The sequence below is a fragment of the Melopsittacus undulatus genome, chromosome 5 (genome assembly GCF_012275295.1).
Source record: "Melopsittacus undulatus isolate bMelUnd1 chromosome 5, bMelUnd1.mat.Z, whole genome shotgun sequence".
Lineage (NCBI taxonomy): Eukaryota > Metazoa > Chordata > Aves > Psittaciformes > Psittaculidae > Melopsittacus > Melopsittacus undulatus.
Window position 1 is genome coordinate 16,570,711 of NC_047531.1, and position 284,622 is coordinate 16,855,332.

The 284,622-nt window shown below is 41.0% G+C and overlaps 4 protein-coding genes across 5 annotated transcripts; 2 read left to right on the forward strand and 2 right to left on the reverse strand.

Moving 5' to 3' along the window:
* Window positions 1–31,826: 31,826 nt before the first annotated feature.
* On the forward strand, window positions 31,827–49,018 carry CAPZA2 (capping actin protein of muscle Z-line subunit alpha 2). The gene is made up of 9 exons (XM_005146071.3): window positions 31,827–31,950; window positions 33,874–33,925; window positions 34,630–34,693; window positions 35,175–35,381; window positions 36,541–36,620; window positions 39,379–39,457; window positions 43,012–43,083; window positions 45,709–45,771; window positions 46,646–49,018. The coding sequence occupies exons 1-9, from the start codon at window positions 31,842–31,844 to the stop codon at window positions 46,784–46,786; spliced, it is 867 nt and encodes a 288-aa protein (XP_005146128.1). The 5' UTR covers window positions 31,827–31,841; the 3' UTR covers window positions 46,787–49,018.
* Window positions 49,019–61,156: 12,138 nt separating this feature from the next.
* On the forward strand, window positions 61,157–211,374 carry ST7 (suppression of tumorigenicity 7). Of its 2 annotated transcripts, XM_005146072.3 has the most exons (15): window positions 61,157–61,332; window positions 138,474–138,556; window positions 147,127–147,286; window positions 154,929–154,983; window positions 155,524–155,639; window positions 156,778–156,853; window positions 159,894–160,048; window positions 163,315–163,412; window positions 176,011–176,125; window positions 185,338–185,410; window positions 186,964–187,066; window positions 196,636–196,786; window positions 201,460–201,552; window positions 204,705–204,844; window positions 211,051–211,374. In XM_005146072.3, the coding sequence occupies exons 1-15, from the start codon at window positions 61,182–61,184 to the stop codon at window positions 211,144–211,146; spliced, it is 1,665 nt and encodes a 554-aa protein (XP_005146129.1). In that variant the 5' UTR covers window positions 61,157–61,181; the 3' UTR covers window positions 211,147–211,374. The 2 variants fall into 2 exon arrangements, with proteins under 2 accessions (XP_005146129.1, XP_030902160.1); XM_031046300.2 differs by lacking the exon at window positions 201,460–201,552 and having other exon boundaries at window positions 211,051–211,342.
* Window positions 211,375–218,363: 6,989 nt separating this feature from the next.
* Window positions 218,364–236,730, reverse strand: WNT2 (Wnt family member 2). The gene is made up of 5 exons (XM_034063356.1): window positions 236,298–236,730; window positions 234,790–235,013; window positions 231,589–231,866; window positions 228,009–228,273; window positions 218,364–219,527 (listed from the first exon to the last, which is right to left on the reverse strand). Exons 1-5 carry the CDS (start codon window positions 236,375–236,377, stop codon window positions 219,298–219,300), a joined length of 1,077 nt encoding a protein of 358 aa, XP_033919247.1. The 5' UTR covers window positions 236,378–236,730; the 3' UTR covers window positions 218,364–219,297.
* A 6,429-nt stretch (window positions 236,731–243,159) lies between these two features.
* Window positions 243,160–284,362, reverse strand: ASZ1 (ankyrin repeat, SAM and basic leucine zipper domain containing 1). Its single transcript, XM_005146106.3, has 13 exons — window positions 284,252–284,362; window positions 282,585–282,681; window positions 277,762–277,884; window positions 274,971–275,082; window positions 263,259–263,370; window positions 262,864–262,998; window positions 260,311–260,420; window positions 256,738–256,813; window positions 256,341–256,397; window positions 250,835–250,947; window positions 245,927–246,032; window positions 245,386–245,499; window positions 243,160–243,436 (listed from the first exon to the last, which is right to left on the reverse strand). Exons 1-13 carry the CDS (start codon window positions 284,360–284,362, stop codon window positions 243,284–243,286), a joined length of 1,419 nt encoding a protein of 472 aa, XP_005146163.2. The 3' UTR covers window positions 243,160–243,283.
* Between the last annotated feature and the right edge of the window lie 260 nt (window positions 284,363–284,622).

Sequence of the window (284,622 nt, forward strand, 5' to 3'; positions counted from 1 at the left end):
CCCCAGTGAACCGTCCCTCCCCAGCATCCTTGTAGCCCCCCTTCAGATATTGGAAGGCTGCTATGAAGTCTCCACGCAGCCTTCTCTTCTCCAGGCTGAACAGCCCCAAGTTTCTCAGCCTGTCTTCATATGGGAGGTGCTCCACTCCCCTGATCATCCTCCTGGCCCTCCTCTCTGGACTTGTTCCAAAAGCTTTCACCCAAAGTGCTACAGCAAAGTCAGGGGCAGGACTCAGGTTAGTTGGATCCCCAGTCCTTCAATCCCTCAGTCTGAATTACCCAAGTAAATAGACTAAAAGAATGATAACTTCATATTTTTGCATGCATATGTATTCTCTTGTTTCACATTTACTTTGTCTCTATTTTAATAAGTCTAGATCAATTAACTTTTAATAACTTGCATAATCCAGCCAGGCAGTGCCAGAGAACTAGAGATCTCTGGTTTCTAAAGAGTGCTATAAATGAAAGAATTTCTGAGCACTTACTCATTAGATGGGTCAGGCAGAAACCAGGCCAAACCGAGGGAGCAGAGCAAAGCTAAGAGCACAAAAGAGACATTGTAGTGTAATAGGAAGTTAAAATATTTGGAAAGATGGAAACATCAGACTTTGATAGGTAAGGGAGAAGGTGTGCAGAGGCTCTGTGTTTGCAATGTTATATTAATGCTACTGCCAGTCAGTCCCTCATGTCAAACCTGACACATGGAAAAATGCCCGGGGGCCCCAGGAGGTGCCTCTTCCTAATAAGTGCTCTCTGAGGCAACTTGTACTGCCAGAGAGCTCCATCCTGCCTGCAGCCAATGGGTGAGGGATGCAGAGATACCCCCCTCACTCTGGTGAGAGAGGGTGATTATTTCTTCAGCAGTGCTTGCACACACGCTGATGGCTCGTACTGTACAAAGACTAGCACAGCAGTAAGATCGTATGCATGCACTCACTGAACATCAGCTCCCTCTACTGTAAATACATCAGTACGGTTAGCCTGCCATACCATCACCTCCCAGAACAGTCAGTTTTGATTAAAGTACTGTTCTGAAGCACCATGACTGAGATCATTGGAAAAATGCATCCTGCAGAACCAACAGACAGAAAGACAGCATGGATTTTTCTTTTCAGTTCTTGTGGTTATCGTAATTGGGTTTTCAGCTTTCTTGTATGCTGCAAATATCCATCTCTAGTTTGTCTCAAAACTAGAATAAATTTCATGATCTTAATCTAATATCTTACAAACAAGTGTAGACTACAGTCTACAGAGCAGTCTGCTGCAGTAACTGCAGTCTTGCCTTTATTAGTCACAATATTAATTTTGTGACAGAAAATGTATTGGCGTGGACCCTAACCTCTGCTGATCATTATCCTACTTATGATGTTTTGTCTTCCTGCAAAGGTTAACAATCTGACAAGTCTCAATAGCTGATGGCTGTGCCTATCCATACTGAGGACTATTCTTGGTTCCAGCAGAAATCAGAGACGTTTGCAGCCCAGCTCAGTAACACAGTCCCATTAACTGATAAGATTTGCAGAAAGTATGACTCAAAAGGACAGAAATTATTGTTTAGTCCAGACTGAATTAAATTAATAGTTTCAGCCCAAAAATACAGAGGCAGGATTGTTTTTTTCAGAGAAAGGAAAATATTTTTTATTTTGAAATTAACCTTACTTTTTAAAGTTAGACTAAACAGAAGTTTAATTTCAGATTAAAACAGTGCTCATGGTTTTACTTGGCATGGCATCCAATTAAATGATCAAAGTATCAAAAGTTGGCCAAGAGATCAAGGAAGATGAGGACAACAAAGAGGTTCTAAGACTTGCCCAAGAATGGATAGCAAGCTTGTAGTGAAATTTTAATGTAATAGAAAGCACAGACACTAGATCAGAAAGAATTCAGACACCTGGAGAAGTGATCAATGTCAATCCATGAAAACAGACCATTTATTCCTTGTAAAAAAGGAGCAGGAAGATGATGTTAAAGTCATAAGACAGGGATGGAGAATTGAGTGTTGAGATTCCCATTTGTTTTAATGTTGAAAAACAGAGGAAAGGAAGAATATGAGAGAGAACAGATGAAAATACGATCAAGACAGGTCAGCTCAGAGTATATGGAAGTGTCAAGGGGACCAGCTGAAAGCACTGCAAGTATTGAGCTAGCAAGTATCTCCAAGTAAGGAAACTGAGAGACGGACAGAGCTACCCTAGACAGTAAAGGGAAAAGAGGCCAGGACACCAGTGTGCCCCACGAGCATGGGTTGGAGAGATTTCAAAATGCCCCATCTCATTGCAGTATCCAATGTGCTGCTGCACAGAGGGTCACATCTCATTGTTAGCTGTGGGCCCTCAAGAGTCCCTGAAGACAGATAATGAGAGAAAAGGGATAAAAAGCAGAAAGCGAGTTTGATCAATTTAATGTTGACTTTGTACCATTCCTTTGATAGGCACAGAACAGTCAAAGCAAATAAAGCTGCTCTGAAATAGGAATTGACAAGACAAAATACAGAAAGTACATGAGAGGAACTTTATCAGAATTATGCCATAACTCGTTAATCTGTATCACACTAATAATGTTACTTTAAAGTTAACACCAGTATTTCAAAGCAGAAGGTCTTCTGGATCTCTAGCAACTCAGTGCAAACCCTTTACAGCTAATCAGTATCATTGCTTCAAAAGAAATTAAACTGTCTCCACCCAGTAACTCTACTGGCATTTGATCTACAATTGGCTTGAAGTTAAAAATTAATTACCCTTCCAACATATTGATTACATGACTATAAACATAAAAGCAGCAGCCCAGAACAATGTACACTGACCCTCTGTTGAAACAGCATGTTTGTTTTCAAAAGGAAGCTAATTAAGACAAGTTCCCTGGAAGAGGAAGACAGCAGTAAAACTAAAACCAACAGTGCCATCTAGTGCACCGCTGTGTTCAAAGAGCAGAATGCACAGTCACATCATTCTTTATTTCAGTTGTTAAGTAACAAAAAAAGACTGATAAATTACTATCACACTCAATATGCCTGAAGTCCCGAGGCTTACCTTTGGGGAATGCATAACTTTTGGGTGAAGAAAGTCTTAAATCCTATTTACATTTGTATAATTAATAAAACTATACAGATAAACCTAATTAGTAGATTTAACTACTCACTGTGTATTAACAGTAATTGTTGGGTTTCTAAACTGTTCTGTTTCAAAACAGACACACTGGAACATCTCTGTTGTATTTAAATGGCATCTTTATCATATGCCCTAAAATAAATTAGATAGGAATCTCTGGGTATCTTTTATGGCCTTTTATTAGATGGATATGTACACACACCAATGAGCAAAAATAGAAAGCAAAAAAGGACAGTGCCATTTTAACTTTTTTTAGTTAGTATCTGCTTAAGACCTGGTAAATACATCCCTTGCTAATAGAAACTGATAATCTTTATAGGAAAAATGTAAGCCATTAACTTTTCTTTGCCCATACATCACTGACAAAGCATGCAGGGCTTCCTCCTAAACCCACTTCCCTAGAAGAGCCAGGGTCCAACCCAAGTGAGGAGCCCTCACAGAAGTCACCAAGTTCACAGAATTGCCCTCCCATTTTGTTGCCACCCAATTTTAGCTTCTCTCTTGCTGCTTTAATGTCCCTATTATTAAATGTTCCCTTTCAGGAACAATGAATACTGACTTGGCTTCCTTTTCCCAAAACCCTGTAGAGTCCTCCCACTGCATATAATATCATACTTGGCCCTCTACATTAGATTAATGTACATTCATTGTCAACTCTTAACTATGAAAAGGAGCCCAAAATAAAGGCTTTATATCCTGCAGCAGGAAAAAAAAAGATTACAATCTCTATGCCAATTGCCTCAGATTCCTTTCCACCCCAAGGACTCATATTTCACAGGGTTTTTCAGCACCCATAGCCTGGTATCACTAGTCTTTAATCCATATGAAAAAGCACCAAGCACGTCTCAGATGACATTGGACACGCAGATGTGTGTGCACAGTAGTCAAGCACGCATCCTTCATATTTTGCAGCTTAGTCAAAACTGAAATTCCTCTATGCCTTCTTTACCACATTCTTCTCTGGCATCAGGAAACTGGTATTCTTGACACCCACTGAAAGCACTTCACTGTCTGTTTTGGTTTCCCTTTTGTTCTGTTTTGCCTGGTTAACAGAAATTCCTGTAAATGTTAAAATATAAACCAAAATCCTTGGGCTGACACAGACCTGGTCTGTTTTAGTCTGCTCCTCTCCACCCCGTGCAATGGGCAGAAGCAGGCCCTCATCACCATCCCTTTCAGCCTTGGCTACTTATAGTGCTGGTCACCAGCAAGTAACTCCACCAGGTCCTCCACTGTACACACAGCAAACCCCAAATGTGTCAAGTGTAGAGGTCTGCAACAGACTTTCACAACTAGATGGAAGGTTTACTAACATTCCATTTGAAAAATCCTTCCCTGAAATATAGCCTATGACAGCAGGCTGAATTGCACGGAAACAGTGAAGGGTAATATGCTGTATGGAAAAAACATGACATGAGATGTTCTTCTCTTCCTCCCCACCTTCCCCTTTTCCCATTCTTTTCCTAGGTCTTCTCTTTCTTCCCTGACTTGCAGAAGCCCAGCACACGAGTCAGGGAACAAGGGTGACAGCAGCAACCTGATGTTACTCAGACCAAAGAAAAGATGGTGACTAAAAAAGGAAAGTAAGGCCAAACTCAGAAACAAGTAAATAGCAATGAGAAGCTAAAAACTATCAGAAACAGGTCCAACCATCAAGTGTTGCAGAGAAACAGCCAGGAGACAACATCCAGCACTGTAGGAGGACACAAGTCACATGAGAAGCTGGACTCAGTTACAGAAGGTCTGGCAAATAAGTTTGACTAAGTTTAGAAACCGCTTTCATGTCATGATGTCAGCAAACAGCACATGAAAACAGTGGTTCTCCTGTGTCTCACCACCTCTTCCCTGTTATAGTTCCTTCTAGGTCTTTCTTGGGTTAGCAAAGCCTCATGTCCCGCCGCCATTCCATTTTCAAGAAAAATCTTTATCTTCTCTTGTGTTACACTTGAAACATCTCTAAAAGGCTTATTGCTGCTCCCTTTTGCCAATTTCCAAAAAAAATTACTTTTGATTTGAGGGCTACAAAAATTGGAAAGAGAATAATGAGAATAGTGAGCTCTCTTCATCACACTAGATGGTGTTGCCTTACATATCTGGACATCCCACTTCTGTTTGTATCTCTTCATCACTTCATTCTACTCATCACAACAGGGATGAGACTCCTTTATTTTTATGTATATCCTGATTTGACATGAGAGACTAAAATCAGAAGTTCAAAATCTTATGGTGAGGAAGGAAGTGGAGCACAGTATTTGCACTAACTCTCCACAGATTGCAAAAGCCTGAGCTTACCATCTGGAAATTAAGCACATGAGGCTTTCTGTCAGACTAATGATCTATATCAGCCAGGGATATCATTATAACAGCAACAGGAGCTAAAACAGGCACATATATACAGCAAATGCAATTCTCTAAAAATCAGAAAACTAGTTAGAGCACATGTGGAATAAAAGTTTGTTCCCTTTCCAAGATCAAAATAATTTTCCTTGGTTAAAAATATTTCATCTAGATATTGAAAATTCGTAGTCAGATATTAATTACTACCAAAATACAGTTCTAGTTTTAATACTTTCCACTCTCAGTCAGTTCACACAAAACACTTGCTGAAGGATCACAAAGAGGCAGCATTATTTTCAGAGTAAGTACAATGCTTTACTCCTCTGTGTATTTCTTGAACATGGAGAAATTAAAGTAGTATAACCTGACATTTAATCTTTGTGTTACTTTTCTTCTGAGTTGTTCTTCTTAACCAAAAGATTACTTCTTTGAAGGAGTATTATGGTGGGATGTATTCCCTCTGGTTTAGCATTAGACTTTTTTCAGTTGCCTTTCATGCCAGTTGAGGGAGAATTTGATCAACTATCCCTATATCAAAATTTACTGTAAAAAAATAGAAAAAAAAAAGTCTTCTTTCTCTTTTACAGACTTCTCAAGAACAGAGTTCTTAACCTAATCACAATCCCATTCCTGTAGAAATAATCAATAGTAGAAACGCTTAGGGAAGGGGGTGGGAATTTTTCCCTGCAAACCACTGAATAAAGGGGTGCCAATATGAAGCCTATGAAGCTGATCACAGCTGACTACAAAACAAGCATGAAATACAATGATGGATAATTCCTGCACTGAGCTTTTTTATGCTTCTGATATTGATTTTGCTCTTTGCAACAGACCTCTGTTGCACTATATAACCCAATTAAGTGTAAAATTGAAGCCTTAAAATAAGAAAATAGGGGTTTTCTGAAGTCAAACAAGATAAATGCTATGTTGAGACAATGTATAGACACATAAAACTTGGCATTTCCTCCCATAGACACACTGCCCATTTGTCTGTAACCTCCTCCCTTGAATCCTGATCATTTAATCTTACCTGAAAAGGCCCACGGTTATCATCAACTTTAGAATCCAGGTGGCTCAAACCTTGGCTCTCTTGTAGTCAGACAGAGATTTACTAATTTCTAGAGCACCAGAAAATTGAGAACAACACAATTATTACTATAGTCCTATACATAGGACTACATTTGCCAAAGGAGAACAGTAAGGTTAATGCTTCAGTTCCTTTTATATCTTAATGGTTACACTGCGCCCCTATGCAGAGATAAGAAATGACACATCTCCCAAGGAAGCAGAACTTGCACTCCACAAGGTCACAGGTGAGTTCTGACTGCTATAGGCAAATAGTACCACCATCTGCACCAATCTTCCATTAAGCAGTAAGAATAAATTAAAATAAGTAAAAAAACCCCTCTCTTAATAAATGGATGTCATCTTATCAATACACAAAACAGTAACTCTTTCAAAAGTAGATGACTGAAGTCACATTCACACATCAACACTCAGACACTGTCCTAATTTTCACAGGTATTTAGGATTCAGGACTGTTATTGAAGTCAGAAGCAAGTATACTTAAGTACTAATTTTGTGCATCATTCAGGGGCCAAACAATCAAAGGTAAAATTAATTTGCTTTACATCAAAATTCCAGCTCCTCTTCCTACTGTTTCTTCTCCACACCACCGTTAAGCAGTATGAAGAACCACTGGCTCTGAGGCATCTTTCTCTACAAAGGCACAGAAATTCTCAGCCCTTCCGTCACATCTGCTTGCATGTTTTACCTTTATTGAGATTTTATCTTCATAACACATTCAGTTACACAGAGAGTAAAAGAAAAAGAAATTTGGACTCCTCCAGTGAATCTCAACTTCATTAAACAAATCAGCACATTTGACATTTCCTGTTGAAAAAATAAAATAGCCAAACAATGTCTGCTTTAAAATGAAAATAAATAAATCCAGCTAGAAGTCTACTTTCCTTTTTCAGAAAGGAATAACTAAAAATATAAACAGGAACCAGGCTCAGTGAGAGGGAAGGAAAGTAATTTATGTGTTTTCTCATGAAGTTTTTCAAAATCAGCTGGCTGCTCTATTCCTGTGAGTTAATGCTTTATTCTTGTAACAAGTTAATGGCTGGGGAGAGCAATGTTCCAGCTCCTTTTCTTCTCTCAGTTTTATTTTCTTTCTCCTAGCACCATTTCAGCTTTCTCCTGGTCCTCCCTTCTCTTCCCAACCTACCCCAGTACAGAGCAAAGGCCAATGAATGATGTATACCAGAGAACAGCTGGACTGGTTCAGACTGGAGAAGTCTCAGAGCTATTGTAAGTCACACAGTTATTTTAAAGTCCCTCTTCAGCCATTACGGGGTGCAGAACCCTTACACTTTGCTTCTCCCCACACCAATCCCAATCCTGTCCTCTCCCTTTGTTAACCCTAATCCTGCTCTATTTCTGTATTAGCAATAGCTATTGATAGAGCATTCCTGATGTCTCAGTAGGAGCTGCAATAAAGGCAGTACGGAAATACAGTACTGTATCTCTTGGTACAAAGTCCATTGTGGGTAAGTGTGTAATTTACCTCCTCAGGTACAGATTCCTGAGGAGCACAGAACAATGCTGAATTACAAGTATAGTCCTTTCTCCCTTCCCTTAGACTTGTAACTCCAGCTGTCCCTTGTGGTTTTCCCTTAGCTCTTGTCCCCCCTCCTTGGTTCATCTCCTTCCTGCCCTTTGATCTTCTAATACTGAAAGGGGATTTGGCTGTCATAACACGAGCACCTAATATTTAGACAGCTGGATCTGAACTAGCCACCTCATTATAGCCAATAATCTTATTCTAAGACAGATGTCTTAACTAGGTCAGATGAATCTCACCCTTGGAGTGCTTATTTCTCCCAGTTGAGGTAATGGGAGCCGAGGGTCCCCAGCTCAGACTTGGGTGTTTGTATGTTAAGTGTCAAAAATACTCTCTAAATAAACCCATTTCAATACTCTACTTTTCTACACACCTTCTAATTTGACCCTGGTGTTCCCTGTTTCCTTAATACACACCCTAGCCTCAGTAATTTCTTTGCACCTTTTAAAAGCCAGAGCCCCTTCTGTAGTCCATTCTTGCTGGACCCAGCTCCTTACTATGCACCAACTATACTCAAATTTCTTCTTTGGCTCTTCCATGGAGCCACTTTTGTTCTCATTTGAGTTTCTCCCCATCAGTTGCTGAACAGGAAAAGTACCCAGAGAATAGTGCCATACAATGTCAGAGAGGGTTGCTTCAGGCTCTTCCTGGATACCTTCTTCTGCAACACAGGCTACAAGGCTCATTAAGTCCCTGCTGAACTGCAGAATATATCTTTTAGAAAAATGGTCAGTCCTTACTCTAAAATTGCTAGTGTCAGTGTTGTCTTGGTTAAATAGTTCCAGTAGTCAACCACACTGTCAATTAATACTAAGTTTATTTATTAATAATGAGTTTATTTTTAGCTGAATGTGTCCTGTTTTAACTTCTGGCCATGAATCCTGTAGCATCCTAATACATCAAAACATCTTATTAATAACTTTCTGATCTCCCTAACTACTTAAAAATCTTAAAGCTTTTTGTTGATAAACTGTGTTGCTCACGTTTTCCAGTCTCTGATTATTCTTTGAACTCTGCAATTCATAAATGCTGTCCTTGAATCCCTCCAACTATACCTGTCTATAGCAAATTTATCTTTGAAAAACAGGCTGTAAAATAGACATGCTAGCACTCTTCTTTCCAAAGCACTGTCACAGCACATGACTACGATATAATTATTACCAAAATATTTATCACTGTAACACAGACTGAGGTTTATGTTAACAACCTTTCTACAGACACTGTAAACAATGCTAGAGAAAACTTTTGTAGTTGTCCTATTTTTCCTGTAAACCTTGGTGCTGTAATTTAAACCCCTAAAATTGCTCAGTACTTGCACTCCATCATGCACTGCTAACTTCAAGAATACTTTTAGGAATCACTTTTACTACACTATTGTTCCTTACGTCACATCAGAATTACCTAAATTGGCACCAAGACAAGATACTGTGTAATGAAAGATGTTTTCTAAGCAGTGACTGATTTTCTTTCCTTGACACATTTTACAGTTCAGTAGGAAATCAGAATTCTTTCATCAAGAAATTTTGGATTAAGCGCTTTTGCAAGTCTGACATCTTTAGCAAACAATACACCCCAAAAGTCAAAGTGCAGGTGAAGAAAAGAAGTTGGCATGTAGAGGTAATATTTTAAAAGCCAATGCTGTGACTTTTAAATGGTTAACGTGTTAAGACAGCAAAGATAAACAAACATGTTAACAGAAACCTACTGACACATACTCCATGTATAAAAATTACAGGCTTCAGAATCAGTAGAACATTATTTTTTGTCACCTCTGAAAATCTGCACAGAATTCTTATTATAAAAGCATTGCCCATTCCAAAAGATAGCTTGGGACAGCGTAGAACGTAAAAACAGATAGTCTAGTATGCAGCATTTCATCATTATCATCTTCTTGTTGCCTTCAGCTCTTTGCAGATACTGCTGCACTATTGCCTGTGGCCTTCAAAGATCTTGCAACTTCCTTAACTCTACTGGAGCAAGAACAGCAGCCAGCAAGACTTAAGTGTATTTCCTCTCTTTTGTTAACTTCCTCTAAAATGCTAAACATCTGCGCTTTTTCAGCCCACTTTTGCACATTGTCATCCTTGAATAAAAATTCAGTATCACAAATAAATAATCCCACTCTTAGTTCTTGAAAGATTGTATCTGCCTTGAAGTACCACAATTTATATGAGAAGTTTATATATTTATATAAGAATTTACATATATGCCTTGTTGCAACCAATGCAGCAAACTACTGACCTGAATTTTAAGATAAATCTAAGAAACAACATAGGTATCTAACACCTAAAACATAGGTACAAGTCAAAAGAAAGGCAAATGCAACACTTTGAATCTGAATTACATAAGGTAAAAATATAGCTGACTATTCTTGGATGGGATGGGCTGGAGAAAGAAGCTGAGAAAACTCCCAGGAATAGAAACAGAGTAGAAAGGCACAGAGCAAGCCTGGATAAGATCTAAATGCAATCCTAAAACTAACCTAAAAAGAGCTTTCTAGGGCAAATATGGTAACAAAGGCCCTAAAACTGGCCAAAAAAAATCCACTCTAAATATTGAGTTTGTCATCTAAATAATTATGAATTGCGTAGTCTCCATGAAAAACACAGAATATGATGCAAAATTAATAAAACTTGTAAAAATATTATGGTTGTGAAGTATCAAGAATGTTGTGACAGTCTTAAAAATGTCACAGTAAGCAAGACCATGAACTTGATGAGAAAGGAAGCCAAAGGACAGTAAATTCTAAAGTATGAACAAAAATCTTGATACAAGAAAGACATTTTTTACAGTGAGAACAATCACTAACTGTAACAACCTCCCTAGGAAAGTGGCAGAGTACCCATCACTGTGAGGGAGGGGGGTTTCAAGATGCAATTGAACAGGGTGCTAGATAATCTCACCTATGCTCCCTTTCCCATCAAAGGGACCAGATGATCTTTCAAGGCCCCCTCCAGCCTCGGCTGTTCTGTGACTCTAAATGGGACCTCCACAGTAGGTGAAGAGCTACTAAGTCATTCTCTTGAATGCCCGTTGTGACCTGAGAGATTCTATGTGTTATCTAAGAAGGAAGCTCAGTCTCAGGTTTGCTCTACAGCTGCACTTTATTACAGTTTTATTCCTGCCACAGCCTTCTTTTCAGCACTGTTGTAAGGATTTAACATTCAACTTCTCTAGAACAAATCAAATTGGTTTTGCTGCGAAGGTTCTATAAGGTGCAAAGAGCAAATTGTGAGCTTTGTGAACAATGACTCTCCCAAAATAGGGACACAAATTGGCAGGTGATTCCCAAGGCCCAAAATCTGACACCTATGTGGGAGCCTCCAGGACAAGAGTATTTTTCCCACCAATCTCACAGGAATGTGAGGATTTATACCAAGCACTATGATGCAGGAAGATGCTTCCCACAGAAAGGAGCCAGGAGTAGAGACATAGCCCACTACACCTTTCTGGCACTCCTCCTGTTCCACTGCCAGGAGCACCATCTGAGCAGGGCCCAGGGCTTGGCTGGAGTCCACCTTTGTCCTAGGAAACAGAGCATAGTATATCCACCAGATGAAACACGTAGGCACCAAATATACCTCTCATCAAATTGTTCTCAGAGCAAATATACATCTCATTTAAATTTGTCCTCCTGTCCATTTGCAACAGCTCAAATGTCAAACACCTGTCTCAAATAAGAAGAATAAAAATGTAAATTCTTTTTTTCTGTATTGTTTATTTCAATCTTTGGGTCAGTGCAGAAGGACAGAGGACTGTGCTAACCCCCATGCCACACTGCCTCCTCACCAGTCTTCACAATGGCTTTAGCACAGAAACAACACTTCTCTCAAGCCATTTTGAAAGCCCTGCAGGAAGACCTTGCAGGAGGGATTGCTGTGCCCTTCCTCCCAGTGCTACTCAAGGGCCAGGAGTCTGTACAGAGTCAGTACAGAAAGAAATTACAGCAGCAACAGCAAAACAGTGAGATACTTGATTGGTACCTCTATCATGCCTGAGATTAAGTAGAACACAATAGCTGCTTTCTTTATTATTACTAATTTTGTTTTCTCTCACTGCATCAGTAAACCACACACTGCTCATCAGACAGATGTGCTAGCTTACAGTAAGCTTCCCTGCCCATGGCAGGGGGGTTGGAACTAGATGATCTTAAGGTCCTTTCCAACCCTAACTATTCTATGATTCTATGTAGCGGGACTAGGCATCTACTAAGACATGAGCTAGCTGGTTAGCAACAGTAAGTTTTGTTGTTCTGTATGTGATTGTAGTGTAAATTAACCTTTGATCAATGTGTAGAGATACTGATACATGAAAAGGACTGCTAATGCGTGTGAATTTCATAGCATGAGAATATTCACTGGCTGAAAACTGGATGCGTTCAATTTAAAACAGAAAATAATGATGTATGACTTCAGATAAAATGCACACAAATTCCAGACTAACTTGAGTATCTTTATTTCCTAAATCCCTTCTTAATCTTAACATCATTAAGCTCACATTGTGAAATTTCTTCTACATCTTCAGGATTACTTTTAGTCCTTCTTTAAATTTCCTCTGAAATTCCCATATTCTTCCAGAAAAGACACACAAGCACTCCAAAACATTGAGTCACAAGACAAGAACAATACTTATTTCTGTGTGATTATTCGTTTCCCAGTAAGTCCTAAGGTCACAGTAAAGCACCTGCTAGCTTACTACGCAGAAGGTTCCCATGAGTATCTACAATGACTGCACAGTCCTCCTCTGACTCATTCACTTCATCATTCTAATTTCAGCAAACTTACAGAAAAAAAAACTGGTGTAAACACGGTACAAACAACAGATAGATACATTAACTTATAAGAAAACTATTCATGTTTATCTGCTAACATCTACCTTTTTGAACTATCCTCTTATTACGTACTAAATAAAGCAACATCCCCAGCAACATCCTAGCTGGTATATCCCAAAGTGTGTTAAAAATTAACAGAGACCTCCTCAGCTAGCACTGTTGAGACTCGTGGGTGGAGCCTATAAAGTCCTCTTGCATGAAACTGAATGTTGGGCAATGGTTTCCCCTGCTATAGCCTATTACCTTTTATTATCGAGCCCAAATAATACATGTGTGATCTTCCAAAGCCAAATCTCCTTTAGATGGACCCTTTCCACTCTACACTTTGCCATTTTGCATCTAGCAATGGTCTATCAAACATTAGGTTTGGTTGTCCTTTATTTTATTCCCGATATGAATAAGCTATTGTTTATAATCTTTATCCTTTGTGTCTATAGTTATTTTAAATACTTGTAGACAATGGGACTTCTCTGAATCGGTCCTATTGATCAACTTGAACATTCATTCATTTTGATTTTTTTTTCCATTTTCATCCTTTGTTCATATATTGATTTTCAGTGGCATTGTAATTTCCATGGATCCATTTGACTGTAATGACTTCTTGTGCTATATCACTTCCCCTGATTTCCATTCAACAGTCCTGTTAGGGTACCTAGAATGATAGCCTTCAAGAATTCTACAGATATGAGTGATATTTTGCTACACTGCATGTGACAGCATTAATCATTGTGTACAAATACTCCTGCAAAAACATAGATGTAGATGAACTCTATGGCATAACAAGATCCTTTGACTAGAAGCTGGCTGAATTTATACCACTAACCATGGTATGTATGTAACCACTAATGACTTTGATGTATCTTGACACACGTGATTTTCTAGTCAATGATCAGCTTTTCCTAGTCCATCATCACTGAGGTGAAGTACACTGTGCTGGACATAAAGAAAATGCGTTTTTTAAACGTTACTAAAGAGTTATCAGGTTATATTTACATATAACCATATTTACTTCAGTTTGAAGTAACAATAAACACTTTATCCTTTCCACACATTAGAACAGACTGCTAAGAAATTCAACTTATTTTTCAACAAGATCAAACAGTATTTCATTTAAAGAATTAGAACTTTAATTTATAAACAATTAATTTCTTATTCTTCTGAAACTTCTATGACTTTGAAGCAGCTCATGGCTGCTCTGGCATAATACACCTTTGCTATCCCAAAACAACAAGGTCCAACCATCAATTTCAACATCATATGAGACTCTACCCACTAGCTTTGCTATACTAATCATACAATCTTTCTCAAGCTCCAAGTCATCGTACATATTTGAATTTTCTAACATTAATATGAAGTAAACTTAAAGATGTAAGATTGATGTAACCCTTACAAACAATGTAACATTTGTATTTACTTCATTAGGCTTTAGGGTCATCCTTTTTTAGAACATGGAATGAGGATATTTATTTTGTTCTCTCAGCTGCTCTTGCTCTTGTATCATCCACAAATTCAGCACCCATTTTAATGAGATGCAGCCTACAGACATCTGATTTTATTAATACTTTATCCCAGTGTTTTCACAAAACCCAACACTCTATTTTGCTAACAGCAGTATTTCCAATGTTCTGCTTTTGACCAAGTGTCATGATTTAAACTCAGTCAGCCATACAGTCTCTTTCTCACTCCTCCCCCTTCTTCCCCCCCTCTCCCAGAGGGATGGGGAGAAGAGAAAGAATGTAACTCCCATGGATTGAGATAAGAACAGTCCAGTAACTAAGGTATAACACAAATCACTACTGCTGCCACCAATAATAATAATGATAAGGGAAATAACAAGGGAAGAGAATACAATCGCTCACCACCCACCGACCGATACCCAGCCTGACCCTGGCAGTGATCTAGTCCTTCCGGGTAACTGTCCCCAGTTCTACATCCTGGGCATGATGTGCTGTGGTATGGAATACCTCTTTGGTCAGTTTGGATCAGGTGTCCTGTCTCTGCTTCCTCCCGGTTTCCCCTCTTCCCTGGCAGAGCATGAGACTCAGAAAGTCCTTGGTGAGGGTAAACATGACTTAGCAACAACTAAAAACATCGGTGTTATCAGCACTGTTCCCAGGCTGAAAGTCAAAACCACAGCACTGCACAGACTACTCAGGAGAGAAATGACTGCTACTGCTGAACCCAGGACACCAAGGAAGAGGAAGGATTAAGTCATCTGACTTTTCTTTCTAGTTCCTTTTAGACCTCTTCAGTTTTTCACCTTCTGCAGCACAGCAGAGCCTGCAACTCTATCACTGTTGCCAGACCAAAGCAGATTCTCCTGTTTTCCCAATTTCTCAGTCTGACTTAGCTCCCGGATGAAAACAAAACTTCCCACTGTCTACCTGACCCTTGAAGAACAGTTCAACAATGCACACTAGGATGAAGTCGCTGGGGAGGATGACTATCTTGTGTGTCATGGCTGGTTGGAAGGGAGGAGCATTCCCAGGAAATGCCAACATGCACAGCCTTGTTCTCTCACCACTCCCTGAGCATCTGCTCCTAGATCACTGCTAGAAGAGGACACAGAATTTCACTAGCCTCAAACCCACATAGTTTGAGCCACACAAATATTGTCTCTCCTTTTACAGTTTCCCACAAAACAACTATTTTATCTTCTTCCAGTGATCCTTGCAAGCCATCATCTCAAATGTTCCTCTGCTACCTGCAGTGCCACACAGCTAGAAGATGCTCTTCACATTCTCTTGCTGTTATAGTAACAAGTTCTGGGTCCCTCATTACAAGAGAGGAGTTGAGGTGCTGGAGCAGGTCCATAGAAGAGCAACAAAGCTGCCGAAGGGTCTGGGACACACGACTGATGGGGAACAGCTGAGGGACTTGGAGTTATTTAGTCTGGAGAAGAGAAGGCTCAGGGGGACCTTACTGCTCTCTACAGCTGCCTGAAAGGATGCAGCCAGGAGGGGACTGGTCTCTTCTCCCAATTTACAAGTAATAGGACAAGATGCAATGGCCTCAAGCTGTGCCATGGGAGGTTTATTGGATATTAGGAAAAATATCTTCACCAAGGTGCTCAGGCATTGGAACAGGCTGCCTAGGGAAGTGGTGGAATCACCGCCCTTGGAAGTGTTCAAAACCTGTGTGGATGAGGCCCTCAGTGACATGGTTTAGTGGTGCACTTGTTAGTCCTGTGATAAACGTTGGACTATGATCTCAAAGGTCTTTTCCAACCGAGTTGATTCTGTGAAATTCCCAATCTATTTCTGCATTTCCTCCCAGGGACCATGGTCTTTTTCCATGTCCAACCTCCCACAGTACAAATCATTTCAACAATCTATCTCCTTGGTCTCCCTCGCTGGTGCCAAAGCAAACTTTTCCAGAGTCTCTTCCATCACACCGCCGAGTGCTCCCTCCAGCCGTGCGGCACTGAGCATGCGGCTAAGGGGTGTGTGACAACGGGCCGGAGCTGTCTGCTCAGCCTTCCAGTGATCTTAAATGCCCGATTTCGCTACTAAAACACAGATGGAAACCCCTACTGTCCATGCACAGGGGGCCTGAGGGGCGCTTCAGGGCCTGCCGCCCTGCTCCTCCCGCGACAACCAGCCACCGGCTGGGACCCCCGTCTCCCCCGGCCAACCTCCGGGAGACGAACCAACGCACAAGGGGGAAAGCTCCACACCTCATAGCGAGACAGCCCCCCCTCCCCACCACCTTGCGCATGCGCAGAGGCGCACCCTCCCCGGCGAGTGGCGAGAAGCGCCCCGCCCTTCCTGCCTGTGAGGAGGAGTCGGGGGCGGCTGATAGAGGCAGACGGGAAGATGGCGGACCTGGAGGAGCAGTTGTCCGACGAGGAGAAGGTAGGGCTGGGTGGGGATGTGGTACCGAGCCGGCTATGCCTGTCTGTCCTTCAGGGCCGCTGAGCCGGGAGGCCGTGAGCCCAGCCCTCTTCTCGCCCCACGGTTCGTGTTTTTACCGTCGCCCCGCGGTCGGGCCTGTCAGTGAGGGGGGGCGGGCAGAGGGTCGGCGGGGAGGCAGGGGGGAGGGCTGGCCCGGGCACATCTCTCGCCGCTCCTTGTACGGTGCGGGCCCTACGCGGGGCGGGGCCCGGTGCCCGGTGCAGGCGGTGGCCCTTCTCTGCCGGCTCTCCGCTGCCGCCGTGCATGGCCAGTGTGTGCAGCCTGATGTGCGGCGGGGGGCATAGAAGGCAGGTGGCGGTGGGGAGAGGGAGAAGGGGCGCGGAAGGACTCTCCCCTCTGCTTCCCCCACAGCCACTTCCCGTTTCCGAGTTGCCGTGCCCGTGCGAGCCGGCCGCTCCGCAGCACCAGCCCGGCCCTCCCCTTAGAGGGGTTCTGCACTGTGGCCCTGGCTTCGGAGCAGGGCCGGCCCTGGCTACAGCCTCCCGGTTCACCCCGCAGGGTCCGGGAGTAGGTGGGATGCGGGAGGTTTAGGGGAGGAGGGGAGGCGTGGGGATGAGGAGGGCTGTTTTACTTCCTATTAAGAGACTGGGGAAGTGTAAGGTCAAGGAGCAGAGAGTCAGAATTACTGAGATGTGCGTGTAATCTCTTTTTATGCCAGTTGGGAACGTCTTAAATCTAAGACATTTTTTTTATAGAAAAATCACACAAGGAGCAGGGTGTTTGGTAATATCTCAGTTATCAGTGCTTTTTGGTCTTCCTCTATTGGATCCAGCTCCATGACAGCTGCTTGTTTCAGAGCTAGGGTGTGGTGGTGTGTGTGCATGGTGCTGGTGTGCTGTCATGTCTTTATGTAACACACAGTATTATTAATTTTTTACTTAAAAAAATGTAGGGTTTCATCACTGTGGAAGCTGTGAGATGACTTAAATGTAGGAGACATTGATAAATGATGTTTCAGACTTCTTTGAAGTTAGAAGAATGTCTCATATGTCTTAGGGATTACAATAAAGCAGATTTTCTGTAGGTTTGAGGTTAACAGGACCACATTACAGAGCTAGAGATGCACTGATATGCCAAGATGCATAACCACCAGGATCTCATTATCTTTTTTCCAAGAGGCTTTAGGACTGTGCCCTCCTCTTCTTAATTCGTATTCATACAACACCTCTTTGTTAGTATAAGTAGTCAGGTAATCGAGAAGTATATGTACTGATCCATGATTCTTAGCCCCTTATAGAAAATACAAGCTTCACAAATCCAGTATGTTGTTCCTGGATAGTATGCATGAAAATACTTAGATTGCAAGTTATCTTGGCATCACTGAATGGTTGAGGGTGGAAGGGGCTTCTGGAGTTTATTTTGCCCAAGTCCCCTGCTCAAGCAGGGTCATCCAGAACAGGCTGCCCAGGACTATGTGCAGATGGCTTTTGGAAATCTCCAGGGATGGAGACTCCACAACCGTACTGGGCAATCTGTGCCAGTGCTTGGTCACCTTTCCAGTAAAAAAGTGTCCCCTGATGCAGAGGGAACCTCCCATGTTTCATTTTGTGCCCTGTTTATTTGTCCTGTTAAATAATAACGGGTAGAATCATGGCTATATCTTGCCTCTGTATGATCTGGGAAGTTCTGCCTGTGCTTTTGTGACTGATGGAATTAAGTTTTGAACTTTCTTCTGTTCATTTATTCAATTTTTTCCTTTCTCCCAGACCTTTTAGAGGCTTCCTGCCTTGCTATAAGTGAATAGAATCAGCACTCTTCCATTGTAAATTTAAATTGATTCTTTTATTTGCTTCACTCCCATATAAAATTGATTGTCCTATATGAGTGGAATTTTCCAAGCCTGGCAGTATATTTTATTGGCTAATAAACCAAAGATGGGTAGCACTGCAAACACTTGTAAAAACAGGCAATATCTGTGCAGATCTTCTGATGCCCTAAGATTTTAATTTTGATACACTTAAATTGTGCTATCACTTTACTTTAAAAATGTTGTCTCAAACATACTAAGCTAAAAAAGAGCTGGATAGCATTTGAAAAGCATTCCCTTCTCACTCATCCAGCTGGGACTGTAAATAATGTTTGTATCTACTCCTACATTTCATTTTCACAGGGGATAAATCACATTGCTCCTTCATTTACTTTTCTGCCATTAAATTCCCATGGAACTGATAGTATTGAAGGCTGATTGAGGTGGTCGTATAGTGTTGTAGGTAATTTCAGATGTGGGTAGTTTTGCGTAACTGGGACACTGGTTAAGCCTGCAGAAATTCAAGGAGGAAAGAAGGTGAGCAAATAACTTTTTTTTTCTTTTTCTTTTTTTTTTTTTCTTTTCAAACTAATAACACTGCTGTAAAAGCATAACTAAGTAGGAGATCAAGTGGTGCAGTGATACAAGTTCTGAAAGGTTTTCAATTCACATCTTGATTCGTGTATAGTCAATAGATTTAAGTGTTGCAAAGGCAGTAAGCAATTCCATTTATAGCAGCTATGCCTTCCTGTTGCTATATAGTAGTCAGTTTAGCATGGCTGTATTTAGCTCTAATGTAATTCAGGTTTAAAACTTGCAGTGTTTAGCATAGTTGAGAGTACAGAAAAGGCATGAACTGGAATAGTGGAAAACAGAGGGTTGCAGTTTGGGTAAAGAGGCTTTAAAACCAAGGAAGGAGAAGAGCCAGTTGCCAGAAAGAAGGTGGTTTCAATATGCAAGGTTGCATAACTGGTTTAAACCCCGTCTTGTTCCTTAGATTCACACTTTAGCTTGAGATTTTTGAAACTTTGCTTATCTTTCAGTGATGACAGCATGAGGATTAATTTGAAAAAGCTCTTAAAAAAAAAAAAAAACTCGAGAGCTATTTTTAGTAATTATGGCATTAAGATTTGTATACTTCCAAAGATACAAAGTTGGGCCATTGCCAGTGAGAGTTACTGGATTTAGCATTCAGTACCAGGGATTTTCCAGTGCTAAAACCAGCTTTTGTGAAATACATTGTTCCATAGTCACTTTATTCGTGTAGGTCCCCAGAAGTTTAGAAGCTTTTAAATAGGTGGAATAACATAAGATTGTTTGCTTCAGCCTGTAAATAAAAATGAGGTATGAGAGGTGGAAATTTTGAGGTCCTGAACTCTTACGGGAGATAGCAATAGGAAGTCATTGCTTCTGCGCCCTTCCTATGGGTAGTGCATCTTCCCTAAGTCTTGACTGCAAAACCTATTTATTTATCCAGCATATTTGAAGTAGTTTTGTTAAAGTCTAATAATGATTTTTTTTTCAGTTTAATTTTATTCAAGTTTCTGTATAAATTGTTTTCCTACCTATGGCTGTGTCAAAGTAATAAGCATATGTAAAAATGTATTTAATGAGAGTATTAGTGTGAATATAAAAGCTGCAATTTATCTACATGAATTTAGGCAATGATTAGCGGAAGGTACTGATTTTGCTGTAAAAGTTGCATTTATGTAAATATTAATTAACAAACAGCAATGTAAATGCAAAACAGGATTAAAACTATTTAAATCCTAAAACCAGTGTTCTGCAGTGGGATTTTGGTGCATGGGAGTTAAATAAGTGTGTTGATACCAAAATGAAGCCTGAGAAAATTGAGATGCCTTCAGGGCGGAACAGAGAGAATCCTTGTAGGAAAAGATAACACATCTCTTTCTTAATGCAAAATTAGCTCTTGCATTCTTTCAAATGCTGAGCCTATGAATATGGGAATTGTCAAACATTATCTTAAAAAAAAAAAGATAAGAAAGGGACCACGTCTTTTTTCAGTAAGGTTATCTCTTGGTAGTTCTACTTGTTCAGGAAGGTGGGATTTAACAGTAGGTCTTGCTAGTTACAGAGCTTGCTGTAATTAGAGCAAAACTTCCCTCCTGATGAGGAAGCAGTCCCATTTGTGAAAATGAACCAGCACTGCTTGCAGGTATTTCCTGGTGCACTGGGTAACTTTGTAACTTCTTGAATTACATGTCAAAACCTACAAATCAAAGTAATAAAGGTGGATGTCTTACACCAACAAAAACTCTGCAGTGTAGTTTTGACACATTGTTTAAAGAACAATTGTTTCTTTAGTCACTGTTTTGAAATGAAGTCTATGCCAGTAAATGTGTTCTCTCGTGTGTAACTTTGTCTTTAAAACGTAATACATTGACAGGAGGTTGCACTTGCACCTACAAGCACACCAGTGTGGGAGGTTTTGGGTGTTTCCTTAATGCAAACAAACCTTTTTTTCTGCTTTGGAAGCATTAGCCGATTTTCCTTGAACCAAACACAACACACCCCCACCAACACCCCCCCCCCCCCCCCCCCCCAAAAAAAAAAAGAAACAAAACAAAAAACAAACCACAAAACAAACAAAAGCCCCCCCCAAAAAAAAACAACCAAAAACTTCAAAAATTTTTAAAAATCTCTACATGTTTTAAAGCAGTCATGTTCTCAAAATCATTCATTTTTGAAAAATCTCAAATTCTGACCTCTAGAATTTACCTGAGTGAGACTTTGAGACCATATATCACTAGAAGCAGAATGTGTTGGAGTAGAAGCAGGGTTTAAAAACCCTTTTCTGGGTATAATTGCACTGTAATCTATAAGGTAAAGTTTTTCAAGTGTCCTTAATGTTCTTTCATTGTAGTTCATCAGTATGCACTGCGTTTTATATTTAAAAGTGCAACTTTGCAAGTGTGTCTAGCAGGAGGAACTTGCGGGCTCTCTGGTTCTTGTTTATATTTAAATTCTATATGGAACTGCAAATGCTGATGCAAGTTCCACTGAAAGATTGAAAAACCTTTACTACTTAAATATTAAATAACTCATGGTTAAGCATATATTTTGTTTGATTTACTGCATGATAAAGCTGTAAAAGTTAACTTTTTTTCCACAAGTGAAATGTGACAGAAGTTGTGTGGAAGGAATTCTTTTTACAAAAGTGAGATTAACCTCAATACTTACACTTTGATAATATTTTGAGGAAATTCTCTAATAAAGATAAGGAAATTGGGAATGCTTCTCAGGCTGACAATTAATTTTGAATACAGCAGTTCTACCAAGATTTAAGGTTCTTAAATGTACATCCTGACATATCATAGTGTGTTTTCATGAGTTAAGAATTAATTTATTGTTTTTAAACAAAGGCATCAATGGCCTTGAGATGGAAGGAGAGAATAGAAATTTTAATCACTTTGTGAAATGATAGAAATGTTCAACAGTATCTGAGAAAAATACTGTATACTGTTATAACTGGAAATAATAACTTCATTTATTTGTGGGGTCATACAGGCTGGAAGAAATTTCTGGAGGTAATTCGAAGGCAGCTTTGTCAAAGCAGGCCAACTTAGATCAGGTTGCTTAGGGACTCTTTCAGCTTTGGGTATCTCCATGGATAGAGACTGCACAGGCTCATCTAGGCAACATGTTGCAATATTTGACTACTTCTATGCTCAGAAACTTTTCCTAATGTGGAAGTATTGCAACTTGTGTCCTGTGTTGCTTGTCTTTGTTCACCTTCATATAGAGCACAAGGGGCAGTGGGTTAAAACTTGAATGAGGAAGTTTAGATTGGGTATTAGGAAGAAATTCTTTACTGTAAGGGTGGTGAGGTACTGGAGTGGGTTGCCAAGGGAGGTTGTGACTGCTCAATTTCTGGCAGTGTTCAAGGCCAGGTTGGATAAAGCCTTGGGTGGCATGGTTTAGTGTGAGGTGTCCCTGCCTATGGCAGGGGGGTTGGAACAAGATCTTAAGGTCCTTTCCAACCCTGACTATTCTGTGATTCTATGAAAAACAGGTAAGGCAATAGAACAAGTTATTGGCAAATGCAGTAGTGGAACCAGAAACAATAATTTGTGATAAATAAGGTTCTGTTGGTCAACAACAGTCATAAAACTGCAGTTCTGCTATGAGAGAGCCTCCTTGGTTGATTTGAATGTTGGCAGTGAAAAAGGAGTGTAATAAGTATTTTAGCCACATTACTGAGAAAATCAGTGTTCTTACTGCACAGCACTGTGTAATACTTCTAGTTTCTGCAAGCAGAGTGTAAAGGACTTTGAACTGTTCATGCAGAAATGAAAGCAAATTTTTCAGCATATGGAAGTTATTTTTCCTAAGTAAAAAGCTTCTGAGTTGTAAAATATTTTTATTTGACAAAAGGCAGTAAAACTTTCAAGCTAATTCTGTATTCAAGAGAGAATTTTAAGACATGAAAATGGGGGGGAGGCATACCTTTAGTGTGTCACCTTATTCTGTGATTTTTCATAGAGTTGTTGCAATGGTTTGGGTTGGAAGGAACCTTAAAGATCACATGGTTCCCTCTCTCCTGCTGTGGGCAAGGACACCTTCTACTAGACCAGGTTGGTCAAAGCCCCATCTCACCTGGCCTTTTAATAAAGGCATTTTTCATAGAGCAAGCTCTCATATAGCCCTTTTCTCCTCCTGATGCTGTTGAATCCAGGCTTGATGTCCAATATTTAAAGAGTGCCTATAAAGAAGGTGTAAACTCCCTTTTTCATAGGGAGTCACATAGAAAAGAGATGGAGCAATGTGCACAAGTTACTCCTGGGAGATTCCAGCTGGAGTAAGAGGAAAATTTTTCACAATGAGAACAATCAGCTGTTGGAATTGTCTCTCCAGGGAAGTGGTGGATTCCCCTGTGCTGGACACTTCTGAGATTCAGCTGAACAGGGTGCTGGGACATCTTGTCTTAAGTCATGCTTTGACGAAAAGGGTTGGACCAGATGATCCTTGAGGGACCTTCCAACCTGGTGTTGTATGGTTCTATAAATTATAAATAATGATCTTGGGGTAGTAGGAACAATCATTTAAAAATTTAGGCTTTGTGGTGGAAGAATGCTTTGCAAATATGAGCCAAGTGCTTTTCAGGTTATAGCACATACCTGTCTTTAAAGACCGCTGAGGAAGAGAGGTCTCATTGCTACAGCTATGGAGCATGTGTGTTAGCCTAACTGCAAAATTACATGGGGCAGATTTAACTTCTTTAACAATTTTTTTTTTTTTTAGTTAAGCCCAAGTAATTAGTTTCTGGTTGTTACCCAAGTAGCCCACATTGGTTTCGTATTCCTCTTTGCTGCCTGTACCTGATACAGTGACTTTCAGAAATCCTTTCTTGGGGTTGTTTGATTTTCTTATTTTTATTTTTTTTTATCCTTCATTTTAATATGATGTGATGTATAAAGCTGTTTTAAGATGGAGACATTTAAGATGGATATTTAGATACACTGCTGCTGAAAGGCCCTACAGCGAAGTAGTCAGCACCTTTCAAAATGGTTGTTTTTGTGAAAATAAATCTCATTATCCAAGCCAGTTCTTTATGTAGGAAGAATGCAGCTAGAATACCTCACACTATAAGAATTACTTTTTGCACCACTATTAAGTGCTGGTACTGTTACATACTTCCAAATACTTGTGTTTTCCTCAATTATTTTTAATACACACATTGCAGTTGCAGTGCAGCTTCAGGCATAGCTATGGAGGAAATGTCTGTTCAAAGCCATAGGCATGGAATGTGCCCCTCCTTTCCTGTGCTACAGAACCACATTTCTGCAGTGTTTTCTTCCTCAGCTCTCCCAGAAGCAGAAGTTAGTTGAATACTACCATGCATTTTTTTGAGTTTGGTAGGAAAGCAGTTGCAACACTACTTCTTTATATTCATTCTCTCTCAACCAGAATCATTGCCTTCGCTCCGTATTTGTGTGAGATGCTGCATGTTTTGGGATGATTCTTCAATATTTGAAATGATACCCGTGGATATGGGTGAGGTTTCATGGGATGCTGAGAAGACAGATTGCTGCTGACATGGGGTAATCTCTTTCTCACATGAAAAGCAATCTCAGGCACAGCTACAGGTTGGGCAGAAAAGAGATTGAGAACAGCCCTGTGGAGAAGGACTTGGGGAAGTTGGTTGATGAGAAACTGAACATGAACCAGCAGTGTGTGCTCACAGCCCAGAAATCCAACCGTATTCTGGGCTACATCAAAAGGAGCGTGACCAGCAGGTCGAAGGAGGTGATCCTGTCCTTCTACTCTGCTCTCATGAGACCTCACTTGGAGTGTTGTGTGCAGTTCTGGTGTCCTCAACATAAAAAGGACATGGAACTGTTGGAACAAGTGCAGATGAGGGCCACAAGGATGATCAGGGGACTGGAGCACCTCCCATATGAAGATAGGCTGAGAAAGTTGGGGCTGTTCAGCCTGGAGAAGAGAAGGCTGCATAGAGACCTCATAGCAGCCTTCCAGTATCTGAAGGGGGACTATACAGATTCTGGGGATGAACTCTTCATTAGGGACTGTAGTGACAGGACAAGGGGCATTGGGTTAAAACTTAAAGAGGGGAAGTTTAGATTGGACATAAGGAAGAAGTTCTTTACTGTAAGGGTGGTGAGGCACTGGAAGTTGTGAATGCTCCATCCCTAGTGGTGTTCAAAGCCAGGCTGGACAGAGCCTTGGGTGACACAGTGTAGAGTGAGGTGTCCTTACCTATGGCAGGGGGGGTTGGAACTTGATGATCTTACGGTCCTTTCCAGCCCTAACTATTCTATGATTCTATATACTTTCTCAGTGTTTGGCTGTTTGAAGGCTTATTCAGCTCACTAAGCTGTTAGCAGCAAGAAGGAATACTTCCTTTAGTTCTTTTCGGAAGTGAATTGGTTGCTATGTTCCTGCCACCTTCTAAAGATATTCTTCAGCTAGATCAATTTGCTTTTCTGGATGCTTACAAAATAGATGAGCACTGGTGATACAAAGGAGTTTGTAAAAATGGACCACAGGGCTTTTGGGAATGGCAAGGAAATTAGGCCTTTTGGTGGCAGCAGCAGCATGGTAATAGGTCTGTTTATGCCACTTAGGAAACACCACCAGCTTGTTTTTAATTTTAAAGGATGCATTGTAACTGCTGGTGTAACATCCTGGGAAGTATCTAACTTAAGAATTTAATGAGCAATTGGAGCCGGTAGTACCAAGTATCTGCCTGCCTGTGCAAAGGGAAAAACAATTACTTTTTTTTTTTTTAAACACTGTAGGGTTTGCAAACTCAAAATCTATGTTAATGTTTGCACTACTGACAGACATCAATCATTGTATCTTGCAAATGATTGAACCTTACACTGTGTTCCTTGCTGTGCTACATCAATATGTGTCAATACAAAATTGATTTTTGACTGGTAGAAGACATAAGAGCAGTTTTGTTGTTCGTTAGAAAACAGAGCTGCATGTTGAAAACAACGTCTCTGCTGACTCAAAACATGAGTTTGAATCAAACTCAGAACTCAATACACTACTGTCTTGTCCAGTATTACTCCATATGGTACACGCAGGATACCAAAATGACCTGCATGTTATTGAGTATGAATTACAGTCTTGAGAGAACAGGAACTTACCTAGTTTGTGTAAGGCTTCACTGTGTTAATATTTCTGTAACTACAGGCTGTGAGAAACCCCTGTAGCTACCCATAAATAGAGTTCAGTGGGTGAAGACCAAGCTGTTTATTTAGTTGCCTGCAGAAAGGCTTCCTGAACCAGCAGGAACTACAGCAGAAGGCATGGCTCTGGGAGTAGGGTTCTCTGGGTTCTTCACTGCTCCTAGAGTAGAAGCAAAAAGCTCCCTTCTCCCAAAAGTCATCTCTCATCTACTTTTTTGCCAAACATAAGCTCCTGTGAATGGGATATTTCTTTTACAAGAAAGGAAGGGTGCTCTCGGAAATCCGGAATAGACCTTATAGCAGCCTTTCAATATCTAAAGGGGGGGCTGCAAGAAATATGGAGAGGAACTTTTTATGAGGACAGCTAGTGACAGGACAAGCAATATGGCTTTAAACTGAAAGAGTGTAGCTTTAAATTCGGTATTAGGAAGAAATTTTTAGTATGTGGGTGGTGAGGCATTGGAACAGGTTGCCCAGAAAGACTGGCTGCCTCATCCCTGAAAGCATTCAAAGCCAGATTGGACAGGACTTTGACCAACCTGGTCTAGTAGAAGTTGTCCTTGCCCACAGCAGAGGGGTTGGAACCAGATGATCTTTAAGGTCCCTTGTAACACAAATTATTCTATGATTGTGTGATATGCAAAACTTTTCTCCCTCTCTCACACTTCGTATAATCACTGTGGTAAAAGTAACTGCTGGAAGCTCTTTTTTTTTGTCCCTGTGATTAGCAACAAAGATGTCTTTGAGTGGAAATTTACTGTGGAGGTCTTAAGTTACTTCTCTCTCCCCCCCTCTCAAATTTTAATACAGTTTTTTACGTGAAAAGGGCTTTTAATATCTCCTTCACTATTTCATTTTTATTGCTTTGGAACAGTAAAATTTAACCTGTTGTGAGTGTAGAGGAAGGGTGGGTCTCCCTGCTATGAGGAGTTTATAGCAGAACTTGAAATAAGTGATGTGTAGCAAGGAGTAAGGGCAAAGTATGCGGTTTCACAGCATCTTGCATCCCAGCAAGTTTTTGCTGTGCATCAGCGTGGCAGTTGATTGAAAGAGGGAACTGTCAGAGCCCTGGCAAATACAGCTGTACCTCAGTAAAATTAAAAGGGAGAAAAGAAAAAGGGGAAGGGAGGTGGGGGAGGTTGGGGGGAAAGCTACCTGAAGTTTTAATATCTCATGTTGTTAGGTGTACCCTAGCTGATTATCAGGAACAAGCATGTAGTAGTGGAGCTGACTGGGTGGCGTTGGGGGAGCCCCTGTGCTTCAGCTAGGCTATGTCCATGACCATATTTAGGCACATAGAGCACAGAAGGTTGGGCTTTTTCAAGCAGTGTCAGTTCCGATGTGCCAGGAACAGGAAGAGTAGTCTGGGGAATGTGCAGTTACTGTGTGTAACTTCGTTAAAATGAAACAAACTTTAGAATGTCTCAGACTGGACAGCACTGAAAAAGAAGTAGGATTTCTCAACCTATCTGGTGGATGTCATGCTTTGAGAGAAATTGGATTGTGCAGTAAAGGCAGAAGCATGAAAACAAGGTGGATTTTGCATAAATGACTCCTTTCCATATATTGCTACCTCTGTGCTTTTGTAATCTGAAAACTGCAAATGCTGTAGTAACTGAGTGTAAGCATCTGTTGATAGACCAGTTGTCTTAATTTCTGGCAGAATGAAGTTAGGCATTATTATCCCTGGTATCCATGCTAATCTCATACAACAAACCTGCCCATTTGTCTTTCACTAAACTTCTCAGACCTTACTTGAAATAGTTTATAAAATCAAAAAGCTTATAACTGATAGAAAAATCTTATTTTAACAAAGTTGGGGCTGTTCAGCCTGGAGAAAAGAAGGCTGTGTGGAGACCTCATAGCAGCCTTCCAGTATCTGAGGGAGGCCTACAGGGATGCTGGAGAGGGACTATTCATTAGGGACTGTAGTGATAGGACAAGGGGTAATGGCTTGAAACTTAAACAGCAGAGGTTTAGAGTGGATATAAGGAAGAAATTCTTTACTGTGAGGGTGGTGAGGCACTGGAATGGGTTGCCCAGGGAGGTTGTGAATGCTCCATCCCTGGCAGTGTTCAAGGCCAGGTTGGATGAAGCCTTGGGTGATATGGTTTAGTGTGAGGTGTCCCTGCCCATGGCAGGGGAGTTGGAACTGGATGATCTTAAGGTCCTTTCCAACCCTAACTATTCTATGATTTTATGTGATGGGTAGTGTTTGGCATCACTTGAGTTGAGAAGGTAAATCTCACTAGCTCTTACTTACTTGTATCAGACTTACATTGAAATGAGACCATAACTGGTGTAAATGTGAAAACTGGAGAAAGAGAAACACTGCAGTGAGGAACGCTTCTCAGTGTTCAGAGATTTTATTTATTTTTGTAACTTTCTCTCAGCTTCTGCATGATTTGTCCAAATTAATTCACAAAACTGGGTGAAGTCACATTTCACTAAAATGTATTTTGACTGATTTTATGCTTTCAAGGAATTTAATACAGTAAATGTGCAATTGTTGTGGTAAAAACTGTTAGCAAGACCTGGGTTTTGTGAGCCACTGTTGATCAGATGTTCTGGATTAGTGAACTCTGAATTTTATAGTTTCTTGAAAGCAGCTCTGCAGACATGTAACTGAAAACAGTGTCTGTAAATCAAATCTTGGAAACTACATCAATAAAACACTGTCTTAAACTTTAGGTGGTGTTTTGGGAGTAACTACAGTAGTAATAAGTGGAGAAACTTCAGATGTTTTCTATCTTTTGAGTTTTTAAAGGAATACTCAACTGTAACCTCCTTTTCTGTTACTTGCTGATACATTTCATACGGTCCTTGTACTGTGTGCAAAGGTGCATTTCTCTTCACTGAAAAGTTTTTTGTTATTTAGCCTTTTGAATTATTATGATGTTTCTGTTTTGACTTGCTCAGATCTGTTCTAGTCAGTTTTTAAATCTCATTGTATTGAATAACCATTGAATAATGAATAACATTGGTTTCAACTGTAATGCATCTTATTGATATTTTTTCTTGAATGTGTGTGTTCTTCAACAGTTCTCAGCAAAAATTATTTCCTATCTCAACTGGACTTTATTGCAGTTGAGTTCTTTGCCTGTCACTTAAAAAGTGTGCATTTTGAAATATTTTCTTTTACTTGCTGACAAACACCACATTTTATATAGACTGTCCCTTTATTTAAAAATGTGCTTTTTCAAGTGATAGCTGAGCCAGTGGCTTTTGGCTGCCAAAAGGGGGAGATCTTCATCTCACTGAGACTCATGAAAATGTGTTCATTTATTCTTCAGTATCAGTCTTTCTTTGGGAAACAGCCTCTTTTAGAGCATTTATTTCTGGAAAAATTCGGTGGCAATAAAGAAGCTGTAAATGCTTTTCAGTTCTTGAATGTTTAACAAGGCTACTAAATTTAATTCTTAGGTGTGCTGCTTGTATTGTATGAGTTGGGGAAATAAGGCTTTTTCAGATATCTCCACAGGTAAGTTAATTTGCTTTAACTGCTGAAATGGAATGGCGTTAAATGGGCTTCACAAAGGCAGGTTAGCAAAATGCAGAGTGCCTTAGCTGACAAGACTCAACTTCTGAAGACCTGCTAGGTTTTTTGCTTCTGTAAGCATGAGTATATTTCTTGATGAGAAATTAATTCCTAATTTGCATGTTTACTTGTCCTGTAAGAAGTGGCAAGGATGATGAATTATCACACTGAAGAAAAATCTCATTGAGGAATTGAATTTACTAGTAAAATCATAGGATGGTTTGGGTTGGAAGGGACCTTAAGATCATCGAATTCTGGTTAGTCTGTACCGAGGAAACATCTGTTATTCTTTAGCTATGAGTAATACCCATTCAGAAGTATTAATCTGACTCATAAGAATAGTTCTTACTGATAGCAAAAAAGAAGCAAAACCCAGTTTTACATTACCAAAACAGCTGAAAAATGAGGCATTATTTTAGTTGTAGTAGAGACTTAATGTCTTACCTAACAGATATTACTGGTTTAGTGGTAATGGATAATAATGATATGATATGAATGGTAATAAATGAGTAATAAATAATGATCAATTTAATTATTATTCAGAGTACAGTTTGGGCACCCATGTTTTGCTTAATTTTGCTCATTTAACTGCTGCCCAACCCAAGACTGATGGACCTTTTATTTCAGAACTTAGAACCTGTGTTCCCCCTTCTCCTTCATGAGTTATATTCTCCTTCATAGTACTGTAGGTTAGCTGTATTTCATAGCCTTTCTTTGGTGTGAGCACTGAGCTGTGTATGCTGTTTTAAGCAGGTGAAGTACAAAGCGTGTACCTGGAAAACATGCAGATTGGTGCTTGGGGTAATCAAGCTAAGGCAGATGAGTTCACATTCCCTTGGGTCAAAGCAGGCAATCCAAGTCATGCTTTTTTCTTATCTGGGCAGGTGTTTTAATAAGCTGCTATAGAAGAAGATGCTCTTGCCTCTCTGTGTCTCTTGTGAGAAGAGTAAACCCTGTGGCATTTATCTCAGTATAATGCAAATTTCAGTTTACATGGAAAGAGTTCTGAATTTGAGGTATTTGAGGCAGCAGATAAAGGCTGTCTGCAATCCAGAATGCAACATTCAGTTTAGAAAGTTGGGAACTGACAGCTTTTCTGTTTCCATTAGCCAGCTCTGAGTGGCCATATGCTGACTTTTGGTGAGCAGAAAGCTGCCTGGGCTAGTCATTTGAGATCTCATTGAGGTATGAACACTGCTAATGCCATAGTGAAGCTTGGGTCCTGTTAAGAACCAGGGGCCCCAACACTATTGCTACCCTCAGCTGACAGTTCAAGAGCTCTGGCATGCTCAGGTAGTTCTTTTGTAGTTTAAAATATATATAAAAATGTAAACATGAAGCATTCTTTGGTTATTTTTAGATATCTGTTGATGGAGTATGTGCCTCTCAAATACTTTTAATTTTGAGCAGGAAGCCCAGAGAGTGCAGACACTAATATTCCAACTGTTTATTTCGTAAAAACGTAACTGGCAATGTCAGAAATGGAAACTGTGGTTCAGGTGGTATCCTGTATTTGAATATTCAAGGGTACAAGAGAGCTTTGAATGTCTCCTGAATTTAGATAACTGTAGTGTGAAGGCTAGGAACTTTGTCAAGTTAAGTTAGAAAATCAACACTTTTTTATGACAGGTACCCTTAACAGTGTAAGGGGGAAAGAAGAATGAATGAAAGTGAGTCTGCTGAGTGACATTGTGCAAGTAAGGTAGTAGTTGAAGAGTTCTAAGGTGCTTCACATGGAAGAAAAAAAAATACATATTTTTTTTATGTTCCTTTTGCAAGCACATGTGTCTGCAGCTGTGCAACAAACAGTCCTGGGAACCAGCCTGGAAAACTAAATTCACTGTGGTTGGGCAAGCAGGAGGAGGGAGAAAGCCTGGGCAGGTGCACACACTTTTAGTGAAAGTATTGACTTGTGCTGTTTTGTCTGCAAAAGGTTGTGGCTGAAGGCAGTTGCTGAAGGACTCTTTTAACCTTACCTAGTGGTACTGTAGTACCAAGAGGCCTTACAGGTAGATGCAGGTGAAATTACATGTTTTAGTTGATTCATGTTGATTGTAATAGGAATGAATGCAAATATGTACAACCACATAACTGTTTTTGTATTTCAGGTGCGTATAGCAGCAAAATTCATAATTCATGCTCCTCCTGGGGAATTCAATGAGGTATTCAATGGTAAGTATCTCTCCACTCTCTTTTCATTTAAGGCATCTATAGCCAGAATTGTATTGCCAGTTACTCTCCTGAATTTTATGCAGTTTATATTTTAGCAGCTCACTTGCTGTAAGAGCTGGGATTGTAGCTTGGCATAGTAAGCTGTGCAGTCACAAGACAGAATTTAAGTGCAAAAGGAGGAAAATACTACTTTTCTCAGTGATGTGAGAGTGAGCTTGCTTTCTGTTTTTCAATCAGTCATGAATTAACAGTCATTAGGGGTTTTGTTTAGGAGAGACATGTACTCTTTCTTTTATTTTTCAGTCTTTAATAGACAATTACATTTTCCAACAGAAAGTAGCTGGAATTAAAATGGTCTTTTATATCTAAGGAGGAATATAATGACAAATACTTAACACTGAATATACAGAGGGCTACTGCCTAATGCCAGTTGTGAAAAGAATATTAATCTTCTTCAGACATTTTTAACCCTTAATTCTGAACACACTTCATCTTACTGAGTGTACTGAGAAAGTGAAAGGAAATTTGAAATTGGCTTCTCTCAACTATTGTTTCCTGAACTTTACCTAAGATGTTATTTTTCTTTAAAAAATACTGTGTTTGTCTTGCATCAACTTATGTGGGCATACATATCACATAAAGCATATGGTTTGTAGCTGTAGCTTACAAATCTCTCTACTGTTATTTAAGCAAAGAAGGAAGTTTTAATATCCTAAACTTTTAGTCAGTGTCAGGCTGGTGAGAGCTTAAATTTGTTAGAGAATGTAAAAGTTTTGTTCTTCAGTTAAACTGTGCCCAGCTGATTATTATTTAAACTTACTGCATTTGTGAAATGGGCAATTGATGGGCTGCCCATTAAACCCGCTCCCTTAAAGTTAATACAGTTTCTCACAGTAGTATTGCTATAAACTTTATTGTTAAGCTAGTTTATAGTTGCAGCTACCTGCTCAGTAACTGAGTACAATATGTTTGAAAACACATAACAAAGCATTTGATAATAAATGCCTGACCAGTGTTCAATGCGATTCAAATTGACCTCTTAAAAAAAAGAGGGAAAGCTTTAAACTCCAGCCCTGCAAACTGTGCTTTCATTTGGTTTAGCTTAGGGTTTTCTTGACTTTGTGAGGTGGTTGTTTTTGTTTGGAGTGTTTTGTAGTCTTGTGTTTTTGTTTAGGTAATATTTCAAGTATATTCCAGATACTTATTTTACTTGTATGATACCTTGTGAATCTTTAGAACTTAAGGTGTTGTATCAAGAGTAACGATCAGCTAATGACCAGTGCATTACATTGTTATTAAAATAGTACCTAGTAAATAGTAAGCCAGTAAGTCAAGTACATAACAGTTTACTGCCTAGTAAATACGAAGTAATTCTGAGGAGAGTATTGGCTTTATTCTATATTCATGTGTTTCTTGTATGATGATAGAAGAAATGATATTATGATATATTGTACTCTGGCTACTAAGTGTCACTAGGGAACAAAGACAAAAATGATAAGGCTTAAAAATTAGTAAGTACAACACATATATTAATGTTGTCAAAATACAGTAATCACTACAATCAGTATAGTGTGAAGGATTTGGTAGTTTACATGTTAAAAGTGAACTTGTGAATCCTGTACTGTTCTCATTCAGAACTTCTCTAAAAGGTAGTTTGACAGATTCCTACAGCTGTCACACTGTGAAGAATGAGGCTTATATATGCTTACCAGATTGTTTTGGAAGGGATCCATTTCCATACTACTCTTCTAATTTTGTTGAGTCAAAATTATGAAATATGAAGCAACAAATTTCCTACTTAGTAATCTTATGGGTGTGGGGTGGTTTATGGTTTGTGTTTGTACAATCTGTTGACATTTGCTATGTGACTGAAACAAGTTTCTGAGTTAACTGTACTTTTATGTTATAAATACCTTCTTTCAGATGTTCGGTTGCTGCTTAATAATGACAATCTTCTCAGGGAAGGAGCAGCCCAGTAAGTACCAGATGCCACATATTCAGTTGCATAAAAGCAAGATGGTTTTCAGTAGAATTTTCACTGTCAGTAAGGGATTCATTTAAAAAGATGAGTGCTTGGCAAGTAAAATCTTACTGTGTTGTACATCTTTGATAAATATTGAATTCTTGGCAGAGGAGAGATCTGTACTGTATCCTAATATTTAGAATAATTGTTTTGAAAATGGGTGACCTGGATTTTGGAACTAGTCTCCATCTTTTTGGATTTCATTTTCTGTTTCTTGGTACCAAGAGTTAGGCACTGAACATCTGTAAGATACTTCTTCCTTAGACCCTTTATATTAAAACATTACACTTACTGTATTTTATGTCAAAATTAGTTTCATCTATAAGAACAGACATGTCCAGCTTAGTAGGTTGGATCCCTGTGGATTTTAAACTTAATCTGTTGCTCTAGTTTCTATGGGTTCCTGTAAAGCATATGTGTTTGTTTATATCAGGTTACTTGTGAACATAAATCATTGTATGATGGTCATTGGAATCTGTAATTTGAACCAAAGTGATTCTAAGAATTTGGGCCTGCTAGATAACAAAGTATTCATATAATTTTTTTGATGCATCATTGCCCAGATTTTTAGATATCATTTAGATATCTTACAGCTACTAAGGAAAAAGATTGTGCTTGACGCAGGCATTTGGTGTTGGTTTTTTTCCCTCTTGTAGTGCGTTTGCACAGTACAACTTGGACCAGTTTACTCCAGTAAAAATTGACGGTTACGACGAACAGGTATGAATACAATCAAATCCTTGCCACGTTCCTTAAACTGTTCAAGATGTTCTGGTATTGGAACATATCTTGGCAAGCAAATGAAAAGAAATGCATCTTTCCTGCCAAAATACAGAGACTATGGACCTCCAATAGTACTAGTTCCATAAGTTAATCATTTAGGGCATCTGAAGAGCTTGAAATTTCAGTCTGTGGTGTTGGCTTGAATTCATTCAGACATGATTTGGAGTTATAAAAACAACTTGCTCCATCTCTGGTAGTAGAAGACCTGAATTACTGTTATTTCATTGCTTGTTGCAGTGTCATGTTAGACTTGTCCTCTTGTGCTATATGCATAGTTTATATGTAAATATATGTATGTGAGTCTTTGGCTATAAGTAAGCTCCAGTTAAATGTCGGATATAGTTAGATTTGGTGTGGGACTTCTTCTCCTCCTTTTTTCCCAATAGTAAATGTTATTAAATAAAATTTTACAATACAGGTTTTGATAACAGAACATGGTGATTTGGGAAATGGAAAGTTTTTGGATCCCAAGAACAAGATTTCTTTTAAATTTGATCACTTAAGAAAGGAGGCTACTGATCCCAGACCCCATGAAGTTGAAAATGCCATAGAATCCTGGAGGAATTCAGTTGAAACAGCAATGAAAGCATATGTGAAAGAACACTACCCAAACGGTGTCTGCACAGTAAGTACTAAATTATATAACCACTGTACCACTATAGAAAGAAATCTAAAAAGAAGAAAAAACCCTGAAATTAAAAACCAGGAAGATGTGTAGTTCCAACAGTAAAGGCAGTAAAGAATTTGATCCTGTCAAGAGTTCATGCAGGGAAATAAGGGAAAACTTCAGATGTTTCATATTTCAGCTATTGGATTACTAGTGGGTAGTTACTGCAGATGATAGTGATGACTTACCTCTTAGTGCTTAAGACCTTCTATAGACTATTGCAGATTGATCCCATTGATCCTGGCTGGTTACTTACCAAAAAAAAAAAAATTCCATAAGACTTGCCTTGGCTTAACTTGACAAGACAAAACTGTCAGCAAAGCAAACTGTTTTCTCTCCATGACATTTCCTGTATATCAAAGTACTATATTCTTACTACCAGAGTCAGCAGGTTCTGATGGCTTCTTAAAATAAAACCTCTCAGTCTGGCCTAAATAGCATTCATTTGGTGTTAAGGAGCCCTGTGACTAAAGCTCAGCAAACTGATCTAGTGATAGCTGTGGTTTGTATTTAACCTGATGGAAAAATGTAACTATGGAAAAAAAACCAAAACCATCAGTTGCTGAGTTAAAACATTGAATTGAATTCCAGTCAATCCAGATGAGTTCCAGCTTCTGTTGAGGAAACCAGATTGCATGCTCACTGAGATAATTTTTAGTAGTATTTGGTTTTAGAGGATAAGCAGAACAGAAGACCAAACCCACCCTTTTAATCACCTTTTTGTTAGTCTGTAAAGGCTTAAATCATCATTTAGTTGTAGAATAACTGATATCTAGAAGCCTGCTGGTAAAGCACATAGTCACACCAGTCACTGCTGTAGGGTTAAAGTGCCTACAATGGAGAAAAATGAGTTTGCAGAATATAAAATTTCAGTTAAGATGCTTGACCTTCAGATTTTCTAATCTTAAATTTTTCTGCATTGTAATACACACTTTAATATTTCATATATAAAATACTATGTAAAAACCACAATGGTTATAAAATCAAATTTTACAATTTATGTAACAGTAAGAGAACAAGATACCTCTAAGCAGCTCGAGCAAGACAGATGCTGAAACTTAACTCTTTTTTTGTTGTTGTTGGGTTTTTGTTTTGTTTGTTTTCATTTCTAATCCAGGTGTATGGTAAAACAATTGATGGACAGCAGACCATTATTGCATGCATAGAGAGCCATCAGTTCCAAGCAAAAAATTTTTGGTAAGTTTCTGTATGGATACAAATACAGTAAAATACAGCAAATGGAGTAACTGCACTATTGCCATTACACTGGTAGCCCTTAGTTCAGAGAAGGAGGTGCTGGCACATCTTGCATGTGACATTTTTTTCTCCTTTCACCCCAAGTTTTTCTGCCAAAACTTTATATTTGTATATATCCTCCGTTGGGGTAAGTAAAGTGGCAGACTACATGTCTGCATCTCCTTTCAAGAGCTTCATGAACTTCATAGAATTCCTGATGACTCTTCCAGTTTATCACACTAGCACTGATATTTGTGTCTCTGTTCCCTAATACAGTTGCTTCTGCTAGTGTTGTTTCTTTTGTGACTGATAGCATAAATCCAGCTCCTTCTACTTGGAATATCTTGGAGAAAGGTAACCAAAGATTAATGTTCTGTCAGACTTGAGTTGTTAGTTTTTTTGGTGAGGAAGATGGAAGTGGTCTTGGATGGAACAAGCTCTTACAAATTGCAGCTTGATTTTCTTGTTTCTTCACTTGGTTAAAAGATGTTTTCCACAGTCTGGAGTGAACTTTGGGTAGCTCCTTGCAGTGAACTGGCCAGAGACAAGAGAGATATCACAGTATGAGAAATGAGATAAGGAAGTATCTCTGAAAGATAGCTTATATATGCAATTCTATGAAGAAATGTATTTCATTATTTTATTTGCTATTTTGCATCTACTTGAAATCCTGTTAATATATGTAAGTGCAAAAATATTGTTTTCTGATGCTGAAGGTGAACATTATATTTGTATAGTAATTTGAGCATGTGTCTGTAGCTCTTCAATGATTTGCCCAGTACACTCTTTGCACAGTTAATAATTTCTTCCACTGACTTAAACCTGACTAGTTAAGGCTGCATGTTTTACATCAATATTAAAAGTAACTTGAAGTAATACTGAGTTTTCTTTTTAGGTCAGAAGTATGAATAAATTCTGGTATTCCAAATAGTTACTTTAATACCGTAGTCTTTAAAGAAGAGAAACAGATATGCAACAACCTTTTATAGATAGAAAAAATCTTTCTTGAAAGTTTTTGTTAATAAAATTATGGTCAAACCTGTATGGGTAAATATTGACCATGTTTCTAAGACTGTTATAGGGGATAATCAGGCTCTAATTCTCACTCTTAGCAAATTTTAATAAATTTCTATTGGTTTGGGGGATTTAGGGATGGAGGAATGTTAACCAAAGTTATCCAGACTTCTCAGTTATCCAGCTAGATGTCTGGGTATCCAGCCCAGGCTGCAGCCAGTGTTTCTCAAGGTGTTGCAGGTTTTTAGGCATTTGGAAGGCTGGCAACCTACCACAAAACCAAGTTTGTGGGATAACAGAAAATCAATGCAGACTAAAGAAAAACGTTCTAAGAATTTCTGGAATACTATCAGCATAGTAGGAGAGATGGTTTATTAAAGAATGTGAAAGAAGAGGAAGGACAGTTAATCTCTTACAAAACCTCTTAAGCCAGCAGAGGTAAATAATGACGCATTGTCTTTAACTTAGAGCATTTCCTGCAGAAGGATCCTTCTGAACTTGAACACTTTCTATTGTAATACACCTTAAGGGTAAAAAAAGATATCCCAGAGTAGAAGCTAAGTTCGTCTTAGCTTTAAGGACTACAAAGTGACTAAGAAGCAAAAGAAATGTGGTAGCTAGTCATTGAATCCTGTGCATCTATAAAATGTAGTGCAGCACATAAGCTTTGTTATAATTAATGGATTGGTCTATAAGGCTACCAGTAATATTGGTATCACTGAGTTGGGGGCCCTTTCAGTTTCTTAGATTCCAACAAGCTTCTTCTGAATTGCCTTAGTCTAAATTTTCAGTGATAATCTATAGCTTGGATATTGTCTGAAATAATTATCAATGGCTTTATGATTCAGTTAATGTTGTTAGTATCAGGGATGTGTCAGTATAAATCTATTAGTAGCTGTTAAAGTCCTTCTTTCCTTCCCCTTGTTGAATGCACTGGAATCTACGCCTAACCTTAGTAGGACTAGAATTCATAGTTTCAACTTTATTTCCTTCTTTAAGTGCAAACAAAAGAGGAATCAAGAGACAGCCACAATGCATTCTTAATATAGCTTTAATGTACTAACCTTCTAATTCACTAACCTCATAACTGAAAAAGAAAATGTCTAGTCTACAGGAAAGAAATCAGGTGAAACTACAATCTCCCCATGCTCTTTTCCAGATGTTTGAAACTCCCTTTAAGCAATTTGGCAAGGATGTTGAATTTGTGGAAGGAAGCTGGAAGGAAATAGTTGTCCTGGAACACAAATGCTAGAAGTGCTGAAAGGCCTGGTTACAGTTCAGTATAGTGGAAAGTCTTGCTACTTAAAGATTCCTTCCATTCAGGTTTTTCATAGCCTGATGTGAAGTGTGACTTCCACTGATCCAACAAGCCATCCAGGTCCCAGAAACAAAATACTGACTATATATGCCTAGCTAATTATAAAGGAGGGGAAGAACATTGGAGGCTTTAGGTATTTGCAGAAGTTAATTCCTTGTTAAAAGGTCCTTGCTAATAAATCTCCTTGGTCCACATCCAAAACTTAGGTTAAATATTTTGGGAAATTATTCTCTTCTCAACTTACTGTAGGGCTGAATCTTCAAGGAGAGATTTTGTGCATGTCTGCACAGCATATTTCATTCTGTTTTCCTTTGACTATCGTTATATATTGGGTCTTCTTCTTAACCAGTGGGGTGACATCTGATTTCCGTTTTATTTTCTTTAAAGGAATGGCCGTTGGAGGTCAGAATGGAAGTTTACAATCACCCCTTCAACCACTCAAGTGGCTGGCATCTTGAAAATTCAGGTATGCTTATCTCATACTGTGTCCTGATCAGTAAACTCTCCAGTTATTATCAAGGGAGATTCAGGCCAGTGTATTAAATATTCTAAGAGAATTTGGGGACACAATAAGCAAAGCAGAGATGGCCATTCACTTAAGTGTTAGTGAATTTAATTGCATATTTACCTAATCTTACAAGCAGAAAAACATGTGTTTAATGATTTGGAAGACTTTCAGAAGGTGTATTCACCTCAGCTAGGCATGTACCTCTTTGGTTTCTTGCTTCTTGAATTCAAAGTCGCACAAGCCTTTCCTAAGGGTATGCTGCTTTTTTAAAAGTTCATCTTTTTTTCTTCTTTAACTGATAATAGCAGGATTTGGGGGGTTTTCATGTTACCCACCCAACTGCTCAGAAAGGTAGGAATCTTTGGTTTCAGTCATTCCACCATCTGCAATTTTTGAATCAGGGTCTGCTTCATTCAGAATTTGCCCTTATTGGTGGCTTTAGGGCATTCATACTGCCTGAGCAGGAATGCAGAAATCTTGAGACCAGAGGAAGCCTGACTTGTCATGTGGTCAGCAGGGGGACTTGACTTCCTGGATTGGTTCCTTGGAATGCGTTTGCATATTTTGCAGGAGTTTATTAAAACAATTCTGTAATCAGGGACTAGGATCTTAGTGCAGTCTGGCTTTTAGCACAGTACTTTATTCAAGTTCCATTTTCCTGCTCTTTCTGTGCCCCCAGGAGTTTTACACATCCTTACTGGCCAGTGAATTGACTGCAGAAGGAAAATACAATGCAATGTCTTTCTAGCCATACCTGAAGCTAGGATGTTATTTTAGGTTGTGATAGGTAGCTGCGTTCAGATCCACCCAAGTAGGGGCCTGAATCTGGTTTCACTTTCCGGGACAAATTCTCTGACAAGCTAGAATGATAGTCAAAATATGGACAACCATTATTGTTGTCTGATCAAGGTCATGGTAAGCATCTTAAGTAACTTTTAAGCTTCTCAAGAATTTGGGAGAATGTAAGTAAACTGTCACTCAAATCCAGCTGGCAGCAAAACATTTTCTCCTCAGCATGCACTTCTGGTTAAATGTTCTAAGAGATTTTTCAGAACATGCAGGCAGGTGTCTGCCTAATTCTGGGAAAGGTTAGCTCAGGAGCCTAGAAAATAGCCTGATTAGGGATTTTAGGCTGGTTTTAATAAGCATCTTGGTTTGGGCACTAGCTAATTTTGTCTTTTGTTACTGTTTCACATAATTAAGTAATTATTTATACCCGTTAAAGTCTGTGTTCTAGAAAGTGATGAAAAGTTTCACTTTTTTGCTTGCACGGGAGCTACTTGTTTCGCCAGGGAATTATGAACTCAGTTTCAATTTCTTTAGAAATTGTGTACAACCCCTTCAGTGTTTGTGGGAGTCTTCCTCTTACCCCCTCCAAATAAAGTGCTTTTTTATTTTTTATTGTTAAGGAGCAAAATAATCCTCTAGGATATGAACTCACTGCAACATTAGCAAAATTTCAGAGTACTGAAGTTTGTATTATTTGCAGTACAGACATTGCACTATTGACAGCAATACAGGCATTGCTCTGTTTCTGATAAGAGCTTTTAAAAATAAGTTGGGGTAGATTGCAGCATTGCCTGCTATCTTTGGGTATTTTCAGTATTTTTAAGGTCACTTACACAATTTCTTCCCTTTGAAAAAGAAATCTATTAATAAATTCTAATAGAGGATATTCTCAAATGTCTTAGTCTCTTACACTGATTAATTTTCTTTTAATTATATTTAAGGGTAAAACTGCAATAGCAGAGCCTTTTACTAAAACTAAGTCCCGGTGGTGCTTGGACATTCTCCAACTGTGCATGGAAAAAAACTGATAAGTGTACTGGTTACTAATTATATCTCTTAGATAATTTGTTACTCTCATCCCTCCTTAGTTAACCTTTCCAAGAGGTTCTGTTCATAAACATCATCCTTCTTGTAGCCTTCTGAACCCAGCCCTAGCATTCTAGAAGGATGTCAGCAGTGAGGTATAGTACGGAGCAGTTACTTCTCCTATTTTGTGTAAGATATAACATGTCCCAGAATAGATTTGACTCTTCATCCCTGCGAAGTTTTCGGGTCTGAGCATTTGCCAGGAATGTGACTTGGTAAGATAGATAAGATGTTCATGCTGATGCTGGCCTCAGAGCACAGGGGTGGTTTGGGCCCTCTGCAGTGGACTGTGACAGAGAAGAGGGGAGATTCATACTTCTCTGGGTTCTGCTGTTTCATTGGGAGGTCTCAGAATTTTGCACTGAGAAAGTACTTCTCATCTTTTAGGAACAGGATTGAAAAAGGCTGGCAGAAGTTTCATCCAGTAGTATTTGATTTGAAAACAAGGTTATTTTATGGTTAGGATGGTACCTTCTGTTGAAAAACAAGTATTTGATAATAAGCAAAATAATAATGTAAGATGAATCATAGGAAATATTTTTTTTTCATACAGGAAACCTTTCTTTTGCTTAGGTATTACAGCTGTCTTACTCTATTGCTTCCTCTATTATTGTTTATAAAATTGGCAATCTCTTACACATATGGTCATAATGTATATGAAATTATACTATTGTGCATTGCTCTCCAAATTAAAATGTTACCTTGACTAATAGGGTGAGACACAAATGTTTTAGTTTCTCATAATAATCAGCTACATTAACTATGTTGACTTTATCAAAATTGTAAAAAAAATCTTTAAGGATACCTGTTTAAAAGTCAGTGTCTTCTGTATCAGTTATTATGAATGATTACATGTAACTTCATATATGCTTCCTGTTTTTTAAATTTTCCAGCCTTTGCATTAGAAACTGAATGCTTTCACATCCTTCCCAACTGAATTTGAAAGTACTGAAGTTAGCTTGGGTAGAGTTTTACTGATCTCCTCATGCTACAAAATAATCAAGGAAGCTATTCTGTAGATACGATATTTCAAGAGGAAATAGATTTCATTCTCCTTTGCTGTCTAATCTTGGCAAACTCTGTTCCAAATAGCTCTTTTGTTTAGATAAATACCAGCTTTTGTTATGAGCAATATCTAATAGAGTAAAATACCAAAACCATGCAGATCTAGAAGGGGAAGCTTAATGTTGCGCTGTCCCTAGAAAACAGTTTGGATGACGTAGAAAAACAACTTCAGAGTATCCTGCAGCCTTGCCAAAACTATTCTCGTTTTGAATATATCTTCACCATTTAGAATAGTCTATTCATTTCAAGAGTTCCTAGTAAGGTCCCATAAATAGTATGTTGTTGTCTTCATGATGTTTCATGTAAAGATTACATTGTAAAGATTTACATTTTGATTAACATCAACACAAAAATGTTTCCTGAGTACCTTCTTTACTATTCCCCTCAAAAATATTTAGATTTTACAACATTTTGTTTTTCCAGTTTGTTTTGTTGTTCTGTAACATTTTATGTGTGTTTTCATTTCATTTGTGTAGGTTTATTGTTGTGATAAATACTACAATGCTTTGATTTTCCTGTATGTTGTTGGTCTGTAACATTTCATATGATGTTCTTTGTTTAATTTTCTGTAGGTTCATTATTATGAAGATGGTAACGTTCAGCTGGTGAGCCATAAAGACATACAAGATTCTCTAACAGTGTCTGTAAGTGAACTTTTAAAAAGCTTAGTCCATATATTGAAGTGACTTTTAAGAAGTAAGATTAAAAAGGGCTCAGAAGTTGGGATGCGAGCTTGCTCTTTTGCATGAATGGGAATTAATGTCCTAATTTTTAAATAGTGTGTGTGTAACATTTGCTACTTTTACCTAACATATAGTTACTGTTTAAAACTAAAAGAAAAAAAACCCAGCCCCCCAAACCTAAAATTAATATATGACTGCATGTGACTTATATAAATTGAATTAACTTTGATTGTAAATCTGTAATTAGCTTCCTGTCAGTCTTTCTGCACTGTTGTATTTAAACTTTTGTAGGTCTGCAGAATTACCTATAATTTTTTTTTTTTAATATGAAGAAGGCTAGAGTTGTAACAACCCACTTACATAGTACAATAGGAGATTCTCCTTTACTTCACTGGGAGAAGACCAGTATGCTAAAATTAGTAAACAAACTATACCAGTTGGTGAGTACTCCCCCTTCATTTCCTCCCTGTCTGTAACTGGTGCTGTCAGCCTCTTGATTTTCTCTACAAAAAGCCCTTTCAGAGATGCTTCAGCTTGAGAAGTGTAACACATTTTAAAGCATCATTTTTTTTTTCAACTTCTTTCCAAATGGATTATGTGAGGAGCAGGCAGTGAAAGTAGAAGCTGTTTGAAACAGTATTAGATATATCCTTTAAGAGTTGGTAATGTGGCAATATGAACAACTACAGCTTCTGAAGTAATGCTCCTCTTGCCTACTGGAGATTGTGTTTATAAACAGGGAGATTTTCTGTTGGAGTGTTCTGTAATAAAACTTTAGCTGGTGAGGTCAGACTGGCAGAGGGCATTTGTAAAAGTGGACAGTAGAAGTGTTTAAAAGATAATAACTAGTTGTGACCAATTTGGCTGAAAAGCTCAACTCGTCAATAAAGAATATTGTCTGCTAATATAAAGCAAGGCTTGTTGGCTTTTCAGTTGCAATAGCACCACAAAGAATGGGGATAGTGGTGCCAACTGATAATGCTCCTGGAGCTGTAGGTATAAAATTACTTTTGATCCCCTAAGTGAAGGGATCTGTTTAGTCCATCATTCAATTAAAAGTTGCTTCAGGGAAGATTATGTGGAAGAAGTTCCCTTTTCAATAGCTTTTGCTTCACTTTCTATTGGGAAATAATTTAATCCTATTCCGCAGTTTAACAAAGAAGCAGAAGACCAATAAGTAGGAAAACATCTTTTATCTATCTTTCCTACTGTTAAAACAAAAGCAAGTATGCTGCTGATTACCAATTTTTAGCCTTGATTTTGAGCTTCACAGGGGGCATAGGCTGCGCATGTTCTTACTTCACACAGAAGGAATGGTAGGTAGATTAAAAGGAGCCTGAATGACTCTTCTTTTTTGTTGTTTGGCAGAAAAGCAGTTTTATACTATTAATGTTTGCAACTGAAATAAACGACTGAAAGGTCCGTTGTAGGTAGAGCTATGAATAATTTTGCTGAAGGTTACTTTCTTATCCCTAGTTTCTCTCTGAGCCAAATAAGACTTCATACCCCTGAATTCTTCCTTTTGTTAGCAGAGCCTTTGAATTCATTGCCTCAGTTCACTGAAAAGTCAAAGCCCTTTCATTCATTCTACTTGGTCTCTGACGCCTCCTTTATGTCTTTCTGTGGTGTATAGGAGAGCTTTCACAGCTGCTAGGTGCAGTTTCAGTGGAACTTTGAACCAGTTGTAATTGAAGCTGCCACAGTTTTTTCCCAGTCTTTGCTTTTGTAGGAATGAGGGATCACATGGGGCAAGAACACTCCTAACTTTCAACAGCTTTGGCAGAAAGCACCCTTAGGAATGTCTCTAACACGAAGCTGGAAGTCTTGAAACTCATGAACCCTCACTTCTTTCTTGAGACTTCTTTCAAGCACTTCAGTTAATTTGTCTCCAGATTGACTGATGGGTCATTTTTTATTTTCAAAACAAACACACACTTGCATACTTAAGAGTGAGGCCTGAAGCCAAGGAAGTGTTTATCATTCATAATGAATTTTGGACACTGTGGTATGTGGCACCCTCGTTTTTGCACGATGTACTTGAGGATGTTTTTAGAAGTCTAGGTATATAATGTCGAGTGTTTGCCTCTGTTTAGTCTGTGAATTCTGAATGTGTAGAGGTGAACAATTTGTTTTGATTTTTTGGTTGCATTCTGCATACTTCTGGGTTAGGTGGTGGTCTCTTAAGTTTTCCTGAATTTGTACTGGAAATTTAACACTGATAATGTTAATAGTTATACTTTGCATGTTTTTAGAGATTTGTGTGTGTACATGGTCGTACTTCCAGATGTTATTCTGGTCCATGTGTCTTTTTGTCATGCCATAGAATTTTAAATCAGAATATACTAATGAGCTCCATGGTTATCTTTATGCACATTGCTATTCAACTGTTTTTATGTGGCATGTGCCTTTTGGATAAATGTTTTGTTCAGTTTTGGTATAGCCACTAAATAGTTGTTTCTACCTGGAGTCTACCTGACATCACCCATAACTATAGAAAAAAAAACATAATCCAAATGCCCTTAGGATCATGCTGTACATCAGACCTCATTCAGATATGCTGGTTTTTTGTTGTTTTTTTTTTTCTAGAATGAAGCCCAGACAGCAAAGGAATTTATAAAAATCGTAGAGGCTGCAGAAAATGAATATCAGGTATGTTGGAAACAAAAACTATATCCTTACTCACATGTATAACATTACCATATACTTAACCAAAGCTAGTATTGTATAATTAGCAAGCTTATGATATCAAGATAAAGCAGTTCCTTCCAACTATAAATAGATTATAAGCTGCTCTTAACTGTATCCTCCCTTTTCATATCTTCTGGTTATTGCAGTCACCTACTTAAAGCAACATTAAAATGGGTTTTTCTGAGAGCAGGAAAGTCCCTGGAGTGATCAAATATCAGCAATTCTGAGCTCTTTCAGTATTAGTGTATTCCTTAAGTGGAATTTTTGTACAGATTCTATTTAGAGTCTGTTAGACAGCTTTGCTAAGTATTATCCATTTCAATTAGTCATTTTAAAGTTAGCAAAGTGTAACTGTTCTTGATGTCCTCTGTAGATGTCAATTCATGTTCATTTAGGTCTTGAGCATAAGGTATATTTCAGATGCCATGTTCTGTTGCTTTAAGAAAAGGTCTTTAATAAAAGTTTACTATGTATGTATCATATATATTGTATTCAAGTTCATGTGATATTGTGGACTGACCCAGCTATTGCCACAGAAAAAGCAGTGGAAGACTTTGGTGTCTGAAATTAATGATGTATGAGCTAACTGTTCAGCACTTTATTCATGCTGCTGTGGTTTGCTGAAGCCCTTAGGCTACAGCCATGTTTATTGCAGCTGTCTCACTGATTTTCTTCACATAGTTTCAGTCTGGATCCAGCAGCTTTCCTTCGTAAGATATTTTAATGTGGAATATTTTATTAAGCCTTTTTAAGAGGTAACAAGACTACTCAGTCATTTAATTTCTTCTATAACATCCTGTTCTTGATGTGTCTTTCTTTTGTATGACTTCAACAGACTGCTATCAGTGAGAATTATCAGACGATGTCGGACACTACTTTCAAGGCCTTACGTCGACAATTGCCAGTTACCCGCACCAAGATTGACTGGAATAAGATCCTTAGCTATAAGATTGGAAAAGAGATGCAGAATGCTTAAAGTGAACGTTGCATGACTGGATCATTTTAGTGTCCTTGTATACAAATAAGAATTATTACAAAAAGTATTTGGAACTGTCAAATCACCCAGTCAGCATGGGCTTTTGCCATTGAAAATCACTGTAAGTAGTTTGGTTAGAGCACAAAGCTTAGCTAATTGACTTTCTTCCTTTTTCTTTCTTTTCAGAGGGTTGCAGCTTCAGTGTAGCTGAATATTTTCCTTTAGAGTTTCTGTTGTACCTTTATTTTTTTATAATGAAGAGACCATGCCTTTAGTTTTCAATTGCAAGTTAAGAACAGTTCGGAAAAATATTTTTGCATATGATAACCTTTCCTCTTGCTTTCATGTGAAATGGACAACTTTCAAAATCTGCTGGATTCTTTGTGGAGATCAGTAATATGCATTTCTAGGTCAACATGGAGTGTTGTAGGTGCTCTTTTTGAATTTGTGTATCCTTTCATCGTATATAAAATTGGGAAAAGCATTTTCTGTGTCATTTAAACCTTTCAGAATACTTATTTAGCTCCGTGGTAACTAAATTCTTTTTTCTTTTTTTTTTTTAAAGAAAAGGGCAAGTTCTAACACTGTTTTAAGATTTCAAAATTAAATAAAAGTACTTATTTCAGAAATGCATTTAATGCTTTGTATCTGACAATTAAATGAGCTCAACCTCTGTCTACCCTTGAGGTTTCTCTATCATAAGCCACAAATGTATTATAACAAGGCATATTGTAATATATAACCCTGTACTCCTTGCTGTGTCTGTCAGTTTTTTTTTTCCTGGATTGAAATGTACTAAAATTCAATGTGACATTAAAATGCAAATTTTCTATTTATTTGAGTATCAGATTGCTTTCTGATATAGCCTAATTTTGGTGTTTCTATGTATTTTTTTTAAGATACTGCTTAAAACAGCCACAAACTTGTGGCTTATTGGCAATTCTCAGTGTATTTGGAGATTTTTGTAATATCATCATCTATTGCTTCCATCTGCATTTAAGAAACATCAACATATGGAAGTCTACTTAAAACAGGTAGCTTCATATTAGCCACAGAGGATGGAAGAAATTACAAAAACTAAACCAATATATTTGTCTGGAGAATACTTTCCCTGTCTGATATATCTTGTATTGAAAATGGATGTCAGGTATCTAAAAACAGGGACTTCATTACAAATGCTGTATAACACTTTCATGAAATGCATAGATTTAATTTTTAATTGGATGAAAACCTGTTTTAAATCATGCTGCCTAATTATATTGCTCATGATACATAAGCTTATGATGGAAAATTAAACAGCTTCTGTATTTTTTTAGAAGGCAGGTATTTATGCACACTCCTAAACCAATAAAGCTTACACAAAGGTTTCATATCTTTGTTGCAGCATGATACAATTAATTAATCTGTTAAGTTACAGCATAGCAAGAGAGAGTCTGGACTTGTATAAAAATGTACACACAGAACAGTTTACCGTTTGAATTGTAATAACAATACCCCTATATCATCTTCTTCAGTGCTTTCTTATAAAGGCATATAAAATTAACTGAAGTTCTTGACATTGCTGCTACTTTACAGTACTCAGCTGTATAGTAGAAGAGTGGGATTTGTTCTACCGCAGTCTTCCTGGAGAGTTGCCCTCATAATTGTCTCCACAGATCAGCTTTGAATCATGTTGTTCTTTAAAAGAAGGCTTTTAACAGTTGTATGTGAGCTAGTAACATGCAGAGTCGCTGTCAAGTCAGTCAGTCTTAAGAAAGATCTAAATACCTTGTTTGAAGAATTTCTTCAACATATTTAAGAACGAGCTAAAAATCAAAGGCAATGAATGGTCAGTTAAGAGAACTGTTACTGGGCAACAACTGTGCAAATAACTTTTCTAGCTGTTTTTAGTATGTATGACCAGAATAAGCACTGGCTAAAAGTCAGAATGCTATTTTTCTTACCTGAAATAAAAAGCTAGTTTTAAATATATTCCTAATAAAGAGGTATTTTACTGTGAAGTACTCTATTATTCTGTTTTCTTCTCTGTTTATTCAGTCTTGTGATAGTCTTAATGCCGTATCTTCAAAGAATAGTATCCTACAGGTTCAGTTCTACCAGTAGGGTGACAAGTAGATTTGTATTACTTAAATTTTTTTCCTGTTGTGTTAATTTTTAGTCTGAGAGATTATTTTACACCTTGAACATCAAATTTATTAAGTTATAGCTTCAATAAAGCAATTTACAAGTAAAGAACTACTCTGTTACTTTTTTGAGATGGTATGTTGCATCATATTTAGGGGTGACAACTCCCCAGCTGAAGCTGATCGGAGTATCAGCTCAGACACGTGGCACATTTGGAGTTCTTGATGTCTCTCAAATATTTTGGATGTCCCTGCTCTTTCCTTTTGTTTCTACCCTACCCCTTTTAAATTGGATAACTTTATAGCCTGATTGGTAGACTTCAGGGTACTGTGTGTAGGTTAAGCACTTTCTCTGAGAAATAGTGCTGTGGCAATTGTCTTAATGTGAATTACTGTTTGTTTATACTCTATTTTAAATATAAAGACAAGCTTTGTATTGTGAAATGCTGATGTACTGGACATTATGTCTTGTAATATGGACTTGTAAAATGCTTGTGTTTATGAAATGTATTATGTCTTATGCATCTCAGTGCCCTTTTATACGAAGGAATTTTAATTTCTGCAAGTAGTTTTAAGCTTCTTTGTGAACATAGGCAAGGGGAGTGGCAATTTGGTTTTTGGGTTCTCCTGAGCCACCTCTTTTTGTATGTCTGTCTTAAAATTCATACTGCAGGTAGAATGAAACTTCAAAATCATTGTAGTTTTGATACCACTACACCACTACTGCTTCTTATGCTCTACATGCTGGTAACAATTCTGCTGGCTGGTTCAGCTGGAACACTGTAGTGAATGGTCATTTGGCCCAGGGTTAATGGTGTTGTGCGAGGCTGAACATCCTGATAGATGTGTTCTCTTTAGGGGATGACTCCAGCTGCACCTACGGCAGTGATGTAGTTTGTGTAGTTTGTATTAAATCCTTCTCTCATCCCACTTGCCACATGGTAGTTCAGCTGACAAAGCAGTTTTGGTGCTCTCAAGTTCACTTCCTTCTGGGAACCTCGGAGCTGCGGTCTCGGCGTGTGCCAGATTCCCTTCAAATGGTTACGTGACTCCATAGCAGAGGTTTCCTTCAGGCAGCTTGAAAGCATCTATGTGTTGAGGATGTCTGGAGGAAAAGAATAAACCTGGTCTTCAAATTTCCAGGCTGTATATGCTATAGACAGCGAGGTTGAACATCAACTGCTGATTGTGTGGGTTCACCCCTTTTGTGCTGAATTACTTGGTGACACAGGCACAGTTTCTGCCACATTTGTTTACTGGAAAGACTGAAACTGTTCTTCCTCTGGTGCAACTGTAAACTAGGTTTAGATTAAACTTAGCTTGCTCATACCCGTGAAGTGTCAGTTTTCTGTGTGACAATGTCAACTCTGAACTCTTTTTGAAAGGGAAAAATTTGCATCAGATTTTTTTCCATAGTTAAAGAAGGGAGCTGTGAATATGTAAGTTATTCTTTCTGCGAGAATGAGTGCGTAATACTTGGTAGGTTTATTTGCTAGCAATATTTTCGTCTGCTACTGTGATTGGCTGCCCTGTAACAGGTATTGTGTAAAAATAACTTCCACATAATTTGGGAATTAGGGAAAGAGGCTTGGAAAAAGTGGAAGTTAATTGCAAAATAAATAAATATTCCAAAGATAAACAGGTGGTTTTAGTACTTGTGCAACTTTGCTGTGCCACTTAATAGCTGTGTGAGCAACTGGAGTAGAAATCTCAGCTTCAAGAGCCATTAGCAATTTTTAACTAAGCAGGAAGAAAAATCTGCTTCCTTCTTTCCTTTGACCATGACGCTGCATTGTTAAACCAGCTTTCAGCGGCTGCAGAACTGGTCAGCTGTGCAAGCCTTTCAGTTAGTTGTAAAAATAGGAACATGAGGTAGCAAAATCACGACTGGCCAAGAGCAGTTGTGGTTAAAGTCCGGATACTCAATTGGAAGATTTCTGAACAATAGCGACAGTGGAAATCTTAAAATCCTCGAATGGCTGCTCTGAAAGTAATTGCTAGTGATAAAGGTTATCCTTCTCCTCCAAGTTCTTGTCAGGCTTTGGTATTGTTAGTATAAAGGTAAATATTAGGAAATGCTAAGTTTTGCTGCATCTTAACCTCTTTTAGCAGTGGGCATACAGAACAGTTTGCTCTCATTTTCTTTGCAACACATTTTATGTATTTGAAGAGCTTCTCTGAACTGTGTAGCTTCAGTAAAGACTGAATCCAGCAACTCTGATTTCTATATGAAATCCCGTACTTTTAAGTTATCACTCTACATCCTGCTTTTTGATTGCTGATCATTTTTAGAAGCTTGATTTTCTCTGCATATTGTTCATTTTGGTCCTCCATGTTATTGCAGACTATCCTGATACTAGCATAGTGCTTGGATTTCCTTTTGCTAGAATCTGGCCTTGAGTGTTACGATATTCTCTAGCATTGTTTTCAATAGCATTTAGATTTCGGGTATAATTTTAAAGCCTATGCCATAGTAAGGAGGAGGGGGAAAAAACAACCAACGAACCACTGCTAGGTATGTGTACCTGAAGTTATCCTTCTCCATTGACAAAGCAGGCACTGAGAGTGTACAAAAATGAGACTGTTCTCTATCCTAATAATATGGACCAGCCAGCAAATGGAATCTGAGCTAAGGCATTGTGGCATAAGGGGTCAGGGGCTGCTGTGAACTTGTCCAAATAATGAGCTGGATCCTTGTTATCTGGAATGTTTGTGCCAACAATGGACAGTTTGTTTAGCAGTACCTTGTAGACACTGAAGTCAGTCAAAAGTGAGGCACCACTCTTTCTTGTGCTAAGAAGTGCAGAATATGCTTTTTTCCTACCTTTCTCTCTCTTTGGAGGAAAAGGGATCAATGATCAGAGTTGACAAGGCAGCCTGAGCTAGTGCTCCAGAAGAACTTGTCCTGTTTTCAAAAGCACTGAGGCAGTCTCACATCCCCTGCCATGCACTGATGCAGGCTCGATGGTAACTGGCCTAACATATCCATGAAAGCATTTTCCATGTGTCCCAACAATTCCATGTGCAGGGATAGGTGGTATCCTTCACCAAATTAGCTAGAACTTCTTACAGGGTACTAGAAAAGCATGTGTCATTCAAGAGCCTGTTTAAAGTTCCTGTAGGCACCTACTGAGCATGAAGAGTCCTTTAGCTGTCACAGATACCAGGAGCCAGCTCAATTGCAGAAGACTAGGCCTGAGAGATGCTGCTAAGAAAGTAAATGCCATATGCTCATGAAGAGTTGAAGTGTTGCTCCTGTTCCAGGTCTTTGCTGCAATGCGAAGGCTGCTACAAAACGGATTCTCTGAGTGCAAAAGAATCCATTATAAAGTCGCTAATGAGTATGTGTCCTGTCCCACTTTGTTACTAAACCTAATGAGCCATCATTTCATATTTAAGAACTTGTCTACCTCTCCTTAGCTCCTTCAGCTGGATACTGTGTGCTTTGCAGATGGTGTGACCAGAGTTACTTACCTGAATGTAAATGAAGAATGTAGAGAGTGCCAGTACGTGATTTCCCAAAGACGAAATCCACCTACCTGATACCCCACCTTCCTGATAAGATCATTCCAGAAATAGTAAAGTTGCTACCAAAATTGTACCTGATGATGCAGTATGGTAATCCAGTGCCTCAAAACACAGATGATGACAAGGCAGAGAAACAGGGTGGTACCACATGCAACCTTGGCAATCCCACAACCAAGGAATATTGTTCTAGGAAAAATCAAAGTTGCCAACAAAGTAAAGGACCCAGTGGAAGAGGTTCCAAGGTTATCTCTAGCAGTGGATTTTCAGTGCAGATAATGGGTTTGCTATATCACATGGCGACAGATGAAAACGTTCAGCAGCAACCATTATGTCCTTTACTCAGAACCTCTCATGGTCTGCTGAAGAAATTGTAAGGAAAAGGGCCTTCAACATGGCTCTTTGTGCTTGCAGCAAGGTTAGGAAATACTGAGAAAGAATGGAAGTATATGAGTGAAGCTCCCTGCTTGCCCATCAGGGTTTTCATCTTGTTCTTCCCTGCTGCTGTGCAAAGCAACTAGTTGTCAGCAGGATGAAGAGAAATTGGCTTCTTCAGCTGCAGTGATTGTCTCAACAGAAGGTGAGCCAAATGTACATGTGGATTCACTGGATGTGTGTTTCTATGGAATCAAGATGGGACAGAAGAACTCCCATTGGAGCAGCAGAGGAGAAGGTATGTCATTAAAATCAGTTAGCTGGAGCAGACTTGGGCTAGCCTGTAGGAGTTCCTAAGGATTTAAAGTCTCCTGAGCATAGAAGATAAAGCACAAAATAGACGAGAGAAAGATTTGGGGAACAGCCTGAATCTAAAGATGGAAAAAGCCTAAAAGCTAATTTTCCAAGGAGTTTGAGGGAAGAATACACAAATGTCTTGAGGAAAAGGAATTGGAAAAGCAGAAGAAACTCTGCTCTTATTTCTGAAAATGGCTGAATAGTAGAAGCAGGAATTAAAATGAGTCCTGTTCCTAAGGGGCAGTGTTTCAGAAGGGCAGGGTACAATGGGAAGGGAGGGAATTGAAAGCCACTTGGATAAACATTACCTGCATGTGTTGTCCTTGCCAGCATGCAGAAGACGCTGATGCTCGGCATGTCTGTCACGCCTATCGTGGGAGGCTGCGAGTGACCTTGTGTGGTCACCATTTGGCAAGGAGAATACACCTGAGAGAAAGAGCCTTTTAGAAACACTGGCCTCTTACAAGTCTGTATCTGTATAAAGCTCTGGTGCAAGTGTCACTATGCTCCATTTGCGTATTCAGAGCCGCTGCACAGTATTTTGGTGATAGAACTGAACCTGCTGCTCTGACCTTGGTGCTTTCTCACAGCCACTGCAGTACTTGGTTCTCCCTGCAGCTGCAGAGCCACCACTCTTTCCCCCATACAGCAGCAGCAGTGGTTGGGATTCAGGAGAATTTTGTCTCCAGTTAATGGTCCTTATAATCCTCCTTTGCTATGGGTGGCTTGTGTTTCTCACCTGGGGGCATGCAAGCCCAGAGAAGCCCAAATTTGCAGAAGCACTTGCTGTTTCAAATTGAGGCTGGAGTTCAACAAATACGATGTCATGAGTATTCAGCAATGCACAAGGTCCCATAGTAGTGACTATATTTAGTATTGCTCCTTCTCCATCACAGCTTTATGTTTGCAAAAGAAATCATGGGAAAAGTCTATATGAAGTAGATGAAGAATGTGGTACTGTAGTGCCAAGTGTCATAAAAGATGCTACCATCTTTGATATATATGTGCTATATATATATATATATATTTAAGAATTTTCAATAACAAGTAGTAAATGGGGCCAGGGATACGCACTGAATAATGAGGCTGCAGGTATCAACTGATGCTTCAGTACAAATACACCTTGCTCTCAATAAGCCAGCAGGGTATGTGGAAAAAGCACTGTGTTTCTGGGGGTTGTGCGCACCCACCTCACACCAATGTGTACAACAGTCTCAACAAAGGCTGTTTGTTAAGCTCAGTTGTGCAGTAGACTCAGCGCTGTACGATAAGAGATGCTGAGCGGGATATAAGCGAGCAGTAATTTATGACAGAGTCGCTTCACTTGGAGCTTACCAGCGTGAGAAGAAAGAGAATCTTCTCAGAGCAGGTGGGACTCCATCGCCTTTCTCTTCCATGCTCTTCACAATCAGAATGAGGCTGTAATGGAAAATGTGATATAAAAGCATATCCATAACAGAATTCACCTAGATCTGGGTTTAGCTAAAGAGTACAGAATCTACTTGAATAATGTACAAGAAAAGAGATGTGAGCTATTCAGATTAATATTAAAAGGAGAAGGAAAGCCTCCTGTGTTCAGGTAACAAAGCCCACTTCAAGGCAAGGTATGAAGTTGGCACCAACAATTAACATTGAGCTTTGTTTTAGGATGTTGGTCAGTCCAGGTGTCTCTACTGGTGGGAAGCTTCATTCTCTCTTCCCTGGACCCACCACTTGCCCATGCAGTGCCTGAGATGTGTTGTTAGCTCCTGCTGACAGAGCAAGAAATATTTTATAGCAAGGGCTGTATTTCCCAGCCACCTCAGAAGTGAGAAACAATGCCCGTGGGGTTATTCTGCTGCTTCATGTGCATTTAGGGAGTGGATTAGCTTAAATCCTAGGCCAGGCTTACTCTGAAATGTCAGATTTTTCAGCCAGGTTACGTCTACGCAAGAAATGGCCATCATGGTTTTTCATTTCCAGAGCTCTTTCACCTTAACAAACTACATCAAGGTTATCAACAAGGCTTTCTGTTTAGATAGAGACTATTTGGTACATTTTCTCACCACACATCAGCAAAATATGTTCCTCCTTTTCCCACAATATTACAACCTACATAAATAGAGAGGTAAATGTAATTTGGGTTAGTGATTGCTTCACTACTAGAACAGGAGGCAGGATGGAACGAGTGAAAGGATGCTGTGAGAAAGGAGTTTGGATGTGAAGAATTCTGGGTGCAAAACAGGGAACACAGTGGCCAGGAGTCAAACCTAGCTGTGATATAAGGGAATGGTGTGCCATTTAGATGCTACCTGCTTCCATGGCAGAGAATGTTTAGCAACACATATCTCAGTACCCTTCTGCCTCCAATCATAGCTGTTCTTATCATTAATAGCTGCCAGCCTCAAACAGCAATAATTATCTGTGCATGACCCAGCACCGTGACTGTTCCGTCTCCTTCATCTGAATTTCTGGAGATTAAGTAAAATATAACTGCCAGTGGATTTCTGTTCCTAGTGATACATAGCTGGTAAAGATGCTGGTTTAGCAAATGATAGGGGGGAAATGAACTCTGCTCTGCTAATTGCAGATTTCAAAGCAGAGGACTTGAGACCTTTTTCTCTCTCTGAAAGGTCTGGTTATTAAATACAGTATCAATGTTCAGCAAATTAAAGGTCACTCTCCACATCTTCTTTTCTTACAAAAAAAAAAGGGGAAAAAGGAAAAAGGACAAGATACTGAACAGCAACAGAATTCCATGCATCTCCTTAAGAAAAACCCAAACAAAACAAAAATCAACCCAGATTTGCTGTCTGGCTGAAGCCCAAAGCATGGATGTGGGGAGCTGAGCTCTTGTCCTATTCCACAACCTAAATGGAGGGGGGAGACAAGCCAACACTGGTTTCCCTCAGGCTTCTTTCCATCTGCTTCTGCCTCCCCATTTCTCCGACAGCCTTGTTTGCCTCCGTGACGTACAGAACATGTGTGGATGCAGATGCCAGACTCTGACTTGCCGAGATCTTTTTCAACCAGGGACCAGCCTCGCAGCTTGCATGATTCCTCTATGAACTCAAAGCATGTACCATCCCGTACAAATACTGACCTATCCTGGGCCACCACCTGGTTTTTATAGAGGATCTCCATAAAATGCCTCACTGGATGTGTGTGTCCATCGACTTCATAAATGTATCTGCTACGGGGGGATATTCCCATTGGTTTTTAAAAAAATACAGAATTTCAATGTGCTTTAGCAAATGTGTGTGTTCGGGATAGGGCACTCTGCCCTTCACTAATGCCTAAGTGTGCTGATGGTCAGGGCGGAATTCCCATCTCATTTTTAGGGAGTGAAGTAATTTGTTAGGCAAAAGAGGAAAACAGGTCTGGGGTGTTTTTTTGGTTTGGAGTTGTTGGCTTGTGTGGTTTTCTTTTCTGGTTAGGGTTTATTTTGATCGCTACCTGAAAATACTGACACACTGCTCTGAGCTGCACCAGCTATTTGGTAACACCTTGCTTTGCCCTGTCTCTGCCCTGATGACTGACCAACTCCTGAGCCAGCTGTAACTCAGTTTTTGTCTTGCAATTAGGGTGGCTTCTTGGTTGGTGTTTCCTCCCTCCCTTGCAACTGCCCAGGCACATTCTACATCACCCTGTTTTCTGGCAGTCCCCACGGCCATGGACAGCCCCGTGAGTTTAGGGGGGTTTGCCATCCCATTGTTTCCTCCTTCAGTTTAAGCAGTCCCTGGGGATCTGAACTTTCAGCTCTCTCAAACCCAGCTCCCCTGCTTTCCGAACCAATGAAACAGGCAGAGCTTCATCCCCACGTCCCTGCCTTCATACTGCTGTGGAAGCAATACGGAACACCAGTTTACTTTAAGCTTTTTCACAAGTGGTGCTCGAGGCATATGAACAATTATTTGACTTTCCTCACTAGTAATGATGGTGTGTTTTTAAATCTGACTGTTTCCCTTTAAGCTGAAGGATATTCATGTCAAACTGTAAAATCTCACTTAAGATGGGGAACAGAATCTTCAGCCTGGGCACGCTGTTTGGAAGTCCATAGTTGCATACTTCTGAAATATCTTTGTTCAATGAACATACATTGGTTAAGTTGTGAATTAAGCATGGATTTCTATTTTGGTCTTTCCTAGCATATTTTCAGTTCTGCAGACTGTGGGTAAGGGCCCTATGTTTTACCTGAAAGCAGCTTTTTGCAGGTGTTCAAGCCATTTTATTCAGGTATGTCTGAGAAGTGCTGGGTATGTGCTCCTGTGAACTCTCCTCCAGTGCTTTCACTCCATTGGCACACTGTTCCTTAGCATCACTGATTCCAGTTTAGACTGCCATCTCCAGTTCATCTCTGATATTGTTTAATATGCATCTGTTATGCTTAATAGCATAGATACACTATAGGCCTATGTATTTATGTGTATGCAGATACTCGTGTAGATACATGCTTGCATACATATAGATACTGTTGTTTAATATGTATCAAGATTAAAAGGTGGTGTGTGTAACACTGCTTAGGTGGATTCAGTTGCTAACCAGGCATCAGGTGAAGGTCAGGGGGATGCCTGGCCCCTTTGAACAAAGCTGACAACGTTTCCCAGCGCTCACAGATGTCTGGAGCTGATGTGGGTCTTGTTTGTGCCCCTTCTGAATGTCCTCAACAAACATGCCTGGCCATGTCTCACCTGCCCGGAAACCTGCTGCAATCCTGGTTTATAGCTGGGCTCCAAGGGGCTGTACACTGTGGGCCTAGAAAACATTACTGATCTCTGAAACATTCCAACAGAAGGTATTTTAAGGTACATTTAAAAAAACCCAAACATTTCAACCCCCACTACTTTGGATCTTGACCCATAAGAAGATCAGGTGGGCACAATTCTCGAACTGGACCCTTGCTGCACAGTGGTCCCATCTCTAACTTGCCGGGACCCAAGTTCAAGAGCATTTCTTTCTTCTGGAAAAAAAACAGTAACTTCACTGTACCTCATGTTTAGGGACTGTCATCGCTTCTCCTTCCTGGTTTCACTTAGCAAAGTCACCCACAGTCCTATGAGAAACCAGGAACCCAGAACCAGGTTCATGGCAAGCAACCCAGTAGTGTTCACAGTTGCAGGTATTGTAGGAACTGGGGTACCTGAGGGTTTGTGTGAGAAAACACTTAAACAAGTGAGGTCATTGAGTGGAAAATCTTGGCAGAAATGTAAAAGACTCTTCAAAATGATTTTTGTCCAATGATCATTTCAGCTGTGTTCTGTTATGTCTTGACTTAGCAAATGAGTGCCTGGAGCCAGATGACACTTAGTAAAATCATGTCCCTTCATAGTACCAAACAGTTTGCTTCTCTGACTTGTGAAATGCATGTTTTAAGGCTTTGTAGTAATACTTGGCACTTCTTTTGAACAGAACTGAAAGTGGAGAGATAATTTGTGTTAAACAGGGCCTGAACTGTGAACTTGTCTTGAATGTCAGCTGAGGTGTTTCTTTAATAGGGACAACAGAGATGTAATTTGACATTCCAGTGCGCCCAGCTGGTCATGAGCCAAGATATCCTAACAGGGATTTGCTCTTCACCTCGTGCAAACAGCTGGGTTTGGACACATGCTTCTGTCTTGATGATGATGACGATTATTAACTTTGGTGTATAGAATCCAATAGGAAATCCACTGGAGTGTGCTACTGGCAGCCTGGAGAGCTGGACTCCATTGCCAGTTTGGTTTCTAAATACCTTATGCTCACTGCAAAAACATTAGTGGTCCAGGAGTGAAATGCAGACTATTGCTGCAAGACATCAGTAACTGCTGTAATTCCAGGGGAAGAAGGTGCTTATAGGAAGAGAGGCATAAAACTATTAACTGTGTTTTAAGTGGGCACAGTTCACAGTGTTTTCATCTTCTAGTAACACAGGGGATATAAACAAAGCAGAGCTGAAGAAACCAACCCAGTCCACTCCAATCTTTCAATAAAAGACTGTTTAACAGAGTGAAAAGGACTCACTGTTTACAAAGTTTAAAAAAGCCCCATTGAGCACAGTTATTTTTATAATATAAGCACTAATGTTCTGAAAACTAAAATATGTAGAGGAAAAACTGTAAAAGTGAAAAAATACCTTAGTGTTTTGGGGTTTTTACTAACACAGAAGAGATTGTGAGATGAATGTTTTGATTTATAAATAACTGCATGATGCAACAATGTTGACTTCTTTAGATATGACTTATCTGTTAAGTATTTCTTGCCTTTATAACTGGAAGGGGAAGGCGAAAGACTTGAAATGTGGTTTTCTGTGGTATGTAGTTAAACTTTAAATGACCTTTTTGCAGTTCTTCTGTGTATTCTAATTTTAAAAGTGTTGTGACTTATTAGCAGGAAAAACGTCTGCACCAATATTCCCATACGGAGGCCACAGCCCCTTGACTGGAAGATCCCCTCACTGTCACACACACAAGACACAGCCAGTATTCCCCATCCAGCTTCAAGTGCCATAGTATAGGCTGGTAGAAGCAATGCGGTGCCTTTGCTGCCATGAGGAGGGATCGATTTGTACAACTACACATTTATTTTGGTCTAATGTCTTTAAGTATTGCAAACACTCTGGAAAAGAAACTCTGTTTTTCCCCATGATGATATTTCCACTGGCAGACTAGAAAATCCCAAGACAGAGTGACTATGAGCAGTAGGAAAAGTTCTCCAGGATTTTCTATTCTTTTGGTACTGCTTAAGAAGTGCTGCTTGTTTCTTAAAATGTTGGAAAGTGTTATCCTACGGGACAGAGATTGTGGAAACACGGGAGAGAAATCCAAACAAACTGCAATACACAGTGCACGTCTCCTTCAACGTGTGTAACCCTTGGAACGTCAGAGAACGAAGCAGGGTTCAGCCGGCCCCGGGACTTCTGCCATGTTCTGTTGACAAATCTTGCCACATGAAGCAGCACCTCTGCGAGAGCCCCGGAACAAGAGAGGTGTTTTCCACCCCAGCACAACTGCACGACGTTTCTGCTGTACTGGCACTAGTTAACGGGAGACACGCACTCCTTGTGCAGTCTTCCAGGGTGGGATGGAGAGGGGAGCTGCAGTTCAGGACCCTGCTGTGGGCAGGCTGCACACAGCTACAAGCAAAACTGCAGTTTGAAGCTTGAGATATTACCCAGCAAGAAGCTTAGCGAGTAAACAACCAAAAAAAGAAAAGAAATCCCAAGAGCCCTTTTTAGGCTTAAAGTCCTGGTGCATGAGAACACCGCCTGAAATTCTTGTTGAAAAACATAAAGAAGAGTTGCATGGTTTTTTCTTTTGTTACTTTTCCTTCTTCTCTTTCCACTTTTCTCCTATCTTTTGTATTTTCTCTTTTCTAAATTTTATTCTCCTTCTTTTATTCTCTTTTTTATTCTTTTCTTTTCCTGTCACCTTTCCCCTTTCCTCTTTTCCTCTTTCTTTACCCTCTTCCCTTTCCTCTTTCTCTTTTCCCATCCCTATCCTTCCTTTTCCCCTTCCTCTCCATTCCCCCCACGCCCCCCCCCCCCCGCAGCCTCTCGCCGTTTCCCCGCGTTTCATCATGCAGCTGCCGGGACCGCGGGGTGCCGAGCGGGGGGGGGGTGGCCACGGCCGGGGCCAGGTCTGGAGCTGCCGCCGCAGCACGTCCCGTCCGGTCCCTTCCCCACACACCCCCGGGGGGGAAGTTTCTGGTCCCGGCTCTCCCTTCCCCGCCCCTCGAAGGCAGGAGGGGGTGGGGGGGGCGAGCTGCCACGGAGGTGGCTTTGCCGAAACCCCCACCCGCTCGGCTGCCGTCGGGGGGGGCTGTGCTCAGAGGAGTCCATCTTAGCTGCGGACGCGGCGCTGGGAGAAGCGGCAGCGCCCCGGGGGCACGGGTCGGTGCGGTGGGAGGGGGAGAGCCGCCTCGGTGAGGCGTGCACCGCCTGCACACTGTGGGAGGTTGTGGCAGCAGAGAGCAGCGTCTGGGCTGGGTTCAAACCTCCCCCCCCCCCCCCCCCTTTCTTTTTTTTTTTTTTTCTTTTTTTTTTTTTCTCCTCCAAAAACATGGCTGAAGCTGGGACGGGATTTTTGGAGCAGCTCAAGTCTTGCATCGTCTGGTCCTGGACTTATCTTTGGACGCTGTGGTTCTTCATCATGCTCTTCCTGGTCTACATCTTAAGGGTGCCCCTGAAGATCAATGACAATTTAACCACAGGTAGATTGCGATCGTCCTCACGGTGCTCTCTTTTCGCCCTAGGCAGCCCCGGTCCCCTTCCTCCCGGTCCCCTTCCTCCCTCGGGGCTCTTGCCTCCCGGGGGAAGGGGTCGGTTGCTGCCCCCTCGGATGCCGGGTTGACCTGGCAGCCCGAACCCCACCGTTCCCCGCGGTACTCCGCGATCGGCGTAAAACCCGCGGAGGAGCCTGGCTCTCCTGTCGTCCTAAGGCAGGGGGGTGGACCCGGAGGTAGCGGAGTTCCCCGTGGCTTGGTGGTGCGGATGGGATCCCCTGTTGGCTTTTGGTGGGCTCTGTGCTTGGTCCGGGCAGCCCCAAGCGGGCTTGAAGGTGCGCAGAGAGCTCAGCGGAGAGCTCCCCACTGGAGCTGGGCGCCTTACGGTAGCTGTGCTGCAGCAGGGACAGGCTGGAGCAATCCCAGCGTCACCCAGAGGGTGTTTGGTGGTGTGCAGGGAGATCATCCGCTGGGGATTTATAATTCTCTCGCTTGTTTTGGCTGTTGGAACGAGTTACCTGAGGGATGCAGCAAAACTTTCCACTGGGGCCTTGTGCCCCCCAAACTGAGTTCTGGGGTGTGAGGGCTGCGGTGGCACTGGGGGAGCTTCTCTGTCTCCTCTTTAATGCTGTTCGTAGAGGTGGGGAGGTCAAGATGACTTCAGGAGCATAGGGCAAACCGTGGGCATGCACCAGCTGAAGCTTGCTGGAGTTGTATTTCACGCTGGATTTTTACTAGGGGGGTTAACAAATCGAGTTTTGATAGCAGGCTCTTTGAGAAAATATTACATGTTTGATTTCTCAGGTAGTGGCTTAAGCTGTTTATACAGGGCTGGGGTTTTATTTATTGCATTTTATATTTATTGCATAAATGCTAAATAGCAAAACTGCCCTTCCCACCCCCAGTGTTGTGCTCTTTGTGTACTTTTGAGAGTAAACTGGAGAACTTTAGGCTGTTGAGTAAAAACTGTGTAGCTTGTTCAGCTCACAAGCATAAGTCAGGAACAACCAAAAGTAATTTGCATCACGTATGGGCCCCGTCTCAATTCATTTCCATAACAGGCTTATCTTTGATGTAGGGTGAGTATGTAAATACCGACCCATCTTCAGTTGCAGGGCAGCACATTCTTTCTGGGAGTTTTCCTAGGAGCAGGTGGAATATGTGTGCTTGAGGGATTCCAAAGGGAAATTACATTTGTGGAAAGTTCTTGGTTTCTTTGAAGGATAAAAAGGATCTTGGTTATTATGTGGAATACGCTTGTATTCAGGGAGTGCATGGAGTGAAATGAATACCTTTTCCCATACAATTTATATTCTACTCAAGCATTCTTTCAACAGGATTGAAACTTTTATTATGTTCCTGATAAAAAGATATGTTTCTGATAAAAAATAGATACCAGCTTATTCTTCTGAATGATGACAAATGGTGAGCACACAAGTTCACTGGAAGATTATCACTGTTGCTGTGGACTTTGCTTTGACTGTTAGGACTTTAATGAGTCCTAACTGTTAGGACTTTAATAACTACCTTAATGAGGTAGTATGCTGTTATTATACTGAATCAGAACTAACTTAGGCAGTGTTGGCCAGTCTGAATTGGGCAGTTCCATCTTTGTCTTGAAATTGCTTATTTTTCCTTCCTATGTACTCTCATCATTTAATTTCCCCCACACACGTTGTTGTGGGTGCAGGTGAGATGTAACCCATGCGGCATCCCTGCTGCTGGGAGCCCAAACGTCACCTGAATGTGCCTGTCCGTCTTTCTGTCCTCATTTGTTAAGCCTGTGCTGGCAAATCCAGCATAAAAGAAGAATAAAAATAAAAAAATGGAAAATAATGCAGCATACTGCAATTTTCACTTTAAGTGTAAACACAATTAAAATTACTTTTAAATACAATTTTGGTCAAATTTGCTCAATATGTTTTTGAGCAAGTATCCTGTTTGCTTTGGCATTGCTGCACACTGATTAGAACAGGATGTAATTCTTGTTGCTTTGGTCTTAATGGTTGATGTAATGCAAATGGCCCAGGTAAACACTGCAGGCCATGGCTGTCAAGCAGAAATGTCACAAAGCTTTATATTATCATTTTCACCATTGGAAAACAATCACAGCATCCATCTGAGACCTAATTGCGACCATGTTATTTTTTTCCCAGAGTCTGAATCATAGAACCACAGAATGGTTTGGGTTGGAAGGGACCTGAAAGCTCATCCAGTTCCAACCCCCTGCCACAGGCAGGGACATCTTCCACTAGACCAGGTTGCACCAAGCCACATCCAACCTGGCCTTGAACACTGCCAGGGATGGGGCAGCCACAGCTTCTCTGGGCTTTCCAGTGGACATTCCAGTGCCTCACCGCCCTCACAGTGAAGAACTTCCTCCTAATATCTAACCTAAACCTCCTCTCTTTCAGTTTAAAGCCATTCCCCCTTGTCCTGTCACTACTAGTTTGAACCAGCTAATTCTTGATGCAGTTTCTCATTTGAAATGTTACTTGGGTCTGCATTCAGCTGAGTCATCTTTGTTTTCATTGAAATGTCCCCAAATGCAAGCAGAATGACAGTATAAAATCTGTAAATAGGAGTGTTTTTTCACAACTGTGTGTTTTAAGTATCGATGGGGTTAAAAAGACTGAAGAAATTAACAGTAAGTCCCAAAGCACTTGATGAAAATTAGTTACCAAGGGAAAACAATAGGCACAATATGGCCCTTATGCATCATCTGTTCCTAAATGGGGTTCATTTAAAAAATCAGCACCGGCTGAGGGTTGAGGGTTTTTTCTTTTGTTTTGTTTTTCAAAGCTTTTGTGAGTGGATTAAAACCAGTCTGTTTTATTGTGTTCCCCCCTTTCCTCCCCAGTTGATCTCAATAGGGTACTGTCACTGGTTTAAGGTTGCTCATAAACTAATGGCCCCTGATGTGACACTAATCAAATATATCTCAGTGATGTGAAAATAGAAGTATAAATGTTGCTCATAAAACTTCTGCATGACATAAGGAAATAGTATGGTGGTTAAAAACAATGACTGGGCATTTTCCCAGAACAGGCTGGATCTGTTGGTGAGCTGAGGTCAAACAAACTGGTTTCCAGTACCACCAAACACAGGGCTAGGCAGCTGCTGGGAGAAACAGTGCCATAGGTTTGATTTGCACCTCACAGGATAGTGATTTAAAAAGGGTTTAGGTACTTAGATCAAACGTCTTAAGCTGTGCCTCACTGGGCTGTTGTGGTAGTGAGGACAAGCATGGTATGTTAGGAAGGGTACCTACCAGTGGGGCTGGTACTTCGTGCTGCTGTGTGATTTTGTTTTTCTATGCCTGATGTCAGTCTTTTTGAAAGGAAGTTGAAAAGCTGGACAAGATAGTGGAAAAGTGCTTGAGAGAAGCATCAGAATAAGAGATTCTGCTTGGGTGGTTACTGAATTACAGTAAAGAGGTATTGTAATGGGGGAAAAAGAAACGGCCTTTTAATCAGGAAAAACATAATAAGAATTGATGACTGGAAGCAGAGTGAAAGCTCCATTTAGTCATAATCAGGCATTAATTTTTAATGAACAGCTGCTAAAGAACCTTTGGGTTTGCCATGGCTGGAAGTCTTCAAATCAGATGGCAGAACAGGAGCCACTGGTGTGCATACAGCTTTGATTGGGTTTTCAGCAAGGGCTGGGCCAGTGGGCAGTGTGGGCGGGGTAACTGTGGGTGGTTTCACCAGATAGACCACTTCTATTAAGGTGAAGCATGGGGCCTTTTTTCCACCTCTTTTGCTGTTGTACAGGTGTGCACACCCAGAGCGTTGGCATCCATGGTATTGCAAGCACTCATCCTGTGTGTTTCACTGGGCTTCCAGGCTTGGAAATCCTCACAGTTTAGGGCAAGTTTAATTTCAATATCCTCAGTGGAGTGCATTACTGTGGTATAATCAAAGGCAAATCTAGTCTGTTGCATAAAAATATTAATGATAATTATGTTGAAAAATCTGTGCTGTTTCATGGATTTTGCATTTTGTTGAAGCCTGATGTGCAAAACATATAATAAAATCCTTTATGAATAGGAGTGCTTGAACTATTGTAACTGTACCGTTAGCCAGGAAGCAGGAGAGGAGACTTGGTACGCCAGGCTAAAATACCAAATACAGAACAAGTAGCTGAGGAAGTGGGTGTTATCATCTTACTCCAAAATAATTAGGACAAACGTGATTATTTTGTATAACGTGCTGTATTTTCCTTCTGTGTTGGCACTCCCACGATTTCTGGACCCCACATTAATCTGAATTGGGCTGCACGGCTTCTAAAAATGGGCAACCCAGCTTGTTTTTCCTGACGTAAGTTTGGCTTTCTGGTCATGCCTGAAGAAGGAGAGGGTCCCAGAAGTTAAACTGATTCTGATCATTTATTTATCCTTTCAAAGTGCAACAGAAAGATGGGCTTAATAACCAGAGCATTAAGTACCACTGGCTCGTGACAAGGCAGACAGGAGGAAGCCTTTGCGTTGCTGAAGGTAGAGAAAGTGGAAAAGCTGGTTTACTAAAAGTGTGAATTGTAAATCTGGTGGTATGAGCTCTGTGTTGAATCTGGCTCTGTCAGTGTCTCTGGAGTAGTGTTAGCTTTGTGTGGGACATCCCACTTGAGCTGCACCAAAGCAAGGCCCTGTATGGCCACCGGTTGAATGTCTGGAGAAGGGAGGTTAGAAACCTACAGCAGCAAAGAAAGCAAGTAATGTTGTCCTGCTGGGCCCCCGAGGTCAGTAACCCCAGGAGAGCTGTGGCAGGAGGAGTAAGGACCACATCACCTTGATGGGGAACTGGAAGCTGTGACAAGGCTGTGTTCTGAGGAACATGGTGCCTTTCTTCTGTATGAGATTTTAAATCATCATTATGGCATTCCTACTGAAACCATTACCCAGGGCTTTTATTAAGGTGGGGTTTGTGACCAGGTAATAGCCTTCTCTTAGAGCCCAGGGCCTGAAACACTGCACAAGGTGCCAGCCACTGGAGAGGAGGAAGAGGCTCAGGTGCAGCAGCACCTGTGGCACTGACCAGCACCAGGTTCCTCACTTGTGTGTGCATGGGCAGGAGGACGGAGCAGATAGAATGTGTTCAAGTGTCTCCTCTGTTCCATTTTTCTTTCCATCTCTGTGAAGACCCACAGCAGAGAGGTTTTTAGGCAGTCAAAGGCTATGGTGATCTGCTCCACCTCAGATGCATTCACTGATGTGTACATTTCACAGACTTTTGTGAGTAAATCCCTTGGACCACTCCTATCTCACTGAACCCTCCCTCACATTATGGAAACTATCCAATATTTAACCATGCAAGAACACTGGGTGTGATTCTATACGCAGAAACACTGCAGGAGGTGGAGGAGGTGAAGCATGCCTGTCAGGTTTAGGCTATGCTGTCTGAGGATGGTGGTTGCTCTCAATGCAGCTCATCTTTCTGGTGTTCCCTTTCTGGCTTCCTGACCTTGCAGATCTATACTGGGCACTGGTACAATGTGCTACAAACGGTGTGAGAAATAAGTAACTTTCATTCCCATGGTCTCAAATTCAGGCAGCAGCAGAACACATTCACTGGAATTAAAATGTAACCATTCTTTCCTCCTGGTGATATTTGTCTGCCTGGAGCTGCGTGTGGGCCAGTGATGGGTGAACCACCCTTGGGGCAGCAGGTTTCTTGGGGGACTGGATGCTGGGGGGCTTGTCCCCCCTGGGCCAGGCAGCATGGCTGTGGGTGCTGGTGCTGGGGCTGCTGGGCATGTTGGGGTGTGTTTGTGGTGATAGCATCTTGACAGCATGGTCAGGAGGTATTGTTCCCCTTCATGAGTTTAAGCCCAGGAAGTTAATCATGAGTCTTGGAAAACATTAACCTGACCAAGGCTGGGGAGTTTCAAACAGATTAAAAATGAGTGAGCAGCTGCTTTCTGTGGAGAAGAGCTGAAGGACAGTTACTTTTATATTTGTGGGCTTGCTGGTAGTTGCTTGTCCTTCTTTCAAAGTCTTGTGCCATTGTTGAGATGGGTTTTGCTGCATGAGCTGCAGGAGTGTGGTAACCTGCCCATGGAAAACCTGGAGCAAAACCCCGATGCCACTAAAAGATGGAAAAGATAAAAAGATGCAGCAGAGTGTGGGTTGTTTTTTTTTTGTATGAACTTGAGTGTTGAAAGCACAATTTTAAATAGGTGAGCAATTCTGCCGAGGTCAGCATTAATTCTGCATCTGGATTTCACAAAACCAGCTATATCAATAGTTTGCCCACTGCGCCCAGACCACTTCTTGTAGTTTTTGCATTTCTCAGAGTGTAAATGAAGTCTTTCCTAAATACTGATCTTATTTTCTGCAGTCCTAATGGAATTAAAGTAAACAGTGTTTTGTTTACTGTTAACCTCTGCCTTCAGTTGTATCAGTTACAGCACTGTGAGCAGTCCTAGTGGCTGCTGAGCCTCCAGGCAGGGTTTGGATGTTAGAGGTTTCTTTGGTCTGCCTTTTGGGGTTTTGCAAAAAGTTGGTTGTTGCCTGGATATAGGCTAATACTCAAGAGGTTACTCTAAAACGGATTTTAACCATTTTAAGTGTGTGTATTTTCAGTGTGATACACTTGGAAACTCTCCCTTTAATTTTTATGGAAAATAATATGATGTGCATGAAAGCAGTGTGTTATTTTTGACAGAAGCCTTTATAGATGAAACTTTCGATTCTTGTGGGGGAAAAAGCCCTAACAAAACTTGTTAGATCAATTCCTGATGGATGCAGGTACAGTGATACTGGGTTTCTGTCCATTTGGGCATTTCTTCAGGAGTTTGATTTTGAGTTTAATTTTTCAGTCAGCATCAAGTTCAGGAAACTCAGAGAAATCTGTAGCAAATGCAAGGTTTTCAGAAAACACTGCTTTAAGAAATGGACTTTCATCCTGCGAGAGCTCTGGAAGATTTGCAGCCAGGATTTCAGGGGGAATGAGTAAGCCAGAACCTTCACAACAACATTTGATAAAAGCTGGAGTGAGCTTGCTGTGACACTGGCTGATGTGCGAGCACGGAGTTGTACTGCCAGCTTCTGACAGAAGTCTGGTGTCCTCTGTGTGCTGATGGAAATCTTCAGGAGTCCTCCTAAAACTGCATGTATGTGTAGTGGGATTTTCCCAAAACATCCACTGGGTGCCTGGATATATTTAGCCTGAAAGAACATAAGCCCCGTTGTTCACAGAGGTTGTAGGTCCCAGTTGTCTGAGCAGCCCTGAAAATACTGTGATTCTAAAGTAAAGGCAAAATTTAAAATAGATTTTTTTTGTGTATGTGGTTATTTTGTAAGGAAAGCAAATGCAAAAATCCAGACCATGAATTTGTATTTGTGAAAGACACAAGAAGTGCTCAGTGGTGTCAGTGCCTAAAGGACTCAGAGAAATACATAATTCAGTGCCAAAGCTCCACGTTAACTGAAAGACTGAAGGATATAATGCTTGCCTGGAGAGCAACACTTAGCAGGAATTAGGAAGATGATGCTGGTGGATAAAACAGGGATTTGGGAGGGAATGGTATGCCTGTGGTTTAAAGTGGGCTCTGAAAACTGCAGCATCTCTTGAGAGGAAATACATGGAGCACATTGCTAGTGTAAGGAAGCTCAAACTTTATCTAATCACAGAGAAGCTACAGAAGAACTCGACTGTAGCTAAGGAGGAGTAAGTGCTTTAATTTGGTTGGCAAACATAGTGAGCTTCCTCAATATTTGGGGTTACAATGCATGTGTTGCCCTTGGTGGAACTGGGGACAAATTACCTGTGGTCTGAAGAAGAAGCCTGGCTGTGAGACATGCTACTTGCAATGCCCTCACTTGAATAGAACAAAGAATTGAGAGGTGGTTGTTTGCACTGTAAACTGTAAGGTGGGAGAAAAATAGCAGGTACTTAAGTAACTTTTATTATGGGGGAGACAAATCTTACAAAAATGGGTGGGTGCAGGCTGAATGCAGAGTAATGCACATGCCAAGTATGTTTCTAAAGGAAATTTTTGAAGATGTGTGCGTTTGTACCCAACTGCTATGGCAAATGATGCTATGGCAAATGATGCTATGGCTTTGCAGTTCTCACTATCATGGGATTAAGACTGTCGGTGTGATGGGGATTTCCCAGCTCAGTAGTGGGAGGACCAGGACTGAAATCTAATGAACAGGATTGCTGGCTAGTAAAAACCCTATCATACTGATTTTAAAACCCTCACACGCTGCTGGAAGCAATCACTGACAACGTGCAGGCAGGTTGTGCAAGCACGGCGGCTCCAATAGTCCCCGGATGTGCCAGGGTTTGAGTGCATGTGCCAGACCGCCGTCCCCACTGAGTCCAAGGTTTCTGTGCATAGCTCGGTCAGTTGGCAAGCGCTGTGCTGAAGGGAGGGTTATTTGTCTTGTTGGCAAGTGGTAAAGCAAACAAAACCACTCAAGTGGTGACTCGTATTGGATGACCGAGCAGCTTCTTCTGGACTAAAAGCTACAGAAATTAACGTCACCGTCAGAAAAGGATGAAGGAGCAGTCTTTGGTGCAGCAGTCGCAACAAGGCAGGATTCAGCTTTTTTATAACAAAGCTAGTTGTTAAAAACATATTTTGTCCCTAAAAACACAAGGCCCCACTCCAGGCAGCTGTTGGTATGGTGACTGCAACTGGGAGCTGTGCTGAACTGCACAGGGAGAGCTATGGCATGGGGAAATGAGACCCTGCTCCTACAAGTCTTTAATGGCATGGTTTGTTCTGCAAGTATAGGCCCAGGGGTTTAGTGCAAAGATAATTAATATGCATGAGTTCTTCATAACTGGGGCCTAAATACTTTACTGAGGTATTGCAGGAAGCCTGTAGCAAAACCAAGGGATAGAGTTCACAGCCTCTTCAAAGGCAGTTTTCCCTCTTGTAATTTGATGGATGCATCCAAGTTTTACCTTTCTTTACCAGAGTTACTTCAGGAATTTAGGGCATTTGTCACAGAATTCAAGATAAAACCTAGCCTGGTGCTGTGGCCAGGCTGTGAGCTGCTTTCAGGGGTGTTACTCCTCCGTTAACTGTGAAAAGGAGGAGTGTCCAAAGGCTACTTCCACCTGTTTTTAAATCAGCTCTTTGTGGCACTGGAGGCATCTATTGAAAGATTGTGTTATAAACTCCAGCTTGTCCTCGTGTCTGTGAAGTGTCATGTGGACCAGTGATGCTGTGTAAATACTAATGAGTTAAAGTTGCTTTGTACTCTCCCAGCACAGGCTAATTGGGTTTTTTGTTGGTGTGCTTCTTAGTTGGGCACTTAGAAGTGCTTCTTAGAAGGACAGCAGGTTTTAACACAACGAGCACTAAGCTTAAGCAATGATAATGCATTTAAAACCAAGAGTTAATGTCATGCTTTCAGCAGACAGAACAAACAAGTTGTTACTGTTAAGCCTGAGGAAAGGACCTAAATTCAAAGTCCAAATCATCTCGCCAGCTGCTGAGAGAAGACAAAAGATTTATTACTGTGGAGTCTAAACTGGAGATTTACCCCTGCAGTAGGTTCAATGCTTAAGTGATTAAGTGCACTTAAATATACCAATTAGAAGGATGAAAGCTATAGGGCAGAAATTAAATGCAGTCATCATTAAGATTCCTCTTTTGCACAGTGTGCCAGTTGCAACCATGAGATTTAATTTCCAGCTCACTTTCTAGAAATAAACTTGGCTTGCTAAATGTCAAGTTTGTGAGGCTGATACGTTAGGTCTTGTGCTCAGTGCCGAGACGCTCAGAGATCAGATTTAAAGCACCATAAATGTTATCGTCCTCATATTTTGTAAAGCTGCCACTCACTTCTAAAGAAGATGTGCTTGTAACCTGAGAGTGTCGTAGATGTTGATCTTCATATAACTAAATGTTCTGATGGCACTGCCTGTATGTTGTTTGTCGAGGACTGAAAATTGTTGACAGCGTGGCTTGGTCTGGAGCAAGGATATATGATCCACTAGTGCACTTAGTCTTCCATGTGAAATTTCTCTTGCTATTTTTTATTCCAAAGTGAACTTGATAGCAGCGTGCCCAGCTGATATGTTTTACACAGGTCTCTGCTTAGAGCCCTGGACTAACCATTCTCTTGGATTTTGGAGAGGTTAAACCACACCCTGTTAGGAGAAGGTGTACCCTGTGCGGGGGACAAGGGGACAGAGAGACCCTGAGTGCAACTCAGGCCACTGCTTGAGCAGCAGCCAGCCGCACAGCAGCAGGATGCTGCAGCCAAGCTGAGTTCTCCCTGCAGAGATGGGGACCCAAGGAAGCCTCATGCAGGTCTGCACTGATGCAGAACTACCGCTTTTAGGAGCCAGAAGAGTCTCCTCAGTACTGCTTGACTTAATGGATATATCTGTCTGCTCAGAGTAGGCTTCTGTACTGCACTGCTTTGGGTGGTGTAAAAGTGCATACTGGTCGCGATGTCCATCTGTCAGCTCTTTGGTCCGAACAAAGGAGGACTGATACAAGCACAAGAGAATCTCCTTAGCAATAAACATTGTCCTACATATTCTCATAAGTCATTGTCTAGAGTTTGTGCTTTAAAAGTGCTGATCAGAGCTGTGTTAGCAGCAGCCCCAAAAGCCGTGTAGTCTTGAGGGGAGCACAAGCCATGAGGAGCTGTCATTACCGCCAGGGTTTATAAAGGTGCTCATACTGCAGGATTTCCCCAGAATCACCTTTTGGGTGAGGGTTTGGCCTGTATTACAGTTGAGGCTCTTCAGGAGCTGGGGTTTTCATTCTCACTCCCTGCCTTCTGTGAGGAGTAGGTAGGAGCTGTGTTGTGTGGGACTAGAGAGGTGGCTGGATCCCTGACCCCAGCCATATTTAATGTTATCTTCCCATTAACCACTGCACTGAAAGGTTTTTCCAGAACTTGATAGCTCTGACAGTTAGAAACCTTGATCTTATTCATCCCAGATATATTTGTGTCTGGCTTGCATGCATTTGTGCTCATGTCAGCTATCTCCTTCACCTTCAGAAAATGCACTACTGCCAGGAATTCCCATGACTGGTTCCCAATGCACTCACATGGGGTTATCCCTGTTTGTCCTCCCTTGAGGAGGTTGAGTCAGTTAGGATATCCTAGCATGTTCTCCTAAAAGAGCTGGATGTCCTTGCCTATACTAACATGATGCATTTAATAATTTCTACCCATTTCATAATTGGGTAACCAGCACTGTACATTGTACACCAAGGGAAGGCTTCATTAACTGCCTTATATAGTCTAATTACTCATTTTTCCTTCCAATGGAAATATTTTTCTGTGTAGTCATGCAGTTAAATTTGCATTTTCTGGTGTCGGTGTCTCCTTGGTGAGTTGTAGCAGTATGTGGTCATGCATGCTGACCAGCTGCAAGCACAAACCCACACTGCTCCCTTGCCCTCTGCACGATTAACTTTGATCTGTCTTCTCTGGCAGCTTATACCAACCTTCTTTTGCTGCCTTCTGGTTTTGGTAATGAAAATACACAGTAATTCAGAATACTCAGTTGACAGCTCCATGAGCTCTCCTTATAACCCAGTGCTCCCAGGCAAGCTGCAGGTTTCTCCATCTCTGCCAGTTCCTCTCTCTCTTCCCCACGTCTCCTGTTTTAGCAACTTCCTATGGCACTGTCAAATACTTTACTGAAATCCAGACAGTTTAGAGCTACTCATTTTTCTTGGCCAGAAGACTGGGTATTTTTAATAAAGTGACACGTCTGGCTGGTCTGGCATGATTTATTTTGTGATTTATCCAATTTTTCATTACCTCTGGTGCGTAATTTATTGTTATCTTTAAAACTCTGAACTTTCACATAGTACTTCTTTGTCAGTAGTTGGGTGTGCATATTAAATATAGAAATATGAGGTGCTCTGGCACAGTTTGGGGAGTTTCATCAGTTTATTGAAGCTGTCTTGATGCTGGGCTTCGTATTTCAAATGCTATTTCTTTCAATAAGATGATTTATGTATATTCCCTTCATCTTGCACTCAGCCATGTCTTGAACGTGTTAAGCTCTTTGAATCATGTCTCTGTTTCTCCTGTGACAGTATCTCCTTTCTTGCACTTCTATTATTTTTTCCCTCCACATTCAGCAGTTTTGTTGCCATTTAAAAATATTCTTTGTTTTGGGATTACTGTCTACTATTTCTACCTTGTTGTCTCTATTTATTTTGTAATAAACCTGTAATCTTACTGGTTTACTGTATTTATTGTGATCTATATTAAGTGGTTGTATACAACTCTTAAGGTATAACTCAGTCTCACTTCTAGCAGATGCTGTTTTACTTCCATACTTTTTGTCCTCACCAAAGCAGGGGGGCATCTTTGAACATCCCAGCTCTTGTGGGTGTTACTTGTGCAGAGCTGGTGTTGCTTTATTTGAAAGCTTTAGCTGATGGGTTGGTGTGTGTGAGGTAGAAATGGAATTTAACTTTCCATGATTATTTTGAGAAAGGCTGTGTTGCAGTTCTGCCTCTTGGAAGCACAGCAAAGCTCCTGCTGACTATAATGAAACCTTTGTGTTGACCCAAGAGTTTTTTGACATTAGGCCCTGGTAGAAGAGGGTGATCGACTCCCAGACACTCCTCAGCAATCTGAAATAGGTCTGCACATTCGCTGACTTCTTGTGTTTGGAACATCACAGCTATCAAGAAACAGAACAGATAGCAGTGCATGTTAGACAGCATTAAATGCACATACTTAGTGAGTATTATGTGTTAAAAAAGCTGGCTTGTTGAAACCTAAACCGCAGAGTTTCTCAAGTGCTTTTATGTTTAAAGAGTTTTAATCAATTACCTTCCCACACATTTCGTTAAGCTCTTGAAGTTGCAAGGTAAAGTTTCAGTTTTACAAGGTACTGTAAGCTTTATCACAATAGCATGAGTTTTACACGATATAAGCCAAACCCAGTCATTAGTAAAGCACTCAGCTGAAAATTTCAGGAGCTTCAGATACTCTTCTGTTGTCTTCTAAAACTAAAATTCCCAGTTGTTCTGCAGGCCACATTCAAGATGGCAGTGACTGCTTATGGAACAACGTCCTCATTAGGAAATTCATTATATTTAGGTTTCTGAATAATTGTATAGTACCGTCCCCCTTGTGTTCGAGGGTCTAGGTCTACAGATGCTCTGTCAGTTGGGGTGCAGAGTCAGTGATGTGTCAGCATCATTTGCTTCTTTCCTTAGGTGAACTTGTAATACAGGCTTGAAATTAATATCTTGTAATGTCTTCATTACAAATCTATTCTTCCCTAGATACAGTGGAGTTCCTCTAACTGGATGGCTCTAACGTGTGGGTTTGTGTGGTGCTATACACTCCTGTTCACTGCAGGGCTGCTGGGGCTGCTCTGTTTGGTGGTGCGCCTGAGACCAGCTGCCAGTTATTGTAAGGTAGCTCTGTAGCTGTAACTGGTGACCCAGCTTGTCTCACTGGGAGGTCAGCGGCAGCCCTGGGGGTCACCCAGGGTCTCAGATCTTCCACTCCAGATTATTATCCCTTTGCATCTTTGCAGTGGACCCTTGGTGTGACAGAGCAGTTTGTGGTTTATCCCAGGGTAAACACTGGAGAGCTTCTTAGTTTAAAAAACCCACCCAAACAATCCAAAACCCAGGCTCAAAGAGAACCCACAGAGAGCCCTGGCTGTTGAGCTCCGTTGGGTACTCAGCCCTCAGTAGATGCACTCATCCTCTTTCCAACACACACGTGATCATTCTGCACAGGCACAAAAATCAATAATAAACAGTAAATGAATAACGAAAGGCCTGCCAACCAAAATCTCTCTTGTTTAATTTCACATTTCTTTTCTTTTTCTAATCTGATGTGACAGAGCAGCACTTAAGGGAGAAGGATGCTGGGAGGAATGAGATTTTATGGAGCCTTTTCTCACAAACACCTTTGTTTCGGGAGCAAAGGGGCTGGTGGTGCCTGGGGGGCTGACATCCCCTTGCAGGGCTGTGAAATCACAGGCACTGCAGGGCTTAGGCTTAGCCTTTCAGAGCTTTCTCCTATTGCACTGATGGAGTAGGTGCAGTATATCTTGTTTGGGGTGGGCTCTGCAGTTCTCTGTGTGTTGTATTTCTATTTCTTCACAGAAGCAGTACCATACACCTGCACCCTCACCAGCTGTACCTGAATCTGCCTTTTAACTAAGGGCTTTGTCTTCTTCCTTCCCCCTCCTTAGACTTTTATCCGCCTTTGGTCTTAGAGGTAGAAATAAATGGATTTTAAAACTATTTTCTCTGTTTATAGCATTAGTTTATTTGGGAATTATATCTGCAGGATAATGTTTTTAGGAGCGTCTGTGGTATTTCATCACCTAGGTGCTTTAGTCAGCCATTAGCTTGCTTACTAACATGCACTTATTTATGTACTCTTTATAATAATCATTGTAATAAACCAGAGAGTGCTTTGCTAACTGGAAGAAAAGCATTAAGTATCTGCTATGCAATATATAATGTGTGTCTGTAATGGCACAGTATCCTTTTACTCATATGCTAGTGTAAGTCTGTATTGTGCATTGTAGCTGATGCTTTTGCAGGAAGTTACACTATCAGTTTGGAACGAAAGTTAATGAGATATGAGAACATAGTACTAATAGTAATAATAAATCAGTGCTAGTTCAAACAAATATGCTTTCTGTGGATGCTGTAGTTCAGCAAGATGAGTGCTGGCTGAGTCAAGACCTCAGCTTGTTTCTTAAAATAATGGGGGATTACCAGCACTGCATGGCAGTAGGTGGGAATGGCCCAGTGTTTGAATTCTGTCCTTAATTTAGAGTGAACAAAATAAACTGCATGTTTGTTTACAGAGACCATTAACATCACTGTTTGGCATCTTGCAGTTTAGTAGAAAGGATTCACTGAATTTGTTTATGAAGGGATATAATTATAGTTTCAATTCAGCAGATGTTTATCATTCAGAAAACTAAGTAGAAGCCAATGCACTTGCATTTGAGTCACTTCCATTTCCTAGTGGTTGCTGCTCAGGTGGGAACAGTGAGATGAGACTTTTGTTCTGTGCTGTTGGTTTGTAAGTAGTTTTTTCCTTTTGTCTATGCTAGTTCTCTTCTAGTCATTCCCTTATTGCTTGAGCTGGGCCCTGCATCCTGCCCTGCCCAGGCTGCCTTGAACAGCTTTTGCGTTCAATAGGCAATTATGTAGGCAGAAGTGGGAAAGTCCATGTACAGTTCACGCACTAGAGGGCATCCTGTTGAACACACAGGAGGTACCCAAGGACAGGGAGAGCTTGTTCCCACCTTTATGTAATCTATCCAGAGAAACCAAAAATACCTGTAAGTGATAAAAGATAAAAATAGCATTGCAGGTATGATTTAGAGTAGGTTGCCAAGTGCTGAGCAGGTCTCAATGCTTTGTATTCCATGTCCCCACCTGCTTCGTGGTTATTAAATTGATCTTTGTGTATGTGGCTTATTGTAAGTGAGCCACAGCTACAGCTAAGGAGACTTACAGTGAGGCATACTAGGTAGAAGCAATTTAAATACTTAAAATTTATGTTTGAAAAGTATTTTAGTATGAGCAGTCTCAGCTGTGGTTGTTTTTATGATGTGTATTCATAAATGGAACAAAAATATTTGCTAGTGTCTTACCAAGGCAGTAGCTTAACTAAGATTTTTAAAGAGATTTCAAAGAGAGAATATCAGAAAACAGATTTGTGTGGCTACCAGCAACACACTGAATGTTGACGACATAGGATAGGTGTTCTGTTCCAATGAAGCATCTCCTGCAGGTCCTTGTGTAATATATATTTCAGCTTTGTCCTCTCTTAAGCTTAACATGGTATAAAATATTTGGAAGGGAAGTGACTTTTAAAGAATAGCTGCCATTGGAGGCAAACCATCATCCCTTCCTAAGCTTACCACGTTTTCTAGTGGCAACGACAATGGCAAGGTCAGAAGAATTAAAAGAAGTTTACATGTTATGTAGTTTCCTATGGAAATAACTTTTAACAGCCAAATTTGTCCAATTGTATTGTTCCATGTGAAGCTGAAAACATAGAATTGAATGTGAAATGTGAGTGAGGCTTATTGTGTATGTTTCGTTAAAAACAATTTTTCATATATGAAGTAAAAAAAAATGCCTGATTTATTGATTTATTTCTGAAGTGTTATCCAATGTCCATGGCGGGGGGGGGGGTTGGAACTAGATGATCTTAAGGTCCTTTCCAACCCTAGCTGTTCTATGATTCTATGATCATTTGAGTGTCAAGTTCTCATTTGCTCTCCAGATCTTAAGTAAGTGATAGCTTTTTCATAGTCTTCCTCCAGTTGTATTTGAGTTTATTTGTTTCTTGCTTCACCCATGTCACCACAGCCCCATTGCAAATTGGAAGGGCACTGATACGGAAAGAATTTAAAATCCATGTGCCACTGGTTTGGGGTTTGGTTTTTTTTTTTTTTTCCTACAATTTTATAATTGAATTTAGATGAAAAGTTTTTAACATCCATCTCTCTGGGCATAGAGAGAACATAACAGCTTTCCCCTCCATACTTGCATCCTCTGTGAAACCCTTTAGGAGCCAACACAGATAACATCAATCTTATTGCATCTTTGCTAGCATTTATTTTAATTTCCCCTACTTGTGCTTGGAACTAGGCTGTCTGCCTTCCTGGGAAGGGTCTTTTGATTGAAATAAATAAGCAGGAGGGATGGGGTTTAGTTGCCATGAAAGTTCATTTCTATTGGTCAGACACGAGTTCCGTGTGTTGTATGGGAGAATGGGAAATGATGCTTAATAAGATGGAGACTAGCATCCAGAGATTACCAAGAAGCAGTGTCTTCATTACCAAAATGATTTTTCTCTCTCTGTCTCTCATACGATATCATTAGCAAGTATTTGCAGTACTGCTGTAAAGTCTTAGTGGAAGCAAGATCTCAACACTTATACTCCAAAGGCAAATGAATCCCTGGCTGTTTTAAAGTCCTAATCTGGGAGTACTGAGAGTCAAAACTAACTGAATCATGGTTAGACTTCATTCACCATAAAAGCCAGCACACTTGAAGCCTCCTATGGGAAATGCCTGTTCTACATCTGACTTGGGCTGCAAAAGGAGGTACACATCTGGACAGATGTGGCAAGAAGAAGTGATCTCAGTTCAAGCAACTTTTTCCATACAGTGGTTGAGCTTGGTTCTGGTTGGGACCTCCATCCCTGAGGCAGAGCTGATACATGGGTCGGCTGCTGTGCTGTTACTCCAGCAGGCCTTTGGGGGTTACCCCAGGTAGGGCGAGCAGTGACGACAGCCGCTGGCACTGAAAAATCACTTAATGCCTGACGTGCAGCCAGAAATACCTGTCAGACCACAGCCTTAGTCTTGCTTTTGCTTTTGCAGAGTGTCACATAGCTGGAGTAAGCATGATAGATTGTGGTGCTAAGTTGGGAAGACAAGACAGTCTCCTGTTCAAACATAATACGGTGTGTGTTGAAAGCTTCTTCAGGTTAGTCTGGAAATCATCGAACAGGTTCCTGTTGTCTGTAAAGTAGGGTTTATAGCGTGTTCTTGATATATTTGAGCAGCACAGGGGAATTTTGTGTGTGCAGGCAGGCTCTGCTCCAGAAACTGCATAGAACACAGAAACCACTCTGTGGTGGAGTCACTCAGCGCATTTCTACTGTTGTTTTCAGGGAGGTGGGGGCTGATGTGTTTTTTGTGGGTGTTGTATTTTTTTTCTTGAGAATTGCTAACACCAGATGCAGATTTAGCAAACAATGTAAAATAACTCCTAATGAGCAGATGCCAGTTGTAATCTGCCCCTCCTTCATCTCTCATTTATATTCACATGTGAGTTTGCCACTTGGCTTTCCTTTTGTTACTCTTCTGGATGGTTTTATTATAATTCCAAGTTTGAGGTTTGCTAGTTCTTGACTTCAGCATCTTCTTTTCATAATGACTGCTGCAAGTAAATTATGTGTCTCGTGAAAGCTTGTTTTCTTGTACAGCTCTCAGTTTGTCCCTTATTTTATTGAATGGCTGCTTTTTTGCAATTCTGCTTCTTTATTCTACATAGAGTTACAGTATCCCTTGCCCTTTGGCTCTTACGTGACCTAAACAGTACTGATTTTATTAGTCTTACCATTTTTATAACCACTGCTACGTTTCCCTCTACAGTCATCATTTAGGGCCGGGTAGTAGCACTTTTAAGTATAAGGTGAGCTAAGAATATATGAAAGAGATTATTTATTTCATGTTTTTTTGCCATTCCTAACACTGCATTTGTTTGTCTGCTTTGGGATTTTTTCACTTTTGGGTTTTTTTTCTGTCTCTGGCTGCAGCTGTTCATGGAGGGAGGGGGTTCTGTTGAGCTGTGTGCAGCAGCACTCAGACTTTCTGCTCAATCTGCTGCTCTGTGCGGGGAGAGAAGAAAATGCAGTCCTTGTGTTTTAAATTTAGTAACTTCTAGTAATTCTGATGATTACTAAGATCACTTTTCTGATTATAAATAAACCACATTGTTTAAAAATATTTTTGACTAGGCTGAATTTTGTCCCAGAATTGGAACAGGATGAGGAGAGTTTGAGAAAGAAATTACGGTCAAGTTTTTGCATTCTTAACCGTAAATGGAAACAGAAGGGCATTGACTGACCAGAAGCCTTAATTTTATAGCTTTTGTAGCTAATGGAAAACATTATATACTAAAAATGCTGCCAGATTTAGTTTGTCATGCTTCAAAGGTTCCTCTGGAGCTGTAGGTGGTTGAAGGTGGTGGCAAGCCCTTCCATCTGATGCTCCTTGGGCATCTTGGGGAACGCTGAAAGCAGAGGTGCTCACTCACCCCAGAGGTTTGACTCAAACTAGTGATTTGACGCTCTGGAGCATCTTTGCCCTCCAAGAGATCACTTCTCTCCTCTGTGTACCGTGTGGCATTTCTCTGTGCACATTACATGAGTCTTCTGCCTGGGAGATGGAAGTAAATCTGTCCAGTGTCTGTCCATTAAATACGATGTGTGTGTTGGGGTGGCACTTCTGATCTCTCTTCCTGGGGCCAGAACCTCTCTCTTATGAAGACAGTCTGAGAGGGTTGGGCTTGTCCAGCCTGAAGAAGAGAAGGCTCTGTGAGACCTTGCTTTGTAGCATGTAAAGGGGGCTTTTAAGAAAGCCAGAGGCAGACTTTTTACCAAGACCTTCAGTGACAGGATAAAGAGCAGTGCTTTTAAACTGAAGAAGGGAGGTTTAGACTGGACATAAGGAAGACATTTTTTTACAGTGATGGTGGTGAGGCTCTGGAACAACTTGCCAAGAAATTGTGGATGTCCCATCACTGGAAGTGTTCAAGGTCAGGTTGGATAGGTTGAGCAACCTGGTCTAGTGGAAGGTGTCCCTGCCCATGTCATGGAGATTGGACTAGATGATCTTTAAAAGTCCTTTCCAACCCAAACCGTTCCATAGTTCTGTGATCCTGAAATTGGCTCCTTTGGGAAATCTTTACAACAAGGTGCTGAAGTGTTTTACTATGTTGAGAAATTATAGGTAACTGTGGATGTTAAAAGTTTGACCTTGTAAAGTCATACACAGGAATGTTTTACCCATAACAAGATCTTGACTGTGTGTTGTGGTTTTGACTGTTTAATTCGTATGACGTAGACATTTGATGAATTTTTCCATTACTAATTTTGTCTAAAGCCAAGAGTAAAGGCCTTTTATGCATTCCTTGCTACTTCTTTTATGGACTTGAAATAGCCCATAATCATGGAAGACATATCCAAACAGGAGGTGTGTTTGAAAAACCCTGCTTCTTTGTCTCAAATCAGTATGCAGGACTCTGTTTTAGGCTAACAGATTTTTACCAGGTATTTGTCTTCTTTTTGCTTTTGGTTTATTAACAGTTCTTCATCTTCAGTGTTAATCAAAAACAGAAGCTAAGGAATCACTGTTACTTTTTTCTTTATTTACTAGTAAGTGAGAAGTTCAGAAGCTTTTAGGCATGCTAGTAACCATGTGTCAAATATCTCCATGCAACTTTATGAATTCTGCCCTGTGCATGAGAGCCATTGATAGTTGTAACTTGCGCTCTGGTTCACAGCATTTGTATCTCAGCACAGATGTGACACTTCATGGACAGTCGGGGCTAGAGGGGATTTTCTGGCACAGAAAGGTATGGTCTCAGTGCAACAGCTTTCCTGTATAACTGCAGCAGTTGTTTTCTGACAGTGAGGCTCCAGACTTTACACCCGCGTGCAATTAGGCAGACACCGACCACACTCATGAGCCAAGATAGATTTCTGCTCTGTGAATGACAGGAATAGCAAGAGAAATGGCTTTGAAAAAAATGAGATTCCATAGGAATAGAAGCCTTTTACCCTAATGGACAAGAATTCAGTTTGGGCTTTTGGGAAACCCAGGTCTCTAGGATGGGGTAAGATATTACTAACAGTTTGTTGGATTTATGTCATTTTTTGAGGCAGGACATCTGTGCCTGGAAACCTTGGGATTTTTAGCCATTTTCTTTGGATAGATTGTCCCATGTAAGTACTAGTAGACCAGTGGCATGTCCCTACCCCTTCTCTGGGAGTCACCTGCTCCAGTCACCTGGAGTACCCAGGGGCTCCAGAAGGCTGTGTCTTAAGCCCTTGAACTGAGACCCCTGCACTCTGCCAGGAATATGAGGTGAGAGCTTGTTCATTAGTAATGACAGGTAGGTTTTCTGAGGGAATCTAGTCGCAAAAGTAACTGTGTAGGTGCAATTGCTTTTCTTACTTAATGTCCTGTTAATGCTGCTATTGAAGGTAGGTGTTCTTGAGAGCTCCATGGCCATGGAGATGAATGTCCTTTCCTCTTCTGTACTCAAACAGAGTCCAGTCTGTGGATGTGTAAGGTTTAGACAGACACACAGATACTGTTTTCTGCAAATACTTTCAGTTATATGCAGTGTATTCTCTAAGAGAAATCCTGTTCTTTGAAGCGAGCAAACCATGGTCTCAGTAGGGCAGCAAATGCTATAGCTTTCGAATATCAGACGTGGCCCATGATTCTGCCCATGTTGGCTCTGTTAAGCCATTTTAGAAAACAGTGTATTTATAACTGTCTTTAACCTTTTAGTGGAGTTGAGAGAAAACATTTAATACAGGTCAGACCATTGTATGTTTTGATTACCACTTGTTTTTTTACACAATTGTTCAATCCCAGGTTGACATTATCCAGTTACATTTTATTCTGTCCTGCTCACCGTGGTGTTTAGTAGCTGATTCTTCACTGGTTTCTGTAGGTAAAAGTTCATGGCAACATGACTGAAAGTCTGTTCGGTCATGAATTTGTGGTTTGAACCTATGCTGTGTGTGGTTTTGAATAATTCCATATGAAAAATAGCAGCATAACTTTTATTATTTCACATACATCCAATTCCGACTTGGTTTAGTAGAAAGAAATTAAAAAATCATGTCAGTGAGCAAAGCAGAAGTAATAATTCAACTAAAGGAAAGAAGAAATGTAGCAATTTAGTGGAAATCTATTTGCAGTAGCATTTCCTATTTTTTCCCGTAGCTGCACACAGTAAGATACATTTAGTCAATACAGTATTTTATTACCTACAAGATCTCTAAGTGCAATAGAGAAATTGATCTGCTTTTACATTATGTGGCAGTAGCACTTTTTGTACCAAAGTGTAATGCAGGAAGCATAGAAGCAAGGAATAATTCCTAGTAGGGACTGAAATTGCCTGCCCAGACTTGTGGAGTAGCTCTGCGGCCTTGGCATTTATGAAACCTTCATTTACAAAACCTTAACATTTTAACCTGTCACTTCAGACCTGACATCTTACCCTGCTGCATCACTGACAACACGCTTACCTTTATTTACCAGTGCTAAGGGAAAAAAGTAGGAGGAATGAGCTGGTTTGTTTGTTAGAAGTTAGCAGGCATTTAACCTCATTTTCTGTGAATGTATGATGTACTTTTAAGAAGCAACAGGGAATTACATTGTAGGAGACCTTTTCTCTCCTCATCTAGGACAGAGGACTTTTCTTAGGAGAACAGGCCTGTTGGGGTCAATGAGAATTTGTTTGAGTAAAGCAATTGAGTTTTAGACCTGTATTATCTCCTATTGAGTATTAAACGTATTTGAAGACCTGGAAGCTCTGTCATGCTTCTAATACAGACAATGTAATCTTAAGCATTCATTTCAGTAGGTGAGCAACCATGTGCCACTGGAATAAGGTGTACCTTTCAGAGAGATCTCCAGTTTCTGGTTAGTGCTATTGCAAAGAGTCAGTCTTTGTCCAAGTTCTTTATTATTGCTGAGATGCAAAATCAGGAGCTGTGGGCACTTGCTAATAGAAAAGCGTTGAGTTTTATTCTGTTGCTGTTCTGAATCACATTTCCTGTGAATGGATTGAAATATTATGGAAATGATGACTAAGAACATTTGTTTTAAAATGTATTAGGCTGCATTCTTAGCCATGGACTTAAAAATAAATTGTCTACTGAGGAAGAAATATTGGGTATGTTCCAGTTTCAGAACAAAAAGTGGAGGTGGGGTCAGATACTCTGTGCTTGGGCCGAAAAACGCAGAGGGGTTGGGTGAAAGGCATTTCATGGAGAGCTGAGAAGAAGTCCAGCTGCCTGCCTTGCATAAGGGAACTTTCTCAGTATTTCTGGAGTTGGTGCAACTGTCCCTGTATAATCAGAAAAGGAGTCTGTGGATAAAGGTGGTGAGAACTGTATCACCAGATTAATTCTACTTTTATTTCAACCTTTTTTTTTTTTTAATGTTCCTCTTTTGAGTCTTAGTTATTTTGTGTACTGAGGGCGTGATACAGAGAATGGAGTTAGTCTGAGGGTGGAAGGCCATAATCATGGGGCCCCATCCCTGGCAGTGCTCAAGGCCAGGCTGGACGGGGCTTTGAGAAACCTGGTCTAGTGAAAAGTGTCCCTGCCTGTGGCAGGGGAGTTAGAACCAGAGGATCTTTAAGGTCTCTTCGAGCCCAAGCCATTTTAGGAGTTTGTGATTCTATGAGTTTGATACGCGCCATGTCAAGTGTAACATAGGAAGACAACTCTGTGAGTGTTGCTAGAAGTGCAGCTTCTAGCTTTTGAACACCATCCTTCAGCCCCTGGTTTTAATCCTAGACCTTCATAGTTTGTATGATTTAGATAGGTGTGAATGCACAGATCTCTCCGGCCTCTGCAGCATTCACTTGAGTATCAGTGATAAGAGACTTTGCTAACAAATGAAACTGTTAGGGGTCAGTGGTACAGGTGAGCTACTGGACTGGTTAATGTCTCCAAAACAAAGTTGTTCTGATTTCTTTCCACATCATCATGCATCTAAATCCTACTTTCAAAAGTGACCTGACTTTCTAGGAAATAAAATGGTACTTGAATAAGAAAGTGCCTAATTAAACTTTGGAAAACGCACTTCAGTTTCTAAGAGCTTCAGTGGTGCAGCTGAACCAATATTTGAATTCACGTCTCTGCCCTGCCACGCTCCAGGTGAGCTGAGTTGGACAGAGCGGGGTCTTGTGGGGGAAGAAGCTTGGATCAGAAGCCTGACTTGCAGTGATCCAAGGTGAAAAAAGTAGGCTGAACGCATCTGGGGATCAAATAGGGTCGAGTCTCTGGTCTGTCTTACCCCAGGCCAGTGCTCTGACCAAGGGGCACTGAGGGATCCTCCTTGTTCCTCCAGGCCTACAGGCCCGTCTGAGCTTCCCCGGCAAAAGGGTGTTGAAATGAATGTGCTCCCATGAAATACAGTCATACAGCTGGAAAGGCTACCAGCAGAAAATTCCCTCCTTGCTCTTCTAAGGAAACAGTGAATAGGAGACTACTGAGAGATATTTATTCGGATTAGTCTTATAAACCTGTCATAGCGTAATTTATGCTTTCCTCTTTGTGCAGGCTACAGCTTTCCTGCTGTAGGGATTGTGAGAAAGCATCCAGCAGTCCCGGACCAAAAGAATAACAGAGTGGCTGTGAAATCCTGTTCTCATACAAATGTTGGGAAAGATTACTTAAAAAATGGGTAGGAAGAAAAATAACAGTGACCATTACAGATAAGAAGAAAAGCCTTATATTTAGGAAGACATCAGATCTGCCACATGTTAGGGGAACTGAAAAAAAAAAGAACCCTGAAAACAATATTTGCAATTATTAGTTAGGTTTTTTTTTATTAAAACAGTGAAGCTTGCAGTGTTGTCTGCATGGCCATCTTCATGTTCTCTTCCCACTGATAGATCTGTGAGGCTGCAAAGGTAAAAGAGCACTTCAAATTCTTCTTTATGGTTTCTGTTCCTCTTCTTTTTATTTCTTTTTTTTTTTTCCTTTTGGCCATATACATAAGGTTCAGACATTTGTTTTTGTCTCAAAACTTGGGGGTTTCTGACCTTTTTTAGCTTTCCCTTGAATTTAAAAGGTAAGGTTAAGCTTGCTTGCTTAATCATATGGCTTTTAAGGTTTATTAAGAACTAGTCTCCCATCTTCACTTGAGTTCATGTCACTGTGCTTGGCCATGTGGTGAACACGTATAAAACCTTCCATGCTGCAGTGCAGCCAGAAGAGCACTGCCCCTCATCACGTCAGCCACTTCTCGGAGTCTGCTCATGGCTGAGGTTGGATGTTTTTTCTTCTGTCTGCTGGAATCCCGGGGATGTTACAATGCAATATTGTTCCTGGCACAGAGCGGTGAATGTGATCCTTACTGTGGGAAAATTCCTCTGACAGCCGGGCTGGGATGGAGGAGGTTTGTTGTTGGTGCTCTCTTTGGTCACAGGATGTGGCTCAGGCAGCTGTGACCACACGGAGAGGGATGGACTACATTCCTTGCCATATTACTCCGTTAACCATCTCCCATCTCCTGCCATTCTCATGTTGTGCTTGCACCTGAGTCTGTCCTGACTCTGTCTGTCTCCTCTGCAGTGTGTTTTGATTGCCAGGTCTCTGGCTTTTCAGTGAAGCCTGGTCCTTGAAGCACAGCTTTCCATTGCAGCCTTATAAAGATTTTAGATAAAATGGTGATGCAAATGCAAGTAGGTCCCTGTAGCAATGAAAGCCTTGGCTGACCTGGGAAATGACTCCAGTCTGTCACATGGATTGCTGCCACACAGCAATCCAGAGGTATTTAGCTGGGATTCCTCACCATTTGCTGGAAAGGGCTCTGTATTGCACTGCTGTGATGACACCAGACAGTCTCTTCATAGTGCTATCATTAGCCTGTATTTCTCAGGCAAGGCTTTTGCTGTCTGTTGAGTCCTGTGGAGGTGGGTTTTGATAAGAACAACTCGGGGTTAGTTTTTTTAACTCCCTGCCAAAGCAAAATCAGGGATTTGGAAAATCTGGGATACGCAAATCCACTCCAGGACAGTGGCAATGGGCTCTGAGACATGCAAGGAAGCTCATGATAGGAATGGTGGTTTTGGGGGGGTAAAATGAATGATGATGGTTAATGGGAACCTCTGGACCATGGCAGGGTGGGCGCTTTTCTGCTAGTTCCATGTGTCAGAAGGTGGCTGTGTCTGGACTAGAAATGAGTGAGGAACAGTAGCACAGGAGGGGAGACTCCTGCAAGCCATGTCTGTGTAAAGGGAAAGTGCGTGGCACACTGAGGGCTAATACACTGCAGAAACACATCTGAGTGCTGAGCAGTGAGCACAGATATGAAATCTGACAACCCAGCCTCTTCTGGCAGGTTCTGAAAGCATTTTAGTAAAAAACTGTATTTTGTATTATATATATTATATAAATGTATATTGCATAAAAATATATATAGTATAAATATATTTTATAAAAATATATAAAGTTTTATGTTTTTAATATAATTTTAATAGAAACTCTATTCCCAAACAGTTCCCAACTGGAGCTGTTGGGAATCTATTACCGAGGGTTGGGGTCTGGGAGTAGAGGAGGCACTGAAATGCTCACTGCACTCTGCTGAAGACATTTTCTGATCAGTTGTGCAGGTTGTAGAGAGAGTTTTCAGGTTTCTGAGAGGGAAGTAGACAGAAATGGTTTTTCTTTCGAGTATAGGGGCAATTAAGTGAGACTTTGAAAGGGCCAAAGCCTTCCTAAGATCCTGGTGACAGACAGCTTGGAGTATTTATTGCAGACTCTATGCAGTAAATAAATAAATAGATAGATAAAAGGCCAAAAGGAGTTAAAATGGGTGGAACATGCCTGGTGAGCTCTCCTACTTCAGTGGGAATTTGGAGTCTGCGCTAGACTCACATTTGTGGAAATGTGCTTCATTTCCCTGAACTACCCTGTGCCTTGAGACCAACTCTTGTCATTTGGGATGCGGTATACCCTGTTCCCATTTAAGCAGCACCTTTAAATCTAGAGAACCTTACATTTCTTTTCAAATGCTATTCAGAAATGACTTCAACCATCACTGAAGTGGGAGAGGATGTTTTGTATTTCCCAAAAGAACTGTACTGTTTTGAAAAGAATAGCTTGTACGTGCAGTCTGTTGGTGTCTGAAGTCTATTTTACCCAAAGGCTGAGCTCTGTCTGTTTGGAGAACAGTGTGTTAGATCTGCTGGTGTGGTATCTAGGGGTACAAAGGTGACCAAAGGCTATAATTTTAGTGGGCTTGGTCATGACCACAGCATTTGCTGCAGTAATAGCATCCCAGGTAACAGGAACTTTCTGATCCCACAGTGCAGTAAAGAAGACAGAGATGGCTGTGAGTCAGTGGTGGCTGTGCTCTGCTGAACAGCTTTCTGGAGTGTGCTCTGTGTGCTCTTCCCTACGTTCTGCTCAGCCAGGTCCATTCCCTGCTTCCTTACGTTTCCTCACATGCCACTCAGGAAAGCAAGTACCAAGGATGGGTTTAATCATGCCACAGTATTGCCAGAAGTGTACATTTACCTGATAGTGGAAGAAAATGAAACAGCTGGGTTTTCAATATTTGGCCTGAGCTAAAGTGATGCATTTTAAGAGGATGAAAAGTTCTGATCACTGACAACAGTATATTAAGTCATCTGTCAACTGAAAGAAAAAAACCCAAAGACCTGATTAAGATCATGTTTTTCTCCTGAGGTCAGTGATATTTCAAATAAAGGATGTTCAGAAACTGTTTTTCAATTTTTTCACAACAAATGCAAGTATATCAGTTGTCTGATTATTTTCAAGAAACAACAAAAAGCATTGTAACTTTTAAGAAAATCCAAACCATGATACGCTTCTGAACTACTTTCTAGCCCATTTATAGTGCAATACCCCAAAGTATTATGAAAAGTATCATGGAAAAGTCCTTGATTTGGGATATCAAAGGTTCTCATGTTCTTACTTTATCTGCAGAAGCTTCGGAACTGCCTGACGCAATCTCTTTTGTTGGGCTTGATGACATGGAAATGTTTAGTCATACCATCACAGCATGTTTTTTTTTGCCTGCAGTTGAGTTACTTCTGTACTGTTAGGTCTGCAGAAGTATACCCTACCTGTAACGTGTTGTACCAATTTCAGTCAAACACACAATTATCAAGAAGAAAAGTAATGAAGCCTGAAAGTTTGTTTTTACCAGTATATAAAGAGGTGTAAGGGTCAAGATCAGGGAAGGTGCCATAGAGGACTGTGTTCATCCAGTGCACCTTTTCCAGTGACGAAAGACACAACAGTCTGTGTCATTTATTTCAGAATACCCTTTCTTGAGATTTTGCATTGAAAAAGATGAAACTGTTTGCACAAGATGTGTTCCTCATGCTGTTTGTTTGATGTTTAAAGGGCCCATGAGCTACTGCTCTGGCATGCTTGCGGGGATCCCACAGCACGGCTGTGGTGGTGTGGAGCCTTAAACAACGAAACTCAAGAGGCGAGTTGCTGCTTGAGGTTGTTTTGGCCAGCCACCAAACCATCTTCTGCAAAGGAGAAGTGGTGTCAAACACTAGTTGCTTGTAGTGTAAACAGGGCCAGAGGCTGAAGTGGGCAAATAACACTAACAACAAAGTGCTAGGCAGAGCCTGTAGCCATCTGAGGGCTGGTAGGTTTCATGAAGCCAGGAGGTGATCTGTCTACCCTACCATGCAGGCTGAGCAGAATTGTATGCATGGCCTCTACTGCTAGCTGAAACTCTTCAGTCTGGTTTGACAACTGATTAGGTGGTACTAAGTAAACAAATCAGTTATACTGACAGGGCCAGAAACCCTTCCATTTGGAGAAAAGAGTGTGTCTCCATGTTAAATTTGTGAGGAGGAGGAATGTCTGTGATGGCAGGGGAGATTTGCTCTTTGATGAAGTGTATCTGCAAACACTGTGCTTAGAATGATCTTCCTGCCTGGGCTGATGAAGCTGATAAACCATCTGTGTGCCATCTAGTACTGGGCACAAGCCCTTGAATCTTTCATGACACTGAAGGCAGAGAAGTGGCACAGTGCTTCTGAACATGGAGAAAATACTGGTATGATGGAGTTTTACGCAGCTGCAGGGAGGTAAAGGGTGTCTCTCGTAGCTGAACGCGTGCTGATCCAGGTGACTTGATCATGCTGAAATCTGGGACGTGTTCTGGGCCATCATGTACCCATAGCAAAGGTCACAGTTCAAGACAGATTTGGAGTGCTTTTCCTCCCTCGAAGTACAGGGTCCCTGATCTCAACATATCCTTCCATTTTCCTGTGCTTCCCCTAAAACTCCCAGACACACAGGAGTTACTTCTCATATGTAGATGTCTACATCTGAGCTGCTCAAGACTTTCCTGTGATGAGCATTGTGGAGATGGGGAGCTGCAACCTCCATGTCTCTATCCTCTTCTCATGCTGCTAGAATGCAGCAGCTCTACAGATACTGTGCAGCTCTACAGATACTGTGCAGCTCTACAGATACTGTGCATCTCTCCAGGCAAGAGGTCAGAAAGCAGGATAACAGCACCCCGGTCCCTGGCAGTGTGGTCTGCTCAGATGGAGAACCACAACTAGTATCAAGCTCTGAGGAACTTTTATAGTGTTAATGTCTGATTATTTAATTGCCACTAAGTGGCTAAAGACACTTAACTATCATGCCTACCTGGAGTCACGATTCTACCACAGTGTTCGTACATTGACCATTACTGAGCAGAAGGCATAAGCTGTAGTTACTGAGGCTTCTTTGTGTTTTGGCAACATGGTGGTCTGCTGTGAGAGGAACCCTGTGAACTAGTGAGTGCCTTGAGCTCCTAATAAAGGTCACTGTGCATCCTTAGATGAGTTCCCACATGGAGCAGGAGCTTGGAATTCTGCATTTTTCCTTCGTGACTGGTGCCTGGCGAGAAGGATGTCGGTGCAGTTGACTCTGCCATGAGCAGGGCAGATGCCATCACTTTTTCCAGAGGATGATCAGGGGACTGGAGCACCTCCTATATGAAGAGAGGCTGAGAAAGTTGGGGCTGTTGAGCCTGGAGAAGAGAAGGCTGCGTGGAGACCTCATAGCAGCCTTCCAGTATCTGAAGGGGGCCTACAGGGATGCTGGTGAGGAACTATTCATTAGGGACTGTACTGACAGGACAAGGGGTAACGAGTTGAAACTTAAACAGCAGGGGTTTAGATTGGATATAAGGAAGAAATTCTTTACTGTTAGGGTGGTGAGGCACTGGAATGGGTTGCCCAGGGAGGTTGCGAATGCTCCATCCGTGGCAGTGTTTAAGGCCAGGTTGGATGAAGCCTTGTGTGATATGGTTTAGTGTGAGTTGTCCCTGCCCATGGCAGGGGGGTTGGAACTAGATGATCTTAAGTTCCTTTCCAACCCTAACTATTCTATGATTCTATGATGTTCCTCTGTGTGTGTAAGCCTTCTATTACCATGACTAAATGCCTAATGTTTTCTCTAGTGCTTTGTTTAGGGGAGCATTTTCAAGGTGTCTGTCAAGTGTAAGAGCCTACTTATCCTAAAAGCCAGTGGTACTTAAGTGCTTTAGTGGTGTCTTCCTCGTCATTTGTGTCATATGTGCCATATGTGCATTTGTTCCTCAGGCCCTAATCCACAGAAGTCTTCTTTTTAATTTGGAGAACATTGCATTTCCAGGATAGATTTTACTTTTCTGGTGTTGAGTGTTCAACAAATGACACTGCTGTACCCAGGCTTGCTGCCTGGAACCTGCACCCTGAGCCTCATCAATAGACTGCAGCAGCCTACCACTAGTCAAGCTGCAGGTTCATGAGGACATCTTGCTTGGATTGTTTTACTCACTCTTAGAAGTTGTTCTTTCTCAAGAAAAGCTATTATAATCAAATTATCCAAACATTTACTGATTTGGGGGGTTAATCTTTTTTATTCCAAGAGAGGAATTTTACATCTCCAGTCTGTGAGGCTGGCACCGCAAGGAAGCTGAGTGGGTAGCCCTGGAAAGAGGGGTTGGGATACCACCAGCATGCTGCATCTTGGGCAAACCAAAATCCTTAGATGACTACAGGTTTGTCCAGTGGAACTAGTGAAACAGTTTCCTGTAGACTTGGTTTCACCACTGACTCCACAGTGGTGGTATATTTATGGCTGCAGTGTCAGCTCATCCACTGTTATGCACAGGAAAATAAAACTCAGATTGAAGTTTTTCCCATGGTTATGTTATGGATTATTTTATGTCTTCTCGGGAGTGTGCTCAACACAGCACTCACTCATCCAGCAGCAACCTTCGTAAGTTTTCCCTACCTAACTCCTTGCTGTCACATAGAACATGGGATAAATATGTTTCTCCTATCCCTTCACTAAATTGGATTGAAATGGCTGACAGGTTTCAGAGTTTCTAAGCAGGGACAGACAGAGCATGCTCCTGTGAACAGTTTGGACACCTTTGTACCTTATTTTGTGGGTATTCCCTCATAGGCTCTGAACTCCTCCCTAATTTTTCCCATCTGTAAGATGAAATAATTGTTATTTATAATGTCAAATTTAATTTTCTTATTGTGTTTACTTGGATTGAGAAGTAATTTAAATTGGATCTTCCTCTCTCAACAATCAAACTTGCTCTGAATCATGAAGTTTTGGCATTAGATCAGACATTATTAATGCAGATCATAATGCATTGTTGGCAATATTTACTACTATTCTAAATCTCTCTGACTTATGCATATTGGTATTTGTGTTTTTTTCTGAGACACACATGTTCCCTCTGATGCCAGTTTGCATGGGGTTTATTCTGAGCCAGCCTTAATCCTAATTTGTGGTCCCTCAGAGTTGCATAAGAAATGATGACATTTCTGTTTGTAATCTGTTCTTTAATTTGTTTTCCACCTCTGTTCACTCTGACATTTGGGGCTTTCATGTGTACGTTGTGTGCAGTCCTGTGGCATAGATCCTTGGAAATGAGCCTTATATTAGAATACAAAAAAAACCCCAAACCAGAATATTTCAGGTATTTCCCTCAATGTAGAAAATACATTTTTCCCTTCTTCTGTATTTAATTATTTTAAAGAGGCATTTAAATAGCTGGTTACTTTAGTGTACTTAATTTAACCACAGTGCTGATTTGGTTACTTCAGTTCTCCTTGGATCATATTGAAAGGTTGTGTGGTCTGCCGGGATATTTTTCAGATACAGTAGAAGCACCGTTTCATCACATAGTTGCCGGCATTTGGGACAAAAACTGCCCTCAGAATTTCACAGAGCCATTACACATGCTCCGTTGAGCACTGGGGCTTGATCTTATTAAAAAAAAAACACATTTGATTAGGATTTGATACATTATTTGCACACAATGAGTATATTGCCTTAGTATGTTGGTAAGTGCCTTAGGTATTTGTAGATAAATGGTTTCATGTAAAAAACAAACCCAACCAAACTGGAAACCAAACCAACAGAATGGAAATAAATCGGAGGTGAATCATGATCCTAATCTTTTGACAGTCCTGTACAGAAAGGGAGCTATAATCTGCCACTTCTAATATAATATTGCTTTATTTTCCAGTCTCACACTGAGTATTCCAAGGGGTTGTTGAAAACGGAAGATTTATTCTGTATCCTCTGTTGTACACAATGGAAATACCTTCCTGTTCTGTTGCTCGCTGTTTCTAGACCCTGGGTATTCAAACAGAGTGTAGGGGCTACTGCCAGGGAAGAAACAGATACTGTAGTGCTTAGTATTTCAAGGTTCAGTTGCCTACAGAAGTTTCTGGTTGCTATGAGAAGATAGGAGCCCAAGATTTGGGGTTTCTTGAAGATCATGATTCTAAAGGGGAGCAAGTAGCCAGCCCTCTGAAGAGAGCCAGATACCCGCCTAGGATCCACAGTCTCAGCTGTGTCCTAGAATTAAGAGCTTAAGCTGGGCTAATCCTTTCTTATTTTCTTTCTTGTGCACAATATTCTTTACCTACAGCTTTATGAGCATGAAATGCTCTACCATTTCATAACTGCTGGATCTTCATGTCCTTTAGATGGGTGGGTGGGCTGGGAGAGGCAGAACACACAGAACTTTCTCTATTAATTGCTGAGCATATCCTCAGAGCTGCCTCTCGCTGCCATTAGTGAATGGTTGCAGTAATCATCTCCAGAGCAGTGCTGAAGCTAAGATCTTTGTTAAAACTGAAGTCAAAAGGCATTGCAGTAATGCAGTAATTGGCTGTTATGGTTCATTGTATGTATGTCTTTTTAAAAAGCAGTCTGTCTTTTCAACTTTATCTCTGGGATGAGGAGCAACACAGACAAAAAAACATTTGGTGTGGCAAAATTAAATACTTATTCTTCAGTCTGTCTTGTAACTTGTGTGTGTGTATGCATGCATATGTTTACTCAAAAAAAATCAGTTGTTCTGGGCATTAGTTGTCAGTAGAAAAAGGATTTTTACGTGAAATGGGGTTGCATAAGTGCAATATGGATTGCATAGAAATATTTTAAAAATCAGCACAAAAGCGACTAATAATAAAAAAGAAAAACCATTCCTGCAGGTCAGTCTGCTATAAAATATTTTCTCTATGTTGAACAGGACAAAGACCTTGACTTTTTTTCTCCCAGCAGTCTTCTTCCTTTCTGTGCCAATGCAACAAAGGAACAGAAAGCTGCAGAGAGGTAATGTGGGTGGAAAACCTTAAACAAAAGCTGATAAGAGCAGGCTATGAGGAGAACATTGGGAACTTCCAAACAGTTCAGATGTGCAGAGATATTTTCCACTGTCTGGCTAGCCAGTCCCCTTGCCTCCCTGGGCTGCTCTTCTCCTCGCTGCTCAGCCTGGATCCTGGTGGGAATATGCTGGTGTTTCCACAAAGTAAGCATTTCAGACATTTCCTTGCAGTGGGACATGACTTTATTGGATCTCCTTGGTTCTGAATGCTGTGTAAACCAAGCCAGTGGTCCCCACAAGACCCCTACCCCACCGCCCGCTTTCCTGCCAGGAAGCACTTGTCAGGACTATCCTCTCTTCTGGCCAGCTACACTCCCTCTTCCCATGGCCATGGCTCCAAAACTGCCGTTTCTGAGACACTGGCTTCATTCGGTGAGGGAGGTATCGATAAAATATCCTGCAGATGGGTAATGGTTCTTTGTCGGGGACTCAGCATCATAACATCAGCACAGGCTGTTCAGTTTGGTCATCTGGGGGGTTTGTCCATACCTTAAGTATAGGGTCCCATATCTGAAGGTGAAGTTGTACCAGCATTGTAGGTTCTCCCTGGTGTAATCCGGATGCCAACTTTTTTCACCAGAGATGTTTGTTACAGTCAGCACTGTTGAGCAAAACAAGGCTAGGGAAAGTGTAAAGCCAAGGAGCTGTAGCTCAGTGATGCGTGCTGCTGTTTGGCTTCACTTTTCTCTAGAGGCAGTGTTTAGCTGGTGTTGGTCAATTACTGGTGTTGCCAGAGCTGACAAAACCTATAGAAGCTGGAGATCGTCACTGCATGAGTGACTGGAGATCTCGCTGGGTTTTTGGAAGTGAGCTAACATTCCCAGAAGCAAAATAAATTCCTTCTGGGGGTTGCTGAATGGTGTGGACTAACAGCACAGTCATTCAGAGATTTCCAGCAGCACCTTAAATACATTACATTTTTCAATGACTTAAAAAGCTTTCCATTTTCAGGCATTAAAAACTTAGAGAACAAGGAACTCGGAAAGTCAAGTTTAACTAACATAATAAAAATCCTTTCCCATCTTTGAGGACAATTGAGATTATCCTCTGCCTTCCCTCTAGAGACTTGAAGGTGTGGGATCTGTTCCCTTGCCTGGGAGGAGACAGGTGAGACTTCCCCTGTTGAGGTTTGCTGCTCAGGGCAGTAGGACAGGAGAAACTCACAGGAGGAATGGATTCAATTCCCCTTTCTAGAGTTTCCCTTGTGGAAAAGGAGGTTAAGATCAAAATGAAATATTTCTCTAATGACAAGAGAGAATAAAGACTTCTGGTCTAGTGGATCAGCATACGGCATGCGTACAAATCTGCCTCTGTTGGTAGCTCAGATTTCATGCTTGCACTGTTTTTCTTGAGATAAATTACTCTAAAGGAGAAATTTACATCTGTATAACATTTAACATTTCATTATCCAACTTTTGTATTAAAACCCAAACTATGCTTCAGGGTTTAGACACATATATCCTTATAAAACAATGTAAGATATGTATATTATTTTTCTGCAGTGATAAACTGAGGAATAAAGAATATCTGCTCTAAGAATGGTGATCATTGAGGAGCACATGCCTTTCTGTGGAAAATGTGAATGTATAGGAGAGAGCTTTGAATGAATATGTATTATTTGCTGTTTTAAGTATTTGATGCTGGCTTGTGGAGAAATGTATGGAAGCTACATTGTAAATTAATCTCACACTTGAACAATGTCTTATGCACATCATAAGCAAATCACAGCAATGCTAACACTTGCAGAAGATGTCATTTGACATTCTCTGTGCGCTAATTTACATAAATTTGGAATTCTGCTAACCAGCTAGCAATCTAAAAGGTTATGGTCTTACAAGAGCAGTGGATCAGAAACAGATTTTAACACTTTCTCTAAGGCATTTCACAGAGTGCTTTTGCTAGGCTTGAAAGAATTGCAGAAGAAGTCTTTCAGTGGCTTGTCAAGAGTCACCTTCCCCACAAGGCAGAGCAGTGACCTGGCAGGCCTAACGCTAACGAAATAGATTATTATGAAATCTTTCCACAGATACTGCATGGGTTGTTTTGGCTTTTCAACTGCTGATGTGCGTCAGCGTGCTGAGAACTTGGCAGAGAGCCTGGGCTCTGTGACACCTTCAAGCATGTCATTGGAAAGCCCTGAGGTTTTGCATCTTCCTTGGAAATAATGCTGTGGGAAGTCCAGATCTACCCATCTGAGCAAAATTTACTCTTCAGCCATTGCATAAGTGCACTTGGGCTTTTGTTCCAGAGATTTGTGTTTAAAGATGCTGGAGGACTTGCCAGTACATAATAGACACGTTTCTTTTGTAAACTTGCCTTGGCTGCTGGGAAGCCAAGCCAGAACACTTGTGTTGCTCCATGCACTACAGCTTCTTGTCAAGTTTTTTGACTAAAGGAGATGTTAGCAGCTTCAGACAATCAAAATAACTAGTTTAGTTCTGGGAACAGCAAAACTATGGTCCTTGTCACAGGATTTGTGCCTCTCTCATTGTAGCATTATGGCCAAAAGTAATTTGGATGTATCTTCCTGGTGCTGAGCATCCATTCACATGACTGCAAATATTCATTATACAATTGAACAGCCAGGCCATTAATTCAGGTTCTTAAGAACAAATCTGAGGACATCTGGTGAGTCACTGCCTAAGGGTTGATTTAAGCCACCATGCACTGGTCTCCTGTCTGCTGACAGAGAGAATAAAAGTTGCCTATTAGAGCATGAGGTGTGAAGTGAGGTGTTTCACCCCAGGGTATGGCCTCTCCCCTGGCTTTGTTCCAGAGATGAAATACAGATAAATGCTCCCAAAAGCCTGGTGGTCCTGAGTATTCTTAGAGTGTGTGCAGAACACAAAGAGACTGTTCAGTGTGCGAGCTGGAAAGCAGGGAAATAATCGAAGAGCATTTTGCACCAACAGAGGTTACCAGGAGAGGAGCTTGATGTGCCTAGCAGGTGCCCCCCACCAGAACAGGAAGAACAAGATGTGTTTCTACAGGTTCTTGATGGCTATCCTTCCTCCCAGCACCTGTGGGCCAGAGTTGTTGAAGGTCCATACCTGCCATTTCTGGACATGCATGCTGTAGGAGTTTGGAACTATGTTTCCCATTCCCAGGAGCAGGGGGGTTAGTGTGGCAATGGACCACTGTGGCTCTGACCTATACCTTGCTTTCCAGTCTGCTATTAGGGCAGTGGTGGCCCTAGCCAGGCTGCTCAGTTCCCTGATGATTTAAGCACAGTGAGATCCTCAGGTGGCAGGTTGTTCATTTTTCCAGCCTGCTGCTCATGGTGGGTTCACATATTCCACAACCAGCACAAAGGTCCTTAGCACACAGAGCAGCAGGAGCATTTGAGAACAGTTAACCCACAAAAACTCAGAAATAGGGGATGGTGGTTGTTTTTCTTTTAAGTGCTTCACTTAATGGGCTTGCATCCTTTCTCCTCCTCCACCAGCAGCACATTTCAGTCTTTGCCATCTTGAGAACTGCATATACTTGTTCGGTGAGGCTTACCAAAAATATTCTTGGTTTTCCCCCCTCTGGGCAGTTATTCGTATAGATGGCCCCTAGTGTCTGGTAGCTTCCGACCATCAGCTAACTTACTGCTTGGCTGCTCTTGCCAGCACAAGACAGGCAAATTCCTTTTGTCTGCAGGATGATTGAAAGGAGCCAGCTTGGGGCTTTGTTTCTGTGTTTGAACATTTTTAAATGACTGATTGTCAGAAAAAATAAGCTTAATGCACTCAAAAATGCATTCACAGAGCCTAAGAAACACTGGATCTGGGTGGTTTAGAAGAATAAAGAAGAAATAAGGAAACTATTCCTTTGGTTGCTAGGTTGCCTTTTTATCACTGAGATCAGTGTGGTTTGGGTTTTTTTTGTTTTTATTTAGATGTATGACTTACCTATTATGGTTAGAGCATTGCTGCAGTGTATTGTATTCTGACAATAGATTTAAGTAAATGAGAGAGTTGGTTAGCACTTTGATGTGAAAAATAAGTCTGAAGCGTAGAATGGGCCAAGATTCTAATTTTTCTTTGAAGAAAAAATAATGAAGAGAGTTAGTGATAGAAATCATGGTTATTCTTTATTGAGGATGCGAAAAGTGCCATTTACTAGGACATTTGTCCTGAAAATTTATTCTGTTTTCATGGAAACATTTTGCATCTCATGCAGCTGAGGAAAGGAGTGTGAATCCAAGGCAGATATTTTCCTGCTTGTGTTACAGCCCGGGTGGGGACTTCATCATCACGCAGGGAAATACATGTCTGGCTCTTTGTCTTCTGCTTTTTGTGACAAAGGAATTCCCATTTGAATTGCTGTGCTCTGTTCAAGCCCCCTCCAAGCCTCTGGGTTAGCAGCAGTCAGTCTTTGCAGTGTCCTGACGTCATCCAGTGTATGCATAAGCTCTGCTATTGTCTTACGGAGAGCAGGGGCTGGGGATTGCAGTATCTGGTGGCTGCTACCTATTTATGCCGGCCGGTATCACGGAAAGGACGCTGGCCTGCCTGTATCTCTTGGATTTAAAACAGAAGCTCCTGCCTTTTGCTTCCTGAAGAAGGACCTTTGCTGCGGTTACAAGGAAAAGCTGCTGCTTGCTGCGGTGTGGAGCAGAGGAGGGAAGAGGAGGAGAGCGGAGAATCTGGCAGCTTGGATAGCCTGGACTGCATTGTCTGGCTTCATGACCCCTGCTGTGTAGCAGTCTCATCCCTACTCTCATACACTCCCTCTGTCTTCCACTCTTTTTTCTTCTTTCCTCTTTAAAATAGCAGCATCTGGGGCCAGCCATGTTTGGCACTGAATCTTCATGTAAGTAAATGCATCCCACTTACATCCTTTTTCTGTTGAGAATAGGGCTTGTTTTAGTCTTGCTGTACCCTCCGCGTTTGCATTCCCTTTGCTGTAGGTCACTGGCTAAATACTGCTGTCTTTGCCTGTTTACCAGGGGATGAAAGATGCCAGAGCGGAAGCATCTACCTCCCGACTGTGGGTGCATCCTTGATGCCAGCAGCAGGGCGCTCAGCGCTGCTGAATTCAGACCACTTGAAAGATGGGGGGAAAAAGGCAGTTTTGCTTGAATGTGTGAACTGATAAGATCGCATCTGTCAATGATCAGGAGTTGCAGACGCTCTGATGAATGCACTACTTGGGTGATATGTTTGGGGACTGGGAATGCTGCAGCATTAGATGGGTGAGAGCTGGGGGAGAGTGATTTAGTCAGCAGGAAAAGAATATCTGTCATTTGCTTCATTTTTGTTCCAAGGAAAAAGGCGGCTTGTCTTGGATCCCTCCTGTAACTGGAGAATCCAAAATTAAATTAGGTGGAATTCTAAATACGATAAAATTTCAAAATAATAGGATCATTTATTTGTTTCTTCCTGATCTTTTGCGCTGGAAAATCTCAACTGAGGCAGTCTGCTATATAATAGCAGTGCAGACGCATGTCATTGAAAGCCAGACAGTTTAGTTCCAACAGGAACAGTGATTACCTACCTGGCAAATCTGGCCATGGAGGAAGGCTGAGGGTTTGTGTATAAATAATGTTGCTGGTGACGGTGTGGCTGTGTGGAGACCAGTCTGATCCAGTGATTGTCGGGTGACACAAAAACAGAGAACAGTTGCTTTACGCTGTGTTTTGTGCACAAACAGTACTGCTTGTTGTTGAAAAGTGGCTCATTTGAATATGAAGCAGTGGCGTTTTTATAGTGTTCTAATGTGCAGCATGTTGTAATGTCTCCGTGTTGTTAGGCTGGGGCCCGTCCTGTGGCTTGGCTCTTCCTGGGAAGTGGTAAGAGCATTGGGATACCTCATAATCCTGTCCTCCTAACTGTCAAAGCCCTATGCTCCCAAAGGGTTAACCATTCCTATTACCTGGCTCTGTCAACTCTCCCCTCCTCTGCCACAACACTGGTCAAGGTCAGGCAGCATAAACACAAAATTTGCCTTTAGGTTTCTTTTGTTTAGGGACACTTGTTTTATACGTGGCTGTAAACACGCTTGCAGCTCTGGGTCTGTGCAGTGGGAGCAGAGATGCCAAACGTTGCAGCTGCATCTGTTCATACCCTGCCAGATCTGTGAGCCCCATGTGCGTCCATGGAGTCTGCCTCTGCAAAATGTATATTGACTTGCTGCGAGATAGCATCGGTGTGTACCTGCCCTCCTGCAGAGAGTGCCTATTGCATACTTGGAAAGCAAAATTACTCAGTCTTGTTAAGCTATCCAGCCTTGTAGTCCTTCTCTTGTTTTATGAGATGCATTAATAAACAGCTTGCTTGTCAGATCAAGATTTGGCTAAGGTCACCAGTTGTACTACCAGCAGCTGTGGCTGCTTTTGTTTCTGTGGCTTCCACAAGGCAGAAAAGGGCAACAGGACCTTTTGTAGCAGCCACTACCTGTTTCCCAGAAGGGTCTAGCAGCATGATTTGCCTTTAAACAAGGGGTTAAATGCAACATGGCTTGTTGCCACTGATCCAAGCAGAGGCTGTTGTCAGTCTCTGCCTGCCCTCCCCAGCCAGAGGAAGGCGAAGGCAGTGTGATGGCCTCACCTTTGTTCAGTTCCTTTCCCCTCCACCTCTGCTTGGGCCTGGACCTTGTTGTACCCAAGGGCTCTCTGGGACACGGATTCAGGTCCTTTGGGCCAGGCTGGATGTGCTGTTGCCTGCTGCTGTGGGATTTGGCACAGGACAGGAGAGTGGGGTGATGCTGGGCACCCCCCCACAACCAGCCCTGCACACATCACTGCTGGGGAGCCACAGGTTTGCTTTCAAAGAAAGAAAATGGCATCAAAATGAATATGGTCAGAATGCAGTCTCAGCTGGTGGGTTTTGGCCTTTCTTCTCCTCTTGTCTCCTTCATATTTCCAAGCTGTGAAATGACAGCAATGTGACTAGTTAGTGTTTCTGTCCAGCTAGAACATAAAATAAACAAAGCAAAATAAGTCAATGAGATTCAGCATCATCTGGTCCTTGAAACACAACAGTAGCCATTTCTGCTGCTGCCCAAAATGCATGAAATGAGCAAATTGCATTTTTCTTAATCCTCCTGTTTACAATTAGTACTTAGGCTTTTATTTTTGTTTTCTAAAAACCCCAGAAAAATGGTCAGAAGCAAATCCTGGTTTAGAATCTTCATTCTGTCACTCGGTATCAAAATATGCTAACAAGTCAACTCCCATTCAGCGTTCCTGGTTTTTCTTCTTGCTTTTAACAGCAGTCGGAAGGGCAATAAAAGATAGTCCAAGGGCTATTGTAGAAACAGAGGCATCTGCTTATCGGCTCCTGGATGCAAGGAAAGACAAACAGCAGGTGAGGCTGGCCTGTGAAGGGGAATAAGGCAGCAGGCGATTCACAAACAGCTGCTAACGCTGAGCAAAGAGAGAGTATGCAAAGCAAAACCCCCAAGAAGTGTCCTTGGGAAGGGCTGTTCTGTGCTCTATGGACATTCCCAGTATTTTCCCTCAGGCATGTGTGCTTACCCACTTGCAGCCCTGCTGCCGGGGGACTGTCTGCATGGGGGGGCAGCTCTCCATCGTGTGCCACCTCTCCTGCTGACCTGACAGGTTTATCTGCTCACTGTAATTGTTTCAGATGCTGTATGGGGTGAGTAGAACTTGGTTTGATAAAGCCTTGGGTTGAGAATGAAGTCTTCTTGAAGGTGAGATGATGTTGCAGCACTGCACCGAAGCAGGGAAGTGGTCAGGCTTTAAGTGAAGGGGCCCCAAGAGAAGGACACCCTCAGTTCAGGGAGAAGAGATAACCCCAAGCCTAGGGGAAATGACCAGCAAAATCCCTTGTCTAACTCATAGTACTGGCAGTTGCAGGCTGACAGGAGAGACAGACAGTACAGGCACAGATTAAACTGAAATGCTGGAGCGGCCATGGTTGTTGGGGCTCACAAATGCTGGGGGTGGTCAGGGCAGCATGGCTTCACCAAATCGGTCTGTGTAATGGGAAGAGATGGGGCAGGATGTGGTTCAGAGTCTATAAAGTGAAGCAGAGAGGTGCTCAGAGAGCCATTTCATGCATGTGTGAGAACATGCACTAAGTGTTCTTCAGGTACCTTGGAGTATCTCAGTAGGAAGCTGTGAGGAGGGAATTGCACACACATGTACACCACTCACCCCAGCACTGTTGAAGGGACCCAAATACCTGCTGTCAGTGTCTGAGGTGATGTTCTCAGTACTGCTGCATTCATTCATGCCAGAGTGCTTTAACCCACCAGTCACACTACAGTGTGAGAGTTGTAGGGACATTGCCTGGGAGGTGCTCTTCCATGTGGGGCTGTTCAGGGAAGTGCTTGTGGTGGTCCCTGTCTGGCAGATCCGCAGCTGGGCTTGAGCCAGGAGAGACTGGACCAAAGGAGAGCGGACCAAAGGGTAGGAGAAATGCAAAACCAAAGGGCAGGTGAAGCTTTCCCCCATGGCGAGGCTAATGCTGGAAGGCTGCTCTCCATGGGGAGCTGGGGAGTGCTGTGGAGGAGGGGAGACCTTGTTTACTTCAGTGTGCCAGAAGAGCTGCTGTGCTTGCCCCAGCCTCACTGTACTGTCTTCTGCTCTGTCAGTTCAGAAAATGCTGTAGGCAGCAATGCAAAATGGGCACTTTCCCCCTACCCCAGGTTCTCTTCAAGCCAGAATGCAGTAAATGGGCAGGGCTGCACTAAGATAATTGATTTTGTGGCATCAGAAAAGTAGTCTTACAAACCCCTGCAAAACAGCAGCAGCCAACAGTGGATAAATGAGAGATCTTATCATCAGATATGAAGAACAAGGATGATCCAATAGGCACAATTGCTGCTGTCCTGGGCTGGTGTGCCTGCCTTCTCCTTCCTCTGGCACTAGTGGGAGAGCCAGCCAAAACCTGACCACTTCTACAGGTAGTCAGTTTTGAGCACATTGGCTCCCCAGTCTGATTCATGGGGTGACTAACTGGGCAGTGGCACAAGGGAGGGTGGGACATGGCTGTTGAAACTCTGGTGAGATGTCAGACTTGGCAACAGTGGGCTCCACTGAACCAGCAGATGACCAAAATGCTCCTATGTTTTTGAGTATAAATAGCCCACTGTTGTCCTGAATTTCCAAGATGAGTAATCATAGTAAGTATGGGTACCTGGCATCAGATGACTGCCACAATTTCACAATGATGTTATGCTGGTTTCTCAGGCAACTGTACGTCAAAGGGAGGTTACAGGAACATACCAGAAGCTGTAACTGTAAACTAATGTATTTGGCTGCTGAGGTTCCTGTGGTTCCATTGTCCTTTGACCAGTTTAATTTACAGGACCAGAAATAGGGATAGATCTTTATGCCCAAGGACAACTTAAAGATTATTAGAGTCCCTTTGGGCCATGTGACCCAGATAGGAAGTGCAGTATATGCAGTGAGGACTGTGTCGTGCTGCTTGAGCTGGTGTAGAAGCAGTAGTTTCATGTAATTTTGGGGTGATTAGCGGGTATGCCCACCAAAAAAAACCACACTTCTTTGCAGAACAATCAGTTATCTCTTTTGTCTGAGCTAGATCCCTGAAGCACCAGGATAAGGTCTGTAATGTGCTACAAAAAGAGCATGTGGGATTCAGTGAGATAGAATATTGCAGGTTTCAAGATCAATGGATGTCTTTCCTGGTTGGTGAAAATACTGAGGTAGTGACATCACCACTTACACTATTTCACAGTGACCAGTGAGACATTACAGAATATTAGAAATGCCATTATGTTCCCTATTGTAAAGAATAGGATGTTGAGGCTTAATATTTGGGAAATAAGCTCTACAACTACAGAGAAAACCACTTGCTACCCAGAATCTGGTGTAGCTCAGTGGAAAATTGGCTGGCTTTGCTGTCTGTGATCAAGGTGAAGCTTATACTGAGAGATTGACTTAAGATGCTCAGAAACTGAAAGTATAAGTAAACCCATATTTTACCTAGACCAAGAAATGTGCCATTGCTTTCCAGCGTTAGATAAAAAGTATTTTACAAGTTCCTATGGCTCTCCAAGGATTTAATTTGGAAATGCATCTTGAGGTTTAAATGTTTTGATCAGTACATGGGAAGTAGAAGGGGCATCCTTGTGAAACTATGAGGGAGCAATACAAAACTGAAGTCTGATATGTCTGACCTCTTGAGAAATACAGTGGCTAGGAAGCTCTTTCCTTGGTGCAGTGGGACAAAGGATGATGAGGTGACCCCCAAAGCATGCTAGATAGTGTTTCAGTCAAAGCAGGAACCTAAGTTGAAAAAAATACAAAGTTGGTGAGCTTTTCAGAGGAAGTATATGGCTATAGTGAGGACTTCTCATGTACATAGCTCTTGTAAAGGTTTGACTGAACAGAGAGGAAAGAGGAGAAAGTGATGGGAATAAACTGTGGAAGAACATTCCAGAAGTGAGGCCTTGCACTCAAAAGGCATGTAGTCTTTGAAGCAATGAGGCAGTTTTGAAGATAGCAATGGAAAGATAATCTATCTTTCTTGTTTAACATGTCACTCATTAGCCCAGTGGTTTTGCAATATGCAGTGATGATACGATTTCATGTATGTCAGCACTCCAGCAAATGCCAGCTTGCATTTTACTGCTAACAGTGAGTCTTGGAAAGCTGTCATGTATTTAGATTTCCTGCTGTATTCACCTTAGTGTGGAAGTACCTGTCTTATGGTGCATCAAGGAGTTTTGAGAGGATGTAGGCTTGGAGTTGATGTGGTTATGCAAGTGCAGCAAAAGGAAAATGTACTTAATTACATATTACAAAAGTTCCTGGATGGGAGAAGAAAAAGGAGATCAGACATGTTTCACTTCATGTCTTTGCTGCATTTTTTAAGAGTAGTAAGGAATTGTGTGATGAAGACATAACTAGAAAGCAAATTTGAAGGGAAGGGCATAAACTACTCTTCCATGAAGCTCAGAAGATAGCAACTGACTCTACTTGTAAGATCTCTGCTACGAGAAAAGGAAAAACTGCTGTACGAAGATAGCATCCCAAGCAGAACCTGAACTGCATATATCACTGACCTATCGATGCTTAACATGAGTCACACTAAGTCTGAAATAGCTTAGCACAAGGAAAATACTGCTGGTCACGAATATAAAAAAAAGGAAAAGAAAAACATTGTAATTAGCAATACTGAAAGATGCTAAAAAGGTGTATTTAACATTCACAAAAAGAGCTGAATGTGGAAAATATTAGCAGCACTAACCTTTTTTCCTGTCAGCTGCATTCATTACCAGTATTAGTAAGGTGTCTAGGACTGTCGCAGTGGCAGTAAATTGTGCTGCTGTATTTGCACAGTGGTAATAACCAGTCACTCAAACCATCCATCTGCTGAAAAAATACTCTCAAGCTTCTATTTAGATTATCAAAGAGAATACAGTAGATCAGAAATGTCAAATTAGCTGGTAAAGAAACATGTCAAGTTGTGCGAAGATTGCATGCTGTGCTTTGTCATCCACAAGGACATGAGCCCAAACAAGTCCAGCTAAAAAGCCCTGGAGATTTTATAGGTAGTGAGTAGAGGCAGAATTCTTCTAGAGGGTTAAGTAAGCTGGGGAAAGTGTTCCTGTAACTCAGCAATGTATATCTGCCTGGCTGTTTTCTGTGTCCTCTGCTGCTTGTGTGTTCCATTGTGATAACTCCAGATAAGCTGTTATTATTATGTGCAGAGGGAAGAGGGTGATAATGAGGCTGCCTGTGCAGATGGATGAAGAAAAGCTCTGAATGGTGGAAATGGGCAAGCAAATAAAAAGCAGCAAGATCTGATCTGTAACTTAATGTTCAAGAGTGGAAATTCCTACAGAAAATGGCCTAATGCATGAACACTGAACAGGAGGATACAGTGTCCTTTGTCACAGACGAGGGGCTCTGTGGCACAGTACAGGTGGGAGCAGATTTCTCTACAACTGCAGACATGTTACTGATGTCTTTCTGAGGCTTCAGCTGGGATGTTGTGATAGCACGAGGAGATGGCAGTGGGATGAAGGATTTCTCAAGTGTGTTAAATAAGACATACTACATCATCTTTAGTGTCTTTTACAGTTGCCACAGGCTCATGGGACTACACTGTGTTGCCCCAGCCCATAGGGATACAAGAGCTGCAGTGACCAAGAGATTAAGCTGCCTACCCAGGATAAAGCACTGGTGGTCTGTCACTGCAGAGTGGAGTCCGACACAGAAAGGTCATTCACATGGGACTTTACTAGTGTTATCTTCGTAGGTATAAGTATTTCTGTGCCTGGGATTTTCACTATACTAGGATACACTTCCACACTGTGGAAGGTGTCACTGCTGTGGGCATTGTGTGTCACAGCCTGCAGTGACTGTCTGGATGCAGATAGACATTAGCTTGGGCTAATAGACCAAGCAGATAGATATTAGCTCTGGGGCATTGCATATATGCTAATGACTTGGAGTCTCTGCAGGTCTTGGCTGCGTGTCAGACATGAACGAAGCTGTAGATTTAGAACAAATGCCCTGTACTGCAGGAGTTCAGTGAACAACGTGCCTGGCATTTATTTAAGTTCTGTCTTGTTTGTGTGTCTATAGTCACATTCAATCAATTCTTCCATAAATAAAGTATAGGTGAATATTCACACAGAATTACACAGGAAGACAAGAAGAAAAAGCTCATGTTTGGACTTGCCATCCTTAATAGCATCCCCTTAAATGCAGAGGCTTCCCTGAGGGAACAAAGCAACTCTGATCTGGAGCCTTAGCACAGCCACCCTTGCTGTAGAGCCAGGCGCTGCACGAACAGCTGCTGTCTGCAGCCTGGCAGTAAATGCACGGCATTGGCATTTTCAGTTGTTCTCCTTTCCTTCACTGATCTGTATCTACTCTGAATCTGTTCTGGTTTACACTGGGGAAAAAGAGGTGACTTGATGTCACTGAGCAACTAACTATGGTCAAAGGAGTTCAAAAAGCATCCCAGTTTTTATATGTATGTACTGTATGTGTATATATTTCTTAACATATTTTGAATCTTTGTTTTTACTTTGACAGCTGTTGCGAGTTAAAACTGTAACTGCCCTCTTCTTACTAGGGCTGTAAAACAGACTGGTTGACCAACATTAAAGCAGCTTTTTTCCTAGTGAAGAAAGAGCCTGAAGCTGCCTCCCCAAATAGCATGTCATTGCTGATGTGAAGCTGTGGTCTTACTGCTTCTCTTCAGGGTGCTCAGTACCATGGCAGTTAGTAACACTGGCTCCTGTGTGCAGGGAGCCCAAAAATTTACATATATCTGGAAATCTGTCTGTGCTCTGATCTCCAGAAGCATTGCAGACATGCTCACCGAAGGGGATGGAGGTATGTCACGGGCGTCATGGGCAAGCCTGCATTGCAGCTGACTCGTGCTGCCTAAGGTGCAGGTAAGGAGGATTATGCTGCCAAGCTGGCTTTCAGAAGCTGGAATTTCATCTCTGAAAATCAGCTGCTGGAGGTTACTTATAGCTTTGTTGCTGGTTTGGGTTTTTAATTGGCTAAAATCAGGCTGTTAGTCCTGTTTTTGTTTCAGAAGTTTAGTCTGGAAATAACCTTTCAAAGGGAGAGATGCGCAACTATTCAATCCTCAACTTGAATCATAGTGGTTGGGCTGTGCTTGTGCTTTCTAGCATCCAGACACACAGACTTAGCCTCATTGAATAATTTTGAAGAAGAAAATGAGAATGAACAGTCAAATAACAGCAAAAGCTGCTGGTGGATATAGTCAGAATGAAGTCTAATGAAAATAAACTTGTGAACAGCAGCCTGAGACATTATACTATAAGAGAGTTGGTGAACAAGATACTCATGTTAGGACAAGAAACATTTTAGAACATTTAAAAAATCACATTGTTTCCCATCATTTAATTTGCTTTCATTCTTTGCAAAAAGAATGGAGGGCTAGCTATGAGCTAAAGTAGAGCTAACATCCCTTTTGCCGTAGAAAGTTGCTTTCTTATGGGCCTTATACACAAGCCCAAGGAAAAATATGGCCTTCATGAAGCCAAGTTTCATCTGATCACTTCTGTGCAATGATTTCACACCAGCTACAGCAGGATGATGATGTCCGATAATAAGTTAACAGCAGTTGTCTTACGGTGCAAGTCACTGCAGTCAAGTTTGAGTGCTGGCCATTTGCAGCTGGTCACCTTTTCTTGGGGAACAGCATGTAAAAGTGGTTTTGAGTAATAAGAGACTTGTGCTAAATAGGTGTTGAAAACCATTTTGCTGGATTTGTAAAAGCTTGGGCTAATTGATGAGATGAGTCTCTTCTGTGCTTACTATTCTCAGAAATAGTACGTGGTCTGTTGTAAGGTTTGCCTATATGTGTCCTTCCTTTGGCTTAAATGAAAGTGTGATAATTTTTTAACATGGTTAATTAAGATGGGACAAAAAAACCCTACACAGATTCTCAGGACTAGATTGAGTTAACAAAGTGTAGGTTTAAGGTTAACTGAAATAAACTTTCTTAGCTGAAGTAAGAATGTCCATGAACTATACTGTGTCAAAATGGGGGGGCAGTCAGGTCTGAGTGCTTTAAAGCAGTATTCATGTAAAAATGGCAACATGGTTTGCTGTTTTTAATAGCTTTTGTAACAGTGCACTCTCAGGTTCTTAACAAGCACAAATGGCCTTTGATAAAGGGTTTAAATTTCACATCTGCCAAAGATGAACTATGGCTTGTAAGCATAGCTTGAATAATGTTGTATTCTTTTTTCTTGCTGCCACTGGTGATGTTTCTGCAATGCTAACGATAGATATTTGGAACATGTCAAGAAAATGGATGCTAAGTAGTGTCAATCGCTCAACCCATAGATAAGGCCATGCTTCCCTAAGCTGCTTCCTAGTGGAACAACTTAGAGATATTTCTATTGATCCATAGTGGCAGAGCATCAACAATTCTGAGAGCATGAGGTGAGAAGAACCTTCTTAAATTTATGAGGGTGTTATCTGTCATAGTTTGGTACATAAACCATTGTCCAAGGTGGTATGAAAGTTAGTCTTTCCACCACACAGCCTACTGTTTGTGTTCTGGATCTAAATACTAAACTTGAGCTGGTTTTAAAACTTAATATTATGACAAAAACAGGAATGGAGCACATAATATATTTTGCAAGCTGTTGATCTGTGGTGACTGAAATAAGTTGAGGAAGAAGAACAGTTTGAAACCTGAAGGAAGAGTTCAGACCATCTTACTCTTGAGCAACAAGAAAACTGAGGAGATGTAATGAGCTAGAAGAGAGAAGGAAGTCTGCAACATGGAGGATCCTGGAACAGTAAATTCTTGAATTGTGGGGGATTTGGAAAGCACGAGAGCTAAAACGGCATATGCTGAATAGGCACCCTGAGTATGTATGTTTAAGAGAGAGGGGAGGATGAGAGAAGCTGTAGGAGGGGCAGATGTGAACAGGCCTGATGGTGCAGTGTTAAAGAAGATGTGCTGCCATTCCCAGAAAGAAATCAAAAGACATCCTTAAGATCTAAAATGCAAATGCTGGAAATGCTATTGAAGTGATCCTAGTAAATGAGGCCATTTTAGAAATTAAAAGCAAGACGTCAGCCTATGTTTACTCCAGTATCTAGATGAGAAGGTAGATGGTAGATAATTTGCCATAGTAAATGTTATCACACAGTCCTTGACTGCTGTGTGAACAGGAGTTTATCATGTCCGTGGAGCCAGTCCCCCTGCTCCTGCTTGGGGTGGCAGAATAGGGCAGTGTCTCTTGCACTGGGGTGGTGACCCAGAGTTGAGGCTGCTGACACAAATCCTACTTTGTTTCCAGGTTCTGGAGTGGAGGCAGGTTCCTTTTGCCTACCCCCATTTCCAGTGGCAGTTTTTGTGATTTTCGCTAGGTCTGTCAATCCTGACTGTAGCCTGTTTTACTGACAACACCAATTAAGTAGCCGAGCATTTGCTCTTCCTCCCAGCTGGTTCCCTCTTCAATAAGGGAAGCAATCTGTGCTGTAACAGAACGGGCAGGAGCTCAAGCTGTAGTCTCGTACACAGATCGGTGCAGCCTGCCGTTTGAGGTGGAATTAATGGTGGGATGTGACTTAACGGTGTAGTTAGGAAGGAGCAGAACCGGGGTTGGGTGGGAGCTGGGGAGAGGAGAAACTGCCTTTTGCTGTTTTGTTTGAGCCTGGCTTGCTCCTAATCCTCCTAGCCATTCAGCCTTGATGGCAGCAATAAGCCTGAGTACCAGCTGTGCCTTCCTATGGGCTGCCGTGTTATTTTCAGCTCCTGTGAAAATGAGGCATTTCCATTTAATTTTTCCTCTTCTCTTTCTCTAATGAACAAGTGGGAACAGCAAATGCATGTATGCCTGCCTCAGTGATGGCTCCCCTCTTTCCAGCTGCATTTACTGTCAGATCCCTTTCAATCCATTGCTTGTTTTAGACCCAGCATCTTGTAGTTCAGACAAAATAACTTAAAGTCTCTGCTTATTGCTGAAATCTTCTGTAGCTTCCAGCTGCTCTGCAGGCACTTTTGTTCAGAACTTGAATTTCCAAGTGTAGGCCTAGTCACCCGTTCAGCACCACCGGTATGGCCCCACAGAGATTTTCCTGCTGGATTGTTTTCCCTTTATCCTGAAAAATCTCATACTTTCAGGAATTTACTGGAAAAGATACTTGATTTTCCTCCCTATTTCTCAGAACTCTAAAGGTGACAGTGGAGAAGGTGGCTGAACATACCTTCAGTTTCATGTGCTGCATAATCACCTCCAACAGTCAGTGTTCCACGTTCTCCCTGGAAGCTTAGTCTTTACAGTCTTCAGCTGTAAAAAGCACCATGCTCTTCTTTCCAGTACAGCCCATACAGCATGCCTGATAGGTTGCCTGGGCATAAAAAGGTGCACTGAATTAATTCAGTAAATCTAAAAAAGGCCATTTCTCAGACTGTGTTGGACAGAACAGGTTTATAGAGTGTGATCTGTTACAGAGGGGGCTTAGCTAGGTCTCGGGCATAAACAAGGCAGAGTCCAAAGTATAGGTAGCCAGAATCAGTTAACAGATAGGCATTGAATATTTTGAAAGTGGATATAAATCTGTTCTGAAGCTAATAGACTTACTCTTTTTTTTTTGACAGAATCCCTGAAACAGAAAGATAAGTAAGGCAACAACAAGCCTGTCCTCCTGTAGAAGGGACAGACATCCAGGGAAAATAGTTATTGTTATCTATGACATGGCCTTCAGTTATTTGGCTTGGTGCAGTCTATCATATTTTTATCTTGAACCTGTCACTTTATTTGTTGCTAGTGACTGACTCCTAGCACTGCATGTGGTTTGGCTGATGGGGCTCAGGGTGATGCACCATGCATCTCAGCACCAGAGTTACTCCTTTTGTCCACTACAAACATATCTGGCTGTTCTTCAGTCTCCAGACCTTGCTATGGCCACTCTGGTTTGTATAGTTACAATTCATGACATTATCTCAGAAACTGTTCAGTGAATTATTTTGTTAAGCACCTGGTTTTGAAAGGAGACTTTTATCAGGTGCCATTAGGTAGTTAAGTTTCCTGCTCAGTGGGGTTCTCCAGTCTCTGAGTGGACTGACAAGGGTCATCTCTAACAGGTAAGGAAGACAATTTGGCTCTACGCTACAGATTCACAGCTGGAACCACTTTCACCTCAGTACATCTCTGTAGAATGCAATGCTCCTTCCAATTCCAGTCACTATTTCTGTCTGCTTCGAGCAAGATTTCAAAGTTGTTTAGCAGCAAGTGCCTGTGGTGAATGGAAGAAGGTAGCTGATGTGCTTGCAAGGCAGCACTTGCTTAAAGCAATGGCAGAATTTTTGTTGTACTTATTTATACCCCCATTTTTGTGTTCTCTAGTTGTGTTTGTGTCAGTTACTGGGTAAAACTATAAGAATACGTGCTTCTCTTCTATGCAATAAACATTTTACATGTGCATATAATGTTTATTATGTATAGCTTGTATATAATAAAGAAGCTGTAGGTTACCTTTTCACGTCCCCCTTCAGAGAGAAGTCTAGTTGGCAGTTGTGGGTTTGGTGGTTTCTGTTGTCAGCTTTAGTGTTGGGATATAAAGCAAGGAACTGACTCAAGGCAATGAAATGTAGCAAATTTGGAACTGAAAACAGCAACTTTAAATGCAGTAATTTGCCAAGTAAAGATGTTCTAGTCATCCTCCTATCAAGGTTTAGCACTAATCAGCCAGTGGATGTTTCCATTGCTGAATCTTACTTTGATTCTTAGTATCATTTTAGATTGAAGGAAAATAGTGGTTTTGTCATTAATTTGATCCTATTATTTGAAGTAAATCAGCAAGTTACAAAAAGAGCCCATTTCAAAATTGGTTGATAGCTTTAAATCATTATTTTTTAACTATTCTTTTTATCCCTTAGTATTTCAGCAGGGCATTAATGTGATATCAGTCTAAGTTGAGGTACTACTTGTACGTTTAGATTATAGTTTTTCATCACACCTTAAATTTTATTCTATCACCATGAGGCAGAATCCTGGAAAACACTGATGTTAGAGAGCTGAGACAGGGAAAAAGATGTATTTTCTGAATAAAGGTAGTCAGGTGCTGCCTGAGAAGCCATTAATGAGATAACAGATGTCCGTCACATTACATCTTCTCCTGTGGGCTGATAGTGCTGAGATTGACAATCTAGATTTATACCTGAAATGTCACAGGCATTGATGGCCCAGGCTGGCAACATTTTGCCCCACTTTCATGTATGACTCGTAGGCTTGTTTTCTTGCTGCTTGTCCTTCTCCAGCAGGAGGATGCTCTGGGATAGAGACCTGACAACATGGAGTCTTGGATGTGTTGTCCTTTAGCATATTCTGTTTGGGCAAATCACATCTTTCTTCAGGCTTGAGCATTGTGTTTACAAGATGATTCTCTTGGGTGAGAGTCTTCAATATCTGCTTGTATTTAGAAGGTATATTATGTTTTTAGTCTTTGTCACTGATTTAAGGTATGCTTCCAAATGTACACACTGTGTATTTTTGCACTTTTATACAGGTGCTTTCTAATTGCAATACTAACCCATTTTTATTGGTGAGTGATGCAGTTGAAGAGTGTGAGACATGAAGAGGTTGTTCAGGGCTCAGATCAGTTGCCTGAATGAGGCATATAGAGCCATTTCAGGTGCCCTAAGATGTATTTCACTTGGCCTCCAGCTGTTGGTCCCTGAGAGTATTCTGTCTGTGCCTTGTATCAGTTTATCAGCATCTCAGACAGCTTTCAGTGCACAGGCTTTGACTACTGAATCAAGCTCTTCCTGTCATGAGGGGTTGTCTTTTATGTTATCCTAAAGAGATTTGGTCATGTTAAGTAGTGTGGGAATTTCAGATTCTGCAGGGTTTAGGGCTTTTTTGTTGTTTTGAGCAATAGAGAGTGTAAGTCACAAGGATGATGATAAACTTGGACTCTGGCAAGGTGTGTGTCAACTGTTGCTGTGATTAACACCGGCTGCTCAGCAGCACAGGCTTGGGACTCAGGGAACATGCTGTACTCGACTTATCTGGCTTAGAAATGCCCTCCACTTGCCATTTGCAAGCAGGCACAGACAGAAGACAAACATTTCTTCCCCTAAATATGGGACTTGTTATAGCTTAGTTGCTTGGCAATCCACTTGACTGTAAAATAAGCAGACTATTAAGCAATGCTACTGGTTTCCTTCCTTCTATGGCTTTGTGGGATATCCTGTGATCTTTGTATCGTTGGAGCCTTTGCAACCATCTGCTTAACTGAAGTGAGAGAAAGGCACTGCTGCCACAGGTCTGTCTTTGGGGGAGAGAAAGTCACTGTGTTTTCAGGTGTTCCTCCTGTTGTGTTTTTTTTCTGTATGACACTGCATTTCTATTCCTACAACTTCCCTTTCTCCTTTTAAGCTTATTGGCAGCATCTGTTGCTGCTGTCTATAATTACACCTGGCACTGGGAGAAGGGGAGACACTGAGTGCAGCAACTGCCTGTGCCTTCCCTGTAGGTATTGAAAGTCATGTGTTAATATAATGAGTGTTCTAGATTCCTTCCATTTATTTACCTCTGATCTAAAACAAATTATCCTCTCTCAGCCCTTTAGGGACTAAACTCTACCTCCTCACTTGGTGGAGAAACACAGAAGCAGCTACTACTGTCAATTTCTGCATAGGATTATATTATTTAACACATAAATATATTGATTTTCATTTTTTAAATATATTCAGTTATGTATTTGACTATCCGGTGACTGAAGCAGTCATCCACATGTAAAATCTTGACAAGAAAGATGCAAGTGCCTTTTTGATCCCAAGTAGATAGCTGTATCAAAATAATAATCATCATTATTAACAATAATAGGTACTGGTACTAGTAATAGTTCTGAATAATACTAATAAAATACAAATAAAAGATTGCAGATTGAGAGCAATGTTTGCCTTAGGGTCACTGGAAGAAAGCTCTTTTGAAAATCTGGGTTTATGTTTGTAGAAGTTACTTCAAGTTCTGCCATACTTTATCTTGATGTGGCCTTTTCCTACTGTTCAAAGCATAATAATTTAACCATTAGCTGTAAGGAAAAGGAATGGAACAGAAAGGACAATTTCTGTGTATAGCTAACTATAGGATAAAAAATTACAGTCATATTTGGTGCAAATTCAGTGTACATTCTTGTGTAGTTGACAGAGTTGAAAACTTGCTTTAATCTTGTTCTTTTCATATCATGTCATTTGACTTTCCCAGCCAATAAGCCCTGAAATGTAATTACAGTCACCAAAGGAAGTAGTAAATGAAAAAGTATTCAAATATGGGAATTAGAATTGTGGTTAGCTAATGACTGCAATACATTTGGTAAGCAAGACATGCAAATTTGAGTGGGGCAACATCTTGAATCTCTCTTGTAGTAGTGGGAAAGACCCGCAGTTCATCACTATTTGGTCCTTAGCCTGCTGGTGAGTGCGCACAGAGATCCAGGCCATCTGTAGGCTGATGTTCTGATCCAGCAGTGTGTGGGAGCAAGCTGCTGTGGTTGCACTGCAGGGCAGAAAGTTGTACAGTCTTGAAGGTGTAGATCAGGGTGGTGGGTCTGAACAGCAAAGCACCTTCTTAGGTATTAAGCCAACTCTGTGAAACCAGCAGTAAGGTAAACATTAATAGAGAAAATTTATATAATTTACACATATGCATATATTGTATAATATGTATTGCATACATTAAATTTACATACAAAAGTGGTCTAATTTCTGCTTGCTTCAATGGGCTGCTCTTTAATACCAGAAACAGATTTACTGTCAGCAAAGAAGGAAAATAGGAACATGCTCACTATCTGCACAAATAAAATGCACAGAGGGAGTCCTACATTAAAACAGAGTTATGGATGTTACTTTTCAAAGAAATATGACTTTAATGAAATCTGTCAGATGCCAGTAATACAAACATGCCTTCGTGCTATTAAAATAATAGATCATTATTTTCTAGAGGGGGAAATCATAAAACTTGTGTTCATGCAGAACATAAGTTTTAATTATACCTGAGAAGACTGAAAGTTTTTAACATTTCAAATAAATATGGAAGTGACATTTTCTCTGAGGTTTTTTATGATTTTGGATACAGGCCTCATTAGATTCAGCTGCTATTTATGGCATTCGACATGCAGCAGAATATTTAGCTCCAAAAATCTGAAGATAAGAATTTAATATAAAGGTTGAGGGACAAACTGAGTCATGAGGGGATCGTCACTTAATAAATGGTTTTAAGTTTTTCAGATGAAGGATGTGTCTATACTGTGCAGCAGAGAGAGTTTCAAGTGAGCTAGTGGAATAATACCAATGAAATACAGTTCTTCAGCACTGTACTCCAGCTAATTAGTCTGTCAAGCTGTTTAATAGGGTTTTGCAGCTGTCTTGGATGAAAATGAGCATCTTAACACAGCATTGTCCTACCTCACCACATGGGGTTTGAAGCAGTAAGCAGTTGTTCAGGGTGCTCTGTAATAAACCTTGCAAACATTTAGATGTTCTCTCCATCTTCTGCAGTGTCAGGTTCATCCAGATCTATGCTAAATTTATGCTGAAGGATTTTGTTGTTGTTGTTAGAGAGGTTGTATGACAATAGTTGGGTTTTGGCTTTTCCTTTTCTGCCAGTAAACATTCTGCCATGGCCAAAACCCCCTGCTTTTGTTCTAAACAAGCTATCAGTGATATTTTTTTATATCCCATTTTATTGGACACTTTATCTAAGATCTCACAAAGGATCCTATAGAAGATAAGCTTTGTTCCTAATTAGAAGCTTTTAAAGTGCCTTAACTTCAACCTTTATATTTTAAAAAATCTTGATCTATATTTGCTTTTTACTGTCCTGAGAAACATTTTATCATCAAACTGTGCTGATAATTTGTTTAACTAGTTGGTTTTTCATCTAAGTTTAGATTGCCACTCAGTTCTAAATGGAATAAGCTTGTGAAAATATTGAGCAAACATGCATTTTATTGTTCCTTCCATGGAATAAAAAATGTCTGCTTATATCAGTATGCTGAGTGAGGAATCAGACCCTTCGAACTCTAACAACTGGTCTTAATGTAACATTTCATTTATTTTTTGGTTGCTGTTACTGTTCATATTGTAGCTCACCCAAAATCAATATACTTCTCAGTAGTAGACAGACAGAGCCATGATTTGGGGATAGACTTTAGGTCTGTAGCTATAGGACATGGGGAAATGGTTTTAAACTTAAAGAGACTAAATTTAGACTAGCTATAACATATAAATTTTTTATGATGAGAGATGGTTATGGAACTGTTGGAACAAGTCCAGAGGAGGGCCACGAGGATGATCAGGGGACTGGAGCACCTCCCGTATGAAGACAGGCTGAGAAAGTTGGAGCTGTTCAGCCTGGAGAAGAGAAGGCTGCGTGGAGACCTCATAGCAGCCTTCCAGTATCTGAAGGGGGCCTACAAGGATGCTGGTGAGGGACTCTTCATTAAGGACTGTAGTGACAGGACAAGGGGAAATGGATTAAAACTTAAACAGAGGAAGTTTAGATTGGATATAAGGAAGAAATTCTTTACTGTGAGGGTTGTGAGGTACTGGAATGGGTTGCTCAGGGAGGTTGTGAATGCTCCATCCCTGGCAGTGTTTAAGGCGAGGTTGGACAGAGCCTTGGGTGACATGGTTTAGTGTGATGTGTCCCTGCCCATGGCAGGGGGGTTGGAACTAGATGATCTTAAGGTCCTTTCCAACCCTAACTATTCTATGATTCTATGATTCTGTGGCGAAATACTGGCACAGGTTGTCAGAGAGTTGATAGATGCCCCATTCGTGGAAATGTTCAAGGCCAGGTTGGATGGGGCTTTGAGCAACCTGATCTAGTGGAAGGTGTCCCTGCTCATTGCAGAGGGGTTGGACTAGGTGAGCTTTAAAGGTCCCTTCCAACCCAAACCATTCTATGGTTCTACAAATATTTTAAACTAGAAGAGATATAACCTTCAAATATGTTCAGTTAAGAAAATCTCCAGATCATTTTATCTGTATCTCTCAGAGCCCCTCTACAAAACACATTGAAAACCAGGCCATTCTCAGTAGGAGGAAATTTCTGTAAAGTAAAAGAGCCTTTACCAAAAACAGAGGTTCTGATCAGCCTGGAGAAGCATCATTGTGTTCTCAAGCATCTCTTCTGAAGAAGGTGTGAGGGCATTTATGCTGTTTTCCAGTAAGATGCAAGAAGACATGAAATTAAGTTTCGAAAGTGAAAAACAGGCTGGGGAAATGAAATATATGTCTCCAATCTATTTGTAGCACTAACATCCCACATAGAGAATGACAGGAAGGTTCTAGCTTGCAGCAAGGGGAAGATTAGAGGAAAATACTGGGAGATAAACCTATCAGATGTGGTTACAGTGAACAGTTGCTGATCTCAGTAAAATAGATTGGCTTTCTAATCTTTTTTGCACAGGCATCTTGATACATTCTTCTTCAGCATGTGCTACATAGATAACAGAGAAATACATAAGCAAACACATTTCAAGCTTTCCATGCTATGAATAAAGACATCTATCTCCTCCATGCCCATTAAAGATTACATGCAAGAGGACCACTTTTCCTTGTTTCTTTGCTTGGGTAAAAGTTGTCTAAGTGGTCTTAAAAGCCTGTCTGTAAACTTAGGAAGAAGGCAGCTGTTTGTGTGTCCCCAGAAGCCTTTCTGATGCCCTAAGGTGGAGAAGGGGCTTTATAACAAAGCAAAGCTTCTAGGCTGACCTGTGAGCCCTGAGACATCCTCTCAAGAAGCCTACACAGCTATCCAAATTGCACTGGGGAAGCGGGAAGTTCCTGTCTTTCCAGCAGAACTGGGAAGGAATGAAGCAATCTTTAACATGCACCTTTGCCTTCATATTCTCTACTGCTTTTAGAGGGAAGTGGATAAGCAAGGCTCTAGGTATTACCAAGTATGGGGCTCCAGGATATGTAGTGAAGCAGGGAGCTTTTTTTGAGTTGTTGTGAATCACCTGTAGATTCTTACTAGCCTACAGCACAGTCATCAGTGTATGGTGCTTCCTGATATGTTACAGAGAAGGTAAATAAATAGGTACAGGAAAGGTAAAGAAAGGTACAGGATACCTGAGTTCATTTCTAGCCAACTGTCCTTAACCAGTAGTGTCAGAGTTGAAGAGGATGAAGGTTTCATCCCATGAGGATAAGAAGGGGAGTTAAGCAGCCCCCTTTTTATTAAAGCATTACTTTATCAATAATAAAGTCAGTAAAAGAGAGCCTTGTCACCACTAGGCAGGCCACTGTCAAGCAGCTAGATGATGAAAATGATGGCAATGTGAAAATGACCATCAAAGCTGTAAATAAAAAACCAAACCCAAAACACACCCAAACAAGGGAACTGCACTGTGCCATTTTGTTTTTGTTACTTCCCCCACTAAGGCATGCATGCGCTTGTGCTTACATTCACTCATGAATCATATCATAAAAATCTATGTAAAAGTTGCATAACAATTATGTAAGGAAAAAAGGGTGCCCTGAAGGGAACAGAAGAATGGTCTCCCTGTGGTGGCACGAGAGGACTTTCTTCGAACAACAAGTTCTCATATCTCAGTAGGGTTCTTTGGAAAAGTTCCTGTGGTGGCTGGCTTGTTCCCAGCATCTGCAGCATGATGGCTCTCCAGAAAAAGCAGCAATACAGAGAGAACAGTAGCAAATTATTATTCTTTAACCAGTATTTCATTAGTAAAAAAGTCTTGTGGAGCAGAGTGTGTTAACACCAAATGAAATGAACTGAGCAGATGTACAAAATAATGAAATCAGCTCTGAAACAGATGGGTTTTGTCTCTCGGGTCTATCTTTCTGGGTGCTCTTAGATCATTCTTGCCTGGAAATAGGGCCCAGATGATGCTTTCTTCTCTTCAATGTATATAACTGTTAATCATAACCAATGTGCAAGAGAAAAGCTATCATCCAAGAGCTGTGCGTTCTGCTGTAACCACTTAATTATCCCCTGTGTAGCTTACTGCTATAATGCTGACAGCCTTCTGGAGGCAAAATTAGCAAAATGGCTTTACCTGGATGAGACATTGTGGAGTTGTTAACCCTACCAGGGAAATGGCAGAGGCATCAGATTGCTAGGGTGAAATCCTGGTCCCGCTAACGCCAGTAGCAAAACTTCCCATGCTTTCAAGGTGAGTAGATGGGTTTCCCCTGTCACTCTCAGATCAACTGCTCACTCGCTGTTTACTAGTGCTTACCTGTATCCAAGTTTTTCCTTCTAAAATAGAATTTGATACACACTGCTTAGCAGTGCAGATTGAGATGTACAGTGGAAAGGACCCTGAAGTGCTAAGCAAGATTTATTAGAAGGGATAATCTCCTCAGACCATTTGTTAGAGTTGGAAAGAACAAGTAAGTTTCCATACATGGAAGCCTTTTTGAAGCAGTAGTGTCACTTACTCTGGTTTATTTTGCTTTGAGTTACAGAGGCTTTCTTTTGGACATCAGTTTTGGCATCTTCCATGTTGCGGTTGCAGAGCTTTTATGACTGTGATGGCCTGAAGACAGAAATGAGGTTGAGGTTTGGAAGAATTAGTAATCTAGTGGAGGGATGGTGGAAAATAGAGTAAGAGGCCCAAACTTAACTGGAAAAGGCCATTTGGAAGAGATTACAGTCACATCACTAATTCTTTAGCAAATGCCATTCAGTGCATTTGGATACTGAGATCTGTTTAGATTTTCCTGGATTTCTCCTTTTAACTTGTGCATAATAATGTAACAAATATGGAAACATGTTCGCAAATTGCAGAGATTATAAACATGCTTACTACCAGCAAAATGAGTAATTAGGCAAACACTGGGAGATTTTGGTTGTCAAGAGCTGTTTAGTTCTATTAATTTCTTTCTATACCTGCTTTTAGCTCTGTTTCATAATAGACAAGCACCGATCCATGCACTGCAGATACAAACAACATACCCTGCATGCTGGTTTTGCATCAGTATTTCATGTTGTATTGTGAAGTGACCAAAAAAACGACAAAACAACTGGAGTGCTCTGGCCATTCCCAGATTTCCTTGGAAGGAACATGCTTCTGTTTGTGACTTCATTAATAAAATCCCTTTTGCTAGATATCCAGAAGTTATTCCTCTATTAGTTTTATATTAAAAAGCAACATTATTATGCTGCATTCTAGCAGCTGCAGTTAATCCTACTTTAGAAAGTGGCTCAGCATCACATGAACGTGAGAAATGGAGAAAGGGGGAAGACAGTTGAAGAAAGAAGAAGAAAAACACATGAAGTGAATTTTGGGCTCTCTAATATATATTTTAACAGGTATATATGTATTTTAACAGGCCTTTTGGTACTAGAAGGTGGATTATAATAAATCGTACTGTTTCACTCTTTGACCTGTGAGTCGGAATGAAATCACTTAAAGTGCAGTACACATTGTTGATGACATGAACTCTTCGTCATGCTATTGTGTTTGCCCTGAGCGGTGAGTTCTGATACCTGCAGCCCCGTGCACCCAGCAGGCACTGTTGGCATATGATTAGGGAGCAGAGTTAGACCTTGAGCCTTTTGGCACTCAGCTGGTTTTAACCTCTTCCTTAGTTCATTCTAAGGGAGGGAGTGCCATGGCTGTCCAGATCCCTGGGAGTGCACCAGAGGAGCTGAGTCTATCAGGATGGGGTAGGAAAAGGCCTAAGAGTTTAACACACTTCTGAAAAATCTAGGAAGAGGAGGCAAAAATAAGGTACGTGCCTTTTAAAAAATACAGAGAGAAGCAAAAGTAAACAGAAGGTAACCTGTGTAACCTGCTCTAGGTGGCCCTGCCTTGTCCTTGGGCTAGATGAACTTCAGAGGTCCCTTCCACCCCTAATGACTCTGTGATTCTGTATTTCTGCATCCATTGGATTTGGAGACAAGGGCACCGTAACCTGTCGATAGGAAGCAGGGTCTCCTTACACTGCTCCTCATGACGGATGTGTCACCTGGGTAGCATCACCCTGTTAAAGGACCTTGTCCAGAGATGACCTGCATTGCCTCTTGCCTGCCTTGGCACACAGCACGTGGCAATTACTGATTTCAGCTTCTTGGGGCTCCCTTTCAAAGAAGGGCTCAGCCATACAGAGGCAGTGCTGCCCCAAAGTGGAAGGGGCAACTGTGGCCACCTGATTGGGTTATCCTCACAGAAGGGCAGCCCTCCACGAGCATCCATGCCTTCACCACACCAGGTGGTACAGAAATCATAGACTTTATTCTTGCAATAGAGCCACGGCAGTGATGCTGTTTCATATTCTCTAGCAGAGTTATTTTCCTTCAAGGTTAAAGGAACTTTCTATTCTAAATAACTGGCTGTATTTCCTGATCCTTCCCCCTTCTCCTTCAGATCTGTTTGTTCATCAACCATTTTCTTGGAATTTCTTCCTTGCCTTTTCAGCTGAACTGCAGGGAAATCTGATTTTAGGGAAAGCTTTGCAAAACAATTTACTGAGAAAATAAATAAAATTGTTCTGTAGCAGTGGGGACTTTGGTCAGAGATTTTGCCCATCAGCATTCATTACACATTCGGTCCATTGTTGTTCACCGTATGATTAGATTGTGTAAGGAAGAGTGGCAACTTCTGTTGAACTCTTCAGAAATGGGTACTGTTGTCTGTTCCTGGCAGAAAAGACATGAACAGATGTTTTGCAAGTCCAGTTCTTTCTCCTTTCTGAGGTTATTCTCAGTGCATGCACATGGGAAAGGACAGGACAAATTATTCTGTTTTCAGATGACATTGCAAACCGAAACTAAGTTGAGCTAGATGACAGCCAGAATGAATAACGTAAAAGTCAAAGGGGAAGGAGCTGCAATGGAGGCAAGCAAGTGTATGCACATTGCAGAAAAGAAGGCAAGAAGAGGTTTTAAAAATACTGCAGCATGAGAGAAAGTGAAAATGTCCTTGTGCTGGAAGCTGGTGTGGTAGGGAAATGAACTTACAAACCGCAGGTGTGCCCTGAAGAGATGGAGGAACAAGTAATTCAGTCCTTTAGACCCAGGCAACCACTTCAGCTAATCTGATGTATGTAGAGCACTTTGGTTTCCACTGATGCTGGCCTCGAGCAAAAAAATCTTAATGAACCCATCTGCTAGCAGAGCCCCTGTCAGTTCTGTGGAGTGCTCCTGGTGGTAACGTTTCAAACAAAGGGAGTATACCTGCGGTGAAAAAAATTCTCTCTGCTCAGAGCAAAACAGAGAAAGCAGCAGTGGTCTGCGCAGAAAGAAGATTACACAGTTAGTGGCTATTCATAGAGAATCGCAAGCTTGTTTCATTTTATTTCTTGATTTTTCTTTTTGTTGCTTATTTGATTTTATTGGTAAGAATCTGGCAGAAATTGCTCACTTCTCCATGAAATAAGTGTGAAACTGCAGGATACGAATTCTGTTTTCCCTTTGCAGCCCATCTGAAGGCAAGCTGAGCTGCTTGGTATCAGTGTGCTCTGCATGGCAGGGAGGTTCTCCAGCCCCTGAGAACATCCTGGGCCACTTCAGTGAAGAGGCCTCTCCTTACCCACTCCTCAGGGGCTTGTTTTCAAACACCCAGGCACACGCTGTAACTCAGCTTTAATTATTCTTTTGAATATCTGTGCTACGTGTTTGCTTGTAATTTTGCCTCAGTCATGCTCATCTTCTTCTATAGCATTCACCTGCATTTCCCGAAACTCCAATATGGGAAAACGTCTGCAGCATTTTTGTGGCACTTCAGCTCTCCTGACATAAGTCAATGCAGTCAGCATTTTCTCACAGCTGAACAGCATCGACAGCAGTGGGACTGGCAGATGGGGCAAAAAGAGCTTTGTGACTCTGAACAATGTCCTCTTGCCTTCCTTTCTTGCTTTACCTCACAGAAGCAATCTGGCATAGGATTAAAAATGTTTCCTTGTTTTTGAAAACCAGTAAGAGCAACATACTTAAAATTGCAGCAAAAACCACTGCGAACTGTCTGCCCAGCTCTGGTGTGAGACAAACTGATCTCTGAAGGATCTACTACCTAGTTGCCAGTGTTAAATTAACTTGGGAAAACTCCTACAGGAAAAAACAAGAGAATACAGCTTAAGGGAAAAGATAATGACCCTGTGGCATTCAGTTAATTATCCAAATGATGCATGTACTTCGTGAGCAACGGACCTGGAGTAGCTTCCTCAGGAGTCTCGCTTTACAGCAAAAGGAAATCATCATTTTGGAGAAGTCTAAAACCTATTATAACATTTCCAATTCAAGAAGCACATTTCGCCCACAAAGCCATATTCATAAGTCTCAGGTTAAAAATCGCTGGATTTTTATATTTAACCTAAAAATTGAGTATCTTCAGGGCAAAGGACTCCTTAATGGGAAAAAGTGCTATGTTTTACTGAGAAAATGTGAGTCTTTCGGGAAACGGTTAATTTAATATTTCTTTGTTGATGCATTCATGCAGAAATAAACAAATCTTGCCCCACTGCATGTCAGCTAAAGACATTTTCTAGTGCAGCTACAAAATGGTAATGTCTCTTGATACCATTTCAAGCTCACAGACCTATTGGCATCTCCTGCCTTTGGCTTCTGATGCTGTTATCAACTCTTGAGTTTGGCATTGCTGGCGAGCGGTCACACATATTAGGACATAGTGCTCTTTTGTTCAGGCAGCAATGCTTTAATAAGCCCAGATGGTTTTCCTTAATTCCCCTTGCTGATGATGTTTGCTATTTTCAAAGTTTTGGCTCTTTCTGCTCAGTGGCAGCTCTTCACCATGTGAAATATTAATCACGTAATATGAAAAAGAGCTCTTCAAGAGACCATCCCCTAATAATGCTAATGTTGCTGGAGCTCAGAGAAACTCCTTTGGGGAGCTTTTTTTCTTCTTTAAAAGTAGCAAAGAAAATAGGGAGATGGCAGCGAAATACAGGGAGACCCAAGCCCAGTACAGTATTATGTTATTATATTTTAGTTATTAGATAACTAAAATATGCGAAGTCTTCACTTTTCCTGCTGTAGAGAAGTTTTAAGCCTGAAAAACTGTTAGTTTGTAGTTCTAATCACCTTTATGTACCTTCTCATTCTCTACTTCATCTTCAAAACCCGTTACATAATAAGAGCAGGTGAGTTTACTTCATGGACCACCATAGTGTAAACTACCATTTTGTCCTGGGATAAGCTGTGCCCCGATCAGATCTGCCAGAAAGCATTAAATGAAATACTTTCCTTTGAATATAATCAGCTGTTCTCTGTAAAGCCTTCTTGGCTTGGAGGATGACATTACCAGAAATGGTCCTTGGAGAAGGCCAGAACAATTTACTTTGCTGATGCTTAGGCAGGTGCTATGTGTAAGTGAAGAAACCAACAGGGGAGCTGTAGGTGACTGCAGAGATCTCTGCTGCTTCTGCACACAAAATGTTACTTAGGTCCCTTCGCTAAGTACAGGCAGGGAACCCAGGCCCCAAAACACTGGGTTGTAAGACTTGCAGGCAAGCCAGCCATAAAGCTAGGAGCAGAAGCCAAGCTCTGCTGCAAATTCCATGTTGCTGTGGTATTATATATCCCTAAGTGCATCTCTCTAATGGGCACTTGTAGCCAGAAAGTCAGCTGCCCTTCTCTTGGTAGTATTTTGTGCTTTGAATAATGAGCAATAAGGGTTTTGTTGGTCATTTAAATACCACAATCCAAGCACTTAAACACACTTAGCAGGTTCCAAATCTCCCTGTTTCTGAGCCAAGTGGCATTTTGAAAAGCATTAAGTTAAGTAGCCTCTCACAATAATTTTGCATTCCCTCTTTGAGCTTTCTGTACCAGAGCCCACTTTGAATGTATTGCTGTATTGATTTTGGTATTCTGCCATTCTCAAAGTTTTCTTCTGGATTTTTCCATTGAAGCAGTTGCTTGCTCAGATGTGTGTTCAGAGGGGAATCAGCTCCACGTGCTGCACACTTGGAGATGACTTTCCTATTGCTCTTCCTCAAGGATTAGATGGGAATCTAGTGGCTAACCACATGCATAGAGAAACCAGGCAGCGGATGTGAGGTCCCCAGTTGTTGAATATTTTAGCTGGTGTTTCACCCCCCAAAAAAACATCAGAAGCTTTTGTTACTGCATCAAGAGAAAACATGGCAAGTTTTAGCTCCAAAGGCAGTTTTTCCAGGGTGATCTGAGTAGACCAGCTTAAAGGACAGCTGACAAAAATCCCAATGCAGTGATTAACATAATTAACCACCAGTATCTGAGGATTAGCATAGCCGTGGTTACTAGTGCTAGGTGAAGAGAAGAGGAACAAGCAGGTGCAAGAAATTCCCTGCATTCTGACAGGCTGTTTTGCAGCAGAGCCTTCTCTGGTCACTGGGTGCAGCAGTGAAGCAGCTTTCCGTCTTGTTTGGAAATGAATACAGGCAGTGGTGTTTACTCAGTGCTGAGCTTTTACTAGCCCTTGGAGAACGGAAAGCTGGGCTCCTGAGGTTCGTCTCACCTCAGTGACTCACTGCCTACCTTCAAAACCAGTTTCTAATTGCAGACACTCAATTTGAGCCATTGTGGCCTGATTTTTGAGGACATCAGAGTTCCCATAGCTCAAGTCAGAGTCAAGGGGGAAACTTGCAAAGAGGATCTTGAGGTTTTGAGACCCTTATGAGCATGAGACAGTGGAAGGGAAGGGCAGCCCTGCTGCCTGGCCATGCTTCTGGCATGTCCTCCCTTTAGCTCAGTGTTTTTCTCACAAAAACCAAGACATAGCCTTGTAATCACAGAGAGATTTTGTATTTTTTAAGCTTCTTTCTGCATTGTGGTATCTGGAATCCAGCTATAGTTTGATACGGAATGATACACAGAATATTACCCTGGAGTTATTTACTAAAATGTGGGGTGCAGTCTACAGCCCCTGGATATCCAGCTGGAGAATGTAGACAGGTAAGTGGGCATTTACTGTCACAGGTTCCAGGCTGGATGTAAATGTGGGAGCTTCCCAACATAGCTTTGAATTTTCAAGTTAGAGCCAATACAGTAGGTGAGTGGATCAGCAACAGGGGTGAGACACAGGTATAGTAAGACCTGCACAGTGTTATTTCTCATACAGGCTTGTCTATCAGATGTGCTCCATTTGGCTCATTTAGTCTGGTGTTTTTCACTTCTCTTTCCATGCTGTTTGGTTTTAGAGGAAAAAAGATAAGACAGTAAGAGGGAGTGCTGGGGTTAGTGTATTTGTGTTGTGTTTCTGAACAGCCTGACTGCTGCAACAGGTTAAGTGACAGTTCTATGCAGCACTAACCTCACCAACTTCTGCCTGCCAGTCCTGCCCCACTCTTTCTGTGGTCCCTCCTACCTTCACAAGGAGACCTGCCTCTGAAAAGACTTGTAGTTTTAAACAGAAGAAGGGAAAATTACAGAAGATGCTATTGGACAGAATGCTGTTGCACAGTTGTTTTCAGCCAGGTCAGCCACAGCCTGAGTTTGGAATTAAAACCACCAAATATTCAGTAAGAAAAAATAGTGGGTGTCTTGCACTGCCTTTTCCCCTGGGATTTCATCAAAGGGTAAATTAAATAACATTCTAGTTAACGAGGTACTCTTAAGTGGCATTGTATTTGTCTTCTTGTGAAACAATACAAGCTTTGGAACTACGGACAGTCCAGTTTTGTCTAACAGACTCATGAGACCTTTGGAGGATATTGCACTGGAGAGAGACTCACTGCCTCTAGGGACAGGAGGACCAGCCCATGTTTGAAAAGTCTAACTTAATGCTGTACATCCATAAGGTTATGTGAGAAGGGTGCTCCCTCAACCTTCACTGTGCCATTTGCCGTGCGTTTGGTTAGACATTCTCTATGGAGCTCACTCTACTGACAATTTTTATCATGCAAAATTCTCCCCCAAAAGTTTATCTCCCCATCAGTCAGGTCCTGAATGCAGATTGCAGCTCTCTCTAGAGTTACTACAGAGCCTTTTCCATTTTAATAACTTTTGGGTGTCCCAAGAGACTGACAGGCAATGGAAATTATACAGCACTTGTCAAACCTGCTCCTATGCTTTGTTCAAAATACCCAAAATGGAGGCAGAGAGATAAAAGTTTTCTACTTAACTTGTCTTCTTGTCCATTTTGTATGATTACTCTGTGTGTCAGCTTTAAGAATGCTTAAAATGGGAAAGTTTATTATTAGAGATTAATACATACAGAAGAATAATCAATCACACTTAACGGAAAATTATGTTTTCCCTTCTTTTTGTGCTGCATTACTCAGACCATCAGTTACTGGGGAAAAAATCCCTGCCTCATATAGAAATTTATTATAAGTAGAAATTTCTCATAGAAGAAAAATGGCATAAACACCCTATTGATTTTGTAAGTAGGAAGCACAGATGCGTTTTCAATGATGGGATAATGATATTAGCTATTGTAGACCTCCAGGGAGTTTTCATGAGGTTGCTGGCTCTAATTAAGAAAATGTTTTCCAGTCACCTCTATTTGAAGAAGCACCTTGCAAATTTCTTGCATGCAAAGAGATCAGGATCTTAGAGACTCTCAAAATAGATGTGCTATATAGAATGAGGCTATCAAGGTTAGAACAGAAATGTCTGGAATGGAATATTTCTCCAGAATTTAAAAGAAAAAAAAAGTCTATCTGAAAAATAGAAAAAAAATTAGTCAAGATGCAAATTTCAGCCATATTTTCTGAACTTTTTTCATTGCTGACAGGATTTTTTTGGATGCACGAATCATGATGATACTTGTCTTTGTATGCCTATGAATGCAACACACAAGCAAGGATGGAAGATGTGACACTTCTCTTATCTGTGGGTTTAGTGCAAATATCAAATCCTGCCTGGAACAAAAGGAGGCTGCAGGGCAGCCAAGGATGCTTTGTTCATGTGCCTCTTTTTGTCTTAGTATGGGAATAGCTTCTCCGAGAGGTTCCTGGATAATGGGAATCAATGGGATGTTTTCTTTTTTTGTGGAATGCCAGTAGTTGGTGGTGAAAACTCTGCATGATTTATCTCTCAAGAGTAGATTAGTCTTTGTTATCTGAAGCACTGGAATTAATCACTGTGGCAAACTTTTAGTTTAGGGTATTCTTTAGACAGCTAATGAACCAAAATCAAGATTTAATGGAGCTCTCACCTCCCTGAGTGTTGCATGAAAGACGAGGGCAAAACTTACCCTGTTTCATTGAGAGAACTTTGCTGATCTGGCACTTAGAACAAAAGCCATTAATTGTCTTAAATGACTCCAGATAATGAGGTTTAGTAATTGGCTTTTGTTTTAATACAGCTTTGAAAGACTAAACCCCATAAATCTGTGTAATGCCTCAGAATAAGCAACAGTTAAGAGGCGGGTTTGACTTCACAACTAGTGCTTGTCCAAACTGGATAAAGCTGTATCAGTTCAGTTGCATGAATGATCTCTGACATAGTTGATGTTAAGAATAATTTTAAAATATGGATTTGTTTGGACACTTGGAGGTACAGAGTGGAAGTAAAGTAATTTTTTTTGCAGTGCGTGGGTACAACTTTGCAATGAAATACATTATTATTGATTTTCAGTAGAACCCAATTGTGTGCCTTAAATTGAAGACTTAAAGGTCTTAAAATACCTGATAAAGTGTGGAACAGCTGTACTCTTTAAGTACAAAACCAGTATACTCCTGCTTTCTGTTATAAGTGTGTATCTGAAAGAAGGTAGATGCCTGTGCACAGTGATATTCTGCAGTCACATGTGAGACCATCTGAGAATACATCCTTATTTGGCAATCCCAGGCACAGCTACAGGTTGGGCAAAAAGGAAATTCAGAGCAGCCCTGCAGAGAAGGACTTAGGGGTGTTAGTCAATGAGAAAATGAACATGAGCTGGCTGCAGTGTGCACTCACAGCCCAGAAAGCCAACCATATTCTGGGCTGCATCAAAAGGAGCGTGATCAGCAGGTCAAAGGAGGTGATCCTGCCCCTCTACTCTGCTCTCGTGAGACCTCACTTGGAGTACTGTGTGCAGTTCTGGTGTCCTCAACATAAAAAGGACATGGAACTGTTGGAACAAGTCCAGAGGAGGGCTATGAGGATGATCAGGGGCTGGAGCACCTCCCATATGAAGACAGGCTGAGAAAGTTGGGGCTGTTCAGCCTGGAGAAGAGAAGGCTGCATGGAGACCTCATAGCAGCCTTCCAGTATCTGAAAGGGGCCTACAGGGATGCTGGGGAGGGACTATTCGTTAGGGACTGTAGTGATAGGACAAGGGGTAATGGGTTGAAACTTAAACAGGAGAGGTTTAGACTGGATATAAGGAAGAAATTCTTTACTGTTAGGGTGGTGAGGTACTGGAATGGGTTGCCCAGGGAGGTAGTGAATGCTCCATCCCTGGCAGTGTTCAGGACCAGGTTGGATGAAGCCTTGGGTGATACGGTTTAGTGTGAGTTGTCCCTGCCCATGGCAGGGGGGTTGGCACTAGATGATGCTAAGGTGCTTTCCAATCCTAACAGTTCTATGATTCTATGATTCTATGACTGTAAGCATCATGTCAGAATTCCCCCTGCTTTTTTGTTGGGGAAATTGCCGATTCACAGACATGCTGATGCGTGTGTTATTAGAAAAGCCACAAGCTAACTAGGAAGGTGCTTTCTGCAGTAACTGGGCTGTCTCTGCCTACAAACACACCTTGTAGCATTGCAGAGTGAAGGAAATCCCCCATTACAAGTCTGAGAGCGCTTCTCATCCAGTGCAATACAAGTGAAAATTAAGACAAGGGCTTACGTTTCTTGAAACTTCAAGATCTTCAGGGGAGTTGTGTAACAACAGCATTTCAAATCAAGCAGCAAGCAGCCTGATTTTAGAAGTGAGATTGAAAGTGTTGTAAGACCATATGATAAAGAGCCAAACAACAACCTGATTTTACACATCCACAGCTCTGAAAATCCAAATAGTGATATCTCTACTCAGTTCGTCATTGCTCACCCTTCACGCCTCCCTCTTACTTGGCCCAGTTCCTCCCTTCCACCCATACGTATTAATACCAAGAGTCTGCTTTTAGCATTAGGACACTGTGGTGATCATAAAGAAATGTACAGTAGTTAGTCCCTGACAGTTAAGGGCTCTAAGGTCCAAGGAAATGGTTTCTCCCATGTTTTCTTTAAATGGAAATGCTGGGTTGTTCTTTTGTTTTGTTTGGGAGGGCAGTTTTTGGGGGTGTTTGGAGTTTTTTTAACTTTTTTTTTTGCTACCAATATGTTAGCAAATATTCATCTTCAAGCAGCATGCTGTGCAATTAACAGGAACTGTGTAATTAACTCATGCCACCACCACATTGTGAAAGTAAAAGCAAATGTCCTTGTCCCTTGGCAGGGGCAACTGTGTGGCAGCAGATTTGCATTATAATGGTGGCTTTCATGGGGGAAAGTTGATCTTTTTTTCTCCATACTTTATTCTCCCCAAATCCGCAAGGTGGGGAGTTCATGACCTCAGACAAATGGACTAGCCGAATACCATGCTTGAGTCTAGCAATCCCAACTGGTTTTAGTATTTGAATTTGCAAGAGAGATTGTTTTCCTTTAGGTAGGTGTACTGTGTTCGGTGCCTGTATGTCCAGGCACATTGATACCAAGGAATAACTTGTTGACTGTATCTTTTCCTAAATGACCAAAGCTATTAGTGTTGGCAGTCTTCTCCCAGTAAAGAGGTACTTCAAAATTGCAAAACATCTTTTGTAAAACAAAAATTGACTTTATTTACATTCATGTTGCACGTGTCATTTCTTGTGTCTTTTTTGCCTTTGCTGTTTGTGTCTCTATCTCCTTTCAGGGCATGTTAATTTTTATGGCCATTCATTTTTTTTCATGTTGTTTTAACTCATCTCTATATTATACTTGTCTGTCTCTGATGTGGATTTATTTTATTTTCCCTTTCCCAAGTCACAGGAGTGTGTCTAAGTTGTATTTTGTCATCCAGATTGGGTTGCCTTGATTCACCTGTATGTCCTTCTGCTCTCAGTTCTCTGACCATTCCTACTCGTTCCCTTTTTAAGTGTGGTAAAGGTATTCTGTTGAAAGCAAAAAGCTACATTTAAGATGTGGAAACATGGAAGAGAGAGAGAATATGGTGTTCTTCAGTCCAGAAAGTTCTATTTCATTAATTAGAAACGTACTTGGGGGTGTTGGTTGAGGAGAAAATGAACATGAGCCAGCTTCAGTGTGCGCTTACAGCCCAGAAAGCCAACTGTATCCTGGGCTGCATCAAGAGGAGTGTGACCAGCAGGTCGAAGGAGGTGATCCTGCCCCTCTACTCTGCTCTCGTGAGACCTCACTTGGAGTATTGTGTGCAGTTCTGGTGTCCTCAACATAAAAAGGACATGGAACTGTTAGAACAAGTCCAGAGGAGGGCCACGAGGATGATCAGGGGGCTGGAGCACCTCCCGTATGAAGACAGGCTGAGAAAGTTGGGGCTGTTCAGCCTGGAGAAGAGAAGGCTGCGTGGAGACCTCATAGCAGCCTTGCAGTATCTGAAGGGGGCCTACAGGGGTGCTGGGGAGGGACTATTCATTAGAGTCTGTTGTGGTAGGACAAGGGGTAACGGGTTGAAACTTAAACAGCAGAGGTTTAGATTGGATATAAGGAAGAAAATCTTTACTGTGAGGGTGGTGAGGTACTGGAATGGGTTGCTCAGGGAGGTTGTGAATGCTCCCTCCCTGGCAGTGTTTAAGGCCAGGTTGGATGAAGCCTTGGGTGATATGGTTTAGTGTGAGGTGTCCCTGCCCATGGCAGGGGGTTTGGAACTAGATGATCTTAAGGTCCTTTCCGACCCTAACTGTTCTATGATTCCATGATCCTATGATTATGCACAACTGTACAGTTAATCAGAGTTCATTGTTTTTCTCAAGTAACAGGTGGCTTTTGGCACATCACCATTTTCTCTCAGGCTCTAATCCAGCATTTGCTGAGAGCAATAGACTGCTTCACTGGCCAGTTAGCTTAGGCTCCAGATGTCTTGAATGTAGTTGAACAAAGTGAGTGGGCATCTGGCTTTCCTTGTGCATAGCACACAGACACCCTGCATGGACTGGACACATGTTTGATTCTGAGTGACAAATCTTTTCAAGTTTTGAAACCAGATCTAGAGAAAAGGCCTTACAGGAGGAAGTTGCGTGGCATTTGCAACAAGTAAAAATGAAACTCACTCTGCGGCATTCTTAAACTTTTGAGTGCTTACTTCTTCTTTGGTAATTATTCAAGAAGTCTGAAGAAGTCAAAACAATCTTGGTAGCTTCCCAGGGAAAACCCTGGTAAATGGTAAAAGTTTGTGGGTTTGGTGTTTTGGGTTGTTCTTTCATTTTCTTCTTTTTTGCTGAGACACCTGAGACAACACACTGCACTGGCTTTAAACCTGGTGGGGATTGTATTTACATTGAGCTGGAGGCCATCATAGTATATAATGCATAATTTAGCCTGACCCTAGCATGTTTTCCCGAAGTGTATTGTTAACATTCTTAAGAAAGATGGGTTGAGGATTCAAAATGATTATGTATAAATAGTTCAATTAAATTCAAGATTATGCAGCACTTCCTACACAGAGAGGGGAAGTTTATATATTTATTAAAATAAGTTTATTCATTTTTATTTTGCCCTCTTTGCTGACAGTTTGGTAGAAGAGTTCTTCATTACTGCAACCAGTTGGAATCAGGGGGCTGCATTAATCCACACAGTGAGGCCGCTGTTAGATAAGCCAGTCACTGCTACATCTGCATCGTGTCTGAACGATAGCTTGAATGGATGGTTGCAGTGAAAAGAAGCTGAATTGCTGTGTCACAGGCCTTCAGCAACAGGTTTCTTAGCTTGTTGCCTGTCTAAAGGATTTGGGCTCTTGGCACTGGTGTTACAAGAATTTGCACTGGTCTGCATACCAAGCACGTATGATAGAGAGTGGGGACATAAAATGCAGCAAAATTTCTTAGTGACACACATTTTAGCCATGATGACTTAAGGATCAGTGACACACTGGAAGGACTCTATGACTATAAACTTTTCTATGATTTCTGGCCATTTGTTCTTATAAAACTTACTACTGTACCCAGAAACCTTGTCTCGCTCAGGAGCATACTCAGTTATTGACATATATTTAGTTTTATCTGTAATTTCAGGGAATTATTTTTCTTTTTAAAAGTGCCATATATGATGCAGTCCTGTCTTTGCTCTGTTTATGTGTATGATTTCTGTAACATTGCTATTAAATTTTTATTTGCATCTAGTGTGCAAGCCACACAGTCTCACATTCAGAAGTAGGTAATGGGGCTGTCATTTTAGTAGAACCACATGTGGGAATAGCAGGCAGTTTGCAATGTTCCCTCTCCTAGTGATCTTCTACTGTAATTAACTGATACAGCAGCAGGATGATACTTTAAGCAATTTAACCCTATTATTTCCCTCCTACTGGGGTTCTTCACATGCCTGAAATCTGAATGCCTCAAGTCCTTGAAGAAATCTTTTAAACAACATAGTTTTTATCACCTTCAGTGATACATTGTATGTGATTTGATGATTTTGTTGCTTGAAAAATGTCTGGATTTTCCTCTCCTGTTTATTCCCATGTTCAGAATGAATCATGAATATTGGCAATGAATAACATACATAACAGGAATGAAATGGCATAGGCTTTCAAGAACATTTCAGTCGCCTCTTTTAATTAGCCTCAACAGGAAATCTTAGCTATGACTTGTGTGCTTTTTTAGTTTGTCTGCTGTGAACCAAATACGATGTAAATTCATCTCTGTGAGCATGCACAGTTAACAATGGAATAACAGTCCTTCCTAGATATTATACAATAGGATGGAATGATTCACCAGTGTAAGGTAGGCACCTTTGGAAATATAAATGGTGCCTTATTCTGGGTGACTCAGGCATGATTAAATAAAAGCAATAGAGAGAAGGGAAGAGAGAAGGGGTGGGTATTTGTAAGGAGCTTCTCACAAGCACACATACTTGGCTTGTTTAGACAGCATTTATAGGTCATTCTGGTTGTCTTTAAATAATAAAGAAAACAAACAACCAAAACCAACAAATCAAAACAGGCTGTACTGTATTCCATTATCTCTGCTAACACACCTAAAACAAATCATTCATCATCTGAAGCCTGTGGAAATAATCAGGTTTTGACAGTAATTTCAGATGAGTTGGCACTGTAAGAACATCAGGCAAGTTTCTGTAGATATTCATTAGTTGCCCTTTTTAAGTCCTACCAAGTTACAGAGATGATATTCCAAGCTGAATAGCTGCACCATCTTTCATTTGTGGACAGACATAATGAGGCACACACAGGCATGTTCTGAATTCAGAAGAAAGGATGTACAGTGCCACCTTTCCCTGGTGATTCTACTTGACTTCTTTATTCTGCAGTCATCTTCTGCTGGCATTGTCAAATCTCATTTCTCGGAAATCTCTCTCTGCTCCCCAGTCCTGCTACTTGAGGATTAGACAGTTTAAAAAAGGAGACAGGAGAAAAATACTGCTATCCAAATTTAGGCAGATGGACATTTAGCATTGTCTAATGATGCTAGTTTACTGCAGCACACTGAAGGAAACATGAGTTCACTACAGGATAGAGAGATTTGATATGATAGTGATTTCTGCATTGCCAGAATGGTGACTGTAAAGAAACGCTTCCTTATGGATAATGATATATATCAGATAACCCCAAAACATGTTGATTTTTACTTCTAGTGTTAATATAATGACACTTAGGCCTTGATGTAGCTTCCACTGAAACAATTACTGAATTCTCAGTAAGTTCAGAATAAAAACAGTCTGTCCGCAGATCCTCCAGTGCTTTGTTTTACTGTTTTGGAGATGTTTCTTATAAAGTGTTTGCTTTTGTTAATATTTATGGACACAAAGGGACTGGGAGAGTAATTAATAATTTGCAAAAGGTGATAGTTTTCTTAATAAACTGAATATTCTTATATTTAATGAGTAGCAAAAAGAATGACAAAAGGATTAGGGAGATACAGCCCAGATAAGCGGCTCTGGTACTTAAGTGCAACTGTAGCAAATGTACCGAGCTACTCCAGTTAGCTGGTAGTGCAGCCCATACAATCTAAAAGCATCCAGCACTGTATCTGTTCGCCTTGCCCACTCCCATGGTTAAGCTGTAAAAATGAAGTGAAAAGCATAAAGGAGCATCAGTATACATGCAAGCAAATAAGAAAGCAGTAACAATGGTGCAAATGACGCATAAATTAAATCCTGTCTTCATTCAGGTCACAGAGTTTGTCTATGAATCGGTATATAGTGCTTGTAAAAGAGTGGTGATAGAGAGAAGCTAACAGCATTTCTTAAGAGCCTCATTTATTCTACTCCATTGATAACCTCCATGGGGCTGATCTATTGAGGGGGCACTTCAAAATGGGAATGCATTTCTGAAAGCAAATTCTATTGATGGCAGCCAGTAATGATGAGTATCTCATCACTGGTTAAGGAACTTTGCTGTCTTTGCAGCACTTCTTAGTGAAACAGGAGACAGGAATTTAAAACAAATAGACTATATCCATATTCAGTGGTAGCCTCATGGAGAATCTTCTAAAACACAGCAGATTTAGGTGGCTTCACAACTTGGAAATCAAGTTTCCTCTAGGGTAATAGGAAAATTTTCCCAGTTTAATAGAAGAAATGCTAGCATTCCAGGAGCTGTGAAGCTGTGGCGGAGGAGTGGGAGAGAAAGCATGGCCTGGCTTTTCATGTTATTGTTGGCACAGCAGCAGCACTGTGCTACATGGGAGCTATGAACATCTATATCCCATCAGAGCATATACTCTCTCAGGAATATCCTGACCTAAGCAGAGGAAGTAATTTCACTGGCAGTTTGAAATTTCCCCAGTGACATAGTTTGATTTTGTCTCTGGCTTACATTTGCATTCCAGAATGAGGAATGTTTCTTCTAAAGGAATCATGGTGGTTGGCAGAAGCCAAAGCTATTTCAGTCTCTCCATTCCTTTTCCTTCTTAGCAGGTACTGGGGCTGGAGAAAGCAGGGACTGCTATTTCAAAGGCAGCTTGTATTAGGCATATAAAAAAACAACAACAAAAAAGAAAGAATGGAAACAATAAAAAAAGAAAGAAGATGTGGGAAAATCCCAACTATTGAGCTAGAGCCAGCATAAATCAGTGTAGCTGTGCTGCACACAGTAAAATTGGGGATATTATCCTTATTTACATTAGCTGAGAATCTGACATCTAATTCATCTGTGAAAGAAAATGTACAATGGAATTAAACCCCACCAAACTAGTTCTTTGCTGTACCAGCTCAGTGCTTAATGCCACTCCAGCGGAGCAGAAAATGACACTTCCATTTTAACAATTTATGGCTTTTTCAAGAAAAAAATACAGAAAATATGCAGCCAAAACCCAAACAAAGCAGCTGAATTGCAGGGTTTCAATCTCTTTTAGTGATACATTTCTGGAAGGCAATTTTCTGTTTTACTGGTCATGGAAAATTAATCATATGTTTGATGATTTGTATCCTGCTGTTGTAATCTTCTCTTCATTTTTTTTGGCTCCATATTATTTAAGCTCAACCAGTGTCATTTCTGAAGAGAACAGAATGAACTGAGGGCCTCCCATCTATGTATCCATATCTTTTTATCAGCATTTTTTAATGACTGGTAGTCTGATACAAGCATTTTAAATTTAACAGCTAACTGTTGTCAGTTCCCTCTTCAGTCATGCATGCATGTATGTATACAAACATATATGCGTGCGTGTATGTACAAATATGTGTGTATGTTTGACAAGTACTTTGGCACTGGCAGTGTAAAAAAAACAGTAGGTTTTTTTTACAGAAGATATTCTAACCCTCCAGAATGTTTTCATTTGTGGAAGACGGAGGTGAGGGGAAGTTGAGAGTTTTCTTTAAACATCTAGAATTTCATGGAAAAGCTCCAGTTCTCCTTAGTAGCTTCTGTAGAGTGATCCAAAACTGATAAAAACAATATTTTATTCTCTTAAGGGCATCGGGATTTTCTTTAGGGGGGGCTGAGCACAACTAGCTGGGGATTCTCTCAGCAGCTTTAGTCAAAATAGGGTATGACTAGAAAAGCTCTTTGAACTTCCAGAAGCCCATACAGATGGAACTGCCAATCCTTGTAGCTTCTCTGGCTTTGCTTCTGCCCTAGGTTTCAGATAATCTGGATAGCTATCATGATTTTCACCCCTGATTATCAAAAAGACAGTTAGGTCTTCTCCTAATCTGTTATTTGCATTTACGCACTGTTGTCACACTAAGTGGTTCACCAACTTTAATGAAGTGGAACGAATTAGGGAAATGCTGTTATAATCTACTTCATAAAATAGGAACCAAGGTAATGAGAAATAAAAGGCTTTTAAAAATTTGTCCAGATTCACCAAGATCACGCAGGATGTTGAGACAGTGTTGAATGCAGGACAATGAGATAGACCCCTAAAATTTCTAACTGCAGCACAGTAGCAAGTGCAGTACAGAAATGTCTTCCATGTAATGTGGGGAATCCTGAACTCAATGTCAGTGGAGCTTAGACTGGAACAGGAAAGACCTGAATGTGTGTGCAGCCATTTTCCAATGCATTGTGGCTGACTCTGTTGTGAAAACAAAATTCTGCACGTGGCAGTCTAATGCTGTATCACATGTTAGGCAGATGGAACAGGATGCTTTTTAAAATTTGTCTTTTTAACCAGAAAGTAAGGTAATAACTTATCTGAGGTTGGATGGCAGCTGGGAGGAGGAGGGGACACATGTGTAGAACATGTCCTGCTCTTGTACTCATGGTTTCCTCTCTTTTCTTTTCCAGTGAGTATGTTTTTGAACACATTAACCCCCAAGTTCTATGTTGCCCTGACAGGCACTTCCTCATTAATCTCTGGACTTATTTTGGTAAGTACTCGATACATTAATATCACTTTATAAATTTATATCATTATCCAGAATGGGATTTCAGGCTTTATCCAGATTAACAGGTGTCTTTTTTCCCCCTTAAACTACATTTCTGCAATACATAAATTTTGTATTTCTTTACAGAAAAGAAAGTATATTCTTTTTTTTTCTGTGGGAACAAAATAAAAGAGAAAATGTTTCAGTACTATATGTCTTTGAAGAAATAAAGTCTTGAAAGACAATATGCCCCACTAACAACCTTATAGTAATTCTTAACAAGTGTTTGCACATTAGGTGTTTCCCTCGGCAAGTACTACAGAAATAAAAAGACATACAGAAATAAAAAGATGAGAAGAGGTTCCAACTGTCTCACCTTAATTACAGCAGGACCTAACCAGACTGTATCAGTTTGGTGTGGGAAATCCACACCTCTCACTTGCACATTGCCTGTAGCTGGTGTAGACAAAGAAATGGCATCCTTAACTTCTCAATGCATGTGAGACTCATCCCTTAGATGATTTCATGTATAAAGCATCAGGTGCACTGCTTCTGTGCCTTGCTCTGGGGTTTCCTTGTAGCAGAAGGCAAATACTTAATGTCTGCACCTTGGGCATTCATCATTCTCGTATGGATTGAGCCCCAAAGCACAGGACGGAGCTCCAGAGATATCAACGCTTCTTTCAGCATAGGAACAGGAGCCCAGCATTTAAGACTTGGATTCAGTTCTTCACAACTCAAATGCATGGAAGGAAAATACTGACTGTTTCATTCAGTACTGTCACTCAGAAAAAAAGAAATGTTTAAAAGGCCAGGCCCCATCACCAAGATGAGAAGGAATGAGAGAAATAACATGGTTCCATAGGCACAATTCCATATTAGAGAGTGAAGACAGAGGGAGGAGGTGGCACAAAAAAGGCAGTTTGTGCCTTATGAAAATAACTTACAGAATCAAACAGGAACAAAAACCCTGAAGAGAGACCAAATGATCTGTAACTAAATTCTGTATATAGCATGATTGCAAGTGTAGCTACATTTTATAGTGTAGGTATGAAGGCAGTTTCTGAAGAATAAGTCCAGTAGGAGACTTGTAAGCAAGAAATTTCTAAGTGCTGTACTTTGATGGGAAGTACAAGAAGAAAGTGGCAAAGAGTTTCAAGAGTGTGATATGAAGAAGGGGCAAAAGAAGACTGATAAAAGCCTTCCAAGAAGAGATTAGACTGAGCAAGCCTTAACTGAAAATAAAAACACTAAATGCTGTATGACGAAGTCCATTATGGTCAAGTTGAAGGGACAGTGAGGTGATGGAGGCATAGACACAGACTGAAAGAAGATTGAAAGCCTTTTTTTGTGGACCTTTACTACTGCTACCAGTTGTTGTTTGCTTTTCATATGCCACCATCCTAACTGTGCAAAAGATACATAGGCCTGGCAGGTACCAGCCAGGAAACCAGGACTGTAGGGACCAGTTTCTAAGAGGGACATGTGATTTGTAAATTGGATGATGAAAAAGGAGCTCAGCAGACATGGTCATGGAAAGAAGAAACTGCAAGTTGAACAACCATACACCAGGAAAGACAGCTGAGTAAATCCTAGTGGGGTAGTGCTGGTCTGTCACTAGCCCCAGTTGTGATTTAGATTAATAATCTCTTAATCATTTTGCTGCTTACCAATGGCCCAGTAACGTGCTGCATTGCCCTTATGACCACACATTTACCTGTCACACTGAACAGGAGCTTCAGTTCTAAAGGATTCTTAGTCCTGCTAATGGTATTCAGTGAAACTCATCTATAAAATAAACATTCTCTTGTCAAAACTGCATCACTGGGGTATTTTTTAATATAGATGTACTAATATTCCTTGGAATTTTCCACCATATGGTCTGGCAGATTTCTTTCCATTATCAGTTGGCTGCAATGCCTAATCAGAAGGAGAAATCACAGCACTGCAGGTTATGAAATTATGGAAAATTCCATCATTTCAGAAGTGTGGTAACCAATGGGAAAGTGAATGTTTTTCCTATTTCATGTTTGGTTCATGTAACAGGGACTGTGCAGAGTTCAGCTTTGGGTAATTGTATGCTATGTGACTCCTTTGCAAAACACTACTCTCCCTTCTTATTTTGTTTCTTACTTCGTTTTCATTCTTTAGGTGAAATTCTGGCTTTGCTGTAGGCAGTGAGACTTAAATGAAGCAAGGATTTCAGACTTTCTTTTCTGCATAGCTCAGAACTGTACAGAAAATACTTTTCTATCTCAAGCATTCTCCCTAATAATTACTTGACTACAGCACATAGTTTAAAATTAACAGTTTAGCATATATTCAGTTCATGCCTGCATTATTTTAGGCATCAAAACCAGGAACCAGATTAAGTTCCAAGCTGCATGAGAAATATTGTATTGGAACCGTGGTTCTACCACAGGTACTTTTAATCCAGTAAAAAACAGGGTTCTGTCTCACAGAATACAATGAGCTGCATTGTGTTCAGTGTTTGAGAGGCAAAGGTTTTCCACAGGTAGGGTAATAAAACTGTCATGAAACACAACTGACAACCAGTAAATGCTGTGAACTGGAACTATGTAAATGCCACTGAGATTTCTAAATAAGGCTGTGTATTTAATATACAGTTATCACCAGAGTGAAAGCTGGTTAGCAAGTGCAGGTGGCATTTGCACTGCAAACTGAAGGAGTCTCAGTTCTAACAAAGCACAGGCAGAAGTGAACCCCAGTCTTGAATCTCCACCAAGAATGCCTTGTTATTCTACTCCAGAGCTTGGGACAAGAACAAGAGTTCTGCTACACAGTGAGAAACATTCTGCAATGAACAAATACCTGCTCTTTCAGAAAAAAAGAATTAGAAAGCAAATCTACAGAGGCAGAGCATGGGTGCTGAAACCTCACACTGGCTAGCACTGAGCAGCTGGGCTGTGTGCTGCTACCCGAGTGTGTGTATAGTATGTGAGAGTCCCAGCCTTTTGTACCCAATAGTACTAGTACAGGAAGTCTCAGAGAGAGGACCTGAGTAACCCAGAAGGGACCTCTCATTTTCTGTAGATATTAAGTGGTGTTCTGCTTGTTTCATTACCTTTGTGTAGTCAGCTGCAGAGGGGCAGAAAGGTAACTGAGTTTTGGGTGTTGCCACAGATTCCAAGGAAGTTTGACAGTTGTGCAGAGACAGTCTTTGGTGGCTGAAAAGCAGTACCTGGTAACTGTTCAAAGTTCCTGCTCTGCTCAGCAGAGGCTGCCAGGTCAGGGAGGGTACAATCCCTGTGGGGAGTTCCTAAGAAACGGGAAACACTTGCTGAGGAGCATATGGGAGGGGAAGGGTCTGTAGGAAGGTGGGCTAAAATCCAGTCCACAGACAAGAGAGAGGTATCATAAGTAACTGGAGTCTACCCAATGTTGAGAGAAGTACTACACTTCGCCTTAAGTGCCTATAATATAAGCAGTATATTACTTTCTTTCCCATTTCTGTATTTCCAGAGGTAGATGAAATGTAAGTAAATAACTGCTCATTAGCACTGCATGTGTCTTCCTTCTCATGCTGACTTCTTGAGATATGACAAGTAGGTGTTCTGTAACCAGGAGCAGAGCTAAAGGATGCTAAACTGGTGTATTTAATCCAGAAGGAATGGGGCTGCATAGCCTTCAAGACTGCTGTTAAGGGCACTGAAAGCATGGTCAGAAGCATACTGTTTCCTAGAACCAAGCTGGGCAGGACTGGAAGATCTGCTTGAGTCACTCGCTACTCCTAACAGCTAAGTAAAACAGACCTGGGATTTGCTTTTTTTGGAAAGCAAGTAACAGTGTATAGTTACATCCATATGGATAAACACTCTTGCCTCTCAAAACAGGATGATCTTTTCCATACTGTTTACTGGAAACACCCCCTGGGCTTTGATATCCCTAGAACATGTCCAGTGATTGCCTGGGAGAGTTGGCACAGGCCAGGCAGCGTGCTAGCAAGCAAACAGTACAGATGAGGGAGCCAGCAAAACCTGTGCTGTGGTCCTGTTTTATTTATCAAATAGGCTTAACCCTGGAATCAAGTACTACTATTGATATCCTGTTCCTCAAGAGAGTAAATTTCATTTAAATCCATCAGATGGTTGTTACCACTGAGGTAACTGTATTAGGAGAGTAATCCAAATCTTATTCTTCAGAGACCTGGAAGAGGCTTAATTAAAACTCGGAGCTGTGGAAGTTGCTCCTGTAGTACGTCTCTTGAAGACTCGATACATGTACACTAGAAGAGGACTACAGAGATCACTGTAAGAGAGGATGCCTGTCTTGGATACGATTAATGGGAAAGCATAATTGAAAACACTGATAGACATCACTACTTGGTTCAGTGAGAACCACCATCAAAACCATCCCTTGTGAACTGGTGCATTTATGATAGAATATCTGTTCTGAAAAAAACAAGCAGGAAGCTCAGATATACAAGGGATACAGAATGGATTTGTTGCTACACAGGAAATAAAATTATCCAGGATTTAGAGCAGAGATAAGAAAGAAGATGACTGCAGCGTTTTCATTGTACAGGGGAAGAGAAGTATCCACCCAGAGAAGCAAAGGCAAAAAAAATCCAAAGCAAATACCTGAAATGCATTGAGAAGCCTTACGAGTGATTAACCAGCTTACTTAACCCAAACGTATTTGTCACCTTCAGGTTGCTTTTTCATAGCCATGCATTTTTAGAAATCATCAGTAAGGATTTTCCAAAACAAATATTCTTACATTAAGCATTTTACCCAATACTAGATTAAAAAAATTGGGTTAGGGATTTCTGTAAATGGTTAGAACAGGGTTTCAACTTGGCCTTTGTGAACATAATGGTGATGTTCAACCCTGTTCCAGTTTGAAAGGACAGGCACCAACTAGAAATAGCCCACAGAAGTTTGCTACTCCTGTGGAGGGGACAAGCTTTGTGAAGATGAGCTTCCCTCCCACTGTATCTATGCCAGAAGTGAGGTAGCCTTATCTTTCAGAAGTGGTGCAGAAATTATCTTTCTCCTTAATTTCCTCTCTGATCCAGATCTCTTTCAATGGGTAATTAATTAAGCCTTATAGTCAGCTATTATTCTGCAGATACCTCTCATTTGCTGAAGTGTGAAAAGCTTGTTGACTTCACATTGCTCTCAGACTGGCTGGTGCAGTTAGAAATTAATTTGATTTGCAGAAATCAGGTTTCAAAACAGCTGACACTGAGAAAGGTGTAAAAATTCTGCAAAGAGAATGTTTTGATTTCAGTACCAGGTTACAGATTACATTCTCATACACCCTGAACAAACCACTCCAAGCAAAGACTTATTATGATGATGATTTATGACTTCAATTTCTAAGAAACTCTACGCATTGAGATCTGGCTGATGTTTCCTGGCACTGGATTCACTCAACATTGTAAATATTTTTAAAGCTGCCTTAAACAATTTAGGAGCTTTAATGTAATTTTTAAAAGTAATTAATGTAAGTCTAGCGAGGCAGACTTACAACTGTGTCACATGTTTCAGCAAGTCTGTCACTGAGCTGAACCTGTAGTATTTACCACACATATCTACATTCTTTCTGTTTGTACTCTCAGTTTTACTGAAATTCAGTGTGACAGTTTTCCAGCTGGTATATATTTGTGCAGGGCAAGTGGGCTCAAGCATGCTCTTGTGCTCCGCCACTCTCCCTCTCTGGGTTTTACTGACTTTTTATGGGAAAGCTGATTATGATGAAATAATGACCAAGAATTTATTAGCACACTTGGAAAAACCTATTTTTTTTCTTCTCCTACAGAAAGTACAAAGCTTGTTAGAATCATATCATCATAGAATCTTAGAATGGCTATGGTTGAAAGGGACCTTAAAGATTCAGCTAGTTCCAACCCCCCCTGCCATGGATACTGTTTGATACGGTCTATAACTGCCAAGAGATGTGAGCAGCCGGTCTGGCAGCTGTACTTCAGGCCCTGACTTACATTACAGTGATAGTCTTACTGAGCATCCCTTGCCTCAGTGTAAGACTATGATCTTTGATTCTAAGCAGCCATTCCCTTTGCGGCCTTGCGCAGGTAGAACTTGATTGGTTCAAGCTTCAAAATTTGCAAAGATAAAACAGAAACAGATGCTCACAGCAGATTTGGGACTTTTATCTTATGGCACAGCCATTCTCTCATAGTCAGCCACATGCTGCCTGCTCTCATAGATCAGAAGATTTAAATTCTAAACCCATTAGAAAGTGTTGTGTGCATAAGAGCATGAGAACAGCTAAAATCAAAGCTGGCATGCTCAGCCGTGCCAGCTCCCTGTCCACCATCTCCAGCATTTGGAGGCAGAGCTGCATGCCAGGGGAAGTATATCAGCAGTATGGAACAATTGTTCAGTGATAGGACCTCAGCACTCTGTCCCTGGCTCCCAGCATTCCCACCTGGGCACTGCTGCAAGTGCCTGCTGATGGAATCAGTGCAGCGACAGAGGCACTGTGGAGCCTGTGTAAGGAAGAGCTGCCCTGGCTGTGCGGGTTTTCAGTGATTTGCCTGGGATGTCTTGCTCACAGAGATCTGGGTGTGTTTATGTTCTAGTTTCCCTGACCATCTGTTTATCTTCCCAAATGCTTGTGATCTCAATGTGTTCACAGAGCCTTTCTGTCTTTTACTCGTGAAGTTCATCTGTGCTTCCTTGTTGATGTTTCCTAGAAGAGCCATTAGGTTGTTTGGGGGACCAAGTGAACACCAGGGCTGGCAGGCACTCCTGTGTGAACTTGTCTCAAGTGGCCACTCCATCTCAGTGCAGCTTTCTCCATATGAATGCTCTAGGTGCTTTAACAACACAGCTGCACATCCAGGAAGCCACAGTGTGCAACGCATTGGCCTGTCCTTTGGAAAGGAACATTTTCTTATTATGCCAGAAGGTTTATCTTCTGGTTTTCCCCCATGGAATAATTTAAAGGGAACGGGGATGATTTTCTCTTGTCTACAGACAATCCCATGGAGACAGAAGTCAGTTCCATTATAGAAAGGGCTCAAGAGAGCTTACATTGTGTGAGTGACAGTGTGAAGCCCAGCCAGAACCTCTCTGCAGCAGGTGGACTTCCACAAGGCCTTCCAGAGTGGCTGACTCCTGGCTGGCACACCAGAAGCTGCTGGACAACATGCTGATGGTGTCAGAGGGGTGGACACGTTCCCTTCGCTGATTGTGCCTAGTTGTAAAACTTACTAAATAACCTTTCCTTTTTGTTGTTTTGGTAGATGTCTTGTAAAAGCTTGCAGCACTGGCATAAACCATGGAGGCACTGAGTAACGTCTAAGGGGCAAAGAGCGTTCATTCACAATTTCTAGTGCAATCAATATTACAAAGTACCGCCAAATTTTTCAAAACCCCTTTGATTTGCTTTTGTTTCAGTTGGTATGAAGACATTTGGGTGATGATTCAAGTGCCACTGCAAAATACACTCATTTTACATACTTGTTAGAAGTGCCTTTGCCTTTACAATTTTTACAGTCACAATCTTTTTCCTGTTTATATGAAACAGTCTTCATTTCCAGGTTTATGTGGTTTCCCAAAATACGTGTATTCTTACACAAGAATAGAATTCATCAGTAAAAATACTGCAACTCCATATTTATGTATATAATTTCAATTGTAAGGGGTTCTTTGAGGCTACGGAATGATTTTCCAAGTAGAGCTTTGTAAACAATTCTTCCCCCCCCGGTTTGCTAACTGAACCAAAATGTTGAAGATAAAATTAATTTGGCATCAGCCCAAGTCACCCAACCCCAACACAGTTCACAAACAGAATCACAGTTCAGTTGGGGGAAAAAAGCCACCAACAGAACAGGAGTCAGCTTCATGGAGTTTGTTGGGTATTCTTAACGTTTTTTTTAAATTAAGTCCAGTAAACTCCTTTGGAAGCATTACTGGGAAAATAAGCAAACCTGCTTTTCCTCACTTTCCCTCGACTGCAGCTGGAGCTAGGGAAAGGCGAGGGGAGAGCATATTCCTGACTGCAGCATCCCATTTGCGTGGCTAATGTCAGACAGGATCATCGAATCACAGACTGGTTTGGATTGGAAGGGACCTTAAAGCTCATCCGCAATTACAACCCCCTGCCATGGGCAGCGGCACTTTCCACTGGACCAGGTTGTGCACAGCCCTGCCCAGCCTGGCCTTGAACGGATGGAGCTGAGCTCCTAGTTTTGTTGTTGGTTGTTATTTTTTCCAGGAGGCAAATTAAAGGAATGCTCCTAGCACTTTTAAATGCCTTTAAACGAAATAATTAAACGTTGTGTTAAACCCAAAAATAAATAAATAAATCCCAGATTCTTTCCGCTGACGAGGGTGAGATTGTTCACCTCCGTAAACCAGGGTTCTAAAGCGATCGGCACAAACCTGGATGGAATTTAAGCCCTCGGTATGCCAGCGGCAGGCCGGCCGGTTCAGCCAGCGGGCCGCGGGACTCATCGGGCCGGGAATGCGGTGGCAGGTGCCTCCCTCAGGAGGCGAGGGGAAGGAGGGAGGGACCCCTGGGCGGCAGGGACCTGCCTGCCTGCGGCTCTGCTGACGCCCGTATGTATGTGTGTGTTGCAGATCTTCGAGTGGTGGTACTTCCGCAAGTACGGCACCTCCTTCATCGAGCAGGTCTCGGTGAGCCACCTGCGACCCCTGCTGGGCGGGGTGGACAACAGCGCGCCCAGCGCCGCCAGCGCCGCCAACGGGGACGCGGACTCCAGCCGGCAGAGCGTGTCAGGTGAGCGGCGCCTCCTCCTGCTGCGGCACCCCCGGAGGTGTGTGCCCGGGCTGTGGGCGCCAGCGGTCGGTCAGGTGTGGAACCTCAGCGGGATGAAACTGCTGGGTGTCTGCCGGGGGTCGGGGGAGTGGCACAGCCCTCGTGGGCAGTCAGCCCTCCTGCCCGCAAACACTCCATAGTCACCCCACCCGACGGGCTGTTGTGCAGCCTTGGGCAGCTTGCTGAAGGGAAGGCCCACAGAAGCATAGAATCAGCTACGTTTGAAAAGAACTTTAAGACCATCAAATCCAACTGTTACCCCAAGAGTGCCAAATCTACCACTAAACCATGTCATTGAGAGCCTCATCTACATGTTTTTTGAATGCTTCCAGGAACAATTATTCCACTACTTCCCTGGGCAGCCTGTTCCAATGCCTGAGCACCCTCTCTGTGGAATATTTTTTCCTAATATCCAATCTAAACGTTTTCTGGTCCAGCTTGAGGCCATTACCTCTTGTCTGATCTCTTGTTACTTGGGAGATCAACCTTTATCTCACTACAGCCTCCTTTCAGGCAGTCACAGAGATCAGTAAAGTGCCCCTGAGCCTTCTCCAGGCTAAACAAGTCCTGTACCCCATCAGTCATGTGCTCCAGACCCTTCACCAGTTTTGTTACCCTTCTATGGACCTGCTCCAGCACCTCAATGTCTCTCTTGTAGTGAGGGGCCCAGAACTGGACACAGTACTAGACATGCAGCCTCACCAGTGCCGAGTACAGAATCACTGCCCTGCTCTGCTAACCACACTATTGCTGATGCAGGCCAGGATGCTGTTGTCCTTCTTGGCTGCCTGGCCACAAGCTGCTCATGTTCAGCAGCTGTCAGTCAGCACCCCCAGGTCATTTTCTGCTGAGCAGCTTTCCAGCCACTCTTCCCAAGGCAGTAGCGTTGCATGGGGTTGTGACAACAACAAACACCATCTTCTGCTGAGCCATGAGACCAGATAAGGCTTCATTTAAACTTGTTTTGTGGTCTGATGAAAAACAGAGCTGCTTCATTAATTGTTCTGGCTGATTATATCTTTCCTAATTCGTGCAATGCTTATTGCTGAGGCCATCTTGCCAGTGCCTGTATTTCTGCCTTCTTCTGAAAGCCCTGCTAAATTGCATGTGCTCTTTCTGCAATATAATTTTTAAAAGCAGGGAGTATTTTTATTAAAATCTTTTGAATAAGTATTGTTAAAAGAAAGAATCAGAAAAAAGATGTCAGGAATGCCCATCTCCTTTTGTTTGCATCAGTTTATTTTCTAGATCATTTAAGTAGTATGTGAACAGATTTTACTTCAGTAAGTGGAAGCATAGCAATGTTTATAGCTTAAGGGCTAGTCCTCTTCCTGACTCTGCTACTAATTTGATTTGTGATTTTGGGCAAGTCATAACGCAGTCAGGTTTTAAGAAAAAGTATCCAGTAAAGACAAAGTTATATCAGAAGAAATTAGCCATTATGCCATGGAGGGGAGGATGTCAGTTTTGAACTGAGGCAGCTTAAGTTGTGTTACAGGTCTGCCATGGGAGGATTATACCTGCAGGTCACTTCATTCACATTACAGGGTTTGGGATTCTGCTGGGGAGCTTTGAGTCAGGTGTCTGATTGTCTGTAGATCATTCCTCAGAGAGACAGGCCAGTCTACCTAAAATGAATCAGCCTCCCATGTCCTGATCTTGCTGGACTGAAGAGCTTGAATCCCAGGCGAATTTGTCTCCTTGCTTGGGTGACTCAGCTACCTGGAGAGGATGAATTGAAAACTTAGGCCATGACTGACGAAAGATGCTGAAATGCTGCTGGCTTGAGTTGGAAATACTCACTGTTAATGGAGGTCAGGACAGGAGCATCTTGGCTTGTGCTCCTCATCTGTAAAATGAAGCTTACCTCTTTCAGCCCTAGCTTGGAATACAGACCATTATCTTAATATTGGACATTAATTCAGCTTTCATTAGGGATGTGCCCCTCGAATCAGTTACGGTTTCATTAAATTTATTTCCTCTGGAGACTTTTAAAATATATTGGAATTAACAAGTGAGGAAACGTGAATGGAAAAAAAACAAATTCAATTATGGAGAAAAACATAATTGTTTAACAGCTGAGGTGTTTGTGTCTATACATGGCAACTTTTATTTCTGTTGTTCATTGTTCATGAAAACAAACAAGCAAAAATCAGCTTTGAATTCATAAGACAAATAAGTGGCCTCAAACAATCTTGCTCTCTGTTGAGTATGTCAGGAAGCCTCCATATAGCACAGCAAATTCATCTCTCATCATTCCCACCTGAGGAGAGGCTGTGAATAGTGGCACTGCATGGTCCAGGATATTAGATTTGGGTGAACTGGTAGAAAGCATGGGATGGCTTATAAACACCTGTGTGCCCTCATTAGTGTGATCAGTCACACCAGCAACTCTGAATTAACTCCCGTTGTTTTAGAGAAGAAGGCACAGTATTTTGAGTAATGAGGTTCACCCAAGCACCCTGACTTTTCTCATATAAAGAAATAGTAAAGGAGTGTGTTTTAGTGCACTGGCATTTGAGGCTATGGGTTGGGACTGTCTCAGTCAGTGTCTCTGGGTAGTGTGTCTGTACAGATAGCCTGTTACTCATGCCTTCAGAAAGATATCAGTGCTCAAAATGTGATCACTGGACAAGGAACTAAAAGATTAGTAAGATTAGTCTTTAATAAATCCTTACTGTTTATATAAAATAAGAACATAGATATATTATTATTTTGTAATGTAACAGAAAAGGCAACCTTTACAATTTGCCATGCATCAACACTGGGGTATTTCTTTCACTATCCAACAAGGCAAAGATGTTTTTTTTGGTTAGTTCACCATGTTTCCGTATGTAGATGTTTGACTGCGGTAGAGTAAGTAGATATTTTTGTCAGAAGAATGATTGTTGTACTGAGACCATGGTATCAGCAGATAACAAGATAAAAGGAGCAAAGAGCACATCATGTTTAACTAGCTAAGACAGATGCCAGACTACCCACAAGACAGAAGGTGGTAATAAAATCCCTTCTTCACCTCTGCTTTTTGTTCCCCAGTTCTACTTTTCCCTGCAGCAGTACTGCAGTACTGCATACTTCAGATAAAGTGTAATGGCTTAAATTTAAATAAGGCATCACCGAAATATGGTGGGATGGCTCCTTTGACTGGAGTGTTGGAATGGAAGGTTATAGGCTTTTTAGAAAAGACAGGCCCGGTAGGAGGGGAGGCAGAGTTGCCCTTTATGTTAGGGATAGGCTGGAGAGTATGGAACTCTGTCTGGGGACAGGTGATCAGTTAACAGAAAGTTTGTGGGTCAGGGTTAAGGGGAAATGGGTGATGGGACACATTACTGTGGGGATATGTTACAGACCACCCGATCAAGAGGAACCTGTGGATGAAGAACTCTACAGACAAATAGGAAAAGCCTCACGCTCACAGGCCCTTGTTCTCATGGGGGACTTCAACCACCCTGACATCTGTTGGGGTGACGGTACGGCCCGGCACAAGCAATCCAGGAGGTTGCTCGATTGTGTGGAAGACAACTTCCTTCTGCAAGCAATAAAGGAGCCAACGAGGAGAGGTGCCGTGCTTGACCTCGTGCTCACCAACAGGGAAGGGCTCGTTGGAAATGTGACTCTCCAGGGAAGTCTTGGATGCAGTGATCACGAGATGGTCAAATTTGAGGTCCTCAAGTCAGTGAGAAGAGCGTGCAGTAAGCTCACTGCCCTGGACTTCAAGAGAGCAGACTTTGGGCTCTTCAGGAACCTACTTAGCAAGGTTCCATGGGATATAGCCCTAGAGGGCAAGGGGGCCCAAGACTCTTGGTTAACATTCAAGGATCACCTGCTACAAGCTCAGGAGTGTTGCATCCCGACCAGAAGGAAGTGCAGCAGGAGGGCCAGGAGACCTCCTTGGATGGATAAGGAGCTGCTGAGAAAAATTCACAGGAAAAAAGAGGCTTATAAAAGGTGGAAGCAAGGACAGGTGGCCTGGGATGAATACAGGGATGTTGTCAGGGTAGTTAGGGACCAAGTTAGGAAAGCTAAGGCCCAATTGGAGCTAAACTTGGCAAGGGATGTTAAAGATAATAGGAAGGGATTTTATAGGTATGTAGCGGCTAAAAGACAGACTAAGGACAATGTAGGCCCCCTCCGGAAACTTTCAGGAGAACTGGCTACACAGGACTTGGAGAAGGCTGAGGTTCTGAATGGCTTCTTTGCCATGGTCTTCACTGGCAAAGGCTCTGACCGCAGCACCTGAGTCTTGGAAGGCGGACGCAGGGACTGTGAAAACCTAGACCTTGGGCCCACTGTACAAGAGGATCTGGTTCGAGACCATCTTAAGAACCTGAATGTACACAAGTCCATGGGACCTGATGAAATCCATCCGCGGGTCCTGAAGGAGCTGGTGAATGAAGTTACAAAGCCACTGGCCATCATATCTGAAAAATCATGGCAGTCAGGTGAAGTTCCTGATGACTGGAAAAAGGGAAATATAACCCCCATTTTCAAGAAGGGGAAAATGGATGACCCGGGGAATTACAGACCAGTCAGTCTCACCTCTGTGCCTGGCAAAATCTGGAAGCAGATTCTCTTGGAAGGCATGCTAGGACACATGAAAAATAACAAGGTGCTTGGTGACAGTCAGCAGGGCTTTACTAGGGGAAAATCCTGCCTGACCAATTTGGTGGCCTTCTATGATGGGGCTACAGAAGTGATGGACAGGGGTGGAGCAGTTGACGTCATCTACCTGGAGTTGTGCAAAGCGTTTGACACTGTCCCACATGACATCCTTGTCTCTAAATTGGAGAGACATCAATTTGACAGGTGGACCACTTGGTGGATAAAGAACTGGCTGGATGGTCGCACTCAAAGAGTTGTGGTCAATGGTTCAATGTCCGGCTGGAGATCAGTAACGAGTGGTGTCCCTCAGGCATCGGTGTTGGGACCGGTCTTGTTTAATATCTTTGTCACTGACATGGACAGTGGGATTGAATGTGCCCTCAGCAAGTTTGCCGATGACACCAAGCTGTGTGGTTCGGTTGATACGCTAGAGGGAAGGAATGCCATTCAGAGGGACCTTGACACACTTGTGAGGTGGGCTGATGCCAACCTCATGAAGTTTAACCATGACAAGTGCAAGGTCCTACACGTGGGTGGGAGCAATCCCAGGCACAGCTACAGGTTGAGCAAAAAGGAAATTCATGGTAGTCCTGTGGAGAAGGACCTGGGGGTGTTGGTCAGTGAGAAAATGAACATGAGCCAGCAGTGTACACTCACAGCCCAGAAAGCCAACCATATCCTGGGCTGCATCAAAAGGAACGTGATCAGCAGGTCAAAGGAGGTGATCCTGCCCCTCTACTCTGCTCTCGTGAGACCTCACTTGGAGTATTGTGTGCAGTTCTGGTGTCCTCAACATAAAAAGGACATGGAACTGTTGGAACAAGTCCAGAGGAGGGCCATGAGGATGATCAGGGGACTGGAGCACCTCCCATATGAAGAGAGGCTGAGAAAGTTGGGGCTGTTCAGCCTGGAGAAGAGAAGGCTGCGTGGAGATGTCATAGCAGCCTTGCAGTATCTGAAGGGGGCCTATAAGAATGCTGGAGAGGGACTCTTCATTAGGGACTGTAGTGATAGGACAAGGGGTAATGGGTTAAAACTTAAACAGCAGAGGTTTAGATTGGATATAAGGAAGAAATTCTTTACTGTTAGGGTGGTGAGGTACTGGAATGGGTTGCCCAGGGAGGTAGTGAATGCTCCATCCCTGGCAGTGTTCAAGGCCAGGTTGGATGAAGCCTTGGGTGATATGGTTTAGTGTGAGGTGTCCCTGCCCATGGCAGGGGGGTTGGAACTAGATGATCTTGAGGTCCTTTCCAATCCTAACTATTTTATGATTCTATGATTCTAAGATGAGCACTGTGATCAAGTAGTTGTTGCCTGATCTTGTTGGTTGCAAATGAAGTAAGCCAACCATTGAATTGTACCTCTGCAACTGAGAGGGCTGATGTTGATTTAACATTTACGATGCTTTGAAATTCATATTATGTAAAAACTGTCCGATTGAAGCTTGTCAAACAGATGTACCCTCTGGGAGCACAACTGAACAGCTGAATGTTGATTGAGCACTTCTACTTCTGCTGATTAAACCAGTAGAGCTTTCTAATATTAGCTACCTGCTGAAGTGGTTGCTTGAAAGATGCAGATGCATAGTCAATGCACTCACTCTTCCCAAACATCTTCCCATTCACATGTCTCCCATGTTTCATGCATGCCTTAGGTAATGTAGGCAGCAAGCCGAGAGCCCGTCTCCTGTGGCACTTGACTAGTTTTTGTGTAGCTGTGGGTGTCGTTATGTTATTGTAAATAATTTATGTAAAAAGCTTTCTCTCTGTGCCACTTTAGCCTTCTTATACTTGGAAGTGGGAGCTATGCCTATGAGAAAAGAGAAGGGCTGGATTTGTCGGTCTGTATTTCCATCTGTCTCTTTAATGAAACAGGCATAAAGAGAACAGGCATATACTTTACCAGGATTGTATAAAGTAGGGTAGATATCCTGCTGACTCAGGATAAAAACTGTTGATGTGATATTTTAGAAATGATGTCAGAAAATTTCAAGGGGAAAAATGTGCTGGTTGGCTTTTGGTGGTGGAAGGCAGCTGGTGAATTGCTGGAGGGCCAGTGCTGATGATGAGTTTTTGCACAGCATCACATCAGGGATAGCATACATGTGATGGAATATGTTGCCTCTCAGTGATTCTTTGTGCAAATAGTAAGTTCGATTCTGGTCTTACCTTCACTGGAGTGAATTGTCTGTGTTGAAATGAAGAGAACAAGTCTGGTATTAAAGGAAGAAAAGCCAGAATTAAGAGCTCACCTTTTCAAAAGCTATAGAAATTGATTGTTTTTTTTACCTTCTCTTTTAAATTATGCTGTTGTGGATATTCTTATCTCTTCCTCCCTGTAGTGTGAAGAATTTGCAATTTTTTTTGCCCAAGAGAAATGCATGAAATGCTTTTAGTGTTGCAGACACTTGCAGTGCACTGAACTTTCTCTGCCAATCTATTCAGCATCCTTTTTCAACCCTGGAATAACTTCAGTAAGGTCAGCAGATGTTGCCATGGATCTTTTAGCTCGCGAGCTAAGAAGGAATTATATTTGGCAGCTGGAGCTGAGATGCTCATTGATTTACAGTATTAACTGGACAGTGAAATTTTTCTGTAGAAATAACAAGTCTGTAGAGGCTGAGTTTATTGCTGGTTTTCAGTGCAATAACTCAGTGTGATCCCTGTTCAATTCTGCATTATGGTAAATGCATGTCCTGGAACTAATCAGTATTATCTTTTCATCTGGCATTTGGAGCTTTGCTAGTGGTTATTTGTCTGGAATGATTACATTTGTTGACACTAATTTATAATGAAGTTACTATTTTAAAAGGGAAAACAGTCTGGTTACCTACATCTCTGTGCTTTGATTTGTTTTGGTTTTTTTCTGCCTTCATTTGTACTTATAAAAAATCTAAGTCATTTGATAAGGCTCATTAGAAGGTAACTGATGTTTCTGATAAACCTCAATTACCATTTTAATTTGGCAGAGATTCATTATTGTGTATTTCTGTTTATGACAGAATGCAAAGTCTGGCGAAATCCTTTAAATCTCTTCAGAGGAGCGGAATATAATCGGTAAGTGCTACAATGTTCCAGTCTCAGGCATAGTACTGTGTTAAGGACCTTAACTGTACTTTTCAATTAATCTAATTCAGAGATGGAAAACCAAAACCAGCTGTGGACACGTGCTCATGCCAGGTTTCTCTGTCATTTGTGTAATGTTTCTGAATGAAAAGGAATTAGAATTCATGCTCATGCATAAATTTTTGGTGACCTTATAATAGAAAAACCTGGTACTGTTAATCAAGTAATTCTGTTCAAATCAGTTATAGCAAATAACCTAATGAATTATATCTTGATTTCATGTAGTCTTAATGTTTGAATATGTGTATTACCGATTTCCAGTGTTTGCTTTCCAACATCCTTACTAGCTGTCACTTCAACTGCTGTCACTCCATCACAGTATGGTGAAATGCAGTGTGTATTGATTAAGAGATTGGTTAAGTGAACTTAGTCAGCTATGTCCATCTCTTAACGTCTAGGATTCTTTCCTAGATTAATTTTGCTGAATGTGATCTCATCAGCCAAAATGTCTCTTTGTTGGCATGTTTGCAGGTATACATGGGTGACAGGGAGAGAACCTTTGACTTACTACGATATGAATCTTTCAGCACAGGACCATCAGACATTCTTCACATGTGACACGGATCATTTACGGCCTGCAGATGCTAGTAAGAGACTTGCGAACAGCCATTTTTGCTAATAGGTTAATGATTGTTTCAGACTGGTGCAAAAGAAAAAGGCAGTCAGACATCAGTTCTCTGAGGTAGGTAGGGAAAGGTAAAAGTTTGAGCATGGAAAGCCATGGCGGTTGGATTAATGGTATTCTAAATCTGAACATGTATCTATATAGTATAAACCTATCTAACTTGTGTCACTGTTTTGTTCTGCTGTCGTGCTGAAGTCATTCAAGCTACCATTTGCAAGTGTAAAAACTTGGTTTTTCCTCCTGTTTCTAGCAGTGGCTTCAAACACTTATCACTTGACGTGCCTCCAGCTGCAGCATAGTACGTTGAGTTACATTATCCAGGTCCCATTTAGTCTATGATGACAGAAGACAGAGAGAGTCCTGTTTTTTGTTCCCTGATGTAGTTAGGAGCTCTGTAAAAAATGGGAACAACACATTTATGACTGAATTTGTATAAGCAGCTTTAGTTGTGTTAAGCCTTTACTGTTAAATCCACATGCAGACTTTGGTTCTGGTAAAAATGTATGACAGCAATTTCAATCATCAGAATTTGCCTCTGAAGAGACAAATCTTTGTCTCTTAGGAAGGGAGAGGTACTAACAGTTGGGTTCTCCATTCTGAGGGCATAATTCAAAAGAGAACATACTATTTTGTCACACAATAAATATAAATCTTGTTTTCTGAACTCAGTGGGGTTATTATGAGAATGTCTGATTAGCCTGGATGTTGTTCTCATTTAACATTTACCTAAAGCAGCAGCAAAATAAGGAACTAGAAGAAGTAAGAATGCCATCTATTCTTGTGTTCTTTTGTGCCCTGTGCAATCTATTACCCCAAGAGAAGCTGCTTGTTACCTCTCTATGTGACAGTGTAGATGGCATGATCTCTTAACTGGATTTTCCCATGGAAAAAGTTTGATTAAATGAAAAAAGAAAGCTGAATATTTGGGGGAAAAAAGCACATGTTGAGTATGTATTTTTCAAGTGATCACTGAGTTCTTGGAAATGCTCTGGAGTGAGTCAGGCTGAGAGCAATAAATTCTGCTGTTCTAATGCAGTAGATTCTCCTTGTTAACGCCGTAATGACTGATATGCCCCTGTTCTGCTTTGTTTATTGAATAGTAATGCAAAAAGCCTGGAGAGAGAGAAACCCCCAAGCCCGAATTTCTGCAGCACATGAAGCTTTGGAATTGAATGAGTGAGTGACAACAACATTAACATTTATTTCCTGTCATTTAATAATACATTTGATGGTAGCTTAAGGCAGGGGGTTTGCGACAGCAATTTTTAATCATGATTACAGGCCTGTCACAGGAGGGCCTACAATGGGAGCAAAAAAGCACAGCTGCATGTTGTGCTAACCACCCAGAAGATCCTTAGGGCAGTGGTGACAATGGGAGTCTTCCTATTGATGTCAGTGAGCTTTGGATTGGCACAGCAAAGTATTAATTAAGTTGCCTCCTAATGAGCATCTGAACTACGCCTTTATGGGATGGAGAGTTTCCTTTTGGATTTTTCAGTCGTCCTGAAGACAGGCAAGAAAGAAGGGACTCATAAACACCTTCAGAAATATTAATTTCATATTGAGAGAGAATATGATGTAATTTTCTATGACTTTCCGCTTTTTGAGTCTGGTACTTATTTTCTCAATAAGAAGTGTAATATCCCACAGTAAATGCAGTGCTGTGGTGATTTACTGGCATGACAAAGTGCATAAAGCAGAGAGACTCCCTTAGCTTGCTGTCAGAGATTACTGCATTCTAGAATTCCATGAACTGGTGCCTTAAAGATTGTCCTTCATGTGTTTCATCAGAAGAAAAAGAATTGTTTGTTTCTGGGCAGCAGTTTAATGGAGGGAGCACGTATCATAAAAGGCTTTTGTAGAAGTAAGCCTATCTCGTTCACTCACATATTACAGAATGGCAATGAAGGTTGGCGGGGATCTCTAGAGATATCTGGTTCAACCCTCCCCAGTCAGGCATAGCAACCTGCAGCACATTGCACAGGACCATGTCCAGGACCAAGGAGGAAGACTCCACAACTTCCCTGGACAACCTGTGCCAGTGATCAGTCACCCTCACAGTAAAAAAGTGTTTCCTGATGTTCAGACAGAGCCTCCTGTGTTTCAGTTTGTGTTCTTTGCCTCTGGTCCTGTAACTGAACACCACTGGAAAGAGCCTGGTCCATCCTCTTTGCACCCTCTCTTCAATGATTTACAAACATTGATGAGATCCCCGCAAGCCTTCTCGCTTCCAGGCTTCAGTCTCAGAGCTCTTAGTCCTTCCTCATATGTGAGGTGCTCCAGTCACTTAATCATCTTCACAGCCCTTTGTTGGACTCTTGTACTGTCTTGTACTTGTCCTCTTGTACTGAGGAGCCCAGAACTGGATTCAGCACTCCAGGAGTGGCCTCACTAGTGCTGACTAGAGGGGAAGGATCAACTCCCTTGACCTGCTGACAGCACTCCTCCTAATACAACTCATTCACATTCTTTGCTGGAAGGACACATTGCTAGGTAGTGGTCAACTTGGTTATCCACGAAGACACCCAGATCTTTTTTCTGTCAAGCTGCTTTCCAGTTGGGTGGTGCACAACAGCTAGTTGTGCCTGGAATCTTCTTTTCACTCAGACATGGTATTTCTTGTTCCTCAGCTGATGATTCTTTGTGAAACTCAATTACAGGCAGCTGCAGCCTGATTCTATTTCTGTATAAAGAATAATCTGATCAGCATTGTGCTTTGTATTGGAAAGAAGTCAACAGCTATAATCCACCTAACTTCAACTATAAACTGTGGCCATTGATTTTAAAGTAGTTACCTGGGCTCCCTCTACAGTAAATGGGAGATGCACTTCCAGTCAGCGATTCAGCCTGTTCTTAGAGAGATCTTTACATGTGGAATGAATGACATTGTGAAGGTGCTTCTTGATGGAGATGGAGGGGCACAGATAATTAAGAGATCTAAATTAGGCAGCTAGAAGCTGGATGAAGTGACTGCCACCATGCATTTCACCTTTCTGTGTATTCCTAAAGCTGCTTTCCTGTTTTGTAGCTTGGTTGGGGTTTTTTGTTTTGATTTTTAATCTCTACAATTACATTCAAGATCTATTCTTTGCATATGGCAAGTGTTACAGGTCTACTGATCCTTTTTATACCATTTCAGTAATGGAGACATTTTGTGTTAATCATAGAATGGTTAGGGTTGATGGGAGCCTTAAAAATTGTCTAGTTCCAATGTGGCAGGGACACCTCCCATTAGACCAGGTTGCTCAAACCCCATCCAACCTGGCCTTGAACACTTCCAGGGATGGGGCACCCACAACTTCTCTGGGCAGCCTGTGCCAGTGTCTCACCTCTCTCAGTGAAGAATTCCTTCCTAATATCTAATCTAAATCTACTCTCTTTCAGTTTAAAGCCATTCCGACCTTGACATATCACTATATGCCCTTGTAAAAAGTCCCTCTCCTAATCTCTTTTAGGCCTATTTTAGTTATTGGAAGCTGCTCTAAGGTCTCCCAAGAGCCTTCTCTTCTCCAGGTTGAACAAGCCCAACTTTCTCAGCCTGTCTTCACAGAAGAGGTACTCCAGTCCCCTGATCATCTTCTTGACTCTCCTCTGCACTCACTGGAGCAGGTCCATGTCCTCTTGTGTTGGGAGCCCCAGAGCTGAATGCAGCACTGCAGGTGGGGTCTCACTGGGGCAGAGTAGAGGGGCAGAATCACCTCCCTCAACCTGCTGGCCACGCTTCTTTTGATGCAGCCCAGCATACTGGCTTTCTGTGCTACAAGTGCATACTGTTGGGTTATGCTGAGCCTCTCATCAGTCAACACCCCAGGTCCTTCTTCTCAGGGCTGCTCTCAATCGATTCTCTGCCCAGCCTGTACTTGTGCACCAACCCAGGTGCAGGACTTTTCACTTACAACCATAGTGCATGAAACTAGTCTTGATTTCCAGAAGGAGTTTCAGTGACATAGGCCATGACTGCTTAGTGAGACAGTGCTTTACTTTCTGGGGCAGTTGTCAGTAGGTTTCCTGAAGTGTCTGAGTGATGCAGTACCTACAAATGAGAGTTGTGGTCTGGTAGCTAGAATATTTATTCATCAGAATAGTTCATCAGAAAGTTATATGGACAAAGCTCCATGGCCTCTGTATCTGGTACATCCTTGCCAGGCTGTGTGTCTTTGTATAGCTTTTACTTCATGCAAATTTCTCATGTTTTTTCCTCTGATATATTTTGCAGGTGTGCTACTGCCTATATTCTCCTGGCTGAAGAGGAAGCAACAACAATTGTGGAAGCAGAGAAGCTGTTCAAGCAAGCTTTGAAAGCTGGAGAGGGCTGCTACAGGCGCAGTCAGCAGTTACAGCACCATGGTGCCCAGTATGAAGCCCAACACAGTAAGTTTCTTTGGAGGGAATAGCCATTTCTAAATGGAGAGAAGTTCTGGGGAGTTCTGTGGGTTTTGTTCTTTTGTGTTTTTTTCTTTTCCTTCTCATAACTATGCACTTAGTATTTAACACTGGCTGGAAAAGAGAGACAAACTTAAGTGTTTTTGCTTGATTCAGTTCTTGAGCTAGTAATCCTCAAACTAAGGATACACCTTTTCTTTTGCATGGCAGAATATTGGAGCATGTACTTAACTGAAGAGAAAAGGTAGTAGAGCCAAAAGGTGTCAGAGATCTGATGTTAAGAAAATGTTGGGCACTGGTTTAGAAAGTTGCTCTTGGGCTCATGTTGTGAAAAGGCAGTAAAGAATGATGGAAACAGGAGAGAAGTGGTGCTTGGCCAGCTTCTTTCCATCAGCTGTGAGGGTAAATACATACACTACATTGTTCTGTGTAGAAATTAGTGAGACCCATTAACCAGTGTGACATTTGGAAAGTTAATTGCATACATCACGAAAAGTCACAGAAACATCAGAAATAATACAGTGCTCTAATTGAAAGTATATTTAAAAGAAACTGAATAAGCAGATTTAGCTGATGTGATGATATTTATTATATGCTTTTTAAACATAAGAAAATACATGAGGATTCATTGCTAGTAGATGAATGAAAAGATAAATAAAGCAGTCTAGGTTATTTCTAGTCTTAAATGGCTACCTCAGGCAAAAAATAACAGCCGTTACAGAAGCAGAAGCACTAACACACTTTGGGCATCTTTAAGTTTTCAGGACCTGAATTCAGAGCCTCTGGCTATCACATAATTTGAAGATTGCGGATCAAAATTGTACATAGTGAAATTGTCTGTGATCTCTGGTTTCAAAAGTGTACACAAGTCTGTGCCTAAAAACCTGAGGTTTTATAAAGCTTGGGGATAGTATTTTAAACATTTGTTGGTTATAAAATTATATTTAGGATGATTTGTGTGCTTTTGGTGAAAACAAAAATATAGAGCAGCTGAGCCCTTGAAGCGATTTTCAGGCTGTAGCAGGTTTATGGTTGTCTGTGAAACCTTAATTTGTGTACTCAATCCATCCTGAGTGCAGAAAATAACAGCAATTCTATGAACAATACGCAATAAGAGTAATTAAATACTTTCACAATGCTTATGTCCAAGATAACTTGACAAAGTTTGTACAGGCATGTAAGTATGGTATTTTTGTAACCTGTGTGTGCTGGGTGGCTACTGTCATCATCAAATTTGATACCCTAAACCTTCAGTATGACAGCAGAAGAGGTAACCAGTTGAATTGCCAAATTAAATGCATTGCCACAGAGCAGGAGGGGCTGAAAAGTGACTGCCAGCTCTGCTGTGGCTTCAGAAGGGTGGTTACATTTCTCTATGCCATCTAGTCTCCCCTTAATAGAGTTAGTGTGTGCCCAGAGGAGTTAGAGAACTTCCAGCCTCAGATGGTACCTTGGACACAGGGGTCTCAAGTAGGATTCTCTTGATTAGATGCTGGACTTCTGCATGGCTGGCAAATGTGAAGAGGTCGTCTCTCATTAGAGAGGGAGGACCATGGACAGGTGTGTTGCAGTTCCATGGTTTTGAGATGTCTGTCGTTGCATTTCTGGCCCTTGAAGTTGACTTTGGGATGAAAGTGGGCATCTCAGCTTTACAGTGAAAAACACAATGTAATTTTTTGAACAACATATTGCTCTATATTTCTGTTTATTTACATGTTCATCTCCTTCATACAGTTTTTTACATTAGACCATGAATTTTAAGAGTAAATACCGACTTTGACTACCCAACTTACCATTTTTCAAAAGGTGCTAGTTTATAGAAAGCATGGGTGATCTTCTTTTTAAGGTGGCACCCTAAATCATTACTCACCTCTGAAAATTTTGGCCTGAAAGGTTGTCTTGATTTCATAGTGAGTAAATTTTGACCATTCTGACTGAAAAGACTGAAAAGAAGCATGGTCTGAAATGTATACCTCTTAGTTTCACTACATAATGTATAATATATATACATACATGTGTACCTTCTTAGGTTCACTAGATAAACATGTTAAAACAGATGTAGCTAATAAATTGGTTTTTAAATCAACAGGAGTCAATACAGATACAAGGAATTACATAAGCTAAAGAAATTCCTTCCCACTCATACTTACTTTTGCTTCTAAAGTCAAACCTTTCAACCTGCTGCTTAACCTGACTGAAACTTGTAATCACAGTTTAAAAACAATTTGTAGGAACTTGGAATGTTTTTAGTGTACATCTTGTTCTTATTATGACAGACTTGAAAATGTTAGGAACAGACTAAAATCTTTGCAGACTGCATGCTATAAACAAAGATCGTTTGTAGCAGGTGTCTTACATTTTCACAATAAGGTAATTTTATAGATGATTAGCTGTCTGCTCATTTCCTGATGATCCAGAAGCATGTTAGGAGTTCAGATTGGAATTACAGGGAAGAGAATGAGAAATGAAACAAGTAAGAATTCTCCAAGAGAACAATTATTGCAGCTGTCATCTTTGCTGGTAGGGCATCTTCAAATATTGAAATCAAATATTGCAGTTTATGTCATCTTTGCTGGTAGGGCATCTTCCAGCACATAGGACTGTTGTATCTAGAACGTGTTACTTTGCTATCCATAACTAGCGAAGTGAGGAACTGGGTAACAAGTAAAGGCTCTGTAAACAGAAAGTTCAGGGTATACTTACTTTCTTCTAATCATTAAGAAAAAGACTGTTAGAGGATGAGGATTTGTTTTGCTGCCTCTCCTATTAACAAGCATGTATATAATGAGTTAAAAAAAAAAAAAAGCTGGATATAATGTGCATTTTCACGGATGCTCTTGTCTTATTCATGTGTGTGAATGGGTAAGTCATTTAATGCTGTGTGTGAGTGCAGAGTTTTGTGCCAGTGTTAGCTTCATACCAATTCTCCTTGCCTCGCTTGATTACTTGCTGGTCTGTAACCTGCAGCATTCTCTGTACCTTCAGATCTGCTTTTATGTCATAGGTGTAAGGCCGACATATAGTTCCTTATTTATACCACTGAATATCTGGAGTAATTCCACTGATTTCAGTGATGTTATGTCACATCTAAATCAGTAGAATTTGGCAATTTTTTATTAAAATTATTGTGAGAGTATTGATGCTAGCTAATTAAAAAATGGGAAGAAAACTGTTTCATTTTGTATTGGAATATTAAATGAGCCTTTGTTTTTAATTTTTTTGTCTTAATGCTGTTTCTTTTTCCTCTTATACAGGAAGGGACACCAATGTGTTAGTTTATATTAAGAGGAGGCTGGCAATGTGTGCAAGAAAGCTGGGAAGGACCAGGGAAGCAGTGAAAATGATGAGAGATGTGAGTTTGCATTTGTTTCTCATGTGATATTTAGATAATAGTAGCTAGAAATCACACACATTTGCTTTACAGCTTAACGTCCATTCATGCTGCACAGAGCACTGCTGATAGTAATTTTGTGTGGATAATATACATAAAGATTAAGCTAAAAGATCATTTATTTGCTAGGTTGCAAAAGCAATACTATGAAATCATAAAATACCAGATGGACAGTTGTCCATACAGACTGTCTTTCCTGTTCTGGTACATGTGCAGTGGAGTACAGTCTTTTATTGTTTGATCATGAAGTTCCTAACATTTTTTCTGAAACATGTTATGAATGCTGCTAACTTAATAAACAGGTCTTAAGTATTCTGTTTGCTTCTTGCAAAGCTGCAGTTTGGCTCTGTGCATTATTTATATTACACTGTTCACACCCAAGGACAGTGTTATTTATTCATGCAAAACCTATTATTGAGAAGTCCAGCCCAAGTAATTAATCTATACTGAACTGGTTTGCCTCTAAGATGGGGAATGGCTGTTCTACTATATCCCTGTTCTTTAGGCAGGGGAGCTACCATGGTAGTCTTAAGTCAGTAAGCTGCAAAGCTACAAATTTGAAACACCAAACAGTATCTATTTTGGGGATGGCAGGAGGGGCAGCTGCTACCTAAGGCACTGTATGTGTTTCAGGTGTGTTGAATGTTCAAGTTTAGATGTAGCTGCAACTGCCCAGCATTTGTTCAAGTGAGATCCCTTGGATGCAGATTAGGAACACAGTTCTTTGAGGCAGTGGCTTGCCTCACCTGAAGTAAGATGTCTGTGACAGGAGGAATGGAGTCCTAGAACTCAGAACAGATAGGACTGCTTACCAGTTTCCTGTGTCATCCTTTCTTGCAGTTGGTTTTCTAATTCCCACAAAAGTGAGGTAGAGATTAATCTAGCAGAAGGTGGAGTTCTACAAATTAAGTGGAAGGATCTAGATTTTAAATGCACAAAATGGAGTCTCAGACCATAATGAAGCACTTGTAAAATGTGTATTATGCAGCTCACATGAATGGTCCTGAAATTTGCCTAGTGAAAAGTGAAGTTCTCACTGCAAGTCAGTGGGAATTCTAGTGTAAAAAGACAAATGACTTCCTCTGGAGCTGAGGTGCTTGCATCAGTGGCAATAGGGCATGCAAGTCTTCAAGCTTAGAACCCAGCATCCAGCATCTTCTGGAACAGGGGCACTCAGGAATGTTTCTTGAAAACACTGAGCAGAGATCATCATAGTAATGCAGGTCCTCTTCCTAAATAATCTACCAGATGGCAAGTGGTGAGTAACTTTGCTTCCTGTCTCTATCTGGGGTTTTTCAGGCACGCAACTCTCACTCTCCAGAATCACTAGGCTAGATATCCCAGACAGAGGTGCCGAAAAAGAACTTGTTGAAAACTCAGCCATTGTACAGCTAGGAGTGTGAGAAAGAGGGATGAGGAAGAACGACCTGTTTTTGCAGTCTTGTGGTCAGATGGGACAATGTTGATTTGAAAAATGTTGGTTTTGGTCCAGCCAGCTCTACTGATTCTTCATGAATTTTGTTGCACAGGCACTCTGGGACAAATACTGAGATGTTCAGGGACAAACACTGGAATTCTGAGTTCTGGCATTAATATACAAGAAAGATAAAATTTTGAATTTAACATTCAAATGTCACACATCATAATTATGTCAACTTCTGGAGCTAACTATGGGCTGCTGGATATGTTTTGTGATTTGTTGATAGGGCTATATGGAAAAAATACTCCGTGAAGCCTTCTTCTGCTGATGTCAATATGTGTGGTTAATTCTGTACGCAGAGCACTGGATTCAGAGAACTTGGGTAGTTCCTCTAGGGAAAGTCCTAGGTTTCGTATGCAAGTGAGACCCAGAAAGTTTTGGTGTTAATGAATGGCTTATTTTGTCACTAGAAAGAAAATTGTATATGATTGAAGTTAGGTATAATGTGAATCTCAAAAAACAGAGAGCCAAAGTCATCATTTGTGAGACACTCAAAGGAGAGAAAATGATCTTCTCGATAGGAACATTTTACTAAAATGAAAGGACTGGATGCAGGACAAAGGAGGTATAAAGATAGAATTTCAGGTTCTAGAGCTTCAGCTCAGATCAGTGTATTCTGTATTTTTCCACACACAGACAATAAGCCAAATTCTCAGAACTGAATTTGGATACCTCTAGAGCTCTTCATTGTGAGCAAACAGAGCTGAGAATCAGCAGGTCTCTAGATGACATGTAAAAGCAGCAGTATCTCTAGGTCACAACTGCAGTACACTGGGAGCAAGAGTGGGGTCAAGTCAGCTTTGCAGATGCTTTGCTTAGACTGACTTGGAGCTACTTATTTCTGATGAATGTGTATCCTCCATTTCTTTATAGAAGATGTAAATAATGCACTTATGAAGAAGTTTAAAGAACATGAATATGTCATTGAATGTTTCTGTGTGATTGATGAGGGAGGAGATGAATTTATTCACCCTAAAAAAATATGAAGAACATGTTGGCTGGGGACTGCTGAATCTAGCATCAGGGGATAGAGGGCGGAGGCCCTGTTTGTGTTTGAAAGATTGAAAACAGGTTTCTCAAGACATGGAACAAGATGGAAATGAAGTGTTAAGAGGTTCATGACACCATCTGGGAAATATTGGGATGTAGTGAGTCTTTGCCACTTTGAAAAAATAAAGTATTTCAGAGTGTTTAATTCATTGCATACATGAGGCCATCTTGAGGATATTACTGATGGATTAGATTGTCTTACTTGAATTTTATGTAAGAAAAGACTGAGATCCTGCTTAAAACACCTTAATGGAAAAAAAAATGAGTTGTTGGTGACTTAGATAAGGTTTTGATTTTATGGTTATATGGGTTTGGATTTTTTTGGTTTTATGGTTATATACACTGCTGATAAAATCATATTTTAATACTATATTGAAGATATTTCTGGTGTCCTCAACATAAGAAGGACATGGAAATGTTGGAACAAGTCCAGAGGAGGGCCACGAGGATGATCAGGGGACTGGAGCACCTCCCATATGAAGACAGGCTGAGAAAGTTGGGGCTGTTCAGGCTGGAGAAGAGAAGGCTGCGTGGAGACCTCATAGCAGCCTGCCAGTATCTGAAGGGGGCCTACAGGGATGCTGGGAAGGGACTCTTCATTAAGGACTGTAGTGACAGGACAAGGGGGAATGGATTAAAACTTAAACAGGGGAAGTTTAGATTGGATATAAGGAAGAAATTCTTTACAGTTAGGGTGGTGAGGTACTGGAATGGGTTGCTCAGGGAAGTTGTGAATGCTCCATCCCTGGCAGTGTTCAAGGCGAGGTTGGACAGAGCCTTGGGCGACATAGTTTAGTGTGAGGTGTCCCTGCCCATGGTAGGGGGGTTGGAACTAGATGATCTTGAGGTCCTTTCCAACCCTAACTATTCTATGATTCTGTGATTCTATATTTAAAACCAGTTTATTTAAAACTGCTTAAATCCAGGGTTTTTAAATTTAAAAAAATAGGGTAGGAATTTCTGTTGCTTCTGTGATTAATTTTGAGATAGTATTTTGTTGCTGGCTTAGCTGCTTGGATGTTGCCTAGTTGAGTTGAACTGATGAGAATTATGAACCTGAAATTTTCATGGAAGCATGTAATTGCATCATAAATAGGTGTTGCTTTTGCTTGTCTTTTGTGATGATGATTATTTACTATATTTTGCTATAGAAACCAGCAGCTGTCACTATTTGTATATATTGAGTTCACTTGTGATCTCATTTTGATTACTGTTGTTGGAAGAACTCCAGTCAACAGAGTTACTCCAGTTTTATTCCTGTTTCTACAGAGAATGATACAGTGTGAGGGAACTAGATCTCTTTTACTGTCCCTGAGGAGAAAGACTACAGTGCTGGTTGTTTTATTTGTTGTGCTGAGTATGTTAAAAATATTTACACAAGTTTGTTCTAAATGACATTGGCAAATTTGGTGTATGCAGAGGTGAAAGGCTTTAATGATGGCTGTGGGGAATCCCCAGTATACCTTCGTGTTGAATCTTTAGGGTGGACAGCGTTGCAAGGTACATGCTGACCAGCAAAGATAGCCTTTTGTACCAACTGCTTTCTGTCTGCTCTTTGAAGATTCCCTCACCATTTCAGTGGCAGGAAACACAGGTGTGTGGGGCTTGTGTTTCCTGGTTTTTTATTGATCAAAAAGCAAGAGGATGTGGAGGGTGCGCAAAGGCCCTTCTCTCTGTACTTTGTGAGCAACTGGATCAGTGACTGCTCTACTGAATTTAGGAGAAATGACGCAGTATTTCCCTCCATTGGGCTACTGGAATATCCAGGTGAAAATGTACCACGCAAGAAAGTGAATTATTAAATTAATTCAAGCTTCTGGGGATTGTTCTGAGGGACCGTGGAACAAGCTTTCCTTGAAGGGTGATATATATTTAGAACAGTGAATGGTGGCAGGCAGAAGGCATGCAAGTGGGCAAAGTGAACAGAAGCTCTTAATTGCTTCTGCTGTCAGAGGGAACATGAAAGAAACTCATTCTAGAATGTCATTTGTTGCCTATCCCATAGCCCTGTGCTCCCCTCATGACTGTTTATAGTCTTAACAAGTATACTTTTCTGAGACACAGTGGAATTGCAACTTGCCCCATGCTTTGCACCTTTATTTGCAGATGAGTGAGGTTTAGGGAGAGAAGCGACTTTCTGGGTTTCTTCTCAGTTCTGGGCAAGGATAGAAACAAAAATGCTTTTTAAGGGTCAAAAAAGTACATTTTATTTCTGGGATCTGTCACATCTCCTGAGAAATTACTCTTCAGACTACAGTAAAGGATCTAGATGTCTAATTCTGTGTACCTAGCTCTGAGAACTTTGCTGAGGATATTTCACTTAGATGTGTTTATGTGCTCATCTTGGTACTTACCTGCAGACTCATAAGTGCATAGTTTGTGCCCCAGGAGACACCAGGGAATTATCAGTACCTAAGCAGTTTCTACTGTTAGAGTGCTAAATGGACATCAAAGGGGTGCATGATAAGTTCTTTAAATAGTTGAGCTGCCCTGAGTATTTAAAATGATTATGTCACTTGAAGGTTTCAAAAGGGTACTTGGCCATACTAAATCAATTTTAGCAATATGGGTAGGTTGGGTTTTTATCTTTTTATGACCAGTGGTGTTAGTGATTTTTGCCAGTGTGATGGTTCTGCAAAGCTAGCATACTTTCCTGACAACCTCTTTTGCTGGGCTTTGAATAAGGTTTTCTGTTCAATATTTTCTTCAATTCTGTATCATTGTGTGTGTTGCTGATTTCCTCTTGGGTAAGAGGTGCTGGGACAGTGTTCTGCACCTTGAATTATCAAGCTGTGTGAAACAAAGAGATTACTAATTGCTAATAAAGATTTAATGATCTCTAGCTCTTTAACATACTTCTGCAGCTACTTGTATTGCAGCTACTCTCTCTCTCCCAAATACTTCTGTGCTTGAGGCAAGGATTAGCGAGTTAGATTTTTTGGCTTGTGTTACACAGGCCAGGTTAAGCAGCCTGCTCTGCTTGAGTGGGGTTCTGGTTTTATTAACATCTGCAGCAGTTATTTAAAGTACCATTTATTAAAATTTGAAGGAAAAGTACATCTTAGTTAAATGAGACTAAGGGTTATCTTACAGATTTTAGAAGAGTGCTATTTTTGTGAATGGTGATGTTTGCCATTCTACACCACAGAGTAGTGTCTTCAGTTAATTCTTGTTTTGAGACCCAAGCCCTGCAATAACAGCAAGTGATAAATGAAGTGTTTAACATTTCAGAGTTAAATACTGAGTTTAACATTGCCAAATTTAACATGTCTGTATATTCAAATGTGGTTTGTTTTATCACAGATTCACATGTTTCAGGCAAGGGCGGGGGGTAGGTTGGAACATCCCTTATTTGAATGGACTCAAGCAAAATGGAGACTACTGTGAGTCCCCTGATGGTGCTTATCTCTTCCTTTTACATGCACATGATGCAGGTGTCTCACTTTTGTCATGACTGTAATCCTCCGCAAACCCCTCCAAAACTAGAAATTTGATGACTACTACCTAAACCTGTTAATAATCATAGAATCGTAGAATCATAGAATAGTTAGGGTTGGAAAAGACCTTAAGATCATCAAGTTCCAACCCCACTGCCATGGGCAGGGACACCTCACACTAAACCATGTCACCCAAGGCTTCATCCAACCTGGCCTTGGACACTGCCAGGGATGGAGCATTTGTCATTTCTTTGGGCAACCCATTCCAGTGCCTCACCACCCGAACAAGTAAAGAATTTCTTCCTTATATCCAATTTAAACTTCCCCTGTTGTTTAAACCCATTACCCCTTGTCCTATCACTACAGTCCCTAATGATTCTTCTCATAGAAATTAATGGCTTTCAGCATTGTGATTCTCTTAAGATAGAATGTGTTCACACAGTCTTGATAGGTGCCCTGGTAACTTGGACTCCTTTTTGTCTGCCCTTTTGCATTACTCCGTGTTCAGGGGCTTTGTATAGTCCTTTAATTATGCTCTTTCATCTCTGGAATCTCCTAGCTCATTTTTTGAGCTACTAGATAATTTCCTCACTTTAATGTAATTTTAAAACCTATTTCTAAAAATACGGTGAAGTTTTGCAAAAAAGTACTTTGAGATGATTTAGATAAAGGAATGTTTTTGAAGTGGGCTATGAGTAATGACTTTCTTCTTGTGCTTTATAAAGTTCCTAATCCTTGATGTAACAAACATTAGAATTTATCACTGTTACTACTTTTGTGTGATGTGATCTTTTAGTAGTAAATGTACATCTGGAATAACTTGTGCTCTTCTGGTTTCATTCCACATCTGCCTTTAAAATTCTCTTTATTCCTGAAATACGTGCATTTTTACAACACAGTCTGAATAACAGCATTTTCATAATTATGTTCCTTAAAGAACTCAAGTTATACTCTGAAGGCTTTAATCCTCCAATTAAGAGAGAACATGAAGGCTGCATGTTCTAGTGTATTTCCTTAGACTTTAATATTCAGTAAGATATTTTCTACTTTATTGATTCATTGGTAACCCTATATTAAAAAGAAGTCATATTATCTGTGAATATTACAGAGCACTAGGACTAAATTCACATTTAGCAAATAATAAATGGAATGTCAGCAAATTTTATACATGTGCCATTCCACAGTTAGTGTAGACTGGATCTGGATCTCTTTTCTGACACTCTGAAGTTCAACCACTAGATGACATGTCAAATTCCCTGAATTCCACATACAGATGAAAATATGTAGATCCTACTGCTAATCTTTTCCAAGCTCCAAAAGAACAGGATCTGGCAGATTTCGCTTCTTAGTTCCCATCTTCTCAGAGCTATGGAAGAGTAACTGTGGAGCTGCTTCAAAAAAAAACAGTGATTATTTGCCAAAAAGAATGCGGCATATAGAGAAGTGTGTTAAATATTAGAATTCTACTTTTGCTGTAATTAAGCAGAACTTTAATTCAGGTAGGTCCAGTTTATTTCAGATCATTTTCCAGCTATGAGAGTATCTGTTTACATCACATGAATCTCACTCACAAAAAGACCATGCTGGAATGAGTTGCAGTTTTTGGGCCAGGAGTTAATCTAATTTTTAAGCATCTGACATTGTTAATAGAGCCTTTTTGTGTGCCAGCCATAGCCTGCTGATGGTGCTTCTCTTCTTGCCCGGTGAGCTGGCCAGGAGGAAAACTTAAGCATGTGTGTCAGGGAGTCAACATGTACAGACATGTTGCAAATGCCTCAAGCCCAGGTTAATCTTCAGTCAGAGTTTGGACATCTGAAAGCTCAGCTGTAGACAATGAAGCCTACAGAAATTGAGGTTTCTGGTTTTCTACTCAGAAATGGCTTAGAATTATGCCTTTTCTCCCTTGTCAGTTAACAGTTCTTACAGATTACAAGTCATATACCAGAAAGTAGTTATGTGAAGTGCTTGTGAAAATAACAGTGCTATGCATACTGTGTGCTTGATTCTTCAGTGGCGGTAGACAGCTGCAGCTGGAAGATGGCAGCCTCAGTCAGTCCTCTTTTAGGGGACAGATTTTACCATTTGAGATACTCACTGTGGGAATAGATACATTAGGAATTAAAGTTGTAACAGTTTCACTGATTGCACTGAATTTTCCTTATTTGTGTATTGTTTTGTTTGTTCTTTTTAAGTTGAATTAATTGTTCATGTTTACGAATGCACTCAATTGTATACATAGATCTAAAATGTGTTTGTTTGAGAAGATATAAGCAGCAGTGAATGGTTGCATGCACTGCCCATAAAATATGTGACCATGCATACAGCCATAATGCAAATGGAGAATGAATGTGTCAACACCAGGTTATAAATAATATCATTCATTTATCCACCTCTGTATTCCCTTGAGTCCAGTCTAGTTATAGTCATAAACTGTAGCTTAAAGCTGTTTTCTACACAAATAATGTATCATAGCTAATTGATGCATGATGTTAATGTCAGCACAGGGAGAAGAACGGATGCAACAGTTAAAGCTACATTCCTTGAAAATGTTTCAGAAATTAGATCTAAATGAGAAAGTGCTGGTGATTGAAATATTCTCAGGGAAGGGAGCCCTCTTCATTTAACTGTTCTCTGGGAGATAAAGCTTGTTCCCGGTCCAATAAATCAGATGCGGCTTTCCTTGTACCGTAAAGCATTTTTTGTGATCATCACGTTTTCATATCCATCACAAAACCTTTGAGCCTGCACCCTGTAATATGGGTTGGAATGAGACTGGAAATCAGATCCTTCCAGGACTAGTGATAAGATACCAATTGTGTCAGACTTACTTCGAGAATTTTTCTGCACACTTATACTCCCAAAATATTGTTTATCTAAAAAAAAATAAATGTTATTAATTATCTGCAAAAGCTACCATTTCTGTATATTTGCAGTATATCTAATGAATCTTTTAACGAAAAGCACTTCCACTTTCTGCACATGTACCTATTTTCCCCAAAAACATGCAGAGCAATTAGAACATAATGTGGGTTAACCCAGCCCCAGGTCTGAATTTCCTCACTAGAAGGCCTTTTGACCAATACAAGTTTAAAGTAAAAGCCTTGTGAACATAGATTTGGTATGATATGTTCAATAGCTGTTTGAACATCCTTATATTGTAAAAAGGGAATACATGCATAGCCATGTGGTATCTCTTTTCATATGGTATGAAAATAAGCTTTGCTCAGTGAACCGCTGTTCTTTCATACCAGCTCAGAAACCAACTAACTGGAATTTTACAATTGTCCCGGACTGTGGCAGAGGGGATGGAACTAGATGATCTTTAAGTTCACTTCCAACCCAAACCATTCTATGATTGGATGAAGCCTTGGGTGATATGGTTTAGTGGAAGGTGTCCCTGCCCATGGCAGGGGGGTTGGAACTAGGTGATCTTAAGATCCTTTCCAACCCTAAATATTCCATGATTCTATTATTCTGTTATTCTATGATAAAGAATCTTTTAGTCCTACGTAATGTTCACGTGAGAAGTTATAGCAGCTGTGGTGAGAAATCCCGAGGGCTGAGTTTGATGGCTGTCTCTTGAGATCTTAAGGTGTGGAGAAAGATGGTAACAGAGTCTTCATCTTTTCTTGGAGTGCAGTGTTTGCCACTTGAAAACATTTGTCAGGTTACAGTAAAGACATAATGAGAATTAAAATTGATAAGCCAAACCATATGGAAGCTTCTGGTCACTTCAGTGTTTAGTCCACTTGGTCACTTGTGTTTACTGGACAGAAAATAAATCTTTGGGTGCAGAGTGAGGTTGGTGGATCTTAAACTGGAGTCCACATTAGAGCTCAATGTTGTACAGGTCTGGGGAACTCGAGGGTGCATTCTTCATACTGTGTTCAGGGATAACATGCCCATCTTTGCATCTCTCTGCGGAGTATGAGCCAGCCTTACTCATCATCTGAAGGGAGGGGAGCAGGCTCATAGGCTTCTCTCCTTTGCTCCTCAGCATGATGCAGTGTGTGGCCTGCCCTGACTACTCAACAGGCCTCTGTTGCAACCTCTGTGTCATTGTTTTATTTCCCCAGTGATATTCTTCCATCTGAGTGGCTTTACTTTCTGGGAAGTTTCTCAAAAAATAAACTTTTACTGTGGCTGAAAGTTATTTGCAGTGAAAACTATGTACTCTATATCTTGAAATGACAGAGAAATGAGCTCATGTCCTCTCTTTTTTTTTTTTAATAGCAAACATGCTGTCATTTGTGCACAGTCAGTGTTTGAATAGCTGAGTGGATATTTGGAGGTGTTTTATTTTTGCAGCTACAGTATCAACTGAGTTCATAATAACTGGTTGTACTTCTTAATATTTGACCTTTCACAGATGAAACCTCTATTAACACTTGTCAGTTTGGAGTCCTGGCAGCCCAAAAAAGTGACCTTTATTCTGCTGGTGTCTTAAGTAGGGTTTGTCACTCTGACAGAACCTAATTAAAATAGAAAAAAAAAGAATGATCAGTGAGTGATGTCTGTGTGAAACAGAGAACCAGAGTAAGAGCTTTTACTGGCCACAATTCATCTATAACTAGTTGCTGCTCTTCCCTTTTCTTCAGTAATGGAGGGAACTTTATTCTGCCAGCCATTATTCCTTCTCAACGGGCTGGGATAATCTTCTCAATCCCTTAGAAAGGTTTCTTTGTAATATGTTATTCTGAACTTTCGATCACTGTTCATGTAGGGCCAGGTTCTGTCATGCTTTTTCCTGCCAAATAGTAGCTTCCTCTGTTAAAAAGCAATCATGAGTAAGGACAGGAATGAAGAGAAGTAGGCTGTATGATGGATCCCTAACTGATGAATCCAGCTATGTACATTTTCACCTGCAGTTATTTTTTTTTCATGAGCAATGACTTAAACTTCTTATTTTATTGTCAAATCCTTCCAGTTGCCTAGAGAAACACTAGGGCCTGTGGTCTATTTTTTGGTAAAATGGAGGAAGACAAAAGCCTGCGAACTATGCAGTTTTGTTTGTGTTCTTTTTCACAAGTTCCACTCCTACCATTGGAAACAGGAGCTTGATGGCCATCCCCATGCCATTAGCATCAAAAAATAAGTGAGCTCTTTCAACTCCTTGTCTCAGTAATCATGATTTCCACCAGAAACTTATATAATCAGTTGAACAAAGGACTGCTGTCACTGTCTTTGATACTTTAATAATCATCAAAGTGCAGCAAAGTCAATACTATCCAAAGAGCCAAATTAGACAGACTTATCCCTTAATGTCAGAATAGTTCTTATACTAGTTTTTGCCAGAGTGTTAATGCTAGGAAGAAATTCTCTGTGCTTTGTATCTGTGATTACCTGTTAAGGTCTCTTCCTTAATAGAGTGAAGAAGGTCTAGTGTATTACCTCTTTCTTACTTTCTAAGGTTCTTGGTGACTCTCCGCCCTTCTGATTTCTGTCTTTTTTTGTTTATGTTGTCTGTTTGTGATATTAAGGTTTTCGTATTCTCATCAGTTTCTGTATTTCTGTCTTCAGTGGTAGGTTTATTAAGTGACAGATGTTTCAGGTCCGGCCTGTTATTTTCAAATGGAGCAAGGTTGACTTTGAATCACTATCTTTACTTCACTTGTTACAGTATTTCTGTTCTCAGAAACCATCTCGGAGAGATTGTATATCATAGTGTTACCTGCAAGTTCCTGAAGAACAGCAGTAATATCAGTTCCACACAGTGAGGAACCTTTTTGTGCTGTACCTGCATCATGTTAAGGTATAAGAACAATAAAGAGGACATGAGGAAGCAAGGATCTTTCAACACTTCAGTTCTCTAGAGAATCATTCTGACAATAATTATATTATTTAACCAATTCTGTAGTAAAAAACATGATGTTTCTTAGTAAGTGTGGCTTCAAAAAGGAGATGCAATAGAGTATGAGCTTCAGTCATTTGAATCTATGCAGACACCAAAACTGAGGATGTCTAAGAACAAATCCCTGGTGTCTCTCAAAGGGTTAGTTTGTAAAGTAAAGGCACTTACATATAAAAAGATTAGATTATTTTAACTACACATTTCATTCAGTTTGTCATGCAACATGGATTCTTAGTTATAGTGTCAAACTTTACCCTTCTTATTATTTGCCACAATAGCAGTTGTGTCCTAAAATATCTATAATTACAGATCCCAATAGCACATACTTTATAATATAGTCACATATATGTAAGCTTCTTCTCTTTGTTTTACAATGTATTTTATGAGGTTGTCTATCAACTAATATATGAGAGGGGTGCTGGATTACTCACTGTTGATACACAGAAGCTACATTGTTGAAGATTCTTTTTCAGTACAATAAGATAACTCTTCTTTACTGTGAAGAAGCCTCTTAAGTCTCTTGAAAGAAATTACGTATTCAGGCAGCTGTGTTCCTGTATTTGAATAATTACATCCTTTGCAAAGTATGTCTTGTGAAGAAACCTGACCCAGTATCCATTAAAAACTCAAGAACAGGGGGACTGAGGGGTTTGAAATTGGCTTTGGTTATTTTAGTGCATTTTGAACAAGAAGTGCTTTGCATGTTAGTAATCTAACCCTTTCCTATGTTACTGATTTTAGCTGATGAAGGAGTTTCCTCTGCTCAGCATGTTCAACATCCATGAAAACCTGCTAGAGGCTTTGTTGGAACTGCAAGCATATGCAGATGTCCAGGCAGTTTTAGCAAAGTATGATGGTAAGTTCATATATATTTATATTGTCTCTATGGTAAGCACAGAAGCAATGTTTCCAAGTCAGACTCTTGATCATAAGCTTCATGGATGCTTTTACACAGTTATTAATCAAAAAATATTATGCACTTTTTTCTGGCAACCCATGCATAATTCATTGTACAGCATAATGGAACTCACTAACAGCTCTTCAGTGCTCTTTGCTTTCTGTTGATGTTTAAAAGTTCTGTTAGATTCTGCAGACTTTTTATTGCATGCTATTCAAACCTTGTCTGAAGAAAGGATTATCAGTTCCCTTGTGGACTTTGACATGAATGTTGACTTACTAGCATACAAGTGTTTTACAGACGTTAATTGATTTAACTTTACAGCAAGCTGGTGAGTTGCAGACTTCATGTCTTATGGGAAAACTTGGAAAGCTCAGAAGATTAGATGAGCTTTTTGCATTAATTTTCAGTATTTTTCAGTAAACATTGGTTTATGCAGCATTACATCACTTTTTATGTTCAAATCACATCTTCTGCTGACTTCAGTTCTAGCCCTTTGAACTTGAATTCCTGACAGCAGGGTCTCAGAGAAAGGACGGCATAAGAAATGCCAACTGGCATACTTTGTTTAGTTTAAGTTAAATGTGTTTTCTTGGTATTACATAGAAACTTTTGGTAGAAATGGTAATATAATCCAGTTCTCTTTAGCAGCATTCAGCAACTTGCATACTTTTCTGCCTCTCCTAACTACCTGTCCCAATCTTCAGGGTAGTGATGGTCATGATATGTCTCCTCATCCACTTTTGAACTCCTGTCTTACTAGACATTTTTTCCATCTACTGTTTTCTCTGTGGCTTCTGCCTCCTCTTCATGAAATTTTTCCTTCTGCATTGCCTGGGTGCCAAAAAACTGAACAGTTAGAGCTTGTTATTAGCCCCAGTACTTGGCCCCATATCGTCACATGGAACAGTAGCAAGGGGATGGTGCAGAAGTTTATTGGGGTGCTGACACCTGTGTACTTAACGAGCAAAGAATCTTTGGAGGGTATACCAAAAGAGTTGCAGAAGCTTCCAGTGAGTATGTACTAACTGCTTTCTTCTAACATCTTATAACTTAGGAAGTAAAGATAAACTTTAATGAGGCTAGCAAGAAATCATTGGCTTGATACTAACACAATCATACTGCCTAATTTCAGACCCCTGCAGCAGACTGTAGCAGAGCTGAGGTTGTTTAGCACAAGATAAATAAGCAGCTGATTACATGCAACTGTAGTCACTGTAACAGTCCAGCCTGCAGTGTTTTAAACTCTTTCTTGAATCATTCTAAGCAGACATAAAAATGTCACCCAGGCCCTTGAGTACTGCCATCCAGTAGCAGTAATGACCCTGGGAGAGACCTTGGAGGTGCTTCGTCTGGTTGAAGCAAAGTGGTTGAAGTTAAAGTGGTGATATCAGAGCCTTTCTTGTAGCATCTTGAATTTCAGTATTCTGTGACACAGATGTAGATCCCCATGAACTTTATTTTGGCTCGTTAAGACACAAGTAAAGAGAAATGCCCATTTTTCTGCTCCAGGCACCACAGGATCTTGGCACCTTCTAGTCTGTAATGTAGTTATGAGATAATAATCATGGGAGATAACAGAACTGTGACAGAACAGGGAGTTAAGCCATGCCCTCCCAAGTCTCAAACTAAACTCCTGTTCCAGCTCTACTTTCACATATTAAATCACTGATCTGTAGTTTTAAACAATACCATGGTGGCACTTGGTGTCATGGAAGTTGCTAAAACTTGACGGCATGTTCTGTTTTCTTAAAAGCATCTGATAGAATCAAAACTAAGATATGAATATAACAAATGAGGTTTTTCAAAATTAAACTCTTCTGACTTTGAACTTCAGTTTCAACTCATGCTTTGCCATGTAGAAACAAAGGTGTGTGCATACACTAGGTGTATACAAGGACTCAGCAAACAGTCTTAACCAGTATAACCCTTATAGTTCATGAGTCTCAGAAGGCCCATCTCAGAGAGTCTCAGCTCATTTTAGAACTCATCAGCTTCATGTGTTGTAAGATTTATTAGAATATAAAACAATGAACTCATTTATACTTTCCTATCTGTGGTTTCTGTTGGTCCCACTCCACTGCCTTTTTTTGACTAAGACCAAAACCTGATTTATTGTATTTTGATAACATATGAACAAATTATTTCCTTGAGCAGTCTGCCCCCACCCTGGGCTAGAAAGTTGGATCACATTATGTGAAACCTCAGCCTCTGCGGGCAGACACACTGCTTTACCAAAAGCCATGTGTTAAATTGTGTTTATATTATGTACCTGGCAACAGAGCTGATGTCCATACTCATTATTCATGGAAAAAGGGCCTCATTAGTGGGATGGTATGCACTGTTGCTGAGCTACATCATTATGGTTTCAGAGTTCAGTGTCTGTCAATAGAGTGCAGATGACCTCAATACTGTTGGAATTCTGAAAAGATTTTTGGCTGTGATTTAACACATATCCACATTATTTACAGCAGAAATAGTTATCGCTGCTAAATAGACTGTTCTTGATGGAATAAGCTTCTGGTATTCATAGTAGATAAAGTTCCTCTGCTCCTCTATCCTTGCTTTTCAAACAGATTGTTTTCCAGTGGAGTAGGTTTACTTGTTGTGATACTTAGAGCAAATGATTTGTGAATTCCAATGGGCAGCCAGTTGCTTTGATTGTTGTTATCTGTAGCCTGGGCACTGTGAAAACTCAGACGTTTCTGGAACTGGAAGGCAGATTTTTTAAAAAATGGATGCCTGTGTATTTAGTCATAGTGATGCAATGGCTCCTCCCGGAACCTGTTCTTCCTTTCCTTTTTTTAAATGACAGTGTTTTCCAGTGAGACTGTAAGCCTTCTGGTTTGCAGGAAGAACACCTTATAGAGATTGCCCTTTCACTTACACCCTTGCGAAGAAGGATGAAGATTATGTCACCATGTAGACAGAGTGCCAAATCCAGAATTCACTTGAGAAGATAATTTAGACCAAAAGATACACAGAAAGAAGATGGGGTTTAAATACAAAAGGTCTCGTTCTGCTTTAGGCTCTGATACTTTTTTGTTTGGTAACAACTCACTTCGAAGAATCCTACTTTAAATTAGTGTCAAATCAAAATGTAGGCCTTTGAAGAAACACTTTAGAAACAGAGTCTTCGTTGTCTTGGAATACTTTCAGTTTAGTGAAATCCAAACAGTTCATGTTGAGAAATCAGTTCTCTAAAATGTAGCATATTCAGGATTACTCTTCTATCTCCAGTCCTCCTTTGTCCAAGTTCTTCATGTCCTTGCATACTTATAAAATGTGTAAATTCTATTTACATTGAACTTGAAGGTATTCCTTTTCTAGCTGGTTGCAGATTGATGAACTAATTTCATAGAGTCTTCAATTATATAAGCTATGGTCTCCAGGGGTTTTGTGTGTGTGTATGTATGTATTTGAGATCACAGCTCCACTCAATCAGTTTCATTGCTTGTAATGATTATGTTTTGTATTTTTGAGAAGATATTCTACCTGTTGGACCTAAATGAGTAGATGTTTTAAGTGCAAAAGGGGTTTCCTTCTGAGTTAAAGGTGTAGCAAGTGGCAGGATGGAAGCAACCATTGCCTTATGCATACTATTTTATAATCTTTTGTTTCTTTGAAAGTGAGACCTTAAGAGAAAGTTTAGCTAAGGTTATACCGAAGCCTAGTCTACCTCTCCAAGAGATGCAAATCAAGTAAAACCTCCTGTTTGTGTCACAGCAGTATGAGGAGATTCATTTGTTTTGTTGTTTTTTTTCTTTGTTTGTTTTCACTGCATCTTTTTCTGCTTCTAAGAACTCAGCTCTTTCCCTCATGTCAAAATCACTTGTCACTTCAGCTAGGTCTCTGCATCAACTAGGTGTCTGTTCATACCATCTGCTCTGTTTTTTTTGCCATATGATTCTGTGGGGTTTTTGGTTTTTCCTGCTTGTGAAAAAGCACAGAAAGTCTAAACTAATTGTACTAGTCTTCCTCTTTTTAATCTCCTGTAGGAGAAATTATTCTTTACCCTCTGTATGTGTTTAGGATTGAAATTGGTTGAATCAAAGGGGCTGACATCTGCTTGGTCACTGAGATAAGCCACATATGAAGTGTTTACAACCAGCAGTGACTGTCAAGATCTTTCTATAACTTAAGAGTTTTAAGTTTTCATTGTGGTCATGGCAAAATAAACACTTTTTGTTTGTATTGAAATGTTTTCCCTGTCCTATCAGGGGACCAAAATCCAGGCCCTAACATACATATTTGTGTTTGTTTTGGGGTGTTTCCCACCACTGAGGAAAAATGTCAAAATGCAGAGAATCAGAACTGCTTAATTTTGCAAGCACAAAGTGAACATTAGATTACTGTGATCATAGTTTTGCTCCCTCCAGCATGGTTTCTACCACATTTTTTGGAAAAATGCAATGACTATTCTCATGGGACGTAATACTACACAATACTAGATCTTTTTGACAAAGTTTTTTTCCCCTGATGTTCAGTTCATACTTTCCTTTATTTAATTCCATCCCATTGCTCTTGCTTTTTAACTATTTGTATCATCTTAGTTCACTTTTTTTCTTAATATTTGTGTCCTCATAGATGACTGCATCTCTCTTCTGTCATTACTGATCTAGCCTGTACATACTTCTTTGCTGGAATATTCAGTCTTTCCCATAAACAGTTTTTCTACCACCTGTGCAAGAGCTGATAGTCTAGCCTGCAAGTGCAGAGAACTGGCAAAGTTCTGTGCTGACAGAGCAAGTGTTGGCCTACCACTTAAACACTAGTCTACAGAAAGACTGAAAGAGAGAAACTCAGAGCTGGGGTTCACCCTCAAGTCACAGCACAATATAAGTCCTGTATTCCACCATTTTCTGTTTCACGTTTTCACAGAGCTTCGTCCAGTGTGTTGATATACTTTCAATTACATATTTGGAAATATATTAATGATTCCAGCAGCTTAATGTAGTCTCTCTCTATTGCTATGGAGAAGAACTAGCAGTTCTTGCTGTGCAAATTATGGCCCCATAACTACAGCTGATTTCAGCAAATATGTAAGTTCTGTTAATGCTGATAAAACTGTTCACCTATCTAAAGTTAAGCCCATAGAAATAGGTATTGTTTACTTAGCAATAACATACACTTTGGGGTCAAATTTCGGAATAATTTCTGATTAGTGACTTAGATTTTGCATTTATTAATGTCTAACACAATTGCAACATGCCTGTCTTCGCATTTAGGGTCTTCTGATGACTTGGATAGGGAGTGTTACACCAGTCCATATCCAGATTCATAATTTCTTGATTTAGTTGCTATTTTATAAGAATGGTAGATCCCATGACCTATTTAGATGATATATGGCATATTGTTGATATCTTGGATCAAAGAAGTTGCAATATTATGGTTGAATGTCTGTATCCGTAGCATCTTTCCATTAGTTCACTCTCATAAGCAACTGCTTTATGAAGCAAATGACAGTAGCAGTTAACTTTCCCAGCCCTCCCCGTAGCTGACTGGAGCTACTCAAAAGAAAATGCTAGTAAATTGAGCCTAGACTATTTTATATACTGTTAAAGATACAAGCAGTAAGGAAAGAGAGCCTTTTTTAGATTGACACATCAGTTCTTATTAGGCAAAAATGTCCTAAAGGATTTGACAACAGAATAGCAGGCACATCTTTCAGCACATTGTGGGAGCTCACAAGTAATCACAGGAGGGTGGGAAACAGTATATGTGAAGATATTATGCCAGATGGCTCACAGAGTTGGACACAGTCTTTTGTGAAAAACTTCACTTTGGTTCCTGACAGAGGACCTATTCTAGGGCTAGTTTAGGCTTGATTCCCTTGCTAAATTCAAGTTGTAACCAAACATAATTGATTCATGCTTTTCTCTAAAATATGAGAGTCCAGTTTTGGAGATGAAGCCTAAATTATATGAGGATTTTGAAGTACCGAGTCATCAGACCAGACTATAGCTGAACTAAATACTTATGGTCTAATATGGCAAACAAAAAGCAAAACACTTAGGAGGGAAGTGGGCATGGACCTACTGAGGGCTATTTCCATAGTAATTTAAACATTACCATTTGTATGTATTTCTTCAGTTTCTAAGGGACTGTAGATTATCCTCAAATAATTGCTGCTTGCTCATTAGGAGCATAGTACTGGAAGAGGCCTCCTGGGTGAGTAAGGTCCCTTGTGGTTACATTCACTATATGATACTACCCTTTCCATGAGCTGATCAAGCTCCTTCCTAGAATAAACTATTTTGTTTGCCCCACTATTCTACCTGGAAATCTGCCTCAAAATTTCCCTTCTCAAAAACCTTCTTTTAATCTCCAGCCTAAATTCTGAAGTGTTTATTCATATGCCAACATTATCCTTTACCTAAGCAACACTTCTTGTTTCCTGGTATTCCTTGTGTTTATGCCTAGGGAACAGTTGTATCTTCTCTCAGTCATCATTTCATTATTTCAGTCTGGTCTTTTTGTTTACTTCTGTTGTTCTTGACCATAGGTGATCGTATTTGAACAGAACATTCATTGAGAAATCCCATTTCTTCTGCAGGAATGACTCGTGGTGTTCCTGAGCCTTATCTCACCTCACCACATTGCCTTTCCTTACAAATGCCAGCATTTCATTGTGGATCATCCTGCAATCTATATGCATAGATGTTTCCAGCTCAGGAGCACTCACTACCTACTAGAAGATACTGTTCTGTGATAGGGTGTTCTGATTTAATATACTTAACCCTGTAACAAGCTCAGTTCCTACTGTATGATATCTTAATCTCTTAGCCAAGAATTGTATTCACAACTTGAGTCCATGCAACTTCCACTGAACATTCTCCATTCAACTATCAATGATCTGATGCAGAAACTAGCTTTTATACATGTGATTGGAAGGGTTTTTTGTATTGAGTGGTCTCATTGTTTAACCTCATGGATTGTATACTGTGGGTGAATTGAGATTTTCTTGCTGTCATTCTCACTTTTACTGGCATACCTGCTTTCATCAATGAAATTGAGCAAGCAGCTTTCATTGGCATAGGAAATCCTCTGCTACATCAGTTCATACTGCAAACCTCTTGATTCCTCCTAGTTTTCACCTCCTTCTAACATAGAAAAGTGCAGTGATTCTCTTGCTGCATTATTTGAGGAAGTCCAGGCAAACATTCTCTTGGTCCTTTTTTAATATGTGGGGTTTGTCTTTTGAATTAAAAATGTATTTCATCGAATCATAGAATAATTTCCAAGGACTGCTAGGAAGATCTCCTGTTCTGTGCAAAATGTTGTGAAGGTCAGATCCTGAACCAACATTACTAGGTTTGAACTGATGGAGGGGAAAATATTTCATGTAAAATAATTGTGGCTGGATGGCCCAGAGAAACACAGGTAAAAGGAAAATAAAGTATTCTATAAACCAGTTGAAAACCTTACTAATGACAGCACATCTTTGGTTTTCTTCAGGTTTTGGGTTTTTAATTTTATTCCTTTTTTCTTTTCCATTCCTCTACATTTCATTCCATTTATGATTTCATTAATAAGTTTTGTACTGAAAGACAGCGACCAGTATGTTCTGAAAAGTCATTTCTGTTTACTGAAAATTACTTTTAACTCCTAATATTAAAGAAAACCTGGTATAAGCAGAATTATTGCAGGTGCTTATAAATATTTTTTCCTCCTGTCATTGAAGATGGGCTCACATCTGTGTCTGTAGCTAGCTGCTATTAGGGGAGTAATTAACATATCTGTCACCCAGACTGCTTGGCATGCTGTTGATTTTAATTTCTTTAGTCACTACAATTACATACTCCAGTGAAATTATAATTGGAATATATTGTAGGGGAGCATCCAACAAGATCTTTGAAAATGCTACCTGTTAAATCCTCTCTGTTGTCTTTTTATGCACGTGCACTTCAAGTATGAGATGCAAAGTGCCTCAGTCATTCTGGCAGAGTTTCCTGTCTAACAAAACAATGTTCTGCTTGGTTGCTTGATTGTTTATAAGTGAAGGATGGTGACTGCTGAGATAGGACTTCCTTGTCCTCTTTAACTGCTTTTTGGAGCCCTGTCTTGCAAGGCACTGAGGTTCAGTAGATAACAAGGTTCCCTTAACCCTAAGGTGATCAAGCTCTATGATAATTTCATCTTTCTAATCAACACTAATGACAAACTGAGGGATAAATGGTTTCTTGGAAGAATAGTCAGATTAGCTGCTCCTCAGTTTTACAGTTGGCCTAATCCAGTGCCTTGTGTATATTTCCTATTTACTGCAGGAAGCTATAATATTGCAGTGTGCAGAAGTGTTTGCAGAATCCAGCCTTTAGTGGGGGTTGGTTTGGGGGATTTTTTTGTTTGGTTTTTATTTAGCTGTAATTTTTAACTTTTTCATGCTGGAATATTTCAGTCACTATACAATAATGTGTCTGCTGGGTACATTACTAGTGTGGAAGTTAATTCTCTGTAACAGTGGGAACAAATGTATACCTTTGGATGCCTTGTGCCAATCTGTTGATAGAGAACAGATACAAGTTGAACTAATGGATTAAATCAGGTTTGTGGCTCCTGTATGTCTCTGGAATAGCATAAATGGCCAGAGACTGGTAAATCTTTTGTCCCAAGATTTCCTTAAGAAGCAAAACACCTTATTTTACTGTTGATCTTTAACTGCAATAAATATAATGGTTGTCTGCTTACAAGTCAAATCCATTATTACTTAAGTAGCTGTCTTAACTTGTATAGCTGCCACATATACTATTAGACAAATACTTCTGAGTGAAAAGAAGAAGATAGAATAAGATGGCCCTCAGCTATTACTTAGATGTTTTGTGGACTATGGAAAAATTAATGTATTCCAGGTTACCTGTACCTTTATGTATGAAGTGATAAATTCTTTCATTATGTCTCTATCATGCCACTCTTTGAATTAGTTCTCTAATGAGCCCAGCTGCTGCTTAAATAGCAGTTTCAGTAGTCATTAACACAGGTTTTAAAGCCTTCATATTTGGTGGAAATTCAAAAATACATGTGAAGTGGGAGTACAAATTCTAAGATCAGAATGTATTCTTCGTTCATATAATAATTTTGTGTATGCCATGCATACTCCAAAGTATCAATCACTTTTATTTCTGAAGAGTTTTACATTTTCATGTGTTTACTTTTTTCTTTCTTTTCAACAGATATAAGCTTACCAAAATCAGCAACAATATGTTACACAGCTGCATTGCTCAAAGCCAGAGCCGTCTCTGACAAGTAAGTGCATAAGAACCACTGCAAAATTCCTGGTTTAACTTGAGATTTCTCATAGCTGAGCCCACACCCTAACAATCTGCTGGCTTAGCAGGAGAATTCAGTCCTGCAGTAAATTCATAAAATTACTTTATATATAAGAAAAAATTGCAGTGATCAAGCATTGCACTTCAGTTATTACAGAAAAATAAACCAAGAAATAGCATAAATTCAGTTATTTTTTTCAGTTTTGCATATACTCTCTGGGTGAGCTTTGGCTTCCTAGATAGTATAATGAAGATGCAACTAAAAGGTGTGTGGCTGAACCTCTTCAACTTTGTATAAACCTCACCACAAAAAGGTAATAAATACATGTGGATGCACTGGTAGCAATGTCATTTTGCAAGTATTGTTAGATGATTGCTCGTCTACTTAAATAGCAGCAGGTGGATTTAGCATTACTATGTCAGGGATTCTGAGAGGTAGATGACATTCATATTTTTAGAGACACAAGTATCTGCTCATTCCTGTTGTGTTTTTCTCTTGGGTCTCAACCTTCCAAGGTGCTGAGCACATCTACTTGATGCCTGTGGACTTGAGAGCATTGGCCCAATCTGAAAGGGTGCTCAGCTCCTTGCGAGATAGAGCTCAAAAATCCCAATTCTTCTCTCAGATGCCTTCACACAAATCCCAGGCAGAGTTGTGTCTGTGCACCTGAGGGTCGAATGCCTCCCTAGAGTTGGAAAGCAAGTAGGGTGGAAAGCCATTTTCTTGACTGACATCCTGACAGTTTTTGCTTTTAAAGTGTATGTACACATCAAGATCTGAGTAATTTTCTTTCATTCTTTTTATCCTGTAGATCGCCAGTACCTACTGCAACATCTTTCCTCCCTACACAGCGACTCCAGCTTGGGAGGGCAGGGCTAAGGTTGTCACAGCTTTCCCTGTGGTGTCTGCCTGCCAAGTACAGCTCTGGAGTTAGCCGTGGGGTGTGAGGTGAGAAAGAGATTGCATGGTCTGGTTTTTTCATTCACTGGGGCAGATGATTTGCCCACAGTTTGGGCATGCTACCCTCAATGGTGCTGTGGCCAGTAGACCACCTGCTACTGCTGCTGCATCGTGCTTCCATCCCAACCTGACCCAGGGGCATTGGGTTGGGAACCTCCCTAAAACTTCCCCAAACCTGTTTTTAGTAGGAACCCTCCAACAATAATTTGACATTGGGTTTTTTTGTTTGGTTGTTTTTTGGGGTTTTTTTGCTTTTCTTTTTTCTGCAGCTTCAGCCTTTATTATGCCCCTTAGTGAGGTACTTAGAGCAAATTTAGAGTAGTGACAGAGAAAGGACTGTTTGAACTGAATTTCTTCCATGATTATATGCAGACATGCTTTCCACTTCTGCTGGGATTTTCATTGGCTTTGATGTAATAGATCACTCAGAGTTTCCACTTGCTATGGAAGTTTGGAGAGCATAGGAAATTGACTCAGTTTGGTTACATGGGCCCATGTTCTAGACTCTTTCTGTTGCTTCTTCTTACTAGAATTTCTGACCTAATGTATTTGCTTCTTTGCTTTTGCAGATTTTCTCCAGAGGCTGCCTCAAGGCGAGGGCTGAGTACTGCAGAGATGAATGCAGTAGAAGCTATTCACAGAGCAGTAGAATTTAATCCACATGTGCCAAAAGTGAGTATGGAGAAAACACTGTTGTAGCTTTAACACTGATGAGGATCTGATTCCTGATTTCTGTGTTAGATTAACAAGTGATGTTGTGGAAAGGGGAGCAAACAGTGAGAAGAGAAAGAAGCTGATAGTATGCACAGTTTTTTCATCTGGTATTTCACATTCCATGTCTTCTACTCTGGACTGTGCAACCTAGTTTTAGCTGAAGTGAGTCCTTTACATGAATGACAGTTACGTGGTGGACTCTGGTAGCAAACACCACCAAATACTACGCTGCAGGACAGAATGATACATAAAGACAGATTGTTATTTACAAAACAGTCGTTAAAGATCTTCTAGTTGAAAATAGCATGTTTTATTTGTTTTGATGATTGCATGTAAGAATACATTTTTGGCATGCTGTACAAAGGAACCTATGTTTGGAGTTCATGGTGTGCTTCATAGAAGTTGCATTAGTAATTCCTTATGCAGCACCCTGTCATTAAGTTCTGAGAATGCAATGCTCAGAGATGAAAGATTGCTGAGAACTGCAAAGAAGAGGGATTTATGTTCTAATGCCCTAATCTCCTCTCTAGATATGTATCTTAGCAGTAAGAATCTTACCCAGAGGCTACTAAAGGCTAGTGTACATTATTCTTTCATCATCTGATAGTATTGCAGTCTGTAAGTTCATTATAAAGGCAGACTAGAGGCAGATGCTTTTTGGCCCTTGAACATCTGCCTCTGAACCTCACCCCACAAACCTTTGGACTGGTATTGCCCTTTTAAAGTAAGAAGCCTCCACTGGGGTGCAGAAGACTTTATTTCAGTCCTTCTCTGGCTGAACCTTTCTGAATGTTTTACTGAAGCCCAGTTAGAGTATCTGTACTTACTGTCTAAAAAATTGGGTTATCTTCCAAGCAAAGATACCAGTTTAGCCTGTCATGAGCAGCCCTTGGGAGCCTGTTTCATTTTCCTCACTTCCTCCATGCTTTTGGTAATTCTTTGCATCAAAATGTTTTTTAACAGCTTACATACTAATGATTCCATATTAACACACACAGTTTCCCTCCTCTTCAAATGAATAATATTGCATTTACTTCTCTCATCACCAGATTACTTGTTTCTGAATGGGTATCTTTTTGCTTTAAGTCAGTTATACTAGTCTGTCTGTTTCTGGGACTGATTAATTCACTGTTTAAGGACAAAGATCATTGTCTGCAGTGGCTTCCACTTCCATACATTCTCCTAATGTCCCTCCTGCTATTGTCTCCATGCTCTACACTGCCATGAAACTGAGGCTAAGTCTTCATTTGCTACCTTTTCGTTTGTTCTTCTTCTGTTTATACTAAAGAGCTTGCACTTCTTTGGTTTGACTTCCTTTGCAAAATCTGCCTCTAAGTTGTGGCAGTTGCTGCATAACTTCTGCACTCCCAGATCTCCAAGATTTCCTGTAGATCAGTACTTCCATTCATTGCTTGTGACCTCTTTCTCACTAGCCAGCTTCTGTTTAGGTGACTTTTCAATACAAGGCTGAATCTCCTTTCTGACAAGTATCACTATGTGTGAAATGCAGATGGTGTGTTCTTTTTCATACTTTGGATATCGAGAAATTCCAGTGCTCTTTCTCATTTAAGATCCTGAGCTTTTCTGACAACTCATATTGTTAATTGATTCCCTCAGTTTTTCAACTCTGTCACCTTGAAATTGCAAACTTTTGTGAAATACACAAATTACCAGGATAACAAGGTAATAATGGGAACAGACTCCAGGGGTTTCTTTTTTAGTTCATAATTTAACATTAAAACAGTGTAGCCTAATACAGGTTTATATGCAGCACTGCTGATTTCATGCTCATTTTTTCTGCTATTAACTAAAAGATATTAAAGTGGCAAAAACATTTTTTTCATTATAATTTTATGCATAATATGGATGTTACACCTCAGTTCCCACTCAATTATGATTAAGCCATAACCAATTTGTTCTTGATAAAATGGAGATAAGTTTTAGCAAGCAGCATCACAAGAGATCTAGCAGTGCCACAAAACTAATACTCCTATAGGGCTTCTTTAGGATTTAAACACTAATGAGTCTCTTGACTGAGGAAGAAACAAAGGTGACAAATTACTTAAAGCATTTGCAAAGTGCCTAGCAGGAGCTTTCAAAGCAGAGAACTACACAGTTAAAGAGAAAAAAATAGCTTGAGATGTTTCTGGTTTGTCTCAAAAAGAGATTTTACCATTTTCAGTGCAAATCATTAAAATTTAGAATTATCACATAAAAAGATTATTACTGCATATGCATTTTCAACGCATTTAACTGGAAATGGCATATCTTTGCTAATGAGATTCTGCGAGGCTATGCAGGGAAGACACTCTGAACACACTGAGATGTTGCTGAGCTGGATTTAGCAAGAAAAGAAGACTGGGTCTCCCATTGTGACCTACTGCAGGTTTGTGTAAAACAACCATGGGATTCTTACAATGCTGCTGATTTTTTTCCTAGGAGATTATGGCCAGATTGCAGTCCAGTGCTGATAGTGATGTTGCAGAGGTCAGATACACTTCTTACACTTTCCTTTGAATGTAATCTAAAGATGTAGACACCCCTTAAGAAGAAGAAGTTTAAAAGCCCCAGATTTCAATCTTCAGAGGTGAGAAACCCTGCAAAAACACCTACTCCCCACATGGGAACCAGTGTGTATGCATTCCTGGGGTCTTTCCAGTGTGTATGTCATGAAGATGTTGGCACCCACTTTCACTGATGATGACTATACATCACATTGGGGTTTATTTTCTGTCTGCACAAAAATGCCTTTTGCAAAGACCCAGTATGGCTGACAGTCTTTTTTCAGGCAGCCACCTTTCCAGCAAATCACCTCCTTTTGACACAGGTTTTTTATTTCCATTTCTGAGTACATTCCAATGGCAGTTTAATTCCCAGAGATGAGTCCATTAAGTCTCAGCCATAGGTGATAAATTCTCATTGTTTTTGCAATAAAGTGAGTCAAGATATGACATGTGGAGATACCAGAATTTGGTTTAAGTGAACAAAGGCAGTACAGAGCTCAGTGCAACCTGCCAGATCTCTCCAGGAAGCCGGGCAACTGACCTGGCTGTGCTGTTTCTGGAAGCTGAGCTGTGCAGGGTAAAGCCAGCTCAGGTCTGTCAACTATGATCTCCTTCTTGACTGCAGAGAAAATGGAACCGCAGTCAAACTGATCAAGGCTTCTTCTTCTGAAGACATCTGATCTGTAAAAAGGTTTCTGTGCTTGAAAGTGGCTCAATTTTTTATGCTGTCCCAGGAAAATGTCTCATTAAAGATACTACATTTATCTAGAGTTTGTATTGTTTGTTACTGAAAACTCAATCACAGAAAATTGCAGCTTTATACTGTGGCAGAGATTGCCTATGTGAAAAGAAAATGCTTCACCACGCAGTGTTTTGAGGGTTCTTTATAATAAAAGGGGTACATAACCAGTAGGAGATTGAAGTCAGCAGTACAGCAGGAAAGAGCTGTGAATTTCACTATGAGAAGAATCCCAACAAATTGGGTCACTTGTTTGTGAAGATTTGCCTGATTTTTTTTTTCAACCATCTTTGCCATAAATGAGATTCTGTGGATCCTTTTGTTTTAGTGTTGCACCATGCACTGTGGAGTTTTGGTCCCAAGGAAATGTATTGATGCTGTCTGATAATGTGATGCTCAAAAATTTAAGAGCTAAACAAAAAGGGGTTTATTGCCACTGAAGCACTTGGATTATCACTGTAATTCCAGAGCATTTTGTATGACAAAGAGAGTAGTCATCCTACATCATGGAGAGTACATAATTTGTGGAGTGGGTGAGAAAAAAAGTATATGTATATATGCATATAAGGACTTCAGTATTATGCATATGTTGTGTTTGGAGCTTTCCCTCTTATATGTATATATGTAATGCAACTATCCCAAGCTAATGCTGATAAAGTTCCACAGCTATTTCTGGGACACTCCCCAATTGTGGAACACCCTTTCTGAACTGACTTGCAAGGCTCCCTCCCTACAATCAGACTCCTGAAAATCACCCTCTCCTTTCTGTGATCTGTGAGACACAAGCTATTCAGTAAAGTCAAAGGGAAAGCAGATGATGGGCCATATAGCTGGTTGTTAAGAGTGAGTGAAAAGCACGATCTGCACACAGTTGTATGTGTTTACTAAGTCAGGACCTGAGTTGATTTAAAGAGAGTATCTGCTGAAGTGTGCTGCATTTGAATCAGACAACTGTGAATTGATATTACTTTAAGAAATGCCATTTTATGTCTGTAGTTTCTTAAAAGGATGTGACAAACCATTGACTTAAACACTTTTAAATATTTATCTGTTCTCCATTTCATCCCTTCTCATTTCTTTCTTATTTTATTTTTTTATAAGAATTGTGTCTGTCTGTATGCTTGTGTGGTTTCTAGTAAGTTGTAGTTGCTAATAGAAACAAATAATGCAAACAAATTCATATACCAGATGGGAAACGAATCTGTTCTGCACACCCCATGATATTACAGAGAAACTATTCCAGACATGTCTAAGAGAGTTTTTAACTGTTCAATAAGACAGTGATTTGGTTTTATATCTTCAGCAAAAAGGCCAAACTTCTTAGTTACCATCAGTCCAATGAGAACTTGTAAGGTGACCTAAAAGTAGCTTTTCTGGGCATGTAGAAACCGGTATTTTGGAACTGGTTTAAGCTTGTGCTGTTCATCCCTCTGGGATAAGGAGAGTTCCTGTTCAAACAATGTTAAATTCTCATATTCTGGCCTGGAGGGATGCTGTCACAGGTGCAGGGGTGACTCTTGCCTGTTTGTGGCCTGAGCTGTAATTTCAGAGGCAAATTGCACAATTGAGGAAAAGAAGGAAACTTGCCTGAGATAGGTTGATTTATTTCATAAAAGGATACTGAAGTAGCTCATTAATGTGGAATGTTAAAAGCACTCCCAGAGGAACATTAATAGCCAGGGTACTGTCAATATTGTGAAATAAAGAATGTATATTCAATCAATTTAAGTAAGAGAAATAGAAACTCCACCATGTTGCACTTCCTGTGTGCAAGGTCCATTGTCATCCTCCAAATGCTCATTAAAAGGCATATTCCCATATGTGTACAGAATGGCTGTAGCTGAGCAGTATCTGTTTAAAAGTGTCATGTAACTGGCCCAGAAGCCATCTGTAGAAAATACTGTGACCTTTGTCATAACTAAAATACAGGGTTTTGACAGGAAGAAGTTTGGGGTGAGAGAAGAGAGAGACCAGAAAAACAAAAGACAACCGAAAAAAGCCAAGTCATAACAACACTGTGGAGAAAGGCTGATTGAGCCATCTGTTGATGACAGGAAATCATTGCACAACTTCAGTATTCATTCATAACTTGATTAAGACTAGGTCATGCTGGCTCAAGTTTTCTACACTGTCTTTCCTGAGGTGATTACTTTTTAAAAGAAACTTCATAATCCCATATGGTTGTGATATACTGTCTCATGTTCTCGTTAAACTTTATAATCACTGAAAAACTAATGCAGTTGGAGATAAGCTGGGCTTGCCATCTCCATTTCATAAAAACAAACTTATAAAAGGGTTTTGTTAGAAAGGACCTTAAAGCTCATCCAGTTCCAACCCCCATGGGCAGGGACACATTCCACTAGACCAGGTTGCTCAAAGCCCCATCCATCCTGGCATTGGACACTGCCAGGGATGGGGCAGCCACAGCTTCTCTGGGCAACCTGTTCCAGTGCCTCAGCACCCTCACAGTGAAGAACTTCTTCCTAATATCTAATTTAAATCTAACCTCTTTCAATTTAAAGCCATTCCCCCTTGTCCTGTTACTAACTGCCCTTGTAAAAAGTCCCTCTCCAGTTTCCTTGCAGGTACCATTTAGGTATTGGAAGACTGTTATAAGGCCCTGTCTGAGCCTTCATTTCCTCCATGATGGCTGGCTCTTTGCTAAGTTTCTCATTTAGCCTGTTACTTGACCCTCCCTCTGAAGAGGAACCATGAATATATTCAAAGCCCTGTCAGGAAGACAGAATGCTCACATCTTCCCTATGTATTGAAAAGGTAGTGAAGTTGTATTACCTCAATTGTAAAGTTCATGAGTGAATCCGAGAGGATGCCAGTGTATCAAGAGTTACAGTTGATAGGGTGTCTGTTAAGTGATGTAGGTTGTTTTCTTGTAAAGCCAGATGGAGTTCATACTGTTACGAATTTTAGTAGTATGGTAGGATCTCGTGTCTATATTAATCCCTTAACAACAAGCTCTGGACTGAGGCCTTTGGAAATGTTGGAATATAAATAGTCATATTCCCACCCTGAAGTCTTTGGTTGCTGAAGAGAAGACTGTACCTGTCTAGTGTAGTATCTTTGATTAAGTTCAATGACAGCCTCTTGGAAACTACAATCAGATGTCTGTCTTTGGCTGATTTTTTCCAAGAGCTGGAGGTACTTGTTGCATGCAGAAGTCCGTCAGGACTGTGATTCACATGTTATATGGGCAGCATGAGGACTGCAGCTATCATTAGATAGTCTGACGATTTTTTTTCATTCAGTTTCATTTTATTAGAATTTGCCTGCTTGTCCGATCCAAAATGTTTCAGGGGCACCATGTTGATTTCATGAACAGTCTGCTAGAAAACCATCAGATTGCTGGCACTCAGTCCTGCCTGTCAATATCAATAGCCTGCAGTTACTGTAAAAGGGGCTGCCCTTGGCCATGATATCTCCAGGTAGACCCTGTGCCCTGTCAGCGAAACATCTAGGAACCTGAAAGCCACCCAGTCTTTGAAATCCCCTTGAAAATATAGCAATGCACACACAGATATGATATTCTGGGACATCAAGACCATCCTAATTTTTATAGCTCTCCTTCCATAATAATCAAGCCCTGTGTACAGCTAGATGCCTTTTGGTACCTATTACTTCTATTTGGATAAGTTAAACAGATGGAAGCCTTCAAGTGCCTTGTGACAAAACAAACTTGACATTTATTTGATTAGCTCTATTCTGTACAAAAAAAATTGATCTTTATGTTTCTGTAAGTGCCTGATGAGAACCGTACAGAGTGTTCCAGACAAGGTATCTCTGGAGCTGTGTACAGTTAGCATTCCTGCTGGGAATGCCTCCAGAATAAATTAATTGACAACTTGCATGGCCAAAAGGTGTGGCTGACCTTTGTGCATAAACCAAAACTATTATGAGGCCCAAATGAGCCATCAATCAGCTTTGTGTGTGGGTCTTCTTGAATGCCACTGAACTAGATTATGTACTTTTTGTTTGGGAAAGTAGCTGTGGTAATGAGGGAGGGTTTTCTTTCTGAAACTGAGAAAAATACAGACTGAAAAATAAACACAACTGCATAAGGGCTAAGAATGATTTGCAAGTGCCAAGATATATCCTTCCATCTGGTATTTCCTTTTGATTTGTTTCTTAATCACTGATAACAAATAATACATAAGAATCAAAATAACGTGTTTTCATCTCAATGCTCCTAGAAATAGAATATTCCTTCCTGTTTTTTCTTTTGCTACAAATAGTGGCATGGCTTTGAGTTTGTGGTTTGTTTGTGTTTTTTTTTATTTGAGTGAAATATTTAAATATGAGAACTTACTTTCTCATTTAATTTTGAAAAGAAAATGGAAATAAGAGTTCTAAATTAATAAACCAGATACAAATGTGCAGTTCATGCAGCTGTATTCCATTCTACTCAACAGGTATAATGTATGTTTTTAAAGACTGACACATTCATTAGGGCAAACGTAAGAATGTTTGCTGTATTTCTGTAAGCCTGGCAGCTCCCTCCCTCTTATCAGCTCTTTGTGCTGTTCTCTCTGTCACTCTTAATCCCCTGTCCTTTGTACTAAATTGCAGCTTCCTGCATTAACCTACCTGTTCTGCAACTCTGTTAGATGTTTCTGAAAGGCTTTAGAGAAAATTCAAGTGTCACACTACTCCCACTGCTACTTCAGTTTCTCCTTCTTTAATACTGTTACCTGCATCAAAACACTTGTAGTTTCGCTTTCGCCTTTGAAGCATCTGTCTGCTTTGCAGGGTTCTTTGCTTTGACCATGGTCTCTTCAAATCCTTTACGTGTTTGCTCCTTCCAGGCTCCTTCAGGCAAAGGGTGACTAGCTCTAGCCCTCCGTAACATCACACTGGAGGTTCTCCTTTCCTTTGGGCCTTTCCTCTTCCCCAAGTCTGATTTTCAGTTCTCATTACCCTCTCTTGCCCTCTTTCCTCCTCTTTTCTGCACCAGCTCATCCTGTCCGTAAAAGTCAGTGTGTAAGAGGAGCTGTGAAAGCTTAACACCACCCATGCCTCTGTTTCAGATCTGGAGGCAGGTTGCCTTCTTGTGGGTGCCTGCACTGGGTTGTTGTCAGTCCGTAGGTCCTGCAGTCCTCCTCCTTCCAAACCAGTGCGTAGGCACAGGGTAAAGTAGAGGAGCTGCACACTCACTCTCTTTATGCCAGTGATTAACCATAACTTTACTTTCCAAACTTTGTGTTAGGGCCTGACAGCCTGCTGCGTGACTTTCCTGCTGCCTTTTGTGGTCATTTAAGTAGTCTGTTAGGGAGAACATTTTCTCTTAGGCATCATGGAAGAGAGCAACAGTTTTCCTATGCTGTTCAAGAACAATCAGCACACAACTGGGTAATGTAACACTTCTTAGAGGAGGACTGACAAACAGGAGTTGATTCAGTAGCTTGTGATTTCTGACTGTCCTTTCTTTCCCTGACAAGCATGCCAGAAAGGGGTACATCTTTCCACTCCACTAACTGGAATGTAGTGCACCACCAGTGATGAGCTAATGTCTGCTGAAATGGTAGTGGTCTAGCTCATGGGCTGGGGAAGGAGGAAAGATCACCTGCTTGAATGACAGCCAGGACCTCTCTCTTCTCCTGTGGCATCCGTTGCTGCTGGGAGGGATCCAGAAATGGGAATATTGCTTGTGGGTTTGGTCAGTTGTGCTTTTCATTTTCATGCAATTTTCAGTAACTATGACAAGTATCAAGTTTAAGATAAACTGTTTTTTCTGGAAATCAGTTAGTCGTTCCATTTTGTAACTTTTTTACTTTGTAACTTGTGTGGGTGCCTACTAACCTTGTGTATTCACAGACCTAGGAACCAATTGATTGCAATGTAGTAAAGCAACCTGTGTGCAAACTGCAAGTACAGCGTGTTTGCTTATAGAAAGACTATGTGCATCAAACTGCTTAATCTTAGTATAAACACTTTTCATTTAAGAGAGCTCTTGTAATTAGATTATTTTCTGCTTTAAGCTCTTTATTTCTACCTCCTTTGATAAGAGAGACATCTCACTTTGAAATTCTCTGTAGTCCCCCTACTGCAGCTGAAGAGCAGAACATTAACCATCTGTCAGCATATCTTAGTCTTTGGGAATAATTCAGTAATTATCTTCAAGTGCAGTTGGTGATGTTACACATTTGATGAAACACTTATGAGTGAAAGTACTTTAGGGAAATAGACCTTTCAGAGTGCATTGTTGAATTGTAGGCAGTTTTTTGTGGTTTTTATTACCTCTGAAATAATTGTGCTCTGCTTTTTTATTACAGTATCTTCTAGAAATGAAAAGCTTAATCCTGCCCCCTGAACATATTCTGAAGAGAGGGGACAGTGAAGCAATAGCATATGCTTTCTTTCATCTTCAACACTGGAAAAGAGTAGAGGGGGCATTGAATCTCTTACACTGTACATGGGAAGGCAGTAAGTAATCCGCTTTCTTACAAAGGAGCTAATAAAATATTTTTATTGAATGTCATGAGAAAATATTAGCTTTTTGTGTAGTATGTGGGAATTTTAAAGGTCAGTTACATCCTTACAGCACTGAAATAATGGCGATTAAAACTGAAAATACAAATTTCATTTAATGGGAAAAAGGGTTGTGAAGTCTTTCATTGTGTTGTCTCTGTAGTATTGAACAAGATTTCCCATCTTTATTGAGGCATATTATCTTACTCATGGATAAGGGGACAATAATTTGCCTTCCTGATTCCAGAGCTGTAGAGATTTGTTTGTTATTATTTGAATTAACAATTTCAAATTGAAACAGGGTAGATTTAGATGGGATGTAAGGAAGAAATTTTTTACAGTGAGGGTGGTGAGACAGTGGAACAGGTTGCCCAGACAAGTTGTGGATACCCGATCCCTGGAAGTGCTCAAGGCCAGGTTGGATGGGGCTTTGAGCAGCCTGGTCTAGTCGTGTTCTTGCCTATGGCAGGGGAGTAGGACTGCATGATCTTTAAAGGTCCCTCCAACCTGAATGATTCTATGATTCTGTGAATGGTTTGATATTGGGATATTACAAAAGTGCCTTATAGGTAGATAAATATTAATGTGCAGTATAAGACAACACAGTATTATATGGTGGTTTTTTTTAATTGACAAGCTGGAATGAGTCCAGTGGAGAATTACTAGGGTACAAAGGGGACTACAACATGTGATGTAGGAAAAGATACTGAGGGAGCTGGTTTTATTCAATTTGGAAAACACTTCTAGTCAGTGAAGGGAGGATCCAGTTGCTGCCTTCAACCACCCAACAGAAATGATGATATGGAAGACAGAGTCAAGTGTCATTGCAGAATGGCGCAACAGAAAGACAAAAGGCAGTACACACAAGTTGAAACATGAAATTTCATGTATACATAAGAAAAATACTTTCAGAATGAGAGTAGTGACGTGTTGGAACAGATTGCTGGTAGGCTGTGGCATCTCCATCCCCACAGACACTCAGAGCTCAGCTGGACATGGCTCTGAGCAACTAGACCTAAATTTGAAGATAACCCTGCTTTGAGTTATATGACCTCCAAAGGTCATATATTCTAGCCTGTCTTACCCTGTCTTTGATTTTTTTTCAGGTTTCAGAGAACTCAAAAGTAACATTTATAATCATCCTTTTTTTAATGCAGGTTTTTCTTGATGAAATCTAGTTTCCCTTTCCTGCTCTGCTTATTCTGTTTTCCTGTTCTCTTTCCACCTCTCCATGCCTTATTGTACCACTTGGGTTTTTTTTCTTTCTCCATTTTCTGTTCTCATTTAGCTTGATAGAAGTTTGTCACCATGATAATTCCTACAGAAATGCAGTTAACACCTCCATTGTAAAAGACTTACTGTCTCAGTCACTGCATGAAGTGGGCTGAACTTGCCTAATTTGCAATGGAGGCTCCCTGAGGAATCAATGGCTTTATTTGTAGGTGTATGGAACACCTTACTCAGTAATCCATACAATTGCCACCTGGGATTTGCTCTGCTGCATTGTTCTCTGTCCTACCTGCTTGCTCTTCTCCTGTCATTTCTCCCAGTCTCTTACTTTCTCTGTCAGAGCTTCTTTCCCAGTGGCTTATTTTCAGTGGGTTGTAGTGTTTCTTCTCCCCAGGCGCTTGCAGAACTTCTTTATCCCTAGGCTCATTATACCATCATCATGGAGCAGTATTTTGCAGGGAATCGCAAATAGATCTTTGTTAGCTTTGTCAAGCTGGGAAGTGCCCAAAGGGCTGTTTACAAGATCCAGGGTTTTGGCACAGGAGGCTGGCTGCTCTGCAGTCCTCCTGCCACTAAGGAAATCTAGTCCTCTGTCCCTGAAGACAGTGAGGGCATTCCCAGCTAAGTACATGAACTGATCCTGCTCTTTATTATTTCCACAACAATCTGAACATGCACTTTATTATCTAATATTTCTATAGTAACCTGTAAAGATGTACATGAGTATTGTTGCAGAACCTCTAAAGAAAAATCCACAATTCATTTTGCACAGTGCTTTCAGAGAGAGATGAACAGTGCACCAGCCCTCAAGAATTTTGTTCAGATTTTGCTCACGCATAAGGACTCCCATGGGTTTTAATGATTTCACCAGTATTTAGTCCAATAATCATAACTCTTAGTTCGTATACAGACGAAATTATTTCTTTCTGTCACTCTTATATCCTTTACTTGCAAGAGGGTTCTTTGGCATCTTTGCACAATTGGAAGTTAAAAGCAGTGGAAACATGACAGAGAAATTAAATTTAATTAAATAACCACAAGTCTCATTTTAGTAGCTTGCATGTAGGAATTTAATGCCCACATATATACTATTTAATTCTGACCTTGTGGGAATTGAGCAGAATTAAATACAATAAGTCAGCCACTTGGGGGTTACATTTAAATGCTGTGAAGGAGAATAAGATCACCTCTAATGAAGACAACCTCTAACAAACTTTATGCAGAAATATCACTGTGATATTTAAAACTCCAAAATTCTCACAGAATGTTTTTTCCCAAAATGTATCCAACAGTGGAGAAAAGGGAGGTTATAAAAATAATGATCATCATAGAACTGGAATGTTGGTTGTTTCCTGCTCTCTCTTCATTCAATCAGTCAGTCCACAGTTTTATTCATAGTACAAGTGAAAAAGCCCAAGTGACACCATGTGAAATGTTGCGCTGGGTTTGGTCCAGGTGTTCTGTACAGGGGGTCTGTAGTCTCAAATGTAACCAAATTTCAAAAGAGAATGAAGTGCTTGTTTGTCACTGTCAGTTTCTAAACATGTCATATTTCCTGTTGTGTGCATGAAGAACTAAAACCTAGGGGTTCTCAAATGCTGCAGTAGCTCTTAGGACAAGCACACAGATGAATGACAAACTGCCTCTGTGCTACCTGAATTGGTTAACATAAAATAGGATCAGGTGATACTGTAAAAGTAAGGCAGAGAAATGCTTATGTAAACACAAACTGATGCAGATGAAGGAGAGCACTTTCTTCCGTGGCTGATAACATTGCTAAATAAACTGGTTTGCTGTAAATATTCCATATTTGTCTCATGTCGAAGATGGCTGTTTATATTCAGACAAATCTTTCCAGACATTTCTTCACTTGGTTTGTAAAAGCAACATCTTTACCATCCCTGTTTATTTTTATTAGAATCGTAATACTACTGTGATTCAAGGTGAAGCAGAAGAGGCTTCATTGTCTGTTCAAATATTAAGCCAAATTGGAAGGAAAAGCTTGTGCTAGTGATTTTGAAATAATGAGCATTGAACAGCCCTCCACATGTTTTTACACAGACACTCAAATTCGCTGCATATGAACATCATACAAGTCTTGGATTGTTGTACTTTTGCTTGGCCTTTTGGGGTGCTATGGAGAGGGGGGGTTTAATATTGCGAGAGCATTACAGCTCAGGTTGTTTTACAGTCTTTGAGGATTTCTGGCTTCTTTGCTATTGCTTGAAACACAGTAATCGAGAATACATACACTCTCATAATTGCACCAAAAAATACAGCTAGCATTATTTCAAATGCAGTGTGCACAACTGAAAAACTGGGGTATTGTGTATTATAAACAATTCCTCGGTTGTCTTGTGAGCAAAAGATAATGACTAGAGTGTTATCTTGTGGCAGTGGGCTGTACCTAACATCTGAAATAAACACTGCTCCTAGGACATCTGTTGAGGAAAATATTGCTTCAGTGACTGATGTTCATAGGAGTAGTGAGAATAACACCCTGATGACATTTTAACAGTGAGAATAATATATAGGATAATGGAAAAGGATGCCTTGATTGCAAAGCTATAATTCAGTCAAGTATTCTGATGTTTCCATAAACCGCCCTCAGAAGGCCTATGACATCAGCACCATCCAGGTTTAGTAATCCATTTCCCTCCCTCTCTGTTATTATTTTCAATTTTTTAAATGCATAAGATTAAGTAGTATTTAATCCATGACCTGGAGATTTATATTGGAAAACTCACTTGATCTGCTGCATTTAAAAAGAATGCATGTGAGGAGCCTGGTTTTAATAATTCAGTATTAATCTTTGGTAGCAAAATATAAAATGAAAACATGACTATGTTGGAAAACTGCTTCTCTGGCCTTGAGTCATCAGTGTTACCTGATTTGCTGGAGTGCGATGGGAAAGAGGTAGTGTTACTTTTTTCCATGCAAAACTTCTATTTCACTTGATGCACAGAGTTTGTGAGTATTGAATACACAAGCTCAGCTGGTCATTTTTGAGGGCTGTACCTGTTATATTACATACACTTCTTTCCCCTGAAGGTTAAAAATTCTACAGACTAAAAGTGTCAGCAAAGTGTGTAAATTTGGCTGTAGAATTGTAAGTACCATGGACTCTGATCATACAATCATTTACGTATGTACTTGCAATGTTGACTCACTTGACACTCCTGAACCTCTTCCCAAGAAAAGAAACATAAGTGTTTGCAGGATTAAAAACTCAGTGTAGATTTGTATTTGGGCATTTCGTTAAGCAACGTCTATCCTGTTTGCAACCAAATATAAATGTTGAGTTTTGTTTGTGTTTTTCAAAACTGTAAATATAGTTACTGTCTGTAAATATGTGACTGTCACACAGTAACTTGTACACGGTGTTGTTTTCTTTCCAGCTTTCAGAATGATCCCCTACCCACTGGAAAAAGGACATCTTTTCTACCCTTACCCTATTTGTACAGAAACTGCAGATAGAGAACTACTACCATGTACGTCCAACTTCCGTCTTCTTACTGTTGACATAAAGTAATTGTTTACCCGAGTCTTGCAGCACTGATCTCCAGTTATGCCTTTTAAATTAAAAACACTGAATTAGAATGATCAGTTCTCTGGGGCTCCCTTGATGTTTAAGAGGCAGCTCCTCACCACAGTTCATAACAGTTAACTGTATTTATCGTTTTTGACAGTGTAGGGACAGGGAAAGAGATTAATGAAGAAGTAAAAATCAATTAGATCTTGATCTTCTCTTATCAAGACACTAAAAAGTATGTCTGATCTTTTATCTAGGGTAACATCCCATCAAACCAAAAGCACAGTGGCACAGCCTTGTTAGTCTTTTGTAGAGTTAACTCTAGTTACTTGAATTCCAAGGCAAGATCAAACCTGCTTGAGAACAACTGTATCACTCGTGCAGCTGTTACTCTGACAGCTTATGCTTAAATAGCAAGAAAGGTTTTCTTCATGTAATGGTGTGTGTGCTGAAGAAACTGATGTGAAATTACCTCAGTCATTTATTATATGTGGTTTTGGCATATAGTAAACACATATATTTGTTGGCAGCAAAGTGCCAACAGCTTTCCTAGTGCTCTGCAAGTTACAGAGATAGATCCAGTCCTTGAGAACTGTTACAGTCCAAGTTAATGAGACTTAGCTGCAGTGCATGCACTGAAGCACAAGAATGCAGAGAAAGAGCCAAAGCAGCCAGACTTGCAAACATTTATGCTTCATTCCCATATTTTCTCACAGTGGGTCTTTATGTGAGCACAAATGGAACACACACAAATGCAGAGGGGTTTGCAGGGTCAGGGCAAGGAAGATCCAAGTTGATCCGAGGAAGGAGATTCTCCTCTCACCTTCTTTATCCTGAAAAAGGAACAAAGAGAAATCTGTTCTGAGAAAAGTACAATGCAGCTTGCTTCTGCTGTGCAGGCTGGTTTAGAGGGCATTTGCTCTTTCTGTATTCTTTCATTCAGAACCTCTCTGGTTTGGGCTAAAAAATGCATTGCCACTTTATATATGCCTACATAAGTGAACATTAGGTGAGAATAATACAGCAAATATCTGCTCATTGTGAGTTTCTCCTTCACAGTACATTCTTGTTGATATTACACAGAAATCCTTGGCAACTGACAGTATCTCCCCACCCCATTATAATCACCCTAATTATAACAACACCTCTTAGAGTGCTCTGCGAGCTTTACTCAAGAGGGATGCTGAGCTGGGGAGGGTGGAGTGTCAGGAGATTTAGGAATGGCAAAATCATGCAGAATAGCTCAGTGTTCTCTTTTTAGATGCAAAACTAATTGTTCTTGTCAAATGTTAGAAGCAAGGGACTCTTTAACAGCATGTGCAGGCAGTTGGGTTCTACTCTGGCAGTTATGGGAAATGCTTTTCGCTGCAAAATCTCTTGGGTTTGAGTAGGGAAGGGTTTAACATACCATGACAGACATAGGTTGTTTAAAGGGGTTTTGCATACCTGTCCACACCCTTTAATTGTGTGTGTTTTAAAGGAGAGTCATCTGGAATTATATCAGAACACTGAGATCTGGTAGGGTATCCAAATTAAAAATATCAATCACAAAACTTTTGCTATGACTGGATAACAGACTGGAGCAACAAGTCTGAGCCTGTGTCAAAAACAAGCGCAAAAAACTGAGCACAAGAAATATACAAAGTCCGTGATCTGGTGTTTCCTAATCCCTAAATTTAATTTAAATCAAAGAGAAGCTGCAGATTATCTGGTTTTCTTTTTAAACTGATTGAGTTATCAGACCAAAAGATCGTATATATTTTTAGCTTATAATATTTTAATCAAATACCTAGAATTCCTGCTGTTAAGTTTTGCAAACTACGCTACTCTGGATGAATGCAGTCAAGAATATTGTCCTGCCAGGTTGCTGGATTACCCTGTGCTTATGTTGTTTACAAGTACAATGAGATGAGAGCTGGTCACTGAAGTAGGCATAGTGGGAGAGTAATGTTTTGTGTGTATGCATAGTCATAGGATTTGAGTATATGGGAAGCCTTGAGGTTGGTCCTGTGTGAGGAAAAATGTTTGCATTTAACATGACTGTAGCTCCAAACTATGGACTGAGTGAGTGAAGCAGACAGGTAAGAGTGTAAACTGGAGCATAGGAGGTTCCAGAGCACTGGAACAGGTTGCCCAGGGAGGTTGTGGAGTCTCCTACATTGGAGATATTCAAGGCCCACCTGGACAAGTTCCTGTGTGATGTACTCTAGGTTACTCTGCTCTTGCAGGGGAATTGGACTAGATGATCTTTCGAGGTCCCTTCCAACCCTTGGGATTCTGTGAAGAGTCAACCAGACCTTTTGTCAGCCCAGCCAAATTTTCACCTTGAATCTGAGCTGCCATAGAAGCTAAAGGGATATATATTCTTCCAGTAAAATATTAATTAGCCTCTTCTGACCTTTTCAGCTTTCACAGTGCTGTTTTCTCCAAAGCCCAGTGAGCAATTTATCATACCAGAGTCAAAAGAAATTTCTGTATTCCTTTTAGTGTAGACTAACAAACACCTTAGAAAAAAATCATTCCTAATTTAATCCCAGGTTTTAACGCTTTAAAAAATCGTGCTGCATATACAGATAATTCTGAAAATCTGAATTTAAAGCATTTGTTTATATCTCCTACTTTTTAGTTAACTTTTCTTGGTTCTGCTGATTAAACCCTCAGAATTTACTGTTGCAGACTGTAATTTTACAGCCTGCTTAAACTGATAATGCTTCTGCAAGCTTGATCTCACTGCTGCTCCCAGGTGTATGTTTCCGTGCAATCTGTGTATCAACATTATCAAACATGGGGCTAGTCAATGACCGGGATTAAAAACCTGGTATTATATTTGTGGGTTCATTGTTGCTGACCAGGGAAAGCAAAAGTAAAGTGTATGTAGGACCAGAATAAGCCAGAAATACAATCTTTAGATGAAAATTGTCAGTGACTGAAACAATAATGTTGGCCTTTGGTGTTTCAGACCTTCTATGTATTTTTCACCTTTGAAAACATCTTTGAGTATCTCTGGCTGTTTAAACCACATCAGAATGTTGGTTTGGGTTTGGTTAGGTTTTGCTTGGATTTTTTTTTTTAACTTATAATGCATTCTCCTTCCCCTCTTTTATTCTACAGCATTTCATGAAGTTTCAGTTTACCCCAAGAAGGAGCTTCCCTTCTTCATCCTTTTCACTGCTGGACTATGTTCTTTCACAGCCATGCTAGCCCTCCTGACACATCAGTTCCCAGAGCTCATGGGGGTCTTCGCAAAAGCTGTGAGTATTCTCTGCTGCTGCTCTCCTCTGGTAAATAAAGACACAGATGCAGGAAAAGCTGAGCTTAATAGTGCCAGTTATTAAATATTTGCATATTCAGTAATACAAATAAAACATCAAGAGATGTCTGAGCTAGGGGACATTTGAACCATTGTTAAGGGAGCTAATCAGCAGAATACACTACTGCCTGTCTTATCTGGTTTATATGGTTCTTTTTTTAGGGCAGATCTTTCGTAATTTTGCCAAAAAGTCTTGGTGAGGGAATCTGTATTGTCATATATAATCCAATAAAATAAACTAATAATGGTTTTCAGAATCCCTCTTATTTTTATAGAGCTATAATGACTGTGCTGTGCTTTCCAGTGCAATAGAAACTCTTAGAATGAGCAGAAAGAGAATATTCTGTTAACCAGGGCAAATTTTTGTGTTCTTTCCCCACAAAGCCATGAAATAAATAGTCTCAATATTTCCCTCATAATTTTTCTTAATTACATCCCTGGAAGCCTCTACTAATTCTTCTTTTTCAGTCCACCAAAGATTAATAAATGTTGGAGGATGAAGGGGAAGGGCCATGAATTATGTTGAAACATGCTTTTTTCTTTTCAAAACCAAGAACATCACTGCTCCAGTGTGCTAGGTAATGAAAAATCCACTTACAGAAAAGTTCTGGGATAATAAAAACTCCTTTCTGCTTCTCCACGAAGTACTGAATATGCTTTGCTGCAAGATATTATCTCATGTATATTTGTGGCTCTTTTAGATCTTGTGTTTATAAAATAGACTCTTGGCTATTTAATGTCTTTTGTTTCGGGGAAGCATAGGAAGCAGGGTGGAGGAGGCAAGGCTGAAAGGCTTCTCCAAATTCCAGATCGTATTTTCTCAAAAACCTTTGCAAATGGCAGGAGACAACCTAGTGAACCAGGTCTTCTACCACCCAGACTTGTGAGTGATAAAGGTCTGGTACAGCAACAAGTTCTCAACATTAAGTGTTTTCTTTAGCTCTGAAAGGCAGGAAATAAAGTTAGATGTCACCAAGCAAAAGATACCCCATCTATCAGCAAAAAGCACTGAAATGTACCTGAAATATTGTTACTTTCTCTTGTTTCTTGAGTGCATATGTTGGTGTTTTGTGGACAGTAAGTATAACTCAGGTATATGATCTTAAACTTCCTTCTAAAGCTTTTTTAATGTTTTTTTCCCAAAGTCATCGAAATGCATGACCCTTGTTAGAGGGCTCTTTCAGTGTACTGTGCAATTCTCTGATACTGCCATAGTTAATGGTCCCAAAACTGTCCCTGTTAGGTTTGTTCATGAGCTTGTCAGCCTCATATCCTGAACAAAGAATACATCTCAAGCTGGCAGCATGATGAGAATTTGTACTTGGTGCTCGTGCTACAGGCAGTGAGCAACTGGAATTTGATAAAATCAGTAGCATGTTTTCATGGGCTTAACTCACCTGGCTTTGGTTGCTGAGTGCAGTCAAACAGAGATATCACTGCTGGTGCATTACTAATTGTATGATTTGGAGCTTGCACGTTCCAAAGCCATTTGGGGAGCAGAGGCAGACAAGAAATATCTGCTTCCCTGATGTGTAAGTGCAGTTGCCATTGATGTTAATTAGAGCAGATACCTCAGGACTCTCTGTGTGGCTGTTAAGTTCTGCATACTGGAGCGGGTGAAGCTCCTAGTTAGTAAAAAAAGTGCAGACAAATATAATTGAAATGTGGGCTGCTTTATGTGCATAGAGTTGGCAAGGTTACTCAAGATCTCTGAACCTCTGGATGCAGTTAGCATGCCAGTTAACATGTATTGTGACTTGTTTGAGCTGTATTAGTCCCCATAAATAACTATATGGAGGACCTGAGTTTCTGTTGTACACAGGCAGGGCAGGATTTAAGCCTGTGACATTCATTTAATAGTTCATAGAACAACTTTGCTTCGGAAGGCTCATTTTGTTGTCTCCTCTGGGAAAAGTAGCCCAGGTGTGTGAGATTGAAGAAAATCGTGGTAGACATCTCTTTGAGATGCAGCTGTATCAGAACAAAACAGAAGAGGTTGGCCAGTCCCTTTCAGTTTTAGGGAAGATCGTTTCATAAGTAACTAGCTTCATAAATAGCTAAAAGATGAATGTGCTGACAGTTGCTGTGGTTATGTACATTGGATTACCCATACTGGTATGGTTGGTAGTCATTGTGATGGGGTAGATTACTTTGTGAAACTGTACACGTATCCTTTAATTTTAAAAGGTCAAAATTATTGCTTCTTTTATGCCTGCCAGTCCCAAAAGCCTTGCACAGATGTAATATTGCCGTCATGGCCCAGAATTGTGTTACTGAAAGTTGATAATCACCATATTTCACAAAACCCGAGTGGGTTAGCATGACCAGGAGTTTGGAACTGGCTTTGACCTGACCTCCAGGTGGCATCTTCTTGCCCCTTTTCCACAGCCCATTAACCCAGACACTGTGTTCTTCAAGGCAGAAAAAGCCTTTGAGTGCTGAGGACCTCCTCCACATGAGAGACTGCCAAATGTGGCCTGTGCCACTGTGACAGACAGTCCATTTGGGCCCTGTGTTCCTCTGCTGGATGCAGCAGTCGAAACCATTTGAAGTCAACAGTCATGTCTAGAAGTGTAGTGCTTCGTTGTTTTTTTTAAATGAGTGAATCTCAAGAAAGTAATTTTTCTCTTTGATTCCTTTGTTTGCCTGAGATCACTGACATGATCTGTTTCAGTATTTCATGTACGGTGAATGAGACCTCGGTTCAGAAAGAGGGTTTACCCAGGGAGATATTTCATCCTCTTGGATCTCTACAGGCACTGAGGCAGGGAACCTGCAGATCCAATCTGAGCAATAATAAATAGTTCCTCCATTCAAACACCAACCGACATGGTGGCAAAAGGAAAGGAGAAAAATAACCCATATCATGCAGACTGAGCCCTCCTGAGTGCTGCCATGTGGCAAACAAACTGCCCATATTATCTGAGGACAGGAGCACCAGGAGCTTTCCAAGCCCCAAATACCCCAGCACAGATGTTTACATGGGCTTGTAGAATTGAGTAGGTGCCATTCTGAACTTCTTGCGGTCAGCAAAGATTTTACTTGGACTTCAGTGAAGCCAGGCTTCAATATCCATGAATGTAAATCTATTTTGTACACCAGCTCATTTTCCAAGTGGAGAAAAACTTGGCTTGTTTTAAGCCACAGATACTTTGCTGAGTTTGTTACAGGATACAGTCCACTATTTCAGCAACAAAATTCCTCTGAATTGCAATAAAACTTACTGTCAAGCAAATTACTCTTGCTTCATTGATTTAACAAGTGTGTAATTTGCACTGGTTACAAAGCTGAGTTTTATCCAAGTAGATGTGATGGTGCAAGCTTACCACATAGACCAAGTGCTACTCGAAAAGTAGAAAATATCCTCTAGTGAGCTTTTTGCATTTGGCAAAATTAAAGGGACTTATTTATTTAAACTGTTCACAGCTTAACCAGAGGGAATGATTCTACTTAGGCTAAGCCATTTGTAATAGTAATGATAAACCCTGAGATTAGGTAAGTCAGTGTTATATTAATTCAGCTACAATTCATGTTACACAGCTTGACCTTTGGCACTACAACTGAAATACTCTTGTTCAGCTTCAGTTACAAGATTTTTCTTCAGCCTGTGCTTAAGACAAAACCTCATTACCAGGGATGGTGTTACCTGGTTTTTGTCTGATGCACAAGTTGTCCATCATGTAGTGTCTGTATTCTATGCAAACATGTCCAAGAGGTAAAAAGAATTTGAATGCTTACTATTGCCTTTAAAATGCATACGCATTGTCAACATCATACATTTTACAGTTAAACTCTGCAGAGATCCCATTTTGGTGAACAGTGAAACTGTTTGCAGATGTTTTCTTACTTCATACCTTGAAATGGTTATAATTCCTGGCTGTTGGATGTTGCAGTTTTGAAACATTTAAAATACATTTGCCATATATAGCTGTGTTTAAGCAGCACAAAGACCTGTAACAATTTCTGAATTTTTCATACTTTAGGTACTTCGGAGCCTAGGTTAGGGACCAAGGACATACGTGTATGAAGTAATAAAATACTGTTTGTTCTGTGTCTCCAAAGGCAAGCAACACATCTTGGTTCACGGCTGCACCTCTAACTTATTTTCCCTTCCGAGGCAGGATGGCCTTGTCCTTGCTGGCTGCTGAGAGCTGTCCCTGCCCTGTACTATCCCTAAACTGCTGGGCTTTGTTGAAGTGAGATTAACTGGCTTGGGGCAGAGCTCTGTCAGGAGCTGTGCTAGCAGTGGAGTGTGCGGGGCAGGCCAGCAGCCCGCAGTGTGCAGCACTCCTCCTTGCTTTACAGGAGAAGACAAAAACCAACCACTCCAGCTCGCTCTGCAGCTGGGGGCAGAGAGGAAAGAGACCATTTCAAGGGGCAGTTCTGGTCCTGGGACAGGTATAGTTACTGTCTGGAAGTGCTTAGTTCTCTTCAATGACTACTGGGGAACCAGACCCTCATGTCTTTGTCCTTCATGTGTGTAAAGATAACATGGAACAAATTCAGACTGTGAAAAGGGATGTAAGAGATGTAAAGTCTGATGCTCTCTTTTGTCAGGAGAGAGAGTTCTTCTGGGCAAAAAGAGAACACATCTAGCACTAGATTTTCTTTAATAGACCTACCAAGCTGAGTTCATATACCCATTGGTGCAGTAAGCAGAGTTTACATGTTTTGTGCTGACTGCAGAGCAGTAACTGAAACACAAAACTCTTTCACCTCTTTGTCAGTTAGTTCCAAAGAGAATTGTTTATTTTTAGCAAAGTTGCATTAGCCTAAATGGTTAGAAGCCACAGTGTTCACAGTCTCAAGGTGGCTGACTTTGTATGTTACTCTGCTCTCTTGTACGTATACAGGGCCTCGGCATAGCTGTATGTAACACATACAGTTAAATTGCAGTTAATGTAAAGCACAGTTAGTATGTATTTCCCCAAATCTGGGGAGTGCTTCAAGTACCTGAGTTCTGAGATGTGTAGCTGGCAGTGTTTTTTCCTGTGATAAAATGGTTCCTATTCGTTTGGTTTTTGTCACATATGCCTGTCCTAACAATATATCACCTCTCAAAGGAGGTGATCCTGCCCCTCTACTCTGCTCTCATCAGACCTCACGTGGAGTATTGTGTGCAGTTCTGGTGTCCTCAACATAAAAAGGACATGGAACTGTTGGAACAAGTCCAGAGGAGGGCCACGAGGATGATCAAGGGACTGGAGCACCTCCCGTATGAAGACAGGCTGAGAAAGTTGGGGCTGTTCAGCCTGGAGAAGAGAAGGCTGCATGGAGACCTCATAGCAGCCTTCCAGTATCTGAAGGGGGCCTACAGGGATGCTGGAGAGGGACTATTCATTAGAGACTGTTGTGATAGGACAAGGGGTAACAGGTTGAAACTTAAACAGGGGAGGTTTAGACTGGATATAAGGAAGAAATTCTTTACTGTGAGGGTGGTGAGGTACTGGAATGGGTTGCCCAGGGAAGTTGTGAATGCTCCCTCCCTAGCAGTGTTTAAGGCCAGGTTGGATGAAGCCTTGTGTGATATGGTTTAGTGTGAGGTGTCCCTGCCCATGGCAGGGGGGTTGGAACTAGATGATCTTGAGGTCCTTTCCAATCCTAACTATTCTGTGATTCTATGATTCTATATTGAAATCTCTTTCACCATTGCCAACTGTGTTGTGTTACAGTTATAAATTCCAGTGTATATAGCAGATCTATACATAACACTGAACCATTTTAAACCTGAATCTAAATACATACTTTTTATCTCTGAGATGTGGTCTGGCAGACTCCGCTGTTATGAAAAAGCCTCTCTTTTCCCTTCAGTAGGTTTTGGGTTGAGCTTTTTGTGTCTTCGGTATGAGCTTGATGCTAGGATATGAGACGTGAAAACTTTTTTAGTTCATCACTTTGATCTTCATAAAAATGGGGCTCTTGCTTTCTTTGCTGCAAAAATCCAGAGATCTGTGTATGTGCAAAGCTCAGAAGCTGGCAGAAAGTCTTTCTACGTGCATTCTATCTACGTGCATTATACAGTTTTTATCACGCTGCAGGGGTTCACAGAATTAACACGGCAAGAGTTTCTCGTCTTACTGGACAGCTCTCTCTTGAAGTGTATTGTCTCCTGGATTTTGATCTGAATGTTATCTGATTTCTTTGCAGTTCCTCAGCACCCTCTTTGCCCCTCTAAATTTTGTGATGGAGAAAGTAGAAAGTATCCTTCCCTCCAGCCTGTGGCACCAGCTGACGAGGATCTGAGGGAGCACGCCTGCTGACTGACTGCCGTGACATCTTCTGTGCCAACGTTTTGTTGACCACAAGAAAGCATGATAAAAAAGGGAAGCAGTTCTAAGACTTAAAAACTCTTCATGGATTGTCTGTTCTCATATAAAATCTGTTTTGTTGTACAAAATACATTGATGTTAGGTTCTATTATATTTTGCCTTCGGAAAAGAAAAACTTAAAAATAAACTTTTGTGTATTGCAGCACTGCTGTCTGTTGGCATCTTCTTCAAAGCTCACATTGTACTTACTCTTCTTAAAAAACTATGTGTGATGTATCTGCTTCACCACAGCTAAAGCTTGGCTTTCCATTCAGTTAATGAAAAAACACTAATAACTTCACAATTAAGCAACGCTATCACTGCCTTTTCTTTCAGAGTTCAGCCAGGGTGAAGCTCTCACTGCTACAGTCTAGACAAGGCTTCTAGACAGTTAAAGCTGTCTAGAAGCTTAAAGCAGCTTTAGGCTCCCCAGGCAGTTTGGGTGGCCCACTGGGCTTCTGACTCCCACCTCTGCACAGAGGTCAGTTTGAATTTTCAGAAAGTCCACATACTTCACAGATTTTCCTCACACCACTGTTGCTTCAAGTTCCTCCAGAAGCTCCATACTTTGCTCTCTGTCTACAGAACAAAGCATAAGCAATGGCAGAGAACTGGAAACAAATCTGCTTCTTGTGAGTGATCATTGCATTCATGCTGTTATGTATTTATTGCTGAGCTTTTATTGCACTGCTAGTATTTTTCAAGTATGAAAAAACAAGTGCATCTTCCTGTACAGATTAAACATCCGCATTATGAACTGTTGGCTTGAGACCAGAAGCTCATTAGCAAAGTTAATGTTAGTTCATGCACAATTCATAGAGAGGTTGGCATTTCATCATTAGTGCCTGCCTCAGGAAATCTTATCCTTGTGCTGTGGGAGGTTTAAAGTATTCATTTATAACTTACCCACTGGAGATGGAAACTTCCCACAGACACTTCTGCTAATGCACAAGGTCAGCTCTGAGGTTAAGAACTTGATCTGGAAGTTGAAGCAAGTAGTCCTGTCTGGCATGAGTTGAAAGTGCACCTTACAGATGCCACAAAGATTTTTTTTCCACTCCTCCCCCAGATAAGGAAGCATAAACCCAATGCAGCGGATCAAAAGCACTACTTCAACTTTGCCAGGCCAACTTCGCTGTTCTAAATATGCTGACCAGCTTCAGGGACTGTGATCACCAGGAGGTAAGCTTGGTTTTCAGCAAGGAAATGAGTGAGCAAAGACAAAACTCCCATTACAGAGTTGGTATAAACAAAGTGTTTCTTCACAGCCAGGAGGTGCATTACCTTATTTTTTACCCTCTTGATCACAGATTTACTACTCTACATAGGAAAAAGATTTTTGTCCAAGTGAGCAATAGTAGTGCATTAAAGCGTGACTGCTATGCTGGGAGGAAACAAGGCAGCCCCACACCAGGAAAAATTGGTCATAAGGGAGTACATACAAGATTAGAGAGCCTGTGGCCGAATGTTAAAACCAGTGCGCTATGTCACTGCCGGGGATTTCCATACGGGTTTTTCATCTCTGGCCATTATTCCTGCAAAACAAATCACTGTTAATGTTGAAATTAGTACAGCTCACATTTAATGTGGGATGTGGTGTGAGATCAGAGTAAGTGGATTGCTAGTGAACAGGACATGGGAAGTGTGGAATGGGCTGATATTTGTGTTCTTGGTCTTCAATCTGAATTGGTAGAACAGGCACAGAGGACACCTATACAGGAGGTGCTCCTGCATGTCTCCAGCTGTAGAACCAGGGATAATCATTGGTTTGCCTCACAAAGGTGCCTTCAGAATTAAGGTTGTCGAGAATCAGATCAGGTCTTTTTATCCTGTGCTGCTTTGTGTCACTTATTTCCACCCACTTAAAAAATTTTCCAAGTTCATTTATATGTACCCCTACATTTAAAAGAAGAAATTGCTGTGATTAACAGTCCTAATACGTTAAATATGTTTGCATTATCAGTGTTTTACTAGCGCTATACAGATGTCCATGTTTGTCAGTAATTTAAGGTAGGAGTTTGGCCTTCTGTTACAAGAGCAGAAAGTTCAAGTTATGATTGTGTGGAAATTGTGATTTGTAATAATCTGATAAAGAGGAATGCTGACCTCCTGGAGGAATTAGATCTCTTCATTGAACTATGGGAAACTTTCAGGAACTCAAAAATAGAATAGTTAGGGTTGGAAAGGACCTTAAGTTCATCAAGTTCCAACCCCCTGCCGTGGGCAGGGATGCTTCACACTAGACCCATGTTGCCCAAGTCTCTGTCCAACCTGGGCTTGAACACCACCAGGGATGGAGGGTTTAAACTTCTTTGGCAACCTGTTCCACTGCCTCACCAACCTCACAGCGAAGAATTTCTTATATCTAACCTGAATTCCCCTTATTTAAGTAAGTTTAAACCCATTACCCTTTCTCTTATCACTACAGTCCTGATGAAGTGTTCCTCTCCAGCATCCCTGTAGGCCCCCTTTAGATACTGGAAGGCTGCTATGAGGTCTCCACGCAGTCTTCTCTTCTCCAGGCTGAACAGTTATGCAATCTTATTTCTGCTATTTCCAGTATCCATCTCCCTTATACACAGTAATGAGCCATGGATTTAATCTAGAAAATACCTTTTTAGCTCTAATTATAATTCTAGGAATCTTGGAGACAGGAAAAGCCAGACAGAAGGATTTTCTTTTTCATCAAGCAGTTCGTTGCCTTAGGCTTTTGTGCCCCTGACATGTTTCCTTTGAAGTTTAGCATAGCTTAGATCAAAAGGCAAACATAGCCCATGATTATAATGAGGGAGAGCCTCTGGCTTAGTGTGGAGATGAGCCTTCTGGAAACCTGGAATAGATAATAACACATCAGAATCTTCAGTTTGCATATTGGAGGGGAGTAGGGAGGGAAAGAGGCAAAGAAGGTTTTTCAACTCTAAATATCAATAGTTCCTGGCTTTTTCTCTAGAGACAACCTAATACTATTTCAGATGCACACTGTCTCTTGACACTGTAGCCTGCATGGAACAAAAGAAGAGAGACCCCCAGGAGCATCAGGTAAACCAAGCTGGCCACCTTCTGGTGTCTAACTGCATGGATTTACAGCTGCCCCAAGACAAGACCCACACTGGGAGAGGTTAGTGCTGTACCTAGGGGAAGGCTGTTGTTTGCAGTTATTTCCTATGAACAGAGGACTTGAAGACCTCAGCAGCTCTAGTTAAGGCAAGTGTGCAAGGTAACCCCAGCTCCATGTGCCACTCAGCTACCTGCAAGGCTCCTGCCTGTTCCCACCACTGAGGGAGCAAAGAGGCACACAGAACCACCAAGGGAGAGCAGTTATACTCAGATTCGTGTATGTTTGCTTTTTTCTCACAAGAGATAGACTCATAGAATCATAGAACAGTTAGGGTTGGAAAGGACCTTAGCATCATCTAGTTCCAACCCCCTGCCATGGGCAGGGACACCTCACACTAAACCATGTCACCCAAGGCTCTGTCCAACCTCGCCTTGAGCACTGCCAGAGATAGAGCATTCACAGCTTCCCTGGGCAACCCATTCCAGCGCCTCACCACCCTCACAGTAAAGAATTTCTTCCTTATATCCAGTCTAAACCTCTGCTGTTTAAGTTTCAACCCATTACCCCTTGTCCTGTCACTACAGTCCTTAATGAATAGTCCCTCCCCAGCATCCCTGTAGGCCCCCTTCAGATACTGGAAGGCTGCTATGAGGTCTCCATGCAGCCTTCTCTTCTCCAGGTTGAACAGCCCCAACTTTCTCAACCTGTCTTCATATAGGAGGTGCTCCAGTCCCCTGATCATCCTCGTGGCCTCCTCTGGACTTGTTCCAACAGTTCCATGTCCTTTTTATGTTGAGGACACCATAACTGCACACAATACTCCATGTGAGGTCTCACGAGAGCAGATTAGAGGGGCAGGATCACCTCCTTCGACCTTCTGCTCACGCTCCTTTTGATGCAGCCCAGAATACAGTTGGCTTTCTGGGCTGTGAGCTCACCCTGAAGCCAGTTCATGTTCATTTTCTCATCAATCAACACCCCTAAGTCCTTCTCTGCAGGGCTGCTCTGAATCTCTTCTCTAATCTTGCATTATAAAGTAACATCCCTTTAATCAATCAGGCAAATGAGCTGTTGTACAAAAACCCCACAAAACTGTGTTAATGTTTACAGCCCATGAACTACTGCTGGTTTTCAGGTAATAATACAGGTGTGTCTGTGTCATTTGAAGTGGCAGGAGAAACCTGCAGGTTCTTGCATGTGACCACAAAACCACCTCTGCCATCAGAAGTGGCCAGCCCCTGCACATGGAGGCTGTAGCACTTCCTAAGAGTGTAAGGCAAAACCAAAGGAGATGAGTAAGCCTTGGTACACTTCAAGCTGCCACACTGGATTAAGAGCTAGTTTTTTCCTAGCAAAAGCACCCTTCTCAGTCCCAAATCTTCACTAATCCCCTGTAAAAGATTAATTTCCCCATTGCCGCCATACACCAAGACCCAGAAGAGGCTGGACATGAAGCCTGCAGGCAGGGACCACCTGCTTCTTTCTCAACATAGCTGTGATTTGGACATCCAGGCTGGCTGCTCTTCAGCTGCTGTGCCAGTACCAGAAATGCGGTGTTTTGTTTCTGATTCACATCTGCAGAGAAGGTTGCACAAAATGGGAGGTCAGGGTGAGGTGCACAAATTGGGTTTAGATAGTTTTGAAGGGAACAAAGAAGCAGCACAACAGTCTCTCGAGCTACAATACACCCATGCCCTAACATACACCACCATTCCGAAAAGTCATTCCCCATTTTCCATGCAGTAAAAGAAAATTCCATTTCTCCTAAAACAGCTCAACAGGCTTTTTAGGGGAAAGTTTGTTAACAAAGAAAATTGTGGGGAGGGAGCAATCCCAGAAGCTTGGCAGGCTATCGGCGTTGCAGAGCACTGCTAGGTTCTGATTTCATGCAGCAAATTAAAGGGAACTCCCTCAAGAAAATTGGACTGCATATTTAAAACAAAAATAATCCTCCAACCTTTTGCCTCAGCTAGTGTTATTCTGACACTGAAGTGTCTACCTAGGGACTGCTGCTTCCTCTTCATGATGAAATACTTGAGTAAATTTATTCCATAGAATAATATGCAGGATTATTTCATTTGCATTGCCTGATTTCTGTTTCTTTGTGGGTTTTTCCCCCTTTTTTCCTTTATTTACTTAGCCAAAGGTCAAGGAGGTACCTTTCCTAGCAGTATTTACATCTCTGAGTATCTTTCCCTGCTAAAAAATAGCAAAAGCTCTCCAAAGTACTTCTCTTGATGGAAGAAGCAGCAGGAATGCTGTAAGAAGCCTACCTTGAGCTCTTTAAAAAATACATAAATAAATAAATAAATATAGAAAGAAAAAAGTAATCAAATAATTGGCCAGCCCAACACTTACACATTTGTTGTGCTGCAAAATATCCTGGTTTTGCCCTGGTGAAAGGAATTTGGTGGAGGCATTGCACTGCAGCTTATGAATGTGGCACTTGTGTGAAATACAGCATTCAGGTTGCTGTGTGCACCTTTGGAGGGCTTGCTGCCAGATGGGGCAGGGGTCTGGTGAGGAAGGACACCAAAAAGGCCAAAGGACTCAACGCCACCATCTGCCTGGTCTTACTGGAAAGAGCAACCTTCAGGAACCTCAGGCTCCCTGAGACAAGGGGAACGTTTGGAGCAAGAAGATGCATCTGGGAGAGGATGAGGATCATGCTGCGGAACAGAAGTTCCACCTTGAATACAATGACCACAAAACATTTTACCTGGGACTGCAGAATTGAGGTGGGTTTGTTTTCTGATGTCTTAACCGAATGATGGAGTTAAGAATCAATCTGATTTCATTGCCTGTTACCAACTGCCTGGAACAAGTTCCTTTTTTTCCCAGAATATTAAAATATTTTCAGCTTTATTACATGGGAATTTATAGACTACTCAAAGGGTCCCTGGATCTTTCAAAAAAAACTGCCACAAAATATATATATATATATATAAATTGTTATACTGCTTTTAAGTTCTTTAAGGCTCAAGTATGATATTGCTCAGGCTGCGAACTACATGTGGATTTAATTTCATAATGAAATGCTAATAAAAAGCCTCCTTGGAGCTCACCTTTAAATACAGCTAGGAATGAAATTTTCCTCATCCAGCCCAGAGCCTGAATTGCCGGCAGTAGTGAGGCCAACAGTATAACTGCTGAAATAAATGCATACGCATATATACACCTGCACTATATGTGTGTGTACTGCACACACTGTACACACTGATAGGGCTATTCCCACCAGCAGTTCATTTATACCGTGATTATTCTTACTTCTAGCCATGGCCATGGCATTAATGCCATATACAGTAACTGAAATATCATCTTGTTGTCCAAATAAATACCTTTCTAGACCCTCCTAATCTAGACCCTCCAGCTGTGCCTTCTGGAGATGACTTACCTATTTTAATGATACAAACATTTGCCAAAGCCTTCCAGATGGAAATGACTGCTCCCTCAAGCCCGTGAATGTAAAATCCCATTCCTTTTAATATTCCTTTTAAAAAACCAACATAACCAGAGTGCTCAAATTATTGCTGTGATATGCTCCTTGTATATTATTTTTTTCATGTGCTGTTTGTACCTGTTAGGGTTCCTCAAATCTTCATTTTCATACAGAAATTTTACCTGCATCTATAATATGTTCTATCACCCACTCAACCTCCTTTTGCTATGCTATTTTTTCATTACCTTGCCCGTCCCTCAAGTTCATTGGTGCTTTTCCAGAGCCTTATTAGACCGGTTGGCACAGAACCCATCTTTCATCCTGGTACATTCACTGGCCTCTGCTCTGAGGAGATGAGAAGCAGCTGGTGCCCTGTCTGACCCTGCTCCTCCCCAGTGAGGCTGTGATTTCTGAGCCTCCCGAGCCTGCATATCTTTTCAGCAACTTGGTTTTTATACTGATCCCAGCCCAGCATATAGACCTGGCACAACCTGTAACTGCCTCCATTGAAAGCCACTACATCCTTAATCATAGACATAAGTCTTAGCAGAAAGTATTCAGGGAAAATCTTGTTTAGCTGTTCCCACCTGAATAAAAAGTATCATTTTGAACACATTTAATAGATTTATTAAATTTAAAAGAACATAGAAGTCGATAGATTCTTTAGAAATCTGATCATTACTGAGACATCAGCTTTATGCAAATGTTTTTCTGCTTATTCAGTAAGTGACAACTAGAAAACCTCGTCCTTTGGTAGCTGAGTGTGCTATACCCAGCTCTCACTAAGCTGCAAAACAGATTGCTTTGATCCTTCAGATCACAAAATCCACAGCAGTTAATATTAATGGCCTTTTAAAAGCTTTTAAGGCAAGTTTTCACAAATACATAACTAAGACATTTGCTTTGACTTTTTAATAGCTTATGGGAGTGTTGTGGTTGGATACATCTCCTGCAGTTTCCTTTGCGTTTCATCATGGGCCAGTTTCTGCCTCACGGGAAGCCACAGTGTGCCAACTGTGTCTGGGTTGGCCTCAGGTGGCCACATTACTGCAAACTCCAGTCCACTGGGGATGGACAAACAGTAAAGCCCTTCACCCAGCCTGGCCCCAGGTTTTCTCTCACGGAGGAATCACCAACTGGTGCTCTAATTCCTGAGCTCTTCAGGATCCAAGGCGTGACTGTGACCAGCACGAGCTCCTTCTGATGATGCTTGAGCAAGCTCGGCCCATGCAGTTGGTGGTGGTGCTCTTGCACAAAATGCCCCATCTTTGCATCTCACTGTGTTCCTCATGGCAGGAACAAACAGCCACAAGGAGTCTGAAGGAGAGTTGTGCATCGGTCAGAAGAGTCCTGCCAGAAGTACATCCTTCCAGAGCTGCATCAGTTTATGCAGAGACAACCCAGCAGCAGCACTGTCATGCAGAAATTGAAAGCAAATGCTGCAGAATTTGTATTGAGTATTCAGGAGCTTCTGTGCAATGAAAGACAAAAGCAAAACTGACATAAAAGTAAAGAAGACCTTGGGCATATTCCCTGCATGGACCAGGGAGGGCAGAAGCTGTGGTCCTCAAGCACCAGTGGCCTGCGCATCATGCACGGGAGATCCAGCCAGCGCTCTTTGGTGCTTTGCAGGTGTGAACATCAACCACTTCCAGGCAGTCCTGGCAGCGCACAGCGCAGCACCAGTGGAACTTGCACTCGCACTTTGTCATCCTGCTGACACGGGACGTGTCGTAGCCTCTCCCGCAGCACATCACCTCACAGCTGTCCATGCCGCGGGACGTCTGGTTACAAACCCGGCCGGCTGTGCCCAGGGACCCTGCAAGGGGAGCGCAGCAAAGGTCAGGGGGTGGGCTTTAGGGAAGGACAGAACACATGGAACAGGGGTAGGAGACACAACCTGCAGTGTGTTTGATCCTTCAGCATCACATCTCCCTGGATTCAATATCAAGCCAATCAGGTGATCCTGTCCCTCTACTCTGCTCTAGTGAGACCCCCCCTGCAGTACTGCATTCAGCTCTGGGGTCCTCGGTACAGGAAAGATATGGGCCTGTTGGAGAGGGTCCAGAGGAGGGCCACAAAAATGATCAGAGAGATGTAGCACCTCCCTGTGAGGAAAGGCTGAGAGAGTTGGGGTTGTTCAGCCTGGAGAAGACTCTGGGGAGACCTTATTGCGTCCTCTCCTCTCAGTTCTTAAAGGGGCCTGTAAGAAAGATGGGGAGAGACTTTTTATCAGGGCCTGCTGTAATAGCATGAGGGGTAATGGCTTTACACTAAAAGAGGGGAGATTCAGACTGGATGCAAGGAAGAAATTCTTTACTGGAACAGGTTGCCCAGAGAGGTGATGGATGCACCATCCCTGGAGACATTCAATGCCAGGCTGGATGTGGTTCTGAGCAACCTGATCTATTGAAGAGGAGCTGGAATAGATGACCTTTGAAGGTCCCTTCCAACTCAGACTATTCTATGATTCTATAAATACCTATAATAAGGTAAAACTGCTCTCAAATTTCTCCTAGAAATCAGGTCTGGAGTTGAGAAGGTGCAAAATGGACCCAACACTTCAAGGCGCTGCCTGATTCTGTTAGCATCACCATGCTTTGCTTCATCTTTCCATAGCACCTTTGTCCTCTCCAGCAAGCAGATACCCTTCCCGAGGCAGCCGTGCAACCAGTCCCCAGAGCTGTGTGAAGTGGGGTGTTTCTTCATGTTCTTTAAACCTCTCTGGAGTAGCTGAAATGCCTCTGCCTATCTCCATGTGGCACAAAATAGATCTTTAAGGCATGTCATTGCCCGAACAGCAGCTGAACCACATAGGAGCAGCTGCTCATCTAACACAAGCTTATCTTAGGGTACACTTTGGGATTTACACCACAGCTGCTGAGAGATCATTGCTACCGATCTGAAAATTACGAATACTCATTGCTTCATTTGTTTTCTTACGCATTGCTATTAGAAATCAATTTCAGATATATCCAGAAGATTAACTTGTTCTGACATTTTCCTTAGACCTGGTTATAGCTCCATTCTTCTGTTGCTGGCCAAAACGGGATTCCCTAAATATTGGCTGTGGTCATAAAATTAACTGGAAATATTTGACAAGTGTATTCACAGATGTACATCAAACATCAACAATTTACTATCTCAAAGAAAAAATACATGCAGACACTAACTGAAATTTGTATGAGTGAGGACAGCAAACCCATCTTAATAAATCATAAGCTGTAATTACGCTGTAATTATTAAAAATCTAAGCTTCATAAATTCTCATTTTCTTTTTTTTTCCCTGTGGTGTACTTCTGGTTGCATGCACTGATGTTGCTGTATTGGAGCAGTTCACAACACAGCCATATTTGTTGTTTCTCCATCCCCTATAGCACTCCATGTCTTTTCAGGCCTGAGTCCAGCCACTGAGGCAGTGAGTAGTTTCATGGACTTCCATAAAGTCACCTTCTCAGACCATGGTTCTTGCATCTAAGTCAGGACAGGTTTTGACTGCTGCTTGGAGCAGTGTTTGAGGCCCTGGAAGGCATCTCAGCCTTCTCCCCCATACCCTCTACACCTGTGTTTATTTAAACATTCAAATATTCACTGAGTAGAACTATACATCTGGAAAGCCTCAATATGAACTCTCTGGGCAGAGCAGAAGAGTGATGCGTGGCCACCTGCCCCCAGCTCAAGGCTCCTGAGTTGCAAAGGTGCTGCTGTGCCAGCAAGGCAGAGACCTGCTGAGCCACCCAAGAGGGAAAAGGCAGAGGGAGAAGGCAGCTGAACAGAGCCAGAGATGGGCTCCTGCTCCAGCAGCCTGATAAATCCTGGATGTCCTTTGGATCCGAGCCTGCTCACACTGTTGACAGGGACTAGCACTATGCGTAACATCTTTGGCAGGCAGCTGAGCAGTGCTTTAAAGTCTCTGCTGTTTTGGGGAGCACCTCACTTGGATGTAAAAAACAGGGAGCTCCCCCTGCACCAAGGAACCAGCAGTAACTCCCGGTCTCCTGTCCCAACAGTGCCTGGATCCCATGCAGAGGGTCCTGGGGCAGAGAAGTACCACCATGGGCAGACATCACCCCTAGCAAGCCCTCTGCCATGCAGCTATCCCTACAAGGCCAGCTGCACCGGGGCAACCTACACAACAGGCAAAGCAATGGTGCCAAAAGGCTCTTCCCAGATCCTTTTTTAGGAATCACTCCACACTGGGGCAAAAGAGACTTCCTGTGATCCCGGGTGCCCCCAGTCTAGGGATGGGCTGAGGAATCAGTAGGATGCAAAGCTACGTGATCTGCCTGTGGTCCCTTAGGAAGCCTGGAGCAGAAAACAAACCAAACCCTGCTTCCCAGCCACCACGTTCTCCTCCGTCCATGGTAATGTGCAGAGCACTGGGACATCTAAATATAAGTGCTGGTGCTTCTGTCAGCCCAAAGCAATATCCATTGCATCCTAGACTGTACAAAATGCAACTGAATAACCACTTTTATAGGTGATTGCCCTGACCCCTGCTCAAAGCGAAAGTACAAAGGCAAAACTTGCCACTGCTGTGATTAATGTTCTGCATCAGGAATTTGGTGTGAATTCCTGCTCACCTCCCTGCATGGCTCCCCCTCACCTCCCTTGCTCTGCATCCAAACAAGGCCCAAGCCCCGATGTCCTGGTGTGCCTGGGCTTCATAATGAAGCACACCCAGGACAATTATCTCTAACTGTGATTTGGGGTAGATGTCAAAACACTGCGTGTTTCACTCTCTGCATGTGGCTTGTGTGCTACAAGCTGGTCGCTCAAGGGATCCTTCACTCTGCCACTGTCATTCAGTGGCCAGACCAGCGTCATTTCTCCATTGGAAGAACAGCAAAGCCACTTTCCACCTCAGCTCGCCTCCCACCTGGCTGCAGTTGGTGACAGAAGACCCCAGTACCCCCGCAGCCCTGCAGGAGCTGCCCTGGAAAGGTCTGACCACATTCCTCAGCTGAGGCATAGGCTAGTTTCCAACTCCAAAAATGCTCATTTCCAGATGTTTGGGGAAATAGCACAGCAGTGAAGGAGAACCTCAGCAGGAGACACCCACTGGTTCCAACAGGAGTTTTACCACTGACTTCAAATGTAAAATGATTTCAGCTGCTAACAGAGTCAGAAGCTGGTATCATCTGATACCGCCTACAATGCATCAGCATCTACTGTGCCACTAGGAGAGGAGGCTAAATTACCCACAGAATGTGACAGAAAGGAAAGCAGGCTCATACAAAGGTTTATTTTCTGAGCAAAACCAATGGTTGCTGAAAGTTCAGACAGCATCTTCAGCATCTCTGTAGCTTCTCTCATGAGAGAGAAAATGAGCAATAACTGACAGTGAGCAGCCAGTGCTCCTCAGTGGGCACTCAGATGCCCAGGTGATGAAGGCAGCAGAAGACACCAAACTAAATAAGGCCGTTTTCTGACCTTTGCAATGCACCTACTCAGCAATTAAGAGGCAGGAGGATGTTCTAACTTGTGAAAAGCTTTCATGCAACTTCTTTGTATTTATTTCAAGCGCTGGAATTGCCATGCCAAAACACAACATTATACCTGCCCAAACATCCTCAGCTTTTAACACTGCCAACCTGACAGCCCATACATCAAACCCTTCCTTCTTGGTCTGCACAGTTTTTTTCTTAAGCAAACATGTGGTAAGTCAAAAAACATCTTTTTCCCACCCTAAAGCACTAAGATGTATTTATTCCCTTAAAACTCAAGATTTCCCCTTCCGTTTCTACTGATGAACAATCTGATTTTAAGCAATGAAGTTGATTATTTGACTTTCACCTAAAAAAAACCAAAATAAAACAGTGAAACCCCCAACAACAATAACCAGTTTCTACTGAAGAGTGCAGGAAGCACACACCAGCAGCAGCCTTGCTGGAGGGGCTGGGATTTCCCAGGCCAGCAATAGATTCAGTTTACAGTGAAGATGTGTCTTGTTCTAGTTTCCAACTGCACTGAAGGCTGCAGTGGCTCTTGGGGGGACTGCACTTCTCCCTGGCCGGACGGTGCTTGGAGAGCTGCCCTGATGGAAGTCGTTGTGAGCTCCACTGTCAGCTTCCATGGGGCTGGGACTGCACCCAAGTTTGCAATGTGTAAAGGGGGAGGCACAAGCCAAGAAGTCACACAGGAACTGCCTGTATGTAGGTAATGTCAGTGAGAAGTTTCTAACGTAGATCAGTATTGGTTTCCCTCCGTGGGTTACATACCTCAAGCACTAACACATCTTGCACAGCACCAGTGCTTTGCAGGCTATACTTGAATTTCCCACCTTTCTTTCGCTCTGGAGTCTGTCCCATTCATCTCAAAAATGCAGCAAATGGCTCATGCTGGGCAGCAGGGGAAATAAATTAACAGGAAAATAATGCTATGAAGGGCCCAGCTGTGAAGGGAAGCAATAGACCCTGGGCATGTTGCTTGTCACCCCCTGCGCAGCTCCAGGGCTGCCTGTAGCACTGCACATGCATCTCCTCAGAGCTCTCCACCACGAGATCAGGTGTGGAGTGTTCTCAAACACCATCACAACACCCCACGTGCCTACTGGGGATACACAAAGTAGCCACTGCAACCCAGGTACATGACCCCCACCCCATGCGCAGGCAGAGGCAGTGATGCTGGCTTTACAAGTGCCCAAACCACGACCACATGAGCATCAGGAGAAACCTGCAGATGACTTAAAGCTCATGGCAGATGGGTTTACAGCAGGTGCTGAAGGACTGCTGGAACAGCTCAAGGTTATCTACACATAGATGTGCCCTACCTTTGCTCCACCGCCACCTCCACATGGCCAAAGCCTCACTGCTGCCAGAACAGCCGTGAACAGTCAGCACACGTTCACCAACGCCACCCTGCCACTCACCCACCACCTCCAGGTTGGTGTCCAAGCCTGGGGACACAACCTGCCCATTCATGCAGCACCTCAACACACACAGCTGAGCCCAGCTTGCTCTGCACACTCTGATGGGAGCCTCCTTGCAGGAAGAGGCTTCACTCAAACACTGCCTGGAGAGTTTTGTACAAACTGATGTGTAACAAACCTGCTCTGAAATGTTTTCTTTTGCAGGAAGACATTACACTGCTTTCATAGTGTGCATGGACAGCAGCCTGTGATGACGGCTTGGCCAGCAATCTGGTGATGCCCATGCTATGGCTTCTACGTTATAACACGATCTTCTGCTTACCCACTAGTACATTCAAAGCATGATAAACTCACAACAGCTTTCAATCAACCCAGCCTGTGTGGATGGTCAGACAGCAGTCTTCTGAAACTGCAACTGCTACTGACTGAAGCTTAACAAGCAGATAAGCAAGGGGCATTTTTCAGAGCATTTTGGAGGTGCAGTAATGCATTCAGGCTAAGACGGTATGTACAACATAAGGACTGCTGCTTGCACAGACATCATTTTAGTTTCTTTCACAGCTTTATAATTTCTAACAGGTCTCCCCCTGTGCAGTCCTGGTTATTCTGCATTGGTTTGGGGAGCTGTGAATTTATGATAATGTAAGAGAAGACCATGCAAAGTGTGGCAAAAATTAGTAAGTTTATGACAAGTTTTTCGTATTCCTCTCGGATGTCCTACCTCTGTTTCTACCAGACTGTGAGTACAAAATTGTGAATAAAGACTGTTTCAGCATCCACATAAGCAGAGTTAAATGAATTCTGAACACTTCTGATAATCTTCCTTTGGTCCTGTCCTGAAAGTCCTGAAATCTTAATGCTAGACAAGAGGTGGTTGGGTTATTGCGTTCTCTTGCTGTTGAGATGCTAGCAGTTATTTCCATGTATTATATCTTTCCCAAAATCAAAACCTCCTCTTTTCCTTTAGGAAAAAGCACTATTAATACCACATTCTTCATCTTGTAGGGGTGATCCAGGTACATACATCCAGCTGACTCCCCCAGAAATACTGCCAGACCCAGTGGGGTATATTCAGCCCTAGGACCCTCCAGTGCCTGCCTGCCAACCAGAAAGAACCAGTGCTAAAAGTTCTTATGGCAGAAGATGAAGTACGTGGGATTTTTGGTTAGGGCACTGATAATACAGGCTCTGAGCACCTTCAATTTACTGAACATAGTAAATTACTTTACACAAGCCACAGAGGACACTGGCTTGGTCATTTTACAGTTTGTGAAGCTGTGTCCTGGTCAAATCGTGACACATTGTAAGTCTTACTGTGTGAATCCTTTGTTCAGTCCCAGTACTAACCAATCCCCAGATATTTTGTTTGATTATTGTTTGATTGTTTCCTGAAGCACTAAATCAACTAAATTCCCCAAGAATGAAAGGCACAACTGTATTCAAGGGCATACTAAAGTGCTGTGTTATTACATTTAGCTGATGCTGAGATGCTCCCCGCCTATTTCCAAACTTAGACTTCCATAATATCATTTCATTTCCAGTCATTTAACAGAGCTGACACTCTGGACCACTCAACAGGGAAAACCAAAGTTAATAAAGAAAAAATGCTGCTCGGCTGCAGAGCTCACCTCTTTCAAAGCCAAATGATGTTTAGATTCTCTCTTTGCTCCATGCAGGCAGCAGGACATCCCACATCCCACTAAAGGTTTACCACAGCTTGCCAAAAATGTGCTCTTCCAAACAGACACATTCTCCGAATTCTGGGCAGGGAAGAAACACAGCCTCACCCACAGCCTTATCTCGAGCTGAGCCAAAGCACATGTCAGACTCTGCCATCTCTGGGCAGGCTTGACAGCATCAGGCAAGAGCACGCAACATACTGCAGGGAAAAATGCCCACTCTCCTCCACAACAGCAAGGCTGACAGATGAGATTAGGCTCAGCACAAAGAGATTTTTAAATGGCTTTTTGACATAAAAGTGGTTCATGTACAGGCTCTCCTTTTCAGGGGAAAGAAAGCACGGGTTTTACAATGGATGAGGCAACTTCACATTCTGAATAAACCCTAATCTCCAAAGTTAGTCCCTGCACAGTGCTGCAGTATGCCCATTGATTCACTTGGATTAAAGTATTAGACTTTACAGGATCAACCACTATTCAAGGAACAATATGTACTTGTGCAGGTAATAAGCATCACCTGCAAAAGCCATAAATAACATTTTAAATTACCTTGACTACTCAACTAACCAGAAACAATGTACAACACGAGTGTACTGGAGGAAATTCTGGGTTCACTGAAGTCAACAGTACACGACCAGGATTTCACATATTGTTCTTATTTGCGTGCAGTTGTTTTGCAATGCTTATTCCAAGTAAACTTGGATTGTAAATATGCAGCAATGCCAAAAGGAGTTGAGCTGCATTGCTATCCAGATACTTACAGATATGTCATGCAGGGTGCAATCCGGTGTGTTATACAACCTATTAATTAGTTCCACAACATCCCTCATACATTACTCAGCCTGGCTCTCTCTTCCAAAATCCTGGTTTTCTAGTTGCCAGTTCTTAATTGCTACATCAGGAAATACTATACATGGGTCAAGAACTGACATCGGGGTCCCCTGAATCCTGTAACACTGTTAAGTGTGTCTCTCTTGAAGACTACAAAAGCAGAAAAAAATCCGTGTGAACAGCAGTCCTGAAAATTTACCTCTTCCCACTGGAGCTGGCGCAGCTCTTCAGAAAATGTGATGGTTATCATGGATGGAACCAACACTGTCTCCCAAAGAGCTGCATCACTCAGTGCAGTGTGCTGAGCCCCACTGACCTCTATCCTTTCATCCACAGCTGCCCTGTCCCACATACTGACAGTGGCACCACCTACATTATCAGTGGGGAAAGCCGTGTCTGCAACTAGGGGGTCCACAGTCAGCTGCAGATAGAGAAGGACACTGATCTCTTGCATGTCTGCAGCAGTAGTATAACAGTATGGACAAGAAGAAATGTGATAGAAGGAGACATAGAGACATCACAGACTTGGGACTGATGTAGATACATCTGGCGGCTCTTGGATGAGCTGTGGGATACAAGCATGTATGAGCTGTGTAAAGTATGGACCTGCCCCCAGAGCAGAACACAAACTTGTCCTAAAAGCAGCTTTTGCCTTGCAACAGCTCCAGGGCTCCTTAGCACCTGGAAGAAACTGCTGCATTGTACTAGAAGTAGTGTCTGGTTTACATCTAGGGGTATCGAAGAGCTATTCTTCTTGTAAAGAACTGGCCTTCCAAAATATGTTCCTGCCCGTTTACTGCTGATTACATGCATGGATTTACATATACATATACACATACACACACTCAACAGTAAGCTTTGACCTTCAAAGTACAAATGTCTGAAATAAAACCATTCAGGTGTAATGATAGAGGCTTACCTACATCCCTGTCCCTGATACAGTAGTCTGGAGAGCTTTCAAAGTATACCAGGTCATTCTTAGTTGGCTTCTTAAATCTCTTATTAGCCACAGTGAAACCCGTGCCATCTTGATTCATGACCACCTGAATCGCTCCATTGTATTTCTTCCACAGATAATCTCCCGTTTTCCTAAAGTCTGCCATGGCCAGCCAACAGGTCCTTAGAGTGCATGATCCACTCACACCGTGACATTTGCACTCCTGTTTCAAAAACCGCTTCACGGCCTGTTTAGAAACGCAGTAAAATATACACAGGTAAAACAAAGTGTCATTTCTTTTCCCTTCATCCTGCAATGCCAGGCGCGCAGACCTGCAGGGCTCCAAATCACGGTCTGTAGTGACACCCACTGGTAACAGCAAGTCATCCCCACATGGTTGGCCTGCTCTGGCTGCTTGACTCAACCCTACACACAAGCCTCTGGCTGATGGGCTTATCTTCCTCACTCCTGCAAGCCGTCCCTAGGGTCGGGATGCTCCATAACGCTAGGACAAAGGCTGCACAGGAGGAAGAGGTCTGGGCAGTGGACAGAATCACTCAGCCTCTTGATAGCCCGAAGTACCTCTTTTCCCCACTGTTCCCGCTGAAGCACTGCCATGCTGCCCCTCTCTAGCTCACATTCACAAAGCTGCCCCCTGCCCTGAATAGTGTTTCAGATATAGCCCAGAAATTTATAGGCATTTCGTATTTAAATAATTTTAGAGACTGTGCAAAGCATCCCCCCCCCCGGACCCGGCATCACATCCATGCAAAAGTTTAAAATACAATAGATTTTAAATGCTTATAAACCTTCCAGCAAACATTTTAGAACAAGCCCTTCATTAGCTTGCACTGGAGAGATCCCCTTCATCATTAATTTAATGTTTGGATAGCACTCAAGCCATTACAGCTTCATCTCAGACATTCAGGCTACCTGTATGATGCTGGAGAACAACAGATGGGTTCATAGACAATAAATAATTCATTTGTAATTTTGAAGATGCTGATATTTGATGTATAAATATTATGCCTTAAGGGCTCATGGAATATGGACATTTTAGAGTTTGTACAAGAAGACCAGCATCATGGGAGGAAAGTAAGAGAGAGGAAAGGTCCATGATTAGAAACAAGACTGATGCACAGCAGGGCAGTTGTTTTTCAGTCAGGCATTAAGTTATAAAATGAGAATTGTATTTTAGAACCAAAGTACTTTTAATTTTCTTTGCAACTTGCAAACAACATGACTACTTCAAAGAGGTCACTGGCATTCCCACAGCCCCACTTCATTGCCAATAGTACTATCACGAACTGGGATTTAAGCAGATGCTTGGTTTTAATTATCTGAGTAGAAATCAGTTTAACTACTTGTATGTTTAGAACAACTTCCTGGAATAGTGGAAGAAACACGTACATAGGAGTGCAGGACTAGCAAATTTTTTGTCAGTGATGTTCCTATAATGTTACATAGCATATTATTTTGTATGACTCATATGGGAATATTATAAATATTGGTTCTAAGTATTTTTGAGTTAGTAAAAATTGAATAGTCTCGTTTTAAAAGAAACCTATCAAAACCCTTTTTGGAGGTGAGAAAATGCCGAGCTCACCGCTGGTCTCATACAGGTCCAAATGCCCGGCCTGTGGGCAGGCTGAGGCTGTGAGATCCTTGCACAGCTAAACCTACACTATTGCATGGTGGATACAAAACAGCACATCCCTCTGTAAGGCAGGGCCTAGAGCATTTGAGAATGAGTTATTTTTAATCTAATATAATTATTAAGGAAAAATTGATCTTTTCTTAAAAACCCTACATGCTTACTAATACTGCCTTACTATTTGGCATATACTGTTGCAGTGAGTCCAGAGGAGACCACAGAGATACTCAGAGGGCTGGAGCACCTCTCCTCTGAAAACAGGCTGAAAGAGTTGGGCTTGTTCAGCCCAGAGAAGAGAAGGCTCAAGGGAGAACTTAGAGCAGATTTCCAGTCCCTAAAGGGGGCCTACAAGAAAGATGGAGAGGGGCTTTTTACAATGGTCTGTAGGGATAGAACAAGGGGAATAGCTTGAAACTGAAAGAGGGTGGATTTAGATCAGATATTGGGAAAAAATCTTTACTGCTTTGAGCAACCTGCTCTAGTGGAATGTGTCCCTGCCCATGGCAGGGAGTTGGAACTGGATGAGCTTTAAGGTCCCTTCTGACCCAAACCATTCTGTGGTTCTATGATATGTATTTTTTTAACCTGATTAAGATACTCAACTATTATAGGAAGTGCCTCCTATCATGGAGCTAATTCACCCTGATGAAGTCTTTGCCGGTGTTGAAGACTGCAGTCTCTTTTGGACAGTGACATAAATACAGCTATAGTGTTGCATGTGAGTATCACTCAGTAATGAAGCAATAGGCTCGTCTGTCTATACTACATATTCATTACACCTGCTGCTAATAAACAGATGAAGAAAAGATGTTAAAGGAGAAGTACTTATCAGGACAATCATCTACTTGCAGTACAATCCATTAAAATTAGATCTTTGCTTCTAATAAGGGATAGTTAATATAGAATAATTTTACAGTTTATAAAGGGAACTTCTTAATACAAAAAGATCAGAATTTGATCAATTTCCATCCTACTGAATATACGTGAAGAAAAACCAAAGACAAAGAAGTTTCTATGATCATTTGAGAAGTGTTTGGTTCAGCACTATGAAATATTTTTCTGTGCTATTCCAGTTGTCATGGATGGAGCAGATTTGGTTCTGTTTTGAATAATGGCACAGCATATTCCAGTTTCATGCCCTATTCTCACTGTTTATAGCTATCACCATGAAATGTGAGCGCATGTATTCCTCAGCCCTCGCACCAGCAGTTGCCGGTACACCAGCAACTACTCCTACTCACCTACAACAAAAAACAGTCATTTTTGTGGAAATTCTGGAATGGTATTTTCATACAACATTTCGAAAATGGGTTTGTTTAGAGCAGGTCATGCCCCAAGGACAACGCTTTTTGGAGGGACATGCATTTTGGATCAACTGTCTAAGAAAGTGAAGTCACTGTATTTTCTCTCTGCTCATTTTGTGTTTAGGTCTATCGTATGCATACATGAAGGGACAGGATGGGTTTTTTCCCCTCTAATGCTATTTTGAGTTTGTTCTTTAATAGTCAAGCCTGTTCTTCAGTCTGGCCTTCAGCCTTCCTTAGGAATTTCTATTCTGTATTAACCAAAAGTAAAAACCCTTCCATATGTAGGGCTCGAAACATGGAGGTTTGCATGAAGGTTTCTCCATGCAAACTGATGCTACAATGACTTGGACTCCTGCTTGTCTTCTCACACAAGGAGCCAATGGAAAGTCTCAGGCAGGAGCACTGTTAAGCAGTTGAATATGATCTGATTGGAGATCTTTGCCACACTGAGCTTCCAAGGGAGAAACAGCCCCTCAGGCTCCTGCTCGTCCCATACTTCTTCCTTACTACTGAGACTTGTCAGCCAGAGCCAACCCTTACATGCCCCAGACCCCTGAGAACTCTGAGAGCATCTTCAGGCATCTGCTGGATGGATACCCACCTTCCTTCCAGCTCTGTTGTTGTGAAGGTTCATCAGCGCCCTTGCATCTTTTCCTCTCCGTTCTTTGGCATCCACAAAAGCTCTGGCAAACTTAATGCCATAGTCAATGTTATCGCTGCAGCCACCCCAGTCAAAATGGCCCTTGCTGTCCTTGGCAGAGCCTTTCTTCTTGGGATCACAGGAGCAGGATTTCAGCTCCCCTTGGCTACATGCCCTGGTGATGGCAAAAACAACTCCAGCGGAGGAGATGGCATGCACAAAAGCAGATTCCCGACTACCTGAAACAAAAAGAAGTCACTTTAAAACCACTGGGGTGCTTATTTTGAGCAGCTATCCCCAGCCCAGCCTGTTAGCCTGGACTTTTTTGCTAAGCAGAAGATAAAACTGGGCTGAAACTACACAAATACACATTCCCTGGAGCCAGAATTAGTCATGGCTTAAACTTGGACCCCTCCCTGGTAAAAGCTCATCAATATAGTGTTAGAGTTGGAAAACATTAAATGCTTGCTTCTGATATTGATTAATATACTTTCATGGATCAGTTGCTCTCTACAAATATGTGAATAGGACAGCTGGTATTTCTATCATGTTTCATCAATTTAGAGAATATATGAAGTGCTGTTACAGAGATAGGTTTAAGAAATTATTAATCAGGGACTCTGAAACAACATGCATGCTGCAAAATACTGCAAATAAGGCTTGAAACCAGCTTTTCCTCTTCCGAAGCACTCGGAATAAATTCTCCTGCTTAAAAGGCAGCAGGGGGACATCTTGGGTGTTATTTGCTGAAAATAAGTTAAATTTAGGTTTTCTGCCCAGAACCAAGCCCGGTAACCGTAATTCACACAAACAAGTTCCATTAAATCAGTGGCACTGCTTGTGTCATCCTTGAGGCAGGATTTGGCCTGGCAGCTGTGACTTCTACACGCCAGCTGCTTGGGCAGTTTTCCCTCCACTTAATGAAGATACTTTATTATACCAAAGATTATCTGCATTTCTAGACCGTTCCTACTCTTAGGCTATTGGGAATGTATTTCAATGCAGTAATTGCTTAAGTTTATTTTAGGAGGTACTAATTTACAGTACAGAGCTATATTATATTGTCACAACTCTATAGTAATGGGATATTTTCATACTTTAAAGGTTTTAGCATGGAAAAGGTGAGAAGTAGATTTCTGAGCAGTGTCTAGCAGTGAGAGAGACCCATGCAGAGGACTTGTAAGCCATAGGTAATGTTAGCACAAAAGCAGGACCCCGAAGAGTGAATGTTACCTGTGGTTTTATTGTAGGGGCAGCATTACACTGTGTATCTTATTATTTAGTATTTCTATTCCAGTAACATCTAGATGTTTCAAACAGGAAAAGGCCCTGAACATCCATGTGCTGCGCAAACCTTCTGCAAATGGCAACTAAAAGCTTGCAAAAAGACTGGACAAATCCTGCCTTCCCTACACTGCCTTCAAGATCAGGCAGGGAATACCACGGCTTGTTACAGATCATGCTCTTCTGAAGACTTATTTGGGAGAAGACATATGGAGAAACATCACAACATTTTAGTGTTAATTAAAAAGAAACACTTAATGTCCTTGGAAGAGAAATGTTTCATTTGGGTTTATTAAACTAATCAAAAACATTCCATTTCAAGCTAGAGCAATACCAAGCTACAGTCCCTGCCTGATCAGGCTGAGCACAGAGCTCAGAAGATTCATGCTTTAAGTCTCTCCAATAAGCCAACAGTGAAAACTTCACTTTTGGAAAAAATGCATTTTTACCATTTTTATGAAATAGGCTCATCAGCATTAGGCCATGTCCTGCCAGACGTGTTTTCCTGAATGTCAGACAAACCTCATCAAACACTTCAGCTGATGGGTGATGTTACTGCTAATGTCTGGAAGGGAACATGAAGCTGGTTATGGGAACCAGCAGCAGAGCCTGGCAGCGAATGGTGCTCCATGGATGAAATCCTACTGCTAAGGTCAGCATGACAAGTCCCTCCTATCCTCCTCTCCATCCCCACCGGTGAGGCATTGGCCCCAGGGCACCTTCACCCTCCTCTCCTTGCAGGCACCATGCTGCTCACAGCATGAAGAGGCTGTTACCATGCTGGGAACCTCCCAGGGACACGCATGCCAGGGCAGGGTTGGTCCCACCAGCTGTGCACCACAGCTGTGTGCATAGGCATAGCACTTGGCGAAAGGAGCCACAGTTCAGAGGAATCTTAGCATGTTTATCACCTGGGTAAGGACATCCTGGCACAGTAACAGATCTCAGCCACCTCTTTGAGTCAAAAGGACCATATAAACTGTCTGAAGGCTCACTAGATGCCTTAGTTCAACATTTAGATAGCAACAACACCCTATGTAACTGTCCTCCTGCAAGGTGGGAAACGCATTGCAGTCCTCAGCTGCTGGAGGTATGTACAGACTGGCTCAGACCTACCAGATGTGTCCCTGCTTATCTCTCCTGGGGCCTGATCTGAGGGATGAGCAGTCAAACCCCCCACAGAGGGCTGAGAGCCTGCAGGGCCATGCTGCCCTGGAACAGGCACAGACCCCACACCTCACAGGCAGCCTTCCCCAGTGAAATGCTCCAGCGGGAAGCAGCTGTGGAAAGGGTTAACATCTGTCATCCCGATGTCTGCCATCCCAACATGCTGGGATCCTGTTTGGACACAAACTGCCCCTTTCACACACACACAGACACAAAGTACTGGTGCCCCTCGATGGGATGGGCTGGAAAGCCCTCTGCCCAAGTGCTGAATTCCTGCACCTCAGTTTCGCTGTGGCCCTTAACTTATGTTTTTGAGACTCATGAGGTACCAAAAAAACTGTGAAGCTGGGAAGTGCAGGGCCAGCCCCTAATATGCCAATCCCCCTTCCTGAGCCTTTCCCATATCCGTCTGCTCTGATACAGGTTTTTAAGCAAGGCAGCACTTCTTGTCCTGCTGACTCCGAGACCCGAGGACAATTCTGCATTTCCCCTTCCCTTCCTCTCAACTGTAAAACGAACGCTGGGAGCAAGGGAAGCGGAGGAGGAGGATGTTACCGGGCACCCCAGCAGTGTCCGTCCCTAAACCCCCTTTTATCTCCACGCCGACCCTCCGCAGCCCCTTTGAGCGCCGGGGAGGCTGCGGGAGTTGCGCAGAGGCTGCGCGCCCCACCGCTCCCCGGCACCGCCCTGTGCGCGCCCCGCAGGACTCACTGCGCTGCAGAACGCGGCCGAGCAGGCGCTGCCCCCGCTCCAGGGCGTTGCAGTCCCAGCGGTGCCGACGGAACTGGTGCTGGCACTCGGCCGTCCAGGCGGCCACGCCGCGGCCGATGGAGAGCATGGCCTCGGGGTGCCGCCGGCAGAGCTGCCGCTGCCGGCTCACCAGCCCCGGCACGTTGTCGCACATCACCCGCGACGAGCCCACGGCCCCCATGTACCTGCGGGAGGGAAGGAACAGGGCAGCGCCGGGCCAGAGGGGGCAGGAGCCTTCGTCGGGCTGCAGCTGCCTCCGCCGCCTCGCTGGAAATCCTTTGAAACCAGCCCCCGGTGCTGCGATTTTTAATAAGGCGAAGGAGCAGTGAGGGGAACCCCCAGCCCCGCTGCTACAGCTCCGGGCAGCACTTCCAAATAAACCTAAAACCAAACCTTGACAAAATTAAATTACATCATCATCTGTGTCCAGATGGTCTCTATTAGTCCTGAAATGTTTCGAAAGGTACCTTTTATAAAACCCAAGCTCCTATAGGTGTCTTTTGAAGGGATCAAACAGGAGAAAATGTCCTTTTCTTGTATTTTCATTAGTTTATACGGTCATAAAATCGTTAAAGCCGTGACTTCAAAAGAAGAAAAAAATAAAGTGTTTAAGTGGCAGTTAAAAACACACCATGACAAAAAGCCATCGCAATAAATAACGTTCATACCGCCGTGGACACAGATAATAATTCCATTGAAATGCTCCCAGTCTGATAAATCAGGCTTTGATCCCGCGTCAGCCGGTGTCAAGGTTAAATGTGTTCCCCAGGTTTGTAAGGGCGGTTTAACTCCTCTCCCACGCCAAGACTTTTCAGTGCGGGCTTGGTCGGGGTCCCCATCCCGGGTCGGGGTTGCAGGGCGGGTCTATGTCTCCACCCCAACCCATCCTAAGGGCCCGTTTCGCTGCTGGCTCGCGTGGACGCCCCGCAGCGAGACTGCGAATCATCGGGACCGGGGTCCGCCGTGCTCGCGGGGCAAACTTGACAGAAGGAAGGGGATGGGGGGCGAGGAAAGGGAGAAAATCATTAATATCGGTAAAACCCACCCCTGCTGCGGGCAGCTCCCCGAGGGGCAGACAGCGCTCGGCTCCCCTCGGGCGGATCCGCCTCGGGCAGGGTAGGATTGGATCGGGTCTGGCAGCACCGGACGGAAGGTGCCAGCGGCCCCGCCGGGCAGGGCCGGGCCCCCCGCACCCCTCCGCCCGCTCAGCCCCACATCTGCTCTGCGCTTATGAAGGAGGCGTCGGCCGGGGAGCAGGGACGGGGTGTGGAAGGGGATGCCGAGCCCGTCTAATCCCGCTTGTTGTAAAGCCGGGCTTGCTGGACCGGAGCAGCTGGCAGCAGTGAGCTCCGCTTGTACAAGCCTGAGAGGGAGAGGCTCCCCCTGCCCCCCCACTTCCTTAATTTACTATTAATCCGACCCCACCTTTCCCAAGAGCAAATAAAAATTCCTGGAATTGCACAGCTTACCACCATGAGGAGCTGACCGGTGGGGTCACCCAGATCAAGACCAGGGGAAGAGACCACCAGATCCCAGGGAGAAAGTTCATATTAGAAACGCTTCCCTCCACATCAGGTCTGTCGCGGGGAGCAGAAGTCCCATGGAACAGCGAGGGCCGGCAGGAGCACACGCACCTCGAGGGCTCCTCGTTTCCCGTGGGTCAAGCGCCGCCGCCTCCCCACGCGTGGCCGCGGGGCTCACTGGTGCCCGCCCGGGGCTCGGGGGGTGCCGGCCGGCCCATTGCCACGGCTTCCTCTCGATTCGCCCCGCGCCCAGTCCTTCAGGACAAGGAGCTCAGCCCCGCTCCCATCCCTCATCCTTGCCCCGCTCCAGCTCTTCCCGGCAGTCCCGGCAGAACTGAGGGGCTGGTGCGGGCTGCTCGCAGACTGGGTGGGTTCGGGTTTTTTTTTCCTCTGAAACTCTGATGGATGAAATGATGTCAAGAGACACTGGGGGAAGAGGAGGAGGTAACACCTCTGATTAGGCAAGGGATCCCGAGAGCCAGTTGCTTTCCAGTGACCTTACAAGCAGACACTCAGCTCAAAAGCGCCCGCGGATGCTCGGCGGCGGCTCAGGAGCTCTTGGCACCCCTCGGAGCCTGCACGATGCCGCTCTGCTGCTGCGCACCCGCAGACACCGAGCGCAGAACGGAGCTGCCCGCGCTGTGGGCAGGGAAGCGGAGAGAGCATTGAGGGGCCCGGGCCGGCACTCGCCACCCGGCACCGGGGACGCGTCCCCCCGGGGCCGCCCCGCCCCGACGGGCTCCGGGGGGACACGACCCGCTGCAGCCTCCCGCCCCGGACCGCACAAGGGAGGCGAAAGAGGGAGTAGGGGGGAGGAGGGGCTGGGCCGGGGAGCGGGACAATACCTCCGGGGCTGGAAGCGAATTCAGGATCAAGGAATTCAACAGCTTTTTAACTCGGTGTCATCTCTGTAAGGCAAGTACAGGATAGCAGTTGTTGCAAACGATCCACCGCTAACTAGATGGAGATGCCCCACTTCCAAGTCCTTAGCCGTAACAAACTCTGCAGGTTGCTAAGTAACTTAGGGACTGCACAGGTCTCGTTCCTAAAAGATGCCTTCAGTTGTCAACTCCAGGTGGAAATCCCGGAAAAACAAACTAGGAAGCACCCTTTGAGACCCGTTCTTCAGGCAGCACATTACAGCTGTGACTGTGCAGAGGAGACATCAGTCTTCCAGGCTGGTGTTCAGTACTTCCTGGGATCCACATGTAACCATGTAGCGTTTCAGTAAGAAACTGAAGAAGTAGAGTTGTGCCAACTTCCAAGGAGGTAACAGCCACCTGCTGACCAGTTTAATACCCCAACAAAACAAAACCCAAACACTCCCAAGGAAACCAACCAACCACCCCCCAATACCAGAAAAACTGTTGGCTGCAAAGACTTTGGGTTAAGAGCAACTGAAGTGTGGAGCACATAGAATCATAGAATAGTTAGGGCTGGAAAGGACCGCAGGATCATCTAGTTCCAACCCCCCTGCTGCCTGCCCAGAGGCAGCTACAGTTCCGGTTATTAACTCTAGCAGGTTTTAGAAGCAACAGATCAGCCTTCAACATCTATCTGATAGAGTATTGCCAGGGTGAACAAAAGCACACCCTGATCTTCAGCTGCTGGCCATCTTCAGCTTCTGAAGTTTATGAGAGAGACCCTGGATCATTCAGCAGAGGAACACCAGAGAGAGGACAGCGACTTCCAGCCGTGTTTTAGACCCCTCTGAGCAGAGGCTACCGTCCTCTTTGCTACGAGCTGACCCATTTGTTTTTTCGGATACCCTCCTATATTAACAGTAGCTCTTTCACCTGTGGCAACCACACCAGCGGCTCATGAATGTTGTTCCCTTCTCCCCAGAAGAGTCCTTTACCACATCTGCATTCCAGCTTTATTGCTGTCCAGATTCCTTCTCCAAGCCCTGCACTCTGTGCCAGCCTTACATGAATTCACATTGGATCCATCTTTTCTATTAACCACTGTCCCATTATACAAAATGACACAGCAGATGAGGTTGGAAGAGGACCTTGGGAACCCTACGGGGTCTGTGTGGCAAGGTTTGGGGGGTGGGGGTGGCCAACACAGCTCCAAACTGGACCTGCTGCTGGCCAAGGCCAAGCCCATCAGCAACAGTGGAGGTGCCTCTGGGATAACATTGGTAAGGGTAAAAACTCCCTGCAGTGCAACTTCAGGTGTCGCAAGATTTGAGTTTTTATTTCTCATTATCCCACTCTGCTGTGACTTGCAGTAAGTTAAACTAATTTTCTCCATGACAGTAACTGGTGAGTGATCTCCCTGCCCTCACCTCCATGCACAAGCCTTCCACTGTATTTTCCCTGTCCAGCTGAGGAAGGGAATGACAGAGCAGCTTTGGTGGGCACCTGTTGTCCAGGCAGGGTCAGCCTACCACAGGGACCTCCTCCAGTGCTACCCTGTACTCAGAGCAGTGTCAGCCACCACATTGCTCAGGGATGCATCCAGTTCATGCCCATTGCGTCTTGGCCTGCCCCTGGGCACCATGGAGAAGATCCTGGCTCCACTCACCACCTGCTCTTGGTATTTACACATATGAAGATCCTCCTGAGCCTTCTATTCTCCAGGCTGAACAATGCTGGCTCTCTCACCCTCTCCACATGACTTACCTGCTCCAAGGCCTTCAGCATCTTTGTGGCTCTTCACTGCACTCACTCCAGTATACCCATATTCATACTGGGGAGCCCAGGAGTGGGCCTCTCAGCTGCTGAGGGGAGGGGAAGGATCATGCCCTTAACTTGCAGGTGATACAGTACTGTTCCTGATGCAGTCCTGGAGAGGCTGTGGGCCTCCCTGGCTGCAAGCACAGACTGGGCTTACAAAGCTGTTATGTGCCTTCAATAGGTATTATGCGCACAGTTCCTCCTCCAGTCAAGAAATCTTGCCATGTCCAATACAGAGGACAGCAGAGCAGCCAGGAACATTGAAAGCCCAGTTTGTTGAATATGTGCCTTATGAAACTGAGCTGATTTTCAATACAATAGTGAAAATAAGGTAGTTTAACCTGTATTTGTACATTCAAATAAAGACTGTTTTCAGCAAAGCTGAAGGCATGGAATGCTCATCTAAGAAGAATAATTAGTAAGAAAAAAACTCTCACCAAACCCTTAAGTAGAAGGCATCTTCCTATATCTATTACAGTCAATAGCACAGCTTAAAAGAACTGAAAATCCTTCCCAGAGGGATCCTTTTAAGTCCCATTCCCAGAGACTATGATTCTACATTACATAAAACTGTGCCATTTGAATCATGATAAAAACTAATTTAACAGCTATTAAAGCTGTTAAGGATACATATCACATTATTCATGTAATGTCAGTAATACCCCATTTCATACCTCATTGCTTATCATTTCTGGTCTGTAAAGTACAGAGCCCCATTACTTTCAAATTCCCAGTTCTAGAGCAGGGAAATCTAAATTTCCAAATACACGTTTCACCCATGCCTCCAGAACAAAGAAATTACTGTGAAAGCCCTTAAAAGCAGAAACCTGCTGTTAGATACCTGCTAGACCTTGCAGAAAGATCCAAAGCAACACTTGTGCCACTTCACTAGTGACACAGCAGCTTTATTTGCGAAAGATGCCCCATAACATTTGCAGAAGTGATGGAACAGAGAAGGCAAATGCAAGCAAACACCTACTCACATTTATGAGCAACTTACAGCTTTGGGTAACACCTGAAGGGCTTCAAAGATGGAATGAGCTGCACAGCTCAAGCTTCAGTCTTATCCATGACAAGCAGTAGAATGAAGCAAAAGAAGAAAAACCAAACACGGCACTTCTCTATGTCAGTGGAGAACATAATAACAATGATCACTCTTTCTCAATTTGAGAATGCACATAGCTCAAATTGCCATCTACTGTTTGCAGTTGGTACCCCACAGGAAGAACTGGGCAATGCCTTATAACAAGCCAGGTACTTCACAAGTCAAAGAGTGACGTGAATTCCAAGGCGCAGGAAGAGAGACCCAACACACACAACCTACAGTTTATTTTGGACAGGACAAATTAGAAATTAAAATTCTTTAAGGTCTTTCAGATCTCCACAGGATCACCCAAGGCCCTAATTTTATGTAAGTCTAAGGATTCAGAAAAGGCCATTGCATGAATATTCATCTGTAATCAAGAGAAGTTAGGTATCCAATGGTACGGCAAGTAGGAACCTCCTGCATCTTTAAACAACAATGTATCTGCAGGCTTTGGCCCCAGGTCCAGTCCACTCAATTGCATCTCAATTTGCACTACTGTCAGAGGAGAACAAAACCTCACAGGGCTGCAGAGCTTACCTGCTTAATGCATGCAAAGCTCTTTAGCATTCTCCTCCAATTCCCTCATAGATATGCAAATCATTGTGTTCTTACTGTTCTGGGATAATGACTTTAATTTGATGATTTACAGAGGGAGGCCTCTCAGCAGGGACATTCTCATCTGAAGGCTCCCTTACCGGGTGCTCGTGGGGGTGAGAATTGTGAGAGCACAGCTCAGGGGCCAGATGTTGAAGGAATCTCTTTCTTTTCTTCCTGCCTTATCACAACCGTACTGGGATACCTTCTCAAACAGAGAATTTGAAAGAGGCACTGGAACAACATGAAAGTGAATAAAGGACCTTGAAATTCACTGCATAAGCCCGAGTTTGGAAGCTGAAGAGGAAAATACAACTTTGACTCTTCTCCAAGATGCTTGCTGTTCATGTGTGGTTTATGCCATTTTGAACACTATTCCTGAACAGTGCACCATGCTAAAAATGCCACTGGCAGAAAGCCCATGTTTAACCCAAATGCTGTTCACATGAATGTTCGCAATCACAATTGTAAGCATCTGAAATAGGTGATACATAAAATACAAGCTAACCTCCAAGGTTAGCTTCAAAGGCATCCATATGCGGGGATCTTTTCTTCAAATTGATGTGAGAAAGAATTTGAATTTTTGCTGTCTCAAATGGCAAGATCTACTGCATGTCTTGAACTATGGTTCAGTGTCCTCTGAAGTGGCTTCATGGCTTCATTTATGCAAATTCTCACTGAAGTGGAGAAGTAAGGAATAGTAAAGCTAAGTAACAAAATCTTTTCAAGGGCAGTATCACAGAAATCTTATTAGTGGTTGAAATAATTCCACTTAACTGAAGTGTAAGTACATTTGGAAACACAGTCTGAACAAAATGCCTGCCTACTCCCCCCCCCTTTACCCCAGAAATGCCCAAAGCCTCCACCTAACAGAAAAAAGCCCCAAAGATGTTAGCTGTCAAAGTTCTAGTAATACCTGTAATCTCATCACTGAACAATTGCATCTGAACTGTATTTTGAGTTAATCAGAGGACTGCTGTGTACACGAAAGATTCCATGTGTATTCCATGTGCACCCCATGTGCAGTTAAAACCGCACTTAACAGTGTTTCTTAATACCATGGATTCTTCCTTTTGTGATATGTGTCTTATTACCTTATAATTAATCCTAAAGTAACATGAAGAAACAGAAAACTATTTAAACATTTCCTTTACTATACTTGGTTCAAATCAGCAAGCTGATAGTATGTGCACTTCTCCACTTCTGCTAGTAGGTGGTGGTAGTGGGAAATACAGGCTGTCTGCTCTGACCCAAGGCTGGGAACAGAACGGGAAACAACCCAATCTCTGTTGTATTTGCCTCTGGCCTCATGACTCTGTAGGATGCTCCCTGCATTGAAGGAGAAACCTGTGAGGAAAGGAGGTAAAACAACTGCAGTAACAAGGAAACACACCAACACCCAATGTAGCTTTCTAAAACAAAAAGCAGAGAACAACTGTGACAGCAACTGGAGTAGCACTCAAGCTTTTATCTTCTCCTCACTAGTCTCTGGAGGGAACATCAAAGATTAAGACTCCACACATCCCTGAAAAAACAGAGCCAAAGTGTGACACACCCATCTTCTTTAGACTCCTTTTATTTTGAGAGAAGAATGACCCTTCAGAAACATTCAGCATTTTTACAGATGTTTATTGAAGTCTGCAACAACATAACTGCGGTGAATTAACTTATGCCAATTCCCTTTTTTCTCCCAACATAGCTGGTTTGGTAACCAGATGAAAACCAGATATTAATGTTTCACTGTGGAATTACAAACACCTTTTTAAGTACAGAGAATATTAAGACAAAATTACTCTAAGCATGAAGCTGTTGTCGTGGAAGACCAGACCAGGAAAAAAACATGTTGTTATGCCTTCTAAGTTGCTTGCATTCTTATAGCAAAGGACTGCTATAATCCTTTTAATAGATGTGATAAAACTCTTAATAGTAGTAAGAATCCCCAAGGAAACAGATTTCAGGCATCATTTGAGTATCCCAGTTCAGTGGAAAATGACTTTTCAGGCAATGTGTAACAGTATCTTCACAGTCTTGTGACTGTGACAAAGGGAAGAGAAGTTCACCTCACCAGCAAGTTTTTCCTATGATAGATTCATATGAAAAACTGCAAAAGAGGTCTTTATCACCACAGAACTGCATGAGATACTTAAAATATTCTAAACCCTTCCTCTCAAGCCCAAACCACATGTGCATTGCAATTTTAAATACAAACATATGATATGATCAAAATTATTTGCTTATGTTCACCTCTAAACAAGAGCTAAAGGTAAAAATGAAACTAGTAATTAGTAAGCAATAATTACAGCTTTATGCCCAAACAGAAAAGTGGCTTTGACAATTTCAAACCTACAGTCTATACCAAAAGTAATTTCTAAAATAACCCCCTAAGACTCATTTAAGCAGCAGTTATGGTTTTTATTAACTTTATTTCTGGATCAAAGCACCTACTGGATGCACACAGTACATGTATGATGAGAAGCTACACAAATTTTCTCCTGACTTCAGCTCAGCTCCATATACCAAACAAAACTGCAATGTGAACGCATTTTCCAAAAGTATTCACAAGAATAAGCCTAAAGTAATGTTTTCTTTACCACTACCTTGGTTATAAAGAAGAAAAAACCAAATCCAAGCAATGTTACCACTCCCATTTTTACTAATCGTTTTTCCAATGTGGGTGCTTTTTCTGGAAGTTTCACTTGTCTGGGGTCACTCCTCTGTTCATGCTGAGGCAGATGTTAAGTTAAAGTAAAAAGTGCAACAAAGAAAAAAAAGTTAGGGTGAAAGCTTCTTAAGTATGTGCTAAGGTACCCAGTCCGAAGAATCTGCATGCATCTAGGACTGATACTGTTTCTTTCTGTTTCTGCCCTGCTTCAGTTGAAATAAATGTGTGCAAACCTTTATCTTATCCAGTACTCAATCATTATGTAATATATATTAGAAAACCAAACTCTTAATATACTCTAATTCCTCAGGAGTAAACGCACTGCTAATAGATGTTACAAAAATCTAGTCACAAAACATTCGAACTCCAATCAAGTATTTTAACCAGAACTTTTTCTATTTAATTACTAAATCAACTCTTCATTAAAAAAAATAAAGCAAGTTAAATAAGCAACAGGTTAGACTTCCTTTAAATTAAATGGAGAGTGGAAAGTGACTTACAAGTGGCTGTTTGAATATACGCTGAAGATGAGTGAAGCACTGTCAGTAAGTGCACCAGGGTTAGGTTCCGTTATCCTACCTTGGTTTACAATGCCTGCAAGGCCATCTTATTTATTGTGTTTTCAAATACTGTATGCTACAGGCATGTACTGCTGGCAAAGTCTGTAATGACTAAGCTTAGCAAACAGTATTGAAATTTTTTAGGTAACTTATACAAATTTATTATCTAAAAGTTTTAACTGTTTCACTTAAAATGGCACTTTTCATGTGTTTCAGTGCTCTACTCAGAGAAGAGTGACCCATCATAAATGAAGCAGCACAAAAGTATTTTGTGTTAAAGTCTTCACCAATGAAATGCATTACAGTATTTTAGTAGAAAAGGAATTACATTTTTGAAGTACTCAGAAGGTTGTCTAACACCTCTGTTTAACACTGGAAACAGAGCCACTGTGCTTCATCTTGACAGCTATAAAACCTTAAGTACAGAAGACAGCAAAGTCAAGTGGCACCTAACTCAGATCCCCTTCAACCCTTGTAATTAGCCTGTACATACAGGAGGCAAATATATACATACAATTGATCTCTGCATATTCAAAAAGGGGAACACAAATAGCAAAAAACTTCTTTGCCACAGCCTCTATCGACCTCTTAAATATATTTAGTGTTCAGTGATTTATTGGGAGAAGGCTGTTATGTAACACCAAATTTACTTAAACTACAGGAAACTCCATTAGTAGCATTATACCCAAGATCTGAGTTCCACATGGCTTCATTCAGCAACAGATTCCTTTCTGACACTGATGCTCCATTTACTCTGTCCCAGCAGCCATTCCTTTTACTAGCCTATTACTTAAAATGACCCCTTCTGACAAGAGCATGTCATTGTGTTGGTTTGAGAATGACTGATGTGGTGCTAACATCTAGCCTTGACCTCTCCCACCCTCTTCTTTTAGAGTTATCCCAGAGTTATCTGGGATGCTTCCCATTCAATCCATAAAAATTTAGTAACTTCTCTGTGAGTCAATAATTCCAAACAAAAGATTCCTTAATTAAGAAGTAAGAGTGTAAGTATTCAGAGCAGCATTCATGCCACAGTGGTTGTCCAAGAGCACAGGGATACAGTCCACTTAATTCTTTTCTGTGGTAGAAAGAAAAAGACTGTGCCTGCCTATGCAGACTTTCCACACTGCTGTGGAATATTCCAGATTATTTCTTCTTCTGTCCATGGGAAGGTATAGGTGGGGAGAAGTGGATGCAAAGTGTAAGCTACTGCTAAAGAATCTGTGGCAGACCAAGACAATGTACAGCGAGGCTTCCACCTAGCACCCTATTTTGCAAAATAGCTGACAACAAAATACCTCAACTCTGTGTGTACACTGGTGTTCTGCACAGCAAGTAATGACACCACTTCTGGGACAACAAAGGTACATTTCACTGATGGATGTCACATTTGGAGTTGCAAGGAGAAACTTGTACATGGTATTTCAAAGCCTCACCTGCCCATACCCACCTTCTCCATCAGGTCCTGCAGTTTGGCAGCTTCTTCTCCCAGCTTTTCAACACTGCAAACCAGGTCTTTGCAGACTCCAATATAATTTGCAGTTGGTGTCCACTGCAGCACCATCTATTAATAGCTACAGTTATTTGCCAGAATTACTGTAAATTTTAACTTAATATTCCTTAATCAACGTATCATAAAACACAGTGCCAGAAAAAGTTTGTAACTGCATTTACACTGGGTTTTCATTGTACAATTTCTGCACAACACTATTCCTACAAATAGCCTTTGTGCAAACCTTTTGTCACCCTAACTCCCCTCTCAGCAGAAACATGAAGAAACAACTCTATCTTCTTTCTTTGTGTAGCTTAACCTTTTGAAATCAATCCTTTAAAAAAAGGTGTCCTTTAGAGAAAGAACACTGGACATCTCTATCTAACTTTATAATACTCAAGCTGGCTGATGACTGTTCGTATTTTTCACTTTGCAAAGTAGAATAATATTCTAGAATAACGTACTCTAAATCAATACTTTTGTTAATTTGGTTGAATACCTTGTGGGAACGATTGAGAAAATGCTTATTCACGGTCTGCACAAGAATGGTCAGCTTATGGCACTCCTCATTCAACTTCTTCAGAAACTTGAGGAATTCATCTCCACTACAAAAATAAAATGATATTCTGTTATCTGTTAAAGGCTGTAACTTTTTGCATGCTCACTATTACCTATGCATTTCCAATACTGGCTGGTTAGTCAGACATGCAATTTCATTGCATAACAGTATTAATCCTGTAGCCCTGTATTTTAATATAGGGTAGTATAACACTACATATAAGTCTTAGCAGGTTTTGGGGTGGTTCTGTGTGTGGTGTGGTGTGTTGTGTCCCCTCACCTTTTCCCACGTCTCCACCTCTCCACTCTTTTGGAAGGACAAAAGAAATCATTGTGCTATCCGAAATATTCAGCTCATAAGACGTACTGAAAACCAAAAAAGTGTCACCCCAAAGCTTATTGGAAACATTCTATTAACCTCCATTTCTGTTTTTATCTTTCATCAGTTCTGTACTGTCAACAACGTTTCATTAGCTGCTGCACAAGTAATTTTGTAACATGCGATGCACAACACCAGCAACACTGTTCATGTGCATGTGTGCATACAGGTCACAGTCTCCCAACACCAGAAATAGAGAATTTACAGTCAATTTTATGGGGATATATCAATATTCCTGACCTGCAGCTCACATTTTTGATGCAGATGGTGGGAGAAAAGTCTGGTTTGTAGTCTGGAGTCAGGACTGAAATGACCATTTAGTCTCCAGCACAGTGGAAGAAAAAAAGAATCCAGTAACGCTAACTTGGACTTTTGTTCTGGAAATACATTCCTCAAAGCCTAAAATCTCTGATGTTATCTACTTCAAAGACAATTTATACAAGCAGGAAGACAATCCTGAAAATTAGTTTTATCAGTATCTCTGAAGAGTGGAGAAAATGATAGAAAAAGTTAACAGACTACTTTCAATGCTAAGTTTCTGGAGCTCCCACTTGACACTGACTCAATTTATTTTACTGGAAGCCTCAGAAAGTGTTATTTATCAGTCATAGTACTGGCCAGAAAGTTGTTGCCATTGACTAGGCAGACGAAAAGAGGACAAGGAAGAAGATCAGCTATTTGTTTTTATAGAGTGAGCTCTCAAATCCTGAGAAGTGCCTGTATCTCCAGGAAAAAAGATTCCACCATGTATGAGCCACTCCGGCGAATAACAAGCAGGGCCAGAACAAGACACAGCTTTAAGTTCCTATAGCAGAACTTCCTGTTATCTTTATGGAAAGATCTGAATATATTAATTCAGACCCGCCATTCCTCTTTTCTCTAGGGCAATCGAACCTAAATGCAACATATATCACCTTACTGCTGCTTCTGATTGCAAAAAGGCATACATTTCCCAAACAGCTAACTAAGCTGCTTTCCAATGTGGTGCAAGTATCTAAACAGACTGAATTTAGCTCAGAGAGTGTTTTCCTTCAACTCTGGCACAAGACCATTAGTGAGCAAAGTTTCCACCACTGTTCAGGACATGTGTGATTTGCAACACTGCTGAACATTTAAGACTTCAACACTTAAACCGGAAATAAACAGAAGCATCAGTAGGAGTGCTGGAGGTTGAAAACCAAGACTGTCCATGGTTTTTATGAAGATGGTGAAGTAAGGAAGCATATTTGCTTGTTTTTATAAAAGAAATTATTATTTATTTCAGAACAATATAACCCAACTGAGTACTCAGGGTAAAGCCAAACACAAGAAATAATCACATCTGGAGACAGTCTGAAAGTTTCTCCCATGTTACTATAGTCAAGCCATGCCTATGAAAATTTCCTTCTATTTAAAAGGATAATTTTTTAGCTGGCTAGGATCAGTTGTGGCAACTTCTGCGTTCCATCACAAAGGAAATTATTTTGAGGAATTCTGGAAGGATTCGCAGCAAAAATAAAGTTGTCATGGCCATGACATGGGGAGGGGAAAAAAAAAGGGAAAAGAAAAACATTTATACTTCTCATATGTGTTTATTATATCAATAATAGATCTTAGAAGCCTATTTCATAGAAATGTTGTATCTGTCGCAGTGACATGTTCTTATATTTGTAAATGGAAATAAAGTTTTCAAGAAAAACCACTTTTAAAAAGAATTAATGGCTGTCAAAACACCAGTGGCTAAACAGCACTAGACACTCTGTGAGTGTATAATCAATCAGTTCAACATTTTCTACTATGTTAGTTTTTCTATGACTTAATGACTGATCTTCCTTCTCACAGAATGACTTTGAGCAAGTGGGAAGTAAAATCTTTATATAATAGCATGTAAACATAGCCTATGATTTTAGTCTCAAGGTCAGATTCCTAAAATACATGTCAAACATCTTCTAGAAAACTATGCAGTGCTTGCCATAACTGAAATGTTGTCATATTTTGTGTGCTTCAATCTTCAATCAATCAATTATTTTCTGGTTTTGAGAAATATGTATGATCTAAACCCATACTCTGCCAGGAATTACATATGTAATTGGTGTGCAGGACTGTACTGGGCATCATGTGGGTTTTCAACTGCATTTGGCCACATGTACAGTGAACTGCTAACTTCTTGTATATCACCAACAAAGACGTTATAAAGCACTGGTTCCTATACTGACCTCTAAGAAACACCACTCATCACTGGTCTCCACTTTGACATTGAGCCACTGATCATAACTCTGAGTGCAACCATCAAACCAATTCCTTATTTATCAAGTGTTTCATCCATCAAATGCTATCTCCTCACAGACTAGAAGCAGCACCAAGGTCCTGTATCAGGACATGAACACTCTGCTCTCCCAGCCCATCTCAGTCTTTCAATATCTTCTCCAAGTGCCTTGCATGTCCTCCCATATTCTGCAGCTCAAACTTGGCATCATACTGCAAAATGTACCTCAAGCAGCCTGAAAAATTCTCCTTTGCGTAAACATAGAAATGGATATAAATACAGGCACAGTACCAGAATCAGGAGCAATCGGTGCATGTAGGAATAAGTACATACTAGACAGACTCATGTAACCAAGGCACAAAAGACAATGCTATGGCAGGAACACATCATGACATGACTGCTAATACATAGTGTATTCAGCTGCCTGAAAATATGGTGATGTGTACAGGATGAACCCAAGCACATTCTTTGGTCCAGTGAACAACTTAACTAACAGAGTCTAGCTTTATAGTAGGCAAATAATACAGAGAGCTGCTCTTAGTGTTTTGGAGAGTCAAAAACAGCTAGCAGAGTAGCAGCACAGCTGTCAGGTCACTAGTCAACAGGGAGATGCACACACTTTAAGGAGGAACCCTGGCTTTTCTAGACATAGAAAGTTATTTATCAGTAGATTGGATGCAAGGCAGTTTCTTCCCCCCAGTACCACTCTAGCCGGGCCACTGCAAGTAAGGCAACACAATGCTATGCAAATGATAGCTGGAACTAGGAAGGAACAAGCACAGAGAACCTAACTTACTACTGGTGCAGCTACAGTACAAGGAAGGAGCAGTATCCCTAAAACAGTCTTCTCTAGGCTAAACAATCACAGTTCAGTTGACTAAAGCCTCGGAAAGGCAAGCAGCAGTTTTCTGCCCTAGTCTATTTCTAAAACATTTGCAAATTAAAACTGCAAACTAATCCTATTTTCAGGAGCTATTCTTCTGTAGGTTTGAGAAGTAAAAAGATGAAAGATATAAGCACAGAATCTCAATTCAAGTCTAGGTCTCTGGAAAAAAAAAACCAAAAAAATTACACAAGTAGAGGAAAAGGGGTTTAAGAAATCTTAAGACACGTTTGCCTCTACTATAACCTTCATTCTTTTTTTTTGTACTGGATGTGGAGAGCGCTCTAACAGTGCTTAAGGGACTGACGAAGTTTAATAAGCAGAGGGATGTTCCTCTCAGCTCAGGTAGGCCTGACTTTCATGGGACTGCACAAGACAATACTAGAAGTATGAGAGGTATTGCAGAGCTGACGCTTAAGGCTGTAAGAAAAAAACTGTAATGGGAAAAATATCAAGTTGGAATGGAAGTTTGAAGGAGTAACACTCTCTTACAGAACAGCTTCCTTATGAACCTATTCCTACTGATACATATATGGTACAGAAAACATCTTACGAAGTTCTTAAATTTGTAATTAAAAAAACTTAGGTTTTTTAGAAGATAGTTAAAACTGTGTCCAGTGGAAAAGAAGAACAAGGAAAAAATCCTGAATACAGCAGTCGCATTTATGAATTAAGGTAGACATGTACAAGTAATTTAAATCTATCAGTTGAAAATTAAAGCCCCATGCAGAAATCATATATGCATCTCTCCCTCCCATACCTTTTTATTTCACCCTACAATCAGACAAATTTGACTGCAAGACTGAGAGTGCCTGCCTTATCTACAGACACAATGGAGAACTGCAGAATCCACATCACATGGGGTTTATAAGGCTCCATGCTGCTCTTGAAGCATGGGGCAGCAAGGAGGGCAAGACACCATTTCCACAGAGAAATAAAACCAAATCTGCTCATTGAAGCATACCAGAAAAAATAAGAGATAATTTAATACTGCAGCCCAAGAAGCCAGCTTCAGAAATTATGATACGAGTAGTGAAAACTCTGCACAGCAAGGGTGTGAAACTTTGAGGTACAAAGAATGAATTCATCACTCAAAAAGATGGCCCAAGTAATGTCACGTAACAACAATATAGTCAAGATTCCTACATCAGGAACCTATGCTTCCAGCTTTGTACAAAACACAACTACCACCAGCCCTTATAATCCGCTAACTGGTGTACTCTCACGAGTGTTATTTATGGGATAAGGTGCGAGAGAATTTTACTCTGAGCTACAGAAAACAATGCAGTTGTCTTAAATAGTTCATATTTCACTTCCATTTCCTTAGATATACAGTTAATACCTCAATTCTAGCTTCGCGACTTCAGAGACATCTCCAATTCCTGTTTCTTCCATTTTTAGCTCATTACTGGCATCTAGGAGTTTCTGCTGATCTTCAGGATTTGTAAGGCCAATCTAAATTTAAAGAGTAATTCCAAATATAATTCACTTTCAATACTTACTTGATATAACAGGACAGTACCATTTATTGTGCAAGCTTCTAATTATTAAAGAGTTAAAGAAATTGCTTTTAAGTTATTGCAAGCAACTACAAAGTATGCAACTGCCACAACAAAATAAAACCACAGAAACTATTCAATGATGCAAAACAAAATTACAAGACCCGAGGAAAAGCCAAACTGAAATTGTACAGGATGCTCAGACAATTTGTTTAAGGTTTGTTAAAGGGGGGAAAAAATGCAGTTTTTGTGAGCACCCCAGTGTTGTTAGGATGTTGGGCTCATCTATTTCAGAATCATCTCGGTCATTTCTTACAGCAAAATAACCAATCACCATGACAGTAATACAGTGTTAAGTCAGATGAAAGAATGGAAACTATAAATTGGCAAAGGCAGAATTTTACAGAAAGAGGGCAGATTTTAAGAAGGGCTTTTCCAAGTTTTTGGGTGTGCATTTCTTCCAGTTAAACCGGCCTCAGAAGATATGACAGATCTTTGTAAAACCTTATTGTCTTACAGAATCTCATTCAAAACGTAAGTTACAATACAGAAATCTAGTTGGTGCTATCTCTAAAGCCTCAGACAATCAGAAACTAGCAGAGGGAGCACAATCTGCTAAAAAGACATTCAAGCCAGATGTTTCTACCACAAAACAGCCTGTAAAAGAAGCCTTTTTATGTATCTGAAGGACAGTATATATAAACTCAAAACAGATTTATGACCTCAAACTAAGACAAAGCCTAACTACTACCTGACATGGGTTTATACAGTCCCTAAGCTCAAATCAGTTCATCTTCTATACTCTTGGCTAATGCTGCAAACAACAACAGAAGAGTTCTGAAGTGTTCACGGCTTTTTATCTCTTTTAGCTGAAAAGAACAATTTTCTTCAGAAGATATATATCATGTAACTGAGATTATCCAAGTGATACTTGAGACAGAAAACATTGTCAGCTGTGTTATCAATGAACTATCTCAGATTACATATTAACTCATATCTAAATCCTAGGCTAAGAATTTTTTTGGTAGAACACAAATAAAGAAACAAAAAAAGCTGCCCATTTGTTAAAACAGAAATGTTCCTGTGGCACCCTCAATATTCTTCCTTGCTCATCTGAAAGGCTGCTGTGCAACACAGGATTTCTGATGTTGACAGCCCTAAGGATGCTTCTCCACACAAGTGAAAAATCACATAATGCCAGGTCCAAGTATGACTTTGTTCCTAACTCTCCAGCCGAGTACCTGGATGAAGCAGGAACGGAGCATTCTGGAATTTAAGACCACAAGGATCCCACAGCCTTCAAAGCTAGAACATATGTGACTCTCTCTGATGTTCTGAGGACCTGAAGCTCCCTGCTGTAGCCTCAGAAATCTGTAAAATGTTAGTGTTTGTAGTCTCCCAGATTTTTTTAATATTTGCAGAAAGAACTTTGGACATGCAGCTGACAACACACATCAAACACCAGGCAGTCTCACTTCCTCAGATGGTGCTGAGCAGCTATCCTAGGGAAGAGAAGGTACTTAGAGAAATGCTTGCTTCATGTGAGACTATCGTTCCTGATGTTTAGTGTTCATTGTCCTCCACAAAACAGTCCCCCAGGCTCCCCACCAGGTGCTCAGAATTCACAGCTAACACGCTAGGCAACATACTTGCGAGCACATAGTTACATTTCAAAACCATGTCATAAGTCGATATCATTACAAGTCTACGGACAAGTAAGTTCTTCAGTAATGTAAAATCCCAATCAGATTAACTGGGAGTTTAACTACAGGTGTCAAGAACTTTATAGAGTTTCCAACAGTTGCCACAGGTACCTGAATAAATTATACTGAAGTCTCTATGGTAAATATCACTAGCAGCCTTAAGAGAGAAAGATCTGTGTTTCCTAGAAATAATTAACTTTGCTTATGTTGAGCTGTAAGTCTGCTCAATTTATTAGTACTCAGGCCTTGTTGAGCCCTATCTGGTATAAATTCATGCTTTCTTAATGGTTACAAAGCATTACAGCAGTCATTTCATAATGCAGAAGTAAGCCAATAAATACAAGGGCAGTTTACTTTTAATTATCATCAACAAATCAAATGAGCTCTCCCAAGAGTAAGTTGGTTGTTATTCTTGAATATTAAAACTATTTTGCTTAAAGCAGGAACTGGGCTTGCTTTTGACTCCATCTTCTCATTCCTAGAGCAAGCAAATAAGGATACAGTTTTCTATCATGAAGACACTGTACTTTTTCTCCCTATAAATAAAACAATTCAATCCTTCTGCAAATGGATCAGTGACTGAGTACCACACCACATCTTGAAGATATGGCTTTGGAAGTAAAGAATGTGATAAAGATCATCACAGATAAAGTTTTTTCACCACCACCACAGTAATTCTGAATTTGGAGGTACTACGTGCAGAACAGTAGACATATAGACTAGTCCACACTATTTCCCAAAGCAGACAATTTTTACCTTTCCAGACAACCACTGCTGAACACAAGGGTTACCCAGAACCTGACTACTCATGCAATGATGAATACATGGAACAACCGTGGTGCAAGAAGCCCTTCTTCCTTACAGATTAGCGAGGTTTTAAGTTGGTGTTAGTTCAGCTATACTCTGCAGTCCAAATAACACAAATATTATTGTCAAGTGGCCATACATTTAAGAATGTGCAAGTGTTGTACAAGAACTTGCTTACACCTGTGAAATAATGCTAGGTCTACCAACTCTAGCATCTATGTTACTTTTTACTTAAATAAATACAGAAATAAAAAACAGCCCCTGAAAATCCATGCTCCAAACTCCTTTTCCAGCATCAACGTGACTTTTCTGTTACTCTTTAGATGGAAATGAAAGATGACATATTTCTCAGATAAAACCAGAAGTTACACATAAACTCTTGCATTACTGCCAACTTGCCCAAGTGGCCACTATTTTAAATAAGCTGATACTCTTCTGCCAAATATTAAATGCTTTTGCAGGGAAGGAGGGGCAGAGGAAGAAGAATCCTGGAACTGTAGCATAAAAGCACACAGACCTAACAATTCTCTAATGATGAAGTTAAATGTCTGGGTTATAGTTTAAATTTTGATGTGTTAACTTGTCATTATGCATTCTCAAATCCAGAATAAGATGCCAATTTCTCTTATTCTAAACTAATAAGCATGTAAGAAAAGAACCTTCATACCCTAAATGCATCCAGAAGTAAAATTACTTCTGTTGCTGTCTTTTGAGACAAATGCTCAGAAAGTATTCCAAACCACCCCAACCAAAAAATCCAGACAAAAAAATATCCAAGGGTTACAAGCAGCATAGAATCAGACAACCTTCTAATGTTGAATAGACATGTCCCAGTATATTGAACAGACTTGTCTCAGTATGGAACAGTTTATATGCTTAAGGAATGCGAGGATTTCAGCTTTGAAGAGTCATTGTTTAGGCTCTGTGCAGAATACAGATAAAGATATTTACAGAGAAAGTATCTTTTCTGATATTGTTTGATGGAGGAAAGTGTATCATATCATATTAGTGACAGGATTTCTCCCCAGTTCTCTGGATACAAAGCAGCTTGGTTCAGAGGCATCCATCAGAGGTCATCATTAATCTTTGTAGTAATAAGATCCAGGCTCTTTAAAATAGCTGGATGTTAGCTGAAGATCTGCCATCACACTAAAAACTTTCAACTCTGGAGTTAACGAGGAAACAGATTAGATTTGTTCTATCAGCAGCGTGGGGAGAAACTGTTAGCAGAGCTCTATAACTAAACTGCATCAAGAATTTAGAGTAACTTATGAAGTGCTAATAAGGCAGGAGTGTTATGTCATTTTTTAAATTCTCAATTGAAGACTCACTAATTAATTTACATCCATGTACAAAGCATGGCTTATTTTCCAGGAAGTGTTTCCTGCTGTTACACAGTTTAGAGGCAAAACAATTCTGTTCCTATAGATACTGTCCTCCTGTGGAAGACAAGCTGACCCAGGTATTTATTTCAGTTATCAAAAAAATCCCTCTTTATAACAGGGACTCTGAAATACGTTGAAACACTGAAACGGAGGTTATCAGTTCATATGAAGCTATAGTTCCTTCTTTGATGAAGGAACCGTAAGGATTAGCCTTTACTGAAGTCCACAATTCTCTTTCCTTCCCCCAGTGTCTCTGGACAAAACCAAGTAATGATTAAAACATCAAACCAGGTGATCAATATGAACATATACACAGCCAGATTTGAAGTTTAATGCAGGCCTGACAAACACAGCAGCTCACAGTGATAAGAAGAAAGCTACAAAAATCTCCTTTAAGAGCAAAATTCCTGTCAGTGGGGGCTTTAGGGTCCATGTAATGCCCACACCCAGATGCTGTCCATTCAGCATGACCCTGAGGCTTCAGAAAAGCAGCAACATCAGAACATGCTGACATGCCTTATAATATTTAGGTCTAAGTGAACTCTTAAATAATTTCTTCACTGATAACGCTCCCTGTACATGCACCCACTGAGATACAGAATTATTTCTGACCTCTGGGAAAACACTTAAACCTTACTCAGCTACAAGACAAAAGTTCATGCAAAACATCCTTGTGACACCAACTCTGAAGTAATAATTAACATTATATGCTAATGCTGGTTCCAGCTGCTGGAACACATGCCTCCTTGGTACCAGAACAGGGTGAGTAAAGCAGACATGGAGGACACGTCCAGCATCAATAGCAGGCTTGAGTCAGTTATTTCAATGAGGTATCTTTGGTATCTCAGACCAGGTACAGTGTGCTCAGAAGAATCCTGTGGCCTGAAGTATTTCGCTGTCCCAAGGAGACTCCTACAGTTGGATTTTATTATGGCATCCTCCTGTAAACACAGGAAGTCTTTCATTTCCCACAGGAATAATTCCAGCAAAGACTAAGGAAAAGCAACCACCCTCTTTCCACTGGAAACTGAAATCCTGTAATAACGTGTCACTTAGTCCTCAATAACAATGAAATACCAACAGATTTCAACTGATACCAAATGGGAAAACATACTTAAATACCAAAAATGGTAACAACTGAACTTTAAAACAGAACTACTTCCTGCTCAACCCAACTTCCACATCATTGCAGCAAAGAAATACTGAGGACTTCCAAATACTGCAGACTTCCACTTTGTAGTCAGACATAGGCAAAAAAGATGCAAGAATTCAAATCAGAAATCAAGGCTAATCCGTGGGATTTAGAAAAGGTCTGTCTATATTCATATTAAAACTCAAGAAGTTGCAGAAGATTCTGAAAACAGAATTCTTACAAGTTTAGGCATTTATAAAGATTAAGACATTAAAAAAGAAAGAGGAGAAAACTAAATGAAGTTCTAAAGTAGTAAACTGACCTGTATTAACTCATCTTTTTGTGTGATCAGAAGTTCTCTTAAAGTTGTATCTCTTTCCTGTATAAAACAAAGGGTTTTCTTTTTTCATCAAAAAGAATTTCAGAAGAAAACAGTTTTCACTTATGTTTGACTTCAGTTTTCAGAAATGAAACCAGCCACACAACACCATTATTCCAGTTTAGAAACATCACATAATGCACGACTAATGCACATAATTAAAATTAAGCAATCCAATCCTGTCCACTGACTTTCAACTTAACATTTTTTAGCTAAACTTCTGTTTAATAAATTTATTTGAATTAAGAGACTAATAGTGACAGAACTTTGTTTTTTATGCTGTAGGTACTTTCTGCTTTCATGCATCACTTAACAGATACCAGATAAACCACAAACTTACCTTGAATAATCCTATTACGTGTCCTAGACCAAGACCTTGTAAAAACACTTCCATGTCATTGAAAGTTGAATAGGAACTGAAAATAGAACAAATGGGATATGAAACAAAAATGGTGGAAGTTAATAAAAGACCACTAGAACAAAGTACTCCAGAAAAGCTCCCCAGGCAGAGAACTGGGGACCAACTTAATGTTGCACAGGCCTACTGATGACAGTAGTATCTCATAAGCATCATGGAGTACAATTTAATCTATTTTTTAATCTATCAAAATTTTAGAAATGGCTTTTCTGTCCAATGAGTTGAACTGAGCCTAAAGGGCTCAATTATTCATAGATAAATATTATTTTAAGTATCAAAATGTTCCAACTGAACTTTCAAGTTGGGTTGTGGAAGCCTGAAAAATCTGGAAGTGGGATTAAGGAAGATAATTATTTCTTCTTATGAGATAACATTCATATAAAATGGATTCAGCCCACAACTCTTTCCCTTCTGGTTCGATTTAAACAAAAAAGCATGTTTACCAGGAAACTAAAATGTCTATGATTAAAGACTGGTAAGAAATTAGCTGTCAGAGGACTACTGCCCAGAAGGCAGGCCTAGGAAGTGGCATAACCCACTGTAGGTTCAGAGTTTAACATTTATTTGCAAAGGTAAGTATCAATTTTGATTCCTTGCCTACCAAAAGATACAAAAATATAGAGGAAAATATCTAAACAGCTTTCAACAATCAGATGAACTGTAAGGAACAGAATTAAACCCAAAAGCAAGTCAGATGAAATGCTGAAAGGACCACTGCAGTCACTACAGCAAGTCCTTTGCCAAAACCCTGACTTAAGAGATAGTTTGCTCAGTCTTATTGTAGGCCCTGAAATCAAGGTTTGCCCTCTTTGCACATTAAAGACTTAAAAGAGGTCCTATAAAATGTGTGTATCTATGTATACATGAAAAAAAAGGGGGGGGGGAACCAAACACCACTGACTCCATCCTCTTTTCCCCTTCCCCCCAAAAAAAATCCCAAAACAAAATCCAAACCAACCAACCAAGCCTCTCTGAAAATTGTTCTGAATACGTGAGAAAATATTTCAGGACTGGACATTGAGAACTTTGCATTACTGATATTTAAGCATACTTATCCTTTTATGAGATGGACACCCTAAATCACATATGAAAGGAGTTTATGCAACTTGCACTGTCTCAAGTCAATAATTCTGTGAGAGTGCCTTCCATCAGCAGGAAAAATAAATAAGTTTAAAATAATTTTAATTGTGTTTAAAGACATCATCCCTACTGTGTTAACCATTGCATGCTTCCTCCCTCTCTCAACACAGACAGCAACAGTCTGTGAAGTAAACAATTCACACATACATCCAAACAGCCAATGCCCTTCAACTGGCAAGAGGAGAGTGTACGAATGACCTGCAGCGATCAAATATTCTTATTTAGCCATTCAAAGTGCCCAGTTTGCAAAGATTTTGGAAGCCCCTGGGTAACTCAAGACTTTCAGTTCTGCTAAATGTGCAAGGAAAGGACGCTTTTCCCAGGATCAAGGAAAGGGCTATTCAGCAACTGGACAGTAACTTGAAAGTCCCTGAACCAGCAAAGGGCCTAATTCAGGAGCTGAAGGATGCAAATTCCTGACATGTATGTGCGTTTTCTTGTATAGTCCAGGGCTCTGGAGTCAGGAAAACTGTCTAATTAGGATGGCAGATAGCAATGACTGAAGGTACACTCACTACCTAAGGATGACTAAATGATGACAACATCAATGACAAGTTATACTCACTGCGTGGCAGGGCACAATTCGTATCCAGTACCAGGTGAGGCACGAGGAGCAACTGAGGGGAGAGCTCAAGGAGCTATGATGGAATAAACACAGGCATCAGTGTACCTCTTGACTATCACTAGATGAAAAAATTCAGCTCACTGGGGGCAAGTATGTGTGTGTGTGTTGAAGTGGATAAACTGTATTTGTAAGAACAGGCATTTAACAGCCAGACATCTGGTATACTCCAGGGGACTTTCCTGAAACCAAGGGTTCCACTCATTACGAGAAATGCTCAAAGTTATGAAACATCAGAACTAGCTACTGTTAATACAAAAATCCTTCAGCTTGACAGAAATGTCTGTTCATAAAAACAAATCAGTTTCTCATCTGACAAGAGAAAACCAGTATTGTTTAGATAAAGACTACTGGCACATTGTGAAATCCTGGAAGCCCAATCATTGTAATACAGAATTACATTTGCATAGCTAGACATCTGGCTGCCACAAACTATTTTAAGTGGGCTTCAGGAGTGTCTGACTTTAAAAACTTACCAAGACTAACCAGACACTGGTAGAATGTCCTCTAGCCACCATCAGGTTTCAACAGCACTAAATCTATATGGATAACTGCTGCACAGTGTTAGTTTATTTCCTTATACCAGAAAAAGCCTGTGGAACTTCCTAAAGAACCCAAACCTGCTAAAAAAAGGAGAATCTGTTTTAGCACTGAGGTCATTAAGTACATATTCTATCTAGGAGTATGAGTCTTTGTGAAGAGTACCAGAAGACTGACCTATTTAAAAGAATGTCACCTTCTTGTCAGGTACAGAGGGACTCAAAAGATGATTCCTAAGGGGCAGACAGATGCCATGGGAGACACGGTTCATAGATGGGGAGATACAGCCAGAACACTTTTAGGAATCTGAAGTATCTCTAAGATGATTGTGGTTGAAGCATCAGAGAATGAAAATCTGACTGACATATACATTCATCTAGCAACAGAACCTCATGCGGCTTTGTCTGAACTGAGGTACTCTGTCTGAGACTACCTCAGTGTGAACTGCCGTCAATGATGGTAGTAATGGTACAAAACTAGGGCATGTAAAATTCAGAATGACCCGGCCGAGCAGGGACATACAGAATCAAGCTGACAAACCAGAACAGGCTATCAGCACTGGAATTTGCCTTCTCAAGACCACACAATTCAAGCTCCAGGAAGTAAGTGGATGGTTTGTTGAGAACTTGTTAACCAACATGTTCTGTGATGAAACAATATGAGAGACCTTTGAAGCAGGGACTGATTTCAGCCACAGGACACCTACAAGCTTCAGGGCCAGAAGCACACTATGCAAAAAGTTCTAGAGCTTAACTATGTAACTGTGTGCTGCTTCTGACTCAGATATATGCAGGAAAAAAGAAAAAGGCACAGCTCTTCCTAGTGACATGAAGATGAAAACAGGCAGTCAGTGAAAGCATTAAAAAAAAAAACTAATGTCAAATTTGGAACAACAAGGAAGATGCAAGAGGGGAGCACACACATTTAAAGGATCTGAAATGAACTGAAGTGACATTGGATCCTGGCTCTACAATACTTTACACCAAATGAGAGGAATGAAAGATCTACAGCAAGCTCTTTGTAATGCAAAGGAACTTTGCAATCTTGAAAAATTAATAGTACATTAATATACTTATTGTGTACTCTTGGTAGCACTCCAACAATACACATCAGTACAATTTAATCACTGACACAAACAAATACAATCTCTTAGGAATGCTTATAAGGTAAAATTACACAAACACTGTATTTACTCAATTCCTTGGTCAGAGGCAGCTGTCATAAATTTGTAGATAGCCTCCTCAATTGCTTCATAGGATCTCCCTTGCAAGTGATTTGCAGCCAAAGATAGTAAATTATAAAGCTGGAAGAGCCAAAATGAATTAATTATTATTCAAATTCAAAATGCATAAAGAAATACAAAGGAGTAAGATGATAAACAGCTCTATCATAAATTACTACTTATAAGGAACATGAAATATAGCATTTCTTCTCTAAAGCATAAAACTACAATGAACAGTTAAGACTAAGCCCACAGTTTATCCAAAGTGTTTCTGAATTCCACCACAATGAACTGACACAGAGCAAAACAGCAAATCTAAATTAAGTCAAAAAAAGTTAGTATCTGTCACTACAGAAGCAGCAATAGAGCAATATACTATTTTTTGTGGTTTGTAGACAAGAGTTCTACAAACTCAAGGCAATAATAAGAGCACGAGGTGTACAACTATTTTAATATCTCAATTTCCAATGCATATATGGACCCAACATTAAGCAATTTACAACTGACAATCTAATTTAACTGTATCTGACTGATGGAGATTCTTTCAATTGATTACAGAAGCAAGCCTTCTGCCAGACGTCACTATGCATCAGTGATGGAATCCAGAAAATGAACAGCCCCTGTGTGAGTTTTGAGATAGTTAATCAAAAAAATCAGCAAAACAAGTAGAACCTCAATAAGCCTAAAATAATGGTGAAGCCACTTTCCTGAAATTCAGGTGAACAGCCGCACATACACACATACATACATACATGTATGAATGGTGGGTTGATCCTGGCTGACAAATAAGCCCCTACTCAGTTGCTTGCTCATCTTCCCCCAGCAGGATGGGGGAGAATCAGAAGGTTAAAAAGTATGACAAAATTAATGGGTTGAGATACATGCATATTAGTAAGTGAAGGGGGAAAAAAAACCCCAAAAGCTTAAGTGATGCAACGGTAATCACTCACCATATGCCACCAGCAGACCAATGCCCAGCCAGTCTCCAAGCAATGGCTACATTGCTTAATTTCCTCACAATCTTATTGCTGAGCATGACATGATATGGAGCATCCCTTTGGTCAGCTGGGGTCAGCTATCCTGGCTGTGCTCCCTCCCAACCTCTTGCTCCCTCCCAGCCTACAGGCTGGAGAGGGGGGAGAAGAATGAAAACCAGAGAAGGCTTTGATGCTTCACCAGCACTCAGCAACAGCTAAAATACTGGTATGCTAATGACACTGTTTTGGTCAGAAACCCAAAACACAGCACCATAGAGGCTGCTGGAAATAAAAATAACTCCATCCCAGCCAAACCCAGTACAGTAGGTAAGAAAAATATCTCCCCTCGCAGATACAGTTTCTGTAGACATAGTCTGTATGATGGCTTCTTGGGCTGTTAACAGCCTGAAGAGCAGATCCCCGAGGTGGAAGAAGCTCCTGACCATTAAATATCTCAATATCATCTGCAAGACTTTGCAGTAATTGAGTGAAAGTTCATGTTCCAGGTCAAGAGGCAAGATCCATCTCCCAAGCAAGAGGAGCCAGTAGGCCCTCCATGTCAGAGAAAGTTGTGTTATAAGATTATATGGCCATAGCCTGATGAACAAGTAATTTACTGAAGACAGAATGCATTTGTAGCCCCTTCCAGTAACCTGAGCTAACAGATCACTGAGCCTCAGACAGTGATCTTGCTAGCCTACACTGACAACTTTGTGCATAGTTACCATTTTTGTTCCTGCTTAGCCCTGGAGTCTGACAGAGAAAAACAAAAAACCCACAAACCTTCAAAAAAGCCAAGAAAGAAAAAGAAACTGTAAAGTGAACTAAAATTCATTTGAGTGAATTATACATTTTTGAGGAGCCACTGCAAAAGCCACATCATTGGCAAGAGCAACTCAAAGCAAAATACACAGAAAGCTGGTTTGACTGATCCACTGTGCATCATTTGGTAACAGCAGTGAAAAGATTCCTTTTAGAAGACTGTATGTTACCTTCAATAGCTCTCACCCTACACTGACAATTAGTGGCTGCTCTTCCAATGATCTGATCAATTTGCATTCTATTACACCTTCCCTCCTGAGAATGAACATAGCCAGTATCAACCCCCCCCCCCAGCTTTTAGCTTTAGCCTTTTCACTTCCAAATTCAATTAGAAACTATACACTGCAAACTAGTTAGATACCCACGTTCTCTCACACACTTTGGCAAACAGGAAAACCCCAACATATTATTTTTTTCTACTTCTCATTTCAACATTTCTAACATGAATAATCCCTTGTTCTATATTCTAAATCTGAATCAAAAATTCCAAGGGGGTGGGGGGAAGGCTCCCCAAACATTTCTACATAGCATTTACAGCCCTGTGAAAAGTCTGGGGTAACAGACCTACATAGATTTAATAGTCTATATAGATGTAATAGCGTAAGTATTCAACTAGCTGCTATAATTTAGTTATTAAAGTAACACTCCTACAGAAAATTATACAATTAATGATCAGATTTTTGAGGCAAAACACAGAATTTGCATTTCAAAGAGAAATTAAATACCTCTGAATATTTGTTGATTTTTGCTATCTCTGCTGCTGTTTTCTCATCCTTAGTCTGTAGATTTTTGTCAGCTCCCAGCTCAAGCAACTTTAAAGTTACATTTTTATGTCCATGCTGTGCTGCCCATATCAATGCCTGCAAAGAACAACTCATTTTTACCAAGTTTACGTATGGAATATGAAAGAGGTTCAATCAATAATGTAACCTTCAAAATTCTTACATGGCAGCATCTGGACGCAAAGATAATTAATGCAAAAGAATCTCAAAGTGGTGTTAAAGCAGAAGAATATACCAATTAGTATTTCAGAGAATGCTGCACTTAAAAATAAGCTTGTGGGTTCTTACTTTTTAATGTTTTTATTGTTAATTACAACACAAAGAAGTAAATCACTTACTGAATATCCATTGTCATCTTGGGCATTTATGTGTGCTCCATGAGCGACAAGAAGAGCAACAACCTGAGAATAGCCTTTTTGAGCTGCATACATCAGGGGAGTCATTTGTCTCCTGAAAAAAATGTGACAAGTGAAAAAAATTATTTCTGGATAACAAAATCCAACTGCATTATCAAGCAAAGCATCTCAGCTGTGTAAAGATTCTCAGTTCTGCAGAAGAACTAAGCAGAGGGTGAATGTCCAAGACACAACATTTGTGCTTCAGCACAAGAGTTAACTTAATAGATTCAGCAACTCATTTATGCCCAGCTAGAAATCTTTAAAATATTTTAAGAGTTTATGCTTATTTTCTGATTGAAATAAAGTCAAGAAGGCAATTGTTGTCCTCCATAAGAAGGAAACTTTGAAGAAACGAAGCAACTCTTTTCCAGGAGCTTACAATATAAATCTATAGTACTTCTGGAAGAAAAAGTTAAAAAAATAAACCAAAGAAAAAAAACCCTTTATCACTTCTAAATTAAGGTAGCACACAACCGTAACATGTCCCAGATATGAAACACAGCAGTTTGGTGACTAAACCATTTGTGGTTTGGTTACAAACTACACAAACCCAGTTTTCACAGACATCCCTCCTGCTGCTGCCACAGACCCAGCAGGCCTCCCATTTAGCACACAGCCTGGCGCAAGGAAAAGGGAATGGGCATTAACTGCCGATTCCAGTTTTCACTCTACTGAAAACAGAGAATACCAGCAAATCATCCCTTTTTCTCCTCAGTATTAAAAAAGGTGGCAGAGACTAATTTTTTAGTTCAAAAATTATTTTTAAAAGATACATCTTAAGTGATGTATTCTACATACAGTTCAATTTACATCAAAGCTCTGAAGAGAAATATGAAGTTTCACAGATGACAAGTTATAAATCATAACCAAATATTTAAGAGAAAGAATTATTAAGAACAACAACTATGTACATACATGCAAAACCATCTCTCATAAATCCTATGTAAGCAAAAGAATCTCAAGTCACACAGCTCTTGTGGGTGTGCAGAGGAGCAGTGCAATAGCCAGAATGCAGATGTACTGCCAATACTCAGACCCCAACCTGAGTATGCCTAGGAGGAGTCTTCAGACAACAAATACCAAACTGAAAAATCTTAACTTTTCAAGTAGTAAAATTAAATGCATATCAAAATATTTTTTTCCTTTATCTCATTTCTGTTTTCTGTCCCCAGAAGTGACGTGTTGAAGCTTTCTCTCCTACATATATTACTCATACATTACTAATTCTTACAAATGCTGAGAAAGTACTTAAGACACCACCTTCCCCATTACTGTTTTTTCTTATATGCCAAACCCATGATAACAGTCTGTTGATCTTATGCTTCTATTGAGATGCTTGTAAGATGAAGCCACTATGAATTGCTCTGCATATTTTGAGAGAAAAAACTTATTGCTCAAAAGCTCCTGTTAGAAAAATATCTTTCCAGATACTTGACACTTATTCTCTGGTGGAATAAAATTGTAGAATAAAAAAAAAGCAGTACTGGAGGGGAAAGATAAGGAGTTTCTGGTCACTATGAAGTAATCAGATTTAAGCTAAAATATTTTACTAGTGATGTTCAGCTAAAATTTATTGTATCTTAAAATGAAACATATTTCCTGAAAAACTATCATTTATTGCTTCTAATTTACAGCTCTGTGTCAAAAACGTACCGTCAAAAGATTATTCTCTCTTGTCAAGACTATACTTGAGAGAAGATCGCTCTTCAAGTTTCTTAATAGTAAGTTCAATACCGACCACTAGAGGGACCACCAAAAGCATATGTATACCAAAGCAGCTGTCATGAAATAACAGAACTTACTCGCTCCAGAGGTGCTAGAAGGCTCTGACCATCTTTCCTTTCTACTGCTCATTAGGTGAAGGATAATATTTTGTCTTATGCAAGCACAGTTAAAAGTGCACTGAAAAAATCCAGTCATATTACAAATTTAACAGAATCTTAGGGAAAAATAGCCAATCACTTGAAAATAAGCACAAGGAAAGGTCTTCAAGACTTACAGGCAATAAGAGAAAGGAACTTCACAATGAAATGAAAAAAACATGCGTAAGTTCAATTTAGTCCATCACCACTGCAAAAGCATAAGTTCTTGCTGAACATAAGGACACATTTTTACAATGGGGTACACTCAAGCAGTGGAACTGGTTGCTCAGGAAAGTTCAATAATCTCCATCTTTGCTGGGTTTCAAGACCAGATGGCAACATAGCCAAACGTCACAGCAGAGGTGGCTTTAATGAAGATGTTAGACTAGTGACCTCCTGAGGTCCCTTTTGACCTGCATTATCCTGTATAATCCTATGATGATTACTTAAACAATACAGAAGACCCTACAGTCTGCTCCTGTAACTTGATGAGACAGATACAGATGTATACATATAGACATCTTCAGGTATCTATACATACCTGTTTTTAAAAGGATGAACAGACGATAATTTTAACTTAATTTGTAGCAACAGAAATCACACTTGCAGACACTCACTCCCACACTTACTTCTATTACGTGGCAGGTAGCCTTTGACAGGCTTTCCATGCTATCACCTTTGAAGTACTTACATATGACTGCAAAATAATTTAATTTCTTCCGCTTGTAACATTTTTGGCTTTTTTTTTTAACTTGCACATACTACTACCTTAACATTACCTTCTGCTTTCTCTAAAAAAAAAATACTGAACTCCAGAGTATACAGAACAGTCTTTTCTCCAAAGAACATAATGTAGTAGTTACATCTGAACAGCACTGCAGACAGGTTATCTGAAATCAAGGCAAAAACTCAACAGTAAAGCCACTGAAAAAGCTTCTCCATTTTTAAGTAAAATTCAATAAACATGACATTTAGAAGGTTCACCAACATGAACAATCAGTACTTCCAGTTTTCTATTTGAATGTTTGAGTTTTAGTTTCAAAGGCTACAAGCTGTTTCAGTATGGAAACATATACAGTGTGCATAAATCACAGAATCATAGAATAGTTAAGGTTGGAAAGGACCTTAAGATCATCTAGCTCCAACCCCCCTGCCATGAGCAGGGACACCTCACACTAAACCATATCACCCAAGGCTCTGTCCAACCTGGCCTTGAACACTGCTAGGGATGGAGCATTCACAACCTCCCCGGGCAACCCATTCCAGTACATCACCCTAACAGTAAAGAACTTCTTCCTTATATCCAACCTAAACCTCCCCTGTTAAGTTTCAACCCATTACCCCTTGTCCTATCACTACAGTCCCTAATGAATAGTCCCTCCCCAGCATCCCTGTAGGCCCCCTTCAGATACTGGAAGGCTGCTATGAGGTCTCCACGCAGCCTTCTCTTCTCCAGGCTGAACAGCCCCAACTTTCTCAGCCTGTCTTCATACGGGAGGTGCTCCAGCCCCTGATCATCCTCATTGCCCTCCTCTGGACTTCTTCTAACAGTACCATGTCCTTTTTATGTTGAGGACACCAGAACTGAACACAATACTCCAAGTGAGGTCTCACGAGAGCAGAGTAGAGGGGCAGGATTACCTCCTTTGAGCTGCTGATCACGTTCCTTTTGATGCAGCCCAGGATACGGTTGGCTTTCTGGGCTGTGAGTGCACACTGCTGGCTCATGTTCATTTTCTCACTGACTAATACCCACAAGTGCTTCTCCGCAAGATTACCATGAATTTCCTTTTTGCCCAACCTGTAGCTGTGTCTGGGATTGCTCCCACCCAGGTGTAGGACCTTGCACTTGACGTGGTTAAATTTCATGAGGTTGGCATCAGCCCACCTCACAAGCGTGTCAAGGTCCCTCTGGATGGCATTCCTTCCCTCCAGCGTATCAACCAAACCACACAGCTTGGTGTCATCGGCAAACTTGCTGAAGGCGCACTCGATCCCACTGTCCATGTCACCAACAAAGATGTTGAACAAGACCGGTCCCAACACCGATCCCTGAGGGACACCACTTATTACTGGTCTCCAGCTGGATATCGAGCCACTGACCACAACTCTTTGTGTGTGGCCATCCAGCCAGTTCTTTATCCACCAAGTGGTCCACTTATCAAACTGATGTCTCTCCAATTTAGAGACAAGGATGTCGTGTGGGACAGTGCCGAACGCTTTGCACAAGTCCAGGTAGATGACATCAACTGCTCCACCCCTGTCCATCACTTTTGTAGCCCCGTCATAGAAGGCCACCAAATTGGTCAGGCAGGATTTTCCCCTTAGTGGATCCATGCTGGCTGTCAGCAAGTACCTTGTTGTTTTTCATGTGCCCTAGCATGCCTTCCAGGAGAATCTGCTCCAAGATTTTGCCAGGCACAGAGGTGAGACTGACTTGTCTGCAATTCCCCAGGTCATCCATTTTCCCCTTCTTGAAAATGGGGGTTATATTTCCCTTTTTCCAGTCATTGGGAACCTCACCTGACTGCCATGATTTTTCAAATATGACGGCCAGTGGCTTTGCAGCTTCATTCGCCAGCTCCTTCAGGACCCATGGATGGATTTCATCAGGTCCCATGGACTTGTGTATGTTTAGGTTCTTAAGATGGTCTCGAACCAGATCCTCTCGTACAGTGGGCCCAAGGTCTTCTTTCTCACAGTCCCTGCATCTGCCTTCCAAGACTTGGGTGGTGCGGTCAGAGCATTTGCCAGTGAAGACTGAGGCAAAAAAATCATTCAGAACCTCAACCTTCTTCAAATCCAGGGTAGCCAGTTATCCCAATAGCTTCCAGAGAGGGCCCACATTGTCCCTAGTCTGTCTTTTATTTGCAATGCAACTATAGAATCACTTCTTGTTATCTTTCACATCCTTAGCCAAGTTTAGCTCCAGTTGGGCCTTAGCTTTCCTAACTTGGTCCCTAGCTTCCCAGACAACATTCCTGTATTCTTCCCAGGTTGCCTATCCTTGTTTCCACCTTTTATAAGCCTCCTTTTTCCTTCGAAGTTTCCTCAGAAATTCCCTATTTATCCAAAGTCTCCTGCCTTCCTGCTGCACTTCCTTCTAGTTGGGACACAACACTCCTGAGCTAGTAGCAAGTGATCCTTGAATGTTAACCAAGAGTCTTGGGCCCCCCTGCCCTCTAGGGCTATATCCCATGGAACCTTGCTAAGCAGGTTCCTGAAGAGGTCAAAGTCTGCTCTCCTGAAGTCCAGGGCAGTGAGCTTGCTGCACGCTCTTCTCACTGTCCTGAGGATCTCGAACTCAATCATCTCATTATCACTACAACCAAGGCTGCCCTGGAGCATCACATTTCCAACCAGCACTTCCCTGTTGGTGAGCAAGGGTTCATTTTTGCCACTGCATTACATACCAATACATATATGAGTGTACTGTTTAGTGTTTTGGCCACCACCTCAGAAAGCAAGATCCATTTACATGTACGTCCACAAGAGGGAGACTGGGGCATTAGGGAAAAACAAAAATCTTTTTCTCCTAACCCTGCAAGGAGATCCCACAAGTACAACAGCAAGATTTAAGATGCCAAATCCACTGGGTTTTGCTAAAGTTGAAGAGAAATTAAATTAATTGGTAAATCTTTCAGGAATCTAAGAATGTACATAAAATTGGAGTGATAATCATCAGGATAAAAGATTTGAAGAATCCTTTCATCATCTGCGGAAACTGTACAGATATTTGTGTTTCAGCAAACCAGCTTGCAGATGACCTTCTTGTCCAAACGCCTGCAAAGTCCTTTGTGTGGCACGATTTGCACCATGACATTTGCCCATATCGAACATGATACATAAGTCACAGTCTGTAAATAAACAAAAATCTTGAAAGACATACACAATTCATTGATTAAGCATGTCTGCTATGTTTGCTTCCAGCTATTGCAGCACCTAAATAAAAACCAAGAAATTCTTCACTGGTCTCATGCAAATGAAAAGATATTTTCTTGTTTGTTTTAATCTTTAGGTCTCCCAGCTTTTATGTTAAGGCTGGAGAAAAAGACAAAATGAAAAGTTTTTTCAGTTTTTAGGGGCATCCAAAATTTTGTATGTGACACCTACACAAAGATACAACCAGAGCTTTTTACAGGCCCACTTCTCCTGTCAAAAAGATGGGACAAAATATAATCACAAAGGAGCAAGACGAGTAGAACAGCTCTAAAAGCCACCACTTAGAGCCTTCTACTCTGGATAAGCACAAGCCATAACAAAACCAGGTGATACAGTGACAGCTAGCAATCTGACTGAAAAATGTCCCGAACACCCGTCTATTACCACTAAGCTGACTCCGTGATGCAGAATTCCCCACACCTGAAAAACACACATCCACATGTTTGGGATCTCACTCTCAAGCAAGACAATGTTAATCTTCCTAGAAAATTCAAGAGAAAGATGAAGATGTCTTTCATCTAGACAGTTTCCTTCCATCAGGGAGGTACCTACAGAAAATTCAGTACTTCAGGCTGGTGATCTTGAGAAGTACAAAAAGACTCCTAACTGGATATATGTTTATTAACTAGACCAATGTATTACATTACAAAAAATATAGCAGGTAGAAGACAATTTAACCTTACGAGTTTAGTCTCAATCTTTTTTTACTGCGATCCCAAAGCAAGGAAATGATGCTACATGACACTAATCTGACACTAGTCTACTGATCCGCAAACTGAACGCTGCTTCAGACAAACAGGAAGCACCTTCAGAAGCTTTGGGAGCCAGTTTCACCACTCCAGGTCAGTACATTAAGCCTGGAACAGAAAAATGAAGCTTAAACAGTGTGTCCACAGCAATAGAATGTGAGCTATTCACCCATTTGCTGGCTTACTGGGGTTTTAAGCAACGAGGTAGGAAACAAGTAGTACCAGTACTACCAGAAGAACATACTTTAGTATACTGTGAGCAGCAATATACTTTTTCTAGGCACTGTCTGCTGGAGCAACACAGGAGAGTCTTTTACCTCTTATTAAACAAGCAGAATCTGTTAACAGAGAATGAAACGTACAGTTCTCTAAGACAACTGGGTTGGAAAAGGTAACAGCTTAGTTTCAGGTTCCCTAGTTTTAAGCTTCATTTCAGTTTGCCATTTCTTGTGCTTTTCTGTTTCTGAGCTCTGTTTACATGATTGTTTTAAAATTAAACAACCCTGCATCTAAGTTCCACAGCACACAGAGGGTGAAGCTAGAAAGCTATGAAGTCATCTTCATATGACTAGAAAAATACAAACTATGTGATTATGAAAGGAACTAGCATGAAGAGTAACAATGTAAGAATGATTAAGAATGGAAGAATGGGAATGGAAGAACTCTACACTATGACATTCACAATCATGCTGCCTTGTCCTCCTACATCCTTACTGCACCACATTTTTACAAGCAAGCTGGTTTAGCTAAAAACCAGTGAGTTATCCACATCATCAGAAACCTCTCACACTGCTTTCAACTTTACTTTCAATTTCAACCTTCAACTGGGGGTAAAGTCTGCAGTCAAGAAATGCAGCACACACAAATGAAATCCACTCCACCTTTCCAATGAAAGGACAATTAATGCACCAAATGTATGTATAATTATGTACTGTCACATACAAAACCCAAACCAATTCTACGCAAATAGAAGGTAGTGGCAATGACAGGAAGTTTAATATACTTAAGATAGAATGTTGCTGATACAATGCTAATGGATTTCAGGGTAGGTTTTGTTTCTGTTTTACACAAAGGCTGCTCAGGTGACATTCCATGACACCACAGTACACTGTCAGAATGCCTCTGTTAAAAATAGCATCTAATGTTGCTACTGTCCCTGAGTATGTTAAACCTCTGCCCAGAAACTGTGATCAACAGTGTCAGTACCACCATATAGTCAATACCAGCTGGGAAAAGTACCATCATCTATTCTGGTGTCTAGACTCTTTCCCCCTACCAAAATATCTCATGAACAAGACTCACCATTTAACATTCAAAAGCCACTCCTCCAACTCACAAAACTTGCATATTTACCATGTTTCTGACTTCTCCATAATCGGGTAAGAGAGGACAAGAGATGTATGGACATAGGTCAAATGAACAGACTACTTTGTAAACATAAGTTTGCATTTTGGTTTTTTTACATTTAGCCCCTCTATCCTAAATTCATAGTGCTAGAATAAAAAGAAACAACTCTGAAAGGTATGAAGTAAATAGAGCAAAACCTAACATGGTATTTTTTGCTCTGAGGTGGATCAAAGACCTCAATTCAATCAGTGTTAAATTCCCTCATTTTCTTGCCCCAACTGTACAATGCACTGTTACGCTTTAACTTTTCCCAGGCTATTTACCTTTACTGAAAGGTACTTGCTGCTTTTGGCGTGGTTAACTATCACACAATAATCACGTCAATGTCTTTGAGATCATTATGTGGCAGTGCAGACTTACTATCTTATCAGCAGCAATGAATTTCTTGCTGCAACTGAGGTGTTACACAACTGCTTTATTCTGTGAAACATGAAGAGAGACCTACTTTGTGAACTGGGCAATAATGTAATGACAACTTCCCCCTTCCATTATCATCTTCTCAAGAGGGCAAATTAGACCAAAATGTTCATCATGAAACCATTTTTGATACTCCTCAAAACTGCTTTGATTGCAAGCATAAGTGAGCATACATAGGCAACTTAAAAGACCTGAGCAGTGATCACATTTTCAGGTATATGCATACATGACAGTACACTTCAAGCTCAACTTTTAATATGTACAATGACAAAAGACAGACAGAAGTCTAGTCCTTATGATACACTGAAACAAAAAAAAAAAAAAACAACATTTTATGAAGACTTTTCTTTAAACATACATAAAATTCATAACTACTTCAGAGCAGAAACACTGAAGAGAGGCTTGGTCACTGAGTAGGACCCAAATGTGCCAGAAATTTAAAGAGGGAAAAAAAATAGCCTCACAATCAAACACCTACCTAATCCCATACAGAACAGCAGATTATTATGTCAAAATAAAGAGGACTTCAGCCATTCACCTGTTTGTACCTTCTTCTAACAAAGAACCATTAGCATGAAACACCAAATCAAAACACTCTCCTTACCCCCAATCCCATTAGGTTTATTTTAGTCTACTTATGTAAACAAGAACTTGGAGGATATAGTCACTGAAATTCATATTTACTAAACAGCCTATGACATGTAATCCTAGAAGCAGTAATTTAGTTATCAGTTGGTCATGCCTCCTCCTTTTGCCTAAAACAAAATCACAGCTTAATTTAATAAAACCCAGCATACCTTCAAGGAAGCACTGCAGGTTAAAAGAGATTTTATTTATTTGTTGGGTTGGTTTTTTTTTAAAGACTGCTTAAATCTTTCCAGGCCTTACAAAGGGACAAAGTATATAATATACATTTTGGAGCAAGAGGAAGGTGAAAGATACAAGATAAGCGGAAGAAATTTTTCAAGGTAGCATTCATTTAAATGAAGCATTCAGACTGTAGTAGCTGTACAAAGGCTATACACAGGAGTTCTTACAATGCCTTCTTGTTTCACCTAGCCATTACCTTCTTTCTTGTTCATCTTTTAAAACTCTTCAGTTAGTACTTACGCTTTGCTACACTGCGTTCATCATTAACAAAACTGTTTTTACAGCCATCCATATTCAGTTCCCAATTTTGATTTGGCAAGAATACTGGAAGTTACTCTACTGAACACTTTCTCCTCAGTACTCCATCCTATCACAAAGAGGCCATCTACCTACCCACACTCCTGAACTCATCTTCTTTCTCAGACTACATTTGAAAAATCATTTTATTTCTCACTAACCCTTCCCCACCCCATGAACACTTCATGAATTAGACAAAAAAATTTGCAAGTTTCTGTGTATCACCAAAGGACATGAAATAGAAAAGCCTACTGGGTACCCTGACAGCACAACAGGGAAAAGGCAAACACTAAACTCTATCTTACATGCAAGTTCTGCATTCACATACATTTCAGCTGTTGGTGGACAAAAGAGAAGCTTCCACAAATCATTCTAGTTCTTAGGTTCAAAGACAGGCAAATTATGTGAGCCGTAGTTCTTAACTCCTGCGGTAAACTGATCACAGAGGAAGTACTCTCACAATAATCTAAACTCACTGACAGTTCTGATGCTCTCCTACAGAACATATTGCTTGCTCTAATGAAACGGGTGAATGGAACTACAGTGCCACACAGAGGGTTTGCTCTGACACCTTATCTTCACAGAAGCTGGTTCGATGCGTTTCATCCCTTTGTTTCAGAACACAGTGGAAGAAGTGCATGAGAAGCAGCAGCTGCTGTCCAAGCAGATGTAATGATGGAGTGGTCTGCACAGACATCAAATACCAGAAAGAAATAAAGGTAGCACAAAGATTTCCGATAAATCCAGACCTTGCCATCTAACTTCTACTTTTGTTTGGTACAAATATGACACTTCTTATTGTCTCTATTTATCTTTTTGTTTGAGAAAGACTACTATTGCAAAAGTGAAAAAACCCACAAGTGGACACTGTATCTGACACATACAAGCATACCTCCTGTTAGTGCAAAGTCTTAGGAAACAAATATCAAATAAATATTTGTACATGAAGACCAACTATGCACAACCTATGCTAAATTTATGCATAAAGTTTTGCCCTTAAAATTCACATCTCTTGTGTCAGAATCAAAACCTTTTTTTTTCCTCCCAAAGTTTAACCAAAGGCCTTTCCAAATGTAAACCTGCAGCTTTGCACTCTGGCTTACATTTTCAAACACTCAGGACAAAGTTTAACAATGTTAAGATTTTCCCCTTTTTTTAAAGCAGATGTTTCTCAAGCATTCAGCTATCTAATGGCAACAATATCGTGAGATTCAGGGCCCAGACTGATTGAATTTTATTAATGAGAACCATGAAGACTCCAATTCTATTCTTTTAGGGGACTACACAGTCTACATATCTCAGGTAATGTGGTGAAAGGGCTCTGGTATAAAAAATAAATTTCAGTTAGCTGAAAACAAAGCTGTTTCAATTTGACACAAGCAATATCTCTTCTTCCAGCAGAGGGAGAAGACTTTATCTTGGCTCAGCCCAGAATTCCTTTGTGATGCAAAATGAAACATTGCATAAGACTATGCAACTACAGACATCTCAAAATGCACTGCTTCAGACTCCTGAGACACGAAGTGGTAATCCCAGAAACAAGCTGTTACTTAAGAGATTAAATCTCCTTTTAATCCGGATTATTTCAGACTGTACTGGAATAAATGCATTTTATTTACCGAGAAGTTTTCTTTTCCTATAGGAGAAATATATTCTGTGAAAGGAATATAGATAGATACCCACATAAAGCTCATAAGGAGAACATGAATCTAAATAAAGAATTAACTGATTTCGTTTACATCCTCATACAAAAGAGACAGTATGATTTGTGAAAGGCAGAGGACATACTTCTTGCCCTTATATTGCAATCAACTGAACTATTAAGAGTAGTTTTTATCTTAAATTTATATCTTGTTCAGCTGAGGAACATACTTATTTTGACAAACATAATTAATACTGATCATAGCCTTATTTACTCAAATGGCTATACATGGAGAAATTAATATCTGGACATTAATCTTTCCTTATATAGAGACAGCAGCGAAGTTACAAAAAGCCAATGAAGTACACATCATCTTAACCAACAACAGTTATGTTATAAAGATGTCTCTATATATTAATATTAAATTTTATGATGTATTCACAGACACAGGGGGTTCTTTTGGTACCTGCAAGTAAGGTTAGGGTCAGCATTCCTTGACAGCAGCAGCTCTACAGTCTTCAAGACTTTTTCCTCTGAAGTATTTGCAGCACATGCCGCCATCAGCACAGTGTACTTATCTGTTTTGAAATTTGCAGTTAGTTACTTGTGTAAATGTAAATACTATGCTAATCCAGAAGCTCCTTTAAAAGCTTTTATATTTGCTAGACTTATTAATGGGGTTCTGATACTCCAAAATATTTAGAAAAGGGTAAAAAATTAGTTTTCCTTCCAGTGAAAGTCACTAGAATTAACAGGTAAGGTAAAGGCATCTGAGAAGATGAGAAAGATGAGAGTGAATGGCAGTACTAAAGCATCTAATCCTACTGAAGTCTAGGATACCTCTTAAATATCCCCCCAAAACCAGCAGCTTACCTATAGATGCTTGTTCCTAAAATCTTGTTTTATACAGGAGATTCACTCCCTGTTCCTCTCTACCTCTCCCAAAAATACAGTAGAGGGAAGAAACAAAGTTAACTGCGATAGATAAAAAAAGTGCATGAAATGTATTCTAAAAACATAACATCAGTTCTATGGAGAACAGAGGACCATACAAAGGACAGTTCAAGTAACAAGACTTTATTATATGACTGAAGGAGAAGGAAGTAAATTTACTAGAATACTGAGGTACAGTAGTGGCCAGAGAAAGAGTAAAAGCTGGGGTTTAGATGTGTATTTAAAGAACATCTACACAGTCCATAAAGATTCATCAGGAGGAACCAGTGTAGTTGCTCCAGCTCTGAAGGCAGATAGGTGTTACATGCCACCTCGGCTCACAAATCAGAATTCTACAGAATCAGAATTCTACTACAAATCAGAATTCTAACCCTAACCCTAACTCTAACTCCTCCTGTAGAAGTTCCAACACACATAATACAATATTAAATGAAAATTTCAGTTTAAGAGAGTCACCTGAACTCCTGAACAATAAGCAACCAACATTTTAGTAAATTAAACGATAACACTGACAGATTTTTATTCAAATGGTTAACTTGGTTATTGATAACAACATGAATGGAAAGATGGCAGGACACCAAGCAAAGGTAGTAGTAAGCACCATTAAAAACCAGTTACATTTGTATTTAGTATTTCAGGTAATGATAAACACAGGGAAATTAATTTCTGTTAGCATACTCATAGCTCATACATGTGAGCAAGAGAAGAAGGGTAAGAAACACTTTAGCATTCTCAGGCTTCTCTTTTGCTGAGAAAAACTGGTAAGAGTGCAAAAAAGATCAGTATATGTTCAGCCTAGCTGAAAAACACAGATGAGCCAGTGAATTTACTCCAAGGCTTCTGCATTCTGATCCCATCACACAGTGAATGTTACTTTAGTTCCTTGCTCTTCATGACTACGAAAAGAGTAAAATTAATTAACCACTCAGAAAGAGGACTGAAACATGACAAAAGGTGATTAACAGTATAGCTATTATTAGGATTATAAGCATTACAGGATAATCAGCATAGGATCAGTTATGTAATTGTCTACTGATGTAAAAAAAGCAGGACAACCCATGACATTTAGTAGCATTTTAGGATGGCATAACTTTACTGAACACATATGGCCTGACATAAATCAGTGCTTTGCAAGACTTCCTGGCTGGACAGTGCCCTGCCACATATGCCCCAGCTACTTACTGTTTCACTACACAAAGTACTAGGGAAACCAGATAAGAAACCTGATCCTAGCAGCAAGGTGTCACTGAGGGCAAACACATATGGTCACACACTGAAGAAACATGACACGCATGTTGGTTAACCAGTCAGCCGCAACTGCTGCCCGCAGCAGTTTCAGCACCAATTATAGCTCTCTATAGCCATCAGGAAGGACCAGGTGTGAGTTGTAGGGAGCCGTAGGTATAGGCAGCCACATGGAAGTTCTAAGTTGGCTATAAGGACAGTAATTTGAAGGCACAATTGCTTTTGGTGCAGGCAATCTACTCTAACCTCCTAATCTGATCAGATACTAAGAAGCCCAAGAAAATTTTCTGAGGTAGATTTGTATCATCTGCATTTCAGTCTACTACTATTACAAATATTGACAAGTTATTGGATAATATGATTATTGTTTTTATGTATTTGGCAGTATTGTGTGTCATATGTTTCTCCTATATTGCTGTGGTTTTTCTTTAACTTCAATAAATCTTCCAACACAATGAAAAAGAAGGAAAATAACAATAATTTAAGGAAAAGTTATTATTATGCCATTAAAATTGATAGAGGAACTGAGATTACTTTGAAGCTCCACTGAACTCTTGCAGAATACGGTGATTTAGGAAGACACTGAAGAACAGTTTTCACTTTATAGAAAAATGTGCTCTAAAAAGTCCACATTAGTTTCTCAGAAACTGGAAAGTTATTCCTGTTCTTTGGGATTCTATCTGGTTTCTGTGTGCACATACTTAGTAACAGGATCAAACAAAGGAAGTTTTAGCTGTCCAACTTTGGCCTAAAATTCTTGAACAAATATTCCTGAATACTTCATTTTTAAAAAAGTACTTGGAGATTGGGAGGTAGAGGATGAAGAAGACAGAATGAGAGAGAAAGGACAAGAAAACCCATCAACTGATTCCACATCACTTCCAAAACCACACTTTCTACTTTAAAACTACTACTTTTACTTAAAAACTGTGAAATCAAGACTAGGCCCCCATTCGCCTGTGAATTTTGTTTTTCCCTATATACGTAAAAAGAGAATAAGGATGGGACAATATCTAGTACTGAGCATTGCTAACCAGTACTGTTCATTCACATCTTACCTATTGCAAAAGATGCATTAGCACCTCTGTCCAGAAGAAGACGCACTACCGCAGAGTCAGCCACACTGGCAGCACACATCAGGGGAGTCCATCCAAACTGAAAGCTAGATTCTATGTTCACACCTGTCAAAATTTAAGATACTAAAATCGTAAAACTGCACCACAATAAACATACTTGTAACAAATTTTATTCTCAATACGCGTCACTACAAAGGTTACACACTGTGTTTAGTCCTAGAGAGAGAAGTTTCTTAGACCATTTTAATGTTTCTAATACACCTTTATCTGGGATACCAGCAAATAACTTTTAGAACTGTCACTGAGGAAGCTCAGTTCTCAATTCAGGAAGTTCTGTACCACAGAAAGACTACAATGAAATTATTTCTACAGCTACATTTATTATTTAGATTATTTTCTTTTTTTCTTCACAGAAGTGCACAGAATCTGTTTTCTCCACTTATGTGCGGTAACTTTCTTCAATCAAAATGAAAAACTTTGATTCTTTTCAAACCAAGCTATGGAAGCAAACTATTTGTCAGGTAATTAAGATCATAGTGACTAGGATTTTCCTGTTTCACAGCTCTTTTTATTCTCTGCATTGAAAGGCAGATAATTAACAGACACCAGTTCTGCACTCCATACTAAGAAAACACCATCTTGACAGAAAGAAGAAGTAGAAGATTGTGCAAGATCCAGTCACAATCACCAGATTTGTTACCCCCTATAATAGCCATATCTTCTTTTATGGCTAGAAAAAAACTTGCCAGGAAGCCCTCCCAAATTCACCAAGTGCCAAACACCAGCCTGAGATACTCATCTGACAACTTTCAGATCATGATTTCCATACATCTTTCCTTCAATCCCTCCTCAAATATTACTTCCTCTACAACAGTTTCTATCAGCTGGTTCTATATTAATCAGAAAGTGATTATGGATAATCAAAACCACTTCTTTACAAGTGACAGCTTTAAAAAAAACCTCAAAAAACCCATCTCCTAAGAAACCTGTGACAGTTGAGCTACATGCACACCTTTTCATACAAAATGTGCATTTACCCTCTCTGTCTCAGTAGTTTGTTAAAGCTGTGCTCTGTGTAGCAGCATAAAGTCATCAAAGCTGAGGGAGTAACAAGTCACTGCTGTTGGATTTATTCTTCAGCTGTTTAAGATCACTGAAGTCCTAGAAGCAATCAGTAAAGAAGGAACATTCAATGAAAGCCAGGTGTTGAAACATTCTAACACCTCTTAACACCCACAAGCCACAGAATTCATGATCAATCCTTCTTCATAATGCATACATACTAGCTGCAGTCCTTCATGCCACAGCATTCCAGTTTGCCTGCAGTACACAAAACCAGCTAGAGTCTGAAAGGAAGATAAGGAAAGGATAACTGAAATAGTAACAGTCATGTTGCTATACAGCTGCATGGCTATCTGAGTTGTTGGCTGAACTAGAAAATGCCTCCCCTTGGTTACTATCCAGACCCTCTCATGACATAAACTGTTCCTGAAGTAAGCAGCATTATTTTACCATTTAAAGAAGTCTTACAAGGCAACAGAGAAGCCCAGAAAAAAAATGTACAGTGAAAAATCAGGCCAGATCCAACAGCCACAGCTGGATGTACAGCTGCCACAGCTCTACAACCTGATGTCCAACCAATACTGATACTGAGCATGTATTCCCAGCAGGCTCACACCAGCCACACTGATCAACACAGACATAGCACTCATATGAACTCACACAGCAGCAATGGTTTCACACTGCTCCCCTTTGGGATACATCTACCTCTTCCAGCTGCTGGCATCACAGACACACAGGCCTCCAAGCCCCAGTCCCACTCCTATGGCTGGCACATCCTTTCACTCACTCCTGTCTTTACAGTCGCTGGCACCCAGGCACAAGGGACCCCATGACAGCCCAGGGTCCCTTCCTCTGACTCCGTAATGTGCCTTCCTGCCCACCCTCGGGCTTCTCTGCTCTTCTGGGCTTGTGGAGATGGGCTTGTAATGGGCTGATGGTTTCCATGATGGGCAAGGGAAGAGCTGGGAGTGGGTATTTGGGCTCCCCCACCTGCCATTATCTCACTGCGTACCGCTGTGGGCATCAGCAGAGGAGCTTTTCAGTCACATATCCTCACAAATCATGTCTGGGCAGCAAAGTGGATGGAATATTATTTCTTACAATGAGTTACACATAAATATCCTCCTCTTTAATCAGCAATAGGGAGAAATTCACTGTGTCCCCAGATGAGCAGAAACTATAAGAAGCATGTGAATAAACGAAGCAAAAGAAAAACAAAGGAAAAATTACATTCTTTCTATGATTACTACAGTTTCTCTGGTATCTCTTTCAGATATTTTGTTGACTGTAGCTAAAAACAGTTATGGTAGAAAGGCTGCTTTTATAGAGAAAAATGTAACCTCAAGTTCAGAAAGGTTAACAAGGGAATGCCTGAAGAATTACAAGCAACCTCTACATATAGCTCTTTATACTAAATAATTTAATGTTTGACACCAAAATAAAAGAAGTCTCAAAACTCTTAAGTTTAAGAACAGCTCTTAGTATTATAATTCATTCACACTCAGACCCAATTTACCTGAGGGAAAGTCCCAGAATGCTTTTGTCTACAAGACTTCTCTCTAATAGATGCACTGATTTCTGAGTTAAATCAAAGCTGCTGATGTCACCCACTGCTAGGCCAGCTATGGTTCTCATCTGACTCAGGGTTCAGAGTCCTAAACTGGCTGAAAAAATGATTCACACCCACCCCAGTTTACTACTACTTTAATTCCTTGAACTGGCTCACAAAAGATCAGATGAGCTCTAGCACTCATGCAAGGATAAGAGTAGCACAGACTGCTGAATGGCTGAATGAAAACAAGAAAAGAGGATTTCACTGTAGCTACATATTTGATCAGCCTAAACTGTCATAAGGTCATCATTTTTAATTCCATTTGAGGAAAACAAATTTATGAATTGTACGGTTTTAAGTATTTTATTCCCAAAGCAGACCAATAATCCCAAGTCATATCTGAACCTGTTACTTGCATTACTGTATGTGACACATACTTTAGAAAACTGTTCTTAGTATGTTGCCATTTTATAGGAGGGGTAAGAGAAGACATTGTGCTTGTCCATCTCCTAAAGGAGCTCTGTAAAATTGCCCCAGCACCAGATTCTTAAAGCAATATCTAAGCAAGCCAGAAGACAACATGTTCACACTCTGTCTGAAAGAATGGCCCCAACTGTTGCTAGGAAATATGCTTCCAACACAAACTGAGTTTGGTTGAGTGATGGTAGCAAGCCTCCTACAAGCTCTACTGAACATACACTAAAGGCAAATTTGGAGGCAAAGATTTAATCTGACTGAGCGTCAATCCTCTGAAGGACAATGTTACCTTTCTTCAGAAACACCTCCCTGTTAGAGGCATTGTATTCTACCACTTTGCAGGACAGTACTGGATGATTCAAAATTTACTGTTAGTCCTATTTTCAGGAAATGACAGATTCTCTTTGTGATACTGTCTTGTGCATTTCAGGAAACAGGACATAGACTACAGGAACCTCTGACCTGACCTTACACTCTTACAGATAGCTATCATCAACTTCCCATGACATAGAACCGCTCAGTATGTAACAAGCACCAATGCGGAAAGTGAACTATTGCTGTTGGGCTGCAATACCAGCAATTAAATATGGATGGCTATAGCAAAACAATTACGTAATTTGATGCACAGATATTGCAAAATACTCTACAAATAAGATCATATTTTCCCAAAGAAAGACAGAAGATGTATTTCACTCTGTATTACACTTCTGTGTTTCAGCCTGTTCAACAGCTCTTACTTAATTTAAAATCATTCATTCCTCCACTGTGGTGAGAAACAGTCGTCTTCTAAAAGGCCAAGTAATGCCATCATTTTATCTCAGAGAAACTCACTGCTAACTAGGAAACTATTTTCTTCCTGCCATAAGATAGATTTTCCTCAGAGAACAAGCTCTTGGTTACCATATTCTGCTTGCTTGCTCAAGCAGAACTTCCTTACAATTATCACTAGGCAGGTCAACTCAGCTATGCAGTTTTTGATTGCCCTGGATGCTTCACTAAGTGATCCAATCCTCCTAACACTGAATAACAGAAACACATTAACACAATTACTGAGAAACAGAACAGGGAGAAAGGCTTTTAGTTTTAATACAAACTACTTTTTAGTGACAAATGCCACATAAACTCTATCAGACCTTTCAGAAACACAGAATCTTTGTCCAGCTGATGTTGCCAGGACAGCAGTATTATACAGGGCACATACCAGAAACTTAACAGTGCTGTGACTGAGAAAAATACAAAAATGGATTTTCCAAACTGGGGGAACATCATAAGGAAAAAAAGCCAGCCTCCCCTTCCTGCCAGCTTCTCCCCCAGCAACCTTCAACATTAACGTAAAACCACCGATGGAATTCTCACTCTCAATTAAAACCACCTCAAATTCAGTGTAATTGTTATTTTTAGGTTAAAGATGCATCTGAAAACAAAGAAACACCTTATTTCACAGTTCACAGGTTACAGTTTTACCCATTTTCAGTGCTCCTGGCTGATGAAAGAAATAGAAATTACAAGGACTTTGCTGGAATACTGGATGCTGAGTCACTGAAAAAGTAATTTGATTTTTAAAGTAAGAGTTTGTATCCTGTATTGGAAATATTCACATACTCCTACATGCACTCTACATGTTACTTTGAAACAAGAAACTCTGAAGCTTTAGAATTCTTGCCAAGTTTAATTAAAAATTAAAAAATTCAACTTCATAACTGACTTTCCTTACCGGAGTTTAAGAGTTCTTCAATTAATGACACATCACCACAAAACAGAGCCTTCCTTAATGCTCCATTCTTGTCCGCCTGCAACATTTGATCCAACTGCTAGATAGGCAAAGAAAAATTATGTCAAAACCCAGTACCTGTTTTAAGGTAAAAACTAAAGCTTGATTTCAGTATTAAAACACCAATGATCTCTTCAAGGACAAAGCAGAGAAGGGGGGGGGAGGGTGAGGAACAAGGCAGAACTTTTATTCTTACATCTCTGTACACCTGCTATGGGTCTATGGTAAAACATTAAGTTTTAAATCTGATTTTTAAGAAAGGTCCCATTCTCTGAAAATACCTTCTTTCTCAACATACCTATTATCCCCCTATGCTGCTCTCAGTTTTTCTTAATGGTGTTTAATTTCAGTTAAGATTATTTTTCATCTTTTGGAGTACAAAAACTTTACAACAGATTTCTGTACCTTGTTTGTACATTTCACATGTTGGAATCATAGCATTAAAACATACATCTTTCAGACATAAAAACTGGGAGTCTGGGGCAATGCAGCTCTGTGACTGGCTGTCTGGCTTAATACAGCACTAATTCACATCTGGAAAAGGTTACTGGTCCTCTTTCCTGCCACTCCTGTTGTGGCAGAGGTACTTGTGCTGCTGCATTATGAATGATTTGGCTCAAAAATGCTCTTACCAAAAGACTCGTTTATGCATCAGACAGTTGCCTGACTCAAGTTTCTTTCAAAACCATCACAAGACTGGGTCTTTTATCAAAGCTACAGATGCAGCCGAAGATCACTGCTGGTGTTATCTAGATTATACAAAAGCTGTAAGTGGAAAACTATTCACTAGTTTCTTTAAAGACATAAGTGGGTATGGCAAGAAGTCCTATTTCACAACAGGTTTTGACGTCAAGAGAACTGAGAATTACACAGTTTTCCCCAGCACATTGTAGTCTTTCTTTCCAACATTTTTTGTAAAGGTTTTACTAAGTGCTTAGTGTCTAGAAAAATCAAAGGTAGAGACACAGCCAATATCATAATTTAGTCCTCTTTTTGCCCTACTCAGCCAACAATTTCCAAATAATGCATATCTCCAGAGACACCTCAGTTCAAAGATCAAAACCCTGAAAACCTGACTATAACCTTCAGCGAGTATTGAGCTACTTCCATTCTCCAGTTCCAGCCACGAGACAAACCAAGGGCTAACGGGCCTTGCAGATCTGCCTCCACCTCACACTACCAGATGCCTCACACCTGTGAGATGCAACAAAACCACTTCAATCTTCACATTAGCAGAAAACAGCATCGCAGCTTTTAAACAGCTTTATAGGCCTCTGGTTGCTTTCAAATTTATTCTCGCGATGAAATACGGGCTAGGGTCTGTTGTTAAAAAGTGGTTTATATACACATTAAGGTTTTATGTAGGAAGACACCCTCCAAAACTTTAGTTTGGGAAGGGGTGGGTGGGGGTTGTTAGTGGAGGTTTCCTGTATTCCTGCGTTGAGGGCACACCACCACTACCCTGCTGGGAAATACCCCCAGAGGGGCCACCAGCCGCAGCCCCTCCTCAGTGAGACCCACCCAGCCCCACGCTCACCGCGCATGAGGCCGCACTCCCCCGCTCCGCGCCCGCCCCGCCGCAGACCCCAGCTCACCCCAGCTGGCCCCACTTGCGGCTCCTGCCACACGACGCCGATATCCCAGCCGTCCTCTTCGCTGTCTCTGTCGTCGTCCTCGTAGCCCCCCGCCACGACGCGGAACTCCCACTGCGCGGCCGCCATGGCTCCCCGCTCCACACACCTCGCCTCGACCCGCCGCCAGGCCCAGTCACGTGGCCTGCTCCACTTTCCCGCGCACGGAGGTTTAGTGGGGGGGAGAAGGGGGCGGAGCTCCCTTCAGCGGTGTGGGTGTCCGTACGTGGGGCGGGCAGTCGGGGTTCGTGAGGGGACGGGGACAGACATTGGGGGCTGCTGGTGATGGTGGCAGAACGGCAGGTGAAAGAAACCAAAGAACTTTATGGTTATAAGCACATGGGAACAGC

What these genes read in the sequence shown, in the direction of transcription:
- ASZ1 (XM_005146106.3), bottom strand. Translation starts at nt 284,362, where the DNA reads ATGGCGGCCGCGCAGTGGGAGTTCCGCGTCGTGGCGGGGGGCTACGAG. An exon ending in AAATCAACAAATATTCAGAG is followed by an intron (nt 260,421 to 262,863) that starts GTATTTAATTTC and finishes TGGCTCTTCCAG; the next exon opens with CTTTATAATTTACTATCTTT. An exon ending in ACGTAATAGGATTATTCAAG is followed by an intron (nt 256,398 to 256,737) that starts GTAAGTTTGTGG and finishes TGTTTTATACAG; the next exon opens with GAAAGAGATACAACTTTAAG.
- CAPZA2 (XM_005146071.3), top strand. Translation starts at nt 31,842, where the DNA reads ATGAATGCAAATATGTACAACCACATAACTGTTTTTGTATTTCAGGTG. An exon ending in TTGACGGTTACGACGAACAG is followed by an intron (nt 34,694 to 35,174) that starts GTATGAATACAA and finishes TTTACAATACAG; the next exon opens with GTTTTGATAACAGAACATGG. An exon ending in TTCCAAGCAAAAAATTTTTG is followed by an intron (nt 36,621 to 39,378) that starts GTAAGTTTCTGT and finishes TTTTCTTTAAAG; the next exon opens with GAATGGCCGTTGGAGGTCAG.
- ST7 (XM_005146072.3), top strand. Translation starts at nt 61,182, where the DNA reads ATGGCTGAAGCTGGGACGGGATTTTTGGAGCAGCTCAAGTCTTGCATC. An exon ending in CAATGACAATTTAACCACAG is followed by an intron (nt 61,333 to 138,473) that starts GTAGATTGCGAT and finishes TTTCTTTTCCAG; the next exon opens with TGAGTATGTTTTTGAACACA. An exon ending in TTAATCCACATGTGCCAAAA is followed by an intron (nt 187,067 to 196,635) that starts GTGAGTATGGAG and finishes TTTTTATTACAG; the next exon opens with TATCTTCTAGAAATGAAAAG.
- WNT2 (XM_034063356.1), bottom strand. Translation starts at nt 236,377, where the DNA reads ATGAACTTTCTCCCTGGGATCTGGTGGTCTCTTCCCCTGGTCTTGATC. An exon ending in CGGCCGCGTTCTGCAGCGCA is followed by an intron (nt 231,867 to 234,789) that starts GTGAGTCCTGCG and finishes TTTTTGTTTCAG; the next exon opens with GTAGTCGGGAATCTGCTTTT. An exon ending in ACAACAGAGCTGGAAGGAAG is followed by an intron (nt 228,274 to 231,588) that starts GTGGGTATCCAT and finishes GTTTCTAAACAG; the next exon opens with GCCGTGAAGCGGTTTTTGAA.